The sequence below is a fragment of the Thermobia domestica genome, chromosome 5, assembly GCF_964235325.1.
Source record: "Thermobia domestica chromosome 5, izTheDome1.hap1.1, whole genome shotgun sequence".
Classification (NCBI taxonomy): Eukaryota; Metazoa; Arthropoda; class Insecta; order Zygentoma; family Lepismatidae; genus Thermobia; species Thermobia domestica.
The window spans coordinates 39,684,881-39,919,019 of NC_137458.1; the positions used below are offsets into that span (position 1 = coordinate 39,684,881).

Sequence of the window (234,139 nt, forward strand, 5' to 3'; positions counted from 1 at the left end):
CTTAATGGCCATCAAATTGACGTTTGGACTTAGTTTTTAAAAAATGAACCACTGCACTAAACTTTCTTAAACTAAATTATGTTACGCTGCAGTTATTAACTTGAGAAATACGAAAAAAATTGTAAGGCTTTTCGAAAAAACTTCGTCCGATGAAAACTTATCCCCAAAAGTAAACTACCGCTTGTGACATTTTTCATGAGAAATGACTTATGGCAAATATTGGTTATTAATGAAATATCTTTTCAAAAAATTACGTGCGTCATATTTGGGAAAATCACCACGTAAAATAAAATAAAATAAAATAAAACCTATCCTCAAGACTAAACTACTTCTTGGATATTTTCATGAGAAGTTATTTACACAACATACAGTAGTAGAATTATTACTAAATATTTTATTTAAGAAATATGAAAAAATCGCCTGAGTTGTTTTGTAAAAAAATCGTCCAGAAAGAACTCACTCCCAAAATGGACAGCTACCCTTTCTGGATTTCACTCAATCAAATGAGTTATGCCACATTCGTCAGGTTATTCGTTAAGAGAAATAAGTCACTTGAGTCATTAATGAGGAACTTGTCCTAAAAAGAACTCACCTTCAAAAAGTCAACTACACGTTCTGGATATTTTCAGAACAAATTAGGAATATCCCAAATTAGTTAAGCCATATTGCCGGGTTATATATGAAACATTTATTTCTGAAATATGAACAAAATCATTCGAATCGCTTTCGAAAAAAATCTCCAAAAAAAAAAAAAATGCTCTCTAAGAATGAACTACCCCTTCTGGATTTTTCAAGAGAAATTACTTATGCTACAATTTACAGTAGCTAATAAAATGTTAGTGTGTGAAATGTAAATAAAATCGTTATAACGGTTTTCAAAGAAACAGCATTGCTGTATTTTCATCTCTCATTTCTACTTTTATTTTTGGGCATAGGAACAAAATTCGAAAGCCTGTCCTGGAGAATCATATAGAAAACTTACCTATCTTTAATCTGGCCTGGATACTTTGAACGATTCGGTCTTGAGGGAAGTGAACACTTTTACATCTGGACGGGCGAACAGACATCCCACGATCACTTTTTTCGGCATGTAGAGTTATGAAACGTGTTAATCCTTTGGAATCTCGAACTCATGTTTTTCACGATCACCTGCAGGGTGACAATTAATGAACTATATGAAATAAAACGGAAATTAGTGGCAAACTACATAGTACACAAACAGTATTGCTCATGTAAACTGCACTACAGACATCCGGATTTAGGTTATGACATGTTCGATATGTCTGCCGTCTCTGGCGATGATGTGGCGTAGACGAATAGCAAAATTCTGCATGACCCGCTGAAGTGTTGGAACATCGATGCTGTCGATGACCTCCTGAATGGCAGTTTTCCGCTTGGCAATGGTTTTGGGGTCATTGCTGTACACCTTGTCCTTAACATGGCCTCCCCCTACAAAAATGAGTCACATGGGTTCTGATCCGGGGAATATGGCGGCCAAGCGAGTCCCCTTCCAGTGGTCTCTGGATACCCCAGAGCCAGAACGCGGTCCCCAAAATACCCCTCCAGGACATCAAACACTCTCGGTCCGATAGGGTTGCCCCAAGTTTTGTATGAACCACATCTTGTCGAAATCAGGGTCACTTTGGATAATGGGTATGAAATAATTTTCCCAAACCGCCATGTAACCGTGGCGTCAGGGAATATCGCACCGATTATTCCATGGCTGGACATTACACACTACACCATCACCCGTTCAGAGTGGAGAGACTTCTCCATTGCGAAATGCGGATTCTCAGTTCCCAAAATTCTTATTGACGAACCCATCCAAATGAAAGTGGGCTTCGTCGTTAAAGTGCGCTTCTTCGCATGCGCATATGGATTCCCATCATGCCCTGTGGTCAACCACACAGTTTGGACTCATCACGCGAACCGTTCAGAAATTATGATGGTTTTATTACATATAGTTCATTAATTGTCACCCTGTATTTTCTGTCCTATCATCGCTCGAAAGTAACATCCAAACCCCAGCTTTAAAAGATAATAACTTGGAACCAACTCTACACACCATCATATTTCACACTAAGTTTGCATGTGTTCTAGGCTCAAAAAAGTTTGGCACCGTACAAACTTTGATGAAGATCGGATTAGTTTAATAAAACGTGTTTTAGTGATTTTCTTGATTTTAATGAGACCAGACCAAAATTTGATAGCCAATAACTTGGGAACAAAAGCTATGCACCATAATATTTTGCGTGTGTATTAATGTAATAGTGTTACCCGTATGCCAATTTTGGTCAATATCAGACAAGTTCCGTCGATCGCATACGATATATAATCCTTGTAATTGATTTTTTAAAAAGAAAAAAATCAAATGAATGGCAATTATAATAATAATTATTAGATGAAATCAAATAAAGAACGAAAAACAGGAAAATATGAATAGCAACGTAATCATGTTTAGATTTGAACATTTGTGTAACTGCATGTTAGTTGGTGGGGAAGGGCGGGCGAAAATTAACAATTACAGATTTCAGTTAAGCATGATATTAGAATATAATGTTCAGCTGGTCGATGGCTCGAACGTAAAAACTAATTTCAATAAATGAATTAAACTTGAAAATAATTCTAGAATAATATGGAAAACTTTGGGATCAATGGCATACTATATACAGTATATATATTAACAAAGTGCTACAGTGTGAATTATTTTTACATTTAACTTTCTGAAATAACTATGCTCTGCAAGATATTCTCCTCTCAGAATTTAATAATCTCTTAAAAGAATATTGAAATGTCGAATTTAAAAATTAAAAACATGTTATATTGAAAGCAAATGTTAGAAAAGATCACATTAATGTTATTGAAAATATCACAGACAGTATGATGTTCGATATATGTAAAGTTTGTGCTATTGTTTAGAACGGTGTGATTTCTTCGTACTCTACAAGGTTTTCTGAAGAATCTTTATCATTTTACACTTAAGCTATTTAGTATTCTACGTTTATTGGAGGGATAAACTGTCAGCGAAATGTATAAGTACGTAATGTATCTTCGGCGCTGACTGAGATAGCACAGGTGTTGTTTTTGTGATTCATCTTTTCCGGTCCTTCCCATGTGGTTTACATTGAAGGTCATGTTGTCATCACCAATAAGGTCAAGAAAGACAGTCAAAAATACCCTGTTCACACTGACATTTTAGCTATTGCTTGGAAATCTGATGCAAGAATTAATTTTGTATTTTTTCCACATATTCGCCTACATACAGTATGCATAATTAAGACAAGCTTCCAGAAAAGAAATCCAATACTTAGTTTTATCAATTGATTGTCGTAAGTGATACTGACAGTGACAGTAGAGCTGTCTATTTTGTTTCCAATTCTAAATTTATGTCTTAATTTACACATTTTGTCCGTTACCCAACCCGTTCATATTTAACAGGTAAGTATAGTGCAGTCACAAGTAAGGAACAAATTAGTAACAAGCTGAAAATTGGTACAAATGTTAGGAACGATGTTCTAAACAACACACACAAAATGTCACCTGAAATCCCATATGACCTTCGCCGGCCATATTGGAAAATGGCTGCTTCAAGTCTCAAATGAACAATACCCAGTTAAAATAGCAATGTCTTCGTTATGGTTGAACATAAAGAGATAAATTTAGTGTCGGTTTATAGAACACATAACACAATATTTTTATAGGAAAACAATTTTTCATAAAACGCATACTTTGAAAAAATTTTAGCTTTAAATTCTAAAATTCCGAAAATACCGTCAAACTTATTTAAAATTTTATTGAAGTCAGAAGTAATTATTAACAAGTTGAAATTTGGCGTAGATGTTGGCAAAGATTATTTAAATGACGTACTAAAATCCCACAACTTCTTCGTTAGCCATATTGGAAAATGTCCAAATGTCCGTAATAATTGGAAGATGATTTTTTAAAAATGAAACACAAAGTCTGGGTAGCGCTAAATATTTGAGAAACTGTAAATGCAGTCGATCCGAAGTCAATTAGGATAAATGTTGGTGGGAGGGGCAAAACATTATAATGTGGTTAAGGTTTTCATCCACCATCTTGGAATCAATTCGTTTATTTTAAATGGCAACATGGTCGTATGACATATTAAACAACACCCCCGTTAAAGAGAAGCCCAACGGTAAGGTTATTTTTCCAAAATCTGCAAGGTTTTGAAGTTGTGAATAGATTTAAGTATGTTATGTGTGAAATGCTGTGAAATGTACTGTGCGAAGTTTTGAATTGAAGGATAAAATAAAGTGAAAAACAAGTTTTGTAACATGTCACATTACACATTCTTTAATGTCCAGGAAAAGAGAGAGCTAACACACAAGAGACAATTACAATTACATAACACATTCAACATGTCCACCGTTCTGTTGTATACACATCCTCAACCATGCGACCCAGTGTTTCTGCACTCTACTAAGCATAGTCGGTGATATTTGTTTACAGGCCGTAATGGTTCTCCTTTTCAAGTGGCCAATATCATTAATTTTACACTAGTAGACAATAGCTTTAAGATAATAATCCAACGGAATTAGGTCAGGGAACTTTGCTGGCCACTTAACTGGTCCATGGAGACCTATCCAACAACCGGGAAACTGTTCATTAAGCCATTACATTACGGCCATTACATTACACTACATTACGACCATAATGTGGCGGTGCCCCAACTTGTTACCAATATTGAGGAAATATCCCTTTCTTGTTCAACAAAAGTAACACGACAGTGTTTTTAGGCATATCTCCATATTGTGCAGGATCCAAGTCCCATAAATGAAAGCAGATTTAATAACTTTTTCGCCCCATATTCCATACCACACCATTACCTTACCTACACCACACTTTTGATGCATCTATCCAATTAAGATTTGTATTAGCCCAGTACCGAACACTTTGTCTAGTACCGAGAAATCCTACGGTATTTTTTTTTCAAACTCTCTAACGGTTTTGAAGTTGTACATGGATAGGTTATGTTATCTTTTAGACCAGAGTTTCTCAAACTTTTTCATTCATGGAACCCTTTCACGCCCAAAATAAAATGGCGGAACCCACGAAAATAGTATTAAATTATTCGACAATTTGTAATGGTAATGTCGTTTACTATGTGCTATCATTAAACAGAAAAGCACTTTTTTTTTAGATTTGGTAGTATTATATAAATTAGCATCACAGTATTATTTTAAAATGCAATAAATTTAAATTACTATAAATATGATCACTTTTAAACTGCTTTATGTGCACATGAAAATCAAGGTTTTCATAAACACTTCAAAAATAATAAATTACTGTAAATATGAAATTTTATATGCACACAAAAAATTAGGTTTTCATAAACTCTTCAAAATATTAAATTACTGTAAATATGATAACTTTTAGACTATTTTACATGCTTACGAGAATCTAGTTTTTCATAAACACTTTAAAATATTAAATTACTGTAAGTATGACCATTTTACAGTAATTTAATATTTTGAACTGTTCATGAAAACCTGATTTCTGAAATTGTGACATGAAACTTAATGTGACATGAGAATCATTTTTCATTCAAAACATACCACGCGTGCTGAGACTAGAGTGGAAGGAGTGGGCTTGATTTTGTGCCTGCAGAGTTCTTTAATGTCAGGTTTATGGTGGAAAGCTCCAGTCTCATATCTAGTTCCGCATCCAGTCTGTTTCGGTATTTGCTTTTGGTAAACGCATACACAGAAAATTCAATTATACTATGTACTTACAAAAGGAAGTAGCACCTTAATAGCTTTCTTCGATAATCCCGAGTATTCGTTTCTCAACTTGCCGCAAAAGTCTATCAACGGCAGCTTCTTGAACTAAAGTTGAAGGGATGAATCGAATGTCAAGTCTATTAGCTTCTCATATTCGTCAAGTGATGCAAGGAGACTTTTTTTTTGGATGTCATATGGATTTTTGACCCACTGATGTTGATGATATTCACTTTCTTTTTCTGAAAAATACTGATTTACAGTATACTGAAAATTCTCCAAGTGTTCAATAAATTCTTTATTAATGCCATCGAATTCTGCGAGAGTCCCTTCGTTCTCCTCAAGAAAATACCTCATATTCAGACTGAATGATACTTCTGCTTCAGAATTGTAACTTCCTCTTAAAAACCGTGATTTTCTCCTCTGCTGTAAATACATTTGCATTCTTTCCTTGAAGGGAGAGATTGACCTCATTCATTTCTACGAATATGTCAGCTAGACAGGCAAGTCTAAGCAGCCACTGTTGATCACTCAACCGTTCTTCCAACTCAAAGTAGTGATTGATGAAGAAACCCTTACCTTGTCTCTTAGTTCAAAGAGTCTGCTTAAAGCTTTTCTACGAGAAAGCCATCTTACTTCTGTATAAACGGAGGAATTGATGAAGGCTTCCTATATCATCGCAAAGAATTTTGAAGAGCCTTGTATTTATGCTCTTGACTTGATAAATTTTATGATTGTGACTGCTTCATGAAGAACGTTTCTGAGGGACTGTGGCATTTTCTTTATGTCCATTGCTTGACGGTCCAATATACAATGACTACTTTTGCAGTTTTTCGCAACTTCCTTTATGTTTGTAACAGCTTCAGCTGTTTTTCCTACCATTGCCTTCGTACATCAGTGCAAACATCAACGCAGTTGTCTCATGATATCTGATTTTCTTCTAAATACTCAATAATAATTCTAAAAATTTCTGACCCAGATGCATTAAATCGGAGATGTTTACATAATAGCATATCTTCTTCCACAGTTTCTTCATAATGGTAACGTACAAACACAAGCAGAACAGCCAGACTTGCTACATCTGTTGATTCATCCATTTGTAGTGCAAAGTGGGATGACTTGAGCCGACGGTTCAATTATTCCTTTATGTAACCTGCCATATCTTCAATATAACGTGCGACTGTGTCATTTGAAAGTGTCATTGAGAAACTCTGTTTTAGACAAATTGTGTTATGTGTGGAACATTGTATGTACGGAAATTAACTGTCTCTTTAGTTTCTCTCGTATGTAGGACGGGATGCTAACTCGAGAGGAAAGAATCGAAATTATCCTTTTGGCTGGAGGACGCAGTTCAGCAACAATAATATCACCCGTCTTCAATGAGCGACATGTTAATCGCGACCCGGTGACAGACAGTGCTGTGCGAATCCTAATCCGCAAATTCAGAGCAACGAGATATGTTGATGATTTATCTCCATCAGGACAACCACGAAGTGCAACTGATCCAGACACATCAGCAGCTGTGTTGGATGTATTGGTGAAAAGTCCTACGAAGATCGTACGACATCTATCAAGTGAACATAGACTTATTGGACCTGCTTTCGTTGATGAGACCTTGGATGCTGCACAATATGGAGATATGCTTGAAAACACTGTTACGCCACTTTTGTTGAAGGAAGAAGAAATATTTCCTCAATGTTGGCAACAAGATGGGGCACCGTCGCATTATGATTGTAATGGGATCGATGGCTTGAACAGTTTCCCGTTGCTGGATAGGTTGGCATGGATCAGTTGAATGGCCAGCAAGGTCCCTCGACCTAACTCCGTTCGATTTTTAATTTTGGACTCTAAAGCTATTGTCTATTAGTGTAAAATTAACGATATTAGTCACTTGGAAAGGAAAATCATTACGGCCTGTAAACAAATATCACCGACTATGCTTGGTAGTGTGCAGAAGCACTGTATTGCACGGTTAAGGACAGAACGGAGGACATGCTGAATATGTCATGTGATTGTATTTGTCTCATGTGTGTTAGCTCTCTCTTTGCCTGGACATTAAAAAATATGTAATGTGAGATGTTACTAAGTTGGTTTTTCACTTTACCTTCATCCTTCAATTCGAAACATTGCACAGTACATTTCACAGACTTTCACACATAACCTATCCTAAATCTACTCACAACTTCATAACCTTGCAGATTTTGGAAAAATAACCTTACTGTTGGTTTTCTCTTCAAACGAGGATGTTACTTAATATGTCAGACAACCATGTTGCCATTTAAAATAAACAAATTGATTCCAAGATGACAGACGACAACCTTAACCACATTATAATGTTTTGCTCCTCCCACCAACATTTATCCTAATTGACTTCGGATCAACTGCATTTTCAGTTTCTCAAATATTTAGCACGATCCAGACTTTAAAAAATATCATCTTCCAATAACTTCGGACATTTGGACATTTTCCAATATGGCGAACGAAGAAGTTATGGGATTTTAGAACGTCATTTAAATAATTTTTGCCAACATCTATGTCAAATTTCAACTTGTTAATAATTGCTTCCTAAGTTCAATAAAATTTTAAATCAGTTTAACGGTAGTTTTCGGAATTTTATAAAAGCTAAATATTTTTAAAAGTATGCGTTTTATGAAAAAATATTTCTCTATATAAAAAAAAAAATTGTTATCTATCTCCTATAAAACAGCACTAAATTATTTCAGCAATTACTCCATAACGAAAGATCTGTTGCATCAATCGTGAGTTATTGTTCATAATTAAGTGTAGCCGAAATTCTGAATAATAAACTAGCAATTAGTAATCAACGAACTGATCTAATTTCTTCACTAATAAAAAATCTTATTAAGACAATCTAAAGTACACCTGTAATTTCCAATTAGCAGACGACCAAGGGTCTCAAAATCATCACTTAATAGGACATCTTCCATCTAAAATAAATGACCTTTTGCTACATATCTAAAACTTCGATTCCAACTTAATTGTGATATCTCCTCTTTCATTTAACTGACTTAATCCACATATGCCAGATAATAGCATCAAACACACTGCACACACTGCCTTAGCAGTTTTCTTGACTTGGACGTTTGAGTTATTTTCTCTTTTTTTCTTTCTTTCTTTCTTTTACTTCATTTACCGCAAATATAGAATGTTGTTAAATCTATATGTTTCTTAGAACAGTAATAATTTCTAAACAACTTCCACGTCTCTTATGCTATATGAATATAGATTGTTACCTTTAGTATTGGTGAAAACGTCTCGCATGATACCTCCAATATAATACTTAAATGTATGATATATATTTTTATACGAAGATAAAGTGCTTTTGTAAGCATGTTACCCTCTAATTTAGGCAACCCAGCTTACTTCATTGTATGATTGGTTGAGCGGCACAAATGAACCATCTAGTATATAATATATGTAAAGAAGAGTCATTTATTTTTTTAATATGAAGATATGTATTTTTTTTATATGAAGACAAAGTGCTTTTATAAGCATGTTACCTTCGAATTTAGGCAACCGAGCTTACTTCACTGTTTGGTTGGTTGTCCAACTTCAATATTATGCGGCACAAATGAACCACCTGGTATATGTAAACAGATTTCATGCTATTGCTCTTTCGATTGTGAGGTGTAATTCGTCGTCGATTAACAATATAATGAGAGAGATAATGAAAATGGAAATTTATCATTTTAAACTACGTAGATTATTGTTTAATTTTAAAATAGTTACTATAAAAACATATTAATTACCAGGTAACATATTTAGGCTTTCATAGTACTGTATGGTTAATGTGCTATCCTAAGTTCGGTTCCAGATAAGGATGCAATTTTTTGTTTTGGTTCAACATCGTCAGGGAGTTAAATGCCTACTTGGAAATTTCAAACTGCGATCTAAAAACCCGAGATCCATTATGGTATTCTATTCGATGACTACACACCACTCAGTTGAACGTGCACAACCATATGGCCGCTGATAGCCCATTATGGTTTGAAATGCTGTGAGTTTAGATAGGATATTTAAGTTACAGTTCTATTAATTAAAAACCTTATTAAAATATATTAAAGGTGAACTAAATTTAAAAGACTTGTAAAGGGTAAATTTTAATGTCTCTTACTAAGCCTCCAATAGCCCTGTAAGCACCGTGTGTCTGGAAGCCAAATAATGTTGTGTGAACGAGTCATAAATTACAAAACTGATGGTAATAATCTACCGAGTCGGCTCTTCTGGGCGGTATAAGATGTCAAAGAACATAGCCTATTGACTTGTGCTTCTCGTGCCCCTTCACAGTGAAGTAACGCGTGTAATAAACTTGTCACTACACAGACGCTGCGTGTCTAAATAGTATAACTTAGTGCGAGAGCACACGCTACAGATGTGTTATTATGATTAAGGTCGAAAATCACCTTAAACAATGTGCTGACATCATCCGTAATGGTCCCAATGAGCGGCCGTGACAAGACGCGTCAATGGAGCCATTCAAGCCGCTGATTTGCTGCCGTCCGCACTTAGCCAGCCTCTTTCTTCGTCGGGCTGTTTTGTTTCCCCCCTCCACTGCCCTCGAAGGGAAGACCAGTAGCCCCTGAAAGGTAGATGAGCCGGGAGCAGGGCCTCGGGGAGTAGTTAGATAATTAAGAGGGGGACGGTTCCCTTGTGTTTTCAGTCTCCAACACAACTTCCCCAGGGTCGGTTTGTTCTTCAAAGCGTGCTTCTAGGTAGCCATGAGATCAACCAGAGGATGGTGGATTATCCTTAGCTGTCTTCTAGTCATCTATTTGGTTAACACCTGTTTAGGTAAGTTTAACCCCAAAGTAGATACTTATCATCTATCTTTCATTTAAAAAAACATCTTTGAAAGAAATTATACCTTGACAAAAAATGAAAGTATTCATCTGACTGGGTTCAAATGTATAATAACTTCTCAATTAATAACTTGTCCCAATCATTCATCTGTTAATGAAATTAATCATATATATCTGTAACCATAAGCTTCTTACTCGGAAACAGATATAAGCATCTCTAGTAATTGCATGCGAAGTTTTAACTATTAATTCTACGTTGATAAAACCAAGATGAACTGTCAGCAAATACCTAATAACCCCATTTGATCTTAATTTCAGATTTTTTTCTTTTAAAGAAAAAACTTCTGACTTCTTTATTTATTCTTTGTTCTTATATTGTGCGAAAATAGATTTCAATGCGCGAGTCTCCGTTTAACAGTATGGTTGTGCTCTAAAAAATGAAACAAGAGCATTCGATGATTGCACTCTTTGTTTATGATTAGAGAAGAATAAATTATTCATATACTTATTTATGTAAAATTCGTTATAAATACCTCCTTAATTGATGAACTTTTAAACCATTGTAGAGGCTTACGGTTCTTAACTCCTTATTAGAATAACAATGAATTATTCTAAATATAATTTTCGGTGCCATAATGCCTCAATCTCAAAAAACTTAAACTTCAAAACAAATTTAGTTTGAGATTAGTTTAATTAACATTGTTCATTAAATTCAACTGGAATCTTCCCCTCACAGCTTCTGTTTTGAACCGAAGTATCGTGAACAGTGTTGCCAACAACCTCTGAAGCAAATAAGCTAGATGGCCTTAAAAAATACGCTTTTTTAACGCAAAAATGGCTAGATTTTGAACTGCAAACTTATAACCCACATTGTAGATTTTAAACCCTATTTTTTGTGTGTAGGACTATAAGTGAATTATAGTAAAATTTGAAATGTTGAATTTTATTCGCTGAAGAACAAGCAGCATCATGGCTTTAAATTACAATAAAATACATCAATAACCCATCTGATTTGTGAAAATCAACAGCCACATTGTTAATTGAAATAATGACGTCGCAGTTAGTCGAGGCGCTGGAACTGGATACACCATCATTGGATTGTGGATTGGTTGTATCTGTGTAGACTGTCATTGTCCGAATTTTTAGTAGTACTGCGTTCGGCAGGTCATTTACAAACACTTCTTATTTCCCCACATGAATCGTCATGGTTGCAGTGAGAGTTTTCAAGCTAATTAGACATCCTATTCGTTTCCTTTTATAAACAAAAACAATCTCTGTGGCTTGAAGAACCGAACGGTTTACTAAATTTGAATTAGAAAACTTTCACTCTTGCAATGAAATGCGAAAATTAAAATAATTAAAAAGTAGCAAACGGGGCTGTTACGGAAGCGTTATTAAAATACTTTCTGAGTTGATAAGTATTGTTAAGTAGTTGTAAATCTGTAGGTGGGGACAGAGAAGAAGAATGAAAAACAAGCGTTTGTTGCATAATATAATACCCTCTGTCTACAGAAATCAATTAATACGATAATATATAATGACAAATAGGTTAATTTAAAAAAATACACTTGTATTTTTAGAATTAATTTAAAGGGCTAATAAAAAAAGCCAAAAACGGCAAAAGAGTTTCATAAAATAAGCTATATTTAAGGCTATAAACATTTCGTAGATTTGTATGGCTATATGCCTCTTGAAATAAGTTAGATCTAGCCAAACATAGGCTAAATTTGCATCACTGATCGTGAACAACAAAACAGAACTAAAAATCTGTTCTTTTCTGATATCGTCCAGATATTCTATTCTAAATCTTTCACTACCTACTTCTACCAGCAGTAATATATTGTTGTTCTATTCTGAATGGTAAATAAAACGACAAATCATATTATTTTTGCTTTTCTCTAGCGCGCAGAAGTACACTTGTTTTCGTTTACTTCTTGGTAACGTTAACATTTCCATTTTTTTAATCTGTAGCATGTTTAACATACGAAAAAAAAAAACAATTTTTTGTTCTGTAATGATCCGTAGATAGAATTAAAAATTGAAAAAAGGATGTAAGAAAGAAAAAGAAAAGCGTCAAATTAACTTAACCATGTTCTGTTAGAAGTAATAACGAGGTTAAAATTTGCGATTTTAGTTCAAAACTTGTGAAGTAAAAATATTTTTGTTTCCTTTAATAAACACCAAGATTTCTGCTTAGCAATCACACGAATTTCCCTGGGAAAGAGCATTCCTTTTTAAGATTATTTATAAGGAAATTCTTAATATTGTTTTTAACCTGCTTTCTTTTAAACATGGAATTATTTATATATTTGTGAAAATCGCTTTACCTTAATAGCTTAGTTAAGGAGGTTCAAACTAAATCTGGTTGACGATCTCCAAGTAGTTTTGTTTACCTGTTTGTTTTTAAGAGCCCTTTTTTTTTTTTTTTAGCAACGATGCTATATGAAACACACCTCTGGTGTAGGGTGTATCCCTAATCCTAATTTTCAACTTATCCTCTATTTCAGCTCCTAATTTCCAGGTTGTCATATCTCTTCTTAAATCACAGGGGAAAACTAGCCATTTTACACCTGCTCTACTAGCTTAAGTGGTCACCATCTGGTTTCGTTAGGGCAAGTGGGCTAGAACCTGCATGGGCACCGATCCTCGGGGCCCGACCTCCAAAGTTGGCTTGTGGCCCTAGAATCTGGATAATTTGCTGGAATCTTTGTTTGCATAGTTGACAACAAAATGCACATAGCTAAAGAGGCTCCCCAAAAGTTTAGCAGAAATCGATGCCACTGAAAACCTGCCTTCAGGCTGAATAACACATGAGACATAAACATTTCATACACTCTTTACTTTCATTAACAATCCACTTATGAGCACCCTGGTGTCTATATGGTTAGCCTTCGGCGCCGAAGACTATGGTTTGATTCCCGGTCGGAGCTCATGCAGTTCGAATCCCACGTTAAGTTGCAGGTCAACCTCTCATATGCCTGAGCACTGAAAAGAGATTTTAAAATTCAAACAAATCAAGCAAAAATCCAATTATATTCAATTAGAACCTATTTGAAAGAATTAGAAGAAATTTTAAAGCACAGTTTTAGTGATTTTAAGTGTGATAGAAGTCTGATAACTGTATCATTAAATTCCAACAGAAAGGTTTAGTTATACATTTCTATTAATGTGGCATGACAAAAGAGCGTAGTTTTTAGCTCCCAAATATTTCGTTTTTTACTTAACTCCTACCATGTCAAAGATGGAAAATGTGAAATTGCCCGTGATGTTTTGTTCAAATAGAAAGACTGTTTTAAATAGTTATCACATGTTCCACGCTTATGCCGACTAGGCTAAAGGAGACGGTGATGATGAAAAATGAATTGAATGGTGGAACGTACAAAGTGGGAGAAAACGGGAGAACCTCAAGAAAACACGCACACGGTGTTTGTCCAGCACAAAGCTCACTTGGCGCGAGCTGGGATCGAACCAAGGACACAATGCACCAGAGGTGAACGCTTTATCACTAGCCACCGTGGCCCTTATTGTCACTTAATTATTGTGCCATTCATCATACAGTCATTATTTTGATTTCTATTATTTTTGTGCTTCTATAGCATTATTTATGTAAAGTAGACACATTTTATCCATAGATATACGTGGGAAATATTCTATGTAATATAGGATTGTAATAGAAGCTTAAATGTCTAAGTTAATAATTCGCAGGTGAACGCAAAATCCATACTGAACTAAATAGTAATGTGTATACCATTATTATCTTTTGTCAGGTCTTCCTTGGCCAACCAAACACTTGTTTTTTTTTGTCTCGTTTTGTAAATTCATGGACAAAATTTATGAACTATTTTTTTTCTTAATTTCATATAAAAATTATCAGAATTCTTCCACGTCACGAGAAGTTCAAGAAAGGTATGATATAACAACATTTAAACCATAGTTATTGTTGGATTATCGTGTAATAACTTGCATAGCTTTAAACTTTGGTAAATACTCTTCATTATTTTCGCACAATCGCTTCATACTTGTTATACTATGAATCAGAGATCTTTATTAGACTTGAGTACACTAGTGTCGCTGACGAGACTCGAGAATTTTCTCGTCTCGTTTTTGAGACGAGAATTGTGATGGCGTTCGTTTTTTCTCGAATTTAGAAAGGTTCTTATCGTCTCGTTTTCGTGACGAGACAACACATTTCTCATCTTGTAAGCAATAGTAGATCATATCTTGAAACTCCTAAGGTTAAAACTTATGTTTGCTTCTCCATCTTCATAAATTTTAGAATAGAGCAAAATCTGTCAATGACAGTAAAGAGGATAACGTAATTCCATGTATGAAATATTTGGCGGGCCATTTTGCAGTAGCAAAACTAGTATATCCTTTTAATGTAGGCAACCAACATTTATTTGCTATTGAGCAGATTGAATGAAAGCGAGGGAAAGTTACGTATAGAGTTTAAACGGAATATGAATAGCCACGGTTTAACACACCATTAATTGTGAAGATATTAAAGGATTGATTCCATTAACAAACTCAGTCCAGATATTCACTCTAGCTCTCTAAATGCTAAAAAGAACAACAAAAAACAGAATTCAAAAATTCGCTTCTCTTCAAGAGTTATCGTATGAAGTGGCATACGTAGTATTGACATTATAATCGCATAAGTCTCACTAGCATGATTCTAATAATTGGCTTTAGACTAAAATAGTTCATAACGTTTTCTCTGTTTCAAATTATTGTATTTCTTAATAATAAGTTTTAAAATGGGATTTAAAAAATCAAGTCCTGGATAAAAGAAAAAAACTAAACAAATATGAATTATTAAAATTAGTTAATAGTAAGAGGCTCGGTACGACATATACAACGAAGAAGATTTATTGAAAAATATTATTCCAGATTTTATACAAGAAGAAACTTCGAATAATAGGCCAAAATCCATTAGATTTCATTCCCTATTTTCTCGCCTTGTAGGGGAAATAGTTATATATATTAAAAAAAATGCTTAAACACATCTTCAATCATTTTAAATGAAAATCCGAAATATCAAATTCCATGTCTCTAACTTTAATGAATTCCGGGATATAGCCATCTAATCATCACCATTGCAACTCCTGCCTTTTTCTTCCTGTTCTTTTTTCATTCTAAAAGAAATATATATATATATATATATATATATATATATATATATATATATATATATATATATATATATATATATATATATATATATATAAAACAGTAAAATATGTGTGAATTATTTTAAATGAGAAGTTCGAACACCGAATTTCATGTCTCCAACTTAAAAGATCCGAGATATGGACCTACCTTTGCAATTCCTACCTTTGCACCCCCTTTTCTTTCCTCCTAGGTCAAATAAAGAAAAGACACTGAAAAATGGGTCTATTTCTTTTAAATGAGAAGTTCATATACCAAATTTCATGCCTCTAACCTTCAGAGATTCCGACATATGGAGGTTATAAGATAATAATTACCATTTTTCTTTCCCTCGTTTCAAGTAGAATTTCCAAAAAATCCTTCCTTAGTGGTACCTTACGTCACAAATCCTGTGCCTCGTCCACGTTTCAAGTTCGTAGCTTAAGTGGTTTGGCCTGGGTATTCATCAATCAATAGTCAGGATTTCTTTTCAATATTCCTTCAGCTAGCTTGGGACTTTGCCCCCAAACCACCACATCGCCCTTTTCAGATATATAACATGCAGACCTATCTAATGTTAAGGGATTTCGAGATATGGCCATCTTCTTATAACAATTGCAATCCCCCACCCCTTTCTCTTCCCGCCTTTTTTTTCTCTTCTAAGCGAAACATAAAAGTACGCTAAAATACGTCTTTGATTAACATGTCTCTACTTTTAATGTTATTTTAAGAATTACAACCTTCACACTTTTTTCTTTACACATTTTTCTTCCATTCTGAAGAAGGAAAAAAACACACATACACAAACAAACAAATACTTAAACAAGTCTTTAATTATTTCAAATAAAAGATTTAATACCGAATTTCATGTCTCTAATCTTAACGAATTTTGAGATATGGCCATCCAATAATAGCAATTTTAACCCCAGCCTTTTTGTTCTTCCCTTCTAGGCCAAACATTAAAAACTGGTGAAATACGTGTCTAATTATTTTAAATGATAAGACGAAACCAAATTTCATGTCTCTAACTTTAAAATGTTCCGAGATATGAACATTTTATAATTATTGTCATTCTCACCTCTTTTTCTTCCCACATTTTCTTTCCTTCCAAGTCAAAAATCAAAAATGCTGGAAGATGTGTCTAATTATTTTAAATGAGAAAACCGTATACCAAATTTCATGTCTCTAACTTTCAGGGATTTCGAGATATAGACATTTTAAGATAATAATTGCCATCCCTCTTCCCCACTTCTCCATGGAATTTCCAAAAATCCTTTCTTAGTGGATCTTACATCACAAATCTTATGCTCTGTTCGAGTTTTAATTTTCTAGCTTAGGCGATTTGGCCTGAGCGTTGATCAATCAGTCAGTTAGGACTTCTTTCATATGTGGAGATTATATCTGAGGAATATCTAGATTATTAATACTTTGCTATCATTTGCGATTTATTGACCAGGTTTTTCAGTTTGATGCGGCAAGGCCAACCATACGTTTCTACCAATGAGTGGGCTTTTTACAAGAAAAATAGATAATTTCGAATGATTGATTATGAAAGCAGCGAACATGCTTTAGAATGTTTCTCATATTAGGAACAAGAATGTTGTCGTTCATACCCCAATTATTTGTTTATTAAGAGAAAATAAATTGTTAATGTATTACCAATGTCAAAATCATGTCACATCAATTCTTTTGAATTTTCTAATGCTTACTACACTGCAAAAAAAAAAAAAAAAAAAAAAAAAAAAAAAAAAAAAAAAAACAGAAACCACTTTTAGACACAGCAGGGCACTGTACACATTACCGACACTCTTTGGACACCTCCAGATGACACATATTCACTCCTTGTCGATACTGTGTTGTCCAAGTATGTCCCAGATGTATGTACAAAATATTCAGAATGTATGTCATTATTTTGTTTTCGAACTGTTTTGCCGAGAAGAAGTGTTTAAATATGTCATACTAGATAATGTTTCCGGAGAATGAACGCTTTTGGACACGCGAAGCACACTTAATAAACACACACTTGATATGTTCCCCTTCAACATCTGTACTAAAAGTGTTTAAATGCTGTTTTACTTTTTACAGTGTAAAGTGCAGAACTATAAGGGATTATTGAACCAGTAAGTTTAAATTCATACATTTTCTTTTGGATTCAAAAACTCAAAGAATATCCATTAATTTCCATCAAACTGAACTATTTCAATCAATCTGAAACTTCGCACTAATTCAAATAAATGCATACATAAATAAATAAATAAAATATTTCAGTTTTACATCCCACGATTTTGCTCTGAAACGAACAATTAATGAAAGTGAATGGCTATTAATGGAATTGATGGAATGAGGCATGGGAGGAAACAGGAGAATCCCTAATAAACCAACTAATACAATGTTGTTCATCACAAACTCACATGATCTGGGAGCGAATCTCGAACGTCTCGCACCACACTGCAAAAATAATAAATAAATAAATAAATAAATAAATAAATAAATAATAATAATAATAATAATAATAATAATAATAATAATAATAATAATAATAATAATAATAAGGGCAACCGAAAAGCATAAAAAACATAAAAAGCATAATAGCAATTTAGACATATGGTTGGTACTTTGAACATGGTTGTGGTTGTCTAAGGGCCTAGATTAAACTAAGTTTAAAAGCATAATAAAGCATAATTTTTAAAAATAAAGCATAATTTAAAATATACAGGGTGGTAGGTAACTCCACCGACAAACTTTTTTGGGGGGGGGAGGTGATTCCTTATATGAAATGAAAGAAAAAAGTTCTTATAAACATAGATCGAAAAACGTCTCATTTCAGAGTTATGAACTGCCGAAAATTCATGTTTCGAAACGCCCTGCCTTAGAAACTAAAGGACCTATAACAAGCGGTTTAAGGAATTACACAGGAACTAGTATGCGAATTATCTAAATATCCATGTTTTACCATCCTCCGTTATCGGCGAAACGAATGCGTTATTAGTACATAAAGGAGTATCTCTATATCTCAATTTCCTTTTTTCAGTTCGTTTCGCACCAGTAATACACAAGAACTCCACACTATATTCTTATGTGTACCTCTTGAACTTGAGCACTTTCTGTAATTTTTGGTGGTTTCTTTTACTTTCCCTTTTTGTATATATATGCACCTCTAAGGTGGTGGAAACAAACTGGCCCGAGTAAAGTATATCTGTTTACAGTGCATTGAGTAGAAAGTTCAATAAATATGAAAGAAACTGGTTGCATAAAATATTAATAAATATATCAAGATATTTAGAATGTTTAATCTATAGTAAATATTATACATTATGCACGATTACTGTAAAACAATCATTGAAATTAACAATAAAGCATAATAAAGCATAATTTGGAAAAAATAAAGCATAATTACACAAAAATAAAGCATAATGTGGGTTGCTCTAATAATAATAAATAAATAGGTGTTTAACATATTTTTGACATCGTTTAGAGACTATTTTTGAACAGTGCTTAACTTGTCGAAAAGCGTTTACAAAAAATGTCTAAAATGAATTTTAAGTGCGGCTAAAAGAAATTGAACGAAGAGTGTTCAAAATGTACCCGAACTTATGATGTCTCTAATTAGTACATGTTCAGAAAAGACTTTTGAACATAGTTAAGACACTTTACACATTACGTTTGATCAACTCCGGATGACACTTATTCACTCTTTTTAGAAATTTTTGGATACCTGGCCAGACATACAGAAATATTTTATTGAGATTTTTTTGAAAGTTAACATATACATAATATAATTACATAATGGAGCTCTCTTGTGGCTAAGTGGTTAACGTATGCGCCTTTGGAGTGAGAGACCCGGTTCGATTTCCGGCGTGAGCTCGTGTAGTTCGGACCTCACGTTCAGCTATAGGTGCACGTCTCACAGCCTTGCTGCTGAAAGGGATGCTAAACTAAAAATCAAATCAAATCAATTACAAAATGAAAAAAATAAATTTTTGAAAAATAAAAATTAGCGAGACCTGGGAGTTAAACCAGGAACCTCAGGTGCATGATTTACTGCTAAATCACCGGTGAAAGTTAGCGGAGTTATAGTCTTTTCATATTTAAATGTGCTCGCGCGCTCAATTATTGAGCTCGAGAACTGGGTTCGCGATTTTGGACATCTCTGCAAAGTATATTATCATCTTTATTCTCTTTATATGATCTTACTGTTAGACAAAAATAAAGTTATGAGTTAAACCGTGTTAAACCCACCACGATTACTTCAATCATTTTAAATCAGACAGAACATAATGTAATCTAAACTACATTAAACTAATCTGAACTATAGTAAACTAACTCAAGCTAACCCAATATTAGCTAGATCTAATAACCTTACCCAAACTAACCTGTAGCTCTTAACAATTACTGTTGGGATACATGCTAGATACTTTGTTGTTCACTGATAAAACACTTCAGAATATTTTTGGAAACGTTAATCAATGAAAATGACCAAATTATGTCCAAACACTGATCTGTAATAGCCAGCAGAATATCGGTTTGATGGACACTCAAGATATTTCGGCATTGACATCGTGTCCTGTAAACAACAGGGGAGATACTTGAAGAGGAAGAGATACAAGTATCAGAAATGGTAGTACTATATTTCGCATATTATCGAAATAACGTTGGAACTCAATAATCGACAATGTATCACATCCAGTGAAATGTGCTACAGCGCTAAGTTTATAACTATTATTATTATTATTATTATTATTATTATTATTATTATTATTATTATTATTATTATTATTATTATTATTATTATTATTATTATTATTATTAATTACTATTTACAATATTAAATTACATCTATATTGTAACTTTTTATAGGTAGAGACTGAGTACACAAAATCTTTGTATTTTCTCCTTCATCGTTTTATTACAAAAGATTGTATAACACACAGGCCCGCAACCAGAGGGTGGCTAGGGGGGTCTGGACCTCTAAACTTTTCGTGGTCCCTCCAAACTTCAATAAAAATGCTATTATTAATACAAAGAAACAAAATTTAGATACTTGTAAGAAAATTTTTAATGACTTTGCCCCCCTAACATATTCATTCTCCCCCCCCCCAAAAATACCTCTGTGGCTGGTTTCGGGCCTGATAATGCAGTATTTTTTTACAATGTTAGTCTGAAGATCTATATATGTCCCTTAATTTAGTTGTTGAGCAGTTGTAGAGTGGTATAGGTGAATTTTAGTGCCCAGTGCATCCACGAGAGGGGAGGGATGATTAATCCTGGAGAGTGATGCTGTTGAGTGCTGGAGCTTTTTTTCATCCTCAAATTTTAAATGTCTTGGATCTTTTCTGTAGTTGGCACTGGTGTCGCCCTCTGCGATCCACGTAATAGTGTTTTGACACTAGGAATGTCGTCTGCTTGCCTGATGTTGATGACTAGCATGTGGTAGAGGCATTACAATGTTCATTAGTGTAACAAAAGTTTTAATAAGTTTATACAAAATTTCCCTCAAAACTGCTATTATTTCATAATGTTTCTACCAAAGTGCCCTCTTCTAGATAACCTTTTTGATAACCATAATTTACCGCCATAACATGGGTTATTTCTGAATCCTAGTCAAGAAAGAATTCAGGAAAATTTCTTGGATAGAGTGTGGTATTTAAAAAGGACTCCAATAGTATCAGGTCTTTCTTGGTGCTGTTTTATCTAGAAAAACAAACTTGCAGGGCGAAAAAAGTAATTATTTCTTATTAACAATGACTATCCGTAACAGTATTCCATCAATAATTGAACGTAGGTTATGCAATCAATTACTCTTTTATTGACTTTTACTCTAAGTCGTCATACTTACTTGCATATAGACATCGTAATAACTTTTGAATTGAGTTGATTTTGAGTTTAACGTCCCTTTCACTAAGGAGGCTAGATGAGATGGGACCTACTGATTAATGTGGAATCCGAACCAGATGAGCTCCGGACGGGAATCGAATCCAAGTCTCCCACGCCAAAGGCTTAATAACCTTTGAGTTATGATTCTTAATAATCATAATATTAGGATCTTATATCTTTATCACATTTCTTCTCATAATCTTGAAGTAATTTTGTTTATTTGCAGTTCCACAGAAAACTATTCTACGTCTGACCAATTCGGTATATACCAACTTCTTAACATTTTCGCCACTTTACATTTTTCAGAAAACTCCATTTAGTAATACAGAAACCATTTTTGTACGTTCTATTTTCCTACAGATTCCTGCTTTTCCAGATGTCTTTTTTAAAAAGTGAACTAGCACCTTAAGTTACTTCCTCATACTATTCATATCATCTTCGTTCATGGTCATCTCGGAGGAAATGTTGTTGTTTTCTCTTATCCTTTTGCGGCATTTCAAATTAGTAGGGTTGCGACCCGATATATCAGATCTGATTCCTTTCCACGTGACTCCACTTTTAACCTTTTGACACGCCCATGCTTCAAGCTTCTTATCATTAATTTTCTCTTATTATTTAACTTTTCTAATGTTCATCTGTACCTTCATTGAGTAGTTCTCTTGTCTCACAGAGTATATGGACAAAATCTCACGGCCCAAATCTCGCTGAGCTAAAATTAGCAGATCAAATTCTCATCAAGGCAAAATTTTACCATAACAATACACACACACACACACACACACACCGTATATATATATATATATATATATATATATATATATATATATATATATATATATATATATATATATATATATATATATATATATATATACTGATCAGCCAGAACATTATGACCACCTACCTACTATCGATATGAACCAGTCCAGGCGATAGCAGTGCTGCCTGACGAGGAATGCCTGCTAGTCTGACAGTGCATGTAGTATCACTAAGCGCGCTGCCAGTGTGTAGAAAGGAAGAGACGTGCCATCTATCTGAGTTTGATCGAGGACAGATTGTAATGGCTCAAAAGCTCGGCACGAGAGTTTCGGAAACTGCACGACTTGTCGCGTGTTCAAGGAGTGCTGTAGTGAGTGTCTTCAACAAGTGGCGAAACCAAAGTGAAACGACGTCCAAACGTTGAGCTGTTGGGCGGTCCTCCTTCATTACAGAGGTTGGACGTAGTAGGCTGGGCAGATTGGTAAACAGGAAATGCGGTGAACTGTGGCGGAATTAACATCAGATTTTGATGCTGAACACAGTACAAGTGTGTCTGAACACACAGTACACCGAAAATTCTTAAATATGGGGCTCCGCAGCCGACGACCCATCCATGTGCCAATGTTAACACAACGATATCAGTAACTATGACTGAATGGGCACGTCACCATCGCCATTGGCCTTGGCGCAGTAACAGAGCGTTGCATGGTCTGATGAATCCCGATACCTTCTTCATCATGTCAATGGGAGGGGGCGAATCCGTCGTCTTCCACAAGAACAGCTCCTTGACACCTATACTGCGGGATGAAGACAAGTTGGAGGCGGCTTAATTATGCTCTGGGGAACATTCGCGTGGGCATCCATGGACCCAGTGGAGCTCGTGCAAGGCATCATGACGGCCGAGGCGTATCATACACTGGTTTCAGACCACGTAACCCCATCATGACGATCATTATTCCCAACGACAGTGGCATTTCTCAACAAGATAATGCGCCATGTCACAAGGTCAGGAGTGTGATGGAGTGGCTCAAGGAACACAGTGGCGAATTCCAAGTAATGTGCTGGCCCCTCAACTCGCCGGATCTGTACCCAATCGAACACCTCTGGGATGTGATTGAATGTGCCGTCAGAGGGCATCGCCCCCTCCCAGGAATTTACAGGAATTAGGTGACCTGTGTGTGTGCAGATGTGGTGCTAAGTCCCTCCAGTATATGAGTTTCCAATATATATGAGTTTCTTGAGCCAAACTAATAATAATAATAATAATATTAATAATAATAATAATAATAATAATAATAATAATAATAATAATAATAATAATAATAATAATAATAATAATAATAATAATAAATCTAAAGCCTAAAACTAATCCGGAGATATGAAAGAATTGGTAGCAAAAATGTAGTACTTCAAGAAAGCCTACGACTTGACTAACCGTGAATCATTGTTCCAAATACGGAAAGAACAAGGTTTAAACATTAAAAAGAATTGCAATGATTAAAAAACACTAGCAGAGACAACATCCAAAATTAAATTTATGAGAGAAATTTTAGATGCTTTCGAAGTGAAAACAGGAGTAAGTTAGGGAGATGGACTGTCTTGATCACTCTTCAATTGTGTCCTCAACAAAATCATACAGGAATGCGCAAACAAAATAGAAACTCTTAGAATTAATCACATTAGGCAGAGGAAAAATACGCATAAATTGCCTAACATTTCCAGCAATCTTAACTCGCGATATTCTAACAGTCATAAAACAGACTGAGCTTCTAAAAGAAACAGCAGGGAAGGTCTGCCTCCAACAGTGGCGTACTTACGATTTTGTTTCGGGGACGACTTTGTTAACTTTCGGGGGGGGGACTTTGCCTGGAAATGTGAAAATTCTGCAAGATATTTCATTTACTTAGAAATTAGTAAGTAAGATTTCGGGGGGAATTAAGCCTGGAAGTTCCCCCCTTAAATACGCCACTGGCCTCCAACTATCGTTTGAGAAAACAGAATACATGACTTGCAATAAACAAGCACCAAAATACATGGATATAAACTACAGTAAAATCAAACGAGTCCCACATTCAAATATCTTAGTGAAACAATTAAGAATAACAGAATGGAAACAAGACAATGAAATCAGGTGCGAAAAAATGGAAACCGCATATCGGCTCTCATAAAAATTTACACACACACACACACAAAGCATTTCAAAACACGTTACGCCACAGTTATTAATACCGAATGTCTCTATGTTTCAGAAACATTAATCTTGAACAGAAAAGCAGATATCGAGAATATAGAGAAAAAGGAATGAAAAATACAGTGAAACCTCTCAATAACAGACCTCTATGGGACATGATTACTATCCATAAATGAGAGGTGTTTGTTACAGAGAAGGTTCACAGGTTTAAATTAGTCACATCTGATGTAATTGTATGTAATACATTGGTTATTAATGCAAATATACACTAATATCAAAATACTGTACTTAGTGTTCGAATGAAAGGAAATCCCTCTCTATTAAGAAATAAAAGGAGCTTGAGGATATGTTTTATGAGCATATAGTGCAAAACATAAAGCTTGCATGATATTTATTTTCTCAAATATGAATCATCCTTCTATAAAAGTCTTTTAATTCATTTACTAATTGTATTAAACGTAAAAGTAACCAATAAGAGCATGCAACATTATAAAATACTGAAAATGTAGACAGGACTAACCAAACATGAAGAAAAATGAACTTCTCGGGGAAAATTTTGCAATAGTTGCCTGCTATACAATCCTGGAGATATAAATTTCTGATTTAAATTTACTTGTGTAATTGCTGCATTACTTAGAGGAATCAATAGAAGATTTATTTTGAAGTTACAGACTTTCTTTGCAAAATAACTCAGAAATGAAAATAATTTCTGTTCATTATGAAGAGGTTTCTAAAACGTTTGAGGTGAAAGAAGATTGTTCTGTCCGCATCTGAGAGTGTCCGTGAAAGGATGAGTTCTTTTCCATAATAATATATATTGTTTGACAGAACAAAAAAGTTTGTCCGTATTATGGGAGTGTCCGCTAAGAAATGTCCGTTAAGAGAGGTATCACTATATTGACAAAAAAAAAAAAAGACTTACCAAAGCTTAAAGACGAATAATACAGACTCAGCAGCAAACAGTACACAGACATCCATGGTGACATTTAAAAAAAATCAGATTAAAGATCTACAGATAGATCAAAAGAATAAATCCAGATAGGCGCACAGAACGAATAGTTGAATTTTACGAAAATAGGAAAAGGGTAAAGACATGTCGAAGATACCTCGCGGTCGAGGTCGCGGTAGCTGAGTCGATAATGGCACAAACACATGGATTCAAATGGGTAAGCGCATGCCGGAGATATACGCTACATCGCGTCCTAGAGATCGGCAGCGATGATGAATCAGTGGTCACGATGATAAACAACCGAGTTTGTTTTTACATCGAATTCAGTGGAAGCACTAAATACCGTGTGCGTAGGTTTTCTCGGGGTTCTCCCGTTTCCTCCCACTTTCTTCATTCCACCATTTCACTCATTTCTCATTATCACCGTCTCCTTTAGCCTAACCGGTATAATCGTGGGACGTTAAACTTAAAGATTTCATTTTTTCATTTCAGTGGAAGCACTGCTGTAGCTTGTGTTCTCATTGGTTCTCCCTAGATCTCGAAGTGCTGCAGGGAATAAAATCTTCATTTGTTCAGAATTTCATCAGCACAGGATTGTGTATATCTATGCTCGACAGGTTTTGCTGCACTGTTAAATTTCATTATGAAACATATGCATAAACATCACAATAGGCATGTTTTAGGTGGAAACGGAAGAAAATAGCAACTCAAATGGGAATGTGAAATACACTATTTACATTTATTTGAGAATTATACTGTAGCTATTATTATATAAGACAGTATAAAATATATAATATATGAGGAGGGAGCTTTCAGGCTGAAGTCCCTAATTTCCGGAATTTCTAAAGAAAAAAAGAAGCTAGGTTAGGTTTAAGTCAACTCCAATTCCGAGGTTAATAAAAAATAATTTCTTCTAAAGCCATTACTGATATAAGGTAAATAAATAGCTGTAAAGACACGCATGTATCCATAGGGAGACAATGTCGAATAATGGAATTGCAGTAACGAAACTTCACTTGGTTAAGTTCATACCCCTTCCATCCTGAAACCTGAAGCCATACCTGTTTCTGATTTTACTGGAAAATGATTTCCTCGCTCGGGTGCTGAAAGAAGGCACTTCTTCACGGAAAATTGAAAAAAAGTAAAGTTTTTGATTTATTGATAGGGATGGATACGAGACGAGACTCAAATATTTTTGCAAAACACAAGATGAGAGTTTGCCATTTCCCATGTTTCGTCTCGCGTCCATACCTGTTTATAAATTGATTGGTCGTTTCAATTTCAAAATGTGAAACAATTTGATTTTTGTAATGTGAAACAATTTCATAGCACAACAATGTTTCTAATCAAACTGAGAACTTATAGCGAGGGTGCGACCTCTTTACTATGTGCACCCTTCATCCAACGCGACCTAGACATCAAGGTAGCCAGCGATTTAAACTTCGTCCTCAACCGCGAGCCATCTTCGGCATGTGTTTACCCTAAGGCACAATCTGACGCCATGAAATGGATTGGCGAAATCAGAAATAATTTAAAATTAGCAGAAATCATATAAGAAGGCATCAAAAACAGGAAGATCTTCGATTCTAAATTTTGTGAATAGCAAGTGGACTAGGAGGTGAAATCAAAGAAGAAATCAACTTGGTCTGGAAAGAGGAGATAAACCTATAGCAAAAGAATGAAAGAAATATATGGACACAAAAGAAGGCAAACCAACGCATCTAAGTACTTTAAGTAGTCTCTTGAGGACTTATTCATTTATAATAATAATAATAATAATAATAATAATAATAATAATAATAATAATAATAATAATAATAATGAGGAGGAGGAGGAGGAGGAGAAAAACTAGCTTTCTGATTCAAAAGTACTCTGTTTATGTTTCTGACACGCTTACTTTAGACACTATAGAACCATTTAGAAATGGTGGATTCAAAATGAATGGATATATAATGGTAAAATAACCCAAATTAGGAAACCTTCCGTCAAATGTATTCTAGTTACATTATTTGATGAACATGAATTGCGAATCCTACTGGGGTTCAAAATTTATGCCAATAAACTAGTATCTTACGAACCTCTTAAATTAAGAAGATGAAATTTTGTATTAAAGATAAGCGGAAAAATACCGCAGCATTTCCGAGAATTCCGCTTTTTAAGGGGGTAAGGAGAAGTTCTATAATATTGTTTATCCGAATTAATGAAATGAAAAGGATCTTGTTTCTGATCTCTTCATGTGAAAATGATTGAACCATTTGAAATGGATTTTTGAACAAAATTAGTACCTACATCGACTAGGGTTTTCGTTACGTCACTTTGATTAAAATGGGTATTCTACCACGGTTTCAAAATTGATGCCAAAAATCTAGTATCTTACAAGTCCCTCAAGTTAGGAAGAGGAAACTCGGTATATGAACTCTTCATTCAGTATAAATTGAGTCATGTCCCAGCGTTTCGCTTTTAACGGGGAAGGGGGTAATTTTTATAGTATTTTTCCTCCATATTCAGATCGACATTGTCTCTTCACTATCACGAAAAAATGGCTGATCCGTGAGAAGAATTTTTTAATATTGTTAGTGACTACTTTCAACTGGGTTTTCACCATACGTATTACTTTAATTACATGCATATTCCAAGAAAAAAACAGATTAAGTACTTCTTTAGAAAGTAGAATATCTAACAAATCCATCAAGTTAGGAAGCTGAAACTCAAAATGGAAACTCATTGAAAATAAGCGAACCTATCTTAGCATTTTCGGAGCAATTTTTAGAACTTTTTCTCTCCACTTTCAAATAGTTTTTTTCTGTCCCATCATCACGGGAAAACTACTGACTCATTTGGAATGGATTTTCTGGGTACTGTACTATACTCAGATTTATTTTCAAATTGCAGAAAATGTTTTCAGTGCGAAATACGTTCGAATTGAAAATTGTTCCTGTCTGTTATGAAGATAATATTAAAATGTTAGAGGAAAAGAAGATTGTTCGCGTCTATATCTGAGAGTGTCCGTGAAATAGAGCTATTGAATATTCTACATTGAAGAAATTGCAATGAGCAAGATGTAGTCCCCCGAGATTTTGGACGGATAAGTTTTGTCAGAGGTGAGATTTCGTCCTTAAATGGTTCTGGCCAGGTTTCATCTCGCGAAATTATGAACGATAGGGTAAGGACGGCCAGGCGTACAATGAATATTTTCTATTATTTTACAGAATAGTTCAGTATTCGTATTCGAAATAACATATGCACACTCTAATTGAGATCTGACTTAGAAATATTATGACTTCAAATATGTTTACTCTATAGTGATGAAGATTGAAATTGGAAATTGCTGATTTCTGCCACAATTTGAATAGAGGGCTGGTGAAAGAGGTGATGGGTATTTTTGAGACCCTACATCATTTTTTGCTATCTTTTACCAAGACGGACATATTTAATAGATTTCAAAAATTGTAGGACACTTTATAAGCGTTTTTCACACCCAGTCGAAATAACGTAAGCTTTGCTTCCTTTCCTCATTGGGCCATTTTTCCTTAGAAGGCATTACAGACCTCTGATTGCAGTTTTGGTTTACTGAATCTTACATAAAGAAGTTATGCTTAGAAAATGAAGGTTAGTGAATTTGTACGCATGTAATTTGTCAAAAATATACAGATGAGTGGAATCGATATTAAAACAAAAAATAAACATAGAATAAACATATTTGATGACAGAAAACTGTGACTAAAAGTTCATTTAGTGCATTAAACGAGTTGTGCCGGGGAGCTAACTAATGAATTTGCGTTTTATTTTCGTTTTTTCTAACTACTATAAAATTTGTTTTCTTTTCCCTAGTTCAAAGTGTGCCGATGAATGATTTAAGGCATCATAAGAACATAATTGAACAAGCAGATGAAGAAGCTTTTGACTCATCATCATCTGAGAAGACTAATGAGGAAGTCAATAGGTGTTGTAGTCGACAGGAGAAACTTGTATCAATAGGTTTTGGTAAGTATGTTTTTATTTTTCTATTCATTTAGTAACAATTTATTAATTATGTTTCAGGTGTAGATAATAAAGTACCATTTTTACATTGAAAAATCTAACAATATCGCTAAGAAAATCGAAAGAATGTGGTTCAACAAGAACTATCTGAACTATCTCAGTATCTACATTGTGAAACTGGATTAGTGTTGCTCATGTGAAGAGAAACAAGGATTTCTCGTCTTGCCTCTTAAATTTTAGTACAAGTCTTCTCTCGTCTGAATTCCTGAAAGATTCTTTCTCGTCTCGAATCTCAAAAAGCTTTCTTCGTCTCGTCTAGAAAACTTATATACCGGATACTTGACTTCTAGAAGTACTTTTGGTAGGATTTTGCACTTAGTTGTAGGAAATTCAAATCTATGGGATTACAAATATGTCACTACCTTGTCTTGTATTATAGCTATGAACATTTTTGTTAAAGGTAAAAAGATACCTGTTTTTCACAGTAAAAAGAATATATTTATAAATATGTAAGCTGGGAAGTGTTAATTTTTTTTTTTTTTTGCTTCTATGCAAACCTTTTTACATATTGATTTTGTGGGTAATCCAAGAATTATTCAAATCGCTTTCTTTAGCTATTGGAAAGTGCTCCAACTATTTTCAGTACTTCTCCAGTGTAATACCGTATTCCGAAGCTAATTAGTGAATTAATGATGGCTCTTCCTGAGGTAAAACATTCCAGAGGTGAAATAGCTCCCAGTTCGGATCTCCGGGTGGGGAGTACTCCGAGAAGAATCACAAGAGGAGAAAATAATAATAACTTTCATTTCAGCATAACTTTGGAACCTGGAACGCACGAACTTCACGACGTGTGAGTAAACTTGAAATTTTAAAAGTGATAAATGTAAAATGAACATAGTGGGCTTGAGTGAAGTGAGATGGTCAGGTAAGGTGAGACATGTCACGAAGTTACAATATTCTATTCAGGTCGCGTTAAGGCCGACAACGGTATTGCGACACCAATGAGGAACAAAGTAGCAAGAAGCGTAACCAAAGTGGAATGTTGCAATGGTTGCATGATGGTTGTGAAACTAAGTGCAAACCCAGTGGATATTGTGATATACAAGTGTATATGCCAAAAACTGACCATGATGACAACGAAGCAGAAGTAATATATGAAGCGGTTAGTGATATATCGTATGAGGACGGCAGAGGTAAGGCCAACGCCATGGTAATAGAGACTTCAACAGTGCAGTGGGAGAAGGAGTTGCGAATAAGGTAGTAGGACCATTTGAACTAGGTAGAAGAAACGTATGGGACCAAATGCTGATCGACTTCTGTAGGCAACATGATATGGTGACGACGAATATGTGGTTTGAAAATCAATAATAATAATAAACAAGCTGTACACCTGGAAAAGTCAGGACATGACAAATGCTACCAAATCAATTACATTCTTGTCGAACAACGTTTCAGAAATAGTGTACAAGACGTGAAGACACTACCGGGAGCGGACATTGATTCGGATCACAGTCTCCCACTGGCGCAAGTGCAAACCTGGTTAAAGTAAATCAAGAGAAATGGGAGGAAAAATCGAAAATAGAACTTAGAGCAACTAAGAAGTATGGACAGCGATGTGAAAGAAGAGATTGAAGAAAAAATCTGAGCAATAGGAGATATGATAGGCCGAAAATAACTGAGGAAAAGTTAAACAGGTTCTACTGGACACACTATACAATAACATTAGCAGGATGAAATGAAACTGAGAAAACCATGGATAATTGAAGCCAAGATTAAGAGAATTGAGGAACGCAGAAGGACAAAAACCACTGACATAAAAGAATACAGAAGACTGAATAATGGCTTTGGAAAGAGATGGACAAAGCCAAAGAGAAACACATGGAACAAATATATGAAGAAATAATGGAACCTTCAACGGTGCGCCAGATATGATCTGATGTATCAGAAAACATAAGAATTTGGATGGAAAAATAACAAAAGTAAACGCATGTTTGGAATTGAAGATCAACAAGATCATGTAATCACTGACCATCAAAAATTCCTTAGAATATGGGAGAAATAGATAGAGTATTTGTATGATAAGAAGAACCGCCCCAAAGATATTGCGAGCGAAGCAGAGAAATTGGTGGGCAATGATGAAAAAGGACCTAGTATATTGAACACTGATGTAGTACAAGCCATCAAATACATACGAAGAAAGGTCACTGGTGGGATATGGACAAAATCTCGCCGGACCAAAACCTCACCTCCCAAAATCTCGCTTGGCCAAAATCTCGCCTGGTCGAAACCTCGCCTTGCGAAACATCAAGGACCAAAATCTCGCTTGGCGAAAACCTTGGAGAATGAAACTTCGCCATAAAATTTATCTAATGAATTTCTTAATATGCAATTACATTTTGCAAATAATAATAATAATAATAATAATAATAATAATAATAATAATAATAATAATAATAATAATAATAATAATAGACATAAGTAACATATTTACTTTAGATATTAGAAGCGTAAAAATATTGACGAGTTTAAAACGAATGGACATACACATGTCAAATAAATCCACAATCCTTAGATTTGAAGTCTTGGGTGACTAAACTGAATAAAACAATCTACAAACTGCACATACGTATTCAGGACCTCAATACAAGAAAGAAGTTTATCTGCGACTTCTGTGGCATACACTTAATTATGGCGATAGAGTTCTGTGGCATACATTTAATTATGGCAATAGAGATAATTAAATATAATTAGTGGAGTTCGTCATAGGATGGCTACACTGAAAAAAAAACAACCGACAAACTTCACATACGTTTCAGAACCCCAATACAAGAAAAAAGTTGATCTGCATCTTTCGTTGGAAAAGCTTAATTATGACGATAGGGCTTATTAATGGTAATTAGTGGAGATGGTCATAGGGTGACTACATGAATAAAACTACCGTTAAACTTCCCATACGTGTTGATAATCTCGACACAAGAATAACGTTTACCTTTGACTTTGGTCGGAAACTCTTAATTACGGAGATAGGGCTAATTAAAAGTTGTTAGTGGAAGTAGTTTTCCTCTAATTACTTTTAATTAGCCTTATGTCCTTAATTAAGTGTTTCCGATCCGTCACAGATACACTTTTTTTTGAGGTCCTGAACACGAATGCGAAGTTTATCGGTTGTTTTATTTATGTCGTCACATGGGCGAGATTACGTCTCGCGTAGTTTAGGCCAGGCGAGATTCTTTATCGCAAGATTTAGCACCGCGGGAACTTAGCCAGGCGAGATTTTGGGACGCGAGGTTTTCGGCAGCGATGTTTTAGTCAGGCAAGATATTGGCCTGACGAGATTTTGATCCGCAAGGTTTTGGGGGGCGAGATTTTGACCAGGCGAGGGTTTTGCTGCGAGTTTGTGGCCGTGAGGTTTTATACCCAAACAGGAGACGATGACATCCCAGCAGAAGGGATTAACAGACAATGCAATGAAAGTACTGACTTCATCTATTAAGGAGATCTACCTCAGTGAAGAATGGACAAAATGTTTTCTTGATGTTACAATGGTTGCATTATCCAAGAAAAAGCAAGCAAAGAAGTGTAGTGATCACAGAGCCATTAACCTTATTTCCCACACTGGAAAGATTACTGCGCGCATACTATACAGGCGGCTGGAAAGTATGATAGAAGAATGTTAGAGGGAGATCAATTTTGATTCCGAAAAGGAAAAGGCACCAGAGATTATATTGGGTTGATAAGAATTATATCAGAACGAGTTCTTAACGTAAAGAAAGAGTTGTGTTGGTGCTTCATCGACTGGCAAATAGTTTTCGAGCTATTCAATTGAACCAACTTGTAAAAATACTTAAAGATATAGGAGTCAACTGGAGAGACCAACGACTCATTCGCAACCTGTACGTAGGACAAAGAGTGAAGTTGCACTTGAATCAGGGAGGAACCAATAGTTTGAAGATTGATCGAAAAGTCTGACAAGAATGTAGTATGTCGCATATCGGATTTCGGATGTAGTATGTAGTATATCCATTAATGTTTAATGAAGAAGGATTAATGGGAATTGGAGATTTCAAGATTGGAGTTCAGATCATTAATAAAATCAAGTATGCAGATGACACTGTCATTATCGCTAGAACAAAGGAAGGACTAGAGGAGATGGACAAAATAGTTGACACTGGGAAGATATGTGAAATAGAAATGAACATCGAAAACTCGAAAGTCATGAGAACATCAAGTAGAAATGCACCCTTACGGATCGGAGTACAACAAAGAGAACTTGAAGAGGTCGATAATTTCAAATATTTGGGAAATATTTTGACGAGAGACTTTTACTGCATCAAAGAAATAGCCATAGAGGCATTCAACAAGAAAAGATCTCTTAGCTAACAGGCTTAATATTGGACTAAGCAAGAAGCTGGTCAAGTACTATATATGGAGTATTAGACTATATAGTTCAGAGACTTGGACATTACGAACGTTAGAGAAGAAATATTTTGAGAGCTACGAAATGTGGTGTTGGTGGAAGATGGAGAAGATAAAATGGAATGAGAGAGTAACAAGTAAAGATGTTTTAAAACGGATAGGAGAAAAGAGGACGCATTTAGCCCGCACCCTTCGTAAGAGGGCCAATTAGATTCGACACATCTTGCGAAGAAATTGTCTTCTTCATACCGCTATAGAAGGAAAGATGGAAGGAAAGCGAGGATTGGGAAGAAGAAACACACAACTGATTAACGATATTAAAACGAGAGAAAATGTGAGTTAAAATACGAAGATGAAGATCGGAAAACGTGTGAAGACACTTCCGCACCCGAACCTAACAAAGAAAGAAATTAAAACCTCATTAGTCCCAGAATCTGCCAACAGGCAGGATACTTAATAATAATAAGGATGAGAGAGCGAACTTTCTTCGACCCTTTTCTCTTTTCTTTTAACATCCAAAATGTGCCATGCATAAAGTGTCGAAAATCTAATAAATCGGCTATGTCTGCCCGTCTGAGATACATCAGAGCAAAACAGTAAAATATATCGACAAGTAGCTTGCTGGAATAGACTCATCGTTTCAAGAATGTGTTCCACAACCTCCATTAACCCTCTATTCAAACCGGAGGCGTAGAAATCAACTATTACCAGTATCAACACTGATCGCTATAGAACAAAAACAATAATATATATATCGACAAGTTGTTTTGTAAAATCGTTTTAACATATCAAGAAAAGATACCATCTCTATCCGTATTACGCTACTAAAACCGGAAGTACTAAACATTTACTAGTGCTTCCAGTTTCAATATTGGTCTCCACAAAGCAAAACTGGACAAATATATCCAGAAGCAATTTTCTTCAATGGATTCAGGATCCAAAGAATATGTTATAACTCCTTCGTCAACTCTTTCTTCAAATCAGAAGTGTAGAAGTCAATCGTTTCCGGTCTCAACTTAGATCGTTATACAACAAAAGTAGCAATAGTTAGCGACAAGTAATTTTTGAAATCACTTAGTGTAGCATCTCGACAGCTATTATTCTAGTAAAACCGGAAGTGATAAAAATTACTTGTACTTTCGGTTTCAACGTTGATCGCCATAGAATAGAAACGGTAATGGATACTAACAAATGATTTCGTGAAATCGAATCAGCATCCCCATAATAGGTTCAATCTCATCCATTAACCCTCTGTCTGGTCACTTGTAGATAGGAGGTCACTTTTAGATAGCAAGAAATCAAACACTTCCGGTTTCAACGTTGATTAACATAGAACAGAAATTAATATATACCGAAAAGCGGATTTTTTGAATCAATTCAGATTCTCAAGAAGAGGTACCAACTTCAATCGTATTATTCTACTGAAACAAGATGAATTAAACTTTTTACTGATACTTCTGATTTCAACTTTGTTGGCTATAAAACAAAAACGGTAATAGATAGCGAGAATCAGGTTTCTGGAATCGATTCAGCATTTCAAGAAATTACCTTTACAACGATATTGTCTATCTTTGTAAATACTTTCTGAGTATTGTTTATAGTTACGGGCAAAAGTGTTATTTTGAAGGCACAAGCACTTAAGAAGAAGAAGAAAGAAGATATCAAGATATAATTTAAATGTTTGTATCTTATTAAAATATTTGTTAATTTGGTTGTTATGACGACTTGTTTATCTTTTTGATGTCGTTGTCATGGCAATGTAGAAAGACAGGATAGAACGAAGTGTCATATTGTGTAGATTGATTGTATGATATTGTAATGTAACAATACGATATATTTTGAAAGTGAAAATTTATATTCTAAAGTGAATAACTGTGTTGTGCAATCCACAATAATTTTGTAATCCGCATAAATATACATTAGTAACCAGGGAAAGTAACGTAACGAAAAATAATTAATGTTACATATTTTTATGGTGCCGAAACCCGGGAACGAACCCGGGACCTTTAGATTAGTCAGAAGTTTAGTAAACTATCTCATCACGGATTACATTTTACTGCTTAATAAAAGGAAGATTTATAGAAAAACTAAAATGAGTACCATTACAGAAGTTGAAGATGTCAATATTCCAGCAATGGAGATTTCAACAAATGTAGTTGATCTTTTACAACAGCTTGGACAGCAGATGAATTCCATGACACAGCAGATGGATTCCAGATTCCAATAAGTGACACAGCAAATAGGACAGCAAATGGATTCCAAATTGGATACCAGATTGGAACAAGTGGCAAAGCAAATAGGACAATAAGTGGATTCCAAATTGGATAGTAGATTGGAACAAGTGGCACAGCAAATAGGACAGCAGATGGATTCCAGATGGGAACAAGTAACGCCGCAGATAAATACCAAATTGGAAATAACCGACAACAGGATGGAACAAATTAATCATACCTTTTTAATAGTGAGAAGTACTGTTGATGTAGTCGAAACGCAAGTAAACGAACATACAAACCAAATTCGAAGATTGCAAGAAGAGATTCACACCATCGAAGAGAAAATCAGTACGGCCCAGTGTAATCCTGAACCTGCCCTCAATGTCGTGTATGAAGAACATAGGGGAAATGTGTCAAGAACCTGTGAAGAAGACAAGAACTCGTCAGAAGACTATTCTGAAATTGGAGATACCATCTCAAATTCTGAAGACGAAGAAAAAAGACCACATCGCAGAAACCGTACATACGTAAAACCCCGACATCCAAGATATTTTAGTAATAATAACATCGTGTGAAATTCAGTGAAATTAGATCATTAACTAAATTCAACGGCAGATCTAAAGACATCCCAGCGAGTGCATTTTTAAACAAATTTGAGGAAGAGTGTGAATTAATTGGAACAGATAAATATAACTTTCTCAAAATCTTACAACATATTTTGTTACCATCTTGTTTGGTATGGTACAAAGCAATAAAAGGTAGTCTGTGTAATTATTCTGATTTCAAAAATGCGCTGTTAGCTAATTTCGAAAACGATTTTGTTAGCAGACCGTTATACTCAAATTAGAAACCGACGTTTTGACCTAAAGTAGACAAAAGCCTTACAGATTTTGTAATCTCTGCGTATAATGAATTGAAACATATGAATCCATATCAGCAGGAATCACGTATTATCGCATCAATAAGAATATTATTACCGTTTATGTTACAACAAGTATTGATTTCTTCGCAATGTATTAATTTTAATCACTTAATAATGATAGTTCAAAATTATGAAAGTCAGATTAGATTGCAAGGTAATAATAACAGAAATCAAGCTAACTATATTCTTGTTCGAAATATCAATGTTAGAGAAGACTGTAATCATAATATGAGAGGTAATGTTAGATTTTCTTGTAATGGCAATACGACCGAACCTAATTTCAGAAAAAAAAACATAAATAATAATCGTACCGTTTTTACCAATAATGCAAATAATAGAGCTAATTTCTCACGAACTGCCAGATTTCGTAGTAACTACATAGGTGGCAGAAATTTTCAAAATAGGAACCAAAAAGCTGGTGAAGTAAATAACATACAGAATTGTATTCAAGATTGTGCTATTCAATGCAACCTAACCGAATCTTTTGATAATGTAACTTGAACTAAAGTTATGGCGTCCGTCACAGCATACCAAAAGTAAATGGATGCAATTAATCAAAAAGTTAGTTCCCACAGAAGTTCTATTTAAGATTAATATAGATAATGTCAAAGTTTCAGATTAATCCTTAGTGTAATCAATTCTTTATTGTGTGATATTTTTGTGATATTAATTAGTTCTTGCTTTGTTTTACTTTGAATGTTGTTATGATTTCATTGTATTTTTTACTTCGTTCACAATCTATGCAATTACATCTATGCATCGATACAAATATTGTCTATCAAGTTCATGTTAGATATGCCCGAATAAATGAAACATGTTACGTTTTATGTTAAATCACGCTAACTTTATTGTTAACGAGTATAAATGGCATTGAATTAAAGTGTCTATTTAGGACCTAAAATTAACCAACAAATTTACCACCTTTTGAATATGCCCCTCTCGTCGGTAATTTTATAGAATTAAAATAAAATTGATTATTGAATAAATGTAAGAATGACATTGAGATAAAATGAAAATATTTTTAATATATACGAAGGCTATTCAAAAAATAAGGCAACTTGTATATGAAATGTCTAACGGTCCAGGATTTTTCCTTTAATTGTGATCAATTTAAAGGAGTCCCATAGTTCGGGAGCCATTATACAACGATATTGTCTATCTTTGTAAATACTTTCTGAGTGTTGTTTATAGTTACGGGCAAAAGTGTTATTTTGAAGACACAAGCACTTAAGAAGAAGAAGAAGGAAGATATCAAGATATAATTTAAATGTTTGTATCTTATTAAAATATTTGTTAATTTGGTTGTTATGACGACTTGTTTATCTTTTTGATGTCGTTGCCATGGCAATGTAGAAAGACAGGATAGAACGAAGTGTTATATTGTGTAGATTGATTGTATGATATTGTAATGTAACAATACGATATATTTTGAAAGTGAAAATATATGATATATTCTAAAGTGAATAACTGTGTTGTGCAATCCAGAATAATTTGGTAATCCGCATAAATATACATTAGTAACCAGGAAAAGTAACGTAACGAAAAAGAATTAACGTTGCACCTTTTCTATCTGTAAAACCCTAGTATAACCGAAACTGGTAGTACTTCCGGTTTAAATATTGATCTCCACAGAGTAAAAATGGTAAGATATAGAGATTTTTTTGAGTCGATCCAACATCTCAAAAATCGTTTACCATCAAGTCAAAACGGAACTGGGAGAAATCAACCGTTTCGGTTTCAACATTGAACGTCGTAGAGCGAAACGATAAAAGAAGTGACAAACGCTGTTGTAGAATCGACTCAGTGTCTCAAGAAAATATACCAGTTCTATCCATATTACTCTATTAAAACCAGAAATGATAACACTTACTAGCACTCTGGTTTTAATATTGGTTCTTTTGAGGTATATATGGTACTTTTAGGTACTTTTGAGGTATAAAAACGGTAATATATGTATATCGAACAGCGGTTTTTCGCAATAGATTAAGCGATTAAATAATTAGTTTTATCTCCGCCATCAATCCCGACGTAGTAGAAATAATCCATTTTCGGTTTGGACCTTTATCACTATAAAACAAAATGGCAACAGAGAGCAACATACAGTTTTTTACGAATAAGAAACGAATTCCATCTTCTTTTGTATCTCTCTTCTAAGACTGAAAGTGGTAGAAATTTACTAGTACTACTGGTTGAAATGCTAATCTCCATAGAGCAGAAACGGCAATAGATATCGAGAAGTGATATTATTGAATCAATTGAGCGTTAAAAAAACTTTTATTTGAGTTTTATCCTTTATGTGAACGGGAAGTGTGGAGATCTACGATTTCCGAATAGTGCAAAACGATAATAGATACATAATGAGTCGTTTTCTAATATAAGAGTCAGTACCGTAAGAATAGGTTAATTCATTCTTCTATTCCAACTGGAAATGGTAGAAATCTATTGTCACTTCCGGTTTTAACATTGTTTGAAGGTAATAAACCTTATATGTTCAATATCCGGAGAATAGATTTCATCTCAGCTTTTATTATTCTACTGAAATCGGAAGCAATAAGAAATAGTAGAACTTCCGGTTTCAATGTTGATTTCTAAGTAGTAATCAGATAGATACTATATCAGATAGATACTTGTAAGAGATAACAAGAAACTGTTTTTGACATAGATTCAGCGTCAGATGAATAGGCTCCATCTCCCGAATTATCTTTGTACTACAGCCGGGAGTTATATATTTGTTTCAATCTTGAATTCACGTTAGCTTTCGTAAATAGAAATGATTGTGATACTATGTGGGATGTGCTCGGGTTTGAAATCTAACAAATGTGAGAAATGAATTCATCTCTCGATATCAAGATATATAGATGTGCTAATCATGAAGTTTCTTTGGATACCAAATCATAGGTACTTAATATGGGTCTTAGAGATTCATGGCATATACCCATACGGTAATCAAATTTGCCACAAACTATTCTGATGCCCAGGGAGGGTCATTGGATTTTCCCTTACATAAGGAACCCGTGTCTTGGGATTGTTTATACCATCGCCTAATGCTCTGTTCGGTAGAAGCTTTAACATAATGATGCCGATATAAATAGTGAATAGTTTTCCCTCAAGGAACCATAAAATTTCCCACACGGTTTTTATTATCCTCATCCCCACACCCCAAATAATTTTATAGAAATACATTGAAATAAAAGGGTATAACCGGATAAGGTGGTGAAAAGTGCCCTTATATTAGTTGCTGTTATATTTATATCAAAGATACTTCATATCTAAAGATAACTTTGACCAGAAAATCAACTTCAAATTCTTTCGATTTTCGTAGTTATTGTTGAAAATTAGAAAATAAAAAAAATGTTCATATCTCGCAAACGACTTAAGTTACGAGGGTGAAACAAAATTTGAATATACTTTGCTTGAAGAGCTTTATCAAAAACAAGAAACAATGTATTTCATCCTTCAAATTTCCAGCGAAAAGCACGTCAAAAATATTCGAATTCAAATATTTTTGCTTTATCTTTGAGTGACCACCGTCTATTTTCCACCATAGAAGCAGCACCAATCTACCTATAATATATTTTGACCATGGTTTGATAACCTTGATGCAACTTGGTGTAAAATGAGGAAAACCAAAGATGGCTATGCCTGGAAGATATGCAACCGGCGTTAGGGCATAAATGTTTGGTCGGCACGAATACTGAGAAGTCAAAGTTAGTTGAGTTTGAGTTTCTGCCTTCTCATGAATGGTTTTATATGCCAATACAGGGTGGCCCAAAAGTAGGTATATACCCCTGCATTGATCAAGTATAACATTCTAGCTTATAGGTTTATTTGCTTCAGCTGTTCCGAGCTTAAAATATAAGTAAAAAGACAGTAAGAACAAATAATAAAGAAACTAAGTCTACCTGATAGATAACAATAAGAAATGACATAAAAAGCAATGAGTTGATCAGTACGGGAGTGTATACCTACTTTTGGGCCACATTGTATAACTCTTATAATCGTACCTCTTCCAGAAACAGTGTGAGAATACTAGTACCATCGATTTTCAGTCTGCCTTAGTAGGATACCAATATTTTAAATTGTGATTTACAGAAAACATTTTTGATTATCCCTATATATAATGTATACCCATATAATGTAAAAAAAAATATAATGCACAAGATGATGATAATACAAAAACATTCAAAATGTTTTTGCAATGTGTTTTCGTATTAGAAAACATTACAAGGAAAATGAAAGACACAGTATGTTGAACCGTCAATCTTCATCACTATGTGCATTTATTACTGAGCGACAAGACCAACAGCACACAATTTGGTTAAAATTTCTGTAGGCCGAACAATCTTAGCAAAGTATCGAGCAAGTGGAAGGTAACAAATATTTGCAACGACATATGAACAACATTAAACTGTTCGATCCTCATGTGCACATTCACAATAATACCGAATACCCTATTGTATTTGGAACAAAATCAATATAGCATCGTATGTCTTCTTTTTAATATATCGATATCGTGCCTCGAATTTAACTATGTGGGTTTTTCTGTTAGAAAATGGAGATTGATGCTGTTATCTTCGTTCATCATTTCATGGGTTTAATTGATTTTGAGTTTAACGTCCCTTTCAGCAGCGAGATTGAACGTGAACCTACTGGTTTACGTGGAATCCGAACTACATGAGCTCCAGGGGGATAGTACCCGGGTCTCCCACACCAAAGGCGTGTACGCTAACTGCTTAGCCACGAAGGAGCTCTCGTTCATCATTTCAGTCGAGTAGGAAACTACGTGAGAGAATTGATACGAACTTGTATAAAGACTGTTTAGGTATATTTCTGTCAACTCCGAGAAGTCCAGGTTGTCCGCAGATAACACTCTTGCGTAAGAGCGTGTGCACCTGTTCCAACCATGCTCTTCTACTTCTAATCTTAATGTGTGCTCTGTGATGTGCTGTCGTTCCATTTGTTGAACTTTCTCGTTGAGTCCTCGTCAGAATTAAGACGATTACCAAAAGTATTGTGTAAAAAAAAAAGAAGCTATCTGGCATAACAATCCAACTTGAGAAAGTAATTTGTGGTCCACTTGGTGACATAAAAGACAATACTTTGTCCAAGAATCCGGGAACGGTCTCAACAACCCAGCGAAATTTTGTAACATAGCGGAAAAAGTTCGCCTCAGCTGTAGTCAAGCATTAAATCTAAATCATCTTTCTTTCAAATACTCAGTTATAACCTGAAAGTTGCGATTCACACAACAAATATCACCTTGCGACATGAGAATCGCTAGCCTGTTTGGATCTTGATACACACATTTTACTATTGTTGCGTCATTTCTCATTTGGCCCCAGCATATGTACAATATAACCATTCGTAGTATAAATAGTAAATGGCTTAGATAGAGACACCTTCTTTTTGTCCAGGGCACGATTGTCGTTCATAGTCATTATTCGACTTCTTGTCGTATTGGATATATCTTCTATCAAAGATTAGTACCAAATATCAACAGTATTGTGAAGTTTCGTTGCTACAATAGCTTTTTCAATTGTTATGAGCTCTTCTCGCGAACAGACCCCGACTTCGAACTTATAGGATAAAACGTTTTTTTTCGAAGGACGTCATGACAGATGCACACTTATCCGAAATTTGCTGTTTTCTTTCCAGCCCTAGAATTGCAGCACTAATAGGTCTACTATTCGAATTGCCAATGCACAGTTTAAACAAAAACGGAACAGTAGTTAAATGACAGTTCGATTATCAGCAATACTAGCGCTGTCACATGATTTCTGGAATAGGTACGATTATGAGTTATATTGTCATGTAGAACCATTCATGAAGAATCAGAAACTCGACCATCTTTTGACTTCTGACAGTATTCGCGCAGGCCAACGGTGACACATCTTCCAGGCGTAACCGTCTTTGGTTTTCCTCATTTTACACCAAGTTGCACCGAGGGTATCAAACCATGGTCAAAATATATTATGGGTAGGTTGGTGCTGCTTTTATGGTGGAAAATAGAAGGTGGTCACTCAAAGATAAAGCAAAAATATTTGAATTCGAATATTTTCGACGAGCTTTTCACTAGAAATTTGAAGGATGAAATATATTGTTTCTTGTTTTTGTTAAAGCCCTTCAAGCAAACTATAATCATATTTTGTTTCACCCTCGTAACTTAAGTCGTTTGCGAGATATGAACAATTTTTGATTTTCAAATTTTCAACAATAACTACGAAATTCGAAGGAATTTGAAGTTGATTTTCTGGTCAAAGTTATCTTCAGGTATGAAGTATCTTTGATATGAATATCACAAAAATCCGTATAAGAGCACTTTTCACCGCCTTATTCTGCTATACCCTTTAATACAACTAAATGTGGAAGCTCTGTAAGCCTATTCCTAGGAACCTTCCCAAATACGACCATAATATACAAATATTATTTCTTTATGCACTAAATCCTTAATTGGCTAACATTTCTTTATTTCTTTAACAGAAACTGCATGCAATTCCAAAAATCTCTTTCGAATGTCATCGACTCCTGTAATAGGTAGTTCCATAACTAACGTTTTACATTCAGGCTCCAAATACATTTTAATTAAAATTGACATTGTCTTTAATTTCATCATTTTAGCACTACTGTAAAATTTTTAAATGATGTCAGTGCTTCGATCATTCTACTTTAACAAGTAGGGTTACCCACTAATAAAAAGACGATTTCCAAGGAGTACATGTGAGTCATTCGAATCATTACCACTGCTTAAGAATGAAATCGGTCAAGGAACAGGTGAATTTTACCAGAAATAAAAAAAAATCGTAATAATTCTCTGAATTTTTAAGCATACCATTATGGTTTATTTGATACTTATCATCTACCTATATTATTTGGAGTTCAAGTTGGTTAGAGGAAAGGAGGCGAATTTTCTCCTTGTTGATATAAATGTATGAGGAAAAAAATACTTACAGATAATTATCTTAAAATTACTCCCTTTGGTTTGCTTTGTTTCAGACGTCCCATTGAATTTTATTGTTTGGAGTTCAAATTGCAAGAGAGTAGAGCATTGAAACTTAGACGCATACTTTACACACGGACTTTCATCTACCTTAGATATTTTTACCTCTGAAAGAAGCTTCCGATCCACATTGTACAAAATTAAATTATAAATATTGTTATGTAAATATTTGTTAATTTTTTTCTTGATATTCTGTTAATGTTTCCACTACACGTTTCTTGTTAAATTCTATATTTTTTAACTGATGTTACATATGTCAGTCTAACGTGTTATATCCGAAACTATATGTATAAATAAATAAATTCCAATCAACAAGTGGAAAGTTAGAAATTCACCACATTATGACATAAAAGCACATAAATCTATCTTTTCTAAAAATTATTCAGATCTAAGTAAAACGTGGTATGTAATTTCTTTAGGTTTCCCAATAGCCATTCTTCTGGAAGATTTTGTCCAGGGGAATCAAAATGTGAGCAAGTTAGCTTGAGACATTACTTGCTAAATGACTGTCCTGCAAACGCGTGACTGTAATTGAATTTAATTTATATTAGCCAGAAGTAGCCTCTTGGCCACGTCGGTGGAGTGTATCGAAGTTCCAGGTACCGCGGTGACTCAGTGGTAGAGCATTCACCTCTGGTGCGTGAGGCCCCTGGTTCGATCCCAATTCGCGCCAAGTGGACTTTGTGGTGAAAAACACCGTGTACGTGGGTCTTCTTTGGATTCTCCCGTTTCCTCTCACTTTCTGCATTGCATCATTGTATTTATTACTCATCGTCACCGTTTCCTTTAGCCCACATGGCATAAGCATGGAACGTAAAACTCGAAAATTTCATTTCATTTTTTGCGTCGAAGTTCCACCGGAAGTAATATACTTGAAAGAAACACCGTGTCCCCATATTGCCTATTCCGTTGGGGTTGACATGTGACTAGCTCAATATTTAACACTGGAAATGAATTTGGCTCAAACTTCAGAAATGACTTCAAATAACTTTCGTGAAAAAGAAAAGAAACTCATTTTCATGAAAATGATATGAATGGTTAATGATTACATTTTTTGAATAAGACATTCAAAACTTCCAACTTAAAATCGAATGCATATTTTGAACCTCTATCATAAAATTCAAACAAGACATTCAAAATATTATTATTCATCTTCCATATACAAGGACATGTCAGATCTGACTACCAGGATATATTATGATGCAGCAACATATTAGAGAATTATTTACCATATTATTTATTTAAAAGAAAATAAGACTTTTAATTGTCCAGCTGTATCGCCAAAGGTAAACCTATTTTGTTTATTGGGATCATTTCTAGTGCGTCGATACATACTAAATGTGATCGATTCTCAAAAATGGCATTGTCTAGTTAAGTTTACAGGATAATATTCTGATCTAAAGATTTCACTTCATTTTTAGAAAGATGCCAGAAAAATGTTCTGTTCAATCTTTGATCGGGCTAAACAATATTTTACGACCTGTATCTATCTATCTATCTCTCTATATGGATTTTCTTAATGTTGATATTACCATAAAATTCGGAGAACGAGAGCAGTGTTCAACCTGGCTGACATTTGCAGCAAAGTACGAAAGAAGATTGCATTCATTTTCTTGCATCAATTATGCACAAATGCGAAAAGTTTTTTTCCTATCAAATAAATAAATAAATTATTAAATGTGAAGAAGATTGTTAGAAAATACTAAAAATTCATTTCTGTCTTCGCATAAACAAGAGTTCCCTGAGCTTCCCTTTGATTACGCTTTCCTCAGAATATAAAGGCTCAAATAAAATTTCCCAGTGTCAGATTGAGAAATAATGATTTTATCCACTGACTGTGTCTGAATCTTGTCTTTGAGTAAGCACTATTTTTTTTTATCTGATGTATTAGATTTTTTATTTAACTGAATTTTCTATCAGTTAATAGCATAGTAGCAAGCACAAATTAATTTATTCTAAACTTGCACTTAACTAATTATCTCTTGGTTTAAATATTAATTAAGAATACATCTCGTGATTTGAAACGTATACGAGCTTCTGAAAAACCTTTAAAACGCCCAAAGTATGGAAAAATAGCCCAATTCGATGTATTCGTGTGACTTTCTGCAAACACTGTGCGTGCAACTTATCTCTGAATCACAACAAAGAAGTATTGACCAAGACCTGCTTCATTAATCTCATCCTACTCAGGTCATTTTTAGTCGCGAGTGGGATTCACCTAGTTGGCTTGAACTGAGAGCTGGAGGCAGCGTTGTGTATCATGGACTTGCCTGACGCGGAAACATGCAATAAATTTCTTAAACCCACCCTCACTATCTGATAGCTATATAATGTCTATTTTGGGATTTAAGGAAGGGGAGAAATTTGGGGAAACGCTACAGATAGAACATTTCTAAGAGTTGACTCAGAAGTTGCGTCGTTTTTGATTCATGTTGAGATTTAAATAGAAGTATAAAAAGACCCAAAATAGTATTGCGTGGTTCACTCCTTGAATATCCTAAATTCCTTTACAAGTTAAAAAGAAAGAAAAAAAAGTAGTTTGTGTTCCTTTTAGAAAAGTATTTCTAGTTTAAAAGCACAGAAAATCATGAATTCGTAATCATCGTAAAATATGTTTCAATATCTTTCAAATGTCTTTTCCTTTGTTCTAGCTACTGTCTATATGATTATAAAAATATTAAAAGGGATAAATTCAAATACCATACTTAGAAGTATCATAATTATAAAATCATAACTTAACTATTATGTTAATGTCATAATTGATAACGGTCTGATAGAGTGGCTGCTGAAAAGGACGCTAAACTCAATAACAACTATACGAAATGCTTTACCCCATGTTATTTTTCCATTTCGATTTTAGCGTAATCAATTACAAACTCAGAATCGTCTAACCAGTTGCTTTATATGATGAATATGTAGGCTTGATAAAAGAGGATTTCAGACCATTCAAGAAAGTAACAACATTTTCTTCAATACGTGTTGACAATGAAGTTCAGAAATGGATGTGATGAGACGAAATAAACAGTAAGAAATCAAATCATAGCAGTATTCATGTAGGAACTACGGAGAAAGGCAATCAATAACAGTAATTTGAGTGAGGTGAATATACTATAAACGTTAATACTTCTATGTGTTGGCACAAATAACAATGGGGTTAACAGAAAATAATGAAAGAAGTTTAGTGGCTGAAAATTCATGGTCCTATCTTGTAGACATTTCTTTATAATAGAGATTAATATTGCGGTGGCTAGGTGGTAGAGCGCTCATCTCTGACGCGTAGGATTCATGGTTCGATCCCAGCTCCCGCTATGTGGGTTCTGAAGTAGACAAACACTTCGTGTGCGGGTCTTCTCGGAGTTCTTGTTTTCTCTTACTTTCGCAACTTCACCATTATCATCCATCTTATCTTGACTTCCATCTCACTTGACTTGTCTCTCTTAGACCGTGTTTCCATTTTACATAAATCTTGTAGCTGTCACAAAAAAAGAGAAAGAAACCCTATAATATTTCTCCATGTAAACATAGTCTTAAAAGGGACATACAACATATTTTCCATCTTGCAAGGAGTTAAACCATGTGCAACATTCTGGATCGTCTGGTTGCTAGCTGCTGTCGCCCTCCCACTGACATAAAGAAAAAACCAGTTCGCCGCTTCCAAAACAACGGAATCTTTTGGACAGGGAGGGGAAGTGCGAAAAAATACACGTTTTTAATGAGGAGGTTCACTATTTGTCCACTAGAGTGCAGTGCTGAATGGGTAGAGATATCTTTCTTGCTTTCAGAAGTTGTAATGTGTAAACAGTAAATAGAAAGAACGGGTTGCAAGATTTTTTTATAACAGCTACAAGATTATGTAAAATGGAAACGCTGTCTTAGCCACAGTTGATAATCATCACCATAAATATTCTGTCAGTTAACAGATCACTTGCCGCAACTAAGAAGTTTCCTCGCATTACGATTTTTAGCTAACATTTTTGTCTTCAGTACTATTTTTCTGTTTTGAAATCGTCAATCAACCGTAGCCTTCTTCACTCCCTCCATCTTTTTCCTTCCACCACATCATCTACCACGCCCCTCATAATGCAGTTCCTTCTCAGCCAATGTTCCAACCAGTTTCTCTTCTTCTTTTCAATACATACGAGCACCCCACCCAACAACAGTGTGTTACATTTTATTGATTCCGAGAAAAATTTGTAGTACATGACAAGAGTAGAATAGGAAAAAATAAAACGAAGTGGAAGCACAGTGCTCACGAGACGAAAGTCGAGACAAGAAGTGCCTTTAAATTCGAGACGAGACCAGGGGCAGATCCGGGACGGACTTCTGGGGGGGGGGCGGTGCGTTGTAATACTGCTACTTAGAGCTACTTTTAATAGCTCCAAACTCTGGAATGGATTTTATTTATATATAAAATTAAAAAAAAGTTTCCTCTTCTGGAAGGCAATCGCCCCAATTGCCACCCCTGGATCCGCCCCTGGACGAGACTAGAAACATAATTCTCATTTCATTTTCGAGAGGAGACGACAAATTTCTCGAGCTTCATGAGTAGCATTAGTCTTAGATCTCAAACACTATTTAATATTACATGATTCATAATACAGAGTGACCCAAAAGTAGGTATACAGTCCTGTACTGATCAGCTCACTGTATTTCATATGATTTCTTATTGCTATCAAATAGGTAGACCTAGTTTCTTTATTATTTGTTCTTTATGTCTTTTCACCTATATTTTTAAGCTTGGAATAGCAGAAGCAAATAAATCCATAAACTAGAACGTTATACTTGATCAATGCAGGAATTTATACCTACTTTTGGGTCACCCTTTATAAAACTACAAATGGATAAAGTGATTGCACGAACACAATGAAAACCATTTATAAACGCTTAACGATACTTAAGTCATTATACCATGTACTCCAATAATAAGTATGGCTTAAAAGCTGTTATATTATATTCTTTGAGGACCTCTCGTTACGTGGAAGGATTTCGACAACTTGTAGCTGAAATTAAGTTGAAAATCGGGGCATAAAACTTGTAAATAAATTTACAAAACGAGACGAGAGGAGGAAATCTTTCGAGAATTGAGACGAGACGAGAGTTCTTCAAAATGTATGAGGCGAAGCGAAGAAATATTATTTCTTGTTTTTCTTGTCTCATGGGCAAAAAACGCACCAGAGACTTCCCCTAGCTATAGTTGATGACCTTTGGGAACATATTGCAGATCATTGACTTGTCACACCTTAGGAAACATCCAAGGTTTTACCCTCTCTACACTTCGCGACTCGCAACTGTTCTGGGCACTCACGGTAAAAACACGAGCTAATGATCTCTCGTTTCTTTGCTAACCACCCTGTAAAGCAGAAAATCACTTCCCCTTCCGACAATTCTTTCAATTAATAACAGCATATATAGAGATCCTTCGTGGCTAAGCGGCTAGAATATACATCTTCGGCGTGGGAGACCCGGGTTCGATTTCCGGAGGAAGCTCATGTGGTTCGGATTCCACGCTAATCAGTTAGTGATGAGCGCAAGAGTTTTGCTCTTGCAGTTTTTGCAAGAGTCTTGCATGCAAAACCAAGACCAGGAATAGCGATGCAAGACCAAGACCAAGGGGCGCAAGACCAAGACCAAGACCATACCTGCAAGACCAAAACCAAGACCATACCTGCAAGACCAAGACCAAGACCAAGACTCTTGCGCAAGAGTCTTGCACAAGTACTGGTACTATTTGAATTTTTTATAGAATGTAAAAAAGGAGAAAAATCATTACATCTTTTACTTGAATTCTTTGGCTTCAGTAAAAATGCAACTGGAGTGAATGTGTTCACAGTAGTTTTATGCAATTCGTGTGAGTCGATCTGCCCCTGTAGCATATAGCTACGGTATACCGTTTCCTGAATTGGTTGTTTGCGTTTTCTGTAGATATTGCTCGTTTTCAAGCCACACAGGTGTCATCTTGCACCATTTAAACTATTTTGGTGGACAAAATCCTGTGCGTGTTTTTTCTCAGGTTTTCTCCGTTTCCTCCTACTTTCTTCATTCCACCATTTCAGTCATTTTTCATTATCACCGTTTCCCTTAGCCTTAGTGCATAACTGTGTAACGTTAAACTAGATACTTCATTTCATTTCAAAGCATACTAGTGGTGTTCTTCTTCCAAAACTGAAGAGAAATGTAGTATTGAACATCGGTAATTCCGTACACCATAGGTGCTGACTACATGGCCTTGGCTCCGAGACACAAGCATCCGTTGGAAATTTTTAATGTGTGCTCATAAAATTAGTATCGAAATAACATTTTCATGACATTTACAAAAACTTATTGCATGTAACCGCAAGTTTGATTTCATGGGCGGATGCTTATACGTTGAATAATTGGTTATCAATATAACTTTTAGCCTCCTTAGGTATACGGCACATCGAGGATTGAGCGATATAACATTACACTACAACAGTAAATCTATATTATAAAATTAAAAGTGACTATGTTTGTGCTCCTAATCTCTTGAACCACCCGCTCGAGATCGATCAAATTTTCAATATAGATCAGGTTTGAGCCTGGAATGTTATTTGTCAGTTCACTTTGAAGGAGCAACGTATGGGAGGAGGAGGAGGGGGAGGTATACAAACATCAAAATAAATAAAAATAAAAGTGACTAAGTTTGTGACTTAATAATTCTTGAAATACCCGACCGATCTCGATCAAATTTTCAACATAGATGAAGCTCAGGCCTTTCACGATTTTTACCATTTTACTTTGACGGTGCAACATAGAGGATGGGGAGGAGGGAGATATATGTAAAAAGTAAAAGTATAAGTGACTGTCTTTGTGACTACATCGCTCTTGAACCAGCCAATCGATCTAAATGAAATTTTCAACATAGATGAGGTTCGGACTTGGGGTATTTTGTATCATATCACTTTGATGGTAGAACTAAGGAAAGGAGGAGGGGAGGGGAAGTATAGAAAAATAAATAAAACTTAATAACTCTTGAACCACCCAACCGATCTCGATCACATTTTCAACATAGATGAGGTTCGAACCTGAGATGGTTTCTGTCATATCACTTTGACGGTGGAGCTTAGGGGACGGGGAGAGGAGAGATATTTAAAAATAATCGAAAATGACCGATATTAGAGTGGAGTCTATAGTTTTGGAGGTCGCTGAGATAAACAGTGACACTTCCGATGCTATTTAAATCCAAGTTTAGCCCCGTAGCTTGGCGGTGGGAGAGAAGATACCTAAAAATGATTGAAAATTAATATTAGTGTCGAATTCATAGTTTTTGGGGTCGCTAAAGTGAACAGTGATACTTCCGATCCAGTTTAAGTGCAAATTCAGCACCGCAACGTGGGAAGTAGAAAGAAGGATGTATATAAAAATTATTGAAAATGACCATCACTATCAATGTCAAATTCATGGTTTTCGAGGTCATTGACACTTCCGATGCCGTGCCTTGCAATGGGGGAGGAGGAGATATATAATGTATTGAAAATGGCCGATATTAGTGCCGAGTCCGTAGTTTTCGGTGTCTCTAAGATGAACAGTGGCGTTTCTGATGTCGTTTAAACCCAAATTCAGCCCGCAACTTGGGGAGAAGGAGAGGAGAGAAATATAAAAATAATCGAAAATGACCGATATCACTAAGCGCTTCAGTAATAATAATAAAAGGTGACTGATTAACGAAACACATTATTATTATTATTATTCTTCTTCTTATTATTATTATTATTATTATTATTATTATTTTAATTTAACCCAACGAAGTGGGTAATTGATGCTAATAATCCATATTCACAAGTGGGACTGATTTTGTACAGTTATTTTAAATAACTTGTAGTCTGATGTCGTTATTTTGTATTTCTAATATAGGTCAAAAGTATTTATACAAATTGAGTTTATAGAAAAGACATAGACAGATGAGTCGTTTTTAATTTCACTCAAATTATTCTAAAATATTAAGTTTTGATTATAATAAATATTTTAATTTATCTCTCTCTCTTTTTTTTTTTTTTTTTTTTGGTCGATATGCTAAACATATCATAATCATTATCAAAGCTATTCTGCCATTATTGCCAGGTTGCTTGCTGCAACTGAGAAACCTCGATGTACGGTGGTCCTAAGCTAGTCTCTTCGTCTTAATGTAGCTATTTTTTGTTTTAATACCTTCCTTCAACTACAATCTCCTTTGCTCTCTTCCCTCTTTCCTTTCACCATACCCTCTAGCACGTCCACCACAGTCAATATCCCAACCAGTTCCTCTTTCTCGTCTTATCAATATCTAAAATTCTTCTTTTTTCTCCTACTGCTAATATTTCTTACACCTTCTCATTCGTTTTCCCTTCAACACAGTTAATTCTCTCCTTTTTTCTCCATGCCCAGGTTTGGAAAGACTGCAATTTTTTCCATCGCTTTTGCGTAATGTCCATGTTTCTGCCCCATTGGAATCCAGTAAAAGAAAATCTCAATATTTAATTAGTTTGTTTAATATAAAGATTAGCTAATCGTGGTTGAAAAGAAAAATCTGACGCCTTTAGAGTGTAAAAATAATTTTGCAATTCATGGTATTTCAATAATCTGTACCGTTTTGATTTTCTTTCGTTCGTCTCAGGGGTAGCCTCCCCAGTTTGGGAACCACTGGAGTGTTGGATCTGTTAAAAATATAAAAAGATTACGAAACGTCGTGATTTATCTTAGTAGCGAAGCGTGGGAACTCAATAAAAAAAATAAAGGTCATCACTTATGTTGTACACTATTATCATACTTACACGAAGATAAACTATGTTATATTTAGAAACATACATTGTATTTCCGTTACTATTGGAGCATTGTTGAATTTGTTATCCCTTATAACCAGAGTAAAATTTACCTATGAAAAACATAAGATTTCTTAAAGCAAGACTTGCAAGACTTTTGCAAGCAAGATCAAGAATGGGTGTGCAAGACCAAGACCAAGACCAAGACCACCCCGGTCTTAGTCTTGGTCTTGCATTTGCTCAGTAGGTACCGTCTCATATGACCTTGCTGCTGAAAAGGATGTTAAACTCAAAATCAACTCAACTCAATAACAGCATATAAACACACAGCAGCATCTCTTCAAAACAAACGCACGAACTCGTCCGAGATAGGTAATAATCCTATATATACTGTATACTGGGTCGTATCCAAGATTTTTCGAGGAAGGGGGGGGGGTACACCAATAACTATCAGTACCGGTACATTTGAATTGAATTTGAATCTTTTAAATGCCTTTGGGCATCTGTGGTGTGAATGAGGAAATGCCCTAGAAATGCTAAGTGTCTGTTCTCGTTGAATTCTTTTCTTTCAACTTTTAGAAAATTGACTTAAACTAGCGATTTTGCAAAACTTTCCTTTGTTTTAAGCCCAAACGGAAACATGACAGCAGAATTTTTTTCTGAAAGTGTTGCTATTTTCATTGCTACCTTCTCAGTTTAGGTGTGTATATTTACAACGAAGGTGAGGGTGCACGTGCGCTTTTGCACACCTCTACGTGCCCTGACTGTATATATATATCAGTATTGTCAAATAATCTTTATTTTCTAGCTGAATAACATGTTTTTTTCTGTATTTAAAAATTCGATATTAATATATGTACAAAACTATATGTAAATATTTTGATATCAACTAACCAAATGATTTCAAATCAATTTTGATTTTAATTACAGAGTGATTGTCAGACTGCTGAACTTTTTTTTTTTAACTTTAGAAACTTTAGATTCTTGTCTTTTTATTCAATATATTCAATACATCTATTTTTAATAGTAAGATTTGTTGTTTTTCTTTTCAGGTATGTCCGGTGAGATGGTGGAAGTAGATGTTGGGAGATGTCGAAAAACATGCAAAAGACCACGACAAGATCATTCCTGGCTTGAATTTATCCGAGAAGCACATAAGAATGATGATCATGAAAAGGTAAATGAATTTTTCAATTTTAACAAAATTTGAATTACCAAATGGATATTAATAGGATTATAATATATATTGGATGTTTGCTTTGTCTTTTAAAAACTATGTTATTATTATTATTATTATTCACAAGAGAGGAGCGTAGAACAATATTAAAACGTAGATCGGTTGGTTGAAAACGAAACATAGTTACTCTAGGTTACTGTGCCAAAAGAACAGGGCCAAGATGGCTATTTTCTTTTCTTCGGAGCTCCAAAAGCAAATGTACAAATTGGAGAGTTTGAGTGATGGAAAACCTTGAAAATTACAATTTATAATATCAAATATTGAAGAACAGTAATACATTAATCACACACACATTCACTTGCTCATGTCAACTGTTATTCCTCCGTAACTGTCATAAGACACTCTTGATCACCACATGAAGAAAAGGTTACACTGTTCAACAACGAAAATGTAAATTGAACAAAATCAGCAAATTCTTATTGATTTTGTGGTGCTGATCACGAATTTGAAAGTTATTTTCGAATATTAGCTTTACTTTTCCTTTTACAGGCATGTCTAATAATAACGCTTTAAAAATAAATATATTCGCTTCGTTTGGGGTAAAATGTTACACTGATCCGGCAACACTGGAGAAACTATATGAACACTTGGTTTCATTGTGTTCTTTATCTCAGTAGTGTTCTGCTATTGTTAGAAAAGACAGGTTTAGTGCAGTTATCAGCGTTTTGGGTGTGACGTTTGTGTAGTGCAGGACATTAAAATACAACTACAAGTACGCAAAAATACTAGTGTTTCGAATGTATATTTTTTAATAGTTGTCGGAACTATTTCAAGTGACATTTTGAGGGTTTCAATAAACAAAAATGCCGCGAAATTGTGTAAACAGTGCGGATAGCTTCTGCTACGTGTGTGGGGAAGTGACATTTTCCTCACAAAAGCAGACTATAACACCACTAATAAGAAAAGCTATCAATATTACTTTGGTTGTAAAATTGGAGACCAAGATAAATCTTGGGCACCCCACATTGTGTGTAACACTTGTGCCAGCAATCTAAGAAATTGGATTAATGGGAAGGGGCGCTCAATGCCTTTTGCAGTGCCCATGATTTGGAGAGAGCCAAGCGACCACATCAGAGACTGTTATTTTTGTATGGTTCCTTCCGTCAAGAAGGGAATTTCCACGAAGAAGCGGGCCTTGATCTATCCTAACATTCCTTCTGCAATGCGCCCTGTTCCACATGGAGAAGGACTACCTGTTCCTGACCCACCTAAAGAATACGATCTTTTTTCTGATGATGATCAAGAAGTTGAAGCTCCTGAATCAAGTACTTCGAAGGACCCTACGTTTGTTGTAGAAGAACCTCCATGTGAACCACATAGACTTACTCAAGAGGAACTAAGTAACCAATCAGCGACTTGGACCTCTCGAAAAACAAAGCCGAAATTTTAGCGTCACGCTTAAAGCAATGAAATTTATTGCAGGAAAAAGTAAATATTTCAGTGTATCGGAATAGGGAGAAGATATTCACTTCATTTTTTACTATGGAAGACACACTTGTGGCATGTACAGATGTAAATGGTCTCATGAGGACACTGAAAATTAATTACGAATCTACGGAGTGGATGCTCTTTATAGATTCGTCCAAGGTAAGTTTAAAGGCAGTGCTTTTACATATTGAAAATGAATTTCCTTCAATTCCTGTAGGTTACGCAGTTCATATGAAGGAATCTTATGAAAACTTGAAACGTTTACTTCAAGCCATTAAATATTACGATTTTCAGTGGCTCATTTGTGGTGACCTTAAAGTAATAGCACTGTTGCTAGGTATGCAGATAGGGTATACAAAGTATTGTTGCTTTATATGTGAATGGGACAGTAGAGATCGTGGATCTCATTACCGCAAAAGTGATTGGAGTACTAGAGAAACTCTTCAGCTGGGAGTGAAAAATGTGCAGCATGAACCACTGGTAGATCGTAACCGAATTTTGCTTTGCTTCCCCCTCTACATATTAAATTAGGTCTTATGAAAAGTTTTGTTAAGAGCATGAACCAAGAGGATGAGGCTTATAAGTACCTAAGAGGACAATTCCCTCGATTAAGTGATGCCAAAGTTAAAGAGGGTGTTTTCATAGGGCCACAGATTAGGCAACTATTCAAAGATCACAAGTTCGACGAAATTCTCAAGGTGAGGAGAAAGCTGCGTGGAAAAGCTTGAAGAGTGTTTGTTCACAGTTCCTGGGAAGACACCGAGCAACAAATTACAAACAACTGGTAGCAAAGTTGTTATTGTGCTACGAAAATCCTGATTGCAATATGTCTCTGAAACTCCACTTTCTTCATTCACATCTGGACTTTTTCCCCGAAGATTGTGGAGCAGTAAGTGACGAACATGGTGAGCGTTTCCATCAAGATATTGCAGCCATGGAGAAGAGATATGAGGGAAAGTGGAGTTCTAACATATTGGTCGACTACTGTTGGACTATTGCAAGGGATGCTCCAGATGTAACCTACAAAAGGCAAGCCAAGTGAAGACGTTCAAAATAAAATAAACATAACCCTGTACAAGGGATCACTTGAAACTTTTGTCTACATTGCAGTGTAGTTCTTGCACAAAAAGGTATTTGTACATATTTTTCAAAGGTTTATACAAGGATTTTGCTTAAATGTTTTATAAATATTAATACATTTGTATATATACAGCTACTGTTGTACAAGAGCGTTTTTTTTTTTTTCACAACCTGAGCTAAGAACATTCTTCTATTATCATTTCCTTTCATTTTATGCTTAAATGAATGTAAAAATCGCAATTTCAAAGAATTTACATACTTTCGATCAAAACTTGTTGATTACCGGTATATCAGATATATTTATGTAGGTTATATCAAACGAAATTTTGAGTGTATGTGTATGGGGGCAATAGGAAGGGGTAAGAATCTAAAGTTTCACCATCTCATTTATTTAAAATTTTATTTGATTTTACATTGAGGTATGTTACATGGTCGAATACATTTTCAAAATACGAAATATAGAGAATCAATGGTTCCAAATAAATGTCAAAAAGGAGCAAAAGCCTCTCGGCTCCGGTCGCAATTTAATGACTATTTTTGTATAGTGACAAAAATTTTCCGATTTAGTCTTTATTTTTTACTCAAGAAATAGACATATCAGTAAGTCAAGTCAAATTTATGCTGCGGCATTCATTGGTGAAGTTGTCACCTCTGGAACTTTACAACTCAAAGTTCTATTCCACATCATGGCCACACTACCAGTGGTATTCCATTTCGAATTATTTGCTTTATTATTTTTCCTATTTAGACTTCCAAACTATGCTATGCATAAGTGTAGTAAGACTTATAGAAAGGCTTTCTCCGTCCATCTGTTGACATGTATTAGAGCAAAAACGGTAAGAGATATCAAGATGCGATTATTTGCAATCGATTCAGCATCCCAAGCATAGGTTCCATCTCCTCTGCTAACTCTCTATTCAAACCAGAAGTGGTTCAAATAAGCAATTTCCGGTTTCAACGTTTATCGCCATAGACCGAAAGTAACAGATATAGCGAGAGTTTGTTGTTGCAAATGATTTAGCGTTTCAAGACAACATGTCCTGATTACTCACAATACTCTACGCAAAATCGAAAGTGGTTCAAATTTCCTATTACTTCCGGTTTTAATAATGATTTCCGTAGAGCACGGTAAATGGTATCAAGATGTATTGTTTGCAATCGGTTCAGCGCACAAGAATAGATTTCATCTCCTTCATTAAAGCTCTATTCAAACGGAAGTAGTTAAAATTATCCATTTCCGGTTTCAGCGTTTAATACCACATATAAACACAGTAATAGATAACGAGAAACATTTTTGTGGTAAACGATTAAGGGTCTCAAGACAACATATCATGATTTTTCACATTTACCGAAACCGGAAGTAGTTTAAATTAACTATTATTTCCAGTTTCAATACTGATTTCTGTAGAGCAAAAATGGTAAAAGATATCAAGAACTTTTTTTTTTTCAATCGATTCAGTGTCCCAAGAATAGGTTCTATCTCCTCCCTTAGCACTTTATTCAAAGCGGAAGTAGTTGAAATAAACTATATTTTGTTTAAACCATTATTGCCATAGAACAAAAACAGAAAGGATTAGCAAGTAATAGCTTTTTGATATGGATTCATTGTCCGAGGAACAGGTTGTATCTTTGATCTTAACTGTTGCAACCAGAACTTATAGATGTATTACTCCAACTTTGAGTATTGAATTCGTATATTTTGGAAGTGTTGGTTTCACAGTGTGAAACGATACTCACTTGTTACAGTTTTGTTACTCTGTCACCGACCCCTGCTTTACTGGCTTAGCTTCCCCACTAACTACAGGTAAGGCCTAGATGGGCCGAGGGAACGAAGACAAGAGAAGACAAAACTTTCATTCTCATAATCACAGTTAACTACTTGACAATCAGTTAAGAGCTCCCTAGTGGCTATATTGTTATCGTACACGCCTTTGTCGTGGGAGATCGAGGTTCGATTCCCGATGGAGCTTACATAGTTCGGATCCCACTTTAAGATGTAGATCCAAGTCTCTGTTACTGAAAGGCCAAACCACTAATAAACATAGTTTTTTTTTTATTTTAATAAAACTTTATTATTTTACAAGCCTCACTGAATTTCTTCTATCTTGATTTTTCTTCCCAACTGGCCAAATTTTCTTTACGATATATCAAATAACTACAAATTACAATTACTATCTCATTATATTAGCGAGAAAAAATAAATAAAACTCTCGAGCTCGTTCATTATTGCTGTCCGTACGAGCATCATTTGGGTCGAGAAAGCTAATGCTGACCTAAGATGTCTCATTGTAGTAAGTATTCCAAATGTCCAGCAGAGGGCAGGCAAGTACACTGGACAATAGCATTATGAACTTTTTCGTCAACAGATGTCACATGCTCTCATTACTAGTGTTCCTAATCTTCAGAGAATTTTTTGTTCCTTGTTTTTATTCGTTTACTTATTGCTGTATGTAATATATTAGCAACCGAAAGCAATGGCGCCCGAAGGGAAGGGCAGGGTGGGGCCCGGGCCCTCCTTTGGCTCACGAAAATGTATACATAATAGAACAAACTACGTATATTAAATACCAGAAATACCAGACTTAATATAGCAACCATGGAGATGGGCCCCCTCTAGAAAATTTTCTTCGGGCGCCCCTGACCGGAAGGCTACTTCATATTGTTTGTTTGCTGATTTTTTTTAGCATAAATACACAGCATAAATAAATATAAATAACTACAAAAAGAAAATATTTTAACCATATAAAAATGAATAAGCTATTTAGGCAAAGAAAATAGTTAAAACTACTAAACAAAATGGAATAAAATAGAAGATAAGAAACAAAAATGGATTAAAATAAAAGAGAAGAAACAAAAACGAAACAAAACATTTAACTTAGTTTTAAATAATTTACTCAGCACAAGCAATTCAAGTTATTCAAAAAATGGAAAACAATTGATGTTGCCAACAGCAGGGGCGGACTAGCCTAGTCAGTGGTGCCCCCCCCCTTATGTCCATGACGCACGCCCCAATTGTCTATCGGTAGGTGTTCTTCCATGAAAAAAATCTTATTTTCGATTCATTTTTACACCCCCTCAAACATATTTATACAGGTTTTTAACCCCCCAAATATTTCAATGACGCAGTTTGCGTCATTGCCCCCTTTGTGGGCACCCCTGAGCCTAGTCTCTCACCCTGCAAACGCAAGATGGGTCTATCCCAACTTTAGGTAGAGGTCGGACCAAGGGCACCGATTTCTCTGTAACGTTGGGGGGCTATTTATAAAAAAAATATATATAACAATACATATAGCAAGAAAAAATATATTTAAAAATACATATTCATAAAAAATACAGAGGGCTCACATGAGCTTTGGGAGGCCTGCCCCCCAGGATCGGCGCCCTTGGGTGGGACTATTAAATCTCAGACAGTAGATCAACAACAACAACAACAAATCTATCTAACTTATATCCCACTGACTTCTACCTGCATATATATGAAGAAACTCTTTTTCGTGAAATAATACTTATATTTTCCGCGACGGAACGATCCACGATTTTAAGAGCAAAATAAGATATTAATACCTAATTCATCGGATATTCATCTCGTACTGAATTTTCTGATTTTTGGATTTGAATATTTCTGGAGAAATCGAGTTCATTCGCATTCTGGCACTGATTTAGGGCAACAAGAATTTGAAAAGGGGTAAACTGAAGTCCAAAGTTCAAAGATGCTCAAAAGCTTGTTCACAAACAAAATGTTCCTGCCTCTTCACGTGTGCAGCCACTTCAAATCTGTGTTTGACGAGGAAGAGAACTCCTTTGCATCGTCAACACTGACGAACTTCAAATACACGAAGTATCCTGGATCTCGGAAGAAGAGGCCGATCGATGTTAGTTCTTTAGATCCTGTTTCATATGCATTTCCCACCAGTATTTTCTTCTTGCCACTCATCGGCGTCCTAAAAGGATAGGTGCAATCTCCTTTTCAAAACGACAGTATCCAATTTCGAAGAATTAAGACTGTTAATTAAACAACCTAATGGGGTTAAAATAGTATTATGGCATTACCATTTTCTAATGCTTTGATCTGTTGGCGACAAACACTACAAATTTATTCAGAATACAAGCAGTTTGTAATAAAATGTTCTACTATTAATGATAATCCCCAAAATAAGCAAAATTGGCGAAAAAAAAAATCAAAAAGTGTTAAGTAACAAACGGGGAGAGGTTCGGCCTTGCGTTACGAAGTGTGACAAGGGGGAGGGAGAGAGTAAAAATTGTTCAAAAATAGCATTACATAATATGTGGATGGCCCCTAAAAGTGAAAAAGAGAAAAACGAAGAAGAGGTAGATAATGAGAGTGAGGACGATGAATGGAAATACAAAGATGGAAAACAGTGTGAAGTGTGTCTAACTTGTGCACTACAGCTGCTTCATGAATTAAGCCTGCATGGTTCATTATATCCATCGTAGTACTAAGCTTATAAGTGTGTTTTAATTCTTTTGTGTACCCAAGTATGTTAAAAAAATGAAATCTTTAAGTTTTACGTCCCATGATTATGCTGGTTAGGCTAAGGGAGACGACGATGATGAGTAATGAATGAAATGGTGGAATGAAGAAAGTGGGAGGAAACGAGAGAACCCCGAGAAAACCCACGCACGCGGTGTTTGTTCACTACAAAGCTCATTTCCCGCGAGCTGGGATCGAAAGGATCCTGTGCACCAGAGCCACCGTGGCCCCAAGTTTGTTGTGAATGAATTTTCTCAAATACGAAAGTAATCAAAAATCGTTTGCAATCTTCGATTAGACAAGATTTGCTAGAAAATTTCCTTCTTTCATACATAGCTAGATCATGTACGTTTTATAACGACAAAATGATTGACGATCTTGTATCTAGCTGCAAAGAATTAAGTAGATATTTGAAGGTATGAGTAATTTCTGTTTTGAAAATGGAACAAGCACATAAGTTGCTAGTCATTAAGTGAGATTTTTGGTTGCCATATATGTACCGAACTGAGGAGTAAATTTTAATCTACTTAAAATAAGATGTTATGAGGAAAATAGCTTAAAATGTCACTCGAAATGTTTTAATTATTTATTCGTGTTTCAAAGTTCAGTTTAGATTAAGTTTTACTTAGTGAAAATGTGTTGTAGTGAGACTAATATGTGGGTTTAAAAATGTGAGAACGTTTGTTTTTGTTGTTGAATTGTGTTTAACGTCCCGTTCAGCAACGAGGCTATATGAGATGTGGACCTACTGATTAACGTGGAATCCGAACCACATGAGCTCCCGCCGGGAATCGAACCCGGTCCTCCCACGCCAAAGGCGCGTATGCTAACCTCTTAGCCACGAAGCAGCTCAATGTTTGTTTTTAAAAAGATACTTAAATTCATCACATAAATAACTAAAAGCACTAATTCTAGTAGTGTGTGTTTACAACTAAAAGTGAAAAGGCCAATTATGTACTGGATGTAACATATAAAAATGTTCCTTTTAAACTTCTGAAAACGTTTATAATTAATCTTTTGCTTTTATATGAATATACAGGGTGTTTCAAAACAACACCGACAACGTTTGGGAGGCGATTCCTGACACCAAGATAAGAAAAAGTATAGGCCAACCTGAGTGCATAAATGCTTCCTTTCGGAGTTATAGGCTGCAGAAAACATGAAAAAAATGAACTTTAAAGGTCCATAGCTCAAATACTATGAGGCCTAGCGGAGTCGAGTCAAGACTTTATTTAGGAACTAGTATGTGCCCTACCCAAATATCCATGTGTTAGGATAATGCGGTACTTTCGCAACAATTTTTATAGAGGTATTGGTGAGTACTTCAAATTATATGCCCGTAGCCAAAGTCATTCTATAAAAAATTGTTACGTGAGTTCCTTAGGATTCTGAAACGTGTATATTTGGATAGAGCACATATTAGTTCGTAAATGAAGTCTTGACCCGATTGCGGTAGGTCCCATAGTTTTGGAGCTATGGATCTTTGAACTTCATTTTTTCATGTTTCCGGCATCCTATAAACTCCGAAAAGAAGCATTTGTGCACGCAGGTTGGTCTATACTTTTTGTCTTATCTTGGTGTCAGGAATCATCTCCCAAACGTTGTCGATGTTGTTTTGAAACACCCTGTATATATGATACTATTTATAGATTAGAAGATAAACTGATATTTGATAAAGCATATAAATCGGTGGTTCCCAACCGGTGTCACGTAGTCCCATAGCAGTGACGTAACTAAAGGGGTGTAAACAGTGCTTGTTCCCCGGGCATTGGATTGGGGGTTCAAAACTGGACAAATATTTATTTTCACTGTAAGGCAAGAAAAGGAGTTTTAGCAAACTAAAGATCATAAATTACTTCAGAAACTTAGCAGGACAACAACGACTCACCAATCTTAGGATCATATCCATAGAGCATAAATTAGCTTCAAAGCTGTATTTTGAGGACATTGTAAAAACCTAGCAACGAAAGAGGCCACAAAGTTAAATTTTAGTTCAAGACTTCTGTATTTTCATTTAACTTACATCGATTTAAGAGATTTGCAAAATGTCCGAGTATAATACTCGAGACAACAGCTTGACTGTTTGTCATAATTAAATATTCTGTTCTAAAGCAACAGATTGTTGATTTATTCTACACATATGCACATCCCGATATAATTCCAAAAACATTGTGATTTGCAGTTATTATGATAAGACTATAAGAATATGTCAAGCATGTTACTCTCAGATTATTTGATAATCAAATACTAATTAGTTTGGTGTTTTATCTTCTACTAAAAATTAAATTATGTAGTCTACCGTAATTTTGAAATCAAGCGTTACTACTTAAATAAAAAAAAAATGGAATAGGAGAATTACTGTGTGATGCCAATATGAGGTGTAGTCGGGTCGGGGAACGTTTTGGTTTGGTTGGTCGGGGGGGGGATACTTGCGCCGGGCGACAACTAGTCTAGTTGCGTCGTTGAGAATATGTTGTGAAATCTTAGAATTAAGAGGTCATGAAACATTTAATAATTAGTTAAAACCAATTTTGAGTCAGATTGTACAAGCCACCGCCTCCAGTGGGAGCAACAGTGCTCAGTACTACACAGTCACTACTTTATAGATATACAAATTTCTAGTAGTAGTAGTAGTGTAATTCGTACTACTACTACTACTACTACTACTACTACTACTACTACTACTACTACTACTACTACTACTAATAATAATAATAATAATAATAATAATAATAATAATAATAATAATAATAAGTGTATCAAGATGTAGTGGGTATTCAGTAAAGTGTGTCGTTAATCAAAAGAGGTTAGAAATCACTGATTACAAACAATGTGAAATATTGTATATTTTTGCAACATAGACTATTAGCACAGGGGGCTTCATTTCAGTCTAGCAGGGTGAGCCTTATGGTTGTCGTCCGTCCTTGGCCATCAGTACTCAAACTTTTACTTAATTTGAACTTCTCAGTCGATTTTTGTAACAATTATTCGGTTACTTAAGCATCAAAAAATGTACTATTTAACAGGGACGGCTCATGAGGGAAGTTGCACCGGAAAAAAATTGAGTTTTTTCACTTGAAACTAAAAGAAGAAAACATTCTTAATGTATTAACTATTGTATACAAAAACTAATACATTAAATTACCTTTGTTCCCCATTTTTTTTTTTTTTTTTTACCAGTGTGAATTTCCTCACGAGCTGCATCTGTTCATTTCTATATTTATAATATTTAATTTGTAAAATAGGGCCACGATGATATCTTCATGATGAATTAAAATTCAAGTATGCGTTCTATTTCGATCATTTCTCACACAAGTAAGTTAAAAAAACTCATTTTCAGTACCAAGAGAAACCTGCTGTTTAGGTAGAATCTGAATCATATGTGCTCCTACCGGAAATCGAAATAAGGTCTTATTACCTTATATGCTTAATGAGTGACTCAAACGTCCATTTCTTTTCATAAGATACGGCTACATTAATGCACCCCTCCTAATAGGACCATCTCTTAATTTTGAAAATTATCAAAAAAAAAAAAATGTCAAATGTTCTCTAAGACGCAAATATATATACCACTGTAAATTTGGGTGATCTATCTTGTTCTTTTTCATGGGTATAAAATTGCCAAAAGTTCAAAATTTGGAGTTTTTTTAAAGCCTAAATTATCATCTTTGATGGAGGTTTGTCATGTTATATGGTCATATGGATGAGTAAGGGGTCCAATATCTTTCATAAGAAATGGATACGTTGATGATACCTTTTAAAATTCGGAAGGAGTATATAGTAAGTATATAGTATCACCACTTAAATTTGGGGGCACGGTGAATGCGTGATAGAGCTCTTACCTCTGGTGTGTTGGGTCCCTGTTTCGATCCTCGGCCAAGTAAGTTTGTGGTGGACAACATCTTATCCGTGGGTTTTCTCGGCACTCCCATTTCCTTCTACGTTATCATACCATCAATTATTTCATCATCATTCATTTGCCTTAATCATTCATCTCCCGTACCCTAAACGGCATAATTGTGAGACGATGAACTGAAAAATTTCAAGGAAGATTTGCCTTAAAATTTGTGAATGAACAAATAATAAAATTTTGTAAATGTTCTCCATGACACGAATATACAACTGTAGATTTGGGTTATTCTGCTTAACTCTTCTGTGGGTTAAAAAAAAAAATGCCAAATATTAGTATTATCACATGTTAGCCACGTAATCCGTTATTTACCTAATTTATCTCCTTTGATGAGGCTTTACTACAACATAAAGTTATGTGGTTCAGTACAGACGTTTATTCTCTTTCATGGGATATAGGTACATTAATGCACTCTTGATTTTTTGTGGAGGGGTATATTGGCCAACCTATAAATTTAGGTACTGGAAAGAACAAAATTTGATAAATGTTCAAGGTTGTGAAAAACCCAGGGCTATTTAAAAAGCCCAGCCAAGTGGGTTTTATTGGGGAATATTGGGTTTTACTAAATTTTGGACGTATATTTAAAGCCATATTCATACTTAAAATACCATATGGTCATTCATGTTCTATTCTACAAATAAAACTATGAAATTTCTCGTGGGGCCGTAGTGATTCACCTCTGGCGTAGGTTCCTAGTTCGATCCCACCTTCCGCCAAGTGCGTTTCGTAGTGGACATATACTGTGCGTATGGGTTCTTTCGCGGCTCTTTCGTTCCTCCCACACACTTTCGTCATGCCACAATTATTATCCATGTCACCATCACAGTCTCCTTAGCCCCGGTGCATGATCATGAGAAATTGAACTGAACTGAAAAATAATAAAGAAAAAAATGTCGCGAAATCCGTGAAGCCCATCCGCGTTTCGTGGGACACACCCTGCACCAATGACATTCGCTTATATGGGAATACTCGTTCGGAAGTGTAAAAAACTTTTTCAGGCCAGCAATCCTGAGTGAGATTTTCCTGGGTTTTCCTCATTCACACCAGGCAAATGCCAGAATTGCACCTAACAGACACGACCCAGGGCGACCTTAATCTTTTGTTCCTGCCCTTTTCTCGGATATTGTGATCGGTTAGGAACGTCAGTCTCATACGTTATGGGCTAACATGCCACAGATGCCAAAAGCCTAGAAATCTAATTCCTAACCAAACTCACTTATATTTCGATTTCTAGAAAGAAGGAAGTACACGATTTTCTAGAGTAACAAAGTGGTGATAATTTTATGTAATACAGAATAGGAATAAAATCCAATCTTACACTCAGAACTCAAATCCTTGAGCCGCCCATCCTGGCTAAAAATTCTTTTAATACCCCTCAAAGCACACCAGGCAAATACTGGGATAGTACCTCAAGTTCAAGAGCCAGATATAAAATGGCTTTATTGAATGGATGTTGTTTTTCTAAAAGAATTTTTTTTAAAAGCATTTTTTAAGAACTGAAATGTTGGAAATGGATTTTTTTTTGAATTTTCAGTTGCCAATTTGCTTTCTCACAATAGATTTTATGATTGAGGGGGTTTTCTTTGACATACAATAATTACACTGCGCTTCACATGCTTCACCAGATAAGCAAGAAGAATTAGGGAGTTATGTCCTTTTTCTTTTGAAACGTTCACGACTTGTAATTAACTGACACGTGGAGAAAGACATTTTATTATCGTATGTACTACAAAATGAAAGGAAATGTAGTCGCATTGCTTCTTATTCCATACTAGCAGAAATGCCCATTATTTGCAAGGGGAGAATTAGATTCGTGGAAAATATTCGACCCTACTCTCTCCTTTACGATACGCATATCAATGAAGTAGTGTTGTAAATAGAAAAAAAAAACGGTTCGTATTTTTTCAGAAATTTACGTTTTTTTTTAAAAAAAAACATTGCCTCTCGTTTTTTTCTAAATTTCGTTATTTTTTTCAAATAGTCATTTGTAATGCATCTTACGTCAATTTAAGTATGAAATATTTTTATGTAGGTGTAATTACCGTAAAATGCAACATAAATTATACGCTAGATACTGATACGCTACAAATATTTTACAATTTACATGAATATCATACCTATTAACAATTCGGGTTTCAGCAGTTTTCATCACTGTCAACTAAGAAATAAAAGTTGAAATGAAATTTTGTTTTTTCGTGAAAGCAGGCCTTTAATAAGTACAAAAATAATGTCACGAACAGTATCCAATAACTTGTCTAAAGGTAAAAACTAATACTAATTTGCCTAATAGTATTTTTCTAAATGTCATATATAAATAATTTGTCGACTAGATATATATGATATGCAGAGCCGACTCTACCATATATGCAACACGTGCATTTCCGTGGAGCGGCAAGCTTGGATGGTCCGGAAAAATCTGTCATAAGTATATTGTAATATCCTATGTGATGTGGTAAACAAGCAATTCCACATCAATGTTTACAAACACCTCCACATAGTTCGGCAAGAGGATCTCCCACCAGAGGGACCTATAATCACATGCAGACGACGGCTTCTGGCCCCTCCCACGGAGCAGAAGACGACATCGGAGCAGCAGCGCCACCGCCACCCAAAGGACCCTATAAATTGGATGGACGAAGGCAACTTGATACCAGTTTTCTGGAGACCCTCCTTTAGTCTGCTACGGGACTCTTGGAGTAACCTAACCCCAGGCCTCTAGTCTGCTATGGGACTACGCCTATCCCATCTCCTGGCTTAGTCTGCTACGGGGCTCTGTTTGGGAATCCTAACCTCAGCCGCTTAGCCTGCTACGGGGCTCTGTTGGCCACTAAACCCGCCTCTGCTTGCTACGGAGCATTGGTTCCTTAAATCTACTCCTCTTAGCCTGCTACGGGGCTCTGTTGGAGATCCTGTCTGCGACCTTACGGTCAAAGACCACCTATAACTCACCTTGATTCTAGAGAGATCAATTTGTATAGTATTTTGTGAAAATACTTTTATAGAGGAAACTTTTTATAATAAAAACTGGTAGTGGAGAGTCGATTCCGGACGCTCTTTTTATTAACTCCTCTACCCAAAGATCCTATATGAGACAAAGTTTTACAATTTTATTTAAATTAAATATTTCTTGTTGGAAACAGACTTCATGAGGATGGTAGTTACATTTACTAAGCTAACCTTCTATTTGAATACTACATTCATAAATTAAGTTTAGGTTGCATTAGTTTAAGGCTACATGGACAATGCTAAAACAAATAGCCGAATAAATTCGAGCACAAATTGCTTGATTGTTTCAAATACAAGAATTCAATTCTCAAATAGTAGTGAATATCTGTTCCATGTAGTACGCTATCACAGTTTTGATATGAAACTAGTCTTGTTTTTGTCAGAAACAAGTTCCTTATCATTGAAGATAGAAACAAGTTTCTTTTAAATGTTAGAAGATATAGAAGAAAAATCAAGAAATAAAGATAAAAGGGCTAGTTGCACTGGAATTGCAAACTTATACATTGAGATTGAAGCTCGATAGTGAATTTTATAAAAAGGATTACCATCTTTCCTCTGCAGGTGTGTTTGCTTTATCTTTCACTAACGGTAATAGATTAATATTAAAAAAAAATAAACAGCCACGACGGGATTGCATTTTTAGTAAGTATTTAAGCCTTTCTGAGTGCGACTGCACTTACCCTCACCTTTGTTGTTCATGCTGGAGTAGCATACTTAAAATCATGACTTTTAAGATTTGTTCTTTCTGGAGAAAGGGGGAGGCGGCAAATTATGGCATTGCACGAGGCGACAAATTGACTAGGACCGGCCCTGATGATATGTATATAAAAGACATGAATATAGGATGACTCAATTTGAAGTAATGCAGGGTGTTTCAAAATTAATATTAGGGTTTTGAAACTTTGTAGTATCTATTACAATTAACTTACAATTATAAATATTATATCAAATGAAAGAGCAACTCAAACAGTTTTGTACTCACGCATGTACATGCATTGTTTCTTCTGTCTGCCGTTAGAAAGAGCAAGTAGCAAAGATGGAGACGAGAGCAGAAAGCTTTTTGTGTTTTAATAAAGACTGAATCTGTAGTTACAGTGCAACCGTTTGTGTGAAGAATATTAAGGAGACCCTTGCAACTACGTCCTTATCGTTTGCAGTTGCTACAGGTCTAAAGTCTACAGACTACGGTTTACGTACCAATTTCGCAAGTGAAATATTCCTGCATAACAATGAAGATTTTCTGGATCGTGTCGTCTTCAGTGATAAATCGACCTTTCACCTAAGAGCTAATGTGAACACTCATAATGTTTGCGAGCTCCCTCGTGGCTAAGCGGTTAGCGTACGCGCCTTCGGCGTGGGAGACCCGGGTTCGATTCCCGGCGGGAGCTCGTGTGGTTCGGATTCCACGTTAATCAGTAGGTCCACGTCTCATATAGCCTCGCTGCTGAACGGGACGCTAAACTAAAATCAACTCAACTCATAATGTTTGCATCTGGCCGTCAGCAAATCCTCAGGAGATAGTACAGTTGAAACGAGACTCCCCTAAATTGAATGTGTTTTGTGTCATATGGCAGAAACTTTATGGGCCTTTCTCGCCTATCGACTAGATGTGTGCCGTGTGACGAATGAATCTCACATCGAACACTTGTAGCAAAGACTGTTTGAGGTGCTCTTTTACTTGATGCATTGCTTATAATTGTACGTAAAATGTAATAAGTACTACGAAGACTTAAAGCCCCTAAATTTATTTTGAAACACCCTGCATATCTCACCAACAGTGTTGGAACTAAGATGTAAAAAGGAGAGAAAATTTTCCTTAAAGTTATTATTTACAACGATATTATTATTAGTCGAGACTATAACTACAAAACAACATGAGTTAGTAGTCAAAAAATGTAATCAAATGTATACTCGGTGGTCCAGGTGGCCAAAGTGGCACACACGGGTGTGTCACTTGTTTAATCCGCTCCTGTGTGGACACTAATTAAGATATCGGGATATTATTCTTGCAAAATATGGCTGGACTATAGTTTATCATATTAATTTCTTTTTCTTCTGGTATCGAATTTCCTTTTCAAATTTCACCCCAGTCAAAAATTCGAGAATTTTCTAATTTCAAATTTCCTTTACTTCTTTTTTCCCTGTAGCTTCCTTAGTTGTAGAAAGACATCCTTAAGACTTGCCAGGGAGATACCTCGGATGGATACCTAACTGTTGACATCAATTGGACGGGCCTGCGCGCAGTGTTGCCAATTAGGGAAATTTAAATTATCCTATATTTGGGCAAAAAATTAGAAATTTTTGTTTATAAATCGGTATTTATACGTCCGAGTGCAAGTCAACTTACGCCAATTGAAAATTTGTCCTTACTTAACAAACGCAAGTACAGATCGTTACAATGGGGCAATTAGGGGGCGTACGTAAAATTCGTATTTAGGTTCTAACCCTTGATTTTTCTAGTTTTTGCCTACTTTTCTGTTTACCGTAATATATTTTTGGTAATTAGAAACTTTATTCCTCAAATATCGCCATCATACTTGTAGGATATATTAGTGGTGAACCAATGTTTAATTTAAGATAATTTGCGTCTGTCTGGTAGCAGTGTTGCCAGCTACAGAAAATTTTAATTCCAGATTTTAGGGGGAAATTTTGGAAAAATTATATGTTTTGTCTCTATTATTTACCTCTTGTTGGCTATATCGGAACAAACGTACCAGTATCTGGAAGTCTCGTCTTTGCTCTACACAACGCACTATAGAAAGTTTCAATAGGATAATTAGGGGAAGTACAGTTGAGGTTTACAGTAGACCTTGTTCTCTAATTGGAAAGATAACTGATTTTTTTAAAGGTAGAATGAGATATTTTTTATTGACATGCTTACTTTATTAGATATCGTCACAATACTTGTTGGATATATTAGAGGAATACCAAAGCTTATTTTAAGATAGTTTGTGTGTGTCTCATGGTAGTGTTGCCAGCTACAGAAAATTTTAATTCCAGATTTTAGGGGCAAATTTTGGAAAAAAATTCCTTTTTATTTCTATTATTTCCTTCTTGTTGGCTACATTCGAACAAACGTACAAGTGTATAATAGCCTCATCCTTAGTCTACACAGCGCACTACAAAAAGCTTCACTAGAATAATTAGGGGAAGTACAGTTGAGGTTTATAATAAACCATTTTCTGGAAATGGTAAGAAAATGGTGAATTTGTGAGGTAGAATGAGATTTTTTTTAATTTCATGCTTACTTTGTTATATATCTCCATGATACTTGTAGGATATATTCTTGGAGTACTACGGTTTATTTCCAGATAGTTTTCCTCTGTCTGATGGCAGCGTTTCCAGCCAAAACAATTAATTCCCACTATTAGATGAAAAATTCGAAAAAAATCCCTTTTCCCCTCTATTATTACCCTCTTACTGGCTACATTGAAACAAACGTATCACTACCTGAAAGCTTCCTCTTTTCCCTACAGAACGCACCATAAAAAGTTTCAATAGGATAATTAGAGAAGCTGTAGCCTCGGCATATTTGATTTTTGCTTCTGAGGCCTAAAAAGTGTCAAAATTTCATGTGTATGACAGAATTTTTCCCCCTCTTTGAATGGAAGCCAGCGACTTCAGGATTTCACTGTACCTTGTCAACACACCAAAGATTTGTTTAGGTGACTTGAACTCATATAGCAGCAGTGGTGCTGGATACAAAAAAATTTTGAAATTCGGTTAGGGAATTTTTTGTAAATTTTCACCCCTACATTTCCCTCAATAATTTCCCACCCGTTGGCAACAATGCAATGCAACTTACACCAAAAAATACCCACTTCTATTTTCTAAAAAACAAGACAACCATATCAATCAAATGAATAGTTTTTGAGCAATAAGTCACTAACTGAAAATGTAGGAAAACGCCAAAAATGACCTGGGGCCGAAAGGAATAATCGCATAATTTTGCTCGTATAGGTACAAAGAAACAAATGATTTGTAAGTTACGAGGGCTTCGACTCAAGTTCTATTGATTATTTCAATAATCTGCCACATAAATCAATAAATAATAGTTGCCAGAAAAAAAAACAGACTTTTGAAAAAAAATGAAAAAGAACGATGTTTTTTATTGAAAAAAAAACTTCACAGAAAAAAAAAACGTTTTTTTTACAACACTACATTGAAGGTGTTGTAATTAAAACTCCATAAGATATTCTACGTTTGGCATGATATTTGAACTTTTTCTCCCTTATGATAATCTCTTTAAGGAAAGTTACATGATAAAATATCAGCTTGAGGTAGGTACTAACTAAGTTGAAAAACTCATTTCAAACTGTTCAACCATTCAACCGATGCCGCGGTCACAAACAGGAATTGTCAATTTAAATCTGAAGAAAGAAATTATAGAAAATACTCTCTTTCTTTCCTTCAAACACAGGAAGTGATATGCCCCTTTATTTTTAATGAGGTGTTTATGTACCGAATTTCATCTTCTAACACGACATGCTTATGAGATACTATGATTTTGGTTGAAATTTAGAACCCTCTTCCACAGTGGCGTATTTACGATTTTGTTTAGGGAGGGGCTTTGCTAACTTTCGGGGGGGGGAGGAAACTTTGCCTGAAAATGAGAAAATTCTGCAAGATATTTCATATACTTTACTATAGTAAGTAAGATTTCGGGGGGGGCTTAAGCCCGGAAGCCACTAATAAATACGCCACTGCTCTTTCATTACCATGCGCCTTTGAAGCAAATTAACACAATAAATATATAAATAATAATAAGTTATGTTCCATAATTCATTTGAAACTTTTCAACGTTTCCCCATGATGCGATTACAATCAACGTGGAACATTGCTTTCAATCTGAACAAATGAATTATGGAAAATTCCCCCTCCCCTTAAAACGAAAATTTTCGAAACCGTTGGGACATATGACCACTTGTTTTTAATGAGGATTTTATACCGAGTTTCATCTTCCTAACTTAGCTGGCTCGTGATATACTGTTTTTTTTTTTTTTTTTTTTTTACATGATTTTTAAACCCTCTATCCCCTTCCTCTACGATGTACCATTGAATGAAAGTAATGTGATAAAAACCCAACGCAGGGTAGGTATTAACTACTGTATGTTCAAAAGTTAATTTCAAACTGCTTAACCGTTTCCCCGTGATGCGATCAGAAACAACAGGCAACAACGCTTTCAAATTAAAGAGAGTGCTCTCCTTCCCCACTTAAAATGGAAATTCTCAATAACGCAGGGACACGGGTCCACTTATTTTTAATGAGGAGTTTACATAAAAAGTTTCATTTTCCTAACTTGGAAAAAGTGTGGGATGCTAAGTTCTTCACATAGATTTTGACCCCCGCTCTCTCGTAGAACATGATGAAAAACCCAGTTCGAGGTTTCATTCGAAAATTAATTCCAAACAGTTCAACCGTTTATCCGCGATGCAGGGACGGATCCAGGACGGACTTGTGTGTGTGTGGGGGGGGGGGGGTTGTAATACTGCTACTTAGAGCTACTTTTAAGAGCTCCAAATTCTGGGATGAGTTTTATTTATATATAAAATAGGAAATTTTCTTCTTCTGGGGGGGATCCACCCCTGCTGCGATGTGAGTACAAACAAGATTATTTTCATTTTTATAAAATAGATATCAATTGAACACTGTTACAACGTATTTGATCGGTTGCAAGCAAAATTCGATATACATAATTCCCAAACCTTTTTTTGTTTTCAGTGATACTCTGTTCTGGTGATAAACACACATGTTAAGCCAATTCTGATACTAGGTTAAGTATGATTAAAGACAGTAATTATGATCATATTAAGGTTATTATTTCAATCCATGTTGTGAAGTATATTTTTTGTGGTGAGCTTTTTTGGGTTTTATTGTGTTTATGCGTTTTTTACCCAAAATTACTAACTGGAGAATTTTGGGCTGGAGAAAATTTCAACAAACATGTAAATGTTCTCTAGGACTCGAATATTGCAATTCTATGAATATTCTATAAATTTTGGTGGTGCAGCTTATCCCTTCTATAAGTAAAAAAAATGTCAAAAAATCAAAATTTGGAGGTTTTGACCTATTATATTATCTTTGATGTGTATTATGTGCTTAATATATGAGTATAGGGATCAATTCTCTTTCTTAGGACATGGATATAATGATACTCCCTTTCAAAATTTGAGATGAGATACATAGGACCATCTCTTAAATTTAGAAATTATCTAAAAATAAAATTTGGTAAATGTTTTTTAAGACACGAATATATAACGCTGTAAATTCAAGTGATTCTGCTTATCCTTTCTGTTGATAAAAACTTCCCAAATATTAGTATTGACACATGTTATTCACGTAATCGGTTGTTGACTTTAGTAAAGAGCAAACGCAAGACCAAGACCAAGACGAGGTGGTCATGATCTTGGTCTTGGTCTTGGTCTTGGTTCCAAGAGTGTTGCAAGTTTTGCTTTGAAGAAAAATTAGGCTTTCCATAGGTAAATTTTACTTTGGATATAGGGAATAGCGCCAATAATAATGGAGAAATAAAATTTATGTTTCTAAATGTAATATAGTTCACCTTCGTGTAAGATAATGTACAACATAGGCGATTACCTTTATATATTTTTTTTCAATGGGTGCCAATGCTTTACTACTTATGAGATAAATCACAACGTTTCGTAATCTTTTTTATATTTTTAAACAGATTCAATACTTCACTGGTTCCCAAACTGGGGATTTTACTCCAGAGACGCGTGAAAGAAAATCAAGACGGTACAGGTTATACAGGGTGTCCAATATACAATGCAACCCGGAGTTTGAAATAGCAGAACTTTTGAGAATTCTGTGTTCTATGCATATGGAGATGTACTTCAGAACGTCGAAAGAAAAAGCTCTGAACATCGAGGTTGGAAACCTAGAAATGGCCATTTTGGAATGTACATTTTGAAACGAAATAAATAAGACTCATCTTGAATTTTTCGTCTTCATAGAGACTAGATAATAGACAACGTTCCAAACCATATACTGAAACCCAGATCTGAAAACCATATACTTGATTTTTTAGGAATTTTTAAACATTGCGAATTTTCGAAAATCGCTTATTTTCACCATCAAATATCTCAGGAAGGACAAAAGCGAAAAATCTCAAAATTGCACAAAATAGACGATAGTTATTCAGTAACAAGTGGGTAAAATTGCATCATTGAGACTTGAGTAGTTTCTGAGTTATAAGTTTTTTAATTCACTGGGACTCACTAGGGATGATTCCATTCCAGGACCAAGTATCTGGAGAAAACCTATATATCGTTTGAAAGCTCTTGCCAATAGTAGTACGGAACCGTTTTCAAATCACGGGCACACCCGCAACCTGATCCTATAAGGGGCCAGTTTGTTAGTGTTTGTGACCCTATGTATTCATATACGACAGAAGTAAACATGAATGTTACGATGCATCACGCGTAAGCGCCTGAGCCTATCATGTTCCGTTTTGGCTCATTGCTAGAAAGTAACCCGGACAAGAATTTGATAATATCGCTTTGCACCTCGACACACCCATTTGGTTAGTGTTGCCAACCAATTGTAAATACAATGTGGCAGATGATTTTTGTACCACTGGATGTATATCCATGAAACGTGGCATTCTTCACTAGAAAAATTATACTGTGGACATATTCCTCTTCCTAGGAACCCAGTTTGTCAGTGCTGCCAACCAACTGTAAAAATGAGAAGATGTAAAGCATGCTTCCTACTTTAAAAATATATGCATGAACAAAGCTTCATTTTGGTGTAACCATTATTTGTGTATCGCTTCAGGTTCAAAAGTTCTACTATCCCAAACTCCCGGTTTTATTGTATATTGGACACCTTCTAGAAATACCATGAATTACAAAATTATTTTTACACTCTAAGTCTACGGCTATTCGATGCGTTCGCAGCTCGTTTTATGGCCCATGCATACGCTTGGAATACGCTGACCATGTATTTAAATATGGATGGCTAATCATAATGTGCTGCAAACGCGAAAGCAATGAAAACGCGCAAAATACGTCGATTCAAGCGTGTTTGGTGCATTTCGGAATCAGTAAAAGATGTCTAAAGGAAGGAAGAAAGGAAAGACGTGTTGCCAGGTAAGGGGATTTTAGCAAGAAACAGCTGTTTGGAAGATGCTTTGTGCAGAATATTGGAATTCTGCTATTATAAAGTATGTGAGTGTATAACAAAAAAGAAATTCACAATTCAAAAATACAAGGAAATTAGCTAATCACAGAAAAATCTATGTATAACAATAGGGTTACACAGAAGAAAGACCTGGAAACTCTGACTGGCTCACAATATGATTTATAACTCTGGTGAAAGTAAACTTAGGAAGTAGCCACCTAGGGCGCGTTCACTGCAGGGGGTAACGCATCGGAAACGCATCCTCGAGAAGCCATATTCTAAAGGAATCAGATTTTTAAAAATCTTTTCAACCACGATTAGCTAAGCTTTGTATTGAACAAACTTCCAATTAAATATTGAGATTTTGTTTTACTCATTCCAATATGTACTGTGTGGGGCAGAAACATGGACATTACGCAAAAGCGATTTAAAAATTAGGGGGCTTTCGAAACGTGGGTATGGAGAAAAAGAAGAGAATTAGCTGGATTGAACGGAAAACGAATGAGGTGCTCGAAATAGTGGCAGTAGGGGAGAAAAGAAGAATTTTAGATGTAATTAACATGAGGAAGAGGAACTGGTTGGATATTGGCTGAGGAGAAATTGTATTATGAGGGGAGTGCTAGAAGGTATGCTGAAAGGAAAGAGAGGAGGTGACAAAGGTGACTGTAGTTGAAAGAAGGTATTAAAACAGAAAAATAAATTGGTGCGTAAAGACGAAAGGATTAGTTGCAAACCACCGTACATTGAAGCTTCTCAGTTGCAGCAAGTTAACCTGCCAATAATGGCAGAATAGCTATGATGATGATGATCATATGTTTAACAATATTGGTAAAAAAAAGAAAGAGAAAAATTAAAATAATAATGATATAATGATTATAATAATCAAACCTCTTAATATTTTAAAACAATTTGAGTGAAACTGAAAACGACTAAACTCTATGTCTCCTGTATAAACTCAATTTATATAAATACTTTTGACTTCTATTAGAAATACGAAATAACGGTATCAAACTCCAAGTTATTTGAAATAACTGTACAAAATCACTCTCACTTTTGAATACGGATTATTTATTGCTGTATAATGTTATATCGCTCAATCCTCGATGTTCCGTATACCTAAGGAGGCTAAAAGTTATATTGATAAACAATTATTCATAAGCATTCGGCCATAAAATCAAGCTCGCGGTCACATACACTAAGTTTTTGTAAATGTCATGAAAATGTTATTTCGATATTAATTTCCAACGGATGCTTGAGCCTCGGAGCCAAGGCCATACCCATCTAGTCGTCGGCACATATAGTATACGGAATTACCGATGTTCAATACTACATTTCTCTTTAGTTTTGGAAGAAGAACACCACTAATATGCTTTGAAATGAAATGAAATATCTAGTTTAACGTCTCACATTTATGCACCGAGGCTAAGGGAGACGGCGATGATGGGAAATGAATGAAATGGTGGAATCAAGAAAGTAGGAGCAAACAGGAAACCCCGAGAAAACCCACACACATAATGTTTGGCTACCAAAAAAGCTCACATTGCGCAAGCTGGGATCGAACCAGAGACCCCATGCACCACAGGTGAACGTTCTACCACTGAGCCGGTACTTGCGCAATACTCTTGCGCAAGAGTCTTGGTCTTGTATCTTTGTCTTGCAGGTATGGTCTTGGTCTTGGTCTTGCATCGGGATTCCTGGTCTTGGTCTTTCATGCAAGATTCTTGCACAAACTGCAAGACCAAGACTCTTGCTCTCAACAGTAATCTTCTTTCATGAGGCTTTACTATAGTTGACCTATATAGTTTTATGGTTGAGTACAGCTTCTAGTCTCTTTCATGGGACATAAGTACACGATGGTTACAATTAAAGTGTAGTCAACGTATTACACTGAAATTTGGTAAATGTGCTAATGAGACCATGTGGAAGCGAGTTACGCTAGAAAAATATCAGTTCGAATTTCCTCCACCAGAGGAAAATGTGGCGCTGTACAGGTAATACACACGTGGAAATGGTCCTGAATGTATAGATAAGGCGATTATCTAGGACGAAAAATTCAAACATGTGAGATAAATGTAATGTAAATAAGGTGAAGGGCAGGTGATTGTAACAAATGGTGCAAAGGAAACAACTTCAGGAACAATATGAGAGTAACAAAAGGTGAAACTTTATTTGCATTTGTTGGTAACAAAATGTGCAATACTAATAACTTTATTAATATTTGCGGTTACAGTGACTAATTTATATAACATGTATGCTCCATATGGCAACCAGACTATCGACGACGTTGCATCCGCAAAATGGCGTGCGCAACAGTTGCTCGCAGCAGTTCCGTAGAACTGTTGCGACATGTCGCTTATTCTGTCCTTGATTCACTAGCGACTGGACATTTCCTTGGTAGACCCCAACTTTCAGATATCTCCACAGCAGAAATCACACGGATTTAGATCGGGAGATCTTGCTGGCCATGCTTCTGGGAAACCTCGGGAGATGATGCAATCAGCAGTAAAGAGTTTACGAAACAGATCTTTCACCTGGCAACCGATGTGCAATGTTGCCCGTCTTGCATGAAAACAGTTGTCTCCAAATAGTTTCGTGCCTGTAATGCAGAAATTACGTATGACACTAAAAGGTCCTTATAACGTGCTGATGTCACAGTATAGGGACAACTCATTTGGGTGTCATTTCCTCAAAGACAAACTGGCCAATAATGAACGTTTCTGTGAATCTACACCGCACAACCACATACGCAGAGTGTAATGGCTATTCCTGCACAACATGCGGATTATCCGAGTCCCATATCCGACAATTTTGCGTGTTCTCTACCCCTTCTAATGTAAAATGCGCCTCATCAGTCCATAGGATACCCCACGGCCACATGTCGTCCACTTCCATCCGTGCCAGAAACCGAAAGACAAACTCAAGGTGTTACGACGATGGGTTGGGGTTTCAGTTGCTGTACTGTGTGAATCTTGTAAGGATTCCAGTGTGAAATGTCCCTAAGAATTTTCCTCACTGTTGACAGTGGGATGGCCAATTCCCGTGACATCGCCCGAGTACTGGTAGCGAAATATTGCGTTGGAAACAAAGATTTTTATGAAAAAAAGAAATAAATGAATACGCTAATCTGTTAAAAAGTGTTGGTGCTTAAGTGTAATTATTAAAAAAAAAAACCTTGAAAAGTAATCAAGAAAAACCATTAATATGTTTTTCCTTTTTCATAATAACTTGTCCTAAGGGACAACGGTGATAGAAACTAATGGAACTTTTTAATTGCAAAAAAATCATAAGTTAAGCACTTAATTTCAAATTAAAAACTAATAAATTTTGTAATATAATGGGAATTCAAGCTGGCAGAAGGGAGAGTGGAAACGAAGACAGCACAAACATAAAAAAAAAAAAAAAAACATCATTTTAGCCATGCGCAAAATACACCTGTAACTAACCTTGGACTTGGATTGAGAGGGTATCATATGCTCATGTAAGTTTCATTTGCTACCATATGTAAAAGTTGGTTTTTTTTTAAAAAAAGTATAAGCTTTCTAGTTTTGGTTTCCATGCGTAAATAGTTTTGTGGCAAATAACTCAGAATACGCACATAGCATCATTAATATCCTCTTGTATATGTTAAAATTCTCTTTGTGTTAATAAAATTGTAATTAAGCATTTCGAGGTAAAACAGGTTCTTTTACTTAACTTCTACAATAAATAAATAAATAAATAAATAAAACCTAGGCCCACCTCTTATGCTCAGGTCTAACAGCTTCAAATACTGTTTACCAGTAAAATAATATAATCTGGAAACAACTACCATACTGGACTAAATATATTTGATTAATCATTTTTATTAATCAATATGGAGCACGTGTTGCGTGGTCGACAACAGCCACAGCAACCTCGTCAACGATCTCCGTTGAAATGGGTCTCTTCCTCTTTCTGGAGCAACACGCAACTCAGTCGTTGTCTCAATTTCAGTACGATCTTCTTTAACCTTTTCTTGATAGCGGTCCTCTTCTCACTTCTCATGCCTTTCAGACGCCGATATTTCCTCATGCTACACTGTAATTTCTCCCGTTATGGCAGACCAATGTTACTACCAGTGCACGGCCTCTCTTATGAATAGAAATGCTGCTTCTCACGCGATCATGTGAATGAATTGTGAGTTCATGTGTGTTACCCCCTGTACAGCACCATATTTCCCCTTTTGGTGGAAAGTGGAACTAATATATTTTCTAGCGCAACTCACTTTCTCATGGTCTCATTAGCATATTTACCAAATGTCAATGCAATACGTTGATTACAGCCCTCGCTGTACCGCCGTGGAAGGCGGCATTTTAATTGTAACCACCCTGTACATTGATGTTTTCCTTTTAAAATTGGAATGGGTACATTGGCCCACATCTTAAAATTGGAAACTGTCAAAAAATAAAATTTGATAAATGTGTATTTTCTTCCATAAAGCTGCAATGTAGTATGTGCATTTATAGATGAGTATAGAGTCAATCTGCTGGCGTTGCATAAACTTGTTCTAACAAGTACTATTGCATCACGATAATGCAATCTTATGTACAGTGTTGCCAGATTATTTTGTTCCAAACAGTTTGTCCAACAAAATTTTCAATTTTTTTTTTTTTTTTTTTTTTTTTTTACAAATTTTCAACAAGTACAGAGAATTTTCAAACTAAACATTTAATTGAAAATTTTTAAAACTTTTCACTCAGTGCAAAAATTTTCTAAATTGAAAAATTTTAAACAAAAGTGTTGAAACAATATTAAAGAACAGTGCTAAAATTGTAAACAAAAGGTTTCAAAAATTTTGAAAACTTTTAATTTAAATTTGAAAGTGATAATTGAAACTTCTATATGAATGCAAAAATATTTTAAAATATAAAATTTAATCAATTTTTCAAAAATATTAAGTGAGGGTACAGTTTTTAACCTGAGAAATTAAAACAAAAATCTTCAAACAAAAATATTTTGAAACAGATCAAAGGTTATTTAAACATAAAACTTCAAGAACTTTTGAAATCCTCAACCGATCAAATTTCACCAAGTATAGCTTCTTCACTAATGTGCTTAGACCATGAGTTGTGTCTAAAGTTCAACTTGACACATTTCGAGAAGAAAACTTCCAGGACACATTCCAGTAGTGGTAGAAATGCTGGGAGCGCTGTATAAAGTGAGTAATTTAAGGTATAGTATGTAAACGTAGATAAATGAAGTACTTTCTTGTAAACAGAACTAAACTCGAAAGTTTGATACTACTCGTGGAACGTGGACCTACTGTTTATGGTGGAATCCGAACTACCCTGATACTTTCAAAGTTCAATGCTTTCCTACCTTGAATTGAACCCGGGGCTACATGCACTGAAGGTGAGTGTGTAATCCACTAGACCAAAGGAGAGAGAGACTGGACTACTGGCTAGGGTTCTTTTTCGCAAATCACAGGTTCGAATCCGACGACCGGCCGTCCAAACTTAGTTTTTTCCATTAACTTTCCTTAATACCATCGGACGAATGCTAGAATAGCACCTTGTAAATAATTCCAGATTAAATTGACTTAGTGAAGTAAGTGAAGTGAAGATTCCTTAAATAAAATCACTTCTTTCAAAAATAAATAAACAAATAAATAAAAAGGACATTTTTAAATATGGAAATATCTGGAAAGCTAAGACCTTTTAAAACTTCGCACATAGTCACCTTCCAGATTATGATGCGAACCTACTAGTCCCTAGTCGACAAACGTATTGCCCCATGTTAACAATTACCTCATACGGGCTGTACATTATTTATTTCTTACTCTAAGAGTGGCCTTGACATAGTTTAAGTAAATGAACTTTTTATTCTTCCATAATTTCGAATACATGTGAGATATATTTACTTTTTCAAATAGAAACTAACAAAATGAAATACACTAAAGGCCTGCGTTTCCTTCCTCACGTAAGAGCTAACTTCTGAAGCTGACGTTTATGGGGAGTTAGATACTAACGTTCTTCCAGAAGAAATTCTTTGCGTCAGCAACGATGTACATTTATTGCATTGTCGAGTCCTCGTAAAATGTTAAGTTCATCTGCACCAATGCAACAACAAGCTGGTAGACGCCACTCTAAATTAGATTTTTTTTTTTTTTTTTTTTTTTTTAGGACTTGACGTTTTCTTTCCTCCATTTCTCATTCAGATCTAAGCCATTTATTTGATAAAATGTTACGCAACATAATTGACCTAATCATATGAAGACAAGAGTTGTACATTAGTATTTTCATGTTTATTCCAGTGAACGAATATATAGCCTATAAGGACTAATAGTACTATCCTAAATAATTTGTTCAGTGCTAAAAATTCAATAATAACTATATTCGGAAATAAAATCTTTGTGTTGACTTTTAGGTAGATATCTTTTAGAATGTAACCCATGACACATCTTGAGTTCTTTAATACTTTTTTTTTTTTTTTTTTTTTTTTTTAACTCTAAGCTGAATGTCTAAAAGTGGCCAAGGTTGTTCCTAATCCACCCACAATCTCACGACACATTCCAAAAATAGCCTGTACGGCAACATGCTGCTCCAGGTAGCTGTTTCATTCAGACAAATTGCCACATGTGTCATGATAGCCTTTCTTCACAATGTGTAAGCTGATACGTTGTCCACCTTTCTGAATACTAAACATGTTCCTGACACCAAAGAGAAGTTAAAACTTAACACCCTCGCTCTTTATCTCATAAAAGCAGCATACTTGCCTTCCTCTCAACCATAAAAAGGTCAAATATGAGTCTTTGTTACCGTCACTAGAACATCACAACAAACTAGTATTCTTTAGATGGCATGCTGTTTGGTGTTCAGTGACAAAGAAGGAGTTATGAACCTGTTTGCAAACCACGTTGGGGCATAGTTGGAACATACAAGCACAATAATACATGAGAAACCTTCAAAATGCAATTGTAAATGCGTTGAGAGCTTCACGGACTCAAAGGCAGATTTATGATTTCTATATTTGTATTTTCGATGGAATGGATTTTTAATTTCTCAATTTTCAATACAATCAACTTGCCTAACTTCATGATATCCCGAAGATATTCTAATTCATTCTTGCCACATGAGCTGTATAACCAACACTCCCGAACAAAATTTCCTGGATGGAAAAGGAATAATCTCCCAAATCTAATTATATCTTTCAGTATCACACACACACACACACACACACATATATATATATATATATATATATATATATATATATATATATATATATATATATATATATATATATATATATATATATATATATATATATAATGTTAGGTTACGGAAATAAATATTCTTCTGATTTCTTTCTTTTCCTTCAGCTGAGTCCACATTTTTCTTTTTTTAAAGTTTGGTTTTGATGTTTAGGAGGAGAAAATTGTGATTTTGATCTTGATTTCCTATTTATGTTAATGTGAAATCTTATTATTTTATTATTTCAATGTACGGAAATACATATACTTTTTCTTTTTTCAGTGGCGTATACACGAAGGTTGGGAGGAGGAAGGGGACATTAAACCAATTACTTTTCCTAATAGTTACGTAACAAAATATATTGCTTTCTTCGAGTTTGTATAAACATATATATCACTGTTGTGAGTGCACCCCTCTTTTATTCTGAACACTCCCCTAAATAAAAGTTCTTGGCGTACTTGCAGTGCATAACAACTAATGAGTGGACCAGCTCAAGCAAGAGTTAATATACAATACTGTGAGTTAATTGAAATAGGAAGCATTTATGTATAGGCCTATATGATGTTTCAGTATAATTTTTGCAGCACACGATACACAATAATTCGTTATATTGATCTCATTATTATCTCCCGATTTCTTTATTTTTCCTGTCCTTTTCTTACAATATTCTGTAGATCGAATTTTGATTCTACGAACTTCAAGATTTTGCTAGTGTGAGTTTTCAAACGCGACATCCTAGAAATGTTATCGTACTAGCGAAACATTATACATTTATAACATTACGGAAGTGGATAAAAATAATGTCATCGTACATTTACTTATTCGTTATTTGGAGTTTTCGTTTTTAGTGCCAGTTTCCCAGTCCGCCACTGAAAACAGAATCTATCTTCCACACGAGTTATTACATGAATTCACTAACTAGTTTTCATATAATTAACAAATCAAATACAAGATGTGTAAGAACAATAGAAATGCTAAATACACTTTATGTGAATATTTTAAACAAGAAACTACCTTACAGAATTCAATCATTGGTCTAAGGAAGAATCTTGAAAAGTAAAGAATATTCACCAGTAACCAACATACAGTACTTTACGTTCTCTAAATTATTATAAAAGTCAAAGACTGATCTTACAATTATTTTACATATGCCATTGTCTAGTGTTTACAAAATTATGTTTAATGCAATTGATACATAGATAGTGTCTGCAAGATATTCCATATTGTTAAAAATGCACCAATAAATTCATTAGGTCAATTTTACTTTTGAAATAACCGTTCTTTCAAAAGTACTTTTCAAACACCAACTAATTTCTTAAATAGCACTTTTTTCGTAAGTATTAGCAATTACGTAAAATAAGTAAATAAATAAAAATTTGGTTTGATTTGTGTAATACTTTGAATGTGAATATGTAAGTTTACCCTTTGATTTTTGTAATATTTTGAACGTGAAAAATTTATGTTTACTCTTTAATTTGTGTAGTACTTTGAATGTGAGAAATAGAAGCTTACTGTTTGGTTCGTGCAATACGTACTTTGAATGTGAAAAATATGTTTACTTTTGGATTTATGAAATACTTTCAATGTCAAAAATATAAGTGTACCCTTTGATATTTGCAATATTTAGAATGTATAATTGCTGGTAGGTTGTCATAATAAATATATGTATAGCCAGGTCATAGCTGCTGAGTTATTCAGTACCTATAACGAAACAAAAATATTTATCAGATTCTCCATAACGTTGTGTAACTTTTTGAACATGTAAGGGGGCCGCGGTAGCTCAGTGGTAGAGCGTTCACCTCTGGTGCTTGGGGTCCTGGGTTCGTTCCCAGCACTGTTGCCAACTCGCCAGTGTGAAATGTCGCTAGTTTAGTACTCTACAGTCACTAGAAGTCGCTAAATGCCTCCTGCCAAGTCGCTAGAAAAGTCGCTATACAATTTTACAAAGAAATTAAAATAATTTGAATATTTTTTTCATATATAATGAAAGACTCGAGTATTTTTTCTTTTAAGAAAATGTCCATCTTGACAAAAATACTGTACTATGCGCTTTGAAGAATTCAAAATTAATAAATACTAGCAGCGTTCACCCCGCTTCGCTGCGGTCACCCCGGAACGCAATAAACTTTGTTACTTAGATAATTTTTACTTTTTCGCTTTCAAGTGATATGATAAAAACCATAGAAGATTGCAGTAAATGTTAACATTATATCGCCTGTCATTTATGTTAACCCGCCCCGCTTCGCTGCGGTCACCCCCGAACGCAATAAACTTTGTTACTTAGATAATTTTTACTTTTTCGCTTTCAAGTGATATGATAAAAACCATTATAACGCCTGTCATTTATGTTAACCCGCCGAGTGACACGGTCATGCGGGTTGCATATAAATACGTTTATTTTTATACCTATGATGAACTAACAAAGGATTTGTACGTAATGGACACCTGAATGGTCAATTATCTCAAGACACTGGTAATTGAAAATTAAAGTGATATGATAAAAACCATCTAGGGTCCAAATCCTAATAACCCCCCAAAAATAAAAGAAATTGGTTCAGCCGTATTAGCGTGATGAGCGGACAAAGGATTTGTACGTTCTCTTTTATATATATAGATAGCATTGAAAGTTTGCAAATATTAAAATTTTGGATCACTTTTCCCCATTCCTTCTTATTGACTACGATTATCTTTTTTTTTGGGGGGGGGGGAATTCATGTTGCTTTCGTATTGGAACACTTCACCGAACTTACCCCACGAAATTTCTGTATACTTTATGTTAAGAACAACCGCAGTTCAATAAAGCACACGCACTACCCTGAACCAGAAAAGCACAATGTTCTCCAGCGTCACTGTCACTGTACGCACTGTGCAATGCAAGAGGTTACCAGCTATTAAGCAACTAGTTAGATATGGGAAATTCCCGGATTTCCGAACCGCAATGAAGAAGGGCATAATCCTCATAGCAGCGATGAATCCAACGAAGTAAGTCGCTCATAGCAGTGGTGCAACCGAGTGTGTAAAAGTAGTTATTAGTATCACGAACTGCAAAATTTTGGATACTTTAATATAAATATAGAACAAAATATTTGAATTCCTAAATGTCGCTAGATTTGTCGCTAGGCGCTAAATAAAAATTTTTGTCGTTAGACACTTCCAAAAGTCGTTAGTTCTAGCGACAAAGTCGCTAAATTGGCAACACTGGTTCCCAGCCCCCGCCAAGTGAACCTTGTGGTGGACAAACACCGTGTGCGTAGGTTTTCTCGGGGTTCTCCCGTTTCCCCCCACTTTCTTCATTCCACCATTTCATTCATTTCTCATAATCACCGTCTCCTTTAGCCTAACCGGCATAACCGTGGGACGTAAAACTCAAAGATTTCATTTCATTTTTTTGAACATGTAATAACCATTTTCTCACAAATTTATCCTTATTTCTAGAAAGCGTCTGCATACAATTGTAGTTCAGTATTACTCTTTCTTACCAGTTTCGCACCTCACTATAGCTTTCTAATGGAGCCACAGTTCTTAATGAATTGTCGTTTTGTGTTTGTACTTATTTAATTTCATACCTCTTTGTTACAACACTGGTAATATTTGTAATTAAAAATATAATTTAGTTCTATTAGTAGCTTGCGCTCCCTAGGTTGAGAACCACTTATACAAAGACAATTAAGTACAGCAGTATTGCAAGTACTTTCTATGTATGATGTCTACAGTTTCAATTATTCTGTTTTTTTTTTTTTTTTTTTTTTTTTTTTTTTTTTTAAGAAAGAAAGAGATATCTTCAAATTATTTGGTTGGAAAAAAATAATAATCTGAAATCAGATACAAGCACTCTTAGTAACAGAATTATGAACACATATTATGTTCGTAGCTTTCTCATTATATAATATGAATGAAGGTATAATTATATTGCTGCTACACTAGTACTTCTGCCAGGAAGGTTTAAGTAACATTATATAAATTTAACAGAGACTTAAGAAATTGTTGGAACTCAACTACCAATTCCAAGAAAATTTCCAGCTTACGTAAACCAATAATGTGACATTACCCTAAACAGATGCTATAAAACTCGACCTAACACATTTGGCAAAGCTATAATTAGTACTTAAAGGCAAGGGTTGCCTTAAATGGCACCAAAGTGACGCACGTTCGTCCTTTCAAGGCCGCTTAGACCACGGTTTAGTTGATTAACGTGGTCCTCTCCGACCCCCTGCTGCTGAAGTGGGTGCCGAGATGGATGGAGTCTTGCGAGAACCGTGACAGAGAAGTATCCGGAGAATCTGCCTCTTTGGCTCCGTGCATCCTGGTAGAAACCGTGACCCGCCAACAGTTATGAGACTCTGCAAAGGTGACACGATCCAGTCCAAAAGGCGTTCTGGCGCCAGTCGATAGAGGAAGAACATACAAAATGATAAGTTTCCTTTCACTCCTCGTAATTATTATGAATTGATTCTTCAGTCAACTGGCGTTCCGCTGGCGTCAAGTCTTCAAAGCTAACGTTCAAGATTATTTAATATTATTTCGGTCTTTAATAGCCAAGACACGAGTATGCGACTACATATGCATTCAAAAAAGAGAACAGCAAAACAATGATTTAAGATTAAAAAAAAAAAAAAAAAAAAAGTGGAAAATGAGGACATTTGAAAGCATGGCTATGATTTCTTCATATATATCCCAATGATAAAATAATTTTAAAACTAGTGAAAATGATCATAAGTTTTAATTAGAATTTCATAGTGTATTTTATGGACCTTAATTCGAGTACGTAAATTATTCCTATATTCTCGAGTTCTTAAGAGATTTTCGTTTTTACCAGACTGTGCTTTAACTGACTCATGCATCGGAAAGAAGAAAACATAAATAAAAGCATACTGCGTTGAAAATTGTGCTTAATAATAATAATAATAATAATAATAATAATAATAATAATAATAATAATAATAATAATAATAATAATAATAATAATAATAATAATAATAATAATAATGTTATTATTACTTAAATTCTTTTGTTCAACAAACTTCCAGATATAGCTGCGAGATCAACTTACATTCAATTTGCTCATTTACATTGCTCATTTACTGTACATTATAATTGAGCAATGATACCAAAACAACGGATAAGGAAGAGCAAGGAAGTCGGTAGACTACATATTTAAAGGTATTATGCCGATACTTGATTAACGAAACTGAGAAAACGCCCTGGGAAACCTCAGCCAGCATGGTTGGCAACTGGATTCGAACTCAGGCCTTCCCGATTGCAAAGTAAACACGCTAATTACTAGCTTATGCTCAATCGCTTTTTTGGTTCCAAGTAAATATACAGATGATATTGTAATATTTATTGTGTATGATTTTATTGTATATAATTTCGGTAAAACGTAATAAATTCAAATCCAATTTAAGTTCCTTTTTGAAAAATCCATGTCCTAGTGCAGTAAAACTGAAGTTACGGTCTTACTTCAGTACTATTAAAGTTTGTAGTAAAAAAAAAAAAAACTAGAAAATATGTAACTACATCATCTACCGCATCATCATCATAAGTATAGCCCGGATTTATATGCAAAATGCATGTTTATAGTAACATGCAGAAACGTATGGAAAATGTTTTCTTCTTTCCTACGGACTTGCAAGGATTCGTTTGAGACGCATGTGTTGGTGCATATAAGTGCAAATTTTGAGTAAATTTCGATGTGCATGCATATTTCGTAAACTTTGCAGGATACTGCATATTTTCGAATTTTATTGATGTATACTAGCGTATTTGAGAGTATATCACAAGAAAGTAGGTTATATTTAAAGTGAACTAATTCACTTTGTAAACGCAGATGTAGAATAAAATATTGTATAGAATAATAGAAGACAGTGTTGTATCCTATCGTAAATTAGTCCACCTGACTTGTCTTGCACAGGTCTTCATGGCGTAGCAGAAACAATTAGATGCTAATATTCGGCAGTTGATGCGCTTGTATCAAATGTGAAGAAAATATTTGTGCAAGATCCATCGCGCGTACGTATCTTTCGCGAAGTTGTGAAAATTTTCCAGTACCTTCTCAACCAGTGGAGCTCATGGCTAGAAGCTCTGCTGTATTATGCAGATAACTTAAATCAAGTGAAGACAGTTGTAGACTCACTAAGTCGCGATGATGCAGCCGTTATTTATGTGTCTCAAAAATGTTTCTCTACAAGTGACATTGAGAACAAAATTAAGTATTTACAAAAACAGTTCTCGAGAATACCTGAAATTATCAGACAGTTGGAATCCCGTAAGAATGCTTTGCAATATTCACTCTCCTTGTTCGGTGAATTATAGCAGACTTTGTCCTGTGAAACAACTCATGGTCTTGCGAAAATAGCGTCAGATAAACTTTGCAAAGTATTAGGCAAAAATCCCGGATATAAAACAATCTGTGTCATTGGAAATGTACTTAATGGTGAAACATGGAATTGGAAGAGAATGTAACACAGGAAGACATTTGGTGTTTTTCAGATGCACCAAGGACTTCTGCTGATGTAGAAAGTAACTTTTCTACCTACAAAACGTTTCTTACTGATAAACACAGAGGAATGACAGAAGGAAACCTAAGGAAAATGTTAATAGTTCATTGCAATAGAGATTAAGATATTTTTGTGAGAAACTGACATTTTGTTTTCTTAGTGTATATTTCAGTAAATATGTTAAATTTTTAAAATGAATACTTTAGTGCTAATTTTTGATATTTTTCATGCATATTTGCCTGCATATTTTGGGGTTTGTTTGAGCATGGAAATCCGGGCTCTAATCATAAGTATCTGGCCATTCTTGGCAGGTCATTTGCGGCACACTGACTTGTGAGAAGCTTCCATATACCATAGTTTCCACATAGAAGCTTTCATATAGAGGTTATCTTCAGCAGCTCTCTTTGCCTTTGCGTGAAGTCCTATCGCTCCCACTCACTTTTTCTCCTACCGTGGTTTCCAGCAAGTCTCTCATGACGCTGTTCCTCCTCAGATGATGTTCCAACCAGTTTCTCTTTCTCTTTGTAATTACGTTTAATATTGATCTTTTCTTCCCTACTATTCCTAACATTTTCTCATTCATTTTCTGTCCTATCCAGTTAATGCTATCCATTCTTCTTCACACCCACTTTTAAATTCTTTAGATTTGTTATTCTTTTACGTAGTGTCTATGTATCTGAGCCATAAAGTACAATACTCTAAACCGATACACGATACATTTTATGGATCTTTTTCTTAACCCTACTGGAGAACACACAAAATATATCATACTGTAAACTGGGATTACTTGGAAAATCTGGAACTACTTGGAAAACCGACATTTTTGTGATATATGGTATAATAATGATTGAACTATGACAAATACGTCGTTTTCTTCCAGACCAATGAAAAGTAGGCACCTAAAAGAAACAATATGGATGGACATAAGTGCTATATCTTATTTATAGACTAGTCTAAAAATTCTCACAGCAATCGATACTTTTGTGTGTTTTTTGAATTTTCTGTAAATTGTCCCTGTGTTTCTGTAAAGAAAAATGATTTTTACCTGGTTGTGCTAAATATCAATGCTTTCAGAAGTTTCCTAATGAGACGAATTAGTTTTACATTTCCACTTCCTTTCTGGGACAATCTGTGGCCATATTTTTTTCGTTCCGTTTTCCCACTAAAACTGATTATACTGATCAGGGGATAGACAACGATGACATTATTGAAGTTTTGCCTAAACGTACCTACAACCGCACAGAACAAGTCGTTTTTCCAAATGACTTTGCAGCAAAGAATTTCAATATGTGAATTTTTGTCCTTATCGTGCTGTGTTACCTTATTATTATTATAACAGTACACAGTAAAAAAAGGTTGTGTTAACTCAACTCAATTTTAACACAAGGCAGTGGTTCCAGCGTGACTACCACTATGCGGTGTTAGCAGGGGTGGACTGGCAACCATAGGGCCCACCCTGTTAAACTAAAATGAGGGCCCACTGTATAAAAATGTAAAAAATGTACTTGGCATTCTTCATACGTATTACATATAAAAGTCCATCTTCGAACCCAGAAACAGTATCCCATATATTCATACAAAAGCAAAACATTAATTACAAAAAATCTGAAGTAGGAACATTTTAATAGTAACTCATACAGTGTGTAATTGGCATTATCATTTTTTATTGTAAACTCACAAAATAAGGGAATTGGTGCTTTCAGTTATTTATATAGTGCTATTGATTTTTATGTAATGAATTTAAACCATTTACTTAAACAAATGAATGTCATGTTTTAGAAAACCCAAAATATATACATGTGCAATAAGTAAAAACTAATCTCAAGTCAACTTTGAAACACTAAATAATTAAAGCACTGACAGAAATAATGTAAGTTTCTTTCCTCATAAATCAGTTCTAATATCAAATTGGTTGAAATTTTCTACTGAATTGCATACTGTAACCTAACATAATATAATATTAATATTAATGCCAGAAATGTATCCTAATATTAATATCTTCATTAGGCCCCAGTTACACTCACAATTTCAAATATCTACCTAATTCTTTGGATCTAGATACAAGATCGTCAACCACTTTGTCGTAATCAAACGTATATGATCTTTCTATGTATAAAAGAATAAAGTCTTCCAACAAATCTTGTCCAAGCGATGAACGCAACCGATTTTTGATCACTTTCAAATCGAGAAAATTCTTTCACATGATACTTGGGCACACGATAGAGTTAGAACATACTTATACGCTTTATACAACGATGGATATAATGGACCATAAAGATTTGATTCGTGAAGCAGGTGCAGTACACAAACTAGACACACTTTACACTGTCTTGCAGGTTTGCATTTCCATTCATCTTCCTCCTCACTCTCAGTTTCATTATCTTCCTCTTCTTCATTTCCCTCTTTTTCACTACTATGAGCATATTGCTCGCTGCCATGCTCATTTCTTAAAATATCCTGCTTTTTACATATTGGTGGATTATAGTCCCTATAATGACGAGCAAATTGAAGCAGTTCTCTTGAATTTGTTCTCCTTCCACTTTGCAATAATGTGGTAGAGTATTGCGAGCTGAATCAGGTAGTTCTTCTAAAGTACTTATCTCATGAAAACGGGTAGGATCCAACCATGCAATGTCTTTCATGAGACTGTCATTGCAGATAAACCGAGGATGTAATTGCTCAATTGCAGTATCGAAAATAACATTGAAAACGTTTATCTGAAACACTTTTGATGGAGAATCTAAAATTCTTGCCTCATCATGGGAAAACTCGTCTGCTTGAAGAGTTGCTACTGGTATTCTCTTTGCAAGGAGAGAAGTTCCAACTGCAACATCGTATCCTGCATCCTTCAATTGTCTTTTCAAGTCCTTTGCAAACTCCATAGCTTTAGTTTCAATAGAGCAAAACATGTTCCGTTTTTGCTTTAAGTCTGACTGTAACGTACAAATCATTTTCGTAGCCGTTAGATAATCCAAACCAGATTTTTGCAAATACTGCGAAGTAGGTGTACATAGGTGAAAAAGTTGGCTGAAAACAAAATCCACAAGAATGTTTTCAAATTTACACCAGTTCTGAACCAAACACTTGGCTTTAAATGTGACTTCTGCTTGAAAATCACTCATACTTGCAATAGTGAGTAGACATTGAAGCAGCGTCATGAACCTCTTCCGATCTTGCAAAGGTGTCGAAAAATCATCAAAGATACTCTTTAGAGCTCGATCTTTACTCCACCACCTTGTCAGATTTATTTTTTGTAATCGGCGAAGTAGTTGTCTACCACTTGAGTTTTCTCCATTGTACTTAATCCACACTTGCATTCTTTTATATGAATCGCAGATGAAAGTAACAGTCATCTGAAGTAACCCAAGAAAGTCTTTTGCGACTTTGCAACATTCTGTTGCATTTATCATTACCAAATTTAGAACATGCGCGAGACAATGCACATACTGAACATTCGGATTAGTTTTTTGAGCTGTGCTTGGACACCGTTTTACTGGCCACTCATGTTAGCTGCACCATCAAAAGAACAGCCTACAATATGCGACGTTGACAGTTTCAGCTTACTAAGTTTATCCTCAATCTGTTTGTAAAGACCCAGTCCAGTAGCTTTGTCGACAGGAATTAGTTTCAGAAGTTTCAGTCTTACTTCACCATGGAGCACATACCGAACACACAATGCTAACTGTTCAATAACAGTAATGTCCTGGATACAGTCAACTTCAACACTAAATGCACCAGCCTGCTTTATTTCGTTAACTTTATTAGTTTGAATCTGAAGAACAAGATAGGTTACTAACTTCTTGACAAATGTCTTCGACAAAAAAGTTACTAATTAGCCTCTTCCTTGTGAACTTCCTTCACCACACTTGTCTTGGCGCAATCTTCTGTTTTGACTCTTCATAATCGCCTCTGAAACATGGTTCTTTAAAATATCATACTTGCATACCAATAAAACCAATTCTAAGAAATTTCTATGATTAACTTTTTTGTTGAAATCAGCGGCTGCTGCTTCGCGCTTTCCTCGAAAAGCTAGTCCTTGTCGTCCAAGAAAAACAACTATATCCAATATACGTTTCAAAATGTTTCTCCACAGTTCAACTTGAGCTTTTCTTCTGTCCATGAGACCTTTATCTACAAGTGTATTTATATCTGCACTTCTAGTGGTCATTATCTAAGCTGCGGAAGCATTGATATGTACTTTTGAATTTTCATGAACTGTAAGGTCTTTATAGAAATGTTTCTTAATGATTTTCTCATAGACGGAACCTTTTCAAGTCGATAAACGTGAAGAAGAATAAGGTCTGTTCATGAAAGTTTAACTTTACGTCTTTTTATGCAAAACACAAGTTTGTGGGAGTTACCCTGCCATACTTTTGATGCTGATAGGTTTAATTGAGCACATCTTTTTAAAATTGGTGGAGGGGGCCCACCTGTTTGGGGGCCCACCCTGCATTTGCAGGGTAGCAGGGTGGGCCAGTCCGCCCCTGGGTGTTAGTTCAACACATACCCCGCAGTGTTGGCGTTTAACACAGGGGGTATGTTACGTCTTTAACACATAACCGGTATTGAACCGTGCCGTAAGCGTTAATGAACCACAAAATTACTCCCCCAAAATATGTTAAATCGCCTATATGCGTAATGTGTTTACATTATGCTGAGTCTAAAAAAAACACTTTAAACAAGTAAAAAAAAGTACTCCTGTGGCGGGGGGGGGGGGGAGTGCACGAACCACCAACCTTTTAATAACTAGCCGCGTGCTCTGCCGACCTGGCCACGGAGGCGATGAAGAAAACGTCGCTTGTAGAGGGATAAATTTGTTGAGGTAGTACTCCTTTAAGCTGCGTATATTCGACGATAACCGCTCGGGATAAGATAAAATCTGCTCGCCATGTAGACCTAATTTTATAACAAAATGACGACTGTCTATTTACTTTATTTTATAGTTCTTCCATATTCACTTTCAAATGATCGGCGCCAGTTGCCATCTAATCAAGTTGATGCGTTTGTTGCTTCTAGTACCCAATCACTTAGAAAAAGAAGCAATAAATGCATCAAATGTGGGAGATGAATTTAGAACATCTAAATGGCACATGCCTAACACATCTTGTGCTGTTAGGGTTTCTTCAGAAACATTATGTAAAACAATTGAAAACACATCGCGCGGTTTGCATTTTAAAATTTTGTATATACCTGGATTTGTTTAAGTATTTCTTTCTTCTGTGTTTGTCTGTAGCTTCAATTCATAAGCCTTTATAATTAGATGCCCAACATATTTGGCAATCACGCAGAAAACAACACCGAAGATTCTACAGTTGTGTTAATTCAACACACAGGCTGTGTGTCATTTCAACTACTGGCATTTGACACACAACTCCAAATAGAGAGTGAGTTTTTTTAACCACTTGTTTGTGTTATATTTTAACACAATCGTGTTAACACATAGGCATGTCGCTGAAATAACACAACGCTTTTTTACAGTGTACAATATGATATTTTTTGTAAAGGGTTAACGTAAATGTACACTTGTAAAAATAGTACCAGGTAATTTTGTAAATCAACGTAAGGCAAATACTGATCTGATACATACATAAATTTCGTAAAATTATGTATTCATGTTTTAGTGTCTTAAAGAAATCTCAAGAGTTTATGCGTGTATTGGCATTTGCAAAACTTCCCCTTGCATTGTTTGAAAAACTACCATTTATAAAAGCATAATGCAAAAACTTTTTTTGCTGGTTCTATAGGCCTTCAGAAGTAAGCTTACCATTGTATTTAGTTTAGATTGGTTGAATAATTGACTGTGTTTAACTATAAGGATGTACCAAAAAAGTCTCTTCCCACCCTCTTACTTTTGTATTTTATACTGATCGCTTCGTTTCAATCACCATTTCTTACGCTGTTCAGATGGTCTTCTAGAATTTAAAATTTCTGGAGATTGTAAACACTGTTATAATTGCGTTTGAAGACATATTTTTGTTTTGTATCTAAAAGAGTACATTTCCTAGAAACAATGTACCGTCACAAACATTTTTGAAAACTGGTCTTATGGATATGCTCTATACACTTAAGAGAACATACGAGAAACGTCTGTAAACAATGTTGAAAGAATCAATGAAATGAAAATAATGGGAGGAAACAAGAAAACGTAAGGAATAATGTTATTCGCTTCAAACTCAGATGGGTTAGGATTGAACCAGGAACCCTTCGCATCAGAACTGAACGTTATTCCATTTAGTCACCGTATCTGCATGTATAGTCACATTCTAAAATGAATTGTAACGTTTTTGTCCTTCCGAATGAAGGCACTGTCTGTGTAATGTTTTCCTTGAGCTAGAGACAAAGAAACGAATTTATACATGAAGTAGTTTAACCCCAGTTTTCTATTCATTCACAAATTATTGATATGAGAAATGAATTTTTGAACTGTACCAAATATAGAGAACAAAGTTGTTGATTGATATTAGACATCTAAAAAATAGTATTATTTTGAGAAAGATAATCTTTTAATGTTCTTTTCACAGATTCTATCATTGCTTCGTATGAAATCATGTTCCGATTCAATGTCTTGCGAAACAACAAAAAGTAGAATTCAAAGAATTTCTACTCTGAACGGAGTGAAAGAAGTGTCTATTATAGAAGACTGCCACTGTCGACCTACACCTGAACATTGCCAACGACTACCGCATTTGGTATCCCTGTATGAAGGAACGCCCTTTGAGACTCATATTGATATCGGAATATGTGGTGGTCGATGTAATAATGGTAAGTATAACTTTTAGCTTTAATCAAGAGAGGTAAGAAATATGGTTTTCCTTGGCCCTCCTAAAATTTTCATGGAAGGCTTGCAAAAAAATCTCGATTAATTCTGTGTAAACACTAAGAATAAAATGTAATATAAAAGAGATTATTCCAAGAATTTTTCCATTTTGACTATTTGATGAACACTTCTAAACGTATTTTAAAGGAGTTAAAGTAAAGTTTATCAGCCTTCTTGAATCTCGATATGAAATGACACAACACATATTGAAGCAAGTTTTTACGAAAAGAAGAAATGTGTTCATCACAGTTGTAATAGCGATCTGGGAGGTAGGAGACGAAGTGTGAAGTGCTTGCTGCAAACCAAATCATACAAACAGGAGCAGGAACAAAGCATTTATCTTTTGTCGATTGCAGTAACAGCGGTAGGTTATTGTTATTCTACTGTGTAGTAGTACATACATGCATTGCAAAATCCTCGTCAACAGCAAACCTTAGATTAACTGCGGAACAATTAGTTGTGAATTGAATTAAGAGCTCCGAGTTCCGTTAAAGGCGATTGATTCTAGTAATTGTCCAAATTATTGTGGTGCGATATGTAGAAAAAGAACTGTGGTGGAACATTCACCGAAAAAAGTAATGGTTGCAAAGACTTCCATATGTTTGTTCTCGTAGAAGAATGAAGTTAAACTAAATTACCTTAATTAGATGAGTAACTGAGCAAGTGAACATATTTAACGTTTAAGTTTTTAAGGATTAAATTCCGGGTTGTGGAGCCAGGACTAGTAAAAATTTGCAAGATTTAGAGGAGAAATTAAGTAGCAAAATGTTTTGTATTGTAATTGGGGTGGGGGATCCCGTGGAAGTAGCTAGTTTTCATATAAAAACGTTTTAAAATGGAACTATTTCTTAGTCGCGTATGCCTAATAATGTTGTAATTCAACATGAAAGAAGCAGTAATGCTTTTACTCGATACTAGATGGGTGTAGCGTTTTTACTTACATTGAGAAAAATCCGTTCTCCGGACAGTGGTATATTGTACAAATATACGGAATCCTCTTGCTTACTACAAAAATCAGAACGGAGCATACGTTATCCGTATGCTACATAGGCACTGCCCTTAGGTGTTACATCATGCCGTTGCAGGATGTCTGATATCCAACAGTCTTCCTTATATTACATACATATATGTATGTTACCTTCGTCAGCTATATGTTATATACGTCCATTTGTATGTGAGATCCTGACCGCCTATATTGTTTCATACGGAAAGTATGTATATATGGAACACTTATACAGAAAGTATTATAAAACATGCGTTTTCAGTTATACGCTTGCTGTACGTTAAGTCCAAAAACTACAGGATTTACAAATGAAACATACGATATTACGTATGCCGTATACATTTTTTCTCACTGTAGCTTTGAATAACATTATAGTATTTTTTTTAGCTGTTTTGGTATGTGTCTTCTTGGTATAGTCTTCAGGTGGTTCATTTATATAAAACGAGTTTAATTTAAGATTTTAAACAAGAACTTAGTATAAATATTTAAAAAAAATCAACTGTAATTGTAAACAAGGGAATTACTTCAAAGTTACCCGTCCACCTAATTTTCAACAAAAAACATAATAAAATCTACAATCATCAATTTCTACTTAAACTTTGCTCATTTTATGTTCTGTTACGTTACCTCGAGGGTGTGAGTACGGGGGAGGAACCACAATTACATATGGAAATCCAGTATTAACCTAAAGGGGAGACTGGCGGGCCGCGCAGATCACGGTTGTGGGTAGTTAATGGGGAGTGTGGAGTTGAGAGGGAAGAACGAGCGAAGCGAGAAGCCGAAGTGAGGTGGGATGACGCACTACTAGGTTACTTAGGTTAGGTTATGTCTACTTCGCACTTACCTTAGTACGTACTTAGATTTGTAGAGCTCTTCTATCTCAAGCAGAAGATCGTGAACGATTGTTGGTGGTCTTTGTTCTTTCATTCATTAAACCATGAATATTCAAAAGATTAACCTCATTATCGACGCCATGTTTTACAAATGTTAGTACTGTCAATTCACATCCAGTGCAAAGACCCTGTACACTTGCAGGCATGTTTACTCGAAAATTATTCACAATCCAAAAGTCCTGAACCTAGAGTCAAGTAGTTCCTAGCAAATTAGTCCCGTCTTTATAATCGCTTATCAAAAGATATTACACATAAATTACACATAATTCACTTACATGTTATCAAGCACACAAGCAATCAAATTATCAATCTAGGTAAATTTTCAAAATTTTGATAAAAACGAAGGGCAACTTCGCAAGTTAACCCTAAACAAAAGCCTAAGTAAAGTTGAATTTTCTTATTTCACAGAAGATCATCTCTCATTCCTGATCTTAATGTTAGTATTACATGTGGGACTATTAAAACATTTATATTTTAATTCTAATTCGTGTAGGTAGTAATACCCATTTAATAAAATTCACGTTTTTTGCATGTAGATTACAGAATGTTAACTTGATGTGTGTGTGTAGAGTGGGGTAATAGAATTAAGTAGAAGCAAAATACTTAAACATTCAAGAACAGATATGATGAATTGCTGATGTTAGAATACTATTTGATTAACTATAATATGGTTGGCTCGGGCCCCCCTAACTTCTTCTACCGGGCCCCCTCTACATTTTCGGGCTGGCTACGGGCCTATCTATCGTATGATAGGAAATATGCAGCATAGAGTTCTGGGTCCACCACACCGACGCGAGCAGTTACAATCGTTTCCCAAAAGGGTTCGGTTTTTTGTGGTCGTTTTTTTGTACAGAGGCAAACTGGGTCTCCGAAAGGTGGAGTGAAACAACAATATTAATACTGCGTACTACCAGACTCATGGTCTGACTGAAATGCCAGAATGAAATTTCAGCATTATAAGGTCAAGACATGAACCAGATTGAATTGCATCTAGACAAAGAATCCAGCCACACGGAGAAAACATCACTGGAATTCTATCGCCGTATGGAGCAGGATACAAGAATTTTGAGACTTCTCTTCTCTGACTTCCCTGCCTGTCAAGAGTCAAGATGTCAACCCAATGAACCATTATGCTTTCGGACTCCTCAAGCGTCCCATCGTTGAATCCGCATCATCACCGGCCTGTGGAAGGCCTGTAAATAGGAGTGGGATGCAACACTCACAGACCAGCTACAATGAAGTCTTCTGCAATGTATATTCTGATGCTGGGCAATAGTCAATAGAGATGGCCTGCTGATCAAACATAACCTGTTGTGGAAACATTCCGAAGGCGCATTCAAATTTGGTTCAATATAAATGAACTATCTCTGTATATTTCTTTTTTTTTACCACAGTGTCTTATTTTTGACACTGATAGAACCTGAAAATTGGAAACTTAGTACCGTATGTTAAAACAAGTTATCTATGTATGATTTGTGGTTAAGAAGCTATTTGATGATTTCGAAGTCTCAAAGGAAACATTATTCCAAGTTGAAGTACATTCTTCTATCGTGTTGTGTAATGCACTTTCACGAAGTGTTTATGAAGTTTAATATTAGGTCACAACTTGTAAGCATTATAAACTTATTCGTATTTAGACTGTAATTCTTTCATTACGAACATAGCTTACCTGGAATGGTAGAGATAAACAGGATCGGAATATGAAGGTCTACTCAAACCTACTTTGAATTTCACTCCTTTCGATTCTGTTCCAAACTTATATCGAAAATTCTGGCTCGACTTACTTTCCATAGTTGTTTGTTTTCCACATAAAGTATTGTCTTTGCCGTTACCACCAGTGAGGTTATGAACAACCAAGACTGCAAAAAGCTCACTAAGCGACGTCAGAATATTGGGATTTTTCTTCTTTTTCTGCTTAACCACTGGGGTCCATTTACTGACAAGGGAAAGTTGGCAGAGTGGATAGGCCTACTAGGATTACTAGGAGATACATCTACTAGGGTTAAAAATATACCAAAGAATACGATCCCTTTCTGACAGTCATGGGAGGTGTAGGTTTCGGCCCTTGGGAACCTTATTTGAAACGACTACAACACCATTCGTGTTTGAACATTGAAGGCTTTCGAGCATCTAATCATAATAATGAAATCAGGATGCTTTCCATTATTCACAACCAGGTAAGATCACTGCGTTATTTGGGTTTACATCACTATACTTTTGTGCAGCCTAGTCTTCGTTTGGATACAGAAGCTGGTTTCGATTCACTATCGAAATACAGTTTTAAGATGAGTGTTGAGAACTATTACTTCATATGTAATAGCCTTGCGCGTGTTCGATGCTCATGGTGTAAGAAGTGTTTTGGTCTTACGGTCAAGTGCAAATGGTGTGGTAGTTGTTTGAAATAAGTTTTCCAAGGGTAGGATCCCATGCTGGCAGAAATGGATCGTCTTCTTTGATATTTTTCTGGTTTTGGTAGGTTTATCAATGCCTATCCTTTTTGCTAGCTTTCAGTTGTATGGACCCAAGTGTTTAAGAAGCATAGGATTTTCAGAACTTCTTGATGTTGCTTCAGTGAATACACCTTGATGAATCTTTCGCAGCCTTGCTCGTTCATAATCCCACGAGTGGTAGCGGCAAAGACAAGGTTTTATATGGAACATAAAAGAACTACGGAAAATAAGGTAAACCAGGATATTCGATATACATGTAGGAATGGAATCTAATAGGGTGGAACTGAAAATAATTTTGAGTAGACAAACAGGAATTGTATCAAATGACATCTAGAACGTTTTATTATGTTCTCCTATTTTTCTCTATCCTTCCTAGTTAGTTGCTACTCGTAATGAGAGATTATGTCTAAGTTTATCCATTATTACCTGTCAGTGTTAAAACTATATTTTACGTAAAACGAGCATTCGAAGTTAGGTGATATTTCATGGAGAAGATGCACATATCTTAGCTAATTAACTCAATAATGTTTCCTTCTATGTTTATGTAATATTTGAAGATTTAAGAGCCAGAGGGGTCAATCTTTACCACCAATCAAAATTGTTATATTTTTGTTTGGTATGGATTTCTGATATTTCAGTCGCCTGTGTCTTCACGCATTTCCCCCACGACATACTCAAGCACAATAATTCGTTATATGGAGGAAACTTCAGCTTTCAGTTTCTCTCTTTTACATAAAAATAAAGGTGATTCACTCTGGCTCTTAACTCTCCATTTCTTCTCGAAGTATGTTTCAGCAGTAGCCTGAAATGATACTTGTTGAGTTCGAGTTTTGCGTCTATTATAGCACCGAGACTATACGAGACGTGGACTTACAGCTTTCTGTGGGATCCGAACCACATGAGCTCCCACTGAAAATTGAACCCACGCTTTATGCACCGAATGCGCTACGCTAACCATATAACCACTAGGGAGCTCTTTGTTGATGTCTGAAATGATGGCACCGGTCCAATGTAAATTTAATCTAAGTACCAGCCATAATTATCTTACCTCACTTTATTAGGTTCATGTTTCAATACCTAATTTTTATTATTTTTCTATAGGAGAAAATTCCGATGAAAGCTGCAAACCACAGAGAAACAGGACTATCAGCGTGCCTGGTCCTAATGGTAAATATTAATATGTTTTATTTTAATAAGGTAATTGAGATTGTTTCTTCAGTCTCTTCAATATTTATGATGAAAAGTGAACTCAGTTTCTCTGTCTGAAATGTTATCGTTATTAGTGTACAAACATCTTTAGTTACATCTCAAGACTTCGTCTTCAGTTTCTTATATGTAACACTTCCCAAGTGCAACACTCCAATTTTGATAAAATTTGGCAGGTGGATACTACACATGAAATAAACGAATACGTGTTTTTTTTTATTTCCTGCTGAAAAACGGGTTTAGGGACAAGCCTCCACCCAAAATTTTGAAAGTTGACGCCCGAAAGGCAAGAAGAAGTGGACCGAAGTGAATGAAATTGTGCACAGATATTGAAGGCTTAAAATGAGGGAACACACACACACACACACACACACACACACACACACACACAAACAGGTGGGTGGGGCACTGACCCTTCCAATCCAAACCTTTGATTACAAAACATCAAAAGTGCGAATAAGCATACATCAGAAGTGCCTAAAGATATGGAGAAGCGCAACAAAAGTTTGTGTAGGGATAATACGCAAAAAATAAGTGAACACGTGTTTTTAGTTTGTGCGGGAAAACAGTGTTGGGGCCAAAGCCCCTCCAAAAAAGTAAATATTATCGCAGAAGCGCAGGAAGGAGTGGACCGAAGCGAATGAAATTGTGTGTATATGTAAAATAAGGCAATTCGTGTTTCCCAAGCATCATGCGGAACGCTATAGGTAGGAAACAGCTAGTGTGAAAATAATTAACTTTTACCAATAGATAGATGACCTAAAAATAGGAATCAATACAGTGAATTTCCAGTGTGTCGTACTTCTACCCTCAAAAGTTCAAGTTCAAAGACTGAACATTGCGCCCTGTAGCTACTTGCGAAACACGTATTGCATTATTTTATATATACAATATCCATGCACAATTTCATTCGCTTCGGTCCACTCCATCCTGCGTTTCTGCGGTAATAAACACTTTTTTTGGAGGGGGCCTTGGCATCCACACAGTTTTCCCGCACAAACTAAAAAATTTTTTTTTGTTCGATTATTTTTTGTGTATTGTCTCTTAACACAGTTTCGTTGCAATTCTCCATGTAATTTAGGGACTTCCGACGTATACTTATTAGCACTTTTGATATTTCGTAATCAAAGGTTTGGGAGGGTCTAAACCCCAAATACCCGTTTCTCTTTTCAGGAAAATACGAAACACGTATTCCCTCATTTTCAGTCCACAATATTTGTGCACAATTTCATTCACTTCGGGTCACTTCTTCTTGCATTTCGGGAATCAACTTTCAAAATTTTGGGTGGGATTTTTGCCCTCCTAAAACCGTCCCTCCGCAGAAAATAAAAGACACGTGTTCGTTCCCTACACAAAGTTTCTTTGCAATTCCTCATGTCTTTTAGGCGCTTCTGGCACACTGTTATTAGCATTTTTGATATTTTGTGAACAAATTTTTGGAGGGGTCCATGCCCCATTCAACCATTTTCCCCAGGAAAATATGAAGCACGTATTCCCTCATTTTACGTCTACTACTTCAGTCCACTTCTTCTTACCTTTCGGACGTCAATTTTCAAAATTTAGGGTGGGACTCTTTCCCCCCCCCCCCATAACCGTTTTCCCGCAGAAAATTCAAAACACGTATTCCTTTATATTTTGTGTATTGTCCCTACACAAAGCTTCATTGCAATTCTTCATGTTTTTTAAGCACTTCTGACATACTGTTATTAGCACTTTTGATGTTTCGTGATCAAAGGTTTGGAAAGTCCGTGTGCCACAAAGTCGATTTTTTTTTTCCAGGAAAATATGAAACACATATTCCCTTATTTTACGTCTACAATATCAGTGCACTATTTATTTTACTTCGGTCCACTTCTTTTTTGTCTTTTGGGAGTCGACTTTCAAAATTTTGGGTGACTGCTTTTGCCCTCTAAAACGGTTTTTCCGCAGAAAAAAAAAACGTATTCGTTTATTTCATGTATAGTATCTACCTGCCTAATTTTATCAAAATCGGAGTGTTACACTTGGGAAACGTTACATGTTAGATTCAGGAAGAAGAAAAACCATCTGAATTTTTAGGTGGCAATTAAATAGAAATTCATAAAAATCCCTATCTTAAGATCTGCACGTGCCCACATAGGATTCAAATGATTCAATCTTTTAAACACTATTTGTGTAAACAGAAAACAGTTAAGAAGAGTCTATCTATGGAAGACGGCATTTCGGTAGACGGTGAAAGAACTGTGTTCCTTTTGCCTTTTATAATAGAACATGAAAGGAAAACTAACGTTTAAAAAATATATTAAAATAATTGAGTAAAAGTTGTGAAGAATATGAAATGAAAACAAACATGCATGCCTGTTGAAGTACAGTCTGGGAGAAAATTTTCCTCCCAGGTCATAGCTACCTCCTTATGAAGAAGACATAAGCAAGATTAGACATAGACAGTATTCTATATTTATTGTATGATTGCTAAAAAATACAATCATATAACACCCAAAGGTATACAGGATAAGAAGTTGAGAATCACAAATGTGTCGAAGAGAGCAAGATTAATTAATTGATTTGAATTTCATGTCCATTTTCACTACTAAGCCCTTTAGAGTTCTAGAACTCATTTTTAGGTACTAAAGTAGTATCTTCATTATTCGATTAAAAAAGAACCAATAAAGCTTTTTACTTCGATTTTTTTCTTTTTTCAAGTCTAGAGGCATTGCAAAACACGTTATGTGTGGTTTCACGCCTTTCTGCGTCGAGACATAGGTGATGACGTCATAATTAGGCCTATTTTTTATGATTTTTTGACTGGCTTACTTTTGCACCTATAAGACCGAAATTTTGCAAACATTCACTCCACGGAGTAGTATTTATCAGATTTTTTTTTCAGATCTCTGCGTTAACACAGGGAGGGTCCAGAAGGGCAAAAAGTTTAAAAATGGGATATTTTAATCAAAAATCCCTTTCTTCGCTATTTTCCTGCCTCAGATACATGATCGAGACACGTGAATAGTACCGTTTGAAGGGTAGTTCTATTCTAAAGAGAATGACGGACAAGCCATGATCCTAGGATGAGTACGGATGTCTCAACAAATTTTTGCCTGAGATCAAAGTCTTTTGCGGTAATCTGGGGCATTGGGGGGATTATTGATAAATATTTTTCCCGTCTTTACTATTCAAGAAAGAAATTTGAAATTTGGTACACACATTTCGTGCACCCCTTGGTATTTTTCAGTTGATTTTCAGGTCTCTGCGTTAAGACAGGGGGTCCAGGGGGTCTCAAAATTAAAAAAAAATATATATTTTCAGAGAAAAATCCCAATTTCTCTGAAAATTACCCACCTCAGAGACATGATAGGGAAATGTGAATGGTACCATTCAAAAGGTTGCTCTATTGTGTATCATCTCTATTTATCGTAGAGTCATAGTTCATACCTCGTTTATATATATATATATATATATATATATATATATATATATATATATATATATATATATATATATATATATAAACGAGGTATGAACTATGACTCTACGATAAATAGAGATGATGCAGTAGCCACTTGACTGAAAGTCTATAATTTACCTTTAAAAAAGCTGGAATTTAAAAGGGTTAGAGGAGAAGGAGCTACTGTTTAAAGTTGGTTCCAGCCACTGCTGGAATTTGTATAAGATACAAAACTACATCGATGCTTGAATTTGGGATCACGTGTATACAAAATGAGCACTTTAGGTACATGACCGCAGAAGAGGGGTGGGACTAGTGATGGCAGTGAGAATATTCCCGGTGGGAAGGAAAATAAAAAAAAATATTTTTCCTGGCATATAAATTCCCGGGAAGGAATTTATTTCCATTTCTTTACTTTATCTTCCAAATTATAAGAACTGTGTGAGTAATTACTTTATTTTTATTTATTATGATTTACTTCTAGGTTTTAAATAATTTGGAGGTTAAAAAATTTAAAATTCGTTGACGGTACTTTATGAACTAATAATATGATTTTTTAAGTTCCATTTCCATTTGCACTAAAAAATAGCAAAGTACAAAGTTACAAATGATGAAACGGAATCAGTTTGTAAAGTAATTTAGAAATTATGTAGAAATAGAGATGAAGTACTTACTATTAATAAACCCCGAACCACCGTTAGTAATAGCCATCGGTCTGTCTGTTGCCTTCGACTCGAATTTCTGAATAGGTACTCGGACTTCTCTAACATATGAATTAACGCATGAAATTTCGAGAAATGGATAGGAAGAAAGGTCCTGTGTGGCAATGTTACGTGTAAAATTATAAAGATAAGTCAGTATCTTGCAAATATTGTGAACATAAATATTTATGCGCAAATGTTGATAAAATGGTGGAACATGTGTCTTCTGGCAGTTAGCCAACCTAATTTGTTTATAACATTTAAAAATTTAATATGTTTATAATATCAATAGTAGAGTCAAGTTTAGAAACTCCACTGACAAATAAATTTAAATTGTTTAGCGGTTTAAAAGTATGTGGACTTATTATACAATTTTTTACACATATTTACTTGCATAGAACATATTGTAAATAAATATACTTTATACCTACTCTCTAAATATAATAAAATATTAATAACATAATACCGTTCAGAATATACATTCTAAAGACTCGTGCTTGTGGGTTTTCTCGAGGTTCTCCCGTTTCCTTTCACTTTCTTCGTTCCACCATTTCATTCATTTCTCATAATCACCGTCTCCTTTAGCCTAACCGGCGTAACCGTGGGATATAGAACTCAAAAATTTCATTTCATTTTCATCTGGGGACAACAGTAATAATATACTGTCATATAGAAACGAATTTAACTTTGAAATCATAATATAGTAATAGAATGCAATTTTCTTTGTGATTGTACATAAATTCCCGGAAAATTCCCATTTTGGGGAATCTTCACGGGAATATTCCCGAAAAATACCTTCCCGGGAATTTACCCATCACTAGGTGGGACAAGACTCAAATCATGGTTTGTCGGTTTGTGCTAGCGAAATAAACTTCAGTTAACATAATACCTAGGGAATAAACTTGGATGAGGTATAAGTATTCTTTGTTACAAGCAAAGTTAATTTGATATCTATATATAGAAGAACTTTAATTGTATGATATCAAAATTTACCAAAAAAAAAAAAAAAAGGCCACACACACACACACAAAGGCTTGCTTTAAGCAGAGCACATGTACAATGTTTTCTGGTGATCAATTGTCAATTCATCTAAAAGTAGCAAAGCATAATCCATAGGAAGAAATGTACTTAAAGTGTGACTATTATATATATATTTAAAATGTAAAATTAATTTTATTTATTTTATTATTACTAGGTGATACATGTGTAAATGTTGTGGAGTCTTGCACCTGCGCTCCTTCATGTTATAGGATGAGCAGCTACGAGACAATTTATGACTACACATTAATATATGATCAAGAGGACAATATAACAAATACTAACCCAATTATCAAGGTAATATATAAAATTGTTTCAATTTGTTAATATATATATTCCAAAATTCTAGAGTAAACTATTATCATTTTCGTAAAATGTAATAAACATAAGTACAAGCATAGTAAAGTAACATACATATAAATGGATTGTTATCAATCATTATTACTTGTACAAAGTCATCCTTAATCATATTTCAATTTTTATTGAGCATGATTCTGTCACTAGGGATTCGTATGGCTCATTTAATTTGTAGAATCAAGATGCTAATCATTTTAGGTTGTTGTATGGCTATTTCAGAATTCTACTTAAGCACCAGCATTAGCAGAATTTTTTTTTTTTTTTAAAAAGCGAAATTGAATGTTTTTCACAGACTACTGTAGACATCTCCTAGAGCGTATGCACATTTCTTCCAAATTACAGCTTCCAATCTCTCCAAATCAGTAGCTCTTCAATATCAAACAATAGCCAATATTAAGAGCACTTTTTCGCCAAGACATGCCTGGGATAACATGACCTGTATGAAATGCATATCATTCCGAGTTACAACAATGGGTTAAATGTAAGTTTCTAGCTTGTGTACATACCCCTCAGCATTCATCGTGCCTCGAAGACTATATAGAAAGACAAGAATATCATAATGAATACCACATCACCCAGCGATTGAATGATTTTTAATACTTGATTGGTTAACTATAGTTTTGCGTCCTTTTCAGCAACTAGTCTATATGAGACGCGGGTCTACAGTTTAAAGTAAAATCCAAATCTAATTAGCTCCCACCGGGAATCGAACCCAGACCTCACGCGCCAAAACTCTAACCATATTACCACTGAGGAGCTCCTGTTTCTCAATGCATTTGCAGTTGAACTTGATTTTGAGTTTAGCATCCCTTCTAGAAGCGAGGCTATATAAGACGTAGACCTAGGGCATAACGTCATGAGCTCTTGCCAGAAATCGAACCCGAATCTCCCACGCCAAAGGCGCGTATGCTAACCACTTAGTCATGAGGGAGTTCACATTTGCAATTTGACCTGAGTACACTTTTTTAATCGAATATCCGAATTTTCTGCATTCAGAGTCCAGTAATGGTAGTTGTGGTGAGAGAGAGAGAGAGATTTAAATATAGTTTAGGGGCACCATCAGTTTAACTTTACAGCAAATTTAGCCTAACTTAACTGTTGCACTGTAAACAATATATATAAGAGCACACAACCAATTAGTAAACGGTTTCAATAAAAATATAAGGGATTAACAAGTGCTCTTGTGCATTAAGTATTCTATGCTTAGCATCTAAATCTGAAAATTCCATAATCCGAATCAGGGACATAGGCAGGAGGTGGGTCCTGGAGGCCCGGACCCCCCAAAAAATCCCGCATTTTCTGTAATGTTAGTTTAATTTTAGCAGTGATTTTACAAATTTTAATATAATTTATCTTCATATTGAATTTGGACCCTCAGAAGCTTTGAACTCCTCCCGAAATAAACTCCTGTGTACATGTCTGATTTGAATTATATGGAGTGAATCTTTACCAATGTTTAAGGAACACCCTTCGTATTCCTACAAAAAGCACTGCATATATAAAGGTAACCAAGAAAGTTCTGTCGTTTTTTCACACACTACCTTCGAACATCGATATGTCACCTAAGACGTACCTGGAAGATCAAAAATAGTCCCCATCGGCATCGACGACCTTCTGCCAACGTTCTGGGAGGCCGTGGATTTCATCGCGGTAGACTTAGTGGGCCGTGAAGCGAAGCAATATCAAGTGCATTTTGCACCTCTACTAGGGATTTGAACTGGCGTTCTTTAAAGTGATTGTCCAAGGAATGGAACATGTGATAATCGGAAAGCGCAATGTCCATGGAGTACGGCGAATGCAAGTGTTTTCCATCCAAGGCGTAGAATGGTGTCCCGGGTCATCCTAGTCATGTGGTTTAACAAGTTTAAGGACGGTGACGAAACACTCGTAGACGCACCACGTGCTGGAAGAACAACGCATGTATAAAATGAATATTTTCAGGTAGCAATTCAGGCGAACATTGGCCAGACATGTGAGGAACTGGGACTACAATTCAATGTGAGTAGAGAAACCATTCGGCAGTATCTACATCAACTTGCGAAGCACTACAAATTGGGTCGATGGGTCCTATATGATTTTGACTCAGGGCCAAAAAGCAACGCGAGCAGACACCTGTGTTTATTTGTTGTCTCGTCTGAGGAAGGAGCCATTTCTGGACAGGGTGTTGACATGTGTTAAGAAGAGGACCTTGTATGAAGCTCCACGGCGCCGTCATTATTGGTTAGAATCCCCTGCATGAACCGGTTCCAAAACAGCCGAAACCATCACTGCACCAGAAGGTCTCCTGTGTATTTGGTGGACTGCTCGAAGCATCGTACATTGGGAACTGCTACCAGCTGATCAGAGCATCAATGCATCTGTGTACTGTCAGAATTTGAGTCGTGTTCAAGAAAAGCTCAAAACTCTGGATCCAGCACTTCTGAATCGCAAAGCGATCCTCTTGTTACAGGACAACGCTAAGCTCCACGTGGCTAGGACGACCCGGCACACCGCCTTGTATGGGAAACACTATTGCATCCGCCATACTCCCCGTACACTGCACCATCCGATTATTAACTGTTCCATTCCTTGGACAATCACTTTAGATGACGCCAGTTCAAGGATTTAGGATTTAGAATTGTGGACTCTTGGCATATAAGTCCATTTAGCCCGTCACGTTTGAGGGATGACGTCCCTCGGCAAGCACACTATCCGAAGAAGGGAAAGAAAAAGGAATGAGGATGGAAGGAAGCGGCCTGGGATCTTTAAGTTAGGTACCACCCCGGCATTTGCCTAGTGTGAATTAGGAAAACGCAGGAAAACCTCATTCAGGGTGGCTGGCGTGGAAAAGCGTTTTACTCTTTTTCGACCGAGTGTTCCCATCGACGTCAGTTCAAATCCCTTGTAGAGGTGCAAAATGCACTTGATACCTTCTTCGCTTCACGGCCCACCAAGATCTACTGCGATGGAATTCGTGGCCTTCTAGAACGTTGGCAGAAGGTCGTCGATGATGATGGGGTCTATTTTTGATCTTCCAGGTACGTCTTTAGGTGACATATCGATGTTCAAAGATAGTGAGTAAAAAAACGACAGAACTTTCTTGGTTACCTCTATAATACTGTTTCAACAGTGTATGACGTACTACACTCTTTGCCGTGAAGTAAAATCTCATTTTTAACGCCAAATTAAACTGTAATATAAAGAAACCATGATTACTATCTTGTAGTATGAATTTGCTTATTTTGTTAAAAAAAAATATTTTAGATTTGATTTCCAGTGATCAGTTAGATGTACAGCATAGCATCAGTAAATATTTTCTAAAAAGCTTAAATTGAATATATATATATATATATATATATATATATATATATATATATATATATATATATATATATATATATATATATATATATAATTGTATTTTTAAAAACTGTATCTATTATGCCCTTTTTATAACCACTTATTCAATTATCAGTTTGCTTTACTTGTCGTAATGCTATTTAATTATGTTGAATAAGTGTAATGCAAACGTTAAGCACTGAACCTTAAAAATATCGTCACTGGCAAATGTTACTTTCAGTTGAGATAGGGAAACTTTCTTGAATACTACAATATAATACGAGTAATTTCAAGTAATTGCTTTGAATAAATGTACTGATAATAAACAATAATACATTTGATTTTCATTTTAGGAGATTGATGTTGGATTCTGTGTCGGATCATGTTCCGCAGGTCAAACTTATAAGTGTCTTATCAGGTAACTTTACTTTAGTTATTTATATTGTACGAGTATATGTTTGACAAACATAGGAGTTAAATTACAATAATTGATTTTAAAAGTTATTAGAAACTTCCTTTTTAATATTAAATATCTGTGCTTTTTTTGAAAGGGAAAAGAGGAACAAGTCCAAACATGCAATTTTTACATAACGATTTTTAATCCCCCCCCACTTTGTTAATAGATTGTGCTGATATTTGATTGTTATTCATTAACCCTACAATCACAACGTGTGGTCACCGGCGACTGCAGTCCATATATAATCCGTTCTGCGCCTGCGCCGTTCTGAGGTGAAACACATTTCGTCTAGCTTCAGTTCAGAGCATGCTGTTGAAAGTGTATGGTGCATTGTTGTGTTAGTGCGGGAATAGCTGTTGTTTTTTGAATGCTGGGGTATGACCCCACGTTGGGATTAACAATTTTTTCTTTCGAACAGCCATATAGCAAAGTATATTCTAGTGAGCAAATTACTTTAGAAATGGTGAAATCAAGAAGGTATTTGTGTCAGTAGAACATTGCACGTATTTTAGATTAATCAAATGAGGATACGTCCGGTTTTGATGAACTGGTAAGTGAAAATGAGGATAATGAGAAACAGGATGAACAAGAAGATAAATTTGAAGCTGATGCTATTAATGATGATGCTGCAGACTTGTTACAATGAAAAGTGATTTATGTGAAGAATGGCAGTAAGTAGTACACTAAACTATTTCACCAAAAATCTACTAGAACATTGAAGAAAAACATCGTCATTATGTATTCTACCTATCTTGTATAATCAATAAAGAAACGAATTATATCCACAGATATAAAATGTACAAGATGAAACACCTAAGATATATAAGATGATATAACCTAACAAACCTAATCTCTCCTAACCTAACTTAACCTCACCTAACCTAACCACACCTAACCTCACCTCATTTAACCTTACCTCACCTTACCTAACTAAACCTTACCTTACCTAACCCAACCTAACTTAACCTCCTTTAACGTAACCTAATCTAATACAACTATTCTCCAGATTCGGGTCGTATATGACCCCATGTTGTGATACATGTTCTAATGAAGGCACGTTGTGATTTCAGTGAAATATTCAGAAACAACAATCAATTGTCAGCACAATCCATTAATAAAATGGAGGGGGGGGGGGAATTAAAATGTGATCTGTAAAGTGTGTGTTTGGACTTGTTTCCCTTCTCTCAAAAAACATTTATATTATTTACTTAACATCTAGCGATAATTGTTTTTAAGATTTTGTATGTTGAAAGTTGTCAGTTTAGTTGGTTTGCGGTACTTCCCTGTCTTTTGTGCTAAGACTATTTTATTACTTGTTTCTGTAGTAACACATAAATATAAAGGATGGAGAACAAGTAGCTAACATTTCTATCAGTTTCACCTAATGATAATAATAATAAACAAGTTTTGCGCCTTTACAGATTACGTTTCTGTTGTAAAGTTTTTTCGTGAAATGAAAGAGCATTTGTTGGAAATAATATTGTAGCAATTCCACCTAGCAATATCAATAAACGGGACCGTGGTGACTCAGTGGCAGAGCGTTTACTTCTAATATGTGAGGTCCCTGGTGAGATCTCAGCTGTCTCCACGGGGCTTTGTGATAGACAAACACTGTGTGAGTGTTTTTTCTCGGGGCTTTCCTGTTTCCTTCCTTCCTCATACTTTCTTTATTCCATCATTTCGTTCATTATCATCACAAACATCTCGTTTAATCTCTGAGCATAATCGTAGGACGTTAAATTTCAAAAATAAATAAATAATGCCAATAAATGTTGTATTCATCTTATAATAGATTTTTTAAAGATTTAACTAGCAGAAGTGTCCGCTCTTTGCAAGGGAAGAATAGTATTAATGCAATCTTTGAAGGTAAAGAGGTGCGTGACATATATAACGACGAGCGATGATATTGGCATTGCTTCTGTCGATTCTTGGGTCAGCTGATATGCCCGTTCTTCGCACGGGAAGAATCCAAAAATTTGAAAGATATTCAATCTGCAACAAAACAGAACTGTTGTATTGTCTGCCTCAAATGTAATGTGGCTCATTGCACATATACGTACTTAGTTTTGACTCACCAATGCCCCCTCGAGTCGAAAATTGTAAAGAAAAACGGATTCGTACGCGATTGGACCTGGTTGAGGCATATATTTGTGTACAAACTTTATGCGTTATTTCATTTATTAGTACAAAGTATAGATATATTTTCTATTTTTCTTTTGATGCACTAACTTTTCAAAATCAATTTAGCTAACAGAAAGCTGGAACTCCCACCGCTTTATAAGCCCAGAAGCAAAATATTATTATAACTCATTGAGCTTTTAAATTGCTACTAAATCTAAAACGGTAAAATAGTAAAATGTGCATAGTGTGCATAATGTATACGTTAAACAAGTGATATATATGGGTAAAAATTAACCCTTAACTGACGGGGTTAAACTTCAATGTAAACGTCTCGAATTTTGAGAAAAAGTAGAGTTACTTTCAAATGACCATAGGTGAGACACTTATCACCCAAGACAACAAAACAAGCATCGTTTACCAGGAACGGACCAAAGATTTATATGTTTGATTATGCACAGTAAATCTACATTAGATATAAAAGACAATAACGTTTTAAATGCATCAGAGTCAGATTAAATAATTATTTCATCAACTCGGCCTTACTGAAGTTATTTCGTCAAGTAAAGGTACGTAGAAAGGGATTTAAGAATCAATAAAATGTTTCTGAAACATAATTATGTTTCAATGTAAATGCATAGATGCTGAACTAGCTAATCATATGTTAAGACCAAGGTATAATTATGTGTGGGGTTTATATTAAAACAACCTGAATAACTGAACTGTAACTTTGAATATTTAGTTGGATTAGAGTTTAGCATTCCTTTCAGCATCGAGCTATATGAGATGTGGATTTACTATTTAAAGTTAAATCCGAATCACCGTAATGCGTTCAAATTTTATAAAGTCTCCCACCGACAATCGATCACGGGACATATCAGTGCACCAACGGTGCACGTGCTACCACTAAACCAGCGGAGGCAATTGTAACTTCGAGAATATCAATTTACGAAAAGTTGGATGCTAAAAGTTTTTCAGGGAAATCTTTAAATCCACAATCTGATGTTGAGTCTACTGACAGGTTATAGATAATATGTACTAAAATACGCCCAATCAAAATATACATCTTTGTAAGAGGTACCGGTACTTATCACGGATTGAAGTAAATCAACTTAGGTATTAAGACTACCTTTGGTAAGTTAAAGTATTTCATCTACATTTTTTACTTGCAAGCTAATGTACTCCAGGCTTTTTCCGAAATACAATTAGGAACCAAATGTACCAAAGATGAGTATAATAAGTATTCGTTTACTCGAGAGCCCACTTAAAGAATTAATAACATTATGACCATATAAGTTATATTTGTACTTCAAGCGTTATTTAATGCATTCTGGGGTCGAAGCAATTCAATTTTATTGATACATGACATGAAGAAAACTTGCAGTGTTCAAGAACATAAAGACGTTTCTTTTCTGCAACAATTTTATAAGTTTGTAATATCTCCCTTCTGTATTTTTCTGTCTATACACACCACAACTAGTAGACATTTGAATCCAAAGAACCAAATTCAAGAAAGCAGAGTTCAGTTGGTGCTCATTATCTTAATATAATAAATAAATATACGATTTTTGACAAACATTTTAATTACTCATGTTGATTCATGTTAATAAGAATGTATCAAGACTGAAACAAAGATTACTAAAAGAATGCAATTCTATTATTTCTTTCAGAGACAAAGAAGATCCTTCGAAATGCTTATCTGGGCTGTATTCAAGACACATCTCCTGCAACCCATCGCAATTCAAAGTTCACAAGTACACAACAAAAGAAAATGAAGAGAAGGAGATAATAGCCGTCACAGATTGTAGCTGTGTGTAAACGAATAACGCATGATCTTTTTAGAATTATGTGTAGGGAAAACGAAAATCAAACTAATTTTCAAATCAGCGAAACCAACACCTTTCTCCTCTGTACGTCCTTAAAACTACTGTATTTTAACATTACATCTATATTATATAATGTTACTTCTAATGGTACTATTAATCTTTATCAGTGGTTAAATATTCATAGTCTTCTTAACCTATAACTAAAATATCAAATGTATGTAAATATTGGTAGAAGTATTATTAATTTATTATTTTTGTTTTTAAATTATGTCTTACTTTTAACATTGTAACATAAATTCTTTGTTCTTGTAAGGAAACAATCACCAATCATTTAACATATGTATGTAAGCAATTGGAAGAATTAAATATGTTACGCACAATAACTTCAATCTTCTTTAGTTTCACACCTTAAAGTTACAATAAATTTGAACACAAACAAACTATTTGATAAGCAAAACAATATATTCACATAAAAAACTACATACGTGTTACAGTTTCGCCAACTAACAGTTTGGCTTCATCAGACACTATCCATATTCTGTCTGATGTGTAGATAGTGTCTGATGAAGCCAAAGTGTTAGTTGGCGAAGCTGTAACACGTATGTATTTTTTTTGTGAATATATTGTTTTGCTCAGCAAATAGTTTGTTTGTGTTTAAGTATATACAAAGCAAAACTTCCACTTATGGAAAATATTACAATAAATTTGAGTAACAATCTTTCAAAGATATACTATTAAGTTTGTTTTACAAAGGTAACCAAGAAAGTTCTGTCGCTTTTTGTGGAGGTCTACATTCCATTGGCTCTCACACCGTGAGTTGAATGAGAATGGAGGTAAGGCGAAGGTCAGTTGTTGGTGTGGGTTTATCCAACATACTACCTGGTTGTGGAAGTTCAGTTACATCGTGAACTTGCGTTAAGGACAGAATGAACATGGGAATTCCACAGAGCGTCATAAGGGCGTGTATGCTGTACGAGTTCGAACTGGGGTCAAATGTCGCTGCAGCGGGGCGAAAGATATGCCAGGCCATTGGTGAGGGTGTCGTGACTATGCGGACAGTGCAGTGGTAGTTTAACAAGTTTAAGGACTGTGATGAAACACTCGAAAATGCACCGCATGCCGGAAGACCAACACATGTACAAAATGAAGATCTTCAAGTAGCAATTGAGGAGAAGAGTGATCAGACATGTGAGGAACTGAGACTACAATTTATTGTGAGTGGAGAAACATTCGGCAGCATCTCCATCAACTTGGGAAGCACTATAAGTTAGGTCGATGGATCCCACATGATCTGACACCGGGCCAGAAGGCAACGCGAGCAGAGGCCTGTGTTTGTTTGCTGTCTCGTCTGAGGAAGGAGCCATTTCCGAACAGGGTGTTGACATGTGTTAAGAAGACCCTGTACGAAGCTCCACGGCGCCGTCACTATTGGTTAGAATCCCATGAACCGGTTCCAAAACAGCCGAAACCATCACGGCACCAGAAGGTCCTCCTGTATGTTTGGTGGACTACTCGCAGTATCGTGCATCGGGAACTACTACCATCTGGTGAGATAATTAATACAACTGTGTACTGTCAGCATTTGAGCCGTGTTCAAGAAAAACTCAAAACGTAAGAGTTTTCTGTAAAACGATAAATAATCAATTTAATTTACTGTTTAAATAGTTTCGACATGTTCGTTACAGCTGAGAAATGCTCCATGAGGAAATTATGACAAAGTGTGCGCGTTGCCTTTTTCTCAGCTTAAACAACAGTTTTAAAAAGTATTAGATATAGAGGAGACCGGGGTATTCAGGAACACTTAAGCTTTGATTATAAATACCTCTTTTGTTTTTAGAGATAAAATTAAGAATTCTTGTGTATAGAAAGCTTGGAGTTTTTCCTGTTTAGTAAATTGCAGAGAAAAGTCAAAAGTAACATTTTTCAAGAAATCAGTGAGATGGTTTAAAAATGTACCTATGTTCGTGATTGCCCCAGTGGTCGGGGCAATCCCGAACATACTGTTTACTTCAAATTTTCCTTTAAAAAAGAAGCGAAATGCATTAAAATACATTATAACTATACCGTAATTTAGTATTTAAATCTTTAATAAGAATTATACTTGCAAACATAATTCAGGTTAATGAGAAACATGACCAGGCTCATCTTTGAAAGTATTACAAATGAAAGCTAATAGGCAATAGGCTAAAACAAATAGGTACTCTAATGAAAGAAATTAATAAATAACGGTGCATTAAGTAAAGAATTCATTAAAATGAAAACATTATTTCGAATTGTAGAAATCATAGATATACGCATTAATGGTTTGCTCCCAAGGACAGTATTCTTTATTAGTCCAATGTTCAAATGCGATTAATAGGCTGAACAAAATTGGCTAACTACTAATGGGCGCTAAATAAATTTGTAAACCACTGTGAATCACACACAGAAAAAAATGCAACAGATGATGAAGGATCAGATTTCTAAAATAGGTTTACTGACTATAATATTGAAGTAGGCTACTAATGGCTTAAAATAATAAATATAGCAAACTATTCTAATTAATAAAACTAATAACGCTTATTACTAAGACATGATCTATTTCCCAAATCAATTTCATTAACTTATTACTTACTTTTCAATAACAAAAAATATTTTTAAAATTTTGATAATTTATTTCGCACCATGGGGCAATCCCGAACACTCCGGGCTAATGGCAAACATTCTGTCTGACATTTCCCCATGAGACACCATTTTATTGTTAAAGTTGAAAATAATTGTTGACTGCATACAGGCTAGTAAGATTACAAAGAACTAATGCTCAAATATAGGGGAATATATAGCCTTATCTGTAACAATATAGATACGATAAGAGCCAAGTTACCTTGCTCAGATTGCTGATTCAACGTTATAAGCGAATCGACAAAATCAACAAAACGTCTTCTTCCTGGTAATCCACTCAACTGACTGTCACCAAATATATACTACACATTTCTAGGTCTCTCCGCTAGCATGCAGCAAACTCATCTCTTTTCTAACAAACATCCTTGGGCGTGAACTTGGGTGTTCGTCATTATCTCAGTGTTCGCGAATACCCTGATTTCCCCTAGTTCCATTTTGACAAGACTTATAAGAATAACATTAAGAACAAAATAGATGTCCATACTTTGTTCTTGACTATATTCCCTTGCAACGGGTTTGAAAAAAAAAATATTAAATAGTCATAATTACGGCTAAAACAGAGGTAAGAATAATTATCATAACTACCAGAAGGTTTTTTTCTCTCTCTGAAAGATTCAGGAACTGAGTTACTGTGAGATAACAAAAGAATTTATGGAAGGAAGTAGAAACTCTTTCAAAGTATTGACTGGAAGACCAATCGGAAAACGACCATTAGGAAGACCTAGGCGCAGATGGGAGGACAATATTAAGATAGATCTCACAGATATTGGAATACAAAGTAGAAACTGGATGCAGTTAGCTAAGGATAGAAGTCAGTGGAGAGCTTTTGTGAACGCGGCATTGAACCTCCGGGTTCCATAGGCCATAGAGTTAGTTAGTTAGTTATTTTCTCCGAACGAACATTACCACCAAATATTTACTCCCACACATTATTACTACTAGATGCTTAGAGAGAATCGAATATAGGGATATTTAAATCAGTTTGATAATAACAAATACATAATGACATAAATAAAATTAATAATGATCGTAATAAGAAGAAGAATAAATAATGTCAACCCTAGATTTAATCCCGAGGCCATAAACTAACAAGGCGGTCTCTACTTATCCAGATACTGCTTCCAAGCAAGCTACTCACTTCAATTTCTTGAGAGTGGGGTATTATTAGCAGAGCACTGAATAATATTCAGTTAGAAATCAAAGCCCCATTGTATTAAGTAATAGGCCATGCGTAATATCTCCTGTTAAGTTCAATTAATTAATAGTATTAATTGATTGATTACAGTTTAAAGCCCCTTTTCAGCATTGCGGTGATATGAGACGAGACTTACTTGCATAAAATGGATTGTAGACAACAATGAGAGAAATACCAGCTATTTTTATGCATCTGAAGACCATTATCACCCATTCTTCTTCAGCGTTAAGAATCCCTGCATAAAAATAAAACCTTCAATTTCCTTATTTGGATGCTGCTTACGCTAGCTGGAATGTCTAAAGGATAAGTTTAGACGGGTTTGTTGTTTTATTGTCAAACTGCATCAAGATAGGTCCATACATAGGAGCCGTACGGCTAAATTTGGATCCTTATCATGAAAACAATCTTAAGGCTTGACAAATGACAAAGTGATGAGAAAGGTGGAAAAAGAAACCATATATGTCTTGTCCTAAATTTGTGATCACGGAAGCAGGGGCATTATTGATCACGCAAGACAGCACACACTTCGAGATGCGAGATAAGTGAGTGCTTGCACGATTTTGTCTTTAATTCTAGATGGTGGCAGAGAAGTTTCTTCGTTGCTATTAACCTATGTCCATTGAACGAAATAAAAGAAAGCTGTAACTTACCGTCTTCCAGTCTGCTGGTGCAAAAGCGCATATCAAAGAGTACTGAAGCTTCTTCATGTCATGAATAGAAATAATCTGTGAATAAAACAGAAAAATACTGGTCATTTAGTTATATTTAATAATTTCTGTTGAAGTGAATGAAAAAGTTGTGATAAACACGTGTCATTCTGATGATATCGAATACAGATCAAAGCAAGGTAAAATGACATTCCTGGCAATAAAGGATTCTGTTTCCAAATAATAATCCTTTTTAAAAATATTTCTCTAGCATTTTTTACTATCGAAATACAATAACGTGAATACAGTGGTATAATATAAGAGTAAGTCCTTGCATTTGACAGGACCCATGAAATGAACCACTTCAATACTATAGGGCGTAATATCGAAAAGTAGACAAAGGCGAATAGAAAGGAATTATATACTATGTTGGGGTGTATCGAATGTATTTTCGTTTTACAATCGTATTTTTATGATAATGGTAAGAAAAGAAAGAAAAGGAGACATATGCGAAATCAAAATACAAGTAAACATTTTTTGCCAGTTGATTATTTTTATTTTTTACTTTATTGTAAAGTGATCACAAAAGGTGTACACCTATTAATAGTGTTCAATAGTGTTCAGCAGTATACAGTACACACATACTACAATTCATAACTCTTCTATATACAAATTATATGCTCGAAGTATTTTTTACATGTACAACAAATATATATATTAGATAACTTATTATTTGGACAATAATGCACATGCTTCCAATAGGCGAAATACCCAATACACTTGTCCTGTTCAGAACATTATAAGAGAATTTTGATAGTAATGTTGGTGAACCTACCTCATTATATATATTCAAAAAACAAAAGAAAATTAGCTTTTCTTCTTTCAAGAGAATGCAATAAATAATCTAGTAGAAGCGCAACATATTTTTCATATCGAGGATATATTCCTGTATCCTTGTATATTAAATAAAGTAGACATTTGAATTGAATAGACTCTAGGTGGTGTACACATTTTTGTGCACTAGAATTCCAAATTATCGACGCGTATTCTAGTTTGGGAAGTGTATATGCATTATACAGAATTTTAATCACATTAATGATCTTAAACTCACTTCTCAGTCTCGTTACATACCCCGAGATTTCCTAAGTCTAATTTACAATTCGATTCATATGAGAGATTAGATATCACTGACATATCAAGATCAGTTATATGGTCAAATCTTGGAGATGTGGATCTACAATTTATATGATATTGAAATGCCAAATACTATATTCTTTCTTGCAGAAGACGTTATTTAATGGTAGATTGTTTATTTTGCACCAATTAGAAAATGCATGAATGTCATTTTGCAAACTGATACAGTGCCTCTAAGAACATATGACATTTTAAATCATCTGTATATAACAGATTTTGTGACTTCATTACATTAGGTAAATCATTAATATACAATAAAAACAGCAAAGGTTCTAAGTTTGAACCATATGGAAATGCTGAATGAACTGTAAATTCAGAAAACAACACATTTCTGTAGCGTACACGATGTCTTCATACACAGAGATATGACAATAGAAAAATTAGATATGATATGTGAAAAATTAAAAGTTAAAAGCTTGCTAAAGAGAATATAACGATTTATAGCATCAGATACTTTACTAAAGTCCATTAAAACTATGTCTACTTGCTGTTTTTAGTAATCGAGTAAACTCTCAATAAGATTAGTTACTGTTGATTTTCTGATAGAAAATCATACTGACCTTGTGAAATAGACATATATATATATATATATATATATATATATATATATATATATATATATATATATATATATATATATATATATATATATATATATATATATATATTCGAATAACAATTTCAAATATCTTGATTGATGCAGAGATTTAGGAATTTTAGATAGTAGTAAAAATACTTCCATCATGAAACTTTCATAATTCTACGTAGGCCTATAATAGTAGATCACAAAAATATCTGTATACATCCATATGTGGCGATTACATTTTATTTAAAATGTGAGTATTCTTTCATTTTGTCAGTCATAAACTACATAATAAGTGGTTTGAGGTTCTCTGGGGATAACTCATGAAAATAGGAAAAACAATACGTAAAACTAATCGTTTTAAGCATCTCCGATATCCTGTTATTTATAAATTCGACCTGACGAAGTACCAGTACGACACTATTCGTTAAGAAGAATACAGTTTCTAAACGATATGGGTCGGTTCCTCAGTATTAAAAAAAAAAAAAAAGTAAACTGTCCTATCGACAAGCTAGTATTTTTGGTATACTTGACTCCTTGCATCATTGGTATATCTGCATTAGTTTTCTTCTACTTGTTTCCTAGTACCGGAATTCTGAGAGATGCTTAATTAATTTCTATGAAATAGAATTGTCTTTTAAATCTACGCCCAAAATTCAAAGTAAATGGACTGGAATTCTATTCTCAGTGTTAAAGTTACTTAGATCACACTTCGAATGTTAACGTCAAGCTGCCAGAACAATCACTTCCAGATGTTTTCCAACTTGACACCTGGAAGAACTACTGCCTTCTCGCAAGACAATGCGTACTAGACATGAGATGAAACTGTCTCGATCCAAAAATGTGTCTTGAAAGTGATATCTCGTCTCGAAATATGTATGTTTCTATTGGAAGAACTCTGTCTAGTCTCATATCCATCGTGCGCTATCCTAGCTGTGACTACTTAATTTATATCAATTATAGGAATATATTCAGTGTTCGAAGTGGAAAAAAAGCAGAGACGGTATGTTTTATTACGATTTTGACTCGACATACCCACTATCTAAATGTTGAAATACAGTGAGGATATGTTGCCTAAAATATTGCATTTCTATTTACATAATAACTCAAAAACATGGGAGAGCTTTTCCGTAGTTACGGGGGGAGGAACCATGAAGAGGCTTTACCTCCGCCCCAACTTTCTGAGAAAAATAAAATAAAATTCCCTTATGTTATATTATAGAGAATTACACACGAAAATGCTCAAAACCGAGTTTTTATATTAACAATTTTTAAACAATTTCTCGAGGGACAACTTCCGGATCTCCCACCGACTGAAGGTATTCCAAATCCCCGGAAAGTCCACCCTCTCCATAGCAGATAACTTCTAAATCCATCCATGCTCAAATTTTCAGATTTGAGTGCACCCAAATTCATGTCATGAGGATTAACTTCCGATTGATAAATGAATTTATAGGGGAAGCATGTTAGAGAGTTGGAGCTAGAGTTATATTTTGCTTACCTTCATCATCTTTCTGATCACAGTCTTCATTTGATTTTTGGGCAGGTGTATAGATAAAAGGGCCCGCAGACTTTCGATTCAAATTTGATCACAATTTGTTCCTGAGATCTCAAATAGTGTTTTCAGAAAATTTCAAACCACGGAAAACTCAGAAGGTTGCCCAAAATTACGATGGAATTTACCATATATGGACAGGATAGATAAAAGGGCCCGCTTATTTTTATTTCAAATTTGATCACAATGTGTTCCTTCGGTCCCAAATAGTATTCTCTCAAAACATATGAACACGGCAACTTCAAAAATTGTCTTACTTTACGATGGAATTATTGTCTATCGGAGGGGTAGATAAAAGGGTCAACGGTTTCTCGGTTGAAATTTTATCACCTTCTCCTGAGGGCCTAAGTATTGCTTACAGGAAATTTCAGGTCGCAGAAAACTCAAGAATACGATAAGATTTACTGTCTGCGGGTGGGGGAGGTAAAACGCCCCGCAATCATTCGACTGCACTGTGATCACGATGTCCTGTTCAAGTCTCATAATTATAGTGTTTTCGGGAAAAAGTCGGACCGTAAAAGTTAAAAGAAAATACAGAAAATTTAGTTATAATCTGTTTTATGTATTCCCAGGGATGCCCGCAGGATTTTTCCCAAAGGGGTAAGCGACTGATACACTTCGAAGCATATGTGCACATAATACAGCTATAAAACAACTATTATTTTCATCACATATCGTTATTATGTCTTGGTATGTACTTCCAAGAACTGAACACCTTCCGAAAATTCAGGAGGAGCAACTATCTCTTGCCTCCCGCTGTAGGCGGCCATTCGAGTACCTCATTTTCTATGGGCGAGTGATACTGAAGGTAACCTGCGTTTCTTTTGATGCATTTTGATCTTATGATGTACGTGATATCTCGGAGTATTTAAAAATTTTTTTTAGACAATGGAAATGCAAAATTTGCTTTAAAAAATAAAACCTTTCAGTTTAAAGTCCCACGATTATCTACGTCCTCGGCAATGTCGGCCTCGGCATCGACAATGCCGGAACCGGAACCAAAACCGTTCCCGGGCCGGCAATGTCGGTGCCGGCGCTGCTTTGCACACACATCCCGGTAATGCCGGAGCCGATAAGTAGTTTGCGGTTGCCTATTCACTCAGTCTACAATCGTTCTATGGAACAAATGTCAGACTAGACACAGAGTACTTGAATATTTTTATTATAATCTATAGGGTAAAGCAGCATGCAACCACAAGGCTGGAATTTTCTTGTTCTGTTTGTGCTTTTTCAGTTCTTTTTTAATTTTTAATTTTAGTAGTTGTGTTTTAATTTTTGTTTACTTTAATTTTATTTACAACTTTTGTTATGCTTGGGAATGCCTACTTCTTCGATTATGATGGAGATTTAAACCCTTGTTTTCTTATTATGAAGATTATTCAGAACCTACATACTGGGTTGCATAATTTACAGGATAAACACTGGGCAACGATCGTAGATTCATAATTTCTTCATACCTCCATTTTGTTAATTTCCGCCATGTTGATTTTTATTGACTTCATATATGCTAAGACATATTCTCTATCAAAACGCATCCAACGACCCCTTTGTTTAAGTCGTTTAAGTAAGTTTCGGCTGTAGAAGATAACAAATTAATATTCGTACATACATCTGTAACACTTACATTCCGCGTTGCCGTAGTTGCGTAATTCAAACAACCACGCACTCTTATCTCCCGGACCCAAGGGCACGGCCTAGTTGTCCATTTCGGAGGATACCCAAAGGCTCACCTGCGCTAGTAGGGGCGGTAGTTGCAAACTACCTACCTCGCTGAGGACGTGACAAGGTCACTCGTAATCTCCCGAATCCAATGGCACGAGTTAGTCGCCCATTTCGGAGGATAGCCGAAGTCTCACCTCCGCTGGTATGTTGTTATCCTGATTTACACCGACAACTAACAAAACGTTGCCATCTCTTAGCACAGGACAGACAGGAGTGAAGCGTGTTCCCACGCTGCTCCCGAAACCCTATCTCCCCCTGAGGGTTACCTCACCACCACAAGGCATGTGACCAGGCCAACACAAAGGGTTCCTCCCCCTTTCTTAGCACGGGCTTGGGACCGGCCATGGCAGGGTTATATACATACATATGTGAAACTCACTTTCGGAGTAGGGTAATTCAAACAAGATCTGAATTTGAATTGCTGAGAATTTATCTATATCGCAAGCAGCTATATTTATGGTACCTCACAGCCATTTTGATTATTTCATTCTTTATTATATATTGAAGTGATGCGAAAAAAGAAAATAACAGAAAAAACTGAAGCAAACAAAAAATCCAAATACAGGAAAGGAAACAAGAATACACAACGCCTTGCCACTCACTCACTGGCTAGATTGAAGAAACCTATCAGCAAGTCGGCTCCGGCATTACCGACTGTGTGTGCATCGATGCATAATAAAGCATTGCCGCCGACAAAATCGGAGCCGGATCCGACACCGACATTGTCGGAGGCTAGTCCGACTTCATTTGCCGGTCCCGAGAGCTCCACCGGCTTTTTTCCCCGGTCGGAAAGGGTGTGTAAGCTACCATTTGATACATTGCCGCCGGTATTGTCGGAACCGGATCCGGCATTGCCGGGGATGTGTGCAAACGCTAGAGGATAATTCTCATGTCCGTGTTGATGTTGGTGCATAATCATATTATATTAAACTAAAAGATACACTAGCTTCTGACTAGGCACTCCGGCCTGTTTTGTGAATATGTTAGGAGTTTATAGCATAGTATGCGTGTCCTCGATCCATCATTAGTTGTGTTAAGAGATTGGTTTTCGACCAGATGTAAAATCAGGAAGCATTTGTGCACCCAGATTGGTCTACTTTTTGACTTATTTCGGTATCAGGAATCACCTCCCAAACATTGTCGGTGTTGTTTTGAAACACCATGTATATAATTGAACCATATATGTTTAATTTGAACCATTTCTGCGTTCAATATAGAGTTAGGGAGGAGATAGAACCTACTCTTGGGAAGCTAAATCGATTAAACATATTCATAAAATGTAGCGAGTTTAGTTGGATGACAGTATCATAGTAAGCGACGATAAGCGGTTTCCTGCAATTGATTCAGAGTGTCAAAACATATTATCACAGCCCGCAACACTACTTCTGATAGAAGTGTCAGAAGTATATTTCAACCACTTTCGGTTTTGGTGGAGTGTTTCGGGTTGAAATAGTATGTTCTCTTGACACTCTGAAACAATTGAAGGAAACCGCTTGTCGTCGCTTACTATGATACTGTCATCCAACTAAACTCTCGCTACATTTTATCTATGATGTCATCGATGAATTACCAAGAAATTTGTGTAAACATTTCATAGAAAATATGTGTATTCTCCCTGTCACTCGTTCCTAGCTATTTGCGAAGAAATGAAACGAAATTTCCAGTTTCATGTCCCGCTGTTATAGACTGAGGATAGAGGAGACATCGATGATGATCAATGAAATGGTGGAATGAAGAAAAAGTGAGAAAGAGGGAAAGCCTAGAGAAAATCCACGCACAAATGTTTGTCCATCATAAAGTGTATTTAGCGTGAGTTAGGATCAAACCAGAGAATCCTCACCAGAGGTGAGCTCTCTACCATTGAGTCACTACAGCCCCCAAGCTGTTTTCTATATTTCTTCATCTCATATTTTCTTAAAGGGATTAGAATGAATTTAAAATAAATAATCTCTTACAAATATCTAATATGTATTTTTGTATTAATATAGCATATAATGGCACATAATGGTCAGGGGTGACCACGGAAATTTGGGAAAGGGTAGGCCTTCATTGAATTTTACACTGTTTCTTCTTTAAATGCTGGCTTCAAGAAGAAACGTCTTCCTAGTTTCTGGGCAGTGATAAATATGAATAGTAAAAGCACTTAGGATTCTTTTGTCATTTGCAATGAGATAGTAGCGATGACATTCTCTTCTTGTACTTTATATAAATGTTTATGTCAGGGTGAGAGGACATAAATGACCTTTCTGATATATAGTATTCATATCAGTAGAACAAGAACGTTCTTTGGAATCATTCAGCAAAGTATAGTCCATCGGTTCCGAGTGTTCTTAGCAACCTACCGGTCAACTGTTCAATGAAGTTGCAGTGCCATGGTGGAAATTTTGATTGGATGAACTTGTGACTCCAGCTCACACCGTTTTAAACTTGTTGGAGTGCTAACTGTGGAAGAAGTGAACATGTAGTACTCGGAAAGAGGTAGATCGGGGTATATGATGGATGTGAAAGAAGTTTCAATCCATCTCATTCAGAGCGTTCCTGTTGCACTTTTCTAGATCGGTGACAAGAAGCATTGTCGATTTCAAGTAGGAATGGTTTTCCTCTCATCAAACCCTGATAATTTTCCACAATACTCGATACACGCTTCCAACTGTTCAGCATAGAGGTTAGCAGCACCACACCTGGAACGAGTTCCCAATGCAGAATCCATCAGAGTTCCATCAAATGCACAAAATTACTTTTGTGTGAAAGCGACCTCATTGCACGATCGGGGCAGCCTCATGCCCTTGTTGGGGTAATTGGTTATTGTTGTCTAGTAGTCATATGTAAACCCACTTTGCATCTCCATTAGTGCTACCCACGAGAGGAGAAATAAGAAAGTAGACTAGGTATTTGGCCCAGAGTCAATGATCTAAAAATACATAGGATTATCCTCTCTAAATTTTGGCATGGATATTTTGACCTACTTCCTAAATTTTGGAAAGAGTACGTAGAACCATGTCTCTTAAATTTTGGAAATTGCAATTTAAAAATTTGATGTGTTAGCATAGGACCGGGGCATGTACCTCTGTAAGTTTCGGTGGTCCTTTTCATGGACGAAAAATTGCCAAAAGTTCAAAATTTGTAGTTATTTGATCTATTTTATCCCCTTCGATCAGGCGTTATCTGGGTGAGTGCATGGTGGAAAGACTGGATAGAGTGAGTGTAGACCATGGGTGAGTGTAGAGGTCCATTCTCTTTTGTAAGACATGAATACGTTGATGCACTCCTCTAAAATTTAGAAAGGGGAACATAAGACTACTCCCTAAATTTGGAAATTGTCAAAAAACAAAATTTGGTAAATGTTCACTAGGATCCAAATATATATTTTCGTAAATTTGGTTGATCCACCTCGTTCACTTTTATTGGTAAAAAAATTGTCAAAAATTCTTTTTTTTAATTTTGACTTATTAGATGCTCTTTGATGAGACTTTATACTATTACATGTTTATATAGATAAGTACAGGGGCGATAATCTTTCATACGACATAGGTACATTGTCTCATTTTGAAGCGGAGTTTTGAAAACCATAGTTTAAGTCAATTTTCTGATGGTTGAAGGAAAAGGATTTACAGAGAAAATACACCTAGCATTTTCAGGGAAATTTCTTATTTACACCACAGATGCCTAAAGGTATTTAAAGATTTAAATTTAATTCAAACGTACTGGTAGTTATTGGTGCACCCCTGTCAGAAAATTCTGGATTCGGCCCATACACACACACACACACACACACACACACACACATATATATATATATATATATATATATATATATATATATATATATATATATATATATATATATATATATAATGATTACAAATGAATATTTCAATAGTAATTTTACGGTATGGCATTATTCAATTTTAAATATGAGAGCGAGAAAGTTTAGTGCGAAGACGCTATTACAAATTTTAGTTTGTTTTCTTTCTATAAGACAGAACTTTCTTTTCGAGACGAAACACTCGTTTTCTCTCGTAGGTACCCTAGATAAGTCTATTGTTTGCGAAATCTGAACGTTCATCACAGCACAAACTACATTAACCATTAAATTCTATTCTGTACCACATGAAGACAGTTGTGATTGTTCTTATCCACTCGCTTTCTAAAATCATGCTTTGTAATACATTCCTACCTCTCCTCGGTTTGACCAACAGTTGCTTTTCAAAATTCATCCCAACTAGACCCTTCGTAGCAACAGTACAGAGTTATTCAAAATGAAATGTTGCACAAGTAAAGCATAATTTGTTTTGTACTGAAGCGACATACAAAAGCAAAATTGGTCGGAAGGAGAAAGTCTGCAAGTTTCTATAACCATTACAAGTATTGGATATTAGCAAGCTTGGTACCATGGAAGATGTTCAACCGATAATCCAGTTCTTGCCAGCCTCGTTCCAACATGTCCTTGATTATCTATTCCATTGCATTAGATCAGTGTTGAATTCAGACATTTTCGCCCGGGGGGAAATGTGAACTCCTCGGAGGGGGGTTGTTTTTCTGTAGTTTTGCAAGAAAGCAACATATTTAACAATTCCATTCACATGCACGTCTTACCTAATATTGAGACTAATTGCTAATAAATATTCAATGTGAGATTATATTTTTTTTAAAAAAACAATCGTTTAATTTTATCTAAAACATTAAATAAAGACTGGCAAAAATATTTTAGACTAAAATTTAGCTGCTATTTACAATAACTATTTTTGTTATTATTTTCTATATTCAGTAGTTACTGTTTGTTACTAATGTAGAAGTTTTTAAAAAGATTCAAATTAACTCAAATATTTTTTGAGTTAATTTAAATCTTTTTAAAAACTTTTGATTCTAAATCAAAAAATTCTTTCTCACACTTCTGATCCTAAATCAAGCATATTAGCCTTGGTTTCTTCACTGCATACACATCAATAGTTTAGTTTACGAAATCTTCAGTAGGATTAGTGACGTGTCGTGGAAAATCAGCGCTTGGGGCGAGCGTATACGACGGAAACCCCGTACATATGAGTGAGGTCGACAGACCACCTGCGAAAGGTGAGAAAATTTTAAAAAGTAAACCCTGCTTTCCTTTCATTTCCATTCATGTGCACATGTGTTTCATTCCTCTTTTTTTCTTCCCTTCTTTTCTTTTCTTTGTCGCCCCGCTTGCCCCTCCCTCATGGCAGAGCACTGAGCAGGATCTTCATCACCTTCAATAGCAATCTTTCACTTATATACTACTATTATATTGATAAATTCTATATAAATCTCTGAAACATTAGGGATAACTGTTCCTCCCCGATCCCTCTAAATGACGTCCTCTGAATCTCACCCTTTAACTGACTTATTTTTAATTAAAGAAAGGTGTGTTTACTTTAATAATCGTAAAACACATTTACGTCTGTCACTGCCGATGCGAGAAACAGGATTTAGGCGCTCTATTTCAAATAATGCAGGAACTGTACATTTTCAAGAACTGAAGTCTGCGTACATCAGAGATCATATCGAAAGATCGAAAGATCTTCCCTATCTTTCCTTTCCTATCTCAATCTGTGCTAGTGCTACCTACTAATATATAATATAGGACAAGAGTATAGTACCTACTAAAATGCAAACCTTTCTTCAACAGTTGACAATTTCATGTTCTGCCAAACTCGGTCATAGCGTTAAGAAATACAGGTTTTATTGACCATTTGGTATTCTATCTTAGATGTTACATGTTTAATATTTATATAGACTGGGTCTGCGTCATTTATATGTATATTGAGAGATCGGATTTCGTCTGCACGTGAACGGAAAGAAAAGCAAATAATTGTGTGAAGTAATTTCTACATTTTGTGACTGAAATTCTGGGAGTTTCTCCGGGGGGGACAGAATTTTCTTCGGGGGGAGATTCTCCCCCGGGCTACCCCTTGAATTCATCCCTGTTAGATATGCATTGCCTTAAATATTCCAGACCATATGCGGTGCTTGTTTCATGAATTTTGTAAGAAAATATCTGCACTGTTTTGACAGACCCCCTCAATTACACAATACGCACACTCTTTCTTCCGTTGCAATTTGCATTGTTAGCTGTTTACACAACTAGCGCCTCTAGCGTCGTTGACGTAAACTACAACCACAGACTATAGAACTTTTTTCCGATCGATTTTGTGTATCGTTTCAGTACAAAATTAATACGATTTAGTTATGCGCCATATTCTTTTAATAACCCTGTATTATTGTTTGATGTCTGTGATCACAGGGCCTAGAGAGGCTCCACTCAAATTAATATTTACGAAATACAGATAAAGCAAACCAAAATGTGGTATCTTGCCTATCTTCGGCTCAACACATTTTAAAGGTGTAATGTGGGTTGCCTAACTGCCGGGTGTTAACAAATAGTTTAAATGTAATTCAATTTTGAAATATTAGATTCCAAACCGATATTGTGATAAAGAAAAAAACAATGTTGTACGTTCTCTAAATATGCTCACTCTTTAGATAATAGATGGTAGCTCGAAGAAAAAAAATCATTTCCAAGGCGAAGTAATCAAATCATTTATATTGCTATATTACAAAATAAATAAATAAATAAATAATTTTATTTAATGCTTTCAGAATATAATCAACAAAACATTATTCTAAATATAACCAAAGTCATTCATTTCATCTTTATTACCTAAGCATAGTGCATAATGCAATTTACTAATTTCCTTTATTCAAAGTCGATGGAGTAAACGGTAACACACTTTGTAATATAAAGTGTACTTGCTCGATTCTCTTAAAATACGTGTGAGCGAATACTCATACTGTGATTAATAAATTCTCAAAGCCACCTTTAATTTTCTCTCTCACACTGATATCTCAACTTTTTCTTGTTCGCTTAATGAAATATAGTGGTTATTGGTTTGATTCCAAGAACCAGCAATTCATTCTCTTATTTTACTCTAGTATTATCTTTCGAAATGAATTCTTCATCAGAAGCAAGATCTATAGATTTCTTCGTTTCTTTTTCCTGTTTGTAGCCGCTGAAAAATGTCAACACACTACAGAAAAATCAACTTAAAAATTGAGAATACGAAACATATATTACTTCATTTGCAGGTTAAATGGTACAAATAAATATTTTAGGCAATGGTACTTTTCTGCTATGACCTAGGCCTATATGTCTGTATGATTTCTTCAAACAATTTTATAGTATCATTTTTACTAATTTCCACTCATGTCTTCATGTTCAAAATAAATAAATAAAAAAAAAAAACTTATGCTTGTTTCAATATCGTAAATGTGTCTTTATGGCGCGTTTGACATTTGAAAGTGCACAATTTCTCATAATATTCCTGTTTTGGCGAAATGATAGCCCTCATGCAGAGCTCATAAATATAAACTTCCACCTATTAAGATGTTCAAAACAATATTGTAGGCGTTATCATTCCTTCTTTAGAAAGTATTTAGAGGCGCAAAAACGAGCGGCATTACCAGTACCTGTCTTATAGAGACTCAAATATATGCAGTGTTTCAGAGCGCGGGCGGGAGAGAAATCTCTGCTTCTCATATCTCACGGAGTTGGAAGGGGAAGAGGTAAGGCTCCAAACATTCCTTTGGTGGCGACACGCCGGGGAGAAGAGGATGTCCTAGTCGACGTGATTTATGCCAGCCCTTGTTGAGGGTGACAGAGTTGGCAGCCTCCTATGGCACCCTCCATTCACAGTTAAATAAGGGTATTTGATACGTGATTGGTGCTGAAGGGGGGGAGTTGCCACCACACAGCACCCACCTCACTCTTTTAAGTTCTTCTAAAGAACGGGACACGCCACAGTTTTGCGAAGATAGCCGAACATAAAAGAATTAAAATTGTTTGGCTCCGACAACAGAACAACAGTCGTGTGCCCTTAATACATACATACATAAAGGGGCTGGTCCATTACCTGAAAACAGTTCGGACAATATTTCTTCATACCTTGACAGTAACAATGCGTGTGCCACCGTTTACAATTCTTTTAACACATGTCTTTGCGTTTGTTTATGGACGACATACAGTGATTCCAGATGACAGTGATGAAGTGATACAGAACGAAATTAGAGAAACTGAAGTGAAAGAGAAGGCCCTTGAGAAGTTACAAGAGGTTGGTACATGTGCAAAAAAAATCTCATTAGTTCCTTTAAACTCATCCACGTTGACTTTAGTTTCAATAATTAACATTTTAAAATACTAACTAAAATATTTCAACTTTTTTTTTTGTCAAACATTGCATTTAAAAATACATTTTAAATATTAGTACTAATATATTAATCTACTTCACCTAAATTTTACTAACAATGATAAACTACAATTTTCCAATCATAAAATTTTACTTATTATTTTCACAGGATAATATAAAAGTATTTATGTTAATAAAGTATCTTTCATATTTGTAATTAACACGCTTATTTATTTTTAATATGATAAAGGTTGATCTCGAAATGCTTATTTATTACTGACTAAACATTTTTGCTATGGATTTATGAAATGAAAAATCAAATTCTTCTCTAAAACTATAAAGGAAATTACTTCATTGTTATATATATAACAATGATATATATAACAATGTTGTTATATATAATCAGTTTACAATTGTGACTAATTTCCAAGCTTTCTTCATAAATAATTTCAGTTAGTATTTACAATAGTATTACTTTTTAATTTTTAATGGAATATTAAATTAAGATTTTCAGACGGAGAATGCAATGATTCCACACTGTCCATAAAGACAACAACGCCACACGAACAACGTTTCTCATGAGTACTTATTAATAAAAGTCTATTTAAAACAAAATCATTTTTAAAATTTAAAATTTAAAATGAAGGAGATGATAAGAACCAAATAATGATGAACGTCCTTCTTTTACACAAATGAAATAAGAGCAAGAATAACATAAGCAGCAAGCAGTAGAGAAATATTTGGGAACCAAGATTATAATTTAAAACATCTTCTCTTTCTAGTGATAAAATTTTACCTTCTTCATAAACTAAAAGAGTTCTAAATGGCTAAAGTAGTCGATTTATTTACTAATCTTTACGAATCAACGAAAAGGTATAAGAGTGTATATCGTCTATAATATTATTATTGACAATAATAACTTTTCATTACAGGTGTTTGGATTGCCTGATCCAGGTGAGCGACATCATCACCAAGTCCCACCGCAATTCATGATGGAACTATACAACACAATTGCAGATTCTAATGGCATCACACGAGGAAAAAATCCATACAATGCAAAAGTCGTTCGCAGTTTTATTGAAAGAGGTGAGTTTCCCTATAATAAATATGTGACAAGAGAATCACTTAAATATCTTAATTTCACTTATTTTTATGGAATGTAAGCGCCATTTTATTTTTCGAAATATCATATTCACAGAAAATTATAGTCGAAACAGAATATGAATGGGAATTGCAATGAAGATGTTGTGAACAGTAATACATAAAATTCTGTATACTGCTATAGTCAGAGTAGTCTCTGCGGGGATATTAACAATGAAAAAATTAAGGAATTTTTGTTCTCAATTTACCGTATAATTTATTTAAATGGTGGGATTTTAAAAGCGGCTTGCAACTTTCATCTTCAGGGATTACGTCTCTTAACTCATTTTCATTATTAAATTCTTTCTTAAATCTAGAATATTCATAACAATGTTTTCTTATATTTTTCACGCAGGTATAAATTACGTCATTTCAACATCAATAAAAGATTGAATTGTAAAAAAATCGAATTACAAGTATACAAATTTATTAAGATATAAATTACTCACTGAAGGCAATTTAGTGGAAAGTTTCATGTTTCATGCCTTTTTAAAAATTTAATCTCTATTAATGTTTATATATTGTTTCATTTGTATATTTGTTTACAACTGTTGTTTCGTTTTTGTCACGCTAGCTATCACGTTATCAATTTTTTATGTACAGAACTCTCTTCTAACTTGACTGAATTATGAATTTCAATTACGTATGAAAATATATTCTCAGGTTACATTATTCTTTCAGCTTGATTACATATTTCGATCGACAATACATCACATTTTAAGTTAACAAAAAAATAATATGTAAGAGTTAATAATCATTTTTTGTTATATTTAATTAACGATGGTGTGTACTTTAACTTTTCTAAGGTCAAAATCAAAGGTTGCATATTTTAGTGTTAGTTCTCCTTAACAAGTGGGGTGGTTTTTATATACCATCAATTTCTATCTTAAACAAAAACTGTTTTTTTATAGATTTTCTCGAAAACTACGAAAAGTGATCCAAAAATAATTATAATCGCTTTTAAATCAAATAATTTCCCTTCTCTATACTCTCAGCAAATCTTTGTAAAATAAATAAATAAATAAATAGGTCATTATTTCTGGGGGATATATTCACTGAATATGAATAATCAGATGATCACACTAAATGGAGAAAAACGCAATGAGAATTGTCATCAAGTACTTTTGTTTTTTAAAAAAAGTGTACAAAAGATATACACTCTGATTTAGTAGGAACACTGGGGGACTAAGCTGCTCCACATTTCACAGTTACACGATGGTGCAAAGAGTTTAAGCTGAGTAGAACATCCACGGTAGCCCTTCGACATCCCTAACCGACGATAAGTCAAAAAGTGTTGTGTTGGCAGACCGAAGAATGTCATCAGACATTTAGATGACACCACAGAGATCTCATACGACAGCATTCAACGAATTCTTACCAACGAACTGCACATGAAAAAGCTCTCTGTCCGTTGGGTACCAAGAATGTTAACCAAAGAGCACAACGCACCCGCACACAAAGTTGAAGTCGGGATGGAAGAAGCATGCTTCGAACTGCTCGAACACGCACCCACTTCTCCAGATCTAGCCCCAGTGACTTTTACCTTTTTCTCCGGCTCAAGAAAAACTCAGAAGCAAGAAATTTGAAGATTATTTGTTTTTTGTGTATAAATATTGACACCGGGAATTGTATCAAATTTCTACCTTCTTGGTTTTAATAGAGGGAAAAGTGGAGTTGTACCTCTCTTCCTGGAACGCTGAATTTATGAAATAAAACCATTTCTCGCTATCCCTTACTACATTCGATGATCTGCCCTGAAGTCAGAAATAGTAGATTTCAGTTACTTTCAGTTACAATGGAAGAATCAGTGCCGAGATTGAACCCATACTTGAGAAAGAAAAAATCTAGCACACTACTACCGTTTTAGCTTTATTGGGATCAATATTAAAACTGGAAATTGCAACTGATTTCAACCACTTTCAGTTTCGGTTGAGTTACAAGAGCGAAGATTTAATCTATCCTTGGAACATTGAATTCATATGAAGTATTCGTTTCTCGCTATCTATTACACTTTTTGCTCTATAGTGATTAACGTTGATACCAGAAATTGTAGATTTGTAGCATTTCCGGTTGAAATAAAGGAATAAGAAAGGAATAGAATCTGTTCTTGGCAAACTAACTTCATATAACAAAACTTGTATTTTACCATTTTTGATCTGACACCTGTTGACGGACGGACTGATATAGCATTTCTATTAGACTCCCCCACTTACGCAAGGCTACCAAATAGTTCAATTCCATACTAAAAACTGATAGTTTCCTGCTGTAATTCTGCAAGGTATATTCCTCGGTCTTAAGGTCTATTGCGCACGAGACGAAACAACACATAACGTTTTCGCGTCTCATCTCGTAAATTTTTGTAGAATTCTCGTCTCGTCTCAATTAAAAAAAAAGCTTTTCCTCGTCTCGTTTTCTAAATTTATATACAAAATTTATGGCCTGGATTTTTTTGCTTGATTCCACCTAGAAGTTATCATATCCTTCCGTGTCACGAGAAGATTACGAAATGTGTGATATAACAACATCTAAATCATGTTTATTATTGGAATATATTATGTAATGACTCGCGCATCTTGAAATGTTGATAAATTCTCTTCATTCTGTTCGTACAACCACTTTATCAACTTATAGCCTTTATAATATGAATCATGTAATATTAAAACTGTTTGAAATCTAAGACTTGCATGAACTAGTGTTGCCCACGAGATTCGACGAACTTCTCGTCTCGTCTCGAAAACGAAACGAGAATTGTCGTGTTCATGTCTTGTCTCGAATTTTTTAAAAAAATATTTTTCGTTTCGATTAGTGTCTCGTCTCGTAGGTAACACTAGTCTTAAGGCATTTTAGGCCCACTACATGTTTAGCGCTATTGTCTTTACTGCGCTAGGTGCCAGACTCTTGTTATCAGTGAAGTGTATTCTCCATTTGCCTAGCATTCTGTCAAATTGTGGCTCATGGGCCACAAGTGTTTCTCGAGGTATGCCTTTTTGGTTCTATAATATTCTATATTAGTCACACACAAATAATATTTAACACACAAAAAATATTCAAGTAAATCGCACGTTCTGGATGAGAATCTCCAAACAGGATTGATTAAACAAATTCTAATAGCTTACACTCGTCTGGTAGCCTTTAATATTTAAAAATAAGTCGGCGTTCTATTAATTCCAAATAAAAGAAGGAATTTTTATTAACACTATTTTTTTAAAAATTAAGAAAACTATTATACTGGTATATCCTTAAAACATATGTAAAAGTGATAAACATGTTCGAATAGCACAATAGTAGAAAAATGAAATGAAACCTTTAAGTTTTACGATCCACGATTATACCAGATATTTAAAGGAAAACGGTGAAGATGAGAATGTAATGAAATAAGTGGGAGGAAACAGGTATACACCGAAAACGTTCACCTGCACGATGTTTGTCTATCACAAAGACCACTTAGCGCGAGCAGGGATCGAACTAGGAACCCCACGTAGGCTATGATCCCTACTAAATGAAATAAAATGATGGCAGGTAGGTTGGATACAATGAGAATATTGAAAAGCTAAAAGATTGGAAAATTAGGTAAAGATTTGATAGGAAATATGAAGAGAAGTATTTAAACTCAGAAGATAAAAGCATTTCAAACTGTGTGTGCTTAAATTGCAGATTGAATGTGATCTATCGAACGTGTGAATATTTTCATTTAAATACCACCTATAAGTACATAACATGCATTATTTTGCTCTCTTATAATCTGGACCGTTCAATTCTCATTGTCTTTTTTTTTTTTTTATAGAAGTCAGTCAGTCAAAGATGTGAAATTAAAATGTTAAAAAAACTAATGATATTAAAAAATATATTCTAAAATATTAAACTAGATATATTTATTGCTACTAATTAACAGGGCCCGGATTTTGTTGACAAGTCAACTTTTTTCTGTGACGCATAGGACAAGGCAAATTTAAATAAGAACGTTATCCATCAACTCTAGGTTCTAAAATTATATTTTTTAGGGTCAACTTTTGGTCACTTTTTACTGTTTTGAAGTTTCATGTCATTTTTCACTATTTTAATGTCACTTTTAGGTCACTTATGGCCTTTTTTATTCTTTTTCTTCTACATAAGGAAATCTTAAAATGAACACTGTTTATGGATGTGAAAAAAACTAAGTTAAATAATCTCTTTTCATGCTTCCTGACTATTGGGGTGGAAAAACTGCATTCTTAACAAGCTAATGAAAACAAAGCTGTAGTGGGTTGACGAAAGGTGGGAGTTGGTAAGTGTCCAAACAGAAAGTTTTGGGTTGTTGACCACAAAGGATGTGATTACGTGAATAACTAAAAATGGATTAGAAGTCGTACAAAGACTATCTCATCTATTATTTTCATGAAGTCTACACTTGCGAACTTTTACTGTTTAAGAGTGCTTCCTGGCTTTAACTCGGGAGTGAATTGACGCTTTCAATACTTACAATGCCGTACAATGGACTGATCAATGGACATAAATGATCAATGGACTGCAACTAACTGAAAGAAAACTTTTTGAATATGAGTGAGAAACGTTAATTAAAATCCAATTGATATTTTTTTAAATGTCAATGTTTAACGAAATAAACGTTTTTAAAAAATACAAGTTTTAAGGTCAATTTTTGTGAATTTTAGGGTCATTTTACAGAAATTTTAGTGTCATTTTATAGGTCACTTTTTAGAAAATTTTAGGTCAACAAAATCCGGGCCCTGCTAATTAACAATCAAGTGTTAGAATGAATGAATTATATATTTATTTGTCACTTCCTAGGTATTTTCTTACGACCCGCACTGACTCTGTGGTAGAGTGTGCTCTTGCTGCGCGTGGGGTCCCAGGTTCGGTTCTATCCTTCGCCTTTTTTATATGTGATAGCATAATGTCAATACTCATTTTTTAAAGAAGAAATTGGTTCTCCCCATAACAAAAACTTCGGTGTGCATGTCTGGCAAGGTGCCAAAAAGTAATAAGAGACAATATGTGACATTCGGGCTGTTCAAAGAGTCTAACTATGCTTAATAGTCTTTTTTGACCACATACCCATTGGCACATCAGATGTTAGGTGCATTATGAACATAATAGGGCAATTTAACCACTGTTAGAAATTATTCACTTTTAGACATGTTCAACAATGACCAAAAGTAGTTACCAAAAGATGTCCAAAGCATGCTCAACGCAGATTTATTTTTTTGCAGTACAAGAGTGCTCAAGAAATATTTTAAACTTGATTTCTATCTGTATATTTTCATGCAGTACAAGAGTGTTCAAGAAATATTTTAAACTTGATTTCTATCTATATATTTTCATCTACAAATAATATATATTCTAATATATGTGTTTACTTTTTCTTTTAGATAAAGACATTACAATTGAAAGTCTTTTTTTTCTTTTTTTGTCTATTACAGACAATTCGTTATCACACTTCTTTTACTTCAACATATCTGGTTTAGAGGAGACAGAGACCGTCTTAGAAGCTGAACTACATCTTTATAAAATGCGAACACCGCTTAAGTTACTTCACCCCTCATTATTCACTTCTCCGTACTATTTGGTAAGTTTCTGGATTTCTTTACCTACCACAATTACGTAATGTTAAATTTCTTTACCAAATTACCAATTGTATGTAAGGTTTTTGCTTCATAACCTATTTCCGATTGTTTTACACAGCTACAGGAATTCCCTAAATGAAAACTATACTCTCAAAATGAATAGCTATAAGATTAATTGTTTAATAAACCCATACAACGCTTATGTTCTGCTTGTAGTTAAACATGTTTTTCATTATTTTCCAATATATGTTATCTACAACAGGGTGATTTCGGATTTTGTTTGAGAGATACGATGTCTTCTTATTCTACCTAATGACCTTATAGCACTTCGTTGCACATTCTTTTATCCCATCTGATCTTTATGCAGAACAGAAATTCCTGTTCTCCCTAATCATGTTTATTTAACCTTTGCAAAAAGAGATATGTAGATTTTGGAGAAATTTAATAGTAACTATTTTCCTGACGATTGAACTTTCCTTCAGGGTCCTTGATTTTTGTAGATCATTTCATCCCTGAAATTAATTTAGCAATATGGCTACAATTATTTTACTATAAGCATAACTATAATTTTCACACAATGCCTATTGGCCGTTTGTTTGCATTACAAAGCTTCAGTGCTTTTGCTTAATTGTAGTTTCCTGCGTAAAATAGAAATAGATCTTCAAGATCTATGAAAAGAAATTACAAATGCGTGTGTAAGTAACATTATATACTATATATATGGAAAATTGTGTTAGATACAATAATACAATTTAATTATTTTTTTAAAAATCTTGAATCAGTCTATAATTATCTGTAGTGTTTCCTCATTGAAAATACTTTTACCTACCAATATAATTGATTAATTTTACTTCTAATAATAGTTTAGAAATTTGAAACTATAAGTGTTACATAACCTAGCGCAAGCATTTTTTAAATGTGCATACTTCAGAAGAGAAAGTGTAATGTAATAACGTACCTATAGTATGGTGATCTAAATGATTATGTCAACCATGCTAGAATGAAACATTAAGTGATATCATATTTTATCCGATTCATAGCAAGTATAAAGTGTTCATAAAATTTCTATCTAGAAATACAATATACAGGATGTTAATGAACTATGCGGACAAACTGTAAGAGGTGATTCCTCAAATCAAAATAAGAGAAAAAGTTCATATAGACCTATGGCGAAAAGTGCATAGTTTCAGAGCTAGGGCTGTCCAAAATCGCGAAAAAGCTAAATTTCAAGAGGCCCTATTTCGAAATTGAGAGACTGTGGATGGTAAAGAAAGCCACGAATACACAATCTAAAAGTGCATCAATTTTCAATAAGTGTACAGGGTATTCCCTACAGGGTGTAGTTCTCAGATTTGCTCTCAATAGAATTTTCAGATATAACCTGATTTTAAGGAGAGTTTAAAGTAGGCAGGAGATAAGCCTTGACAACATTAGACATCCAATGCTTCGAAGGGAAGTCGGAAGTGTTAGGAACCGGCAGCTCCATTTATGCGTGTGTGTTCAGAGTAACGTGTGACGCGATGTATTTCGTCATGGTATATTTAACGTTTTCTTCACTTACAAGTGTGAAAGAAAACATTGCAGCATGCTTTTTCCCGAGTATAAGAGACCGTGCTGCTGACGATCCATAACACTTCCGACAATGCACCAAATGATTTTGTGTTCTGCTATCAAGACTTATCATTTGCCTACTTTAGGCCAATCATAAAGCCAGAGCATATCTCAAAATTCGGGTTCATGTCATGTCTGGGAATTTCTCCCTGCAGGGAATACTCTGTACACCAATTCAACATCAATGAAATATGCATATTTGGATTCCGTATTCGTGACTTCCTTTACGCTGATAAGGACCACCATCCACAGTCTCTCAATTTCGAAATAGAGTCTCTTGAAATTTGGCTTTTTCGCGATTTTGGACAGCCCATGCTCTGAAACTATGCACTTTTCCCCACAGGCCTATACGAACTTTTTCTCTTATTTTGATGTAAGGAATCACCTCTTACAGTTTGTCAATATAGTTCATTAACACCCTGTATATCTGCCGAAAATATCGTATTGTATATTTCCTTTGATAAAATTAACTATTTGGTTAGCTGATTTGGAACATTTTCATTTGGTTTTCTTGTCATGCTAGATTAATCTTTTCAAGATAGTATGTACTGAAGACTGATAATAGATTCTGTAGGAGTACAACATATATTGGATACGATTTTCGATCCTTTCTTGTCAACTATCCCATACGAGTTAGCATACTAAGCATACCTATGTTTTTATAAATTTTCCACTGGAAGATCTAAAAGGAAACCTTATTTTTAATAAAGTGCAATCATTTTGCAATAGTAATACTTCATAGGTTCCGAATGACCTGCACCTTTATTTGCGAGCGTGCAACTAACTAACCAATAACATAATACTTGCCCCCACGAAAACGTGGATGTACTCTCTCTAACGAAGGAATTTATACTAAATAAACATAGGACAATCTGTATCATTTTTAACAACTGTCTTTTGATATTGAGGCAATTTAGTCAACACTTCCACGTACAAAAGTTGAAACATTACGAACAATAGTAAAGCAATTATATACATTGAAATAGTATGACCTAAAGGATTACATTATATATTACATAATCAATCATGGACAAACATTCTTTTACTGTTTGATAAATCTACCGATCTTTGCCCACTGCCTAAACAACAATTATTAGTATAAGCATAGTAAGGTGCTGTATATAAAAACTCAGTTCAGTTGCTTTGAGTTCAAGAGTTATAATACATAGTCTTTTATTATTGAAAAAAGAACACATCTCCAATGATTAGAAAACAAAATTGTCTAACTTGGTTGAGTAGTTGCAGACATTACCTCGAATAAACATTGTGTTTATTCAATAAGAGCAAAAGTAGGTCTAACTCCTAAAACAAATTAAACAAATCGATAAGCTTTGTTTATATTAACTACTCTAGTTTCAAAATTTGTTCACTAATTCGTGGTTCAACAATGACATATATCAATATATTCGTATATCCTTCTAATGTACTTTAAATTAAATACATCAGTTGGAGAAGAGGCAATGCTCTCAGCCAATCACATATCACCATTTGTTTACTTTATACTATAATTTCCAGGTAGAAATTCAATGAATACTGTACGCGGTACTATCTACAAATGGGATAAAATATATCACTTAAATGTTTTATTGCAGCACGGTTCACACTATCATTTAAAATTTACATTATTTTGGTTCCCATTTAAGCAGGGTCGACATTTTTGATGATTCACTTCCTTCTTGGTTCGTCTCAAACGTCATTCTCTATTAATTCCTTTTCTTCTAAGTCCACGCTCACACAATGCTCACACAATCTATTCACCTCTTTTGTCTTCCTTTTGCTCTTTCGCCTTCGACTTCCACATTCCCCACACACTTACCGACATAATCAGCATTTCTTCTCATAACATGGCTATACTATAATCTAAACTGTCGACATCTCAGTTACTTCAACGTAATTCATTTTAGTTACGTTACACCATTACAGTTTTTCTTCGAAACTATTAGTTGATTTTTTTTTTAAATAGCGTGCGCTAGGTGATATAGCACTTTTTGTAGTCTCACATTTCTAAATTAATATTAAAAATAAAATTAAATAATCCTGTTAAGAGATAAAATTATTTCTTATAAGAGAACTTACAGGTAGTATGGGGTGTTTTAAAATTAAAAAGAAAATAATTAAACTTTCTTGTTATATTTAACCCACCTTTTCTATATACGCCACCTTACTTAGATTTGTAAATTATATTCATAAATTTTAATTTATTTCTATTTTATACAGGAAACAATTTTAAGAAGCACTTAAGCTTTGCATTGTATACAACAAACATCGGTGAAGTTGTAGATGACCAGTAGACGTTGAGCAAATATGCTAGTAGTAAAATGATGGTAGTCCCTCCTAGAGGTGATTTAATTTCAGGGACAATACAAAAGTCAAGAAACCCTAAAAGTAACCGCAATTGTCGGGAAAATAATTTCTATTAAATCTGAGATCTAAATATCGCTTTTTGGTTCAGATTAGGTAGAACAGAAATTCCTGTTGTACTTTAAGATCAGAAAATATAAAAAATGTGCTACAATGTACTGGAGGGTCATTAAGCAGAACAGGAAGGAATATATTATAATATTGATTTACAATATATACATACATATATATATGCCAAATGCTCTTGGTTATCCAGTATTAAAAAAAAAAACAATTTAATTACAAAGAACATGATATCGAAACGTTTTCAAAATAGTCCGAAGATTCCATAGCAAACCTATGTAAGGATACAATCTGCAGCGCACCATATGTCGCTATGCAGTTTCTATTCTAAACATTGAACTATGTAGTTTTCTTTATTTGTTTACATCAGTTTAGAAGCAATATCATTTAGAAGCAAGACCATTTGCAAGATCAATCCTCACAGTACAGGCCGTTCTTTACTACACCATTTCAGGTTCAATCCCATCTTCCCTAACCCCATCTCGCCTAACATCTTATAAGCCACTGATTTCTCCAAGATAATGATTTTCGATATTTTAGGCGAGATTTTAATTCCCATATTGTCTAACCCCATCTCGCCTAAAAGTATGATGCGCGAATTTCTGTACTGATGAGGTAATTTTTGTACTACATTAATAACCATCAGCACGATGAAGTTGTAAAACAATAAAAACATTTGATATAAATCTCCATCTCTATTAGAGATCATACATATAAAAATCAACAGCCTATTTTTAATATTGCTAGTTTCCGTCAGCTACACTCCCAATATGAAAGATTGCTAACTAAAATTAAATTAATATAAATAGAGTTGTTTTCGAGTAAATCGAATTTTGATTTACACTTTACAAAATACTACCCTTATTCTTGGAGAATGGGCTGAAAGTCAAGAAACCACTTTGATTGACGTCTAGGCATGTGCTAACAGACAGACATACATCAAAAATAACTTTTTCAGTATATATGGGTCATGAATTACGTAAATCGGTTGAAATATCGAATTCGATTTAGTTCACTATTATATTTGTTATTCTCGTCCAAAAGGAACAAGTAGGAAATTTGCAATATGCAGATTGAAATCTAACATTCTTTACAAGTTATAACGGAGACGAATGAAGGACAAATCCTTCAAGGACAGCTTTTTCTGCCTTTTAGGACTAACCAACTTCATGAAATTTTTATGTTTGTTTTACCACTAGTGAAGCGATCAACATTTTTATCATTATTATTATTTGGAGATTTAGTTCGCCTTACCCTTTCGGAATTTCATTGTTTCACAAAAATTCGAAAATTTTTGCAAAAGATTCTCGGAACATAGAAATATACTTTCTTTTAATATCAAGGGGGGATTCACTTCCTAATTATTGATTGATATTAACTCCAAGATAGCAGGAATTGTGTGAAATCGCCATAAACTATACACACCACATTTTATAAAAATCGATATTTTGTCACGAAATCTATCGAGGAACATATTTCTTAGATCGCGAGGTGAAAGGATAAATTTACTCTCGCACTCTCGACTGATTTTAACGCCAAGCAGTGGGCATGATAAGGAATCCTCAGAAAAGTATATACCAAAGTATATTTTAAAACATAGAATATTTTATTTACGAAATTATCGTTGAAAATATATTTTAACTAGAGGGAGGATTTACCCTCCCTCTAGTTAAAATATATTTTCAACGATAATTTCGTAAATAAAATATTCAATTTTTAAAAATATACTTTCTATTCTCCACTGACTTTAACTTTATGCAGAGGGAATCATCGAAAAGCCTCAAAGGAAATATGCGTCATACCGTCTGAAAGGTTTATTATTATTATTATTATTATCAAAATTATCGTGCAAGGTCTTGTTAAATGGCGGGGAAAGGAGGTTAATTCACCTTTTCATTCTTGACAGACTTTAAACCGAAGCAGTGGAAATTACTGGTAACCACGAGAAAAATAGATATACGCATTCTTGTATCAAAATAGAATAATTTTGTAAAACTTACAAAATAAATTATTTTCATATCGTATTTAAGCAAGGAATCTTCGAAAATTCGAGGAACTTCGAAATGTTAACACCCTTTCTACCTGCTTATGTGCTTATCCATTATCGATTTCAACCGTAGTCAACGAGCTTTTAATAGTATAAGCTGGTATTATAGAGTTAAAAAATCGATTATTAATATTACCAAACTGTACCGGTAATTATTCCCCGCAACTGTAATTAATCTCAACTGTGATTTGATGTATGTTGCACTGTGAAGGTTGAAAATATGATACATTTTCTTGCTTTTAAATATTGCTAGCACGGAATCTATCTAGTTCCATAAAAGGTTACGCCCTTTGTTTGAACTATTTACTTACGGTCTGTATGGAATATTTCAATTTTGGCTACGAAATGACAATGAATAATTATGATTTTGCATGATTTCATGATTTTGTAGTCAATAATCTAGTATGGAAATTCCCTCTCTAGTACAAAATTCTCTAGTCATAATTTTTGGCAAGATGAAAGTAGGCAAGAAGGGAGTTTCCATCTCGCCTAAAATGGCAGAATCTTGAAAATATCAGCGACTGATAACTGTTAGGCGAGATTTGAGAACACTATCTCACCTCAAGAAAGTTGGATTACAGGATCACGCCATTAGCCCCAGCAACAATGATTGCTGTTTGGGAAACAAGTGAGGTAAATTTAGTTGTGTGACATGTACCCCTGGTTTGCAGCATAGCAGTGGACCGAATTGAATTCTAGTGAAAAAAGAAACATTTCTTTTTAAAGCTATGAAAGACATTTTACCAACTTTAATCCCAACCTACATGAGTGATTGTTAAGCGTGGAAGAAGTTTCGCTTTAATAATCACCTGCTGAATTCAGTGCACTCCATATGATATATATTGCAGATCTCAATGGTTTCAGAAATGTTTCGTAAAATATTGTTTTCAAAAATTTATTTAAGATTTTATAATAGCATTCTCGTATCTGCAATTGAATAAAAGCATTAGTTAATAACTTCTGTAAGATTGAGTGATCGTGAAAGAGAAACATGACATATGATTCTGCGTTGTAAAATAACAGTACAGCTTTATCTGTTTCATATTACAATATGTATACGAACACTTAAAATGATATGCACTTGGGAGTCTGAACCCTCTTAATGAAACTCTGCGTATGTTATTGTGGCATTTGGATAGATGCAGTTTGTTAACAGTAACTTAATTGTTAAGTGAAATAAGTTATGAAAGCACTCCTAATCTAGACCAGAAGAAGGTGAAAGAATGAAAAAAATTAAGATTATTCAATGTAACAAGTGAAGATTAATACTTCACTATAAATTCCATCCAATGATTTAACATACAGTATACAGTATTAGATCGAAAAGAGCTATTTTTCCCCTGGCGTTAATTTTCTAATCTATTTCCGTGCAGTCCCAGTTTACGTAAACATACTTAAATTCTTGATAAATGTCAATTCTTTCATCAGGAATTTTACTCTTATTACGTTGGAAAGTGATTCTTAAAGGAAGAGTTGCATTACCGGGTACAGATTCACTTTAGGAGGGCTTACCTGTTATGGATGTACAGCGTGGTGATTTATTCAATAAAATTTACAGTGCAGAAGACATTAAAAATCTGTGCTAAGGGACCATTAAAAGCGAGAATTCTATCTAACTTCCACTCACCTCTGGTGCATGGGGTCCTTGGTTCAATCCCAGCCCGCGCCAAGTGAGTTTTGTGGTGGATAAACACCGTGTGCGTGGATTTTCTCGGGTTCTCCCATTTCTCCTCACTTTTTTCATTCCAGCATTTCATTCATTTCTCATCATCACTGTCTCCTTTAGCCTAACCGGCATAACAGTGAGACGTAAAACTTAAAAGATTTAATTTCATTTCTTGGCCCCGAACGCTCTCACCTTCGGTGCGAGTGGTCCCAGGTTCCATTCCCGGTGGGGATACTCGGTCGAAAAAGTGTAAAACGCTTTTTCAGGCCAGCCACCCTGAATGAGGTTTTCCTGGGTTTTCCTCATTCACACCAGGCAAATGACGGAGTGGTACCTAACTTCTAGGTCCCAAGCCGCTTCCTTCCTTCCCCCAATCCTTTTGTTCCTTCCCTTTCCTCGAATTGTGTGTTCGCCGAGGGATGTCATCGCTCAAAACGTGAAGGGCTAAATGGACTTAGATGCCGAAAGCCCAGAAATCTAAATCCTAAATCCTTAATTTCATTTCATTTCTATCTAACGGGTACGAGCGCAACAGGGGAGCCCGTGTAGTAGTGCGGGGGTGCGTGGCACATCAGCGATGCTGAGTACACTTATAAACGGGAATAGTAGGGAAACACTTCATATAGCATAAAACATATTATGCTCTGCGTCTGGTACAACTTTGCGACACTTCTATGATCACTTTGTGCATTGTCTTCACATAGCAATTCACTTTATCATAGGTTTCTTATGGAGTATGACGAGGTAAAGAGCATACTTTGCATTTCGTATTTCTACCTTATTATGTATGTGAGAGGTAAGATTCCGATATATTTCGAATACTTATACTTGGGTTTCCAAAATAACATTTCTTCTGCATTTTTTTAAAAAAATCAATGTTTACCTAAACTGGAACAGCACCTGTATTTCATTAACTATGCCTACCGTACTCGTACTATTAATTCTATTTCACAAGTGCTCTTGCAAAGTATATATTTTTATCATTATCAACACACTTTTCTTCATACAAAGCAGCTCTCATATCATTTCCTTCAGCTTACTATTGAAAGGAAAGATAACTGTAGTAAAACGTACTGCACCTACTGTAAACACAGTAATATCAGGTGGAGAATCAGGAATAGGGGTGGGGAAATTAGACTGCATGATAAAGAATAGATTGGCTTCTGGTTACTTTTGTTTTCTCATTTCGTTAAATTAAATATTTTGAAAAGTTTCAAGTCATCATGGCTGAGTGGGAGAATGCTCATGCTTGGAACATATTGTCGCGAATTCATCTCCTCGTTGTTTTTGGAGAACATACGCAATGTAGAAGTATGTCATGGTAATTCAAAATGTTTTTAACACCACTCATATTCTCCCTATTTAGTTTTTCTTTAGCTCACTTGTCTTTTTTTAACGTCCTATGTTATGCTCCGAGACTATGATAATGAGTGTAATGGTGGAATAAAGAAAGTGAAGGAAATGGGGAAACTTTGAGAAAAGTCATGCACATGTTGTTTGTCTATCACAAAGCCCACTTGGAGAGATCTGAGATCGAGCCAAGGACCCCAAACACGAGAGGTGAGCACCTTTTACTACTGAGCCACCACGTCTCAATTTGGTTCATACAGTATTATCTTAACTGCTTCACGGTTGTATTTTCCACTGATTTGAAAATTGCAATAAACACTGCTACTGATCTACTTTCTTTTTAAAAATATAATACCTAAAATATTCCATAAAATGCGCCAGTGAATGTTATCTTTCATTTGATCAATAGCGATAATGGAACACAAATAAAAGAATCATGAATACGTACATTATCCGTAATGATAAGTATCTATTGTAGCTTCCAGTAGTGGTAAAAGATAAATTTAGTTATTTTAGATATTCACTGATAGCATGGAATAGGTTATGTTGTAAGAGATTAAACCCCAAATTTCTAGTATTGAAATAAAGAGGGATCATAATAAGCCAATCCCCATTGTATATAAATATTATTTCCTAGTATCATCATGTTGTCAACTTCAAAACATTCATTTTATTAAGTTATTTTCTAAAAAAAAGAAATTTACAAAATAAATACATATTAAATTGTTTTACGTAAATATAGGCTATAAATATCCTTATATATTGAATTAACTTACAATATTAGCATCACTATCGTGACGAGAGACGATTGTTTTTGCTGTCGCGTACATCATTGTCTCGAACACTCCGAAAGACAAGTTCGGACTTGTCTCGCATAACAGCTTTGCTACGAAGCCAAAGTAATTAAAATAAAAGACTTACGATAAGCTGCCTTCAGCGACATCTACAATGTTTGGCAATTTCACGTACTAGACTTACATCAGTAGCGTTGACCGATATTCTTTTTCTATGTATATACACCAGGTACATACATAGAAAGACACGGGAAATGTTTAGTACTCATTTTATTTTATTTTCATTTTTCCTGTCTTTTAAAAGGCAAGTTGTTATAAATCAACATTACTGCTACATTTGTCCAGTAAATTTAAGATAACACCTGATAATACTGACATTTAAATTATGACTTCATGATAATGTTTAGATGTTTAAAAAAGAACCTAGTGTTTTTTTTTTTTTTTTTTTTTTTTTTTAATCTTTCGTATAGCCAGAATATCTTGTACTGATTCTGACCGCCATCCTTTCACATTCTTTTTCATTGTTGTTATTAATGATTTAAAGCGAAAATTAGTTTGAGAAAATGTATCTGGAAGTTTGGTAAGTAAATATATGCAAAACTAAAATTTGTTACAAATAATTTGAAAATGATTTAAAACTTTTATCAGAGTGTATCTTATATAAATATTTCTCTTTAATCATTCTGCAGATCAGAGTCTATCAAGTTCTAGATGACCAAAAACTTCATGCGCCAGACATACATCGTCTTCTCAACGTCCATTACGTTGGTGCGCACACTTCAGGTTGGCAAGTATTTAATGTGAAACACGCAGTGTTAGATTGGGTGACTGGAGTGAAACCTAACTTAGGTTTGCTTGTCACAGCAACAACAGTCTTCGGTGATCCTGTAGAGATTAGATTTGCTCGTCGTAATGAGCATCACAACAGTAAGCAGCCAATAATAGTTCTCTTTGATGATGATGGGAAAGCAGCTCCTACTCCAACGCCTACTCCAGAATCTCATCCATTAGCAGGTGAGTAACGAGTGCCTACTACTTTAGCATTCTTCTATCTAGTCTATCTTTATATAAAAATATATGTCTGCAGGCTATCTGCAGCATAACTCTGCAGCATGTTGCAGCATAACTCTGGAACACCTAGAGCAATTTGAATCGAACTTGTAACACATATCTATGGCTTACAATAATAAAAAAAAAAAAAAAACACTACGTAGGTGAAAAAAAAACTAGCATCACTAGCGGTGAATATGCGGTTACGTTCAACAATATATTAGGCAATAATTCGTAATTTAAAACAATGTTGGTTGCCTACACAACAGGGGTAAAACTAATTGAAACCCATAACCTAGAGGGGAAGGGCTTCAAATACTTTCACAAATCTGTTCTTCCCGTGTGAATAACTGGCATTTCAGCCAGGGGAACGCCAAAGATGTTGCTCTTTGTTATTTATTCTATTTAGTTCTTTATTTTTATTTTTTCTTTTTCTTTCTTTCTTTTTCTTTCTTTTTTTTTTTTTTTTTTTTTTTTTTTTTGCATAAACTTATTCTTGCCGTGGAAGAATGCGTGTTTCAGCTACTACTATTATATGAAATAATAGAAGTGTCTCACTTATCAACGCCTAGGACATGCTGCTAAAGATAAAAACATAGGAGTTGGACAGAATACTAATTTTATCAGGAAAACAAGGGATAAGAAATAATTTTTGGAAATACGTATCTTAAATGAGAAAACGGAGGGGGTGAACCCTCTAAATACCTGCCTACCTATGAGTGAAATTAAATTTCCAGTTTTGCATCCCACTGGTACGCCCTTTAGACTAAAAGAAACGGAAAGTTAGAAATAATTAATGAAATCAGAATGTGGGAGGAAACGAGGAAACCCACTAAAGCAATGTTGTCTACCATTAACTCGCATGGCCGGAGATCGAACTAGGGACCCCTCCCACCAGAGGTGAGCGCTCTATCACTTGGCCACCATGTTCCCCTATGTCTGTAATTTAGGAGAACGCTTAATTCATAACATCTGTTGAAACGTACCATGAAAATAGTGATGGCTTAAAGTCTATTATTGTATTGGAAACAAATGCTACTTACATTTTTACAAACTACTTCTTTAAAACAAGAGATATCACAACCTTGGATATAGTTATATCTTTTTTATTTTAAACGAAAGTATAAGACGTTGCGAATAGAAGTAAAGTAAACGTATACCAACTAAGCTAACTCTTTGATATAAAACTCCAAAGGGTTCTCATAGCCGATACAACAGAAAAATATGTTGTAGAAATGCAGTATCAATAAAGGATTTGAAATACGTATATAATGTGAATAGGGATGTGCATAAGTCGAAAGTAATTTTCTCGAGTCGAGTTACTGTTTTCGAGATCGAGTTTCGGGTCGAATCGAGTTTGATAAATGGCTCGCTCGTTCAGCTCGTTTTAACTCGTTTTGAAATCATGGTCTGATTAGACTGAAAAGCAAAAGCCATGAGAAATGTAAGCAGTAATGTGGAATACTTTTAGTGATGCTCACAAGAGGAGACACTGCTCACATCTTGTCTCGTCTCAATAACGAGACGACAATAGATTTTCATTACGAGACAGTCTCAAATGTCGTGAGCACCAATATAAGTATATATTGTAGTTCTTACAATCAAAGCTGAGACCTGCACTGTCGAATTTTTGAGCCCAAGCAGAAGCCCAACTCGGATAGTTATGTCAACCGGCTCGTCTCGGTTCAACTGAGCGAACAGCTCTAGCCGGATCTGTTCGGATGAGCCATCGGCTCGACTCAATTGAGCCGAAGACTGGTTTGAGCCGGCTCGGTTGGGATGAGTCATCGGTTCGGCTCAATTGAGCCCATGGCTCAAGCCGGTTCGATTCGACTTGGCTTAACTGAGACGATGGCTCGAGCCGGCTCGGCTGGGGTGAGTCGTCAGTTCGGTTCAGCTCAGGTCAGCATTCGGCTCGAGCCGGCTCGATTGGTTGAACTGTTAGCTAGGTTCACTTCTCGGTTTGGCTCGATAGTGAATGAGTTGGAGCCGAGCCGCTTGAGCCATTGACAACTCTAAACTGGGGTCTAGCAGTTTTGGACCTGTTTGGCCGGCGCCCTATAAGTTTTAACAATTTTTGGCTCGAGCCCGAATACTTGCTGCTCCGGAACTCAAATACAGAACCTCGTGAACGATTTCCTTGTCTTCTGAAGAGTTCTCGACTACCGAGGTCAGTAGTCAACTACTTATTAGTATTCATATACAAATCGCTTATCTTTCATGTTTGTATAATAATAATAATAATAATAATAATAATAATAATAATAATAATAATAATAATAATAATAATAATAATAATAAGTAGTAGTAGTAGTAGTAGTAGTAGTAGTAGTAATAGTAGTATCATTGACAATAATTATATTGGCTATGTAAGATACTTGAAACTACACATCGGATTTGGCTTGATTTTTGGCTCGACTCGACTCGAAACTCGACCAGAATTCGAGTCAAGTTTCGAGTCGTTAGAGGAAATTTTTCGAGTCGAGCTCAAAGATGTCTGTTTCGAATCCAGTCGAGTTTCAAAGACAACTCGCTCGAACTCACTCGTGCCCATCCCTAAATGTGAATATTAGCAATGTACGTAAACTAATTGTTATCCTTAATGCTTAGCTTTAATATCTTTCTAGCTCCAACTTCTTTCACATAATTTGACATTCCAATAAAGATGGACACCAAATAATCTTGGACCACATTTATACTTTTTATTTCATTATTTGGTAACTTTGTCAAAATCTCGCTGAAAAATATTGTACTGTACAAAACATTGACTTGCTATACATCGTTGCTAGACAAGCTTTCTATAGCATCAAGTTTCAGTCAAATTATGCTCATTATTATATATATGTTCATTACGTATTTTTGAAAATTTTAATGAATTGTTTAAAGAAAATGATGAACATAAAATAAAATAGAAAGTGAGCAAGATAGTATCTGGAAAATACAATTAAGTGAACTAATAACTGCTAAGAGACTTTTATTTATAAAGCAGAAATCTGGAAGCGCAGTTTATGAAGTCAAATTTCTACAGTAGACGAAAGGTCTTTAAATCAACCATTAGTTCATTTGGTGTCTTCCCGTTTCGCCTATTAATTTAGTTACCAATTTACATTATTTTTTTTATCTCATCTTACGTTTGATGTAGGCGAAATGCGTGTTCCAGTTATGGGTTTTCCTGTTCCACCTACGCTCACTCGACAAGGAATATTTAGTATCTGAGAGATTTTTCGTGGAAAAATCCTTTAAAAGTCATTTCTCAGCGTAAACAGCAACATCCGTCTGTAACAATTGATGTGATTGGCTGTAATTCTAGCAGATCTATGGTTCTCTCGAGAACTTAAAAGATGGGCACTCTGATTTAGATAAATATAAAATTCTTTTATTTTTCTTTCTTTAATAGCAAGAGATTGACAAACAAATAAATCAGGGGGAATATCAGAAATTATGGGAAGTCAGTGCTTTTGGGGAACTTGATTATACTGTAAGGTTGAGTTACTTTGAAGAACGACTGAACCTTATATGCCTCCTTAGCAGAGACATTAGAATGATAGTGATCCACTTCGTCCGAATAATCTCCCCGAACTTTGGAACTATACACGCGTTTGCAGGACTTTTCAATAGTTTGTTTATACAGATGAACAATTAGCTTAAAGGATTTTATTTTACACATAAATGTGTTCGGTTTTTAAATGATAATGAATTATGTACTATATTATTTTTGATCTATATTTTTAAGAAATCAGTATAACCTATCCTCATAAAATTTCCTATCTCCGTAATTGCGGAAATAAGTGTGCTTCAACAGAAAGTTATGTGATTCTGGTTCAGGATCCTCATAGTTATCCATAAATGATCGAAGCGAATACTCAAGTTGTTACATATGGATTATAACATATATAAATCACATATTCATATTTAACTGTAAAATAAATGTATATACCATATTTTATTCCTCAATATTAGAATAAATAAAATTGTTGAACAAGCATGAGTCAGCTTCTACCATCCAATTGAACATGCACTCATGTAACTGTCAGTTAGCTTGTCCTGCAATAACTTATGGCGTATACTTTACGATTTTAATGAAACTTAACGTGCCCTTTTTTAGGTTTAGGAAATAAGCTGATTGGTTAGGACGAAAAGTTGTCAAGATATAGGGATAGGGGTCTAAATGCAGCCCCAACTTCTATCGTTCTCCATATAGGGCTATATAATGTTATGCCTAAACAGTTTTCCAATTACTTTATTCGATTCGATTTTGAAATAACATACCATATATTTCCTTTGGACTTCCCAATCATTTAATTTACTTATAGTTGCAATCAAACAGGGGCAAGAGATTGGACAAATTATATAAATCATTTAATCATATCTTCCCTAGAAATTACCTTATATTTAAGCATGGCATGAGTTTCATTAGTGATAACGGTAAGGCACGTTTTCCACATTTATTTTAAATGTTCTACGTAATATTGCACAGATGTGTTGTGGACAACTATGAATAACAAATTCTAATGACCGTGACGAACTAATGAAATTTTGCTCATAATTGCGCATTTTTCAATTTGTGCCAAATCATAGTCAAATTTCATTGATCACACTTACATTTGCATAGCATCTGCATGTTTGGACTCTATAATACTATATACTCTTGATGCTCAATTATGATACTAACTGTTATACAATGGTTAATTTCACTCCAACTTTTAACCTAACATTCCATACGGAACTATATGTGACGTGACCACACACGTTAACTTGGTATCAAGTCTTTTTAACGAAAGAGAAAAATTCTCATTAGGTCATCACAATGCAATTTAGTTCGTATTAGGCTACTTTCCTTACTTACCCTTGCTTTTGTTTACATTGAGAAGTGGATTTTTAATTAATCATTTTAAAATGACTGTTTTCATTAACAAAAAGTTTATCTCAAAAGTAAACTTAACATTTCGAGAAGTTAATGAACGAGAGTTGTTTTAAAAAGAGCCATTTTTGAAGTGGTGCACTTCTGAAACTGCTAGTGGCACGTGATTGGTTAGAATTATAGTCAAACATGCCAGAGCTGTTATTTACTTTCAAAAATGAATCGTCTAAATGACATTTTGTAAGAAAATTACCCCAGATACTTAATATTCCTCGTCGATTGAGCGTAGGCGGAACGGGAAAAGATACTAATGGGCCTGAATCGTTCATTTAATAATATTTTACTCACTATTTGCCTCACTATCCAGAATTTTAACATTCTTCACTAAAATTTGAAAAAGTCGGGATGAAATGACGTCAATAGTATTTAGAAAATACTGTTAAATGAACTAGCAGCTGCTTACAAGATTTTTCTTACAGAGTAAATATCTGGAAGAACAGGTTACAAATTTCTACACTATACAAAAAGTTTGGGAATCAACCATTAGTTCCATTAATTGTGTTTGGAAATACGATTTGACTTACTTTTTAAATTCTAACATTCTTCATTAACACTTAAATTTACTTTCTGAAATAAATATATTAGAATGCGAGGCGTACTTTTTAAGTAAGTAACGTTTTGAAATTCGATCGCTGCCGCACTGCGGTCGGCATCCCGCGCATGCGCGCTGTGTATCTACATTTGTTAGCAAGCCACAGAGTCATTATGGAATCATTCGATCGTGTTTACGTTTGTTTGTGAATAGTTCACTCTGATCGTTTTCTTAGCGCTAAAGGCATGAAAGCGTCTGAAATTCATCGCCAATTAGTGAAATGTATGGAAAAAACATTATGAGCCGTGGAATGGTGCGAAAATGTGTAGGAATTTTTAAAGATGGTCGCACTACGTTCATTATGAAGAACGAAATGGATGATCTGCTGTCATCACTGAAGATTTGGTGCAGGAAGTTGACGAAAATGTGAAAGAGAACAGACGCTTTACGATTTCGTCGTTTTATGAAATTGTGACTCAACGCTTAAATTATAGAAAGTTGTGTTTACACTGGGTACAGAAAATGCTGATTGAGGTGCAGAAAACCAAGCCAATGCATTGGCTTTCCTTGAGTGGTACAGTTAGGAACGTGAGACTTCTTACACAAAATTGTCGCAGGCTACGAAACATGGGTGGCTTACATTACACTGGAATCGAATCAACAATCCATGGAATGGCAGCATTCAACATCAGCCAAGAAAGTGAAGTTCAAGCAAACAATCTCAGGCCGGAAAATCACGTGTACTGTATTTTAGAAAATTACTTGACACAATAAGTTCTACAACGTATTGTGAGATCTTACAAAAACTGCACCTTGCAATCCAAAACATAAGGCGTGGCATACTGAGTAAGGGAATCGTTTTGCTTTATGACAATGCGCGTCCTCACGTGGCAACTCAAACTCAAAATCTCATCGCATCATTTGACTGGAAACAACTTGATAACCCTCCGTACAGTCTCGATCTAGCGCCCATTGACTACCACCTATTTCTGCATTTGAAGAAGCATCTGGGTGATCAGCGTCACTACGACAATTATGAGATCAAACAGCCCTGTTGCAGTGGTTGTCAAATCAGGCGGCAGACTTCTATCAGGCTGGTATTCAAAAGCTAGTTGTACGATATGATAAGTGGCTTAATCCGATCCAAATGGTTTATTGGTGGAAACCATGTAGAAAAGTAGATTAAGTTACAGGCTTTCATATAACATTAAAATTGTTACGAAAAATACAATTTTAAAAAATCAAAACAATACTTATTTAAAAAAACAAGCTTCGTATGTATCATTATTAATGCTAAGATTTCATAAAACTTCCTTGCTCTAAGAAAATAATTCTTATGAACTCTATAGTACCATTATGAAAAATTACTTATTTTCAACCAGTGACTGCATAGATCTATGAATAAATTATATATATAGTATATAGTCATCTCAATGTTTTCATTATTATTCTTACTGAAAAAAAAGCACTGATGCTACAGAGTTGCACTCAAATAAAATTTATACTTTTAACTAACTTCCATATATTTTCCATTGTTTTCAGGGTATCCTAGGCATTATACTTTTACAGACGACGAAACTCAAACAAATGAAATAGAGGAAACTGAAAGACGGAAGAGATCAGTCAGTGAAACAGTGACCAATTCAGAAGGGACAACTACGAACGAAACAACAGCTACTGCGTCAAGTGATCAAGTTACAGCGGCAAACAGTACAGATAATGCTAGTGAATGTGCAAGACACGAACTGTATGTAAATTTTGAACAAATTGGATGGGCTTCTTGGATCATATCTCCAAAAGGCTATAATGCCTATTACTGTAAAGGGCACTGCAACTTTCCTCTTAGCCAGAGCCAAAGGCCTACAAACCATGCAACTGTGCAAAGTATAGTCCACGAACTTGGTCTGCATTCTGAAGTACAGAAACCATGTTGCGTTCCCACAAATCTCCTCTCAATCAGTATATTGTTCTTCGATGATAATGACAATGTTGTCTTGAAAATGTATGAAGACATGGTTGCTGAAAGTTGTGGCTGCCATTAAGTCAGCTGTGATATTGTTTGTAAAACAGATCTCTAATAACGTGTACAAATTCAAAGGTATTGTGGGGACAGTAAAATGTGTTTGTGCTTAATACTTTGAACAGAAAAAATAAGTAAACAACTTGTATAAATGGAAACGTTTTTCATAACATTAATATGTAAGAGAACATTTAACTGCTGCCACATTTCTTTGAAAGTGAATTAAACACACAGTAAATACTGATACTGTATATTACATTGCTGTTTTAGGTATAAACTTTTCGAAAGGTTTGGGCTCTGTAAATATCTCACATTTAGTGATAAGTTGTGTGTATGTATATTTTTCTATTTTTAAAATTCTTAAAAGGATTGGGAGCCTAGTATACTATTTCTATATATTTTTTTTAATGGTAAACATATGTTGAATGTTAAGTTCACCTCTATGCAGAAGAATAAATATTATAGCTTTTAATATCTTAGTGCACCAACAGGAAATTACCTTAAAAATATTAGGCTTGTAGTGATGATACGTTAGAACACAGTCGCATAGTAGCATCATTTCAATTTCATCGTCGATGTATATTTGTCTCTCAACCTTTCATATAATATGTTCTAACAATGGTCTTTGAAATATAACGTAATAAAATAATATTAGGAAAATTATAGGAAATAAGTTGAAGTTGTAAGTGATGTAAATATTTCAGTAAAGAAATGTTTTTTTTATAATTTATTATGCTATTCTATTCTACTCTTTTGTTTTCCCTCTTCTCCAAAGTCGTCCCACCCAGAAATTTTTAACTGTGAAGAATTTAAATGTACATAATCAAGAGGCAGTAAATTAATTTTATGTCATTTCAAAAATGAGAAATTTAGTTTGGTTTGGTTGGAATTTGGCATCCCTTTTTAATACCGACGCTATATGAGACGTGCACCTATAGATTAAAGTGGAATCTGAACTACATAATGCGTTCTTTTCAAAACTCTCTCACTATCAGGGATCTAATCCAATGCGCCAAAGGTGTGCGCTATCACTAGACCAATGGGAGATCTCATATGAGAAAAGTAAACAATCTTTTGCACTCTGACATAGAATCAAGTCTCACCACAAAATATATTTAATAGTAAAAAAAAAGTATATAATTACTGAAACTGTTAAATTTTTAGCTGTACCTGGGAATTCCTTGTATCGCTGTTTATCAAGTAATCTTAACTTTGACCTGTTTCTTAATTCGTTAATAATATAATTTCTCCGTCGGAGGGTAGCAATGCGTTGAATTTCCGATCTGAGAATATAGAACACAATACATGGAAAATACATGTCGCTTCATGAAATAAGAATGTATAGTGAATAGTAATATACATCAGTAAGTTTATAGGCGAAGATATGGAACAGAGGGGGCAACGTTCATATTTTTTATTGTAACACACCTGAAAGTTCTTTGTTTTACCATGTTTCTTTCTCCTTCTTGAATATGGTTCTACTTAGGGTATTACATCCAGATGTTTCATGGTGAATTGAAGGCCTTGTGGCGCGCGGCAGTATTAGCCAGTTTTAGTGGGTTTCAGAAGAGCATACAATTTATATTTCAAAGAAGACTATAAGTCAGTGCATAACACTACCTCTAATGCTGATGGAGAAAAATTTGGATTTACAAAATAATACTACATGTATTTAATATAAATTATTGTTCTAAAACTTAATTCTCGTTATATATGTTAAATCATTACATAAAATGGCATAGTACTATACTGCCTAAATCAATCAATTATATGTATTAAAGTTTATGAAAGTGCTTTTCATTCTTGTTAAGCCCAAAAATAGCAAATTATACGCATTAGTAATCTTATAATTGAATTTGAAATTTATGTAACTCACCGAATTCTTTAGAAGTTCATATTATAATTTCGAAAATGTTAAATTATATAATGATTAAGAAGCCATAGCTATGATATTTATATAGTTTGAAATGCTAGCGTCAATTTTATTTTAATGAACATATTTCGTTATCTGAAGAAATGATTTTGAAAGAGTGTTGTAAAATAGGAACAAATATGATGTTAAGGATGTAAATAATTCTGTAAAAATATATATATTAGCAAGCAAGTAAATATACGAATTTATCATCAGTTAAATTCTAGTAACATAGGAGAAGTTTACAAATTAGAACATATTCCACATTTTTCATTGGTATTATAGATCACATCCTCTGTAATCTCTACAGTTGAAACATTTATAGTTATTTCTTTGAATAGTTAATGTTGAATCAACACTTTTCAACCAGAACTTGTAACAAACCTAGGATAATTATAACTATGATTTACACTTTGTTCAATGTAGTCATATTATAAGAGTGTACTAACACGTTATAAGAAACGAATAAGTTTTAATATTTTTTAAAAAAAATTAAGAACCGCGCAAATATTTTTTTAAAATATAGTTTTCGTTTCTCAACAGAGTTTTTTATAGTCTTTTGAATAAGATTTGTAATTCAATGAACTACATTCAATAAAATAAATCTTTAGTCATATTCTAAAGTTTTGCAATAAACAAGACTCGAACTTCTAATAAATATTTTTGAATGAATGTCATAAACGGAACTTCCTACTTTTTCTAATTAAGTTGGGAATACCTTTGATAAACTTCCAATGAAGAAAATTATATATATTTTTTTAAAGTTGTGTTTATAGATTGAGGTAACTATCTCTACAAGGAAAATAAATATCCAGATCTACATTAAATTACTATTCCAATATTTGCTGAAAAAGTAGTTAAAGACTGGGAAAACCTTATGATTCAATAGCATTGTATCTCTTTTCATAAGTCAAGACGCTAGCTCGACACTAGACGTCAGTCGGATAAGTGCCTTTCTAATCATACAGTCTTGATAATATACTAATGAAGGCCAAAGTTCAAGAAAACTTAGCTGTTCATTATTTTGAATGTTAACATTATCTTTTTAATTTCAAGCCTACAGGATAAGTAGAGTCACGCAGACAGTTCTTTTTACTAAAACTGGAATTACAATAAAAGATCTCAACACTTTAGCTGGTACGCCATGGTATGGTACTCAAGCAAACATACTGATGTATGTACATACCATATTTATTTTGAAATGTTGTTACACATGACAACCATTATTTTTAGCTACTTTTTTATGCTTCAAATTTTAAAGAACATAAGGCAGATAACAGGAGTCCAATTTAGCATTCAACGATATATGCATAAAAATTCCAGACTGTACAAAACAACTTCTCGTTAATTAAGTTCTCAATCTCTTGTCCAGGGATGAGCAGACTTTATCTATAAATGGGCAATGCTTGTATAAGGTCTTTTAACAAATTATATTTTTGGAACAAGCAACTAATAATTATAGAGCGTACATCGTAAACATTCCTTGCGTGTGCATATTTTTGAAACAAAGATTAAGAGCGATTATGCGTTTTCTTTCACTAACGGTGGTGGAACTTCCTTTCATCACGTTTTGAAGATACATGATGCCAGACATGTGTCACATGAAGAATCCGGATCTTGTGAGCCTCACATAATAATTATTTTCACGATTTTTTGCAGCAATTTATGGATTAGTGCTGTAATCACTAGTAGCTTGGGATACGAAAGGTACAGAAATCATTTTGGTAACCGGTATTATTAATGTACTGGTTAATATGTAATAAATTTTTATAAAGATGCTTCTCTTCCTTCACATCGAAAGCATGTTGTATTAAAAAGATCCTGGTAAAAATCAAATATGGGAAGTTAAACTTTTTTGTTGCTTTCGGAATGTTGTACATAGCGTAAATTCTTCAACACTGGGAAACCCACGTTTATTTTTGCAGTAATCATTAAAGGTTGTCTTTTCTTTCTGAGAAAATGACCTTCCACCGTATTATGTATAGATTAAATAGCAAAGGAAGAAAACATGATGCACTTTTATACAATTATCGATAAAATATATAGCTCTTAATATAATCTTGTTAAATGTACAGATTCTATTTGTATACTAAAGTAAGATCTAATAAAAAGATCTCTCAATAATAAAAGATAGTAATTTCCTAGGTTTTAATATCAGTTTCATTTTGCAGAACAATAAGTGATTAAACAATATTCGAAGCACATTCTATACATATCGTCAATTACATGACGAAGAGGCGTAACCGTCATAATAGATATTTCTTAAATCTGCATCAAATTAGCTTTCAAGATTTCAAAGTGAAAAAAATTACTCTACAGTTTGTCTAAAACTATTTCTCATTAATGATGATTTGATGAGATTTTTAAATAAAGTTTAGGGGCACGATGAGTTTAACTTTACAGCAAATTTAGCCTAACTTAACTGTTGCACTTGTAAACAATATAAATTATATAAGAGCACAACCGATTACTAAACGGTTTTAATAAAAATATAAGGAATTAACAAGTGCTCTTGTGCATTAAGTATTCTATGCTTAGCATCTAAATCTGAAATTTCCAACATCCGAATCAGGGACGTATGCAGGAGGTAGATCCTGGGGACCCGACCCCCCCCCCAATCCCGCATTTTCTGTAATTTTAGTTTAATTTTAGGAGTGATTTTACAAATTTTAATATAATTTATCCTCATGTTGAATTTGGACCCTCAGAAGCTTTGGACTCCTCCCGAAATAAACTTCTGTGTACATGTCTGATTCGAATTATATGGAGTGGATCTGTATCAATGTTTACGGGACACCCCTCATATCCCCACATAAAGCACTGCATATATAAAGGTAACCAAAAAAGTTCTGTCGTTTTTTCACCCATTATCTTCTAACATCGAAATGTCACCTAAGACGTGCCTGGAAGATCAAGAATAGTACCCATTGGCATCGACGACCTTCTGACAACGTTCTGGGAGGCCAAGAATTTCATCGCGATAGACTTAGTGGGCCGTGAAGCAAAGAAATATCAAGTGTATTTTGCACCTCTACTAGGGATTGGAACTGGTGTTCTCTAAAGTGATTGTCTAAGGAATGGAACATATGATAATCGGAAGGCGCAATCTCCAGGGAGTACGGCGAATGCAAGTGTTTCCCATCCAAGATGTCCCGGGCCATCCTAGTTATGTGGGGCTTAGCGTTGTCCTGTATCAGGAGGACCCCTTTTGCGATTCAGAAGTGCTGGCTTCAGAGTTTTGAATTTTTCTTGAACACGACTCAACTACTGATAGTACACAGTTGCATTGATGCTCTGACCACCTGGTAGCAGTTCCCGATGCATGATGGCGTTAGTAGTCCACCAAACACACAGGAGGATCTTATTCCCGCGCAATGCTGGTTTCGGCTGCTTTGTTTCCGGTTCATGGTATGATAATCAATGATGACGGTGCTGTGAAGCTTTGTACATGACTCATTTCTCATCACATGTGAACACCCTGTCCAGGAATGGCTTCTTCCTCAGACGAGACAGCAAAGAAACACAAGTGTCTGCTCGCGTTGCCTTTTGGCCCTGAGTCAAATTGTGTGGGATCAATCGACCCAACTTGTAGTGATTCCCAAGTTGATGTAGATACTGCCGAATGGTTTCTCCACTCACAATGAATTCTAGTCCCAGTTCCTCACATGTCTGATCACTGTTCGCCTCAATTGGTGCCTGAAGATATTCATTTTATACATGTGTTAGTCTTCCGGCATGTGGTGCGTCTTCGAGTGTTTCGTCGTCACCCTTAAACTTGTTAACCACCGCTGCACTGTTCGCGTAGTCACGACACTCTCACCAAAGTCCTGGCGTATCTTCCGCTCCGTTGCAGCGAAGTTTACCCCAGTTTGAACTCGTACATCATACACGCCCTTATGACGCTCTGTGGAGGTCCCATGTTTACTCTGTCCTTACGCAAGTTCACAGTGTAACTGAACTGTCACAACCAGGTAATATGTTTGATATACTCATACCAACAACTGACCTTTGCCTTTCGCATTAAACTCACGGTGTGAGGGCCAATTGAACACAGACCTCTACAAAAAGCGAGAGAACTTTCTTGGTTACCTTTATATATACAAACTGGCATATGTTTCCTTTGATTACCTTTGTTAAACGAAAAGAGATTGAAAATAAAGGGGAGATCCCTGAGAAAACTCACAAATACGATGTTGTCGATGATAAACTTACATGCATGGGATGGAAACAATTCCAAAATTATGAGTTTCGTGATGTTTCTTCCAATTGACATTCCTACTTAAAATCGATTTTTTTAAAATATTGTCCAGTTCAGATATATATTTTTCTAAATTTTTAAAACTATTACCTGTCTAAGTTAGCTTGATATTTTAAAAATAGTCTTGGTTTATACTTTTACTAAGAATAAGGACTAGAGATTATTAACTTCATCAAATTCTGGAAGGATTGAACTTCTCTGGATTTATAAATTAAATTAGAATGATAGATATTAGGGAAATGAAACTATTACTCCATAAACCATATTACAAACCATTTCAATCTTATAACCAGAGTAAATATGAAGATCCATCGCTACATAAGCAAAAGGTCGAAACTGTATCTTGAAATGTACCAACTTAATTAAGACAGGACTGTTCTTACTTAACATCCTGAAGATCCTCCCTTCAGTCACAAAGTCGTGCATTTCCTATTAATACCAAGAAAAATATTTTTAAAAAAGGATTATGGATATTTATTTTTGTATACGGATGAGTATCGACCGAATAAAAATTTAGCTTTCTTAATATGAAAGCAGAAAGAAAAAGTGTTTGAAAAGAGTAAACGACGCGCGCCCCGTAGAAGTACCGGCGCCTTATTAAATCAAAATTGTTCTCGGTTTGCAAAGAAATACATTTCGTAAAAATTTTCTTGCTCTCTACGCTCACAACTCAAAAGTTTCAATAAGATTACAAAACGGGTTTCTTTTTTCCAATTCCCATTCCTTTCGGGTGTGAATATTCCACTCAAAATCTTATTCTCAAATACTTTCAGTCTATGTTCTTCGCACAGAGTAAACGACCATGTTTCGCAACCGTACAACTTAACAGGCATGATTATCGTTTTATAAATGTTACCAAGAAAGTTCTCTCGCTTTTTGTGGAGGTCTGTGTTCAATTGGCCCTCACACCGTAAGTTGAATGCGAATAGAGGTAAGATGAAGAACAGTTGTTGGTGTGGGTATATCAAACATACTACCTAGTTACGGCAGTTCAGTTACACCGTGAACTTGCATAAGGACAGAGTAAACATGGGACCTCCACAGAGTGTCATAATGGCGTGTATGCTGGACGAGTTCAAACTGAGGTCAAACGCCGCTGCAACGGGGCGGAAGATATGCCAAGCTTTTGGTGAGAGTGTCGTGACTACGCAGACAGTGCAGTGATGGTGTAACAAGTTTAAGGACGGTGACGAAACACTCGAAGACGCACCACATGCTGGAAGACCAGCACATGTATAAAATGAATATTTTCAGATAGCAATTGAAGTGGCCAGACATGTGAGGAACTGGGACTACAATTCAATGTGAGTAGAGAAACCATTCGGCAGTATCTACATCAACTTGTGAATCACTACAAATTGGGTCGATGGATCCTCTATGACATGATTTGACTTAGGGCCAGAAGGCAACGCGAGCAGACACTTATGTTTCTTTGCTGTCTAGTCTGAGGAAGGAACCATTTCTGGACAGGGTGTTGACGTGTGATGAGAAGTGAATCCAACGAAGCTCACCGGTGCCGTCATCATTGATTAGCATCCCATGAACCGGAAACAAAACAGCCGAAACCAGCATTGCACCAAAAGAAGATCCTCTTGTGTGTTTGCTGGAATGCTCGTGCATCGGGAACTGCTATCAGCTGGTGAGAGCATCAATGCAACTGTGTACTGTCAGTAGTTGAGCGGTGTTCAAGAAAAACTCAAAACTCTGGATCCAGCACTTCTGAATCGCAAAGGGGTCCTCCTGTTAAAGGACAACGCTAAGCCCACCTTTCTAGGATGACACCATTCTACGCCTTGGATGGGAAATACTATTGCATCCGCCGTACTCCATGGACAATGCACCTTCCGATTATCACATGTTCCATTCCTTGGACAATCACCTTAGAAGACGCCAGTTCAAATCCCTAGTAGAGGTGCAATATGCACTTGATACCTTCTTCTCTTCATGGCCCACCAAGTTCTACCGCGATGAAGCCCATGGCCTTCCAGAACGTTGGCAGAAGGTCGTCGATGCTGATGGTGACCATTTTTGATCTTCCAGGTATGTCTCACCTGACATATCGATATTCGAAGGTGGTGGGTGAAAAGGTGACATAACATTCTTGGGTTACCTGTATATATATATTTTGAGCTTCAAATTTCTCGACAGAATTCGCGACGACAAAATATTTTGAACTAAATAACACGAATTTTATTGAATATCATTGATAATAATTGCATTATCAATTATGGTGTCATTTCAATACACAACGGAACAAATTAATTACAAACTATTTTACAAACATTTTATATTTTTGAATAAACAAGTTTCTATCAGCAATATTTTTATTTTTTATTTTATTAGCCATGTGAGAATTTTTTGTTGGGTCACGTTGTAGATAACAGCAAGTGCTTTTTAGAGTCGATTCAATGCTTCAAGAAAATTTTACTAGTACAAGTACTTCTGTTTTCAACGTTGATCGCCATATAACAAAAGGATGGTAATAGATAGCTACAAACATTTTTTGGACCCGTATTACCCTAGTAAAATCGAAAATGATAGAAACTTAAAAGTACTTCTGGTTTCAACGTTGAACACCGAACAACGAAACCGATAGTAGATAGCGACAAGGTTCCTTAGAATTGATTTAGCGTCTCAAAGAAAGATATTATCTTCAAGGTAGTGGTAGAAATTTCCTAGTAATTCCAGTTGCAATATTGATGCATATAATTCATCAAGAAGAGTTATGTCAAGAGGAGTTTTTTGGAATCGACTCAGCGTTCCAAAAATAGGTCCCATCTCCTCCGTTAATTGAACCAGAAATTCCGAAATTCTGTATATTGAAACCAGAAGTGATACAAATCAAGTGTTTTTGTTTCCAACGTTTACTGCCATAGAACAGAAAGAGTTATAGTTAGCGACCAGTGTTTCTTCGAAATCGATTCAGCCTCTCAAGGAAATATACTATCAACTCTTTACTGAAACCAAAAGTAGTACTACTTAGGGTTTCAATATTAATTTACATGGAGCGAAAACTGTAAGAGATATCAAGAAGCGACTGTTTGGAATAAGTTTTCTGTCCCAAGAATAGGTTCTATGTCCTTCATTAGCCTTCTACTGAACCTGGAAGTGCTAGCTAGAAATCAATCACTTCCTGTTTCAACGTTGATAGCCATAAAACAAAAACTGTAGGATAGATTCGACGTCTCAAGAACTGATATTAACTGCAGCCATATTACTATAATAGAACCGGAAGTGGTAGAAATGTCCTAGTACTTCCGGTTTAAACATTGATCAAATAGAATAAAAACAGTTGTAGAAGTGACATCTTTTTTTAATCGATTCAGCGTCTCAAGGAAACATATCTTCATCAGTAGTACTCTACCAAAACCGGAAATGGTAAAAATGTCTTAGTACTTCCAGTTTAAATATTGATCTTAATAGATAAAAACTATAAGACATATGGAGAAGCGGGTTTTCGCACTAGATTCAGCTTCTAAAGAATGTGTTCTATCTCCTCCCTTAACCCCCTATTGAAACCACAAGTATTTCTAATAATTTTCGATTACAACTTTTATCACCATAGAACAGAACAACAAGAGACAGCTACAAACTGTTTTTGCAATTGATTTAGCATCACTTAGAAAATATTTCGTCTGTTCCTGTATCTCCCTACTAATACTGGAAGTAATATTAATTTACTACTTCTGATTTAAATATTGATCTTCTAGAGCAAAACTGTTAAGAGATATGGACAAGTGGTTTCCCGGAATCAATTGAGAGTTCCAAACCCAATTAAAATTTTCAACATTTATCCCTGTATGTGAGCTTAAAGTGGTGGAAATTTAAACACAATGATGCAAAACGTATTAGAGAGAATTGGTTTTCTAATATGGAGTCAATACCATAAGAATGGATTCCATTTTCAACTTACTGCTTTTATTACAACCATAAGTGGTAGAAATTTAACTTCGGTTATTATTTAACTTCGTTCTGGAATACGCTATAAGGAAAATCAAAGATAGCAACCAGGGCCTACAGTTGAACGGTATTCACCAGGTTATGGCATATGCTGATGATGTAAATTTAATAGGGGATGATAGGATAATAGAAAGAAATGCAGAGATCTTATTAAACGCCTGCAGAGACATGGGTGTAGAAGTAAATGCAGAGAAAACTAAATACATGGAAGACGTCGGAACCGGAATACAGCAAATTATGGATGCGTTAAAATAATAAATAATACTTTTGATAAAGTGGATACTTTCAAATATCTAGGATCAATATTAACAGACGAAAATCATATTCACGGAGAAATTAAATGTCAACTAAAAGCAGGGAATTCGTGTTATGATTCAGTTCAAAATCTCTTGTCGTCGCCAATTCTGTCGAGGAATTTGAAACTTAAAATATACAAAACGATAATCATGCCTATTGTTCTGTATGGTTGCGAAACATGGTCACTTACTCTGAGGGAAGAGCATAGACTGAAAGTATTTGAGAACAAGATCCTGAGACGAATATTCGGACCCAAGAGGAACGGGAATGGGGAATGGCGGAAACTTTATAACGAGGAACTACATAATTTATATGGTTTAGCCAACATTGTTAGGGTCGTCAAGTCTAGGATGCTTAGGTGGGCGGGTCATGCAGCTAGAATGGAAGAAAGTAGAAACGCTTTCAAAGTCTTGACTGGAAGGCCAATCGGAAAACGACCATTAGGAAGACCTAAACGCAGATGGGAGGACAATATTAAGATGGATCTCGCAGAGATTGGAATACAAAGTAGAAACTGGATACAGTTAGCTAAGGATAGAAGTCAGTGGAGAGCTTTTCTGAACGCGGCATTGAACCTCCGGGTTCCATAGCCCATATAGTTAGTTAGTTAGTTAGTTAGTTAGTGGTAGAAATAAACTATTAATTCCGGTTTTAATATAGATCACCATAAAACAAAAAAAATAGTAAAATCCTAGTGAATAATGACCTCCTGATGTGAATTGAAAATTCGAAGGATAAGTTTTATCTTCGTCTTTATCTTTCTACTGAAACCTGAAGTTGGAATATCTATGATTTCTGTTTTCAATGCAGATCGTACGTAAAACAAAACGTACGGCAGCAAGAAGGAGGCTTTTAATATAACTTTAGTAACAAAAGAATCTTATTTTACTCCTCTACTGCAGCCTACATTTCTAACATTTCTGGCTGCGATAGAAGTAGACATGGTAGAAATCTACTATTATTTTTGGTTTTAATATTGTTCAACATGGAGAAGAAACCGTAATAGAAGGTAACAGGATTCAGTATCCAACGAATAATTTTTACCTCAGCTTTAGTCTTCTACTGAAATCGGAGGTGGTAAGAAATTGAATAAATTTCGGTTTCAGTACTAGTGTTGTAAAATTTCCAGAAATTTTGAATCTGCTGTTAAAAAACAGTTTTTTTTCTGTTTTTTTTTTTTTTCGGAAAAATTGGAAAAATAACAAAAATCTTTGTATTAGGTTAGGTTTATTTGTAATGGAACCGTTTTTTTTTTCTCGAACGCGTGAAAAATGTAAGTTGAGAAATTTCAATATTGTGGATATTTAAAAAAGAAGCATTCGAAAATAAAACTGTTGAATTATTCATGAAAATTAATAGTCTGTACTCATTTCCTTAATGTGCCTTTTAGTCGTTTACTCCTGGATGTGCATGTGCATTAATTACAGAACTTTTATAATTGCATACATATCTACCATCAAGAAGCGTTTCTGTTGCAACAAATAGGGCTCTTGAATGAAACGGAGTTCTTAATGTGCCCTTTGATCTGGTGATTTTTTTTTTTTTTTTTTAGTTTTAACCAAATTACTTCTTAAAAGAGAGAGAAGTAGGCAAATTTCACTAAGACGTGTAATTACAATTATTTAATATTCAAATACAGACTTTAATATAAACTTTATGTATAAAATTTTGTATGTAAACAAATGCCTGTTTTCTAGTACGACAAATTATCTATATATATAAAAATGAAAGTGACTATATTTGTAACTTAACAACTCTTGAACCATCAGACTGATCTCGATGAGGTTCGGGCCTGGGATAGATTTTACCATTTCACTTTGAAGGTGCAACTTGGAGAAAGGAAGTGCAGATATATATTGAAAATTACCGATCTTAGTGTCGAATCCATAGTTATTGGGGTCACTGAAATGAACAGTAACACTTCCGATACCGTTTAAATCAAAATTCATCCTCGTAACTTGGGGCGGGGAAGAGGGGATATATATTATCCTGCTCCCGCCAAGTGAACTTTGTGGTGGACAAACACCGTGTGCGTGGGTTTTCTCGGGGTTCTCCCGTTTCCTCCCACTTTCTTCATTCCACCATTTCATTCATTTCTCATAATCACCGTCTCCTTTAGTCTAACCTGCATAACCGTGGGACGTAAACCTCAAAGATTTCATTTTTCATTTTTGATCGACAATGCCAGATATTAGTGTCGAATTCACAGTTTTGGGGGTCCCTAGATTCTTTGGTGACAGTTTTGGATCCCCTTATACCCAAAATGAAACGTATTCTCCCCGTGCAAAGAACGGGCATTCTGCTAGTCTTCAATAATAACGAACGGAAATTTCACATGTTAAATTCTTGAATATACTTGTCGCTGCTCAAATCTACCCACTTGTTGCGGTGTTTGTGTGTATATGTAAATAAGATCATCTCTCTCTTTGAGTTGTTCGAAAAATATACAAATAATAAAGAGGAATTTTCATCAGAAATCAGAAAACTAAAAACTAAAATTAAAAGCTGTTGCTTTAAGTATTTTTCCTGCTAGCGAAAGACGTTGTATATATGCTGCAGACACGTTATGGCAAATAAGATTAGCATCAGGCGAAGAAATAGTTTTTAAATTATATTTTCTTGGTTTTCCTAATATTTTCGAACTAAAGATTTTTTCTAATGGGTTCAAAATTTCCGGAAATTTTACACAGCACGAGGAAGATACGTATCTCCATAAAATATATCTCCATAATCGTTATTTGGTATTAACGAAAATGATTCTGGTCGTTATTTTAACACTTCCCTGCCATAAAACGGTAGCTTTAAATGAAGGGTGCAAATATATTTGTTGCTACAAAATTCCCCTACTGTAATACATGAAACGTAACTAATCAATATAAGAAACATAACTACTCAATGATCTTAACAGTAAACTAGTAAATATAAAATAGTTTTCATTTTAAAAGAATGATGTAGTAAAATATTCGAAAATTTCAATTTTTCCGTTTTTTTTTCAAGTTCGGGAAAAAACGTTAAAAAATTTAAATGAAAAATGAAATGAAATCTTTGAGTTTTACGTGGTAAAAAACTTTTAAAAAAAATCCGTTGTTTTTTTTCAGACCTTTACAACACTATTCAGTACTGATATCTGATAACAAACTGCTTTTTCATATAGATTAAGCGTCAGATGAGGAAGTTCCATCTCTCACACTATCCCTCTATCACAGCCGGAAGTTATAGATCTGTTACAGATTGAATTCGCATAGTTTGGAAGTCTACCGTTGTTTCACAACTGTAAAACGAAACTGACTTCTTTTATGTTTATTACCATGAGATTTAGACTTTTATTTTTAAAAAAAATGGCTATTATATAACGGAGTATTTGAAATACACCCGCTTCCCTTTCCAAATAGAAAATGTGAGAACAGTTAATGAATTCAAATTATCATTATCCAGTATCCCTGCTTGCTGATTGAGGCATATAATATAATAAAGTTGTTATACTTTGCATAGTGATGAATATTGTTTTTCTAGTAATGTGAATGCACAACACGTATACGGTAGTGTATGAAAACACACAACATAAATGAAAAAGCTACTGACAAAAATGATGACATAAGCACAATTCATATAAAATGTCATACCTGCTGCTGTGAATATGATAAAGAACTAATGAACAACACGAAAAGTAGTTAACCTACGCAAAGAATAAAAGAGAACACGCAAGTTTTTTTAACATAAAAAAGACATACTGTACGTACCAATAAAGGTATTGCTTTCTTCCCTAGTGAGTAAGAAGCACCTGTTCAACGGGTGCAAAATTATTAATGAGTGGAAAGAGATGTACGTTGTTCCAAAGAAGAATTTTTGATGACATCATTTGAAACAGGTGGTACTAGCCCTGTGTACATTTTTATAGCCATTAACAGCAGAGAATTCCCATGAATTCTCTTAGTTTTGTTAATTCATTTCGTAAGGCGTACTATAGTATGCCATGTTTTCAACATATTTGTGTATGAGAGACAAGCAATCGTGTATATTACCTTTGACAACAAAATTTAAAATGGCGCCACAAGAAATTAGACAACCTACCCGCAATGTATCTTCCGGAATACAACCAGTACAGAGTGCGTCATCGAACCAAATAGAACCAGGATCTATGTATGATTGTGGGCGAAATCTTATAGTTCTTACCGTGGACTTGTCACCTTCCGTGATGTACACAAGATAAATTAAAATATTGGTGTGTGTACAGTTGAATGTATGCTAGAGGTCTTAGCCCCCTATACTGTTTTTAAGGTCACAATATAGGATTCTATGACCATGAGTCTCCTTGTTTAATCACTGACTTTGCTATCTAAGCACAATAAAAATTTCTTTTGGGCTAATCAATGATAGCAGCTTTTTAAACAAATGACATACATTTTAAAATAATTCACCAAGAACACAGGCTTTATCTTTTTAAGTAGCTTTATTTTTTCTTTCTTTTTTTTTTTAAAAAAAACGAAAACTGGATTTTTTAATTTAGCGTTTTCACAGGTAGGCGTTATACCCGCTAAGGAAGGAGACAGATAATAATTAAAGTGAATGATTATGAAATATTTGGTGGAATGATACCATGGGATGAAACAGGTGAGCCTATGCAGAGCTCCAAGAAAACCTACGGACTCGATATTGTCAACCACAAAGTCGCATGGCCTGGGATCGACTCAGAAAATCACTCGAACCCTACATATATATAGTATATAGGGTGAGTTTTTCAACTTGAGACTGCAAAATATCTGCATAATCTTTGGAGACAGAGAATTTTATGTGGCAAGAATTTTTTTAAGGGTAATGCATCACCGAAATTCTTGACTCCTTGCGTGTTTTTATGCAGATCGGATTTCATGTAGGTATATAATGGCTGTAGTAACGAGGGCGAGGACAAAATCCGAGGAAAATTCTGACGAGGCGGACAAAATCCAAGGGACATAATCATAGGAGTATACATTTGATATACCAGTGAACACCCTATATGATTTTTTTTCTTCAATTGTCATATATTCTAAAGTGATATCTGTATTGTTTTAAAATTAATGAAATATTTTTTCATTCTTTTAAAATCTTGAAAACCATTAAAACGTAGAAATGTTATAATAAAAGGGCAGATTGGCTGTAATTACTTTCGCACACACACCCATATGAAAACTTCTAAGTACTTCTATTTATTATACATTTTAATACATTTGAAATACGTTCAGCATATTACTGTAAAACCTTTCATTTTAATTACGAAAAGTAACTATGATGTTATTTGATTTTTTTTAAAAAAGTTCATCCTTATTAGGTAGCATATAGCAGTCTTTTATCTTGAGTGTTGTATAAATATTTATTTATTTCAATTCTGAAATGCTGATCAAGATTTTTTTTTTAGCAAAAATCAAAATGTGAAGTATATACTTATTATAACAATCTTACGTATTTTATTGGGTTTTCAGTATTTAAAAAAAAATGTTATTTCAATAAAGTGAAGAGTTACAGATAACATTTTAGATGATCAGACTAGAAGAGAAAATAACTTTTATTAGGCTCCATCCTTTTATTAAGCTCTACCTATGATTCTGTCCCTTGATTTTAGTCCGTTTTGTAAGAATTTTCATTGGGTTTTGTCCTCTTGGATCTTGTTCTGCATTCATAATAATCTGTTTAGTAATTCTAACAAATTCTGTAAGAAGAATAACTATCTTCAAGATTCATCATAAATTTTAGATTAGATTAGATTTGATTTTGAGTTTAGCGTCCTGTTTAGCAGCGAGGCTATATGAGACGTGGACCTACAGTTTAACGTAGGATCCGAACCGTATGAGCTTCTGACAAAGGCACGTACGCTAACCGCTTAGCCACGAGGGAGCTCTCATAAATTTTAGATGTAATTCTACTTGTTCTTCTCGGAAAAATGACTAGGATACAGATCTGTTACTAGCAGTGTTATTCATATCTACTTTAGTAAAAATGAATGTGATTTTATTTAAATACCTGCAGAGAAATGGAAAATTGATTGACTCAGTTGCAACAAAGCCGTTTGACATTATAACTGAAACGAACATAAAGCAAACTTAATTCGGTCTAATATTAAGTCATTTCACATCAAAATTTATTCAGTTTTCCAGTAGTTCATCTCCAACATGCTAAGGCTTGTAGTACGTAAAAGGTTCCACAGTTCAAGTCCCATTAGCGGATCCGGGGGGGACAATCACCCCCTCCCCCAGAAGAGAAAACTTTCTTATTTTATATATAAATAAAACCCATCCCAGAGTTTGGGGATCTTAAAAGAAGCTCTAAGTAGCAGTATTACAACCCACCGCCCTCCCAGAAGTCCGTCCTGGATCCGCCCCTGCCACGTCCTCAAGACATATTTGGCCTTAAAAAAGTAAACAATACAAGGTGATGCATAAAACAGCCCTTAAGAAAGTCTTAGTCTTCTACATCACAACTTCTTTTTCGGCATCACCTTATCAGCTGATTTGTCTTCTATACGTAATTCTACACTGTATACAATAGTAAGTATCATATATACTTCTATTTTCATATTTATATTATCAATGTAACTAGCAGCAATACAAAATATCAATATCACATATTGAAACACTTGTATGTTTCTTTGTACAATTTAAATCAAATCAAAAGGTCAGATAATCGGAGATGTGTCTGTGCAATTACGTACGTAGGTGCAGCGTCAGTTGTTTGCCAAGCATTTTATCGGCTGCATCTCTCCATGATCCACACCTACGGTAGCTTAGAAACTTTCCAATATTTTTTTTATATTTGAAATTCACTTCTTTAATTGAGAAAGGTATTAATGTAATTGTTGATCAAGAAGTTTGTTTATTAATCGCTTTATTCGTTTATTTTGTATTACTTTTGAAGTGTATTTTATTTCACATTTTTGGTATTACTGACATCGCATTCAATTGAATATTTTTTTAAAATTATATTCGTTTAGTTGTTTAATTTGTTTTGAACTGCGCTCATTTGTTGTTTTTGAACTAGTTTTGCCCAGTTTCATGAATACAGAGCGATACAGCTAATAAAACCGATTGCATAGTAGTCAATTACGGTTACCACTACAGACTGCACCTAATTGCAGTGACACATTTGAATTACCTGAATTCATGCCGAATGCACAGCCATCTTTCACGTCACCTTCCACGAGCCGCGTAAGCGTTTAACATTTTTAAATTCCGGCTTTTTTAAAGGTAAATTATAGACTTTCACTTCGTATTCTACGGGAAGCAACCAAGAAAATTTATTCGAAACACTTCTTTTTTCGATTCGTGATAGATTGCACTGTAATAAATGAAAACTAATTTCACTAAAGTTTTTTTCAATTGGGAGCTTCCACGTTTAATTGAAGAATAAATCTGCAATCAACAGTACCAATTTGTGGTCTTACAACAGTATAAATTACAAATAGTGATTTCCATTTGAAATTTGAAAGTTTCCCCTCACCCCGCTCCGCGCATGGTTTAATTTTATCAGAGATGAAATTCTCTTTTCAAAATAATGACTTTTCATTTCGAAAATTTTATTTGTCTGATACTTATTTCTACAAATATTTTGCAGTCTCAAGATTAAAAGCTGATCATATATATATATATATATATATATATATATATATATATATATATATATATATATATATATATATATATATATATATATATATATATATGTGTGTGTGTGTGTGTGTGTGTGTGTGTGTGTGTTAAACAAGTGGAATATAAGCAGTTGTGTTCATGTTATACAACTGCTTGGCCTACCACTGGATTAAAAATAACTTCATATATGTACAGTGTTGTTCAATAACACTGTCCACCTACTTCTTGTTGAAAATTCTGTACTGTTACCGACAGCCGGAATTAAATCAAATTAATTAGATCTTTGATCAATTCAGATCTTTATTTGGAAATTTACTATATATGGTTCCCAAAGTATGACCTTTCAAAGCAAGGTGGATGACAAAGATTTTTGAACTAGGCTGTACATAATCCAGGTACATGTAACCATTTTCGTACAAAACTACCAATTAAAGAAATCGCTAGCAGTGCTTAAAAAATGAAGTTTTGCAATATCTCTAAAGTAAAAGTTTGTTTAAAATTAATGTTACTTTTCAGCAACATGGCTATATGCAACATAGATGAACATTTTAACTTGGGATCCAAGCTACACATTGTCTTACGGAGAAGTGAACCTAGGTCTCCAGCACCAAAGCCAAGAACACTAACTGAAAAGTTTGTAAAATATTAATAATAAGGATAGAAATCCTTAGCATTTTTAAATGTATAATTTTACTGAACAATACATTATTCAAAGCCAGGAAAACGGAGAACTTAAATTATTAGGCAGACAGTAAATACATATAAGTTATGTATATAATAAATGTGTATTATGGATCACCAACATATGATACTTCTGTTAATGATGAGAGGGGAAAGAGGATATGGCGATGTGGCAAGCAGCGAGTGGTGATCGTCAGATGACAGGAGTAAAGCTAATCAGAAGCTATATTGGTCTGCGTTTATGAAATATATTATCAACTTTTTAACATAGAACTCAGTTAAACTATGTTCTACCACCTTCATGATTTTGGCGTTTCATAAGGACACAAAACATAATAACTCAAATATCTCCTAGATTTCGTGCATTGTGTTTTCAATTATTTACATTACGCAAATGTCTGGATTGTATATTAAATGATTTATTCTTTCTTTTACTCAGAATCAGTGCCGGATTTACGTATAAGCTAAACAGGCTATAGCTTAGGGCTTAGTCTCTTGGGGGCCCCAGGAAATTTAAACGAAAAAATTGGACGTCATTTCTAAAATTAAGATTTAAAAAGTAAATAAAATAAATGTACGTACAGCAACTGTGTGCTTCTATGCTGTAAGTAATGGGGCCCCTCCTGCTAGCGCGCTCCATAAAATGTCAGTTAACAAATTACAGTCGGTCGTATAAAAGGACCAGAGGGTACCCACGGGAGTCTACCGTGTCCCCAGAAAACTTCATACGGTAACTCAACATTACTTTTGTACACTTTCTCAACAAAACTGTTCTTGTTTAACAGGGAAATGATTGATGAAGCATGAAAATTTGATCTTACACTTCATCTGTACTCTTTCTCATATAAAAACAATCCAGTTCTACTCGTATCATTTTTTTCTGAAAATATAAGTGGAAGTATTTTACAATTACTTTCGTCTTTTCGGATGCAGAATAATATCCATTCAATACTATATAGACGTAGTGGCTTATAGCATTGGATCCCCCCAAAGCTTGGACCCCCGTAACAAAAGTGTCTGGGTGCGCGCCTGAAAAGCTCCGATTATCTTTAATAGCTTAGGGTCTCATCATATCTAAGTCCAGCTCTGCTCAGAATGCTGAGTACATGTTCGTTGAAATATGTCAGATTTGTTTGGTCAGAATATAAACAAGTTGAGACCTTAGTTTTGAATAGAGCGTGTATCTGCAGTTGAAAATACAGAGCATACAGAGCAGAAAATAACAAGTTCGGAATAAAATAAATTCTTATGGAACAGAACTGTAACCATATTTCACCCATAACTGAGTACTCATCAAGCATTGGTCTTGCCTGGATTGTTAATATTGTAACTAATATTTAATGTAGTAAAAGTGACTTCTTTATCAAATAATCGGTTTGTTTAGTTAGGTAGTTTATAGATATATGAAGAAAAGTATAGGAACAGAGAGTATAGGTACGACAATAACAATCTGAGGAAAGAGTAAGATACTCGATACGATACGAGACGATAACTAAGGTAAGTGAATGATGATGGAACACTTGATGGAATGAGAATGTGGAAAGGAACGAGAATACCCCGAGAAAATCTACGGACACTATGTTGTACACCACAAATTTACTTGGCCGGGGATCGAATCAGGGACCCCACACAGCATAGGTAAGTGACATACCACTAAGTCACCGTGCACCTTTGTTAAATCTAAGAATAAGTACAGAAACTACATATTTAATAATAGACATAATATTTCAACATGATAGAATACTTTCAAAAGCTAAAAGTAAGAATAATGGATGTACAAAAATCGAATATGTGAAGAAAATTTTGAAATCCTACATCAAAAAGAAATCAAACAGTAAAAACTTATACGGTTGACTAAAATATATAGTGAAAGTAGAGATGTTTAACACAAGAATCATAATAATTTCAAACAAAATTGAAACATTTTGTTTGAGTAATAGAAATTAAAGAAAGTCGCAAATGTTACACATTAGATTTCAACCCTTTGATAACTTCATAAATTCGGGAAGACCATCATTTCTTATAATACCACCGACAGAACGAGTAGTTAGTTTGATCACGTTATCAAAATGGTTACTGGTATGATATTTAAATTTATAATATGCTTGTTCTCACAATGAATTATTTTGCAATATGCTCAAGAAGAAATGTTCGTTATTAACAGTCACTGTAACGAAGGTAATAATAATAATATCTATATGAACAACAAAACAGGATAGTGCCAATGGAAACAATCACTACAGAAAAGGCAATATACAGTTATTAATAAGTTCTCAGAGACTCATTACAAATTCCTATCAAAGTTCCCTTACGTTTTCTTTCTATATAATGACTTCCAGTAAAGACGTTGACTCCAAAAATTAAGGAAAAAATTCACATGATCTCTCAAACAGGATGTTGCGCTGAAAGAACGACACAATGAGTTATATATGAATCACGTTTTTTTTTTTTTTTTTTTTTCAACTTGGCTGTGGTCGTCCAAATCCACATGGCTAAGTCCTGTAACTAGAGAAATCATAAACTAAGTTAGTTCCGTAATAAAGCTATAGGCAGACGCGGATACAGATTAATTTACGGGGAAGATTCATATGACTAGTGGTACAAGCCCACACGCACTGAAACATCATCACATTGCCATCGATTTAACATGTAGGTGGACATATATCATGTGGCCAAGCAAATAAACGATTTGTTTGCACGTAAGATGTATAATATTAATTTATCGGAAGAGGTTCGATGGGAAGAGTTTCATTACAATATTATACTAATAGCCAAACAGGATCTAACTTACGAAATTTAATCACGGAGCAAATCTGTCACATAAAAATAATAATGATAGTATAGCTATAAATTTGTTATTATGTATTCTAGTTTGAATTTACTACCTTTTACTACCCATTTAAAACCGTAAGTTTTTAAAAATCTAGCAGAAGGAAATCATTTATACAATATTTAAATTTGTTCTGTCTTCAGTAAGGATATTTCGAAACTTAAAACTTTTTAAAAGGTTAAAATATGAGATACATGTCTTACAGTAGAAAAAACAATATTTGAAAAACTATAGTAAGTCTGTAGTGTTTTTCTTTTACTTCTATTTAAATGTTTGTTTCTTGTTTATATTGGCAAAATATACCGTTCTCATTGTTATATGCTGATATTTTCATATTATTGTTGTGGATATTAATTTATCTCTCTGTAGACATCCGTTTTGAATCACTTCTTTTTAATGTATGCGTTTCTAATCAATGCTACACACTTTCAATTACCTTTCTTCGTTTTATTTAGAAAGAGTTGGTAAGCATGTGTTTTTAAATTAATAGAGGGAAAAGTTTACAGTTAATTTTAAAACAAGACTTTTCGTGGCGGGGACAAATAGCCTCGATACTAACGCCCCCATCAGACGATAATTATATATTCATTCATTTTAGAACAAGTGAGTTTCGTTTCACAGCGTGAATCTACGATGAATTTGGAACTAATCGATCCAATATGGTACCACCCTGCGGCAACGACGTCATTGGCATCCGTTTCGAGTCCAATTCGGTTCATACACACGATGCGTGGCGTCGTATTGGGCAAAAGACGATAATTTGAAATGCGCAACGTTAGAATTTGATACCACCACTTCTGAATATGTCTTCCAAAATGGCAAAAACATAGCTCAAACACAAGTCGTTACTGGAGCTTACCTTCAGAAGATTTGTTATTATGGATTCAGGTTCGAGAACCATGATAATGCAGAGTCGAGGAGAAAATATTCACACTCAGGACATGAAAATTTTACAAGTTAACCTTAATTCTATCCATTTAAAATTAGACAAAACGACTCGAACAATAATACTGGAGTTACATCTAATTTGAAAACAAATCATTTGAAAAGAATTGAATAATTTCTGTAAGAAAATTTAATGACAGTTTTCATATTATTATTAGTCATCATTCAATTAACACATAAATCAACAATTAAATAATGCACAGGGAAGTTTTGCATAAAAGTTCCTGGAGTTTTGTTGTAGCTCTCTATTACCACAACATAAGTACACATTTACTCAATCGCCTCCAAAGTAGGCACACTTGTCAAATTCATAATTAGACAATCTAAGGGCTGTACTGTACAAAATTCATTGTGTTTGCGGGACCTTCACGTCAAAGGAGTACATTTGGGCAGAACCCCACATCACCATCATCGCCCATAACACATCACTACACCACGGATTATTAATAGGAGTACAAATCAATGCTACGCGTCGTACTTGGGCATAATTACGGCTTTTTTTCATTGAATATCGATATCATTTGTCTTCCATACCACACTTACCGTACTTACCACTAAACCAAAGCGCAAAATTTCAGTCAGACGCACTCGTCAATCCAAAAATGATGGTCGCTAGTATCTCTCACGTACAAATTATGAGAAAGATCCCCCCATGGCCTTTAGTTTAACAAAGAAAGACTTCACGTTCCGTGTTTTCTCTCACTCAATATGTTTAGTTGTATTCTGTCAAGTGGTTACGTCTCCAGAACAGCGATACTTACAAAGTTCAGTTTTAGGATATATAGCATAACATACATTTTGGAATAATTGAGTGGAAAATGAAAAAAATGTTCAATCGCAGCATAAATTCGTGTGTTTGTTAAAATGATTGCTCGTACGGAGAGATTTTGTAGTCAATTGTAACATTAAAAGTAATATTTTTTATTATTTAGAATTACAAATATTTTATTGTTAATGTTGATAATGATTCTACTATTTGTGTATATTTTGGCCTCAGAAATACTAATATGGGTAGCCATTCCTTAATGCAGAAAAAGATATCTTATGGAATAAATGTTTGGATTTGACGGGTTATCCAGATTCCAATACTTGATTTTAGTTTCGTTTCAAATTCAAATATCTGTATCGAATTCGGTTTATCTTAAATAAGTTTTCTTGTGTCAACTTTCGGTCTCGGCTTGGTTTCCAAATTTCGAAATGAGACTGTTACCATTTCAAGTTCCTTGCAACAGTGAAATTGAAAGTTACTTGCTATATTTGAATTATTTCAGTGGTCAATAGACTTATTTGGCGATAACACACATACAGAGTTCAAGATATATATTAAATTGCGTTTTATGTGTGTGTGTGTGTGTGTGTGTGTGAACAGAATGGAAACTTGATGGGGAGGGGAGGAATAACCATCATTGCTGCTATCGGTAATAGTTCATCGTCTTACGTTGAACTTTGTTTCGGTTCCAATTCACCTGGCCTCCTCGTCTCTTCCTGAAGTCAAGTCCAAAACATCTGTCTTAGCAGATCATTGCACTGATGTGAAAGACTTCAGATATATATAAGTTATTCTAAAGGAGCCATTATCAGGACGTGAGTACACGATGGCGCCAAACAGCCAAAGATAAAATCTCTTAGACATCATATTAATTTTTCTCCAGTTTAGATCCGGGTTTCAGTATTTACCGATTTCAATCCATGCTTTGAAAGTCATCATTTTTGAACATAGCAAAAACAAGAGAAAAAGTTCTTTTGAGAACCAATGCGTGTAGTTTTTGCAGGCATAAACAATAGGATGTTTCACCTCGACTACACGAAATCCAAACATGACGTGTCTTGAAGTTAGCTAACGTGATAAATTAATTCTCTTTCATCTTCATTCTTCTACTTTTTTTGTACAAAATAATTTTTTTAAGAAAAAGATGCATTGTTATGTTACTTGTGCCAAAGAAATCATTTCTAGACTTTAAATCATAGCTGTACCTGGACTATGGGGCAAAGAACGGGGAAAACCCAATGTAATGAATGCGCTGTGTTCTGATTAACATTTCAGAAATAAATGCGCACTGTCAAATTAATCTACTCGTGATTAGGTGTTTAGTTCGTGAATTACAACTATGTCTTCATTGGAAATTCCCTTAACTTTTATTTATGAGTCTATTCTTAAATTTATATGTAATGGTATATTTTGCCAAATTTACACTGGATTATTTTTCTTCCTAAAACGAAAATAACGACGTTGCGTGAATAGATATATGGTGGAGTCATTTTGCGTGTTTACAAGTTAAAACACCAATTAATATTCAATTTATGTATGTTAATTTTTCTCTTCCTTCTTACTTTTTTTTTTGTACGTATACATAAACAAAAAATATTCTAATAGATTTTAAAATGTTTCTTTGTGGGTAGAAAAGCCCTGTTTATTTTTTGTTAAATAAATCAAATGTAAATAGATGTAAGCAAATATAACTTACATTAAATGGTTCTCAGGTTTTCGAGGAGACATTAAACCAAAAAAGCACCTTATGATTGGATCCTGTAAATGAAAAATATGAAAGACAATGCCAAAAATAAAATAATTTGAGAGATTCATAGAAAGTGGACAGACTCTGAGAAGGCCCTACACACTAATTATTATGGTATTATTATCAAATTATCACGTCAAAGTAAATACTGTGTCATTGAGTCATCATGGTCACAGGTTCTTAAAGTATAGTGAGGCGTCTGTTATCAAGTTCATGAATTGATTATTTTCTATTTAGTTTATTTATTTTCGTAGCTCCTACCGAAATATGATTTTTCTCAGTCAGCATTAGGGGTTTCGAATCTTGATGGGAATACATGTTCAAATACCAGGTTAAACTGTATCATCTCATCATCTGTGTCCACTCCCTACAAGCACTTGGGCATACGTTAGTTCCCCCCAATTAACTATTTTCCACCTTCAAAGAAAGCAGCAGAGGAAACCGGAACAAACCTAAAATAACTTGTTTTGCAGTCTACTGTAAATTTTACTCAATTTAGCATTCTTAAAAGAATCATTATGGTATAATTACAGATCGATTTCTGATTTTACATGATCAATTATGTCCCTCAAAAGGAACACAAATGGATGTAATCCGCACCCTAAACTCGCCTATGTGTATCCCCCCCCCCCATCTCATATGGCCTGACTGCTGGAAAAAAGATTCTAAATTCCAAAGCAAGAAAAATTCTAACAATAATTTAATCGATATGGAAATATTGTAAATATTTCCATATTCCAAATACTTACACTTTTCACCACTCAAATACTTTCACACAAAAACATTAGAAATGTATGAAAATCAACATTTACTCTTTAGTGCTATTTTCTATAAGTTGTATTGCGTTTAGATGCTATTTGGCCTCGATTCAGATTGATTTAATCTTCAGATTTCTGTTACTATTGTATTTTTATTTTCTCATCCAAAATAGTATTTGTTATGTTAAATTCTGAAGAATGTCTTCCTAATTGTGAAACTTTTTTTTTAATGTTCCTTATTTGGAAAGATAGACCTCTACTTCTTAGCTTTCAGAGCCACGCCTATCTTGACTAAATATAGTGGAATGGGAATTCCATATTTTAGGTTAATTAGACCCTACATCACTAACATGTTCACGGTTGTGTTCAAACTTCAACCATCTGGAGATTTCAGGAAATTCCCAAAATAGTTCAATACAACAAGAACAGGAAAGTTATTACCACGAATAAATCAGTGTTAATTAGTGTTCAGCAGTGTACGTTACTATTTTTCAATTACACACATAGGATACATTTGAAATATGAATAATGAATAATTCCATCTCACTAAATGTTTTTATATTATTATTATTATTATTATTATTATTATTATTATTATTATTATTATTATTATTATTATTATTATTATTATTATTATTATCATTTTAAATTTGTTTCCAGGGAACAGGATGATGACAGAGAGAAAGTACGTATAATTCACTATCGACATCTTTAGATGAGAGTGCTTTCTGTTTTTCAGGGTTGCGACTTAACACTCTGACACTAAACCCTAAACAAGTGCAATCCCGATTACTATATTTCATTATAGTATACACCCCAAGTTACACACTGCAGTTGTGTTTGAAAGCTTCTCTAGTAACTATGTTTCTAGTAACTTGTTACGAATGTTGCATGACAAATATTGAGCATTGAAGTTCCACTACCACTCTTATCTAACGTTAAGTATATGCTCTGTCTGCATTCGTAACCGTCCAATTTACAATTTTGTTTTAAATGTGAATTTAAAACATAACTAATAATTATTACTTACGTTAGATATATCTATAATGAAATTGGAATTAATAATAATAATAATAATAATAATAATAATAATAATAATAATAATAATAAATCTCCTTCTGGTAATTTGGTTAGCGTAAGCGCCTTCGGCTCTGGAAACCCGGGTTCGATTCTCGGTACGACTTAATGTGGTTCTGATATCACGTTAAGGTGTAGATTCACATGTCATATGACTTGGTGCCGAACGGAACGCTAAATTACGAATTAAACCAATAAAAAAATAATAAATAAAAAATAAAAGATTAAGAACAATACTTTTATAAACTGTACTAAAATAAAGGAATTAAATGATGAAGTGGAGCTAAGGCAAAAATTTGAATTTCTTCCAATGGCTGAGAGCTACAGCTTTTATGGATATTAGGGACGATGCTCGATAACAGATATGTCACTTGAACATCAAATCGCGCCCAATGTTTTAGTCGGAATCCCATTTCTTTATTTTATCCTGTTAAATAAGGATAATTTTAGTGTATTTTATACAAGCATAGTTTTTAAGAGTGCTTTTTTTTAATATACTATTTTTATTTTCGAGTCTTCATTCAACATCTTACAATTAATGCATCCTTTACTCCTAACTTATTCAACTTATAGATACTACGTCGGTTGCTGAAAAAGTTTCTGCAAACTACAGTACTATTAACAGTGGCTCTGATGATCCGCTATAATAAAATTCGGAAGAATAGACCTTGTTATGTTTAAATTATCTTTGTTTGTTTAAGCCTATTCGTTCATTTTTTACGGCACTTTGAAGATGTAGTTTGAAGCGAGAAATGGACATTTCTCGTTAACCCTTTCGGGAAGTGATTTTAAATGAAGTTTAACGCCAAAACAATGCATCGAGCGACTTTATTTGGATTTTGGAGACAAAGCACCATCCAATAGGACTATGTACAATTGGTTTTCCAATTTTCGGCGTGGTCGCACATTTCTCAGTGATGAATTTCCTGAAGATTGTTTATGTCAGTTTTGTTGTTGCCAGTAATATAGATGCTGTAGGTGAAATTATTGAGAGAGAGATCGGCATAAGACATACCGTGAGATTCGGGCGTCCTTACATATTGTCATGAAGTCAATATACACGATTTTGCATGGTCACCTGAGCGTACGAAAACTTTCAACTCATTTGATCCTACACAACTTGATCGAACCTCAAAAACAGGCTCTTGTCAATTGGTCTAAAGAAATTCTCAAAAATTCTACCGAGGAGGTCAAATTTGGTGTACTACTAGCTGAAATGAACGATCTTCTTACGGAGAAAATAAGTTTATGGAAAATATCTGAACTTCCTCCACCCCTTTGGATGCGCATTTCAATCCAAGTTTAATGATAAAATCCCATAAAATACACTAATTTATGGATAAATTTTTAACCTCTGTATTCTCTTAAAATCCACCCTTTAATCACAACGGCATGATAAAAACCCAGCTCGAGGTAGACATTATCGATGTTCCAAAATTTACTTTAAATGGTTCAGCCAATTTCCTACAATGCGATCACAAACAAGTGCTAACGTTAACACCCCCTTCAAAATGGAAATTTTTGTAAACGTTGGGGCACCTGTCCCCTTATTTTTAATCAGAAATTTATATACCAAGCTTCATCATCCTAACTTGACGGGCTCTGAGATACTGCATTTTGATATAATTTTGAATCTTTCCTGCCTTCCTTAGAATATGCCTTTAATAAAAGTAGTATAATTACTCATAAAACATATCTCAATATTAATGTTTCAAAATTAATTTCAAATTGTTCAACCGTGATGCGATCACAAACAACATACAATTGTCTACTAAAATATGTATGTGAATAATAATAATAAATTTGTGATAAGTTATGTAAATTGGGTATTTACTATAGGATCACCATTTTAGCAGTTGTTAGGAAATAATTCTAAAAGTAAATTCTACTTAAAACAAAATTAATATCATTATTCTTTCGCAATCGCAGATCTAACTTATATTAAACCTGACAAAAATGATAATTCAGACGTGTTCCAAGTTTATTGTACTCCGAGAACACTGTTTTATTTATAGACTGTTAATAATTCCTAGTAATTGAAAATGCACTGCAAACTTCTTATGAAAGAACTTGTAAAATGCAATGAAAATGTCTGAAATAAAATTATGTAGTAATTCGGTTTAATCTTTATTCACAGCAAAGTATGTATAGGCATTTTTATCTTTTAAAAGATACACCTAGTTTACAATGGGTTTGTGACAGCTGATTTAGAATAATTTAAAATTTTGTTAATAGTTATTGCTGTAATTAGTTTTCAATAGTTCTGTAATTTTTAAACTTAAAAAAAATCACATTTTCATACAAGGCTTTGCTTAGATATTTACATGAATGGTTAATGAAAAATGAACTGTTATTTCTTCTATATGCAATGTTAATATACATACAATAACTAGAAATACGGCACTAGCCTTCCGTGCATTCTACATAGGCTTATATCATAACATGTATCATATGTAAAGTATACTGGGTATACTTTGGCTCAAAGAAAGAAAAAGATTTGATTTCTTTCTATATGGTTATTATGGTTTCTTCAGTAAGAAAAGTTGTGGATCAGTGTGAATCAGTGTGGGATAACATTGGTCCAATTTTGGGGGCAACATTGGGCCATATTTTCTGTGTTCGCAATGGCCAAATATTAAAGATGAAATGATGTACAAATGGTGTGATGTAAGAAGGAAGATTATCCCCCCACACTAGCTTCTAAAAGAGGACACTATACAGTGCCTGAATTGCAAGAATTTTCTTCCTAAAACTGAGCAGTACGGTACCGGTAAAGTATTCTACCCCAATGAAGAATATGGTGCTCTTATTTTCGGATGTTAAGTATTCATTCACTTAGAGAGATTTTCATTGCACCATATTTTTGTTTGGCTCTAAATTGAACAAAGTGATTTCACCCCTATGTTCGTAATATCGGTATTTTGAGTTAAGTATTCAAAAATTTGTAGCGTTCTTTTTATTCACCCAAGTAGAATACAAATATTTTCATCAGACGATATTTCTCGTTAGATTGAAATTGAATAAAAACATTGATAATTTCACCAATGTGTTCATAATACCCTGTTCTTCTCTTCTGCTTCCTAAATACAGTGCTACAATAATACTTTCGTGTGTTAATTAGTCCTTTTGACAAGTGGGCTAAAGTTCCCCCAATCATGAAAAATCTTTCATAGCGTTAAAACATTGCAACTATAATCATCATTCTTGGTCACATTGTGTGTTTACTGCCTTTAAAAGAAAGCCAAAGGATTGCATTTTAACAAGGAGAAATATCATTAAATTACCTTCCTAATGTTAGGAAATGTTAGAATGGGAATTTTGAAAATTAAAAAAAAAGGACAAACTATACCCAGTTTATGGTACTTTAATATTGGCCCACATATTAACAGAAATCGTCTGTGTTATTCATATTCTATAATTCATATTCTACTACATGTAGTAATAATGGTCTATTATTGGGTTAACTGCCGCAAATGGCGGCCCCGAAATACAAAACTTACGGAGAAATGAACAGAATCAGACTAAATGTGATAATGAAATTAATAAATATTAGAAAGGTTATCACTGTAGGGTGATCAATAAGGGAGAAAACTTGAGTTAAATTGTGGACTGTATGTGTTCGCGGATGAAGGCAATATGAGGTGAGGTGGCAGTAGAGCATAGTCTGACAGTATTTCGAACCCACTGTGTTATTAACTAACTTAGGACATGTATGCTGCTGTATTATCATGGGGGTCAAGGTGGAACAAAACGAGCCCTGCGGGGCTTCCCGTTCCTACTCCGACTACTATTATTATTACTTCTACTACTACTACTACTTATTAACTACCGGTAAATTAGGATATATGCTGCTGTACTATCATGGGGGTCAAGGTGGAACAAAACGAGCCCTGCAGGGCTTCTAACCCGTTCCTACTATTACTATTACTACTACTACTTATACTATGGATCTGTATAGTAAAACTGCATACTCTTTTTTATCAATAAAGTTCTGTGTGCAAAGTGGACTAAATACCACGTGACATTACGTCACGCTCGGGTGGTGCAACTTCAGTGTAAATTTAATCTCACCCTTTGGGAAGACATGATATTTAATCGGCCGTATTGTTTTAGTCATTAATGAGTAACGTATACTTTGCAACACTTAACAGTTCCAAGATACTAATTTTGCGCAGTAATACTATACTGATGAATATGAGGGTAGCAAAGAGCAAAAGAAGCGTGAAAATAAAAAATATTTGTGATTAATAGTGAATAGTAAAGGCCAGAAATGAAACAAGGGTAACTGTAGGTAAGATATATGAAAGTAAGAACAGATAAGTTGTAATACAACGTTGAGAACAAATTTATGTGTGTTTTATCTGGGGTCGCCCCTGCGGCAGTTTAGCCCTATTATTTAAAAAAAAATACTCTAAAATTCATCCTTACTCAATCTACTAAATTATCTATTTAGCACGGATATTACCCAAAAAAACATAACCTAACCATCTTATCTGGGAAACTAAGCAAGCATTTGTATAGTCCGCAGCAAAAAAACCTATAACATGAGCGTGTAAGTTTATTGTAAAACGATGAACTCTTTTCCTCCAAAATAAGTGTGCTGAGTAGGACGCCGAGGCTTCTCTGGCGTGATTCGTGCCCTTAGATATTATGTTGATTCCCTGCGCTGTTAGGCATAATTTTACAATAAACTTACATGCTCATGTTGCAGTTTTTTTTTTTTTTTTTTTTTTTTTTTTTTGCTGCGGACTGTACCAGAATCAAAATAGGAAGGTAATCCAATTTTCAAACACCAGCAAAGAGAAGTTCTAAATAACATAAAATAATTCAGTAACATGTACTTGTTTCAATGCTATTTATGTTTTAACTATATCTGTAATAATTAGGGATGCGCACGAGACAAGATTTGTGGCTGTCTTGTTTCGAAAATGTGCTGTAAAAGTGATGTCTCGACTCGAAAAATGTATATTTTTCTATTGGAAGAGCCTTGTCTCGACTCGAATTTTGTCAGGAAAATCTTGTCTCGACTCGTCTTGTGCGCATCCCTAGTAATAATAACCATTATTCTACAGAACTATACTTAGAGGAGTTTTGTCATTGCTATAAATTTAAGGTCATTAAATTGGAGCTACATTTTCACCAAGACTTTCTAATTTTGTTAAGATCTTAATAATTTAGATATTTAGTAAAACATCGTATAGTGTTCGAAAATACAATTTTGGAAGGAGAGACTGAAAATAAGACTAGCTGCGAATCATGTTCATTGCGTTTTCCATGCTATCAAAATTCAAGGTCTGTCCTAGTAAAATTAATTCGAACTGCACTGTCAAAACTTCCGAAACGTTACAGCTATTTTTACCTGAATTTTGAAGAATCTTTCACAACCAAAATAATGTTTTCGAATGTTTTACGATGCTGTCAAATATAGACTGATCAGCTAGCAGATGATACAATTTACGTTACCGATGAAATCGTAGCCTATCTACTAACAGAATTAGAGGTACTTTTACAGTTGGAATATTTTTACTTATTTTTATTTAGTGGATTCTCACACAATTTAAATTCAATACATCCTTTTGGACTTAAATAATTAAATTTCAGGTGTGTAACATACCTCACGTCTGCTAAGAACAATGAAAATTCATAATATACGCGTAAGCAGAAATTTCGTAAGACTGATTTCACTTAAAAACATCACTGAGTACGTAGTCTCAAACCCAGACGTTGTGCAACTGAAATCTCCAAATCAGGTGTTCGCTAACCAGTTTCTATGGCAACGTTATATCAAACCATATGGGAATAAATATCACAATATTGCGAGCGGTAATTATATTCAATGAAAAAAAGCGGAAAGGCTATTACTCACGGCAAATATATATATATATATATATATATATATATATATATATATATATATATATATATATATATATATATATATATAGCAGAATATTCATCTACATGCAACAGGTAGCACTTTCGGAAGATGCTACTTCCTTCATCAGCCTGTGGTAGACTTCAAAAACTTTACTTTCAGACCTCTCTGACTTGTGAGGATCTCAACAAGGAAATACAGTATTTATTACAAATTGGACAGGAAAATGGTTTCCAAAAATCTTTATTGCTAAAACAGGTACAACAGGAAATCGTCAGCACCCACCACCAACCAACAACAGATGCCGTAACTGACAGATGGATTTGTTTTTTTAAATATGCTAACTTTTTAACCATCCTTCATGTTTTTTTATCCTTTTTGAAGTCTACCACAGGCTGATGAAGGAAGTAGCATCTTCCGAAAGCGCTACCTGTTGCATATAGAAGAAAATTCTACTACGTATTTTTTGCGGTGAGTAATAGCCTTTCCGCTTTTTCTCATATGGGAATGTTTTCTTTATGTACATGGCTATGGATATATTTCTAAAATTTTTAATAGCCATCAAAGATTTTAATAATTTTGAAAACATTTATCCCAACTATGAAATCGAATTTACGGTACGATAATACTGAAATAATGTAAATTCATATAATTTAGAAGAATTTTCCTAAATATTTGTAATCATTAGTATCACTACACACATATATATGAGCTAGCTAAATGACGACATAACTAACTTCCGTAAACGCAAACTTGGAAAAATTAAATAATTACTACTAATATATAAAATTTACAACAAAATATGATACTGTAATGAAAAACTAACACCGCCGTAGGGAAACTTTACAGTTGGGATTCCTACATAAAGTCAATTTCAATGTGAAGAATGAAATTATATAAAATGCCCTGGGAATTTTTAAACGCTGACACAAGTGTCCCCCCTTATTTTAAATGAGGAATTAATATACAAAGTCCCATGTTCCTAAATTGAAGAACTCGTGAGATACTAAATTTTTGGTATAAATTTTGAACCTCCTCTACTCCCTTAGGCCACAATAAAGAGGACTCCACTAACAATTTGCGCCGAACATTGCCCGATATGATTATCATTTATTACGCAGTCTTCAAAAGCATTTGTACGGACAAAATATAAAGAATGAGGAAAGGAAATTGAATTTGGATGAAATATAATAGTTTGCATAGTAATAAAAAAAAAGTAATGAATTTGCACTTAGACATGACGGTAGGCTACCTTAAAATAGACGGTAGGCTACCTTAAAATAAGATAAGGCAACCCATAACTCAAAATAAATTAACAAATCTACTGTAAACTACGTATGGTTTTCAGATGATATGGCACTTGTAGCGGAATCTGAAAAGAAAATTAATTGGACGTTCGAAAACTTGAGGAAGGGCTGTGAAGAATATAGACTGAAAATAAATGTTAAAAAAAAAAAAAAAAAAAAAAAAAAACATGGTGATTGCTGGAACGAAGCGGGCGGGTCGGTGTCAAATATATAGGAGGGGGGAAATAGGGGGAAGGAAGGGGAAAATAGAACAAGTAACTGATTTTCAATACCTGTATAGTATTATTAGTGATTATACGAAGTGCGAACATGAAATAAAAAGAGTTGAGTTGATTTTGAGTTTAACGTCCATTTCAACAATGAGACTACATGAGACGGGACCTACTATTTAACGTGGAATCCGAACTACATGAGCACCCACCGGGAATCGAACTGAAATAAAAGGAAGGATAGAGTTGATTTTAGTTAGCGTCCCGTTCAGCAGCGAGGCTATATGAGACATGGACCTACTGATTAACGTGGAATCCGAACCACATGAGCTCCCGCCGGGAATCGAACCCGGGTCTCCCACGCCAAAGGCGCGTACGCTAACCTCTTAGCCACGAGGGAGCTCAGGGAAGGATAGAAATGACGAAAGAAGCCTCTAGGAGAAAGAAAAGTCTGTTTTGTGGGACCTTGAATAAAGAGCTGAGGAAAAGACTTATGAAATGCTTCGTGTGGAGTATCGTACTGTATGGGGAGAAACATGGACATTACGCGAAAATAATGAAAAACGACTGGAAGCTTTCGAAATGTGGATATGGAAAAGAACAGAAAGAATTCGTTGGGACGAGCGGAAAACGAATGTGCAGGTGTTACAATGGTGGGGGAGAAAAAACTATTTTAGATATTATTGAGAAGAGGAAGAGAAACTGATTGGAACATTGGCTAAGAGGGAATTGTATCACGAGAGACATACCAGAGGGTATGGTAGCAGGAAAGAGAGGGAGAAGGCGAAGAAGGCTACAATCGATGGACGATATCAAAACTGAAAAATCGTAGGCTACGTGAAGACTAAATGATTAGGGGAAGACCGTGGAGCATAGATGCTTCTTTGTCGCGACAAGCGACCTGCCAATAATGGCAGAATATTTATGATGATGATGACTTACAGGTCCGTATCCAGGGAGGTTTATGGGGGCCGGGCCCTTCCTAAATTTTTGCTGCCCTTTCTAAAATTTTCACAGTATGCTTGCAAATGAACTATAATATGGTTGGATCGGGCCCCTCTTAACTTCGGCCGGGCCCCCCGTACAATTTTGGGCTGGCTACCGGCCTGATGACTCATGAACTCTTCAAGGTACAGTAATTTCAAAGAACGCCCATCCCGCACATTCGGTATCTATACTTCTTACGTTATACGCTTATTCTCAATTCAGGAGCGGAATTTCAGATTTTGCTTGGGGGCGCAAGACCCCTTGATACAAGTAAAATTTCGCGTATTTCACTGATTTACTACTATTTTATTGATAAAATTTATATAGAAATCTCAAACTGGGGGGCAATTGCCCCTCCCTGTCCCCCTAAATGACGCCCTTGTCTCGATTCGATTCGACTCCAATACCTTCCAGTTTATTAAAATTAGCCTCGTTACGCACAAACATACATGGTTAAAACGTTAAATCGATCTTCATATTTTCGAATCCCTGAGCACGATTTTTAAAAATCTCCACGATAAATGTTATACTTACAATGAAAGAGACATGTATTGAATAATGTACAGTGAGTGATATATAGACAACCTATATTAAACACTTCTTTCAGAAAAGCTTCTTTCATGGTAAGTTAGACTGCATTGTGACGACCAAAACGGTAGGCCTATATTTTGTAAGATGCTCTACGACAAGCGTTACGACTAGCCACATCGAAGTCCGAACTTAAATACATGTGAAAATTTGTTCTAGGGATTTATCAAGAGTGTTTTTGCAGTACATTATGCTATGATTGCTGACTTGAAAAAAATCTGTGTGACTTGCTTTCTATTTAGACGTATTACTTCAACAATAATGAGAACAATGTCCCACAAAACGTGGAGGCGTATTATTTTGTATTCGGAGCACGATGGAGTCCAGACTGATGTGTTAGACATTTAGACATTAAAGCAACAAGTGTCCATTTACACGTAAAATCCAATCAATAGTGTGTACAGCTCACAGATGACGAGAATAACCCTAGCAGAAATAGTGTGACGTAGGTATGGGCTCTCCCTCTTTCGGCACGGGGATTTCAAATGACACCACGGAATAGCACACAGATAACTACCCGTAGTAGCAGACGACATTTGTCTTTTCACCACACCTCAAAAACCGAAAATGGACTTGACCGTGTTGTTGACCTTTCCCCGCTGCCCCTGTTTTAGGGTTCTTCTCGTCATCTGTGAGCTGTACATATATATTTATAATTAACGTTTGCATAGTTTGATTATTAAGTACTTCAAGGGGAGGTGACGGGACTTCCTACAACATTATACAACCTCTTTGGAGGTGTTTAGTTTTAAAAGTCGCAGCTCTGTAGTCAAGTCGACTATGTCACTAAGTTTGATTTAAAATCACAAGTTTTATGAATTATAATGGCACGAGCACGAAGCCAAATTTGTCTTATAGAAGTAAAAATCATAATGTTACGTAAAGTATAATAAGTGTGGAGAAGCGCTGGCACTGGATGTATTCCATTTAATCTTCATGGTTTGAAGTTCATAGCGGCACACAAAGTCAAGAATATAAACATTGTAAATAGTATAAAAGTGTAATGATAAGAGGGTGGTAAACCCTGATATTTGTCTAACCGCTATGTTGTGTGCTCTCCCAAGCTGACTTACATTACAATTTTAGCATATCTTTTATTAGCCAATAATAAAAATTTTGTTTCTTGACCTCAATTGAGGTTTTATACCTTGAGGTACAAACCTAGGTTCCAGTCACCTATATCACTGAGTTTTGTTTATTGAAAATAATGGATGATGGTGAAAGATGGCGCATGAATCTCGGTGCCCCAGGCCCAAGGGCGCCCATGTTGGGGTTTCCAAGAGGGGGCAAGTAACCGACGTTTCAAAAATAGTTTCAAATTTTGCTGTAACTAATGTAAAAATTCTATTGGATTTTCGATATTCTGAAGTACAATTTCCTCTAGGGGGCGAGCGCCCCACCTTGCCCCCCTCCCCTGATGGGCACCCTTGCCCAAGCCAATAATGTTACAGATATCAAAAGACAAATTCTCCTTTCCATCTATCTTGTGTTGAAAGAGATTCAATATTTGTGGAATATTTTTTAATAATTTTTAATTACAAGTTATTGAATACGATAGAAGAAAATGTTAATTTCTATGAATTATAAAATAGTTTTAAAATCATTCCCAATGTATTCAATACTTAAAAGTATAATAAAATGAATGAGAAACATTAAAAAAAAAAATAAACTAACTACTTGAAATATAGCAGTCAATAATGTTCAAATTGATTCTGTCTAACCCTATCTATTTAACATCGAACATGATCGAAAATGAAGAATTTTTTACCGATCTACAAATTTAGATCTTTTAGGTATGTTTTCTCCGCTATTCGAAGGTGTTCTCTCTCGTAATTTAAACAGGGAGAGACTTGAGTCAGTGACAGAGCGCCTACTTCTGGTGCATAGGTCCTTGGTTTGATCCCCAGTCAAGTAAGTTTGTGGTGAACAACATCGTGCCCTTGGGTTTTCTTGGGGTACTCCTGTTTCCTCCCACATTATGATTCGATCAATTCTTCCATCATCATTCACTTGCCTTAATTATTGCCTCCCTTAGCCTAATGGGCATAATTGTGGGACGTTAAGCTAAAAAAAAAATAATTTCATTTCGTAATTTAAACAGAGCAGAGTGCTCTGTATTGCAACTTGTTGTATAAAAGGTACAACTATTTAAAAAAAAGTTTTCCCGGCTTTTATATAAAGATTTATCTATTGTCTGAAACAAGGATATAAGTTTCATAACAACTTTGTTAAGCAAGGCTGCAACTTCCGTCGTCTGAGAAATTGTACTGAAACCTCTGCACCTGAAGCTCTGCCACTGGTATTGAAAACCTGGATTCTTGTGCCAGTGGGAAGTGATGTACGAGTCACGCACTTGTACGGCAGAGTGAGTCACGTCTCTAATCTCACAGACGAAGGAGTGAGAAGAGGCTGGCTACTGGATCGCACAGCCCGGCTGATTTATGAAGGACGTGTGCAAGTTAGTTAGTGGCTGATGAGAGATCTCTTGTCACGTATATGGATGAAGAAATTCCAAATTAACTTCCCATCCACATTCAACATTCTTCTTTTTTTTATTATTAGGTTGTTATTCCAAAAGAAGATGAAGCTCGATTGTATTTATAGCTCGGTGCCAAATTGTCAGATACTTAAAATATCCACAATAGTCGTTGGAGTAATTATGAACTGAGCGAGCAACCAGATTCCACTTGGCTGGACTGTCAGAAAATTTAGTAACTTTTTTCTCCCACTGTTTTCTTAAATATTTAACCAATACCCCCCCCCCCAAAAAAGAGAGAGAGAGAGATTCTTATTCTCTATATAAAAAAAGTAAAATATACACTAAATATATTACAGTAAATGTTAGAAATTGTATGCTTTCTACATTAAAAATTGACATATTTAGCTTTGTGACTTTTTTTTTTTTTAATGTTACAAGGTGTCCCACTAACAACTTTACCGGATATTTTGCTATTAGCTTGAACAGTAATGAATATATCGTATAACGAAATGGAAGAAGGGAAATTACATCACAGAATGGGTAGCAAATAGTCATTGTTGGGTTGATTGATTTGAATTTATGCCCTTTGTCAGCAGCGAGACTAAATAGGGCGATGCGATACCTATAGTTTAAAGTGCATTCTGAATACACTACTATACTCGATGCTCTCCCACCGGGGTCACCGTTGAAGCCAAGAGCTAAACATGACATATCATGTTTTTGAAGAGTCTGGTCAGTATGTCCATACAAAGTGCCTGGATTTCTTAGTTGAATAATTGGTTTGGAGTTTAATGTCTCTTCCAGCACCAGAGTTATGTAAGACGTAATCCGGGTGATTTGAACCCAGATCTCTAGCGCAAAAGACCATAATTTAATAGACATGAGGGAATTCTGGATTTCTTAGCAATATTTCATTTCAATGTAACAATAGATCTTTACAATTGGATTATTAAGGGTGATCTGTTAAAAGTTTGTAGAAAAAAGGAGAGGTGTATGTGATATATATTGATCTAGGAAAGGCTTTTGACCGCGTGAATTGGGGCTTATTGTTGCAAGCATGGGCGTCTCTGGCATGCAAAAATTGAAGAGGACGACTAAAACAAAGAATGTTTGTGGACTCCAACTAAATTTACGTGCAAATCGAGAGGTAAATGGAAAGCTACTTGAATTCAGAGGTAGTGGGTTCCAGTTTCTACTTTTATCAGTATAATTAATTATGAGTGAGATTACAAGTACTAACCAATCGATTGCTGAATATTGACCTATCATCTTGCGTTACTTTCGTACGATTACTCCTCGAATCTGATCATTTCCAAGAAATGTCTTCCGTGGCATCAAGAGAAGCTGCAATCATAAGGTGAACGGAGGGTGGTGGTATTCAACGATGAGAGTAGACATATAGATGGTTCTGTGAACATATATAGACCTGCAGGTGAGAACGAAAATTCAGCGTGTTTTCATTAGTCATATAGAACTCACACTTGACTTTCTAGTATTTTGTAAGAGATGGGGGAATAAGCTACATATCCCGCTCATCTCTGGTTTTCATTCAGGGGAGCGTGATTAGTACGTTATGCATTCGTGATATTCATTCTGTCCTCTGATCGTATCTGGACAGCTTCTGGAACTTCGAATTCCATTATTCAAATTCCGTATACGTTAGCCTATTCAAATTTTCCTATCCTTTAAAATTCCATCTGTCATATTTACGTTTATTGTATACTTCCACATCTTTTTCAGCTTCCCTTCTTAATTCGCATTGCTATCTTCTCCCTATATTTTTCTTTCCCTATTTCCAAAGTTTCTTCTAGAACCTATGTTTAGCTGTGCTACCTTCGTAATACGATATCTTTACTCGCAAAGTTCGAAGTGCTCAGCTACTATTTAGTTCGTATGCATATTTCTACCAATTTATTTACTTTTCTTCGAAATTTCAAACGAATCTGTTTTTATTTTCCTATCTCTAAACTTCCCAGTATCTAACTTGTTGCCTTTTATTTAATTCCTGGCTCTATTTTCAGTGGGATTCAACTTCAGTCAGCACAATATGGCGATCTGACAATTTTTACATTTTTCTCTTACCATTGCCGTTCATCACAATTTTCTACAATACTAATAGATCATTTACCACAAATTTTGAAATCTCTATACATAAAGGTAATCTCTTGACATAGCAAATATATGCTTTAATAGTAGTCTTTCTTTCTCCCGTTTTACTTTTATCATATCACGGCATTCAGAAGACAAACTTCACATAGGTAGGAACACAATAGGCCTAATAATACTACTTAATAATAGTATAACATTCACTTCTTCTTCCTACTTCTTTTCATCTTCCACATACCTACTTTCAGCCTTCATCAATTTGCTGCCTATACAAAATATTGAGGGGGACGCGTCCCCCTGCCCCTCCTACCAGAGACGCCCGTGGCTGCAAGTGCTAAAGAAGGTTAGGTTGGAATGGAAAGATCGAAGACTTGTAAGAAATTTATATACGAGGGGTTGAGAATCTAGAATAGAATAATTATATATATATTCCACCTTGATATGCCCCTTGATACGCCACCGTCAAAGGATGGGTGCAGGAATTCAAGCGTGGTGGGCAGAGTAGCAGATGAGCCGAGATCTGGGAGACCATCAAGTGCTACCACCATGAAAGACATTGGCCTCGTACTTGATATGATCATGGAAGGTCACCTATTGTCAGGTAGAAAGATAGCAGATAGGCTGGGCATATCACAGGAGCGAGCAGATCATATTGTGAAGAATGACTTTGGTTTATCAAAAGTTTCTGCTAGATGGGTCCTACGTCTTCTGATTCCGAAACAAAACAACAATCCAAACAATGGAAGCACCCCTCCTCCCCTTACCCAAAAAGGCAAAGGTGATCCCTCAGCTGGCAAAGTGATGGCCTCTGTTTGTTTTGGGATTCTCAAGGTGTGATATACATTGATTACCTGCAAAAGGGTCATACCATCACAGGACAATACTATAGTGACCTTTTGAAAAAAAAAAAAAAAAACTTCGAGTGCAACTTCAAGAAAAAAGGCCACAAATGATGCTGAGAGACGTTCTCTACCATCATGACAATGCTCCCTGCCACATATCAGAAGTTGCCATGGCTACTATTCACGAATGCGGCTTTGAACTTGTTCCTCTTCCACCCTATTCTCCAGTTCCGGCCCCTCAGACTTCCACTTGTTCCATAATCTAAAAAAGGCTCTAGCAGGATGACGTTTTGCAAGTGATAATGACGTCATGACAACCTGGAGGAGTTTCTGTGATCACAACCTTAGGATTTTTTTTCTACTGGGATAAGAGCACTGTGGCACCATTGGAGCAGGTGTGTTGCTATCCAAGGGGATTATGTTGAAAAATAAAGGTATTAAAGATATACCACATTGAGTTGACACCTAGTCTTCCGTTCCAGGCGCTGCTATCGGGTGAAGGAATTCCACTCCCTTTCGCCAAAGCTCTCTCGCTTAGCAACAGCTGAACCCTTATTGGCTCAACGCGTGGGTGTGTCGAGGGTGTGAGCTTTAGTTCGCATTTTTTCCACGGCTCAATACATTTTGGCAGCACTATACCAAATCTGTACTTCTTACAGTTTCCTCAAGGCTCAAAACTTTTTAGTCACTCCTCGTATGAACTAACAAGTAAGTGTTAGAATAGAGGAGTAAATGACAGTGTAGAGTGCAATTGGAAGGGAAGTTCGACAGGGATGCTGTCTCTCGCCTACAATATTTAATATTTATTTAGAAGAGATAGTGAAAAAGAGCCTACATAATGAATACTACATTTCGATAGGAGGTAAAATGATTAGGTTCTACGGTTTGCAGATGATATGACGCATGTTGCGGAATCTGAAAAGAAAATCAATAAGACTTGAGGAGAGTTGTGAAGAATATGGAATGAAAGTAAATGTTAGAAAATTAAGCCATAGTGATTGGAACGAAACGGTTGGTGTTAAATAAAGAAGTAGGAGGGAAGAAAATAAAAAAAGGAGTAGTTTTCGATATCTAGGTAGTATTATTAGTGATGATATGTAAAGTGTGAACATGAAGGTGCATTAAAGGTCTTCTCCTTCAATACTGTAGGGTGTCCTGAAAGCGTTATGTCAAGGAGGACTCGAACATACAGAACAAAATCAGGAAATGTGACTAGGTGAAAGTATGCAGATTACAGAATTTGGAGCGGAGTAGTACGTGCTCATGCTTACGCCACCAAGAGAGGCGGGCAATACGTTAGAAAATGGAGTACTTAGCAGGGGCGGATCCAGGGGGGGCGATCGCCCCGATCGCCACCCCCCAGAAGAGGAAACTGTTTTATTTTATATATAAATAAAATATATAGTTTATTTTTTGACGGTCTTAAAAGTAGCTCTAAGTAGCAGTATTACAACCCACCGCCCCCCCCCAAAAGTCCGTCCTGGATCCGCCTCTGGTACTTACAAACTTCATACTTGTGACTTTACAATGTGACATTCCGGTTTGTCTTCAAATTTCCCTCTGCCAATCTTTGGACTCTTAAAAAGCATTGCTTCCCTGTGTAAAAGGAAATGAAATTTCTAGTTTTACGTTCGATAGTTAACCCTTTTAGGCTAGAGAAAACGGATTATGAATGAAAGTGAATAATTATGAAAAAATGGTAGAATGAGAATATAAGATGAAACGGGAGAACCCAGAGGAACCCCATGGACACGTTGTTATCCACCACAAATTCACATGGCCTGGGATCGAACCCTCACACCAGAGATGAGCGCCAGACATGAGGCCATTTGTCTTTGTTAGAACTTCAATAAAGAATCTCAAACAAGGGTGCTGATTCATCAGTTGAAAATATGTCCGTTCTCCGGTGCATTGACAGTCAAATCTTACTCGAATCTCCTCAGGTTACAAAACAAATTGGTGTTGTAAATCATTTTCAAGTATCTTTAATAGCCCTTTCAGCAGATACCTTCACAATTGTGAATAGGGTTGCCATATTTTAAAATTAGAAAAGTGGGGGAGTCTAAACCGTACTTGCCGATGTGAACTTGTGTATTACAAATACTGACCTGGGATTCTTCGGACTTTTTTTTTTTAAGTGATTTCTTTGTTAAGGGACACTTCCAATGCACTTTTCTAACGAAACTAAAGTAAAGCAAATTTAGTTTTTGCCTTTAATGTTTTATTAAGTTCAACAAATGTGACTCTCAGATTGTAAAATAAGTATTACAGTAAGATATTTGGAAGGCAAGTTTTCAAAAATAAATAAATAAATAAATAAATATATATATATATATATATATATATATATATATATATATATATATATATAAAATAAAAAATAAAATAAAATAAAATAAAAAAGCGATATATGGCAGATATTGTTCATACGGTTTTCTCTCTAAGAAACATAAAATAATTTCTAAATTTTTGGCATAAGAAAGGTAAAACATATTTAGGAGTCTTGGTTGGTCCATCTCATGTAAAATTTCCTCCAATCCAAAAAGCGGGTGGTTTTTCGTGATCAATAGATGATTAAGCGGGAAACAAATATAGGACCTGAAAATCAGGTGGTACCCGCTAAAATCGGGTAATATGACAACCCTAATTGTGAATGCAGAACACACTACTTATAAACGTTGTGATTTCCAACATACTCAACAGATGACAATTCAGTACCTGACAACTTATCATTCAGACACTCACAAATGTGCTTGTAGCTAATTTGTTTACTAAAATCCTTTGATTGGCATGTTTTTGACAACTGAAAGTAGCATTCACAATTGTGAGAGTATCTGCTGAAAGGGGTAGTGTCCTTGTGGTTTTCACAAAAGAAATCCTCCTCCTCCTCAATGCAAAGTTTGTTTCTTTCCTGGGTCGATGTTGAGTATCGAAAAATGCAGGATCTTTCTATGTAAAAGAAGTCGTGGCAGACTAACGGATGAAAGACAAGATCAAACTTTTTAAGCTAGAAACTTGAAATATGGACACGGCAAAGGATTAGTGACGTAAGATAGGTCTACTATTAAGGAAATATATTTGGAAATTCGACGTAGAAGAAACACAGAAAGGCATATAATGCATAGTTCCGATTATTTTGATATACTGTATACTATATATATATACCCCATTGGGTTCGTAACAGTCATTTCTTTTTAGTTTAGACACGAAAGGGGAGATGAAAGTATCGTGATCGAAAAAAAAAAAAAAAAAGAAAGAAATTTGAGATTTCAATGGATTTAGATGTTTCACGGCCCATAGATACCGAAAAAGTGATTTTTTCTGTTCATCCTTTCGTCCTATGTACGCTGACCTAGGGACCATATCGTTCAACGTATCCAAACAAAATTTTAAGTTTTCATTTGATTTTCCACAGGAGTTTCTCGAATTTTCTTTCTACTCATTAAAATAAAGGTAGTTTACTGAAAGGTGAAAATATAAAATTTCAATTTTTTTCAAAAACTTTTTTAAAGATTTTGTTCATATGTCATAAAGCAATACTTCATTAACGACTCCATACTGCAGTATATGTCGTTTTCATGGGAAAATTCGAGAAGGGGTAAATTACTCTTGGGATGAGTTTTTTTTTTCGGACAACTTTCTCAAAAACAACTGAGCCGATATTGTTCATATTTCAGAAATAAATATTTCGTTAATAACCAGGCAATAGAACATAAATCATTTGTCCTTAAAAAATCTAAGACGGATTGAAGTGAGAATGTTTAATATTGTCGTCTGTACCTTTATTTAATCTCATAGGAGGTTATCCCAAGAGCTGAATGCTCTCGCTAAACTTCGAAGTTTCCTCGGAGTTCAAAAGTGTGTATTGATGACATTAGAGAACACTTCCCTGATGGGTACTAATCCACAGAAGTAGTACAGGAAAATTGAACTGTAACAGTATTGACTAGTACACTGAGCTTTTAGACAAAGCAAGTAATACGAATATTTTAACTCATGGTGCATGTGTTGGTGTACTGTAGATGGGTTACTTATAGAACTGTAATCGATTCGACTATTCGGAAGTTTCTAAGCTTCAGAATTTTATTGAATGACGCATAATCTGTTGTTCATAAATGTTTTTTTTTTTTATTTTTTTTAAATCTAAAGTATTACTCTGAAACGCGGGATCCCAAGGTGGTTGCTTGGTTCGCTCTATGTACACTGAGAAAAATCCGTTCTCCGGACAGCGGTATATTGTAAAAATATACGGAATCCTCTTGCTTACTACATAAATCAGTACGGAGCATACGTTACTCATATCCATATGCTACATATGCATTGCCCTTAGATGTTACATCATGCCGTTGCAAGATGTCTGACATCTAACAAACTTCCTTATATGTCATACATATATGTATGCTACCTTCGTCAGCTATATGTTATATACGTTCATCTGTATGTGAAATCCTGACCGCCTATATTGTTTCATACGGAAAGTACATACAGAAATTATTATAAAACAAGCGTTTTCAGTTATACGTTTGCTGTACGTTAAGTCCAAAAGTACAGGATTTGCAAATGTAACATACGATTTTACGTACGCCACATACATTTTTTTTCTCAGTGTAAAGGTCGGTACCACACACAAGCCTATATCATTTTCACGTGGAAACAAGTCCCCTCTCACTCTTTATCACCCTCCCTCACTCGCCTCTCTCTGAAAAGTCATATTTGCTGTAAAGTTATTTTCCTTAGTTTGAAAACTTACTACATCTTCATAACCAGTAATCGTATTTTAAAGCAAGTTGGTTATAATGCCATGTAGGATATGCGTCGTGCAGGTAACTGACCTGGGGCTCCAATGCGGACCCTAAACTAAATATGTCCATTTAAAGAAAATTTCGGGATTTTTTTCTAAATTCTCCCGAATTTATGGGAGAATTTGTGTAGTACACATTTGTATGGTACTATTGGAAAGTCTGCATTATTCTAAATACAATGACGTGGGAACTACAAGACAACGACATATTTTTATATTTCAAAATGTTGCAATACATTTCAGAAATGTCTCCTATCTTCACACCTACTAACTATATCTCAATGAAATTTGGCAGAAATAATCCACAACATGTAATAATTTTGAGTAGGTAACTACTAACACTAGGGCCCGCTAGGAGTTCCCAGATTCTAAACAACACACTTTTCTAGAAATTTTCTCGAATTTTCCCGGTTTTCCCGAAGTATCGTGAGGCATGTACGTGTGTTATTATTCGAATGCATGGATCTTTACATGCATGTACTAGAACTCATAATAATGATATAGTAATAATGCACTTAACATAATTGGGATCCTAATAAATGAAAGTGAAAAGCTTCCTTTTTTAAAAAAACCTCGAGAACTATAGGTTATACTTAGTTTCATGCAAAATAATAATAATAATAAAATCACTGTCGACCTGGAAGGACTAAATTAGTGGATATTAAGAAAGGAATTGATGGACATCAAATGTGAGTAGAAACGAGAGAATCCCAAGGAAACCTATGGACACGAGTAGCTACCTAGTCATCGCCTGGAATCGACTAGGGACCCTTCGCAACACAAGTGAGAGCCCTACCACTGAGCCATTCTGTATCCAAATAAACTTCTGAATATTCATAACGACTTAATAGAGAAAAAGCACGGAGTAATCCAGGAAATCGCTCACCACACTACAAATCTTAATGGGGACCAGTTACTTTATTAGGCTAGTTTTAGACGGAAGCATTTATCGTAGCATTTCTCGTAGCAGATGTGCTGCCAAAAATTTCATATAATATTCTATGGCATCACAAGTATATGGTGCTTTTAAATGGTATCATTTTGATAAGCATCTGTCGTGACTTAGCAAACAAATCACTGGAGAAGAACGCAATTATGGCTCCGAAATTAAGCGTAAGGTAGCTAAAGCTATAGTAATTGTAACAACAGTTCTCGCCGGTCATATTAAAAAACGAAAATCACAAAGAAGTATGTGGACAAAGAGCATCCCTACTCCAACTCATTTTTCAGTACTACAATTCAATTTCCCACACAAAACAAAGAGCATGGATATTTGGCACAAAATCTTTCGCTTCTTTTTAACACACCACGGCGCTGCAATCGGAGCAGAAATGCTAGGGAAAATGCTACGAAATAGAGCAGGTTCTATCGACAAGAAATGCCATAGGATATGCCATGGCATGGGAAATGCTATAGCATTTGCTACTTTACACGGTAGGATATCGATGATACGATTTTTGCTACGATAAATGCTTCCGTCTAAAACTAGCCTTAGACCACTTCTGCGAGTACTCATGAATGCAGTAACTTTCATAAAAGATACCGCTAATTCATATGCCTATACAGAATCTATACAGAAACTAAAATGTGTGTTTCTTGTTTATGTCAGATGTTCCACAACGATTGCTGAAAATGGATTTTATTATTAACCTTCATCAAGGAAAGAAACAAAGAAAAGTTAATTTATTGATATATAAGGCTTTCCGGGTAGTAGGCCTACGGACGAACTAAACAAAGACTTGTTTCCTCATAATTCCTCTCACTAGTGTCTCTGAACGATCGAAATTGTAAATTTATTTTTAAACTATTTTTACTCACTTATTTTTCAGAGAAAGACGAAGGATAATCTAAATCATATCAGTATGAGAACTCGCTATCACAGATCAGTTAGTATTACTACTCGGACCCCCTTCAATGGATATGAGCAATTACTCGCATTTTTGGAGCGTCTAGATTACATGTGGGCTAGTAGTCTCTTATTCAGTGCTCCTCTATCACTAGGAGCACCTCATGTCATTAATAGTACGAAATACATTAAAAATCCATTTCTGTAAACTAAAAGAATGTTTGTCTGGTGAAGTTTAACGTCTTTCTCAAGGAGTAACGACTCCAACTTTAATTTCTTGGAGAAGGGACGACGGCAAACGCAAGGGTAGAGAAATTTTTGGAAGGCAGCTTTATATTACTTAAAATACATTACAATACAACAGCCCTGTGGGGAAGGCAGACATAGCTACCAATGGTATGCTTTTTCTTGACTCATCTGGTCGTCGCCACTGTTACCATGCCGCGAGGGTATATGACAGCATTTTCCAACCGTTTTCAACTTGTGGCACACTACGGGTGTAACTTGAATTCTCGCGGCACACTCATATTATTATTATTATTATTATTATTATTATTATTATTATTATTATTATTATTATTATTATTATTATTATTATTATTATTATTATTATTATTATTATTTATAAATATAAAATACCGTGGTATTTTCTCTTTTGTGTGTGATTAATGATCTTTCTCACAGAGAAGAAAGCTCGATCACTGGTTTTCTCCTGTGGTTAATTATTGTGCTTACTTTTCATTCTAACTTAAAAATAAAAAACAATTCAATGAAATATTGGACTCAGGTTTGCAAAACTACGCTTTCTTTTTCGAAAACTGTATCCAACCTTTCACTAAGAAGATAGATCACTAAATAACGAACGGACAAACAAATCTCTTTTACTTTTAAAATACAAATGTAGGTAATTTGTATGCATGTTTGCTTTGTCGACAGTATTGAGTGATATTTTAAAATTTCAAGCTACGAAATAGTTTGCAACAATAAAGGAGCAACAATTGTCATAACAATGATAACAAATACTTTTTTCAACATTAAAATTGTTCACAAGAGTAACAAGGTATGAAACTTAAAATTGTAGATTCATAGTAGAGGTTCATAGTAATGTGAAATACAAAAATACATTTTCCTTTGTGTCTTGCAATTTGATTGCTATAATTTTGTTTGGATTTCCCCGCGGCACACCAGCGGCCAATTCGCGGCGCATCAGTGTGCCGCGGCACACCGGTTGGGAAACGCTGTTATATGAGATGTGGAAATACAATTTAAGATTGAATCGGAACCACCGTAATGTGTTTAAATTTTAATGCTCGTCTACCGGGAACCGAAACAGGACCACGTGCACGAAAGTCGCAAGCGCTAGCCACTAGAGCGGGAATGGAATGGACTAAAATCATTTTTAAAAAATAATCTTTAAAATATGTAACCGCAACTGGTATTTTTAACAAATGTTTCACCTCGCTCGCAGCAATTAGTTCCAAAATTTCTCTGGAGATGGCAGAAGCTCCTGAAACCTTTTGCCTTCGGCAGTCTCTACCGGTAGATGGTTCTTGTAGTACTTAAAAATTCTTTATATGGTCATAGAAAAAACGTAATATACCGAAGATCCACGGGCGTCGCCGATCCTGGAAGTGCCAAGGGAGCCCAGGATCCGTACTTCTATTTGAATCCACATTGATGCCGATACAAGTGACAATAAAGCATATGTACCTCAACTCCCACCCACCCATAAATTTATATAGATATCGACGAGGCCAATAGTTACATATGAAAACACACACAGACATACACAGAAATTATAAGCTTTAAAAACACAACATATTAACAATCACTTTCTTACTAAACTTAATGTTACAAATGTATAGTCTTATTTAAAGAGTGAGTACTTCTCTCTCTCTCTCTCTCTCTCTCTTTCTTTCTTTCTTTCTTTCTTTCTTTTTCTTTTTTCTTTTTTTCTTTTTTTTAAAGATATATTTTCCCAACCGTACATACATCATTTTAGTATTTTGATTTGAAATAAAGACCTTGAAAACTGAACAAGAGTTCCCACTTGTTAAATTTATTTTGCATATGGATAAAAGTATAAAACAAGACCTTTTAAAAGAGAGATGGCCAAGATTTCTTTTTAATTAAACTGTAGCTCTACATCGACAGAGCGCATTTGTCATTTATTTATTTGAGATAACTGTTACTATGATATTTACAACGTACTTATGTCAAAGATACACCGGGAAAAAAAAATCCGAAGATAAATAAATGAAAGGGTTAATTTTATTATGATTCTAGATACGTGCTGAACAATTTGTCATTGACGTAATTAGGATATTGTGCTAATGGAGACATGGCCTCTTACTTCTGAGAATTGAAATAACCTTATCTGTGCTAAAACAGTACTCTAGGTGGAGTCAGCAATATTTAAGAGGGACCTGTTAGACTGTCAACCTGACCTGTCGAGTTACGCTTAGAGCTATTACAATAAGTACAGAGAAATGTATATGGAAAAAATGGACATTTTTCAGTTTAACGTCCCACGTTATGCCCTTCAGGCTAAGGGAGACGGATGATTAAGGCAAGTGAATGATGATGGGAGAATTTGTGCAATGAGTAGGGTAACAATGGGAGAATCCAAGAAAACCCACGCACAAGATGTTGTCCACCACAAGCTTACTTGACCAGGGATCGAACCAGGGACCCCACGCACGAGAGGTAAGCACTCTACCACTGAGCCACAGTGTCCCTCAAAAGTAACTTCTTCGAAACAGACCCAATTACCCTCAAAGTAGATATAAGAAGATGACTTGGCTAAATCCTGGAAATCTTTAAGTAGTGTCGAACTTTTCCTTGCCGAAAACGAAAAACTTACTCAAGTTACCTAAACTGTGTTTAGCCTTTGGAGATCAAATTCAGAATATATTTATTGTGATTTTGATTTCTGCCATTTTCCCGGGAAGATCATAATTTCTTTGCTATAGGACTTTTGTGGTATCTGGTTTAATTTAAATACTTGAGTACATGGTTTTCTGCCATTCCTGCCATAGCTATTAGGGTGATTTCTCTATGTCCAGGGGAGTAACTAGAGGCTTACAGTTTCCTGGCAAATTTTTACTGCGGACCCTTCTTCTGGTTTCTATAACTGACAATTGATATCCTTATTTTCTGCAGTTAGAAATATGCAACTCTAAATGTAATTAAATGCAATGCTTTTATAAATGTAGTATTCTGTAACAATTTTTCCTATCTTAAAATTTCTAACTTTCTTAGTTTGACTTCGGCAAAGTTGTCTGTCACTTCTCCGAACTCCAGTTTTCTAGGCAAGAAATCTTGATGCAAAGAAATGTTAACTGTTTAATCTTTCTAGACTCGTGACACTTCTCACGTACTTTTATTACTTGATTCTTTTTAAATTTGGAAAATGAACATTCTGCACTTGCAGTTGTGATAGGGTTCGTCAGAAAAATTATCAAAGTTGTAGAGACTTCAGGGATATTGGATGAGGCGAAGTGATTTTTCACTATAAGAGGACCTAGTCCACTTATTCTTGTTACTTCAGAAGTCTCATTACTAAATCGCGACCCCATAGTTTAAAGTTGATCGCGAAAATGCTAAAGAGGTTTTTTTTTCGAAATCATAAGCTTTTATGCAGAAGATCAGTGTCACTAAGATTTTACACGATTTAGATTGCATCACACTAAGATTTGGCACTACTTCACTCAAGATTCCAGCATACTAAAGTTTGACATCACTTTAACCAAACTATTAAAACGAAATTGTATTTAACTTATTACATCTGGCACCCGAAAAAATAAAGAAAAAAGTACGCGAAAGAAGTTCGATCCCTTAACCCTTCGTCTTGAGAAATTTCGTCACAGTGACATTGCAGTTTTCGCAGTATGAAGAAATTCAAGCTGACTGGACTAACTGTTAGAAATTAGGCCTTGTGTAGAGTCGTTTTGACGTATGATTAGCGTCATACTAAAGCCCTGACTACTGCAGGAAACATGTTAGTCGAACTCTTTAGTATGACATTAATCACTAGTCAGAACGACTCCGCATAAGGCTCTATATGTTTGCCTCCTCCTTCAGTTTTAAAATTTATACAATGATTTTTCAGCTCTCCACGGCACCTATGTAAAAGTTATACTTCTGTCGATAAATCCATTTTTAAAAATTGAAGTGCGTTGAACATAATGTTGAGTGCCTGCACTATTTTACTTTAGGAAAATATTACGTAAGTAAAGTTATAACTCTCACTATGCTTTTTCAGTTGTTTTTTTTTTCCTTATTTGGAAATCATCAGAATTGCCTTACAAAGAGTCTTTTGAATGTCTTGAAATCTCAATTTTAAGGAAAAATCAGTGTCATATCTTCCGGCCACCTTGTTGGATTAACTGTCTTCAGAGTTACATATTGGTCGCTGGACAAAAGACTGCTGAGAGTATATTTCACCGCCTAATACTGTGCCCAAAAGCACTTAGTGTAATTTCATTGTGACATTGTTTAGTCTAAACATAAGATTGAAATCTTCCGCGTTCGTAATGATATGCATTATAATCATTTATCTAGACACTATTCGCCTTATGCAGAGTCGTTTAGACGTATGATTAGCGTCATACTATGCCTTACTACTGTAGGAAGCATATGTTAGTCAAACTCTTTAGTATAGCACTAATCACGCGCCAGAACGACTGCATAAGGCCCTATGTGTTTACTTTCTCTAATATACTTTCTTCAAAAATAGATATATATATATATAAAATAAGTAAACAAATGTACCGGGTCACAGGTGGGCCCCTGGCCTTTTACCAGTCCAGTCACCCTGTTGTTTCATTCCAGTCTGTCTCATCATTATATCTATGTCTGTGCCCAATCATTATATCTCTTATTTTCGAATATTCTTCAGTATACTAATATTTTCTGCTACCATTTCCAATACTCTTTATTAGAAACCTTGTCCATCCATCTTTATTTTCAATATCCTTCTCTGGCATCACATTTCGAAGGTTTCTTTTTTTTCTTTTTCTTTTTTTTTATTCTTGCCCTAGAGTCCGTACATCACATCTCTTGTATATACAATGCCACATTCCATAGATTCGCTTTCATAAGCCTTTCCTAGAGCTTTACGTTGATATTTCCGGTTAGAAGCTGTTATTTATTCATTTATTTATTTATTTTTAATGACTTCTTCGTCTGAGCTTTTCTGGATCCAATCTTCTTTACATCTATTACTGTTTGTTATTTTACTTCCCAAGTTACAGGATTTCTTCACTTCTTCCACTAGGTGATCTATTTTGATCTTCATTTCTCTCGTTTCCTTTCATGCGTATCTCATAACTTTGTTGCCCTCTTTTTGATCTTCATGTTGAAGTTGCTGCTAAAGCACTTGTTGCAATTCACTTAAACCTGCCTCTAATTTTTTCTCATTGTCTGCCAACAGTATATCGTTAGCAAATCTAAACGTGTGTATTTTCTTTCCATGAACAGTTATTCTTGGGTGACTTATTTTATTGTTTTTGCAATGTAGAGATTAAACGAAAGTAGTGATAAGAGTATCTTTCTGAGTTCCCACTTCTCCTCTCTCTCCTTCTATCTCATTTGTTACCTTTTGTTCTTTGTATAGAATATGACCTTACAATTTATTTCTTTACTATCTTGAACATTTTGCCCCATTCTACGTTATCAAATGCTTTCTCCAGGCCCACGTTTTTTTTCCTCCCACACAAATTCTTCTTCCTTCTATTAGTCTTCTTAATGTAAGTAAAGCTTCTCGTGTCCGGTATTCTTCCTGAAATCAAACTGATCCTCTGCTGGTACTTCTTCTATGTTGGCTTCCTATCTTCTACAGATTGCATGAGTAAACAAACAAGCTTGTCATTCTGTAAATTTTGCATTTCTTAGCACCTACTGTTTTAAATTTTACCACTATCTTGCCCTTCTGGTGTTTGGGGGTACGTTCTCCACTTGTATATGTTATTAATTAATTTATTAAACTTGCTCTAAATTTCCTGCTCCGTACTTTGTATGATTTCTGCTCGTATCTCATTTACACATAGGGCGTTTCCATTTTCTATATCTTGTAATGGTTTGTTTTACTCCGATCTCAGTATGAAAACTATTGCCTCTCCTTCATCCTCCTCTATATTTTAGTTTTTCTATTTGCTTGTCGTTTGCATAGAACCTTTCTAAATGTTCCTTGCATGTTTTCTTCATCTGCAACTTGAGTCATGGATCTTCCTTCTTTATCTTTTTGTACATTCGGTCTTCGCTTGAAGTTCCTTTTAACCTTCTCATTAGTTACATCTTCTCTTCCCGTCATCCTTGTTGTCTTATACATTCCTTCATGATAAGTCTGCAACTTCGAATTATCTTTAACTTTTTTTTTAATTATACATCTCATTCAAACTTCTGGGGATATTTGTGGAATCTACCGTCACATTTCTTTAACCTGAAGGACAGCATCATGATCCCCAAACATCTAAAGATTTTACTATTTTTTGCAGGTATTTAAAACAGAAAGACTTCATTTCAAAAATCTACCCAATTTTTTAACTATAAACATTTTTAATGTATCTTGAAGACACATAACTATACATTTATAAATGTGGTATAGATATTTCTTCTCAAATACGTTTAATTGTCACTTACGCAAATAACAGACTCTTCTATGTGTCTGAGTGTTTAATGTGTGTGCCATTGGAGCGCATAATTTAGGGATGCTACAAAATTTTCAGTGTTAACCCTGCATTATGAGACAATTGGGATCTAGTTAATTTAGAATGTACCTTGGCCTATTAAGTCAGAAACAATGGGTACGGATGAAGATGTTGTGTACACACATTACCCAACAAAAACCAGTTACGTCCAGCTTGGTTCCTTTGTATGGCCTATTGATGAGAGTAATGGTCTTCAGAAGGCTATAGATGGAATTCTACGAAGAATCTAGATGCACTAAACGAGCAGGACAATTAAAGCTAAAATCAATCATCTCCCACAAGATCTAATAATTATATTATTATTATTATTATTATTATTATTATTATTATTATTATTATTATTATTATTATTATTATTATTATTATTATTATTATTACTAAAGGAAGAAGATTGGCTAAAATTTCGTATTCTCATTAGTTTTGCCCACGTGACGAGTTAATTCAATTTTTGTCTCGAAAGCGAAACCTTAAGTAACCATATAACTCTATGACGTATGGAACCCGGTGGTTCAATGCCCTGTTCAGCATTGATTTCTGTCCTTAGCCAACTGGATCCAGTTTCTACTTTGTACTCCTATATCTGCGAGATTCACCCTAATATTGTCCTCTCTTCTGCGCCTAGGTCTTCCTAATGATCGTTTTCCTATTAGTTTTCAAGTTAAAATAGTGGAAGCGTTCCTACTTTCTTCCATTCTGGTTACATGGCCTGTACACCTGATCCTCCGAGACTTGATTACTCTAACAATGTCTGGTAAACTTTATAAATTATGCAGTTCGTCGTTATGAAGTTTCCACCATTCGCCATTCCCGTTCCGAATATTCGTCTCTCGTGATTTTAGCTCTCGATCCTGATTGCTATCTCTGATTTTTCCTTATAGCAAACTCCAGAACAAAGTTGGATAAAAATAGTGACAACGCATCTCCTTGTTTCAGTCTATTCTCGACGTGAAAGCTCGTAGACAAAGAATTTGGTTACTTGGACTTTACTTTGGGATTCATTTAAACATATCTAAATTAATCTAACTAGCGTTTTCGGTATTCCAAATTCTGTAAGAATGTTGTACAATGTTCTCCTTCTAATCGAGTCGTAGGCCTTTCTAATACCAAATTGATGTACCGGTGTATTGCATTCCCATTTCTTTTCGAATATTTGTCGACTGATAAATATCTGGTTGATAGTTGATCGATCTCGCCTAAATCCAAACTGATAATCTCCAATAATTTCATCTGCGTACGGGGTCAATCTTGCTAAGAGAATGATTGAGAGAATTTTAGAAGATATTGACAGAAGAAAGCTGCCTCGATAATTATTATAACCAGTTTTGTCACCTTTCTTGTGAGTTGGAACAATGATTGATTCTTTCCACTCTTGTGGCAATTCCTCCTTGTTCCAGATGAGGAGAATGAGTTTGTGTATCTTGTTTCACAATTTTTCCCTGCAAGTAAAATTACCTGAGCTGGTATTTCGTCTACATCCGGGGATTTTTATTTCTTTAATATCTTTATAGCCATTTCTACTTCTGTTTGGTTAGACTCTGGAATATATGGTTCTGCCGTGTGCATTTAACTTTATCCACAAACATTAGTTTTTGGCTGCGAGTTAAGAAAGTCGTCAAAGAAATCTTTCCATCTATTCAAAATGTTATCTGTATCAATGAGAACTGCCCGTCGGCTTTCTTTAATATATAAGGACGGGGTTGATAGCATTTCTTAAATTAGTTGATGCCCTTTTACATGTTCCGAAGTTTTTGTTTTCAAATCTTAAATCTCAAACATTGCTTTAATGTTACATGATTCTATAGTACAAAACCTATAAATTGATAGAATGATTGTACGAACAGAGTGAAGAACAGTTGTCAACTTTTACAGGTATGCAAATCATTATATAACATACTCCGATGGTAAATATGGTTTGAATGCTGTTATGTCATACTCTTCGTGGACCTCTCGTGACGTGGAAGGACTCTGATAAACTTTTAGATGAAATTAGGAAAAGTGAGGGTATAAAGAATTAATCAACAATCGAGACTTTAAAATAAACTTACGAGACGAGATGAGAAAACTTTATTTCTCGTCTCGCGGGCAACATCAATTCTTATTTGTTTGTAATATTGTGACTTGATTTTTTTTTAATTATCCAATCGCCGTCAGTAAGGGTTACGTTTTTTGTTTGATAGAGGTGTGAGACTTTTAGGATACCCGCATAGGCCTAAATGGTCCAAGTTAATATAAGGATTAGGTACAAGAAAGTTATCAGATGCTTGAGATGTAGATGAAACTAATTTTAAGGTTGTTCGAATATCTCAGTTCGCGTCCAATACTTGAACGATTATCTGAATGAATATTGGGATAAACATTCAAATTTTACTCGAATATTCAAAGAATATATTATTTGAATAATAAGTTATTCGAATCTTAAGAGCACTTAATTAAACTAAATATAATAAAGTCTGCGGAAAATAGTAAAGAGGGAGGGTAACGCGAAATGTACGTATATATGTTGACCTAGATGTTTATGCAACCAGTAACACATCAGTGTTTGAATGTTGCATAACATTGTGGGCATTAGTGTGACTGCGAGAAATGTACTTTTTATGAATGAATAGGGTATCGATAGCCACCGTCACCCGAGAAGATGTTAATGGATTGCGTCCATTAACGAACTCGCCCAAGATAATGGCTTTCGCTGTCTATTGCAAAAATAAATAAATAAATAACTTATTTTCGTTCAAGAGTTACCGCGTGCAGTAGCTGACGTAAAAAAAAATTACAGTGTTATAGGTCCTATTGCGTGATCCTAAAAATAAACAAATGTCCAATAACTAATAAAATTAATACATTTACAAATAGTGCACAAAATACCTATTTGTGCACAAAATACAAAAGAATATAGATAAGTTCATTTTTATATTTTAAATTTATACGTACTTTACTTTTTAAATGTTTAAGTTTTCCACTAATATTATTACATTTTATCGGATTTTTCTAAAATGACATTAAGACATATTCTGTAAGATTACTGTGATATATTGTGCCATAATGAGTTGTGCACAAAACTCCTGAAGAAATTTCTGGTTACTGAAAGTTCTGATTGATCTCTTTCGTGGCTACGTGGTTAGCGTACGCGCCTTTGGCGTGGAAGACCCGGGTTCGATTCTCGGCGGTAGCTCATGTGGTTCGGATTTGCATGTTAATCAGTAGGCCCCGTCCTATATAGCTTCGTTCCTGACAGGGACGTTAAACTCAAAATCAACTAAATTCATGCAAAACCACTTATCTTTTAAAAAGGTCATATTCTCATGACACGCATGTAAGAACTTTGAAAACTTCGGTTTAAAATAAAGATACTTCATAATTTTAAAAATTTAAATCCATCTATATAAGTAAAAATCAATGTAACGATGTTTACAGACTAATTCCTCCTAGACCGCTGCACCAATTTAAATTTGTTTGCTACACGGGTACACGCTGGCCTAAGTAAGGTTTTTAACACATTTTCAACAAAGGGGAGAAGGGATGAGGGGGTGACATGTAAAAGCAATCGATCACGGTTGATATTAGTGTCTATTACAAAGTTTTCGGAGTCGCTGAGATGAATAGTGGAATTCCAGATGCGCTTAAGTCCAAGTTCGGTCCGCATCAGTGTGTGAAAAAAAAGTGATATGCAAAAATTAACGGTAACGGCCGATATTAGTATACCATCTGTAATTTTCAGGGCTGCTGAGATAAATAGTCTTACACCCGATGACTATTGAGTTCATATTCGTCCCCATGTGTATCATAAGAGGTAAGGGATTCAATAGCTTTCAAAAACAAATTCTTCCCATGCGAAGAATGGGAATTTCAGCTAGTCTCTATCTAAGAACGAAGAAGTTTTCAAAGAGTTTGGGACAGTGGCGTATTTAGGGGGGTGGCTTCCGGGCTTAAGCCCCCCAAAATCTTACTTACTATAGTAAAGTAGATGAAATATCTTGCAGAATTTTCACATTTTCAGGGAAAGCCCCCCCCCCCCCCCGAAAGTTAGCAAAACCCCCTTCCCCCCGAAACAAAATCGTAAATACGCCACTGGTTGAGGATATATTTTAAAAACGGTTGACTTGAGCTTCATTTAGTCGTATTTACTATTAGCTCCACGTCCTAAGAATATGGGCGCTCTTCGTGACATGACATATCTGGACAGCCCATTTGCTGATGCTTTTCTTTCATTCAAGAAGAATGGTTGTCAAATCGCAACATTAAACTTCACGTTATTACGATTCTTTGCCAACTCTATCTCGTTACTCGTAAAATACATATATATAATTTATTCCATATATTTTATTAGACATTTCTATTTAATTAGAAAATAACTTTTTTTTTGTAAATGTACTTATTTAGCAACTGTACAGAAAATAATACCAATGGTGTGTTACTAAAATCACTCCACATTACAAATAAACATGGTAGGTACTTTATTTAACAACTACTATTCTAAGAATTTATTCCAAAAATCCGATAAAGTTGAAAATAGCATGAGGCATCTACCAGAATTTAACGAAATTCGGGTAATACAGAGCCATTGTATTGAATTAACAGAGCAACTTTTCACTTTGTACACTCATAACTGCAAGATTGACTGATAGTGATTTGCATACGAATATGTAAATAGACCTTCATATATATCAGGGATGCAAATAAGCAACACAATTTTACTCGCCCAAGAAAAAAAGCTACTAGCCCACATCCCACAATAGTAATGATTTACTTACCTTCGGTATGATATCAAATACTCGCCCGCACCGATGAACCACTCGCCCCGGGTGAGTGGTTATTTGCATCCCTGATATATATATATATATATATATATATATATATATATATATATATATATATATATATATATATATATATATATATATATATATATATATACAGGGTTGGACTAAAAATCTAAAACCTTTGAAAAAGTGTGAAAATCATTCCTAGTATGGTGTGGGGCCTCCTTTTGCGTCCAAAACAGCTTGGATCCGACGTGAAATGAACGTATACAGCTCCTGAATCGTGGTGGAATTTTGTACCATTGTTCCTCCAAAACATCCTCCAGTTCCTTAAGAGATGCTGGTGGAGGGTAATGAGACCAAACACGCCTTTCTAACTCAGACCACAATGGCTCAATGATGTTCAGATCTGGTGATTGTGGGACCCAGGGAAGGTGTGATAGCCTCTGGTCATGCTCTTCAAACCATGATTCACCGTTTTTGCAGCATGACAGGGTGCCAAATCATCTTGGTAGATGCCATCACCATCAGGAAACAATATTTGGGCCATGGGTAGAACCTGGTCCCCCAAAATGGCCTCCTACCACCTAGCATTCATCATTCTATGCAGGGCTATGATGGGACCTGCAGAAAACCACGATATCACTGCCCATATTGCAACAGAAGCATCCCCATGCTTTACAGTTAGGAGCAGATAGTCTGTATCATAGGCCTGCGACGGTGTTCTCCATACGTAAACACGACCGGTTGTTGGAAACAAGGTGAAGGTCGATTCATCGGACCACATTACGCGTTTCCACCGCTCAAGAGTCCACGCCTTGTAGTCCTTGCACCACTGGATACGCCTCTTCGCATGTACTGCTGTGACCAGGGGTTTGTTGATAGCGGCCCTGCCAAGAATTTTCATTTTATGAAGTTCCCGTCGCACTGTTTTCGATTAAACCAGGTTCTGTAGGTCGGAATTGAGTTCAGACGTAATTTTCCTTGCAGTGGTCTTCTCTTTAGCTGCTACAATCCGTTTTAATGCCCTCCGGTCCCTATCTGACAGAATTGTCTTTCGACCACTGTTGTGCTTTGCAGACGTCGTTTGCCTATGAATTGTGTATGCCCTCGTGACATTGGACACAGTGCCTTTCGATACCCCCACAATGTTCCCCACTGTTGCCACTGAAGCTCCAACCAGACGGGCACCAACGATCATGCCTCTTTGGAAGTCTGTCAGGTCGCCCATTTTACCACACCACGACACTCACATGTAAACTGGTTACTTTTGACGGAAAAGAAAGGTCCACATGACACATTGAAAACAAAAGACGATCGGCAACCGCAACACGTGTTGTACAGTGGAGGGCCAAACTTACGTGTCCTGTATGAAGTGTTTTTAGATTTTTGTCTATCCCTGTATATATATATATATATATATATATATATATATATATATATATATATATATATATATATAGTGGCGGATCCAGGATATGATCAAGGGAGGGGCTAAACCATAGTTTGCCGCTTTATCCCGTGTAAAGCAGGATTGATGCCCATTTTATCCCGTGTATATCTGAGCGTCAAGGGGAGCTATAGCCCCTATATCCCCCCTTGGATCCGATCCCTATATATATACTCATTTAAATATGTTATTCATTTTCTTATTACGTAGTTGAAGATTGTGTAAATTGCTCTTTGTAAATATGCAAAGTATTGTTAATTATCGTCTGTAAATAAAAGTGGTTTTAATTAATTTTTAAAATTAGTATGAAAAATTGCGGTTATATGGAAGTAAGAATGGGGTTTTCACGTGACTCTTACCTATAATAAAAAAAGATTTCAATAATTTTGATAATTAATTATTACATATTTGTTCACATACATTTCATAGGGAAATCCATTTTATAGGAAGTTAGTGTCCTATATTTACTTTAGGTTCCTAACTAAATTATTAGTGTAACAAAAAGTGGAAAATAAAAAAAAATAAATAAATGAGAAATAACTTCAAAAGCACACTTAGAAGCAGAAAATATAAACTTTAGAAACATATGAACCAACTTCAAAAAGAAAACTAAAATGCAGAAAATAATAATAAAATGCTTAAAAACAGAAAACAACTTATGAGGGAGGATCAAATGAAAAACTTTAAAAATGAAATCAAATGACGTAAAGATGGACGATTGCTTCGATACGTGACAGTAATGTACCCTGAATTGCATTTAATGACCGATAAAGTCGCAGTGTTGCTGGAAGAACGACGAATGCGTTAGCGTCAGTATCAAGACGGCCGCCCCACTGTCCACATGCACCGCATTAGAACAGCTATCGGTGATCCGGTTTTTGAGCATTGCAGGATGGCAGCAAAGTATGATGATTCGAGTTTGTCCCCGCAGCAAGTACCAGAGTGGTGTAGGAAGTTTAAAACTGGCATAACAACTGTGGAGCATGCTCCTCGAACGGGACAGGCTCACCGCGTAATCACCAACGAAAACTTTACGTTAGCGGAACAGGTTGTAAAGGAAAACAACGGTATTACGCTGAAAGTAATCATCACAATCATGAACTATTAGCTTTGGTTCAACTCAACCCATTGTGCATAATGTTCTGCACTTCAATAAGATATCTGCAAGATGAGTCCCACGTCAATTGACTGCTGAATTTATAGATCGTCGTCGATAGCTGTAAAGAACTTTTGCGTCATTTCAAAGGCGAGGATGATGCATTTCTGGATAAGATTGTTACAGGCGATGAGACCTGGGTTCACTATCGTCAACCAGAAACCAAAAAAGTGAGCAAGGAATGGCGGTATAGCTCTTCGCCGAAACCAAAAATATTCCGCACTCAACCATCAGCAGGAAAGGTCATGCTCTCTCTCTTCTGGGATGTGGAACAGTACATAGAAAAAGAAGTCACAGTAACCAGTGCCTCGTATTCAAACCTGCTGAAAAATCAACTTCCACCTGCTATCAGGCATAAACAACGAGGAGTTCTGTCCTCAGGTGTCTTCCTACTGCATGATAATGCCCGATCGCATATTGCCCGTTTGACAGTTGAGACTATCGATGACAACAAATTTGAGTGTCTCATTCATCGACTCTATTCATTAGATCTTGCCCCTAGTGACTTTCGTGTGTTTGTTCCACTCAAAGAAGTGATGGGAAGCAAGCATTTCAATAATGATGAAGAGGTGAAAAATGCGGTACATGAATGGCTACAATCTCGACCAAAGGAACTCTTCCAACTTGGTATCCGTGCACTTTCGAAGCGGTGGAATGCTTGCGTTCAACGTCAAGGGGACTACGTTGAAAAATAAAAGGTAAGATTTCCTTTTCATTGTTACGCTCTAAAATGTATTGCTCTTTTAGCGTTTTCATTTGATCCTCCCTCGTATTACTCTTAGCTATAAAAAATTTTGTTGAAGTTGTGACAAGCCAAACAAATTAATGCCTCATAAAATTACCATAGAAATAATTTTGTACGTATTACACATTATACATGTCAAAAAATAGCATTTTAATACAGATTTTTGAAAACAATAGTGTTTCAGCCAGAGTGTGGTATGTGTCAAGATAAAGTATTTCTTTAATACATAATGTATACCTTAAGGAAAGAAGAAATATTTTCCGCATTTAACGGTTCTATTTTTAAAATACTTGGTTACTTTGAATATGGTGGGTTGGAAATGTAGACAGAATGGAAGTAAGTATGAATGCTTTCAAAATTTTAACTGGAAACCCAATCGGAAAAAGATCACTGGAAACACCTAAGCGCAAATGGGAGGACAATATCAAGATGGTTGTCGTAAAAATAGAAATACAAAGTAGAAACCGAATCCACTTGACTAAGGACAGAAGTAAATGGAAAGTTTCTGTGAGTGCGGGATTTAACCTCCGAGTTTCATAGCCGCTAGAGTTAATTACTTAGATACATCGTAGATAACTTACTTGCCGGTATGAGTTCAAAGAGATAATTCTCACTTGAAATCAAGGTTATTGACTAAAAAGTAACAAGGTTTTAATTTACTGTCAGAAATTTTCATTTCGAATTTTGGCAGATTTTTCGACTGAACACCATACCGTGCGATGCCACAAACATGTTCAGAAAACAGGCTCGGGTGCCTGTCAGTCAAGAAACAATATGTTATTGAACAGGGTAGTACGAAAGTGCAACATGGGAAAATATACAACTATGAATGATTCTCCTTTTCGAAATGAGATATTCTGTACATCTATTTGCGAGAAACACCAACAGTACATCTGCATCAGGAATTCGGTTGTGAAATTTCATGCTGGTGGTTCAGTGTTGAAAAATGAGTCCCATGACCATCGAAAAACAATGCGGTTTAACAAGTTCCTCAGGAACACATGAAAGCGGACCCTTAGAAGACTTTCGTAAAATTGCAGACGAGTTAAGCAAACATTACACTGCTGTCGTTCGTTAGTTCTGCACAGTTGATAAGATGATAACGTTGGATTCATGGGTGTGTCGTGAATTTGCACCTACCAATAAAAGACCGCCGTCTGGAGGTGTGCAATTCACTGAGTATGGAATAACTGGGAAGGTTTCCCACATCAGATTGTTAGTTCTGATGAAAAATAGTTCTGCTACATTATACGACAATCACAAACGTCAGTAGAGTAGCGGTTTCCAAAACCTCCCCCTCCACTAACAGGTATTGTTACTGGAATTATGATTTGTGGTGAGGTTGATCATCATGTTTTGCTTCGTTGAGGGAAAATCACCACGAAACCAGAGCGTTGTATTCAGCTGTTCTTTTTATGAACAATGACCCTTTCTCAGAACTGTGTGTTAGTCTCAGTGAAAGTTCGTGCAAATTTTGGCAGGAGGTATCTATCTGTCAAGATCCAGAAAAGTGGTAATTTTGTTAATTGGTTGACTGCACAGGAGTATAGCACCCATTTCCGACAACGATTCGCATTGGACGTAATCGTACAGCTTAACGTGAACCGAAATCACATGACCTACCATCGTAAATCGGAGGCGATCCTCCCGCACCAAAGCCGCTACTTCTAATACATTTAATTTAGCCACGAAGATTTGCAAGAATCCATTATTGTCATTATATGCTCAGATCCGAAGAGGAAACCCATTGATGTTGTTTTGCTGCAATACCTGTCCTATTATTGCACCACCTATCAGATCCAGAAAGGGAGCCAAAAATATGCTAAGATTCAGGTGGACAACCCAAGGATTGTAGCATCACACAGAGAGGAAGCACCCTGTATTAATATTCACCAGTGGGAACCGTACTGTTGCTATAGTAACTAAACTTCCTTCTTTAACCAACTGGATCCAGTTTCTTAGATCAATTATTATTTCTACAAACTAAACACACTTTCATACAAGGCTGTCTATAATCTTTATTATAAATTAACTAGAAATGTTACAGTTTCGGAAGTATATCACTTCCTTCTTCAGACTACTACTTCAACTGAAATCATAAATGATATTACATCATTTATATGTAGAGATAACAAATGATGTAATATTATTTATGATTTCAGTTGGAGTAGTAGTCTGAAGAAGGAAGTGATATACTTCCAAAACTGTAACATTTCTAGTTAATTTATAATAAAGATTATAGACAGCCTTGTAATGAAGTGTGTTTAGTTTGTGTTTAAGATGGACACAAGGCCTTTTTATCATAATTATTATTTCTGTGAGGTTCGTCTTAATATTGTCTTTTTGCCCGTAGGTCTTCCCAATGGTCTTATTCTGATTGGGTCTCCACTTAAAACTTTTGAAAGCGTTCATACATACTGGTTTACGAAAACAACCTGTAATATAGCCTGTAACAGGGAATAACTAATCTCTGTTTAGCGTAAGCTCTAAACTCCGATAAACAAAATATTTGTATTCTTCTACTTGTCACAAATACGATTGGCTAGTGATGTATCACTCCCACTCCCCACGGGGAGGAGCAAATTATACAAGTGCATTTTGACAGTACTGTCACGTGTTGTCCAGATACTTACAGCAGCAGCAGAAAAGAAATGGGAAAAACTCGAAAGATTAAAACAAAATTATTTGAATTTCGCTGGTAAACAATTGTTGCTTAGTGAGTAAAGGTTTACCTTGTTAGTGTTTCAACAGAACACTCGCGGAACCGGGATTCATGCCAGCCGTCTTTCAGGCTTAAAAGCAGAACATGCGTCCACAGTTGAATTGGCGCTATAATTACTGCGCATGCTTAGTGTTTATTTCTATTGTTTCATTAACCACACTCGATTGAAGTATTATTAAATAATCCGTATTATATTTTTGTCATTTATAATAATATAGCAGTTTTATATGGAGCTTCATAGTAAAAGTAATAATCAAATCATGAACTATTTTGCGGAGGAGTACAAGCGTCAGTAGGGCAACAGCAAATCAGCGAGATTTAGTTTCACGTGGCTTTGTTTATCGCAATTTAGAGCTTAGGCCGAACAGGGTTTAGTGAGAATCTGGAATCCCATGCAGTCGCTCATAAGTATATTAATCAAAGACTAATTAATATCGTAGAAGTGGTGTAGTTCACGAGACGAGACAAGACGAGACACACGCGCGGTGGCTCAGTGGTAGAGCCTTCACCTCTGGTGCTTGGGGTCCCGGGTTCGATCCCAGCCCCCGCCAAGTGAACTTTGTGGTGGACAAACACCGTGCTCGTGGGTTTTCCCGGGGTTCTCCCGTTTCCTCCCACTTTCTTCATTCCACCATTTCACTCATCTCTCATCATCACCGTCTCCTTTAGCCTAACCGGCATAACCGTGGGACGTAAAACTCAAAGATTTCATTTCATTTCATTTTCAAGACGAGACACCATTTCGTGATCTAGATACGAAATCGAGACAGAGCTCATGCAATTGAAAAATATGTACTTTTCAAAACAATACATTTTTTACGGCGCCTTTGCGAGATGAGACAGCCTCAAATATAGTCTCGTGGGCAACACTAATTGTCATTGGGTCAATCCATGCAAAGGGATCGAGAAAAAAAGAAAAATTGCACCTCGACCCTTTTTTTTAAAAAAAATATATAATTTTTTCATGAATATTTATCCTATATCAGGTTACTTCAAAACCACAATTAATTATTTTTTTACAACATCCAATGGCGACGCAACGGCTGCCACCATTTTGCGTTTTTCGATTTTAGGCGTTTACGTTGTTTTGAATATCTCAGCATGTATTTGTCCTAATAAATTGAAAATTGCTGAACGTCTCCAATTCGTGCTGAGCTAAAACTTTGATCTCTTAACATTTTTGCCTAAAACCACTTGAAGGAGATGAAATCAGGGCCTACAGTAGCAACATTTTTGCACATTAAAAACATGTTTGGGAAGAGGAAACAACTGGCGTAGAGGTCTGAATTTGTGAGTGCATGTAGTCCGGGGTCATAAGTTAATATACACAAAAATTTAGAGACCTGTAGCTGGTCCCAAAGGTCTGAAAAAAAAATCGTAATGTTGGAGAATTATGCTAATTTAGCATATTTCACTGTCCAATATCTCCAACGGGCCTGGATAAAAAATCTGAAATTTTGGGAATAGTTAGTCCTTTAGTATACTATAACACACAACAAAGCGCGTTTTGTATTTTTAAGCAGAAAGGGGTCAAAGTATTAAGTAATGACGTCATCCTCTAGGAGGTGTTTTGTTCATAAAATCTTTTTTGGACATTGAAAACATGTTTGGGAAGAGGAAACAATTGACGTAGAGGTCTGAATTTGTGTGTGCATGTAGTCCGTGGTCATAAGTTAATACATAAAAATTTATAGGCCTGTAGCTGCTCCCAAAGGCCTAAAAAATCGTAAAATTGGGGAATTATGCTAATTTAGCATATTTCACTGTTCAATATATCCAATGGGTCTGGATAAAAAATCTGATATTTTGGGAGTAGTTAGTCCTTTAGCATACCATAACACACAACAAAGCGCGTTTTGTGTTTTTGAGCAGAAAGGAGTCAGAGTATTAAGTAATGACGCCATAGTCTAGGAGGTGTTTTGTTCATAAAATCTACTTGAAATTTGTTGTTGTGAAGTAAAATAAAGTAGGGTGAATGGTTAGTCCAGTCAAGGCTCTCAAGCTCGTTTCTTTCCTCCAGTTCCAACACTGTCTTACAGACCGACAAGAGCACTGGTGAAGAATGCCGCTATTAGCAGAAGGCAAAGAAAGTCAAAATACACCCTTGACAAAAAAAAAAAAAAAAAAAAAAAAAAAGTCCGTTAGTATTCCTTTGTCAACTCATGCAGGAGACTGTTGTCCTTTCTTTAGATCTACATTCTCAAATCAGTGAACATTTATTCGCTGTAAACACTGACAAATTTCCAGTAGATTTTATGAACAAAACACCTCCTAGAGTATGACGTCATTACTTAGTACTTTGGCCTCTTCTGCTCAAAAACACAAAACGCGCTTTGTTGTGTGTTATGATATACTAAAGGACTAACTATTCCCAAAATTTCAGATTTTTCTATCCAGACCCATTGGAGATATTGGACAGTGAAATATGCTAAATTGGCATAATTCCCAAATTTTACGATTTTTTTTCCAGACCTTTGGGAGCAGCTACAGGTCTGTAAATTTTTGTATATTAACTTATGATCCCGGACTACATGCACTCACAAATTCAGACATCTACGTCAGCTGTTTCCTCTTCCCAAACATGTTTTCCATGTCCAAAAATGTTGCTACTGCAGACCCCGATTTCACCCCCTTCAAGTGGTTTGAAGCAAAAATGTTAAGAGATCAAAGTTTAAGCTCAGCACGAGTTGGAGACTTCCAGCAATTTTCAAGCTGAGATATTCAAAACAACGTAAACGCCTAAAATCGAAAAGACGCAAAATGGCGGCAGCCCTGTGTCGCCTTAGGATGTTGTAAAAGATAATTAATTATGGTTCTGAAGTACCCTGATATAGGATAAACATTCATGAAAAAATTAGATTTTTTGGAGATGTTCGACCGGCACATGCTTGATCACAGAATGGATTGACTCAATTAGAGTAGAGCTGATAGAAGTATCAAAAAATATGTTTGTTTTTTTAATGATCAACCTATTATTGTGATTTTAAATACTCAACGCAGATCAATCACAACAGTTGGAATTAAATTTTCAAGTTTCATAAACTGGAGACCACGGTGGCTCAGTGGTAGAGCGTTCATCTCTGGTGCATGGGATTCTTGATTTGATCCCAGTTCGCACCAAGTATGCTTTCTGGTGTACAAACACCCTGTGCGTGGGTTTTCTCAAGGTTCTCTCGTTTCCTCCTACTTTCATCATTCCACCATTTTCAATCAGTTCTCATCATCACAATCTCCTTTAAGCCTAGCCGGCATAATTGTGGGACGTAAAACTTGAAATTTTATTTCATTGCAAATTTCATAAACTGTGTACCCTACTTGACTCTTCGTTCACAGCCCTGATTAATTTCAATAATTTAAAAGTATATAGCCTATATAAATCAATGAAATCCTAATATGTTTAAACCAATTAACTGAGAATCATATAGCCTTACCTTGTTATTTATTTGAAGACTAATCAATTTAATATTACTCATAACCAATATACGTATGAGAAATCAAGATAAAAGATGGAGTGTTCTTTCAAAATCTCAAGAGAAAACATTTCTTATGCATGTTATATATATATATATATATATATATATATATATATATATATATATATATATATATATATATATATATATAGGCGCTTAGCTATACAAACCTAAAATATTATTAGTTTGTACCTACAGCTGTAACTTTTGACCTTGAGAAGCCAATTCTTCAACAAATGCAAAGCTGCAATTATGTTTGACCTTGAGAATCCAATTCTTCAACGAATGCAAAGCTTCAACTCTAACGTTTGACCTTGAGAAGCCAATTCTTTAACAAATACAAAGCTGCAATCATAATGTTTGACCTTGAGAATCCAATTCTTCAACGAATGCAATGCTACAACCCTCACATTTGACCTTGAGAATTCAATTCTTCAACAAATGAAATGCTTCAACCATAACGTTTGACCTTGAGAATCTAATTCTTCAACAAATGCAAAGCTACAATTATGTTTGACCTTGAGAATCCAATTCTTCAACGAATGCAATGCTACAACCCTCACGTTTGACCTTGAGAATTCAATTCTTCAACAAATGAAATGCTTCAACCATAACGTTTGACCTTGAGAATCTAATTCTTCTACAAATGCAAAGCTGCAACCATAACGTTTGACCTTGAGAATACAATTCTTCATCAAATGTAAAACACAACATTTGACCTTGAGAATACAATTCTTCAACAAATGTAAAGCTGCAACCATAAGGTTTGACCTTGAGAATCCAATACTTCAACAAATGGAAAGTTACGTTACAATCGTAACTTTGACCTTCAGAATTCAATTCTTCTACGAATACAAAGCTGAAACCATTACATTCGACCTTGAGAATCCAATTCTTCAACAAATGCAAAGCTACAACCCTCATGTTTGACCTTAAGAATCCAATTCTTCAACAAATGGAAAGCTGCAACGATAACGTTTGACCTTAAGAATCTAATTTTTCAACAAATGAAAAGCTGCAACCGTAACGTTTGACCTTGACAATCCAATTCTTCAACGAATGCAAAGCTACGATCGCAACTTTGACCTTGAGAATCCAATTTTTCAACGAATGTAAAATGTTTGACCTTGAGAATCCAATTCTTTATGAATGCAAAGCTGCAATCGTAACGTTTGACCTTGAGAAGCTAGTTATTAAGCGAATGCAAAGCTAGAATCCGCACGTTTGACCTTGGGAATCCTTTCTTCGACAATTGCAAAGCTACAACCGTCACGTTTGACCTTGAGAATCTAATTCTTCAATGAATGCAAAGTTACAACTATAACTTTTGACCTTGAGAATCCAATTCTTTAAGAAATACAAAGCTACAACCGTAACGTTTGACCTTAAGAATACAATTCTTTAAGAAATGCAAAGCTACAACTGTAACGTTTGACCTTAAGAATACAATTCTTCAATAAATGCAAAGCACTTTGATTTTGAGACACACTAGTAAAGAATTTGCTTTTACCGGAGCTGATAGCGACATAATCAATCCTTAGAATTTTTAAATGGTAACTTTGTGCCTGATCAAAATCCATCAGGAACTACTGAAGTCAGTATCAGATGTGGAGTGGGTCAAGATTTATGAATGGGTCGTGGGTGAACAGTAAGTTTTCACTGCGACCAACCACCTACCATGACTCGCTCAGATCCACCGACCCACTACTTCAAATCAACTCACTCTGTTTAGTTCATCATAGCATCTTCTGAACACTGGTGGATTTCTTTATTTTTCTCTATTTATCTTCCTTTTTCATTTGTTTCTATTTACTTCTCACGTTCCTGATGAACAATTATCATGGTGTCACTTTTTCCAGCGCTTAGGGTGCGTGTCGTGACGTCATCAATATGGCCGCCACTTCAAACTGCTTAAGACGTATTATCTTGAAAACCGCTCAACCGATTTTTATTCTGTTTGCATCAAATGAAAAGTTTAATCTCAAGCTAAAAATTGTGTTCAGTGACATTTTTTTCATGTAAGCGATAATTAAAAATGTACGAGGAACTTCATATTTTCCGAAATCAAAATTCGTGTTTTTGAAAAATTACAAAGAAACTATCGGGTTTACGGTAACATGTTACAGGACATAAATTTTAGCGAAATTTAAGACCTTTAATCTGCTTTAAAGAAAATCAAAATCGACCTATTAGTTCTCGAGGTATGGACATAAGAATAAGTCAATTAGCAGGGGCGGTTTTAAGTTTAGTTTACATGCCAGTTGGTGATAAAAACATGCCGTTTGCGACATTCGATTATTCTTGTGTTTTTTTTTTTTTTTTTTTTTGAATAACTAACATGATATCACTCTTTTCCTCCCTAGAACGCGTGTGGTGACGTCATGAATATGGCCGCCACTTCAAACTACTTAACACGTATTATCTTTAGGACCACATAACCAATTGTTATTTTGTTTGCGTCAAATGAAAGTGTAATTTAAAGCTAAAAATTATGTTCAGTAACATTTTTCATACAAGCGATAATTAAAAATGTACGAGGGACTTCATATTTTCTGAAATCATATATATATATATATATATATATATATATATATATATATATATATATATATATATATATATATATATATATACGTATATATATATATATATATATATTAATTTAGTGTAGTTTTAGACCTATAATTTGCTGTAAAGAAAGTCAAAATTGGCCTATTAGTTCTCGAGGTATGGACATAATAATAAGTAAACAAAAAATTCGTAAATGCTTGTCACCACCCAGTTGCAGATGTCATAAAGAAGACTCCATGTTAAAGATGGTCACATCAATAGGATAACTAAGACGCGTCCTAAGGGCCGGAAAGAGTGACACCATGGTAATTGTTCATCAGGATCGTGAGAATAATCGAATGTCGCAAACGGTATGTTCGTATCATCAAATTGCACACGAAAGCGATTTTTCTCCACAACTGCGCCCCTTCTATAACTACTAGAAAAAGGATATTTTTCAATCACTTGTAATTGAATGTAAATATTTGTGCGTGATCATCACGGCCAAATTGCATGGTAAAATGAAATGACTTTTGGTATATAGTTAAGCCCCAATCCCAACTGGGAAGTTTCATATCGCTTTCAATATAATACATATCCTAAAGGGGGAGTAGGAAGTTCGAATTTTTGCGAAAAATTGAGTATCTCACGTCCCTTTCAATTTAGGGAGCTGAAATTCAGAATATTAACTCTTTATTAAAAATAAACAGAACGTGTCCTAGTATTTTTTTTAATTCTGTTTTATGGTGGCACTTTCTATATAAGGGAATTGGCAGTGCCTTGATTAGTAAAAATAACTGAAAACGATCGGTAATATTTGAGAAACCACTATTAATTGAAATACAAAAACTACAGTGCTTTGCATTTGAAATCCATGGCTCCCTATTATAATAATTGCTGAAGCTTATGTTTGTTATCTGCAGCGTTCGGAACATAAGGCAATGAAGCCATAACGTTGTGTGAAAAATGGACATAAAGTTTGCACTGTAAGTATAATTTCAGGAAATTTTAAGTTTGTACGGTATGCTTAACTATATCGAAAATTTTACACTTTTTCCTTTATTTTGGTCTACTTTACTTTGATTTGAGACTTTCAAATTTCATCCTATTTTCCACCGAAAAGTATCTGTAATTCAACGAAGAAATAATTATATATGATAATAAAATTGAAATTCATCGTAATTTGATCCATGACAGACACTTTACCATTTTATATCGTAAAGATCAGATCCTCCGTTGTTGTAACAGCGGTGTTTGAGCGATTGACCATAGAAATTGAAACTCCGATTAGTAGTAATTTCACAACCATGTTTTATTACAAATGTAATACCCTTCAGTCAGTAAAGAGGTGGGCGTGGATCATGGGTCAGAGTTGATGGCGATGGCTTTGGTGGGTAGGAGTGGATCACAGTGCATCAGAGTGGTTCATGGTGGGTGGTGGGTCGGAGTGGATCGTGGGTCACAATGGGTGGTGGGTTAGTGGATCGTGGGTCACGATGAGTGGTGCGTCAGTAGGTCGTGGGTCACCAGCCAAAACATTATGACGACATATCTAATATCTGGTATATCAATCATTGGCTCCCAGGACAGCAGCAATGCTGTTTAGCATGGCAGCAATGTGCCTTAATAGATGGCTGAAGACATGGTTCACCACATCTGCAGACTCAAATCACTTAATTCCTGTAAATTACGTGATTAAATATTATCTGTGTAGCATATATTATTCATTTTCGATTTAATAGATCTCATATCTTTAGAATACACAGAATATTCATTCTATTATCCATAAACCCAGCATTTCCAACTTTCATACCAGTATATACACACCAGTATCAGTTTTATTACTCTTGGAACGAAGCAAGAGTTTACAATTTTGCCTTTAGTTCGAGAAAAAATATTATGTTTATCTTTTGATGTTTTATAATTATCGAGTTCTTCGATCATAGGTTTTCCTGTAATGTTTCAAGAATATTGGATGTAAAGCACTTGGATCTGTATTCGGGATTCATTTCGTGACAAAAAATGTCAAAAATATTTTCTTCACAATAACCAAACCCAAGAACTTGAGCTGCATTATATACCTGGGTACCAAGTGAATATATTGTATTATATACTCAATTCGTCTTATATGTCTATACATTCTAGAAGAAACTAAAAGATTTTTTTAAAGGAAATGGATGACTAAAGACCGACATAGAAGCGAAGTCGCTTATATACAGTATATACACTTTGATGCTCATAATAGCTACTAAACGTAAAACAATTATTATTGATGCATATTTCGTAATTTTATTAGCTACAGTAAAGATATTAAGTACAGTAGTGGTGGATAAACAAATCTAACATGTGGCATTTATTTTGATTCCGCGGAGCAATTGTCTACTCTTACCTATTGTTGTGGGCGCCCACGCACTATCAGATAGTATATACGAATCTTTCCCTGGTTGATCGCCGAAGATCTTCCCAAGTTTCATTTTGTGTTTATGTTTTGTTTTTTATCATTCATTATCTCGAAATACAACAATCCCAACGTTGCTACAGATACTTGCAGAAACATGCCCAGCGGATAATTATAGCCTACAATCAACTCGTTCAAAATTACCATCACTTTATAATTATCCTTCCCATCTGATGGCTGAGTCTTAGTACACGTTTGTAGTACACGTTTGTTTTACCAAGAACGTATTTATTAATCATATTGTGTGTAAATCCTCAACAATGTTGTGCACAAGAGTCATTCTTACCGTCAGTTGTATTTAACTTTAGATAAATCAACTCTGCTACTAAATATCGGAATTCAATTTCGAGACGAGAATGATCTTGTTTCTTGTCTCGTCTCGAATTTAAAATTTACTTTCTCGTTTTCGAGACCAGGATCAAGACAAAACGAGAAATTTCTCGTCTCGTGGATAGCACTAATTAAGATGGAGGAAAACATAAAACAAGGCTTTGCAAAATGAACTTAAATGAAATCTGTCAGTTTAGCGTCCAACAATTATGCCCTGTAAACTAATGGAGACGGATGATTAAGGCAAGTGAATGATGATATAAGAATTGGTGGAATAAAAATTTGGGAGGAATACCCAGAGACACGATTTTGTCCACCATAAACTTACTTGGTCTGAGGATCGAACCAGGGACCCCACACACCCGAGGTAAGCACTCCACGACTGAGCCACCGTGCCCCTCTGAAACAAGACTTTGGAGATTGGAGGCGACATACTATGGTGGGTAATGGCCTAGATTATGAGAGTTGATCTTTCATGACAGTCTGAGCACCCACCAACTGCAAGACATTCAAGATCCAGTCTTGGTTCGAAGTCCATGTTAATAGTCCGTGGTTCCATCTTTCATAACCTCGGTGTTATATAAGGATGCAAACACAAAAACTCAAACTGAAGACTTTTGGGGAAATAGTGTTTGAACGTTACTGCATTGGGTTGCCGCATAGGCTATAACCCAATTTGTCTCTAGGTGACGAACCCTTGGATTCCGCAAACTATGGTATTAATTACCGACAAATGATTTCAGGGCTAATCCTAGAAAAATATTTCTCCAATCAAGAATTCATAAGTTCATAATTCCATATCTACATATTTCTGCTGTTCTTATATAAATCTTTTCATATAGACGATATAGCTGGGGTATTATTCTCTCTTGTAGAAAAATCTAATCTGAAATCGCTATTGAACCAATCACTCCGTATATTTTCAACGAACTTTAGAAGTTCGTTATTGAATTCTCTATGGCTGTATATATATATATATATATATATATATATATATATATATATATATATATATATATATATATATATATATATATATATATATATGTGTGTGTGTGTGTGTGTGTGTGTGTGTTATTTACGAATTTATCAATTTTGATCCCTCCATTCAACGGAGCATCAGAAACTATATAAAAGAAGTGATGGAATTTTCCCCGTCACTTTTACAGTTCCCGAGATATTGACCAAAAAGTTCGGATTTCGGGAGATTTATATCTTGGGAACCATAAATGAGAGATAGAGAGATGATATTTTGCGAATTTTTCAATTGTAAACCCTCTATTTTAAGTATGTACAGTATCTTCGTAAAACAATATATCGTACAATATTGTAACGGACTCTTAAACAAAACATGTGGGAAAAATTTAGTACTCAAGGAAATTATGATTTTGGATTTGGAGTTTAACGTTCCCTTCAACAGTGGGACTATATGAGACGGGTCCTACTGATTAACGTGGAATCCGAAGCACATGAGCTCCACCGGGAGTCAAACCCGGGTCTCCCACGCCAAAAGCGCGTACGCTAATCGCTTAGTCACGAAGGAGCTCTCAAGGAAATTACGAAGAGATAGATATTATACAGGAATTGTTTAATAAGTATAATAATAAAGTACATAGAACAATAATGGCGAAAGTGCAAAACCTCG

The 234,139-nt window shown here is 35.1% G+C and overlaps 2 protein-coding genes and 1 long non-coding RNA gene across 3 annotated transcripts; 2 read left to right on the plus strand and 1 right to left on the minus strand.

The window, feature by feature from the left end:
• The first annotated feature begins 10,317 nt into the window (after window positions 1-10,317).
• LOC145685879 (uncharacterized) lies at window positions 10,318-115,784 on the plus strand. The gene is made up of 8 exons (XM_081758598.1): window positions 10,318-10,553; window positions 29,314-29,466; window positions 53,820-53,944; window positions 96,293-96,533; window positions 102,036-102,101; window positions 107,461-107,600; window positions 111,332-111,396; window positions 115,224-115,784. The coding sequence occupies exons 1-8, from the start codon at window positions 10,481-10,483 to the stop codon at window positions 115,369-115,371; spliced, it is 1,011 nt and encodes a 336-aa protein (XP_081614724.1). The 5' UTR covers window positions 10,318-10,480; the 3' UTR covers window positions 115,372-115,784.
• LOC145685880 (uncharacterized) lies at window positions 18,125-149,776 on the minus strand. The gene is made up of 3 exons (XR_014131496.1): window positions 149,710-149,776; window positions 119,886-119,960; window positions 18,125-18,157 (listed from the first exon to the last, which is right to left on the minus strand). It is a non-coding gene; the product is annotated as an uncharacterized LOC145685880 (long non-coding RNA).
• Window positions 132,534-161,492, plus strand: LOC145685878 (bone morphogenetic protein 2-like). The gene is made up of 5 exons (XM_081758597.1): window positions 132,534-133,059; window positions 134,067-134,220; window positions 139,692-139,837; window positions 150,417-150,741; window positions 157,773-161,492. Exons 1-5 carry the CDS (start codon window positions 132,907-132,909, stop codon window positions 158,270-158,272), a joined length of 1,278 nt encoding a protein of 425 aa, XP_081614723.1. The 5' UTR covers window positions 132,534-132,906; the 3' UTR covers window positions 158,273-161,492.
• Window positions 161,493-234,139: the final 72,647 nt, after the last annotated feature.

Coding starts and splice junctions, on each gene's coding strand:
- LOC145685878 (XM_081758597.1), top strand. CDS start 132,907: ATGCGTGTGCCACCGTTTACAATTCTTTTAACACATGTCTTTGCGTTT. Junction 133,060..134,066: donor CCCTTGAGAAGTTACAAGAG/GTTGGTACATGT, acceptor TTTTCATTACAG/GTGTTTGGATTGCCTGATCC. Junction 139,838..150,416: donor TCACTTCTCCGTACTATTTG/GTAAGTTTCTGG, acceptor ATCATTCTGCAG/ATCAGAGTCTATCAAGTTCT.
- LOC145685879 (XM_081758598.1), top strand. CDS start 10,481: ATGAGATCAACCAGAGGATGGTGGATTATCCTTAGCTGTCTTCTAGTC. Junction 10,554..29,313: donor TTTGGTTAACACCTGTTTAG/GTAAGTTTAACC, acceptor TCTTTTCCCTAG/TTCAAAGTGTGCCGATGAAT. Junction 107,601..111,331: donor ATACTAACCCAATTATCAAG/GTAATATATAAA, acceptor TTTTCATTTTAG/GAGATTGATGTTGGATTCTG.